This window comes from Microcebus murinus, chromosome X (genome assembly GCF_040939455.1).
Source record: "Microcebus murinus isolate Inina chromosome X, M.murinus_Inina_mat1.0, whole genome shotgun sequence".
Taxonomy (NCBI): Eukaryota; Metazoa; Chordata; class Mammalia; order Primates; family Cheirogaleidae; genus Microcebus; species Microcebus murinus.
The window spans coordinates 118,192,027-118,480,384 of record NC_134136.1 but is presented as its reverse complement, the minus strand read 5'-3'; the positions used below and the strand labels follow the sequence as shown (position 1 = coordinate 118,480,384).

Below are 288,358 nucleotides of genomic sequence, written 5' to 3'. Positions count from 1 at the left end.
TTTGTACAAACCTACTGAATGTAGAGCACTAAAAGTGAACCCTAACATAAAGTGTGGACTTTGGGTGATAAAGATGTGTCAATGTAGCTTCATCAATTATCACAAATATACCACTCAGGGGTGAGATGGTGATAGTGGTGGAAAAGGGCCATTTGGGAACTCTGTGTACTTTCCAGTCAATTTTTTTCTATAAGGTTAAACTATTCTAAAAAGATAGACTTAAAATAAAAAAAACACTCAAAACATCAGGTGAACAGACCTGCAAAATGGCATTTGGCAGACAAGAGCAGGGTCTGGAGCACAGTGGAGTGCAATCATAGAGCCCAGAGTGCAGAAGAGAGAGGAGGGGACCAGGCTTCCGAAGGCCATGGACAAGCAGAGCCCTCAAAGCCAAATGAATAGCCATGGGTGCATCGTATGGGACTGATGGCTTTAAGGGAGAGGTAAGTGGGGTCCAAGGGTGTGGGGTGGCACAGAGAGACTGGTCCTGGTGGTCAGATGCCCAGGGAGGGGGAAGGAGCCCCGCCCTCTTTTTAATGGATGTGCTGCCTTCACTGATCTCCTGGAGCATCCAAACATAATTATTTTTAAGTTTTTTTTGTGTCTCATAACATTGAATTCACCTATATTGAGTTTATATCAGTGTCTTTATTTTGTTAGGTGTTTTTTTCTTAGCATGAGATTTCTTTGTGTGTTCTAGAATTTTTGTTTGCATATTCATTTGGAGTGTCTTTTCCTTTCTTTTCTTTCTGTTTTCCTTATTGTTTTATTTTCACTTACATTCTTTCTCTATTGAGCTGTTTGGCAGTTGTCTCAACTCCACCACCCCTTTAGCAGCAGGAAATTGAATACAAGTGGCACATACGCCTTCTATTTCCTGGGTTTGTTGCTCCATCCAGATTTGAAGAACCATTGTCTGTGAAAAATGAAGCCATAACTTCCAAACTGAAACTAGGGCATCTCTTGGAATGTGATTCTGCACTAGTTCAGACTTCTTTCTTACCAGGGCCCAAGCCATGCTCTCTTTCCAGGCAGAGGCTCTGGCTTCTATGTGCAGACTGCACTTAAATTTTTGTGAATTTGACCCCAGTAGAGGTTCAGTACAGGGAAACAGCCCTCTTCCTATCTTTGAGTGCTTCTTCTGTACAAACTAATCTAGAATCCTTGTTCCATTTTTCTTGCAAGGGAGAGAAAAATTTTCTGCAGTGAAAGAGAAGAACAAGGCAGAAATGCAGAGAGAAGCAAAACCTAGAGATGGGGAAAGAAAAATTTATGATTTCCCCATTTCCCTCAAGCCCTGTTCTCTTCCCTTCCTGAAGTTTGATTGTCTAAGTCTTCCTTAGTTTCCAGAGGACACCTCAGTATCCTTACAACACCTCTGTCGTACATTTTTTGTTTAAGCTAGTTCCAATGGGTTCCTGATAATTGCAATCAAAAGAGGTATGATGAATCTACATCTCTGGGACATCCCTTGCAACAGTGTGCTGTGATTCCTGTACCAGCCAATACTACACGCCACACTTTGGAAGTCCCAGAACTCCTGCCTTGGAGTAACAGTCTTGGCTTTTCCTGGACACCTCTCACTACAAACTTTGACAGGAAGATAGGGTTTGGTCAGGAAAACAGGGCCGCTATATACACTGCAGGAAACAAAGGGCTTGAGGGATCTCACGAATGTGGAGGAGCTGGGGAGTGAAGGCCTGAAGACTGAAGTTGGAAGGTTGGAGAAACTGATGCTTTCAGCATGAGGGACTGGACTGAGGCAGGTAGTTCTCAGAAGTTCTCTAAGAAATTGCTATAATTCTCAAGTGCCCAGAAATGATCTAACTGAAGTCTCACTCTCTAGCAGTGAAGTGAAAACTTGAGAAGTTTGGGATGCTGTGGCATTTGACCACTATGACTGCCAAGTGGCAAATCATGGACAATTCGAAGAGTCTAGAGCTCGCAGAGAGCTCTGAAACAATGGCGTTTGCAGAAGAGATGTTAGAAGTGAGTGATAGCCATACAAAATGGACAATAACAATTGAGCTCAAGGACCTTTGAAGAGAAGAAAATAGTCATTTATTGAGAGCCAGAAAACTTCTCTTAAAGAGAAAATGGCTGAACCAAATGATCTCTAAGGTTCCTCTTGGTTTTAAGATATGCTGAATTTTTCACATAATCCAGAATAATACCCCTTGTAGCCTCTTCAATGGCAAAGAAAAAGTGAAAAATTGTGAAGCTGGGTCACTCTTAGTAAAGTGAGTAAAGACAAGAGCCCTTTGCACGCTGACCTGTGATTGGGAAGGCAATCTCCAAGGTTTTAGTATAGTTTGTTTTTCTCATACCGTGTTTCCCTGAAAATAAGACCTACCCATAAAATAAGCCCTAGCAGGATTTCTAAGCATTTGCGCAATAGAAGCCCTACACTGAAAATAAGACCTAGTGATGGGTGTGGCTACGCAGCGTATCTGCACAACCCATGCATTTCCTCATGGAGCGGTAAAGTAGAACAGCAGCCCTTCTCATCTGCCCCATCATGACAGCTACTATCCCAGAGGTGACTAGAAAGGTGCTGGCAGCCCCACCAACAAGGTTGGTTCCCCCTGTCAAGTCCTGGCTATCCTGTGCGTGCTGCAAGCTGAGGCTTTGAGGGGAAGCATCCCCTGAAAATAAGCCCTAGGGTGTCTTCTTGAGGAAAAATAGATATAAGACCCTGTCTTATTTTCAGGGAAACATGGTAGCATCAGCTTTCCTGAACAAACTAGCTCTCCCTCCAATCCTTAACCATCTCCCATTGGTTCTGTCTCCTGATTTTTGTTCCGTGATCTGCACTGAAGATGTCCTCTCCGGCTCTAGCTTACCTATTCAGTGCTGGGTCATGGATGGTATCATTATCCCCAGCTTGGTTGGAAACAACAGAAATGCTTTGCCTCCTCTGCCTCCTTAGCCAATTGCTATATGTGAAAAGACCTGGGGACAAGGAGCCATGCCTTCCTCTCACTTAAAAAAGTATCCTGCCTTTTTCAAACCTCATCTTCAGCTAGCCTGTTTTGCTCTCCCATCTTCACTGAGTATGTAAAATCTTTCTTATAAATTAAGAGGTTGGAAAGACTTTCTTGTCTCAGCCACATGACTTTCAAAGTGTGTTAATTATGCATTACTCACACTGAGCTTTTGCTACTAACATTATTTTACTGGACTGGGGAGAAGGTAGTTGCAGTGGCTACATAATCCTCAGACTTTCTGAAAGGGAATTTTATCACCATAATATGTGTAAGTGGGGGTTCTCATTTTCCATTCATTGTCCTGATGAAATAAAATCCTTTTTGTATTTTCTTCTTTCAGTCAGATGGTAAAAGAAGTCAGCATTTTCTTTTATTTGCATGTTCAACTTTATTTCTGTTGACAGATATTGAAACACTAAAGTAATATTGATGGTCTAAACAGAGTAATCAAAATTCCTATACTATTTTTTTTAACAAAAACATGTGAGTGACGAACAATTCCTGTACTAAAGATTAATGGATTTTTTAATTCTTTTTGTCAAAGTAAGCCACAGAGCATCATTTCATCCCTTCAAATTTTAGTTTCAAAAAGGATGCACGGTTCAATACTCATAAACATGGTGAAATTAATTGATCAGATATGCTACAGTTCCTTCATAGTTGCAAATGGTGTGATTATTAAATAGACTGGCACAGAACACTTGACAGTTCTTTTCTTCTTATACACTGTAATTAATCTTGAAACCAGCTTTATTTGTCAGTTTTCAAAAATAAGTCAGCGAAACAAGCAGTTAACACATGGCATGGTTCTATGACAAATAGACATGATTCATGGTCCAGAGCAGGTTCATGCTGAAACTAGACTTGCCTTTCATTAAATGGCAATGTATGTTTATAGCATCTTCCAAGTATTTAAGGAAGCCCCGTATTTGAGGCTGAAATGTGTATACTACCACTTTGTATTTTTTTTTATTTTAGCATATTATGGGGGTATAAATTTTAAGGTTTCAAATAATGCCATTACCCCCCTCCCCCCACAAGTCTGAGCTTCAGGTGTGACCATCCCCTAGACAGTGCACAAAAGTCCCAAAACAATAGGTGTTGGCATGGATGCGTAGAGATAGGAACACTCCTACACCGCTGGTGGGACTGCAAACTAGTTCAACCTCTTTGGAAAGCAATATGGAGATACCTTAAAGCGATACAAGTGGATCTACCATTTGATCCAGCAATTCCATTACTGGGCATCTACCCAAAGGATCCAATGACACTCTACAAAAAAGACAGCTGCACTCGAATGTTTATAGCAGCACAATTCATAATTGCAAAGCTGTGGAAACAATCCAAGTGCCCATCAATTCATGAGTGGATTCATAAAATGTGGTATATGTATACCATGGAATACTACTCAACTACAAAAAAAAAAAAAAAACAGTGGTGAACGAGCACCTCTTATATTATCCTGCATAGAGATTGAGCCCACCTTCGAAGTGAGGTATCACAAGGATGGAAAAACATGCACTACATGTATTTGCCATCAGACTGGTACTAATTGATCAACACTAATGGTGCTCACATGGTAGTAATACTAACCGAGTGCCTTTCAGGTGGAGGATGGCAGGGTAGGGGGTAGATGGGATGGAGGTTAACCCACAGCTAATGGAAATGGGGCACACTGCATGGGGGAAGGACATGCTTATAGCTCTGGCTTGAGTGAGGCAAACACATTACATGTAACCAAAATATTTGTACCCCTATAATATCCTGAATTTAAAAAAAGGAAGTTACTTCTGAATAGAAAAACAGTTGGGTTTTAAAAATGTGCTTTTGGTTCTGCCTCTCTTGGTTGTCAAACAAGTGGCAGAAATTCCTGGCTGGGTCCCAGGGAAAATCTTCTATCTATCTATCTATCTATCTATCTATCTATCTATCTATCTATCTGTCTATCTATCATCTATCTATCTATCTATCTATCTATCTATCTATCTCTCCCTCCCTCCCTCCCTCCCTTCATTTTAATTCATTTCATTGGAATAGGTAATATATTCATGTGGTGTGGTTCGAATGTATGTGTTCCTCCAAAATTTATATGTTGGAACTTAAATTCTAAGGATGATGGTATTAAAAGGTGGGACTTTTGAGAGTTCAGTGGCCCGTGAGGGCTGTGCCCTCAGGGATGGGATTAGTGCCTTTATAAAAGGGCTTGATGGAGTGAGTTCGTCCCTTTTTGCCCGTCTGCCATCTGAGGACTCAGCAAGAGGTGCCATCTTTGAAGCAAGAGCCCTCACCAGAGATTGAATTTGCTGGTGCCTTGATCTTGAACTTCCCAGCCTCTAGAACTATAAGAAATAAATTTCTACTATTTATAAATTACTTGATCTAAAGTGTTTTGATATAGCAGCAGAAATGGACTAAGACATATAGTAGAAAATTCACAAGGTACAAAGTGATATACATTGAAAACTCTCCATCCCACTCTGTCTTCCAACCACAGTGTTTCCAGTTTCTTGCCTATCTTTTTGGAGTTAGCGTAAGCATATATAAGCAAATCCATATATGTATGTATGTGTATGCATATATGTTTATGTTCTTGAAAACACATATGGTAGCATACTCTACATATTGTATTCTGCACCTTGCTTTTTTCAGATAAAATATATATATTTAAATCATTCCAGAATCACACATGGAAAGTTTCCTTATTCTTATTTTTCTCACATCCACCTAATACTTCACTGTATGGATGTACCACAATGTAATTAACCAGTTGCTAATTGATGGGCCTTTTTCTATTATAAAAAGTGCTGCAATGAATAAACCTGGACATGCATCACTTAGCACACATGCAAGCATATCTGAGGATAAATGACTAGATACAGAAATGCTGGGTCAAGTGATGGCAGGTGTTGTTGGTGCCTGGCCCAGATCTTTTATGAGATCTTGTATCTCTATCCCCCAGCTGCTACAGACGTTGGCTGCTAAAAGCTCATACCTGCTTTCTTTTCTAGGGAACTGCTGTTGGCTGACAGTTGCCCCCTGGCTTGGAGATGTCCTGAAAATTACACACCCTTCTGGGGGCAGCCTCTGGCCAATGACTGACAGAAGCATGGGTATCACAGCCTGGCCTCCTTGTCTCTGGGCAGGACAACCTCTGTGCTGCAGTTTTCACTAAAGAGCTCCTCCTTGTGGGATCGGGCTGGGGCTGGACTTCTGAAACTACATTTTGCCCTAGTTCCTTCCCCACCCATCCTGCTTCCCCTACTCCCCTACAGGTTTCTCCTGAGAACACTCCCTCAATAAGTCATCTGTACAGAGTCCCTATGTCAGCCTCTGCTTCCAGGGAGCCTAGGCTAAGATAAATGGTATGTGCACATGTAATTTTCATAGATCTTTGTAGATATTGCTCAATTGCCCTCCATAGAGGTTGTATCAATTTTTGTCTTTGTTTTTTTAAAGATCAATTTTTCTTTTATTTTAAAATTAATTAGTACTTAACTTAGTAGGCAATAAAAAGATATAAAATAGGCATCTGTCCTCCAAAAGTTTACATTCTGGATATGAAAATAGTTACAATATATAGCATTCAATAAAAGCTATATAACCAAACTTAGATCACATAAAAAGCACATGATCAGGTCAGAAAAAGGAAAAGACAAATTAGGACATTTCTCCATCTTCTGGACTTGTCCTTTTTCTGGTCTCCCAGTTCTTCTTTCCCAATTACATTTACCATAACAGGAGAATCAAGGGTAGGATGAAGGCCACTCCACCAGGGATTTAATGCCCTCATTTTGAACAATTTTTAAAAAGGCATTCAATGTTCCCTGGAACTCTCCTGGCTTCTTATACCATGCTTTGTTGACTTCTTCTTCACAGGCACACAGATGAGCCATGAATCCATTACTATGTACAAAATATTTTCCTTTGGGGAATGGGTTGTTTTGGGCTTGCAGTAGAATTTTAACAACATCCAGGGATATCATTATTATTGATGTCAGTGCAGCACCAGTGCAAGAGGCAAGCATTCATTGAAGAGGTGTCATTTTGATAATCTGTAGTCTCTCTGTTTCAGGATCCATATTTTTAACTAATTGAGAAAAAAATCTGGTTTAAGTTTTTTCCTCAATTCTATGGCCCAATATTTTATTGTTTGTAACATCAGTAGCCAAAAACCTGGTGGAGAAGGCAGCTGGAGGGCAGGTGGGCCCGGCAAACCTAGAAGGCAGGAATGACCCTGGTAGTGGACTGGGCTGGCCTCCAGCACTAACTGCATCCACTGGGTTTGGTCGACATTGAGCCACACAAACTTTTCGGGACTGAGCCGGAAACTGAGGCCACAGGCAGAGAGCTGGGGTCTGAGACCCGTTGTACCAATTTAGACACATTCAAGAAAGTGTTAGGGAGGAGGGGGGCATGAGCAATATGTGTAGCCTTAACACTTATACCCCCATAATACGCTAAAATAAAAAAAAAGTAAAAAAAAAAAGAAAGTGTTAGGGAAAATCTTATCACCTTAATTGTTCATCAAATATTAGTGAAAATGCTGGGCATTATGGCACGTATCTGCAGTTTCAGCTGCTCAGGAGGCTGAGGTGGGAGGATTTCTTGAGGCTAGGAGTTCAAGGCTGCAGTGAGCTATGATCGCACCTGTGAATAATCACTGCATTCCTGTCTGGGCAACATATTAGGTCATTAAATATGCAATGTCCAATTTCGAATCAAAAGTTTAGTTTATTATATTTGAAACAAGAAGCATTAAAATGAATCAAAATGTGTGTCTAATCTATTGACACAGTTTTGCTATCTTAACAACAGCTTGCTTATGCCAGCAGCAAAGAAGCCTGGCAAGTGAGTGAAAATGAGTGAAATTCTCACAGCTTGTTGAGAATTGAATATTTTTCCTTGCAAGAAGTGGTCCACAGCCTGGAAGGAGTGGTAGTCAGTTAGTTCAAGGTGTAGTGAATACAGTGGATGACAGAGAGTTTCAAAGTCCAGCTTCTATAGTCTGAGCAGCATTGTGCGACATGTGGTCAAGTGTTGTCTTGCAAGAGGATTGGCCTGTCTCTATTCACCAGTCTCAGTTGATTAATCACAAGTATCCTCATGATTTCGTCCAATTGGTTGTAGTAGACACTTGCTGTAATCAATTGAACAGGTTTCATGAAGCTGTAGTGGATGATACCAGCGCTGGACCACCAAACACACATCATTAGATTTTTTGGATGAATCTTTGGTTTTGGACTGTGTTTCACACTTCATCTTTATCCAACCATTGTGCTGAATGCTTACAATTGTCAAAAAGAATCCATTTTTTATTACACATAACAACACAGTGTAGAAATGGTTCGCCTTTATGTCATGACTGAAAAGAAAGGCAAGCTTCGAGTTGATTTCTCTTCTGATGCTCGTTTAATTCATGTGGAACCCATCTACCCAGCTTCTTGACCTTGCTGATTTGCTTCAAATGGTCCAATATTATTGGAATAGCAACATCAAACCTTGCTGCTAATTCACGCGTCGGTTGAGATGGATTCGCCTCCACTACAGCTTTCAGCTCATCATTATCCACCTTGGTTTCAGGTCGCCCACGTGGCTCATTTTCAAGAAAAAAAATCAACAGATCTTCTCAAATCATCAACGTACTATGCGTTCATTAGCCACATCCTTCCCAAAAACTTCATTGATATTTTGAGCTGTATGCACTGCATTGTTTTCATGACAGAACTCATATTTAAAAGTAACACTAATTTTTAACTTATCCATGGTTTCACAAAAATTGTTCTAAAAAAATTTTGAAGGATAAGCACAAGCCAAAATGTGTGTTTGAAAGAATGAGGATGTACCTTCATAATAAAAATTAAACAAGAAGTGTCAAAGTGAAATGTCAGAGACATACATGGTCAAGTTTCGTACTTAAGGAAATTGGACATTTCATACTTAATAATGTAAATAGCAGGACCCCATCTCTTAAATAAATAAGTAAAAATTAGTGAAATAATTAACGTATGCTCTATATTATTTTGTGACAATATATTTGGTACAGTGTACTTATATATATTTTTTTGGTTGGTTTTCAGATGAACAGGGATACATGTCTGTTTAAATAAGTTATGTTTTCATTGCAACAGTCATGTGAGCACTGACCACATGGCCTTTTTACTTGCAGTGGGTGTCAAAGAGTGTTGAAAAGTAGATGGTGAGGAGGGCCATGGGGAAAGGGACAGGTTAGAAAGGCTTAGTATATTTTAGGTCAAATATGATATAAGGACTAGTGTCTCGTTTTTTTTGTTGTTGTTGTTTTTTTTTTTTAATCTTGACAAAGCACGGGATACCCAAATGAGAGAAATGTCTTTTGGACCCATAGGAAGATTCTGCTTCTGGGTCCAAACTTGATCAATGCCACGTGGTTTTCATAAGCCAGGGGCAGCCTACTGTGGGCTTTGGGGTCAGCAGACTTGGGATCCAATCCTAGCTCTGCCAGCTTCTAGCTTTGTGACCTTATCTCTCTGAGTGTCAGTTGTATTTCCAGTAAAACAGTAATATTAATACCTATCTTGCAAAGTTATTATGAGGATTCAATGTATTGGGTCCCTGGTAGGCGTTCTGTAAAGAGTATTGAGAAGGAAGTCTTAGAGATTGTGGTTATTATTATTGGAGAGATCTCATCAATTATGATGAAAAGTTTCAGCACTAGGGAAATAGGTTTAGTATAGAAGAAGGGGGCCCAGGAGAAGGGCTCTTGGTCTTCAAGTGCCAGCAGCCCTATTTTTCACCATGTCGTCACACTGTCCTACTCCAATCCTTCTATGCTAACAAAGACCCATACATTCTCCACCCCCACCCCGCTCCCACTGCCTCAATCTCCCAGTACTTTCAGGGTCTTGTGTAATCAGCAAAGAAAAGAAAGCCAGAGCATTCTGGCAGCGGGACTCTCTCTTCTGGCAAATTTTTGGGAACCCAATGACCTGTATCCAAGAGGAAGGACTCACTACCTATATAGCAAGGGGTTTAATGATGGGAAATTTCCTTATTTACACTGAGAATGACATGAAAGGAAGCAGAAAAGCTGGAGCAGAAGGGATTAGGATGGACTTAAGCAAGCTCTTCCCAGACCTTCCATGCCGGAAGATTCCATTCTGTGAACACATTGCCTCTGGGTTTATTTGAGTGTAGTTCAGCTTTATAATTCAGCATTGGTTTCGTATTGTCTAATCTATCCAAAGGAATCTCTACACATAATACAAAATGCACACGTTAAGAACAAAGCCAAGGATTGTTTTTTTGCAAAACCCTCATTATGCCTAAAATCATTTTGGGAGGGGTACTTTCAAATTCTCTTCTTTCGTTGTATTTCCCACTGTTGGCCTGTTCATAAATGTTGATATTATATAATGGGCAGGGTTGTGAGCGAGTTTATTTGCTTATTTGTTTTGGTGGAGGAAGGGGGATTTTTTGAGAAAAGAAAATTGGAACATTTGTTTAAGAAAAGTTTATGTTGGAAGAGTTTTCTCTGTTATGGAAAAATAAGAAAACCTGGTCTGTTTTGAGTCTTTCATGTCAGATAATAGTTTGAGAGTATGTCTTTACATCTTATAAAACAATCATTGCACAAGTAATTTAAACTCTTTTCCAGAATCAAGAATCTCTTTGTACTTATACTTTAGAGAACTTAGAGATGCAGATTGGGAGTAAAATGTATTCCAATTTACTTTTTCTCTTCTACAGTAGGGAAGGCAGATTGCGTAAGGGCACAGGCAGCCCACGGAGCTTTCACCAGGATCCAGGCTGCTGTGCTGCATAACTCCAAGGGACATGGTTACATTATATTTTATGTGAATGACACCCCCAGAATACAACAGTGTAAATGTTGAGCCCTGGAATTGTACATCATTTAGTAGCATCCACATTTTGCTTCCATATGCCACTTTTGGGGTCTTGCCGGTCTTTCCTCATCTAATGTCCCTAGGAAGCATTATCTATAGTCCAAGCCACTACAGCAACAACTTGAGACTGGTATTGTCAGAACAGAAGCTGGCACCCAAACCCAGTTTAAGACACTCACTTTTCTCTGAGCACCACTAGGGTGTGGAAGAGTGATTAAGGCCTGGCCCTTCTATCCTAGCACTCACAGCATGGAGAATGACCTTTCTAGGACAGTAGATTTTGTCCTGTGGTCTGTGGGTTTGTTGACCATATTTTTCAAACAAAAACCAGGGCAACTGGTCTAGGAAAGGGTTGTTTATGGTCTGTGTATATACTTAAAAGAAGTCTTACAACTGGCTTTTAGTTATCTTTATGCCAAGTCATTGTGTAGAAATGAATGAAACTGCAAAATTGATGTTGTCCCAGGAATTTTCACATAAACTCACTACCTATAACATGAATAGCTACCATTTATTGAAGCTTCAAATTAAGAGCTTTACAAAATTCTCTCATTTTCTCCTCAGGACAACTCTAGGAGGTGGGCACTATTACCCCATTTTATAGAGAGGATAACTGAGTTTCCAAGATGAGAAGTAGTTTATCAAGATCACATAGCTAGTAAGTAGTAAAGCTGATGTTCTCATTAGGCTGGCAAAACCCATTGTCTTCAATGATATGACACTGTACTGTCTCTCCCATTTAAAGGTGGCTTTTCACTCATCTATTGGCATCTCTATCTATCTATTTACTCTTTTATCTGGGCCTGAGATGCAGCAAAAGGCAGTAGCTCCATTAGGCCTAGAGATCTGCAACTGTCTTCTGTTGGTGGAGAATAAGATATTCCCTATCTCTTCAGTTTAGTTCAGGACAACACACATTTATTATCTACTTGGTATCAGGCATTGGGTTAGTGACTATGGAATATAAAGATTAATAAATATCAATATTACACTGTTCCTATAGGCCCTCCAGATGTGTGGAATAAAGGGAAAAGGCAAGCACACAAATAACTACAGTATAAGGCTAACTCTAATAAGTGACACATTTGAGAAGCTAATTGCTGAGAGTGTTTAGAGAAGGTAGAAATTAATTCCTGCTGGAGAGGCTTCCTACAGGAATTGGAATTTATTAATAGTTAGGGCACTGGAAGATTGTAGAACCATCATGGTTACCATGGTTATATAACAATTTACCCCAAAACTTAGTGGGGTAAAATAATCATTTTCATTTTCTCACAATTTTATGTTCAGGAATTCAGGAAGGTCTCAGATGAGCAGTTGTTTCATAGGGGTCTCTTAAGTGGTTGCAGTGAGGTGTGACTGGGGCTGTAGTCTTCTGAAGGTTGAATTGGCTGGACTTCCAAGATGGAGTACTCACAGGACTGGCGTTGACTGGCTGTTGGCTGGGAGCTCAGCTGGATTCGAGTGCCTACACATGGTCTCTCTGGCATGGTGGTCTCAGGCAAAAGTTGCAGGGACTTTTCTGACCTGGCCTTGGAAATCACATGGCATCACTTCCGCCACATTCTGCTGGCAACGTGGCCAGTCACAAAGGCCAGCCCAGATTCAAAGGGAGGGAACACAGGCCCCACCTCTCAATGGGAGGAGGGTCAAGGTCACATTGTAGAAGAGAATGAGAGATAAGAGGTATCATTGCTGCCATCTTGGAAAATACATCCACCACAGCATGTGACAGGTAGAAATGTGGGCAAAAGGCCTTCGAGTCAGATAAAACCACAGAACTAAGACAGAGAGATGTTCAAAGTGTGTTTAAGGAATGGCAAGTTGCCTGGTATAGCTGGGTTGACAAGTGTGAAGAATTGGGGTAAACCAATTAGGAAAATTATTTGGAGTCCTGTCCACAGAGGGCTTTGAAAGCCAGAATACTGAGTCTGCATTTTATTGAGAGGCAATTTAGTGGTGAGATTAAGAGCATGGCTTTGGACTCAGCTAGAACTCCTTCCCAATCCACTCTCTACTACCTGTGTGACCTTGGGTGAATTCCTTACCCTGCCTGAGACTCAATGTTCTTCCCTGAAAAAGGGGGAAATTATAATGTTGTTGTAGTTTTACTTCACAGGATAAGATAATGAATGTAAACCGCTTCGTATGTATATGATAAAGGGTGTATTATCACTCTGATACTAACAAGGTAGCCAATGAGAGTTTCTGAGGATAAAGTAACTTGATCATATCTGTTATTCAGAAAGATACCAGCAGGCATATAATAGGCCTGGAGTTGGGAAGGCCAGTTAGGAAGAAGTGGCATTCATCCAGTTAGGAAGTCATGAGAGCCTGAACTGGGTGGTGACTGGTGAGAACTTAGAATGATGAGACGTTGAGGAAATGGAGGCTTTATGTAGTGGCTCATTGGCCCCAAGGGTGAGGGAGAGGGGGAACCTGACTTGGGGCAGAGGTCAGATGTCAAAGTGCAAGTCTTCCTGGTGGGGTGCTGCAAAGAAGCAGTATTTCTGTTATCTAGGATTGCTTTTGCACATTCCCCATAAAGGATGTATCTTCATCAAGGTTCTAGAAGCAGAACCCGAGACGGGGATACTTGGGCAAGTGATTTATTGACAGAGTGCTCTGAGGAGAATGGGAATGAAGGAAGAAGGATGGAACAGAGGAAAAGCATTAAGAAGAAGGGTGTCTCACCTGCAGACTAGTTTCACTCAGACCCCGCAGGGAGCTCTGGAGCTTGACTGCATCACATAATTAATCGCACCTTGAGGAAAGGCTCTGCCTTTCCTCCTACCTCGCATACCTTCTATCTTGCACCTCACAGTAAGTCAGTAGTTGGCTTTGGGCTGCCAGAGGGTGGTGGGGTAGGGTATAATCTCCCTGGCCAGATGGCTCCATTTGGCTAAGAGCAATTCTCTGGAGAACAGGGAAGCTGTGAGCTTTCAGCAACCAGCATTCATGGCAGCTAGGGAATGAGTGTATTGGCCCAGAAAAGAGGATATGGGTGAAGCACCAATAGTGTCTGTGATAAGGATTTCAGTGTTGCTTTCACTCTGTAAGATCCTTTCCCGAACCAGGGAAACAATGCCACTGGACTTCTGCTCAGCATGCTTGCACTCATTATAGCAAATTCCTTTAGGTTGCAAGCTGTGATAATAACTAACCTCTTGCGTTTAGGAATTTACCTTTTCTTCTTAAAGGATCCTAGGGTATGGCATTGTGCTCACACAGACTGCTGAAATGGAGGCCTGGCAAGTCTGTAGAGCCTCTCAGCCTGCAGGTGGGCAGAGAGAGGGGGGGGAATAGACAACATGCAAAGATGTGCATTGCATTGTATTTACTGAAGAAATTTCTCCCTCATAATGTATATACCTCTCAAAGGACACGGCAGGTGCTATTTATTTTATCTTTGGTTCTGTGATCTTCTCTCTTCCATGCACACTGATGTGATTGAGATTAGACAAATCACTGTTTTCTTTTAAATGAGAGACTTCTGAAGCAATCTCTTAATGTATCCTATGATAAATTTAACTTTCCACATAGGTTCTACTTGCTTCTTTAAAGTCAATATAAATGATTAAACGGGAATAACATCTAATTCAAAGTAAACATTCAAACACACACATCAAATCTTTAGATGAAGGTTTGGCTGTCTACCATACAAAACCTCCCACTTTCCTTTTATTATTAGAGGCAAACACAAAACCAAATCAACACCATCAAGAGTTTGCCCACTTGAAAAAGATATTGAATTCCAGATCGGCTGAAAGGTTACACTATTCAGGATGACTGTATATTGTTTTCTCTTAAGATTCGTGGGAAGATAATAAATATTTTCTGCCTTCATTTCAGCTTTCCAGCACTCACAATCCTAAAAAGGAGAAGCACAACTTTTGTGCATTTTGCAAAGTGGTCTTCTTGGGCTACCCTTCAGGAAGTTTTCCTACTGGACTGAGCCTTCTTATTTATTTGAAGCCACCATGGCTCTACTGTTCTTGTTGGAAGCCCTGGTTAACATGGCTAGGTCCTCCTTGATTTCAGAAGGAGACAAAATATTCATGAAAACCATTCACAGACTGTCACTATTCCAGTACTACACAAATATTAATAACTAAGAATGAGCTATTGGAAGTCACAGTTATGTTTTGACCAGATGACCGCAAATAAATGGTTTCCAAATATGTGTTGGATGCCATCACATTGAGTAAGCTACTGGAGTCCTAAAGACAAAATGCTAGTGGGTTGTCTTAGTTCTGGCTGCTTTAAAAAAATACCAAAACCGGTGGCTTATAAACAACAGATTTATTTCTCATAGTTCTGGAGATTGGGAAGTTCAAGACCAAGGCACTGGCAGATTTGGTGTCTGGTGAGGATCTGTTTCCAGTTTCATAGATGGCTGTCTTCTCCCTGTGTCCTCATATGGGTGAAATGACTAGCTAGCTCTCTGGGATCTCTATATAAGGGCACTAATTTCAATCATGAGGGTTCTACCCTCATGACCTAATTGCTTCCCAAACGCCCCACCTCCCAACACTATCACCTTGGGGGTTAGGATTTCAGCATATGAGTTTTGGAGGGACATAAGCAATCAGTCCATTGTACAGCTTATCTTACTTCTATCAAGGTTAAATTGCCACACTAGAAAAACGATTTTTTCCTTGGGGCCATGGTGTTTTATTACAAAAATAGAATACAAACTTTGAAAACAAAATGATCCTAAGTTAATTAAAAATTGAGGTTTTTAAAATTGATTTCTGTGGTTTTTTTAATGAAAAAGTAATATAAAAACTTGAAAATGAGTAATGTTAAAAGTAATATGAAAACTTGAAAAAAGTTCATAAGAATAAAGTGTTTTTCTTGACTTATCAGTCTTAAAGTGTTATTTAAAGGTAAATATAAATATAAAAATGAAATTTATTGACTTCTATTCATTTAATCCACGTTTGTAGAATTACATTGTCAATATTAACTGTAACAATAAGAACAGCAACAAGTAAGATTTTCACTAACCAACTGTGGGGTTTTGCCCACGTTTAGCTTCATGAGGCCCCAGACTCAAAACTAGTGTGGGTTAAATACAGCTCACATGGCAGTTAATGTGTTAATACTCAAGATGTGCATGTACCATATGTATTTATAATGAAAAGAGACACTGTTTGTTATCTGATGTGTAATGAAAAGATGATGATTTAGGAAACCCCAACTTACAGTGACAGGAGATTTTGGAAAAATCTCTGAGTCTCAGACTCTATCTCTTAAGTGATACAATGTTTCTTAGACCCATCACACAGTGTCACTGGGAGCATCTAAGGAGATACAAATGGAACCGAACTTCATAAACTCAGGAGTGATGTTCCAGTATTGGAAACTAAGGAACATTAAATCATTATACATTTAAAATGTGTTGTTTTATTCCATTATATAGGAAATATATACTCATAACAAAAAATACAGAAAAGTAAAAAATAAAAGTGGGGATGGGGAAGCAATTAATTATAGGAGTTAAGTGGGGGTTATTAGATTAAAAGTGATACTTCTTTGGGTTGGATGATATAGTAAGTTGAATTGCAGCTCCCAAAAAGATATGTACAAGTCTTTACCCTCAGTACCTGTGAATGTGACATTATTTGGAAAAAGGGTCTTTGCAGATGTATTATAGTTAAGAATCTCAAGATGAAATCATCCAAGATTAACCGGGTGGGCCCTAACTCCAAATATTTCTACAAGAATAGGAGAAATACAGAAGAAAAGTGTAGGGGAAGGTCATGTGAAGACAGAGGCAGAGATTGGAGCGATGTGTCTACAAGCCAAGGAATGTGGGCAGCCACTAGAAATTGGAAGAGGCAAGGAAGGATCCTTCCCTAGAGACTTCAGATACAGCATGGCCCTGCCAACACCTTGACTTCTGACTTCTGGCCTCTGGAATTGTGAAAGAATAAATCTCTGTAGTTTTAAGTCACCAAATTCGGAGTAATTTGTGATGGCAGCTCTAGGAAACTAATACAGATGCCCATCATAAAGAAAGCCTGACAAACTTCATTATGCCAGAGGCTGAGCAGAGCCTTGAAAGACAGGGACATGTGTGGGGGGCAATCTGTGATGCACGGCTTTTCTAATGACAGAGTTTATTTTCTGGCCTTTTTAAAGAGATACATTCACTTTAAACAAGTTGAAGCAAAACAGCATTAAAAACCATAATAAAGGCAAGTTAGGAGAAGGCTGGGAAAAAAGTAATCACAGAAAACAATACAGATTGAGTCAATTGAGTGGCCGTATCTTGTATTAAGGAAAGACTTTTGGCATGAAATTAAGTAGTTGAACATTTCCTCTTTAAAGTGGAGCATGGGAATAAAAGAAGAAAGGGATTAGGAATGGTAACAATTAAGGGATAGAGAAAAAAGCATCTAATTGATTTAGAATTTACACTACCTTTGGCCCAGACTTTATCTGTCCTTTGTTTTTGACTTTACATTTAGTTATGTTTAAATAGTTTAATAAAGAGATTGACTCTTAACAAGTAAAGTTAGAAAAAACTCATTGTTTAATTTGGGTGAGTCTGGGCAAAGGAAGTTCTTGGTTATTTGAACAACCTTAATGTGGTACTTGGCACCTACAGCTCAATCAGTCAAAGTCCAAATTTATAATATGGATTTTCTATGTCCTAGGACTGACCTTTTCTCCAACAGGATTTTTATAAGAAGTTCTTGCCCAAGGCAGAACTCAGCTTAAAGTCTGCCTTATTCCTATCTTGCCAAGCTCCAGTCCCCCTTAAATTCTTATTTTCTATTCACTTGGTACATATCTATGGTTATTTTATTGTTAAAAAGAATAACAAGCACCAGCTATCTCTAGGCACTCATGGTTTTGTAAACACCACTTGATTCTTGCGATGATCTTGGGTCGTACCTATTATCATTTTCATTTTCTATGCAAGGAAACCAAGGAACTGCGACCCTGGAGGTATAGTGTGGTGAATGGAAGTCAGACAGATCTAAATTAGATTTCTGGCTCCATATCCTGAAATAGTTGTGTAACTTTGAATGGGTAAATTACATACTATCCCTAAGCCTCAGTGTTCTCATAGGTAAAATGGGATAACACTCCATTTTCTTATGTTCTAAGTAGCCCTTTATTTTCATTTCTTATTTTAATGTATGAAACTGAGATGAATCTTATAATTACTTGTGTCTTGTATTTTTCACGCTATAAAGCTATTATTAAATTGATTACATGCCTTACCATTGATAGCATTTGATAACTGAGGAATTTAACAATACCATACCCTCCGAGGTTCCTATAAAGCTTAAAGTTTATGTATGTAAAATGCTTAGTACAGAGTCACCTCAAGAAATGGTGATTATTATTACTTTTCAGTAACTTGGCCATAGGCTATGTTACTAGTAAATGGCAAAGCGTCAACTGAAACCAAGTTTGTAACTGCAATTACAGAGCTGCCTCTGTTCTAGCCAAAATTCTAGCCCCAAACAGTGCGGAAACTAGTTCATTATATGACCTGGGAGTTGGTCCCCTATGTTATGGCCCAGACTGCTTGATTTTTGTAATTCTGCCTGCTTTTCTAATAATCTTCACCAGGCACAAATCATGTGAACCCATCAACATTTGAAATTTGACAACTTAATCCCTAAACCAATGCACACGGGACTTCCATAATTATGATTTGTTATACTAAGTTGTCATGTCATCTTCTGGATATGGTGCTTCTGGGATAACAGGAACTAGGTAAAAGGTAAACCAGGCTAAAAGGCAAACAGAAAGGTAGATGTTAAAAGTACTGAGATGAAGTTAAGCGTATTCCGACATTCTGTTTTATTTTGTTTTTTTTCTTTTCTCCCCAGAATGAATTAACAAGTATTTTTTGTACTGTGATTGGTGTCAGTCCTCCTCTACCCACTGAAAGTGACTCTGATCTGGTGAAGGGAGTTTGGCCAAGAATTTCAGCCACAACTTTGGTGTAGTGGACATCTATTATTACTGTTGTTCTTATTTGGCTGCCAGTATCCAATCTTTTTTGCCATGGGAGTAACTCTATTCTTCCTCAGCCCTTAGGATTTGTTGAAAGCAGGACTCATCCTAGAGATGGTTGAGAAACCTAGGCTTGGACAATTAGCACATTTTATCCTTTCGGCCACTATGTTTGGTTCAGAGATGAGCAAATAACATTTTTTTTTTATGCAATCTTGTTAGAGTTTTAACTTTCGGATACTGTTGATTGAAAGAGTCCAACTTTGCTAATATAATATAATGAGGATAGCTTTCATGGTCTTCCTGCACCATCAAGGAAGAGGCTTGCTCTCATGCTCCCACGCAAGTCTAAAATCAGCCTGGCAAATATTTTCATTATCAGTGAGCTTACTGTGGTACCACAAATCAGTAACCTTTATTTAAAACACACAATTCCCTCTTTTTGAACCTGGTGTTTATCAACCAATCATTTGGACTTAATTTAGCCTTTCTTTATTGGGAAGGAAGTGCAGACAGCAGGCAAAACTAGTGCTTTGGGCCAAGGTATTTGGTAGGGTATGTGTAAATGAATAAACTCATGCTCTGATTTGTAAGTGAGCCTCTTGTAAATTTATCATGAACCAGTCCAACAACTGCTGAGCTCAACCTGGGATAATTTAACAAGTTTGAATTTCAGAACCTACCTGCAAATTTGAATATCACCCAAAACAGAAATGGTTAACGGCACGTAAAGAACCACCCTAAAGATTCCTTGAAACACCCAAATGTTAGAATGATCTATTGCTGTTTTCTTGAGGAGGACTGCAGTTGGTGTTCTTTGAAATGTATTTCACACACCTGAGGTCCTAGATGCACTATGTGGACGACCAATGAGAGTTTGAGGGCGGGTTTTCTCGCCCACTTTTATTGAGTCTTCAGCCATCAAACTTTTTGATTCTTTGGGTGGTTGCTGCGATATCAGCTGTGGAAAGTGGCCAGCACAGCCCTGTAAAGATGATCTAAGATGTTATTTGATAAATAACTCAGTCTTTCAGAAAGTTTATATTCATGACTATCCTGGTAAGGCATTAGGTTCTAGAGAAATGGGTGGAAAGTTGAATGAATGTCCAATTTATTTTTCAGTGTGGCTTATTATAGCATCTTCAAGATAAAGAATGCCATTTAGAGGATATTACTCTTCATTAAGAAGACTCAGTATTCCTATGTGAACTGGGAATAACCAAACTATTAATAGACTTGCTAGGATTTGTGCTTATTAAGTGCAGCAAACACAGAATATGGCATGGGTTAAGTAAATGTTCCTTTTTACACAACTTAAGCGCAGGATACTGTCAAAGTAATTTCATAATCATTTCATAAGCCAGATAAAGGCACTTCCCATAAAGGTTGTAATGCTTTTTAAATGTCAGAGCAATAACTGAACAATTATAAGAGTTAGGGCACATTTTGTTATTAATTTGTCACTCTTGCTATAACATTAACTTCCTTCCTCCAAATTGCTCATTTGACATTTTTCCAATCCAGACTGTCTGAAGAGCTTCACAATGGACATCACCTCATTTTATTTTTCTTTCTTTTTTCAACAAGTTTTTTTTAAAAAGACATACAAGTTAAGCACAAATACTTTCTTGTCAAAATTTTCAAATGACAGAAAAGCAAATGTTCCCTCTGATTCCTACTCAATCTTACTCCCCTTTCCAGAAGTTACACTGCTGTTTTATGTATCCACTTCCAGCCCCTTGTCTATGCATGTATGGAAAAATATGTGCATATATCAGTGTATGGTTTTCTTTTTAGTATACGTGTTTATAAATTGGATCATAGTGTATGTATTGCTTTGCAACTTGCCTTTTTCACTTAATGGGATGTGTTAGGGATCTTCCCATATCAGTACATATAGATTTATTCATGTAGTCATTTAACAAATATTTATATCAAGCACTATTGTGGATTTTATTGTTGTTCAGCAAATATTCATTCTCCTTTCCCTAACTCCCCATAGGAGGGGTATATTTCCCTGCCCCATTGATGTGGAACTTGCTGATATGAATTGCTTAAGCCAATGGAATGGGAGTGGTGGAAGTGGCAGTGTACCAGATCCTAGCAGAAACCTTTAGAGAAACTCTTGCCCTCCACTAAAAGAACAGTTATGTCTGCCATGTTCTTCAACTTGTTTCCTGGCTTAGGAAGACATATGGAGCAGATCTGAACCCAACGCACTGCCTAGATCACAGTTGCTATAGTTGACTGTAGAACCATGAGCAAGATGCTGTGAGCCACTGAGATTTTGAAATATTTGTAACTCAGTATGATCCCAGTGAAAGCTGACTGGTGCTGGTACCTGGTATTTGCCAGGCATTGTTCTAGATGCAAGAAAAACAATAATAATCCCTGCCCATATGGAATTTATGTTGAAAAACTGGGTAGTATTCCATGAAATGGTTGAACCATGGTAAGGTATTGTCTCTTTTTCAGCCTCATAGGACTTTTGTAGAAAATGCTTAGCACGCAGTATCTGTGTATCCTCCATGCTTCTGCCACCTCCATCCCCTCCTTCCCATTCCCACTGCCACCTGTTCACTTCTCCCCTCTTCACGGTCCACCTTGACTGTGGAGCCAATAACAATTGGTTCTTCCTCTAAGTTCTCCCTACCCTATGCATTATGATGCTCCAACTTCTAGCTATGGCCTTGCCTCACACAAAACTTAGTGACCCTTTCTCCTGACTTAGAAAACACAAAGTCTTGCCTTCAATGTCAGTCCTCTCCCAGCTTTCCAACCTCATCTTTCCTTACTTCTGTACTCTGATATTTGGCCAAATCAGCCTTCTTACTGCCTAGGGTACACATCCTATAGTGTACTATAGTGGTGGGCCACCCAGAATTCCCCCTTGAGGACTGAGGCACTCCCTCCTCTAGCTGCTGGGAGTATTGGTGGATGATGGCTTGCCTTTGAGTCCTTCTCTGGGGATTGCTCTCAGCTAAAGAGAACGTCCTCACCCACAACTCACATTCTCTTCTTAGAGACAGCCTACATCCAATGACTTGTTGAGGGTATAAAGATCTGCTTCCCTTGTCTCTGAAAAATCATCCTAGCTTTAAAACAACCCATAGGCTAGGTGTAGTGGCTCATGCCGGTATTCCCAGCCCTTTGAGAGGCCAAAGTGGGAGGATCACTTAAGGCCAGGAGTTTGAGGCCAGCCTGGGCAACAAGGCAAGACCCTGTCTCTACAAAAATTTTTAAAATATTAGCCAGGCATAGTGGTAGTCCTAGCTATTTGGGAGGATAAGGCAGGAGAATTGCTTGAGCCCAGGAGTTCAGGGCTGCAATGAGCTCCTCTGCATGCTAGCCTGGGTGACAGAGCAAGACCCTGTCTCTTAAATAAATAAATAAACCTATGGGATTGGCTAAGGCTTTTTTTTGTGTGTGACTGTATTGAAGCCCAATACCTTCCTTTTCAAAATCCTACTTCCTTTACTCCCCAAAGGGGTTGATCCTAAGGACATTCTCTAATACATTTTCTGAATGTTAAACCCTATCTCAGAGTCTGCTTCCTGGGAAGCTTGGCATAAAACACAATTTACAGGTCCTTGGACCTTTCCCATACCTTGGGACCTTTGATCATGCTGTTTCCTCCACCCAGAATACCTTCCCTATAATCCTGTGCTAGTTAAACTCTACCCATACTTCACAGCCTCCCCCAGGCATCACGTATTCCATGACATTTTCCCTGACTCCTCAGGCCAGAAGTCCTTGCTCTGCCTTTGCACCCCCATCAGCAGCACTCTTTTCATACTTCTGTTATGGTGCTGTGGTTGCTGGCAGTTTGAAAGGGAAAGAGCTTGGACTGTGGAGTCATGCAGGCTGGAACTCCTCCATTTGCTAGCTGTGTGACTGTGGCCTCTTCAGTTTTTTTTAAATCAGTAAAATAGGATTTAAAATGGCTACTTCATAGGGTTGTTGTAAGCATTAAATTAGATAACACAGATCAAACGCCTGATACCTAGGAAGTGCCCAAACTAAAGATCCTCCCACATGTTTCTTCTTCCCTTTTTTATATCTTGTATCTTTATCAATTATATCAGTCATTTGTTGGTTTATGTTATCTGTGTATGGGCTTTGTAAGGGCTGGAATATGCCTTGCTTATTTTTGTATTCATACAGTGCTTAGCACAAAGAGCTTAATAAATGTTGTTGAAATGCTCTAGTATTATATAGCACTATAGGGTGACTATAATTAGCAGCTTATTAATTTTTTCAAATAGCTAGAAGAGCAGATTTTGAAAGTTCCCAACACAAAGAAATGATAAGGTGATGGATATGCTGATTACCATGATTTACACATTGTATAATATACATGTATTGAAACATAACACTGTATCCCATAAATATGTACAATTATTATGTGTCAAATAAAAATAGTAATAAAGGCAAAAAAAATTGTTGAACTGAATGCCACTTTGAGGCAAAATCCTCTAGTTTATTTTTGGAACCAAGAATTTCCATGTTGTATCCCATAATCCATGAATTTATCACACAAATAAAGGAGTCCAGAATGTCTTTTTATGGGCTCTCAATAGCAATTATAACTGAAGAAATTTCTGACAACCTTTGGGCTGGCCTTGTCTCTCTCTGCAAGCACCATATGGGGAACCAAACTGCAAACAAAGGTGCATTTAGGGTGTTTGGACTCAGATAACAGCTAAGGAATTCCAAGGCAAACCATACACATAGTTGTTCCTATGACTAAAGTTTCTTTTAATTTAATTTTTTTATAATCATAGTCGCAAATTCTAAAATACTCTTAAAGGTTAGCACAGTGGCTTAGCATATGTTCAAGATGCATTTCTTGAATCAATAAATAAATGGATGGATGGGTGTGGCTGAGTGATGGGTGAAGTTCTGTAGAAGGGATACTTCCATCTCCTCAGACATACTCTGGTCACCTTAGGAAGAACAGTAGGGCAAAGTTGGACATATCTCCTATGTAGTCATTCATATGTGTGGTTGCTGGGGTAAGTGAAAGGGTGCCTCTTGCATCTGACAGCATTTCTGAAGGGGAGCACATATGGTGATAAGGTGGTAGTGTGGGAAGGGAAATTGATTTAAAACCCCAGGGAAACTTTAAGTCCAAGTTTCTTAATAGGCATTAATGGCCCATGTCACAGGTTGTGTTCCCTGGGATGCAAACTCTGAGACTAAGTTAGTGTGCAGGATTTTTTTAAGGAGAGTCCTTGGAATTAACACCTATGGAAGGGAGGGGATGGAAGCAGGAGTGGCCAGAGGGAGAAGTTGAGCTTTGGTCCACCCTGCAGGGAACTCTGGAGCTAGATTGTTCTCCAAAGTTGTCCCAAGTTGGGCCAAGGTAATCAGTCCTTTCTAGCCTTGCCTTAATCAGTCATTGCATGTGGGCTATCCCCAAGATGGTGTGTTTTGGGGTGAGGTGGCTCTCTGTAGCTAAGGCAGACCATGAAGGGGCTGACAATTGAAAGCCTTGTGCTCACAGCACTTCCTTAGCTGGGGTAGCCAGTCCTTCCTTGTAGGCGAAGCTGGATGATGTATCTCCATAGTCAACACAGCCTGCTATGTGCTATTCCTGTCCCTCCTTCTGCCCCCCCCCTTCTGTCATTTTCCTTCCTACCCCAGGAGCACTAAAGGGCTTGTAGTCTCCATGCCTTTGCTCTTGTTGTCTCCCTTCTGTATTCTAAGAATCTCTTCCCCTCCTTTGTTGAGCTAACTTTCACTCATCCTTCAAGATTAATCTCTGGGCGTCATCTCTTCCAACATGTTTTACTAGACTCCTCAAAACAAGATAAGATGCTTCTCCATTGTGCTTTCAAAATCTACTGCACCTGGTGCTTCTTTGCCACTCTATTGTTGTTTGTCTGTCTCTTGTTCCAAACTGGGAGTTCCTTCAGGGCCCAGCACTAGCAATGCCTGACTCATACTTGGAGATTCAATTCATGTTTGTCAAATGAGTGATTAAATGGCAGAATTATTGGATTTGTTGACAATACTGATATGTGAGTGTATAATTCTATTGACTAAGAAGTTACAAAATTGGTCTATTATAACATCATGTGTGTTTAAACTTGTAATAATTAGGCTTCTTAAATTCTCTGAATCCTTTTTCATTTGGCTGGCTGGCTGGCTTGTAAGATGAACAGCATGTAGGATATTTTTCTGAATTGCTATTTCCCAAACAGCAGATTGGGACACATTGATGGGTCGTGAAAATGTTCTTGATATGTCATAGTATCCTTGGTTTCCTCATTCTGTTATTGATTTCTGACTAGCAGAATAGGATTAGTGGTAACTATGGTAGAGAGACGAGGTGGGGTGAGACAGGTAAACGTGTTTCTAGAGGTCAAGTGTTTGGGATGTGGGTAGCTATAGAGGTGGCTTGGCGAAGGGCTGGATGGGCAGGAACAGGAGGTGGGAGGCAGCACGCCCTGCCTTGGCTCTATATCCTGCTTTGCACAAGGTTGATGAACATAGAGATTTCAAATTACTGAAAATGATGTGGCAACAGAAGCCTCCTAGTGTGATATCAACTATCATTGCCAAGTCAGGATGAGCTGAGGATGGAAAATTAAACAGCATGAGCTGAGAATGTAGACCACTCAGAGAGGCTTGTATTAATACTTGTGAAAGGGAAAATTTGCCCTGTATAAGTCTGTGCAAAGAACTCTCCTGTATTAGACCTTGTGGTTGCAAATAGAAGCCCAGTTGGAATCACCTTAGGCAAAAAGAGGGACTTATTGGCTCATATAGAAACCCCTGTAAGGACAGAGATTTGGCAGGCTTCTGGGAAGACAGGGACAGAGGCTTGTCCCCTATGAGCATGGAGAGTGTTGTAGCTTTCTCCATGTTAGTTATCCTCTTTTAGACAGGCTTTTCCGAAAGATGGGCTTATGGATAACAGCAGCCACCAACTCTCATCTTCTCAGATTTCATTCATCCAGTTCATAAAACAAATATCTATGGAACACCTATTACAAGCCAGACACTGTTCTATAATAGATGCTGGGGATAGTAGAGGAAGAAAATCAGGAAAATAATCTCTCTTCATATTTTAGGGGAGCAGATTCAGACAGTAAACAAAAGTAAAGAGGAACATTTTACAGTATGTTAAAAAGTGGTAAGTACTATTGGAAAATAAAATCTAGTATAGGAATAGAAAATTTGGGGGATGGGGGTTGCAATTTAAATAGAGTAGTCGGGGAAGGCCCTACTAAGCAGATAACTGGAAGGAAGAGAAGGGGTGAGCCATGCAGATAACTGAGGGAAGAGCAAGGATGTTGGAGAGAATAGCAAGAGCAAAGGACAGGAGGTAGGTATGTGCTTAGCATGTATGAGGAACAGCAACAGGTTTATGGCTGAATAAGAATGAGCAAGGTCATGAGGCCAGGGAGGTAAGGTGCAGTGGGGCAGATTCTACAGGGCTTTGTGAGTCATAGCAATGATTTTGGCTTTGGCTTAGGACACGAAATGGGCAACTGCTAGAGGGTTTTGCGTGGAGGAGTGGCATTATCTGATTTGCATTCACCTCTGGCTTCTATGTTGAGAATGAAATGGAGAAAGGAAAGGCTGGAAGTAGGGAGATCAGTTAGGCACCTATTGCAACAATCCAAGGAAGATATGATGGTGGCTTAGATCAGGTTGAGCCACAGGTCTGCTGTCTGAGAGGAACTGCTCCTATTAAGTTCCGTTTAAAAAGAGAATGAGGGCTATGAGGTCATATGGGTCACATGGGCACACATATGACTAACTGCTACACTGGAAGCACTTGGGGAGAATGGGAGAGGGAGCAGTTTCTCTTAAATGTGGGGAGCTGTTTCTAGAATAAGGGAAAAGCAAGAGGCAGATCACAATAGCTGTCTACATCAGGTGTTGTTTACTAAAGACTGCTTTACAATTTCAGAAGCATTCTCCTTCCTTTGATTATATGTTTGAATAGATCTGGGAAAAATTCTCTGTCTATAACTCATGCAATATAGTCCACTACATCCACGGAGTGGGCTGCTGAAAACCAAGCTAACATTTTTGTGAAGAACCAAGCCCTGAGCGGATTTCATCTTGACACAATGTCTTTTAGAGTACTTGTCTTCCCCCTTAGAGAAGTTTTCTTTGTTGAAATATAGCTTACTCAATTTCTTATTTACTGTCACAACAAATGACTTAAATGGTTCCATATGTGTGTGCCTGATTTTCTCAAAAACTACCTCTTTAGAGTACCATCCTGATTCTCTAAAAAGAGAATGTGTGATGAACATTACAATATTTATGTCATCTTAGCTTCTGAGTGACTCTTGAAAATTCTGGATGAAAATTCAGGAGTCCTAAATCAGGCTCTTCCAACATTGCTGTTACAATGACAATGAAAGATTCTGAAAACAGAAATGATCTCCTCTTCACTTGTCTGGGTAGTCTTTTCTATTTAACCATGATACAAACTCAATGAGTGGAGTCCACTCTTGAACAATGGACTCTTCCCTCTCAATTTTTTTGTCACAAAGGTATGCTATGACGACAATTGCAACCATTTCAGACTATATCCAGTAGTATTAATAAAATCTTTCTCACAATTATGTCCTCCTCCACCTCAACTTTTATTATATTTAATACACTTGGTTTAGATTGAGTTTAGCATGGTCACCTTGTATACTGGAAAGAGAAGCTGAATATCTTTTTCTTCTTTGTTTACAAGTTTACCTGTGGCCTTTCTAGAATGAAGTGGTTAGACTTTGTCTCTATTGTATATTCTCTGAGTGTAACAGAGGGAAGGGTCTGAAGAAAAAAAAAATTATTTTCTGTCTCTTTAAAACTTTCTCCACTCTTTTTGGGAACAGCAGCCTGGCCTGCATCCCTGAGGCAGGTTAAGTCCTTTGTTAAAAGGGATAGCTCCAGCCCAGGCGGCTGCCAGCCACTAAGGTGGGTGGCGGTGGAGTTCACAGGCTTTTGTCTTTGGCAGAGATAGAAGGATTACAATAGTTAACCACAATAGCCCAGAACTGAGGGGCCTCCCTTTAAAAGCTCTGTATTTCTGCTTATGTTCAGGAAATTTGGATTTTGAGATGAGAAGGTCTACCATTTTTCCTCCTTTGCCAGCAAAGTAATAAAAATTCTCTTTCCTCCTTCCCAAAACATTTGTTCTCATTCTTCTAATGTGGCCTCGAGGACAAGTGCTGAGTTTTCAGTAACATGAGTACCTTGAGGCACCCCCAGATTATTATAATTATATTATAATTATTCCCAGATGGGAAAAAGCCTTGTTAAGGCATCATTCTGTTCACTTCTGGTACTATAGTCTATACCTTTTAACAGCCAGAATCTCTCCTCTCAACAACCAGCTAGGGTGTTCCTGCCGCTTTTCTCTTTCGCTCTCTCCTACCTTCCCCTCACTCTCTCCCCACCCACCACCATGGGCTTTAGAACAAAAATTTGAACAACAGCACAAAGACTTGTTTTGAAAGACTAAATCCATGTTACATTATATGGTTTCCACATGTTACATGTGGAACCCATATATAGTGTGTTAGATCATTAACTTACACAAAATTATATATGCAAGGAACCATAATGTATGCACTACGTGCTTCTACTATTAAGGACAGGGTGGAAGGAGAGCTGTATCCCAGTGGGGAGGGTTATTTTATTACTGGTGTTATTTAGAATTGCTGGCACATGGTGATAGTAAGAGGCAGATCAACTTTCAGTCATGTTATTGTTGTCTTCAAACTCTCTAATGATAATGCCCCCTCTATTGCCTGTATTCAAGGCTGACCATTCTTACTGCCTCCACTATAGTTGGCCATTTTCTGATATTTGTTAGGGAAAAGAAAAAAATGTAAACCACATGAGGACAGGGATTTTTGCCTTGCCTGTTTTGTTCATCAGCATACCCCAAGTGCCTAGAACAGTGCATAGCACATATTAAGTGCCCAATAAGTAAATATTTTTGAATGAATGAATTTATTATGAGATATATTAATCGATCATATAACAAAAGAAGGTATATGATCAATTAATGATGTATAAAGGACAATGTTGCAAACACTCACCAAGCTAACCTAGTAAATAGAATTTAACATTACTAGATCCCATGTATAAACTTCCCTTGTCATATTCCTTTCCGTTATTCCAGAGGCTACAACAATCCTGAATTACTCTCTATTTTACTTTTTCTACTATATTATTTGGTTTTTTTCTTAATTGAGTGTAGACTATTTTGTACATATAAAAAATGTTAGATAAGAAACACCCATGTATCTACCACATAGCTGAAGCAATACATTATTACCAAGACCACTGAAGTTTCTATGTTCTTCCTGATCTTAAAAGCCACATCTTCCTGCACTTTCCTAAATGTTGTGTTTATCATTTCCTTGCTTGTCTTTATAGGCTTGCTACATTTTTATGTGTGAATATAAATAATATGTTCTTCCATTTGACATTTTAAACTTCATGTACATGATAAAATATTGTATATATTCACCTGTGGCTTGCTTTTTGTGATCAGCATTATGTGTGTGACAGTCTACGGCTATGAGGTCCAGTTATGCTGGTTGTGTACTGCACAACTCTAGGCAGAGATGCCTTGAGGTCTGGGTGAATGGTAACTCCTGGAGTTGTACAGTATAAACCTACTTGGCTGTGCATAAGGCTGTGATAGATTGTATTTCCAAAAATGGCCATAAACATATCTCCCATCTCACAGGTCTTTTTGTAATGTCATCTTATCATGCCCCCATCAATAAATGGAGTCTATTTTCCCTCTCCATGGATCTGGGTTGGCCTTGTGACTTAATTTAACTAACAGAATGTATTAGAAATGATGCTGGATAACTTCCAAGGCTAAGAAAAGCAGATCAATAACTTCTGCCTTCACATTTGGAATGCTCCATGCTACCATGTAAGAAATCTGATTTCTCCGAGACCACTATGTTGTAAGGAAGTCCAAGCTGACCATATGATAAGAAAGAGGCCACTTGGAGGAACACTGAGGTGCCAGACATGTGCATGAAGCATTATTGTATCTTCCAGCTCAGCACAGTCACCAACTACATGTATGTGAGTTAAATGACCCTAGCTGATGTTATGTGATGCAGAACTGCCCAGCTATGCCCTGATCAAATAAATCCCTGATGCACAATATGAGTAAATAAAATGAAACTAGAATGACCCTTCAGGACATTCGCAGTTGTCCTGAGTTGGACTGAACAGTCATTCAATGTGGCCACCCCAGCAATGAAGTAGTTCTCTGCAGCTGAGACAGTCCCTGAGGTCCAATAGTTGCAGGTGACTGCTAACAGCACCATCAGCAGCAGCTGGGGCCTCAAGTCCTTCCCTGAGGGAGGATCTGGGAAGTACATTAGTGTCCACAGTATTTTATTGTATGAAAACTATTTGTTTAACTCTTCCTGTTGATGAATATTTGGATTTTGAGATCATCACATGTTGTCTTGTATTTTCTAAATATGTTAAAAGTTTTGCTGTTTATATTTAAATCCTGAATGAACCGAGAAGTGATTTTTTTTTATGGTATGAGGTAAAGAGCCTATTTTTTTTCTTACAAATAACTGTTAATTTGCAATGACACCTCTGTCATATATCAAGTGTGTCATTGTATCCTTTGGTGTCTTGCTGATTTGCAGATTGTGATATTGCGTTCTGTTGGTTCATTTGTCTATCTCTGATCCAGTGTCATAGTGCCTTAATTAGCATAAGTTTATAAAACTTGGGGCAGGGTTCCTTCAAGTTTGTCATTCTTCTCTAGGAGTATCTGGGCTGTTCTTGACTCTGTTCTACCATATAAATTTTAAATCAATATGTCAAATTCCACACACACAAAATCTATTCAAAATTGTTTGCTTTGTTCTGTTTTCTGTGAAAATAGATATTTTTTTTTGTCTTCGTTTTTGGAACAGGGTCTCACTCTGTCACCTAGGCTGGAGTGCAATGGTATGATCATAGCTCACTGCAGCCTTGAGCTCCTGGGCTCAAAAGATTCTCCTGCCTCAGCCTCCAGAATAGCCAAAACTACAGGTGCACGCCACCACGCCCAGCTAATTTTTCTGGGTTTTTTTGCAGAGATCGGGTTTCCCTCTTGCTCAGGCTGGTCTCAAACTTCTGACCTGAAGCAATCCTCCCACCTTGTCCTCCCAGAGTGCTAGGATTACAGGCGTGAGCCACCTCACCCAGCCCTGATTCATTCTTTGCATTTTGGTGAGGTCCTCCTCCAGTAGCTTCTTGGGAAATTGTGCTTAGGGAGTATTTTAAGACCTTGTATATCTACAAATATCTTTACTTACTCTAAAATGGTAGTTTAGTCAAATATAGAATTCTAGATTGGAAATAGTTTTCCTTCAGAATTTTGGAGTCATTGCTTCATTGTTTTCTTGCTTACATTGCTGCTCTTATGAAGAATAAAGCCATTCTAATACATGATCCTTTGTATAAAATCTATTTTTTTCCATTTATTAGCTTTATTCCCGTTGTACTGAAGTTATGTTGATGTAGGCCTGTTTTCTCCCATTGTGCTGTGTTCTAGGTAGGCCCTCTTTATCTGACAATTCAGGTCCCCAAGTTTGGAGAAATTTTCTTTAATTCTTTCAGTGATGATTTTTCTCACTTCTGCTTTCAGTATTTATTGTATATTGTACTTGCTAGGATTCCAATATTATGCTGAAGAAGAGGGATGAGATCATACATACATCTTTGCCTTGCTCTGGATCTTAAGAAGAAAGCATTCTGTCTTTCACCATTGTGTATGATGTCAGCTCCAGGGTTTTAGAAGGTATTCTTTATTTTAAGCTTAGGAAATTCTCCTCCATTCCTAGTTTTCTGAGCATTTTTATCATGAATGCGTGTTGAATTGTTTTTGCATTATTTTTATAAGACAAAATTTACTTACAAAGAATTCATTATTTTAATCATTTTAAAGTGTACAGTTCAGTGTTTAGTGTTTTTTATTATATTCACAATGCTGTGCAAATATGACCCCTAGCCAATTCCAGAGCACTCTTAATACCTCAGAGAGAAACCCTATATCCATTAAGCAGTCGCTCTCCATTCTGCCAACCCCTCAGTCCCTGGCAACCACTAATCTGTTTTCTGCATGAATTTATCTATTTTAGATATTTTATATACATGGAATCATACAATATGTGACTTTTTTGTATGGCTTCTTTCACTTAACATAATGCTTTCCACTTCATCCATGTTGTAGCATATGTCTGTATTTTAGTACTTCATTTATTTTCATGGCTGAATAATATTCCACTGTGTGGCTATACCTAAGTTTGTTTATCCGTTAATCAGTTGGTGGGTGTTTGAGTTGTTTCCACTTCTTGACTATTATGAATAATGCTGCTATGAACATTCATGTACAAGTTTTTATGAGAACATGTTTTCAGTTCTCTTGGGTATATACCTAGGAGTGGGAGTGCTGAGTTATATAGTAACTCTATGTTTAATTTTTTCAGAAACTGGGCAAGTTTAGTGGTAGGCAAGATAAAGTCAAGCCTTCTGAGCTGGACTTCTAGGGAGCCACCAGATGGGTCAAAACAAATGATTATAATTCTTTGTGAATATAATCTGTTCTTCTCCCTTTCACACCAACATTGGGAAGGCAGAGTGTTATTTTCAAGGCCTTCACTGAGCTGGAGAGTGTGTGATGAGAACAGGGTAAGTTAAAAATGCCACAAACGTTGCTTTTCTTACGGAGATTCAGCTTGTATTTCTTGATTAAGCATTGAGCTTGTCATTGAAAGCTTTTGGTTAGTTTCCAGAGTTCTGAAAATGTTGATTTTTGCCAGTTTTTCTATTGCTTTTATGAAAGGACAGACTTGAAATTCCTTATTCCATCATACTCAATAACATCCTTCTTGAGTGCTAAATTTTGTCATATATTCTTTTTGCATCAGTTGATAGGATCATATTATTTTTCTTCTATAGCCTGCTAATATGGTGGTTTACATGGATTGATTTTCAAATATGGAACCAGCCTTACATCTCTGGTATAAATCCCCTTTGTTCATGATGTGTAGTTCTTTTTATTTGCTAATATTTTGTTAAATACTTTTGTTAAATATATTCATGAGGGCTATTGCTTTGCAGTTTTCTTTTTTTCTGATTTTGGTATCAGGATAACATTGGCCTCACAAAATTAATTGTGAAATGTTTCCTCCTCTTCTATTTTTTGGTAGTGATTTTGTAGATTTGGTGTTAATTCTTCTTTAAATATTTAATAGAAATCACCTAGAATTTATGTTTAGTAGAGTTCATATGGGCCTGGGGATTACATTCTTGGGAGTTTTAAACTTATAAATTTAATTTCTGTAATCAGCATTATAGGGCTACTCAAATTATCTATTTCATATTGGATCAATTTTGCTTTTTAAGGAATTGTTCCATTTCATCTAATTCAACAAATTTATGTGTGCAGAGTTGTTCATAGGATTCCCATACTATCATTTAATGTCTGCAGAGTCTATAGTGAGATCCTGTTTCATTTCTGATATTAGCAATTTGTATCTTTCCCCTTTTGTTTTTGTTCAGTCTTGCTAGATACTTGTCAATTTTATTGCTCTTTCCAAAGAACCAGCTCCTAGCTCATTGATTTGTCTCTATTGTTTTTCTATTTTCAATTTCATCGATTTCTGCTCTGACTTTTATGGTTTCTTTCCTTCTGCCTTCTCCAGGTTTGCTCTTCTTTATGTAGTTTCTTAAGGAAATTAGGTGACTGATTTTAGCCTTTTCATATTTTTTAATGTAAACATTTCCTTATAATGTAAAAATTTCCTTCTCAGCACTGGTTTAGTGGCATCTCACACATTTTGGTATGCTATATGTTAATTTTCATTTAGTCCAATGTATTTTTTACTTTCTTTAGACTTTCTCTTTGACTCATGGGTTATTTAGAAGTATGCTCTTTTATTTTTAAGTGCTTGGATGTTTTCCTTTTATATTTCTGTTGTTAATTTCTAGTTTAATTCTTTTTTGGTCAGAGAACATACACTCTGTGATTTCAATTTCTAAAAATTTGTTAAGCTTTATTTTATGGCCCAAGATATAGACTTGTTCTATGTTACATGGACACTTTTTTAATTTTATTTTTTTTAGAGATGGAGTATTGCTGTGTTGCCTAACCTGGAGTGCAGTGGCAGTATCATAGCTCACTGCAGCCTCGAACTCCTGGGCTCGAGGAATCCTCCTGCCTCAGCCTCCTGAGTAACTGGGACTACAGGATGGACACTTTAAAAGAAGGTGTATTCTGCTGTTATTGGCTAGAATGTTCTATAAGTGTTCTATAACCAACCCTGTTGGTGTGTTAACTTCTTATATATCCTTAGTGATTGTTTGCCTAGACGTTTTTTCAATTGTTTATAGAGGAGTGTTGAAGTCTCAAATTATAATTGCAGATTTTTCTGTTTCTCTTTTCAGTTGTATTAGTTTTTGCTTCATGTGTTTTGCAGCTCTATTGGTTTGCAAATACATATTCAAGATTACTATGTCTTTCTGGTAGATTTACTCTTTTATCATTATGTAAAAATTCCTCTCTGCCCATGGTAATTTTCTTTGCTCTAAAGATTGCTTTATCTGATACTAATATAGCCAATCTTGCTTTATTTGGATTAAGATTTGCATAGCATATATTTTTTCCATTTCTAAAATTTTCAGCCTATCTATCTTGTATTGGAATTGGGTTTCATAGTTGAGTCATGTGTTTTAATCTACTCTGTCAATATGTGTCTTTGAATTGGTATAATCAGATCAGTAGTGATATGTTAAGGCTTAAGTTTGCCATTTTAGTTTTGTTTTCTGTTTGTTTCCCCTGAGGTTTTGGGTTTTTTTTTGTTGTTGTTTGTTTGTTTTATTTTTTTTTTTATTTCGGCATATTATGGGGGTACAGATTTTAAGGTTTCAATAAATGCCCTTTCTCCCCCTCCCCCCACAAGTCTGAGTTTCCAGCATGACCATCCCTCAGATGGTGCACATGTCACTCATTATTTGTTTGTTTCCATTTTTTTATTACCTACATTCCTGTCAGTCACTTGAACATATTTTAGAATTCCATTTTGATTATTCTACAGTATTTTTTGGAAAATCTTTAAGGGTTTTTCAAAAAATTATATAAATAATACATGATCATTATAGCAAATTCAAACAATATGTAAAGTAAGAAGCAAAAATAACTTTATTCTCTCAAAGAGGTATAAAATAAAATAAGATATCATGTTTTAAACTACCATACTGGCAAAATTAAAAAGAATGACAAGGTGGTGGTGGTTGCAGAAAACTGATTATCACTGGCTACATAGAGAGAAGGTAAGAAGAAAATATAAATATAAAACAAATGAAAAAAAATTTTTATTAAAAAGAATGACAATAGCCAGCATTGGTAAGGGTATAGGCCAGGGTTTCTTAACCTCAGCACGGTTGACATAATTCTTTGTTGTGGGAGACTGTCCTGTGTATTGTAGGATGTTTAGCAGAATCCTTGCCCTCTACCTATTAGATACCAGTAGCATTTATAACCCCTGAATCCAAGGTTCTACAGTATTTTTGAGTTTATCTGTTTGTACAGATTGTTAGTGGCTGCCCTAGGTATTACATTATGCACCCACAAGTTATCACATCCTTGACTAGTGTCTACATTTCACCAGTTTGGGTGAAGTGTAGAAATCTTTCCTGTATGTAAGTCTTTTTACCCTACCCTTTTAATAATATAATTGCCTTAAATACTTCCTCTACATACATTTAGGACCACATCACACAATGTTACCTTTTTTGCTTCAAAAGTCAGATGAAATATAAAAAGCTCAAGAGGAGAAGGACAATCTATTATATATACTTATATTGTTACTCTTTCCCTTATTTTTTATTCCTTGCTGATGTTTTGAGATTCCTTCTTCTATCGTTTCTTTTCTTTTTCAAGAATTTCCTTTAGCCATTCTTTGAATCTTCTGGTGACAAATTCTCTCAGTTTTCCTTTATCTGAGAATGTCTTGATTTTCCCTTCATTCCTGAAGAGTATTTTCACTGGATATAGAATTCCAGGTTAATAGTTCTTTTATTTTAGCACTTGAAAAATTTTGTGTCACTTTCTTATGGCTTTTATGGTTTCTGATAAGAAATCTCTGCCATTTGAATTATTTTCCCCATTGGTAAGTGCCATTTATCTTTTGTTGGTTTCTATATGTCTATCCTTGTGCTTGTAGTCTAGATTACTGTAGCTTTGTAGTAAGTATTAAAATAATTAGGAAGTTTGAGTCCTTCAACTTTGTTCTTTTTAAAGATTATTTTGGGTATTCTGAGTCCCTTGAATATCCATATGAATTTTAGGATCAGCTTGTCAACTTTTGCGAAGTAGCCAGTTGGAATTTTGGTGGGAATTAAATTGAATCTGTAGATCACTTTGGTGAATATTATGATCTTATCAGTATTAAGTCTTGTGATCCATGAGCATAGGTTGCCTTTCCATTTATTTAGGTCTTCTTTAATTTCTTTCAATGGTGTTTTGTAGTTTTCAGTGTCTAAGTCTCACACTTCTTTTGTTAAATTTATCATCTTATTCTTTCTGATGCAGTTGTGTAAGATGCTCTCTTGAGCCATCAGGATGAGGCCTATATCTTAGAAATGGCAGACCAGGAGCTGGAAGGAGCCAAGGCACCCTACACAGTTGAATACCAAAAGAACTCTGTGCCACCTACCCAGACATTTATATGACAGAAAAATAAGGTTCTACCTTGTGCAAATATGTGTTATTTTGGGTGATCTGTCAATTACATATGAGCTAATCTTAATAAATCTAACTAGTGATGCCATTCATTCATTCACTCATTCAACAAGTCTCTGTTGAACATATAAAAGATCATAATACTGTGCTAGGCTTTGAATGAGATGCAAACAACATGTAAATCACAACCCCAGCTATTTAAGAACCTCTCAACTAGTTGGAGAGATGAGTCATATGCACTAATAACATATTTTGAGCAATGACAAAGTACCATTTCTCTACTCAAATGAATAGCACAGACCATGCTTGCCTCCTCAAGTCAGAGAAAACAGGGAGAGAAGGCACATGCTTAAGCATTTTAGATGGGAACATTGGGGTGAGAAGGAACAATGTTAACAAAGCCTGAAAATAGGAGTGAGTATGGCAGGAAAACTGAGGGGACAGTAGAGAAAGGGGCCAAGGGCCCCATGACAGAACTGTGAATGCCCAGCTGCAGTATGTGGACAAGGTGGGACCCTCCTGTGGTGTAAGCTAGACTGATTTGATTTAGGGATATTACAAAGGGAGGAGAAGTGGGGGCATCAGGCTTCCAGTGGAGGCAATAGGTAGGTGCATTGTCTATAGGGAATTTAAAAGTAATATTAAAGCCAACTAAAAGTGAGTCTGCTTTTCACTTTTACCTTGCAGTGAAAATTCTAAACAATGTCAGTGATAAAATACTCCTCCCCCCAAAATTCTTTTGTCAGTCTGAGGTAGTGCTGTCCGATAGAAATATAATAAAAGCCATATGTTATTTTAAATTCTCCATTAAGAGATAGTCAATATAAAAATATGTAAATTGAGATAACTTAAAGTCAAAATGGGGGGGCAGTTGGAGTTAAAGTGTAGAGTTTATTATTTCTTTGTTTCTATTTTTTTCTTTGTGATCTAAGATAAGTTATCACCTCTTTAAAATGACTTCTTCTATCTGTAAGATGTTTTTGTAAGCCTCATGGGAACCACAATGCACAAACCAATAATGGATTCACTAAAAATAAAAAGGAACAAATTGAAACATATTGCAAGAGAAAATCACTTAACCACAAAAGAAGACAATAAGAAAGGAAGAAAAAGCCAGGCATGGTGGCTTATGCCTATAATCCCAGCACTTTGGGAGGGCAATGTGGGAGGATCACTTGAGGACAGGTGTTTGAAACCAGCCTGGGCAACATAATGAGACCCTGTCTTAACAACAACAAAAGATTAGCTGGGTGTAGTAGTGTGCATCTGTAGTCCCAGTTGCTTGGGAGGCTGAGGAGGGAGGCTCACTTGAGCCCAGAAGGTCAAAGTTGCTGTGAGCTATGATTGTACCACTATATTCTAGCCTGGATGACAGAGTGAGACTCTGTCTCAAAAAAAAAAAAAAAAAAAAAAGGAAGAGAGGAGTTGCAAAACAACCAGAAAACAACAATCAACAAAATGGCAGTAGTCTTTACTTATCAGTAATAACATTGAATATAAGTGGACTCAGTTCTCTAATTAAAAAGCATAGGGTGACTAAATGGATAAAGAAACAAGACACAACTCTGTACTGCCTACAAAAAACCCACTTCACCTATAAAGACACATATAGACTGAATGTGAAAGGATGGAAAAAGACATTCCATGCAAGTAGAAAACAAAAAAGAGCAGGAGTAGCTATACTTAAATCAAATAAAATAGAATTCAAGTGAAAGACTATAAAAAGAGATAAAGAAGGTCATTATATAAAAATAAAGGAATAAATTTAGCAAGAAGATATAACAATTATAAATATTTATGTACCCAACACCAGAGCACCAAAGTATATAAAGCAAATACCAATAGATCTAAAGGAAGAGAGAGACTGCAATGCAATAATGTAAGGGACTTCAACACCCCATTTCAGTAATGGAGACAGATTATCCATTCAGAAAATCAACAAAGAAATATAGGAGTTAAACTACACACTAGTGCACATAGGCATAACTGACATTACAGACCATTTTACCCAACTGCTGCAGAAAACACATTCTTTTCGTCAGCATATGAAACATTCTCTAGAATAGACCATATCATAGGCCACAAAACAAGCTTCAACAAATTCAAAAAAGTAGAAATCATGTCTAAACCTGGAAATCAATAACAAGAAGAACCTTGGAAAGCATACAAATACATGGAAATGAAACAACATGCTCCTGAATGACTAATGGGTCAGTGAAGAATTTAAGAAAGAAATTTTAAAATTTCTTGAAACAAATGAAAATAGAAATACAACATACCAAAATCCATGGGTACAACAAAAGCTATACTAATAGAGAAGTTTATAGCAATAAACACCTACATCAAAAGAGTAGAAAGACTTCAAATAAACAACCTAGTGATACACCTAATAGGTTCTTTGCACCTCAAGGAACTAGAAAATCAAGGATAAACCAAACCCCAAATTAGTAGAAGGAAAGAAATAATAAAGATCAGAGCAGAAATAAATGAAAAGGAGATGAAAAAACCAATACGGAAGATCAGCAGAAAGAAAAGTTGATTTATTGAAAAGACAAACAATATCGACAAATGTTTATCTAGACTAAGAATAAGAATAAAGACCCAAATAAATAATATCAGAAACAAAAAAGCAAACTTAACAGCGGTGACTACAGAAATACAAAGAACCATTAGAGACTATTACAAACAACTATATACCAACAAATTGGAGAACCTAGAAGTGGATAAATTCCTGTACTCATACAACCTGCCAAGATTGAAACATGAAGAAATAGAAAACCTCAACAAACCAATGATGAGTAATGAGATCAAAACTATAATAAAAAATATCCCATCAAAGAAAAGCCCAGGACCTGATGGGTTCACTGCTAAATTCTACAAAACATTTAAAGAAGAACCCATATGAATTCTACTCAAACTCTTCAAAATATTGAAGAAGAGGGAACATTTCCAAACTCATTCTATGAGGCCAGCATTAACCTGATACCAAAACCAGATAAGGATACAATAACATCAACAACAACAAAAAAGACAGGCCAATATCACTGATGATCATACATGCAAAAATCATCAACAAAATACTAGCACACTGAATTCAACAACACATTAAAAAGATTATTCACCATGACCAAGTAGGAGTCATCCCAGGGATGCAAAGATGATCCAACATATGCAAGTCAATAAACATAGTACATAACATTAACAGAACCAAAACCAAAAATCATATCATCATTTCAAAAGATGATGAAAAATCATTAATAAAATTCAACATCACTTTATGATTAAAACCCATCAACAAACTGGGTATAGACAGAGCATACTTCAAAATAATAAAGGCCATCTATGACAAACTCACAGCTAACATATTGAATGGGGAAAAATTGAAAGCCTTTCCTCTGAGATCTGGAACAAGACAAGAATGCACATGTTCACCACTTTTATTCAACATAATACTGGAATCCCTGGCCAGAGAAATTAGGTAAGTAAAAGAAATAAAGGGCATCTACATTGGAAAGGAATAAGTCAAATTAGCCTTGTTCTCAGAGGACATGCTCTTATACTTAGAAAAGCCTAAAGACTCCACCAAAAACCTGTTGGAACTGATAAATGAATTCAGTAAGTTTGCAGGTACAAAATTAACATGCAAAAATTGGTAGCATTTATATATGCCAACATCATATAGTCTGAAGAAGAAATCAAGAGAGCCATCCCATTTACAAAAGCTACAATGAATATAAAATGCTAGCAATCAATTTAACCAATGATCTACACAAGGAAAACTATAAAACACTGATGAAAGAAATTGAATAGGACATGAAAAAAGTAAAAGATATTCCATGCTCATGGACTGAAAGAAAAAATATTGTTAAATGACAATATTACCCAAAGCAATTTATAGATTCAATGCAATATCTATTAAAATGCCAATGACATTCTTCACAGAAACAGAAAAGCAATCTTAAAATTTGTATGGAAACACAAAAGACCCCAAATAACCAAAGCAATCCTGAGCAAAAAACAAAGCTGGAGGCATCACACTACCTGACTTCAAAATGTACTACAAAGCTATGGTAACCAAATCAGCATAGTGCTGACATTAAAACAGACACATAAATCAATGGTACAGAATAGAGAACCTAGAAACAAATCCACACATTTTCAGCCAACTCATTTTCAACAAAGGCCCTAAGAACATACAATGGGGAAAGGCCAGTCTCATCAATGAGTGGTGCCAGGAAAACTGGATATCCATATGCAGAATGAAACTAGACTACTATCTCTCACCATATACAAAAATCAAATCAAAATGGATTAAAGACTGAAATATAAGATCTGAGACTAGGAAACTACTAGAAGAAAACACTGGGGAAATGCTCCTGGACATTGGTTTCAGCAAAGAATTTTTGTGTAAGATCTTAGGAGCCCATGCAACAAAAGCAAAAATAGACAAATGGGATTACATCAAGCTAAAATAGCTACTGCACAGCAAAGGAAACAATTAACAAAGTTGAGAGACAATCTATAGAATGGGAACCATCTGACAAGGGATTAATAACCAGAATATATAAGGAGCTTGAACAACTCAATAACAAAAACCAAACCAAAAATAAAATCAGATTTTAAAAGTGGACAAAAGATCTGAATAGACATTTCTCAAAAGAAGACATACAAATGGCTAGCAGGTATATTAAAAAAACCATCAATAATCATCAGAGAAATGCAAATAAAAACCACAATGAGACATCATCTCACCCCAGTTAAAATGACTTTTTTTTTTTTTTTTTTGAGACAGAGTCTCGCTTTGTTGTCCAGGCTAGAGTGAGTGCCGTGGCGTCAGCCTAGCTCACAGCAACCTCAAACTCCTGGGCTCGAGTGATCCTTCTGCCTCAGCCTCCCGAGTAGCTGGGACTACAGGCATGCGCCACCATGCCCGGCTAATTTTTTATATATATATCAGTTGGCCAATTGATTTCTTTCTATTTATAGTAGAGACGGGGTCTCGCTCTTGCTCAGGCTGGTTTTGAACTCCTGACCTTGAGCAATCCGCCCGCCTCGGCCTCCCAAGAGCTAGGATTACAGGCGTGAGCCACAGCGCCCGGCCCTAAAATGACTTTTAACAAAAAGACAGGTAATAATGGATTCTGGCAAGGATGTGGAAAAATGGTGAACCCTCAGGTACTGGTGTGGGGATGTAAATTAATACAACCATAGTGGAAAACAGTATGGCAGTTTCTCAAAGTATGAAAAATAGAACTGCCATGTGATCCAACAATTCCACTATTGGGTATATATCTAGAAGAAATAAAATCAATATATGGAAGAGATATTTCCACTGCCAGGTTTATTGAGGCACTATTCACAATAGCCAAAATATGGAATCAACCTAAGTGCCCATCAATGGATGAATAAAGAAAATATGGTACATATACACAATGGAATATCTTCCAGCCATAAAAAGGAATGAAATCCTGTCATTTGCAGCAACATAGATGGAACAGGAGATCATTATAAGTGAAATAAGCCAATCATAGAAAGACAAATTTTGAATGTTTTCACTTATGTGTGAAAGCTAAAAAAAATGCTGATTTCATAAAGACAGAGAATACATTGGTGTTTACCAGAGGACAGGAAGTGTGGGTGGGGGGATGAAGAGAGCTTGATTAAAGGGTACAAACATACACTTTGATAGAAGAATAAGACCTAGTGTTTAATATATCAGTAAGGTGACTATAGTTCAAAGCAATCTATTGTATATTTCAAAATAGCTTGAAGAGAATAATTTGAATGCTTCTAGCATAAAGAAAAGATAAATATTTAAGGTGATGGATATCCCAATTACACTGATTTGATCTTTACAAATTATGTAAATGTATTAAATTATCACATGTAGCCCCAAAATATGTACATATCTATTATCTATTAATAAAAAAATTAATACAATATTTCCCAGTAGCCACATTAAAAAAAGTAAAAAGAAATAGGTGGAATTAATTTTAATAATATATTTTGTGAACCCAATATATCCAAAAATTATCATTTCAACATGCAATAAATATAAAAATTATTAATGAAATATTTTATATAACTTTTATACTAAGTGTTTGAAATCTAGCTTGTATTTCCCATGGATAACACATCTCCATTTCGACTAGCTACATTGTGAGTGCTCAGTACCCACATGTGGCTAATGGTTACTGTATTAGACAGTGCTGTGATTGCAGTTCCCTTGCAGTAATATATTAAGAGCTTCAACTTAGCACAGTGTTCTTACTTATCCTTTAAAAAACATTGTAGTCTACATGGGAGTCAGTTTGGAGAACTCTCAGGCATACAGTCAAGCTTCTAAAACTTGGGGATTCAGGTACATGCATTTGTTTGGAGATTAAGTTTGTAATGGCTTACAATATTAGAGCTGGTTTAGGTAGTTTTTGTCTCTAATTATTGTGGTACTGCATATTCCTGAGGATAAATAGTAGATTAGAAATAAGCAATAATATCACAGTGATTGTAAACCAAAAAAAACACAACATGAGTTGATTCAATTCTATCATTCTATGTTACCACTTGGAGTTTGTATTTGTTTTTAATATCTAAAACAGTGAAGCAAAGTATAAACTGTAATATTTAATATTTTTGTTGGTGAGTGAAAATATTAGTTCATACATAAAATATTTTAATGTATTTGAATAACCTTATTGTTTTTATTTGTTTGGGCCATTAAAACAGAATACCATAGACTACGTAGCTTATAAACAACAGAAATTTATTTCTTACCGTTCTGGAGGCTGAGAAGTCCAACAGAGGTGCCAGCAAATTTAGTGTCTGACGAGAGCCTGTTTCCTGATTCATAGATGGTGCCTTCGTGTTGTGTCCTCACATGGTGGAAGGGGCAAACAAACTCTTTTGGGTCTCTTTTATAAGGGCACTAATTCCATTCATGAGGGCTCTGCTCTCATAATCTAATCATTGCCCAAAGGCCCTACCTCGTAACACCATCATAATGAGGGTTAGGATTTCAACATATGAATTTTGGGAGGACACAAACATTCAGATCATAGCAATTATTAAAGTTGAAATGTATTCTTTTTAATCATTAGCTGTTCATTTTTTAACTATAGAAAGAATCAAGAGAATAATGATTACTATGTTTTCTCATATAGAGATGAGTGTGCTAAAAAATGGTCCACTCTGGGTGTCAGAGTCAGTAGGTAGATTACTGGTTTGACCAGAGAACATATCTTTACACATTCTTCCTCCTCACCCCATATATATCCTTTTTTTAAAAAAAAATATTATAAACAATACTCTGACCTCCACCCACACAGTTTAAAGTAGTTCAAATCATGGACTGTGTCCAAGTCCACACAGAAAAGTTCTCGCTATTGTCTTCTAAAGCAAAACACCCCGCAACCTCTGAGAATATTACTCTTGGTGAACTCATCCCGTCCACTACAATTGTGACAGCATTCACTCCTACATAAACAAGACTTAATCAGAGCAAAGGAATGTACTTCAGTGCCTGGTAGAAAAAATATAATCTCAGTGCAAGTATGTTTAAGTAATTTATCCCAGCCTAGAGAATGATTGTATCAAAACTAAGAAACTTAGAAATAAATTAAGCCAATTGTAAATCCTGTGATTTGAAGGACAAATACCACTTTATGAATGGGAAATTTGACATTAGACATTCTAATTAAGTGAGCTTGGATATTTTATAAGATGAATATTTTGGGCCTAAACCCAAAGAGTACATAATGAAAACCAGCTATATCATGGTTAATTTATGTGATAGGTGTCACTCTTATCCTGTACCTATATTAATATGGAGACGTTTCTGCTGCATGCCTGACTGAATAAGCATATTCCCTCTAGAGCATACAGAGAGAAGCCCATATGCTTCCCAGGGGAAGTTCCTTCTATTTCTGAACTATTTCTTGGCTCACAATAAATATAGGCTTTATTTTATTTGTGTATGTATCTGACCTTACTAGTTTCTTTTTAAAAATTTAATTATCTTGCACCATTTATTGTAGTATTATATGTCTATTTCAAATGACATTTATTACAATCTCTAACTTATATATCTTTATATAGATCCTTCTCCCTCAAAATTGTTGAAACCATAAAAAGCATCAAAACTTAGGTACTCATATCACATCATAAATCTTTATTATTTATTCTTATGCAGTTAGAATTCCAAACTATTTTAGATGGCAGTTTGGTATTTGAAATGATTAATTTATCCATTCTTTAATTTCATACATAGCTATTTGTATGAAACATAGCCTTTAAATAGACAAGTTATCAATAGGTGCAACCTCTAAGTGCATGAAGAACTCATTGCCACATGACTCCCTTCTTTGGATTGGTGATCTTGTGATCTTTCGGATGCTACTCTCTTCATCCAGAAAAAAATTATTCACTTGCAAAAGGCCCTTGGGCATAACATGACATTTACAATGTATAGACTGTGCATTTCATGTTTATTTCTCATGTATTTCCCCTGGTTAAAAACTAATATGCAATCTACAACATCCAAATAAATGATTTAACATATTTTACACAACACATGTTCAAGTAATTAATTTTCTCATGGAAATGTCATACCATTTAACTCATAGTTATGAGCCAAATATTTGTGCAGTAGTTTGTAATGAATATATGCATAATCACAGATTGCCCTATTTTCTTTGTACACAAATACAATTTAAAGGGACAGAATTAGGGTGCAGCAGACTTCATGTTATTTAATGCTTGATGCATAGTAGGCTCTCAGTAACTGTTTGTTGCATGAATAAATAAATGAATAGGTTGGCACATTTTACCAAATTTTATGAATTTAGGTTTTTGATTAGTATTACTGGAGTCTTATTATTATATTATTAACACAATTACCTGTGTGTGATATTTTGAAAATACTTGGTTGCCAAAGAATGCAGCAAAATAATTAAGGATATATGTGAGCAAAAGATGATATAAAAACCAATTTATGGCCAGGCAAGGTGGCTCATGCCTATAATCCTAGCACTCTGGGAGACTGACATGGGAGGATTGCTTGAGTTCAGGAGTTTGAGACCAACCTGAGCAAAAGCGAGACACCATCTGTACTAAAAATTGAAAAATTAGCTGGACAACATGGTCTGCACCAGTAGTCCCAGCTACTAGGAGGCTGAGGCAGAAGGATTGCTTGAGCTCAGGAGTTTGAGGTTACAGTGAGCTATGATGATGTCATTGCATTCCACCCAGGACAACAGAGCGAGATTCTGTCTCAAAAAAAAATTTGTATGCATCAAGTAGGGAACACTGTTATCAATCAGGTTATTTCTAGTAGCAGGTAACAGAAATAAGGCTCAAAGTGGCTTAAAAATAAGGAAATCCATTACAGGTTGAATATCCTTAACATGAGAATCTGAAATCTAAAATGCTCCAAAATGCAAAACTTTTTGAGCACCGCATGGTGGTGGAAGTGGAAAATTGCACACATAAGCACTTGACACAAACTTTGTTTTATGCACGAAATTATTAAAAATTGTGTATAAATTACCTTCAGGCTATGTGTATAAGGTTTATAAGAAAAATAAATGAATTTTGTGTTTAGACTTGGGTCCCATCCCCAAGAGATCTCATTATGTGTATACAAATATTCCCAAATCCCAAAATCCCAAATCCCAAATCCCAAACCCATCTAGACCCAACATTTTGGATAAGGGATACTCAACCTGTACCACACTCAAGGGTAATGTGAGCCTGAGCTCGCATTGTGTAGGCAAATAACAGAGTGTGCTCCAACACCACTCTTCTTCCAAAGAGGAATTGAATTAGTCAATCAAGAAGTACAGATAGGCTGGTTGGGGTGACTCATGCCTGTAATCCTAGCACTCTGGGAGGCCGAGGTGGGAGGATTGCTTGACCTCAGGAGTTCGAGACCAGCCTGAGCATGAGCGAGACCCTGTCCTACTAAAAATAGAAATTAGCTGGACAACTAAAAATATATAGAAAAAAATTAGTGGGGCATGGTGGCACACGCCTGTAGTCTCAGCTACCTGTGGGCTGAGGCAGGAGGATCGCTGGAGCCTAGGAGTTTGAGGTTGCTGTGAGCTAGCCTGATGCCACAGCACTCTAGCCTGGGCAACAGTGAGACTCTGTCTCAAAGAAAAAAAAAAGTACAGGTATACCTTGATGATATTGTGGGTTCAGTTCCAGACCACCACAGTAAAGCAAATATTGAAATAAAATGAGTCACACAAATTTTTTTGCTTTCTAGCACATATTGAAGTTGTGTTTATACTGTAGGGTAGTCTATTAATGCATTAGCATTATGTCTAAAAATGTAAATACCTTAATTAAAAATACTTTATTGGTTAAAAAAAGGCTAATGATCATTTGAGCTTCAGTGAGCTGTACTCTTTTTGCTGCAGGAGGGTCTTGCGTTGATGTTGGTGGCTGCTGACTGATCAGGATGGCAGCTGCTGAAAGTTGGGGTGGGCTGTGACAATTTCTTAAAATAAAACAGCAGTGAAGTTTCATGAACCAACCTTTGCTAGCTTCCAACTTTTCTTCTGCAGCTTCCCTACTTTTCTCAGTCTTCACAGCATTGAAGAGAGCCAGGGCCTTGCTCTGAATCAGGCTTTGGCTTAAGGGAATGTTGTGGTTGGTTTGATCTTCTATCCAGACCACTCAAACTTTTTCCAAATCAGCAATAAAGCTGTTTTACTTTCTTATCACTCATGTGTTGACTGGAGTAGCAGTTTTAATTTCCTTCTAGAACTTTTCCTTTGCATTCACAACTTGGCTAAATGTTTGGCATGAGAGGCTTAGCTTTTGGCCTATTTTGGCTTTCAACATGCCTTTGTCACTAAGCTAAATCATTTCTAGCTTTTGATTTAAAGTGAGAGATGTGCAACTCTTTCTTTCACTTCAACACTTGGAGGCCATTGTAGGGTTATTCATTGACAATTTCAATATTGTTTTGTTTCAGGGAATAGGGAGGCTTCAGGAGATGGGGAAATATTGGGGAATGGCCAACTTATTGGTTAAGTTTGCTGTCTTATATGGGCATGGTTCATGGTGCCCCAAAACAAATACAATAGTGACATCAAAGATCGCTGACCACAGATAACCATAACAAATATACTAATAATGAAAAAGCTTGAAATAGTGCAATAATTACCAAAATGTGACACAGAGATAGATGCACATGCTGCTGGAAAAATGGTGCTGATTGACTTGCTGAACACAGGATTGTTACAAACCTTCAATTTGTAAAAAACACAACATCTGCGAAGCACAATAAAAGCAAAGAGCAAAAGAGCAAGGTATGCCTGTATTTCTGTATCTCCACAATAATGAGAATGGATTCTTTCCTAAAGATATATTCACCAGTGAATTAAAGAAATGTGGATAGAATAGGAGAACATAGTTCTTTTCAAGTTTTTATTATATTTTAAAAATTCACTTTCTCCTTGATTTGGTATTTATCAAAACCCCATTATGCTTTAGTTTTTTTTTTTATCCACTACCTAGTCTCTCTGTTTCCTTTGAAGAATGATCTTTGTCTTCTTTGTATCATGTCTTCAAAAAAATTCTAAGAATCACTGAAACAAACCGTTTATCACTTCCTGTGGGTTTTGCACCTCTTCAACTAAACTTGATCTGGAAGAAAATTTTAAAAGCCCTGCCATCCTCATCAGTGTTTATTAAAAATTATATGGGTTTATCTGTTGCATTCTGTAGTGATCTCTTGTCTCCAGTTATTTAACATTTTCCAAAATTACTTAGATGAATGACTTAGCTAGATAACCTTGCATCTATAGCCTGGATATTATCGAGCATGTCTAGTTTAAGAGGCAAAGAAGCAGTGGGTTGGCCCTCTGAAGAGTAGGCTTACAGGGATCTGGCCACTTGGAGAAAGGGACAGAAACCAAAGAAAGGATCTTCTGAACCAGAGGAAATTTGGGAAGCAAAGAAAGCAGGTTCCCAGCATCCACTCACTTTCTGTCCAACCTAGTACAAGCTTTTGGGTGACTATAATAGACACATAGGTACAGTTTGTGGCTTATTGAAAGAAATATTGCCTTTTGTTTAAGGTCTTTATTATATAAACTTTAGAAGCAAACATTAAGAAAACCAAAGCCACTTATTTGAAAAAAGAGGAGTAGTATTATCTTTTAATGTTTTTAAATCCTCCATCATTTTTTATGCATATTGCCATATAAAGTTTTTCTTATGAAAAATGGAGTCATTCTTTTGTTGTTGTTTTGGTCTAGAATTTGAGTTTCTATTATTGTTATTTTGTAGAGATTTTCAATGAAATATAGGGCCCTTCTTATGTAGAATTTTGTGTCCTGCCTTTTCCAAATTTAAGCATCATTTCTCCATATTATTCAGTAGTCTTCAGAAAAATTATTTTAAATAGTCATGTCATAAGCCATGCTATGTAATTACCACAATTAATTTATCTCCCTTTTTATTCTTTAAGACATTTCTTTTAAAATGAAGATATAATTGAGACTGTGAAGTGCAGAGATCTAAAGCATGTCGTTTGATGAGTTTTGACAAATGCAAACACACTGTAATCAAGATGAAGAATATTTCCATCACCCCTAAAAGTGTCCCCATGCCTTCTTTTATTCAATACTCCATCTTCCTGCAACCAGTGTTCTGACTTCTATCAGCACAGATTTGTTTTGCCTATTTGTGAACTCCATGTAAATGGAATTATGCAGCATATACCTTTTCATCTCTGGCTCCTTTTTTGCCCAACACTTATTTTGAGATTCACCCATGATGTTGTGTTTTTTAGCAGTTCATTCTTTTTCATTGCTAGTAGTATTCCATTGTATGGACACATCACAATTTGTCTTTTTACCAGTTGACAGACAATTAAATTATTTCCAATTTTGGTCTATTATGTATAATACTACTCTAAAAATTTTTTTAAATCATTTTTAGAGGGGGTGAGAAATGGTGAAAATGATCAATGGGTTAATGATTCTTTATTTTATTTTTTAAGAGAAGGTACAGAGAAGCAGAGAATGTAGTTGAAAGACTGGGGGCAGGGTAGGTGAATTAAAAGTGAAATCAAAGGGGCTTTTGAGAAAGATAATCCAAGGGGAAAATTAATTTCCCTGGGCAAGGATAAGAAAAAGCAATAAATAAATAAAATAAATGAAGACAGAGAAATGAGTAGGGAAAAAGCTATAAAAAGTAGAATAAGTAAGAGGAATTAGAACCATGAAACTTCTGTTTTAAATCACATGCTTCGAGGACTTTTGGAATGAAGGCAAACAAACTTTTGAGCCTCTTCCACACGAGATTCAGACCCTTGCATGTTCCTGATGCTCTAATGTTTCACATTAACGTTTTCTATGGGCAACATTCTTTCCCATCCCTGCCAGAGCAGAAGAGTGTTCAAAGCGGCTTTGATCAGGGCAGCACACTCAAGGCAGTCTGTAAGGGAAGCCAGGAAGCTTTTTAATTTAAAAATAAGTGCTGCTTTGTCTCCCATGTCTCCCTAATTGAAGCAGAAGCTGAATCTGGGACACAGTTTGGTGAGAGATTGGCTGTGACATGGTCACACGGAGTCTGGATTGTGAGCGAGAAGAGGATGGTGCGCATCAGAAAGGCAGGATGGTATGGTTGTGTGTGTGTGTGTGTGCGCGCGCGTGTGTGTATGTGTGTGTGTGTGTGTGAGAACACTTACAGGGAAGTATTTTCAACTGTCAGGACTGTCAGATTAAGATGTCAGAATGGGCTATAAGGGAGACAAATAACTGGATCTCCATTAACTGTATTCTTTGATTTGTGGAAATTTTGCAGAAGGATTTAAATGCCTTCAGCCAGAGATGGAGGAAAGCAAGGAAAGGAAAGAAGGTCCAAAGTGGCTGGAATTGTTTTTGTCTGAAAGAGACTACAGGCCTGAGACTTGAAAAATTCTTTCTTACAGTAATGTTGCCAACATTTTAACCTTAGAATGCTTATTTGCTTTTAAAGCCAGAGAAGAGGCACAGAAATAATTATAAGAAATGGAAGGAAAGAAGGACAAGAAAATATATAAGTATATATAAAGACATCACTGATGGAGTTTTATGGGGCTTTATAGCTTTCTACGCACTCCCCAGGGGTTTGAAGTGAATTTGATGGTTAAAAGCATGAAAAAAAAGGGGAGGAGAATGGGCCATGGCTACAGTCTATAGCTACTGAAAGGTGTTAACACGGAGGAGAATTTATTTGGTCTATAAATCCCAGGGGACATACCATGAGAAATACAGTGCAGTTTACAAAAATTCTAATTGAAAAAGAGGAATGCTTTCATGATGTAAGAACTATTAGAATACAAAGTAAAATAATATAATATATTGACACACTTGGAGGAGTAAAAGTGCTATACAAATTCAAAGCATCATTATTATTCTTCTCTTAAGGGAGACGGTGGTAATTCTACCATTAAAACACACCAGAGCAATAATGTAGATAACTGATCCCTCAGTGGCTGTAAATCTTAAAATGCAAGTCCCAAGTACCCTGGGGACCAGATGAGATCACAGTATATGCTGGGGTCCCTTGAGGAAGTGAAAAATCCAGCCTGCTTCTTCAAATTCCCAGAAGATTCCTACTTCTATTTGACAGGCTTTGCTGCTCCCCTGTTGTCAATGGCTGCTTCTGTTGAAAAATCTCAAATGATGTATGTGACCATCTGCTTGGTTTGAGGTGATGAGTTAGGTCAGATGTTAACCCTCCAAGAAACTTTGTAAATTCTCAGCTATTAAATGTTAACCCATATTCCTTGCAGCAGCAGTCTTCAACCTTTTTGGCACCAGGGACCATTTTCACGGAAGACAATTTTTCCATGGACTGGGGGCAGGGGTGGTTGGTGGTGGGGGTGGTTTGGGGATGATTTAAGCACATTATGTTTATTGTGCATTTTATTTCTATTATTATTACATTGTAATATATATTGAATTAATTGTATACAACTCACCATAGGTTGGGGACCCCTACCTTGCAGGAGTCAGGCTGGAGTGGTGGGTGTTTTCCACTTTAGGTGTTTGGGAGAAATTGGAATTGTGCATGTGAATGTTAAAGATGGTTCTCTCTGAGAAGCCATTTTAATATAGAAAGTACAGGTTTCTGTTCTTTCACATAGCCTGGCGGTGGGAGTTGGGGGGCTTTGCAGTAATAATAATCTCATCCCTTTTTAAGTCCATCCTATGTTCTGAGCCCTTTATATATGTATATATACGTGCTATCATGTTTAATACTTACAACAACCCTATAAGTAGGACTTTACAGTCTGACTAAACTCAGATTCAGAGATAGTATACATTAATAATTATACCAGAGTTACAGAATTAGGATATAGGCAATTAGAGATTAAAATCTAGCCCTACCTGTCTCCAAAAAGCCTGTGCTTGCTTCCCCTCACTATAAGGCTGTCGGAGGGTATTGGTTGTGCTCTTCCCTGCACTCTACTTCAATGTCTGTGTTTTTGTTTAGGTTCTTTCAGAAGCAATTCTTTTTTTAAAAAATATAAATTTTATTGTGTATATTTAAAGCATACAACACCATGTTATAAGAAACATATATTACAAGGCTACTACTACTAAAAAAAGAAATATATATATATATATATATATATATATAGTAAAATGATTACTATAGTGGAACAAATTAACATATCAATCATCTTACATAGTTACCCATTTCCCCCTTCTGTGGCAAGAGCAGCTATGATTTACACATTTAGCAAAATCCTGAATACAATACACCATTACCAACTATAGTCCTCTTATTTCACACATAAGTGAGATTATGCAATATTTTTCTTTCCCTATTTGGCTTATCTCACTTAGCATAACACCCTCCATGTCCACCCATGTTGTAGCAAATGGCAGGATCTCCTCCTTTTTTTAAGGTTGGATGATATTCCACCATGTATATATACTACAGTGCCTTTCTCCATTTGTCCACTGATGGAAACCTAGGTTGTTTCCATATCTTGGCTATTGTGAATAATGTTGCAATGAACATGGAAGTACAGATATCTTTATGAGGCGGTGATTTCATTTCCTTTGGGTATATACCTAGAAGAGGGATTGCTGGATTATATGGTAGTTCTATTTTTAATTTCTTTGGGAACCTCCATATTATTTTCCATAATGGCTGTACCAGTCTGTTGCCAAAAGTTCAGTACTTATCCCTGAGGCCACATCAGAATAACAAGGACAAGTGGCTTGAGAAGAAGGAAGGAGAAGTTTATTAATTTGTCAGCAGACTCTCATCTTAAAGTACCATTGTCCTCACTATAAACAGAAATACAGAGCTTTTAAAGGGAGTTTTCAGCTTTGGGCTATTGCTATTTAACTGTAGCACCTTTGATGAGGATAATCTTGTGAACTCTGCTCGGATAATTCTTTTTTTTAATTTCAGGATATTATGGGGGTACAAACATTTTGGTTACATTTTATGGATTTGCCACAGCGGACAATTCTGTTGCACCATCTCCTATGGTACAAAGAACAAAGGACACTCCCTTTCCCCTCTGTTTACTGGCCTTGAGCAGGGATGCAGGTTTTAATTCCCAAAAAGAGTGCGGGGATTTTAAAGAGATGATGTGTAAAACATTTTACACTTTTTCAGGCCATTCCCTGTTATAAATCTACATTCCCACCAACAGTGTACAGGAGTTTCTTTCTCTCTACACCCTCACCAACACTTAATCTTTTTTCTTTTTGATAGTAGCCATCATAATAGGTGTGAAGTGGGATGCATAGTGGTTTTGATTTGCATTTCCCTAATGATTAGTGATGTTGACCACATTTTCATGTACCTGTTGGCCATTTTTATGTCATCCTTGGGGAAATGTCCATTCAAAAGTCCTTTGCCCATTTTTAAATTGGGTCATATATATTCTTCCTATTGAGTTGCATGAGTTCTTTATAAATCTTAAATATCAATCTCTTATCTGATGTATGGTACAGATATTTTTTCCCAAACTGTAGGTTGCCTTTTCATTCTGTTGATTCTCAGACAAGGATTTGGAAGCAGATAGTTTATTTAGGACATTATTCTAGGAAACACTGGTAGGAAATCGGGGAAGTGAGACAGGGAAGGGAAGGCAGCCAAGAAATGGTCCATTATTAAGCAAGTTGCTACTATGGGGAACTGGGACTCAGTGCTGCAGGGGAACTTTGGAAAATGAGTTATCCTTCCTGAGGGGCAAGGAAGCTGATGCATATACATATCATCTGTTCCTGTCCATAATTGATTGAAGGTTGCTGGGTTTGGGGGGCATTAATTCCCTGGCCTGCTGGAGGTGGTGACCAGAGGCCATCCTCAGTGTAAGAAATAAAGCTGCTGGAAGTAGAGGTCAGGTTTGTGTGCACTGAAGCAGAAAGGGTGAAGCCAAGTGAGGTATGGACACTTGGGGTACATAAGGTCATGTACAAGTAAGGTACATAACCCCTCTACCATGCCCTGGGTTCTGGCTAACTTGGTATTTAGCACTTAACTGGTACTGATCCCCTGGCTCTGCATGGGTTCAAGTACCCCCACACCCACATTTGTGTGAGAGTGGCAGGCAGTCCAGGCGCCATCTTGCCAAGAGAAAGGCCACTGTGTTGTACAGAGAAGGAACAATGGCATTACTTTTTTTTTTTTTTTTTTTTTACCAGATTAGTCTATCTTGGATTCATGATTGCCAAGACACCCAGTGATGTACTCACCATTGTGGGGGTGAGGGGAAATTTCCCCTTTCCCCAAAAAGTTTGTTGAAAGATCAACTCACAATTAAGGCAGATTAATAAGAGAAAGAGGTTTATTTATCATGAGCAGGGGGAGAATCACAGAGTAATTACCCAATATCTCAATGGATCCATATATTTTTATACCCTCTTTGTAGAGGGGAGGAGATGAGGAATATAGGTAATTCTGTTTTAGGGGCAATAAATGGTTGCTAGAGAGGATGAATGAATGGGGGAAATAGATTGATTTGTAAATGATACTCTGCAAATTAACCTTGAAAGAGAGGTATTATATTTAAAATGATTTGGGCCAGATCTGGTTGCATTTTTTATCCTCTTTCCTGCAACATAGTGAAATAACCAGGAGGGGAAGGGAAGTCACTTGTTGATGGTCTGATTGGTTTATGCAGATAGAGGAAAAGCCCCTTCTAAACTTGTTCATCTGGAAGGGCCTTTAATTCAAAATACTGTTTACACCAAGCAGTCATATTTTGGAGTGAAATTTCCTAAGCTCCTTCACTATCTAAAGGGAGATATAAAAGCAGAATATATGAAAGTTACTGGAGAGGATGAGAATATGACACAGGATATGCTGATTCTTCTAGATGCTGTGTTCCAGCCTTTTAGTCTGTATGTTGCATAACACTCTACAAGGCTCTCCCAGGTCTTTCAGCAATTAGCATGTGTCATTAAAATCTTATGTACAATTATACACTCCAACCTAAATTCTAATTTCAAGGTTTTCCTGATTTTCCCTTCTCTGAGTACACAAGTAATTCAGAGGCCTATACAATAGGCAAACTGTGGGGCGCGGTGTCAACGCCATTACAAGTTGGCGCCTGTTTCCGGCTTTGCCTAGAGCAGCAAACAAGTTCAGCGCACGCGCAATTGTCGGTTGCCCTGTGGCGCGAGCATGCAAACGAAGGGTCCTGCTATGGACTAATGCTTTGGTGGCTTGACAGCTGAGCGGCCTATCCCAGCTTAGGGGTTGTGCTTCTTGGGTATATAGCAGCCTGCGCGCTGCCGGGCTGGGTCTTCCGCATCATGTAAGTCTAAAGGGAACCCCATTAAAGCACTGTCAGAAGAACTCCGGTTGCCGCGTCTTCCTTGCTGGCGAGGCGGGCGCGACAGCAAACCCCATAGGGGATTTAATATCCCAAGTCACATTGAATATTTTACAGAGAGGATGAAACTTTAAAATGAACCCTTGAAATGTAGTGCTCCTTTACACTGAAGCTCAAACTTAGAGGTCGATAAGCTATTACTGTTAGTTTGGTTAATACTTTTATTTTAATAGTAGCAGAAAATTTGCCCTGGGTGACCAAAGAAGTAACAGGACTTAATGACAGGATGAGAGGGTCTGCCTGAAGCCATCAGAACTTTTGAATAGACAGATGTCTATGTCTTTGAAAGACAGACATAAGTACACTTCCAGAAAAAACAAACTGCTCCTACATTTCTTGGACTGTTTGAAAAAAAAAATCTGAAGATACTAGTATTTGAATATTCAAATCTAAATGTGGCATTCTCTATGGATTACATTGTGACTTATCAAAAAGAGAAGTTACGGTATTCCACTTAAATAACTGATTTTCTCCCTAATAAAAATCTAAATTCTTAATCAAATAGAACATATTCACTGAGTCAAACACTCTCTAGGACTAAATTATTCAATTGTAAACTAAGAATCCTGATGATTTCTTAAATTCTTCTGGGACATTTAGGAAAAGTATTCAGTAAGGCATTTCCTTAGGGAACAAAGTCAATTTTTGATCTGAAAACTACATGAGGTTCACATAAGCAGAACATAGTTGAGGCCCTAGAAGGTCTCTGATCCATGAAAACTGATGTTTCTCACCATCTTGCAAGCATAAGGGTAGGGCCAAGGGAATTGAAGAGATGCCAGACTTGACATTGTTAAGCTTTCAAACCAATGCCAAGAGCTGCCTGTTTTCAGACTTCGTGTAATGTAAGAAAAATGAACTTCCATTTCCTTAAGCCATGTTACACTATGTTCACCTCATGTGTACAATTTTATATAACAGGGACCGTGCTTTATGTATTGTCCCATAGCTTGTTATATTTACTGAACAATATGTGACCAATCATGGTCAATCGGCACCTTAATAGCTGCATAGTATTCCAGTTAGATGAATTTACATAATCAATCCTCCTTTGATAGACATGGGATTTTCCTCATGATAAATAGTATCTACCATAATTAAAGACTTATTATGTTCCAGGAATTATTCTACACACTTCATATATAATAACTGGCTTAATCCTCACAGCAAGGTTTATAAAGTAAATATTATTATTATCCCATTATTGATAAGCAAACTGAGGTGAGAGAGGTAAGTAACTTGTCCAAGATTGTGTAGGTGGTAAACAGCTACAGCATCTATATTGTTTACCAAACTCCACAACCATTCTCTATCCTTTCTCCTTTGTCCACCCCCACCATTAGACTAGAAAAGTCCAATTCTTTCTTTCCCAGGCTTTTTTTCCATCTAGGAGAGGCCAATGAGGCATACACAGAAGTCTGCTGGGAGCTTCTAGCAAAGACTTTACATTTCTTGTAGTCTTGAAAATGAAAAAGATGATTTAAGATGATGCAGCCATCTCACCATCTTACAAGCAGAAGGGAAAGCCCAAGGGAATTGCAGAGATGCCAGACATGACATTGTTAAGCCTGCAAACCAATGCCAGGAACTACCTATTTTTAGACTTTATATAATGTGAGAAAAATGAACCCCTATTTTGTTTAAAACATTGCTGATTTGCTTTTCTATAACTTGCAGCCTAACGCATTCTTATCTGGTATGCAGTTAACCCTTGGTATTGGGGAGATAGGTTCCAGGAACCCTGTGGATACCAAAACCTGTGAATGTTCAAGTCCCTTATATAAAATGACACATATAATCTACACACATTCTCCCGTATACTTTAAATCATCTCTAGATTACTTATAATACCTAATACAATGTGAATGCTATATAAATAGTTGTTATACTATATTTTAAAAATTTATATTATTTTTATTATTACTTATTATTTTTTGAAAAAGATATTTTCCATCTGTGGAACATTTGGATGAGGAGGGCCAACTGTATTCTCATAGTAGAGTAGGGACTTGGGTCAGGCAGTCTGGATCCAGAGCCAATGTTCTTAACCTTGGCACTATTGTGCATATTTGTGTATCTAAACAAATGGGGATAAACATCTCTGTGCACACATACCACTTCTCTCACTGTTTTATTAAGGAAGAAAAGTTGCCAGGCTTACCTGTCATACTCTTTACTTGTGTCCATAACCCAACAGCACAGATGAAGGATGGGGGAGATGAGGCTGAGCAGCAGTATGCATGAGAATGATTGAAGTAATTTAGTGTAAAGGGCATTCCTTGGGTCAGTTATGGGCTACTGAAAATGCAGACTTGACCTGAGGTGTCTCAAGAGAATTGTGATGTCACCATAGAAGTGTGGTGTTTAATTCTGACAAAACAAATGAAGACATATTTTGACAAAAATATGCTGTCTGAAGGAAATCTTACACAAAAGAATACTGCCCTATCACAGATGCTCTAAGAATCAGACACCAAGGCAACATTAAATGGGTAAGAGTTTTATCAAGGGAAATGACCATGAGAGAAATAGGGAGGGAGCTGGGAAAGGCTGGGAAAGCGGAAAGGCTGTGTTGCCAGTGTGACCTCTAGTGAAGGAGAGAGGATGGGTGGCAGCATACTAGATGTGGAAAGTTCAGGAAGGCCTCAAGTTGTCCCCAAACTAAAGCCAGCTGTCAGAGGAGTTCTGTTTCTGGCTAGAACCCGCCTGCCCTAGTGCTGCACCCTGTTTAGTCATTGACTAGGAGCAGCCAGTGGGAGGCTCTTCAAATGTGAGGGATTTTGGAAGCCAGTAGCTGAGGCTCTTAGTTGTTCACTCTCCCAGGAATTGGATGTCTGAGGGGCACCTTCTTTCTTACAGCTGCTATAAGTACAGAATGTATGATTACATTTAAATGAAGTTCTAGAATAGGCACAACTAATCTATGATGGAAGAAAATCAGAGCAGTGGTTTCTCCTGGGAGTGGGGTTACGGGGTGGAGACTAACTGGGGAATGGTATAAAGAAACTTTCTCTTCTATATAGATATCTAGATCTATATCTTGGGGTTACACAGCTGTATGCAATTGTCAAAACTCAATGAATGTACACTGAAGTTTTGTGCACTTCATCATAAGCTTTATATAAAAAAACTATAAATAGACATTAAACTCTAGCAAATGATATGGAAGCTGAAGTATTTATGGGGAAGTCTGCAATTTACTTTGAAATGTATCAAAAAATAAGATGGAACTTGACACTCATTAGGATAGTTGCTATTTAAAAAAAAAAAACAGAAAATAACAGGTGTTGGTGAGGTTGTGGAAAAATCAAAACCCCTGTGCACTGTTGATGGCAATGTAAAATGGTGTAGCCACTGTGGAAACAGTATGGCAGCTCCTGAAAAAATTAGAAATAGAATTACCATGTGATAGAGCAATTTCAGGTTTGGACATATATTCAAAACAACTGAAAACAAGATCTCAAAGAGATATTTGCATGCTCCATAGCATCCTGCATGTCCATAGCAGCATTATTCACAACCAAGAAATGGAAGAAACACAAATGTCCACTGATGGATGAATACACACACACACACACACACACACACATACACACATACACAATGGAATATTATTCAACCTTAAAAATGAAGGAAATTCTGTTGCATGCTACAACGCGGATGAACCTTGAGGATAGTATGCTAAGAAGAATAAATAAGCCAATCACAAAAAGACAAATATTGTATGATTCCATTTTTATGAGGTAACGAAAGTAGTAAAATTCACAGAAACATAAAGTGGTTACCAAGGCTGAGGGGAGGAGAAAAAGGGGACTTGTTCAATGGGTACAATTTTGCAAGATGAAAATGTTGTGGAGATCGATTGCACAACAAAGTGAATATACTTAACACTATTTGTCCCGGCCCGCGGGACCTTCTGTTACTCGCGGGGGTCAAGGGGGACCTTGCCTGAAAGAGATGGGCGAGAGAAAGGAACGAGACCAAGCAAAGAGTTGTCAAGGTCTGCTTTACTTAGATCCTTTGTTGGTTTTATAAGCATACAGAAACAATGAAGTAGGAAGGGGTGGGGGTGGGTTAGGGTTGATCAATTACAAACAGCCTCAGGCAGCAAGCCTGGAATATCTTGCAGTTTTTTCCTGGAACGGGTCGTTAAGCACTTTTTGGCAACTCAGGGTATTTTCTGCTCAGGGTATTTCCAGGTTAAGAACTTCAAAGGCCTCAGTTCCCAACAACTATTAATTGTACACTTAAAAGGGTTAAGATGGTAAGTTTCATGTTATATGAATTTTACAATTGAAAAGACCAAAAATAAGATGGAGCAATAGATTGATAGAGGAGTGGATAAATAGATGAAGTAAGTACAGCTAAATGTTGATGGTAGAATCTGAATGGTGGGTATACAGATGCTCACTGCAAAATTTTTTCAACTTTGCTATGTGTTTGAAATTTTTCACTAAAAAGGAAAATAAGAAATGTTTTGACAAACTGGACTGTACTTAGAGAGGAAAGAGCATGATTAGAGAGTGGAAACAAAACTATCATGTGGGGAATAGCTGAAAGGACTGCAGATGTTTAACATGAAGGTGAGAAGACTTGAGGTCATGTGTCTTTCTTCTAGTATGTGAAGGGCTGGCATATTTAGGGGGCTTAGGCTTGTTCAACCTGACTCCAAGGGCTAGAACCAGAGCCATTAGATAAAGGTCCCAGAAGTATAGAATTTTATTAAGTATAAGAATAGTTTGGTAGTAATCAATACCCCTTAAATATGGAATTAGGTAGTTCCCTGTCATTGACAGAGTTCAAGTATGTGTTGGTGAGGAGAGACAAATAGGACAATTGTCTGCTGGAAGTTGTCAGAGCTAGCTGGAGCAGTGGCTCCCCTACCTAGCAAAGGAAGGCTATGTCACACTGGCATGTATTAATAACTTCCCTGGTCAGCTGGTGTCCAGCTGTAGGATGCTGTCTCTGTTAGGAAGGTCCCTCTTAATAACCATAGGGGTGCCAAAGTCACATACTTGGTCAGGTGTTTTCTGGGAGAGTAGCAGGAGGGCGGGGGCCTTCCTCTGGAGCATAGTTCATGATGTGTTTAGCAGTGTCCAACCCAAATACACTGCTTCATGGGATGGCAAGAGATAGAGGCCCTGTGTACTTTCTGTGGCTGAGCTGTTCCAACAGGTGTGAACAGCTCTTGGCTGAAGAAAAACCCCAGCGGCATACACGGAGAGTTGGAAAGTCAGCTTTATTTCGCCGGCGGGCTCTGAGAGGCATATCTGCCACCAAACTCTGAGCGCCCCTTTTTCGTTTTCTGTTAGTTTTATACCTTTTTGGGGGTTACAGTTAGCCAATGGCAAGTTTTCACAAAAGTCACCTCATTTACATAGTAGTCAGCCAATCAGAAGTATGTCCCAAAAGTTACTTCATTTACGTAGTAGTCAGCCAATCAGAAGTGTGACCCCAAATCACCTCATCAGCTGTGAGTATTAGTAGCTGCTCAACTTAGGAGCGGGATAAGCGAAACAGGTGGGTTTTGGTGGAACACCCTGACAGAGCCTCTTCCTGTAAGTTCTAGCCCGAACCTTGGAATATTTGTGATGTTTGCTCAAGTCTTTCTTTTGCTCAGCTCTTAGACATCATTTTGTAAGAAATATCACGGAGCAAATATAGGTGTTCCTGGTCAGATCATTGCATTAATGCAATTTTGGTTCACTACAGTCCCCATTAAGATAGTATAAGAGGTGGATTTTGGCTACCTGCTTGATCCTTAAGCCAAAGCTTATGTCTACTTACAATACTGAACAAAAGCTTTGGAAATAATTAACACCCAGCTTCAGTAGAAGGCAGTTCTGCTTTCTTTAATGGGAGGTGACAACCAATGGAGTAGGGGTCTGCCAGCCCCAGTCAAAGGAAGCACAAACTGGTTACTACCAAGATGAAGCCCAAGGTTGACCACACATAACATTTTGCCTCATTTTAATGCTAAAAATCATGCCCAAGGATGGAGATTTAACATGCTAATGAGATATATGATATATGAAGAAACATGATCCCTGAATGGACAGCTGCCAACAAAATTCTGCCTCTACATGCTATGATTTCAATGCTGGCATCAAACTTTCTCTCTCTATCCTTTTTAAAAGTTCCCCAGTTCTGTGTTCAGAGAGGCAATCTGGTTGCTCCTTAGCCAGCACTGTCTCCCTTTCGTTCCAGCAAAAGCCCCCACCCCAAAGCCTTGCCTGTATGAATTCCTTTTCTGGTTGCATGCCAATTTCTATGGACTCAGGGGTCCAAGAACTGTGAGGTCGGCTATACCACTGCTTTAAATACCACCACAAACTGGTGTCTGCTAAAATCATATCTTCAGGTCAGACTACTTTCCTGATCTCCTGATCTCTTGGTACTTGACATCCCCACTTTAGATGTCTAATAGGCATTTTAAATGCTCAAGTGGCCATAACTGAGTTCCTCACCCCATCACCATTCCCATTTCTACTTCTCTTGAATTTCCCCGTCTCAGTTATTGGCAACTGTATCCTTTTCCTTATGCTCCAAACCTTGATTTCATCCTTGACCCCTCTCTTTCTCTCCTCTAATACTCAGCAAATCCTATTGGTTCTATGTTCAAAAAATATCCAGAATTTCACCATTCACAAACCCAATGCCACCATTGTTACAGCAAGTGTTACAGCGGGTGGTCCCGAGGACATACCTAGCGGCACATCAAAGTTTATTCGCAGGCGTGCTCAGAGCGGCCTCATCACCAAATTCTGAGCACCATCTACCTGATTTTTCCCACTTTTATTAAGTTGGGGTGGTCCAAGGGGTAGTATATTAGGCTTAGGTTAGTTGATGTGTCAAGTAATAGGTTAATACTATGTTGATGCTCCAGGCAATAGGTTTAGTGTTATGCTGATGTCAGGCAATAGACTAATTGATGGGCCAGATAACAGGTTAGTATTATGCTGATGTGGGTCTTCTGTGAGGGGTGGGGGTCTCAGGTGCATGATGCGCCAAGTAATAGATGGGGATTTCCCTTATCAGCATCATCTCTTGTTTGGTTGTTTTAATATTTCCAACCTCTTCCCTTCGTTTCTTTGGCCCTAGGAGTGGCAGCTGCTTCCTGCAGTTGTTACCTCTATAATTTTCAGTCCCATTTTTATCCTATCAGTTACTTAATCAACAACTTGTTAATGGAAAAAAAAAGGCCAAACTCTGTAAAATAATTTTAGAGAGATTTACTCTGAGCCAAATTTGAGGACCATGATCTGGAGCTATGCCCAAGAAGTCTTGAGCAGGTGGACTCACAGTGGTTGGGTTATAATTTGGTTTTATACATTTCAGGGAGAAGGGGGTTACAAGTAAAGTCATAAATCAATATGTGGGAGACATACATTGGTTTGGTGCTAAAAGGTGGGTCATCTTGAAGGAGGGGAGAGGGCTTATAGGTTATAGGTGGGTTAAAAGAGTCTTTGACTTATAATTTGCTAAAGACATGAAGCTTTGTCTAAAGGCTTGGAATGTTTTAACATAAGGAGCTGTTATCAGAGATTAGCCACCTGGACATAGATTTGTTGTGTAAAGTGAGGACCTCCAGGTTTGTCTTACATACCCTTAGGCCTGTTAATGAGTTACAAAGAATGTCCCCAAGAAGGGAGGGGGGCATGAGGGGCATGTGTGACCTCCTTCCTCCTGGCAGGAACTTTAATTTTAGGATATTCCTTAGGCCACGAGGGGCTACATTCAGTCAGCCGGTGAGGGGTGAGCCTTAAGATTTTATTTTAGTTCACACTTTTTAAAATTGCAAAAAAAAAAAAAAATTATAAGCAACTACATGTCCTATTCCCCTGGTTAATTGTCTTCCTCCCACCATAATGTAAACACAAATTTCTATTTTGTTCACTGCTGTATCCCCAGTGCCTAGATTAGTGTCTAACATATGGTCAAAACACAATATAATATGTCTTTATTGAATGGATCCTATAATGTGTCTGCAGATATAACTGGAATAAAATCATCCTTTTCCTTCCCACTAGACTAAGAATAGGGTCAAAGGCTAAGAAGGTAAATGAATATTTCCAACTGCTTGAAATAGTTTTGACTAAGTCCTTCTCCTTCTGTAATCAAGAAAGCAGCCGGGAAGAGCCTCTGAGGGCTTAAAAACAGGGTGGGAGGCCCAATTTCTTTGCCCTTTGTCTCCCTGGGGTGCAACATATGAATGGAGGAGGAAGTTGGTGGCCTAAGGAAAATAACTAAGTGCTATTATTACCATTTTGCATAATAATGAAAAGCAGTAATTCTATTTTGGGAGAAAGAAGCTTGCAAATTAATGCAATTAAGTATTAAAGAAGAAAACATTTCTTGGAGATTTAGAATATGCTGCATCTTAAAAGTAATGTGATGGTGGTGGTGCTGTGTGTGTGTTTGTGTTTGTGTGTGTGTGAGACACAGAGAGAGAGAGAAATGAGTCTGAACTTATCTACTTATCCTTTTATCAGGAGCCCACTTTCACAATAATATCAACAGAAACGAAGCCAAACTCTGTAAAATAGTTTAAAGAGGTTTATTTTGAGCCAAGTTTTAGGACCACTGCCTGGAGCCAGCCCAAGAAGCCTTGGGCAAGTGGACTTGCTGTGGTTGGGTTACAGTTTGATTTTATACATTTCAGGGAGACAGGAATTACATGTAAAGTCATAAATCAATACATGGAAGGAGTACATTGGTTTGGCCTGAAAAGGTGGGATATCTCAAAGTAGGGGGCGCTTACAGGTTATAGGTGGGTTTGAAGACTCTTTGATTTGTAATTGATTAAAGAAATGAAGCTTTCTCTAAAGGCTTAGAAAGTTTTAAGTTAAGGATGTCTGCTAATCAGAGACAAGCCACCTGCCATATACCCAGACTCCAGTGAGGACCTGCAGATGTGGTTTAAGCTCTGTTTTGCAGAGTCTTAAGTCTGTAATGAGCTACAAAGGATATCTCCAAGAAGGGAGGGGGGCGTGTTGGGGTATATCTGACCTCCCTTTTCATAGTATTTCTGGTGTCCCCTTGGCCAAGAGGGGGTCCATTCAGTCAGTTAGGGAGAGCTTAATATTTTATTTTAGTTAACAATAACTAACCCACTCCTGCCATGACTGCATTAATTCCTGGGAGTGGGAGTTGGGGCCCTTATGGCCTAATCACATCCTAAAGGTCCCACTTCTTAATACTGTTAGAGTGGCAATTCAGTTTCCAACATAAACTTTTGGGGGACACATTCAAACTGTAGCAAAGATTGCGAAGCAAATGAAACAGTATAACATGTTAGACAGGGATTGCATGGGAGTGGTGGTCAGAGTGTAAGCAGCTCCACAAGCAAAAATGTCTTTTTATGATTCTCTTATGTTTCAATTCCCAGGCCAGTAAGATTACTGACCAGAACTTTGTAACTTTCTGTTGCACTGATACATTCCCTTTTGAGTTTTTTTCCCAGAAATGGCAGAACCTCCTTTCAGCCACAAGATAACTACATACCACCTGTTTGTCCAGAGAAGACAAGATTAGCTACACCCCACCACAGATTGTGCCCAAGGGCCCACTGAGCAACCTACTCCCTGCATCCCACCTGCACACAAGGCTGAAAGAACGACCAATATTAACCCCTAGCTCATTATACTACTAAAATCCCCACCCTGGGAGGGGCTTATCCACCATTTTTTTATCATGTGATGTATGTACCAGCATGATTTCTCACTGTGCTTGCATGCCCTGCACTCTGCCCCAAACACGTAATGATGCTGACTCTCTTCATGCATTATTCTTTGCACCTCCAGAAATGCCCCTCATCCTGTAGATTGGGGAGGTGGATTTTAGACAGTCCATTCCTCCCCACTCCCCATTGATGTATTCTCTGCAGTACATCTCCTTTGTTCCTTGGTAATCCCTGCTGTCTTAGTAATTGGCTTTCTGAGTGGTGAGCAACAGAGAGAACTCCCCTTTATGGGTTCATTAACAACATTACAAAGAGCTACCTCACCGAGAAAGGGACATTTAAGTGAAACCAAATTAGAAAAAGGGAATGAGAGTTTGGGGCCAAGGAAATAGCAAAGGCAGAGATTGTCAGGTAGGAGGCAGTTTGGCACATTGGTGGAGGGGATGGAGGCCATTTGGAGAAACAGAAGCCATAAGAGGTGGGGCTCATGGGTCATGGGAGGAAGTCTTGATTCTACTCCAAGTCACTTTGGAGTGAATCATCCGGGAAGGAGAGGAGTCATATAAAACCAACCATTTCTTTATTTTTTCTTTTCTTTTAATTTCAGCATATTATGGGGGTACAAATGTTTAGGTTATGTATATTGCCCATGCCCCCCACCCTCGCCAAGTCAGAGCTTCAAGCGCGTCCATCCCCCAGACAGTGCCCATCGCACTCATTATGTACGTATATACCCACCTCCTCCTCCTGCCTCCCACCTGCCCGACCCTTTCTTAACATCTACCTTGGAAGTAAAGGAGGCTGATGCATTGGGTATGACTTAGTACAATTTTAATGTAGATTCTCATTATAAAAGGAAAATATAATCTGTCTTGCTTCTGAATGCATCTAAGTGCTTTAACTATAATGAAGGTTTGCTTTAAGAAATTTGTAAATCTGCTTTCCTGTGTAGTTCAAATCTATGTCTAAGGGACTCATCCGTGATGAGAGCAGCTATTGATCATCCTCCACACCATTGTGTTTCCTGTGCCTGGAAGCTATTTTTAAAAAACTCCCCACCTTTCTTTTTTCTCTCTTAGATAATTAATCCCATTTTCTAAAGTTTAGTCCTTTCCTTTAAATCTTGAGCCTTTGTGCTCTAGTAAAGTGAGGTTAAATTTTTTCAGGAAAGTTACAGAAAGATTAAATTGTTCACTTGAAAGTTGTTAAAGGGGTTAACAGTCATTTTGCCTTTTATGTCCAATTCTAAGTTTCTATCTTGTTGAGAACAACCATACTGTTTTGCCTATTACCTTTTTTGTTTTGTGAACTAAAAAATCTTAAGCCTCCCCAGCTAATTGAATGGATCCCCTCTTGGCCAAAGGGATCCCCCCCCCAAAAAAAAAAAAAAAAAAAAAAAACGTTAAAGCTGAATTGGCCATGAGCAGAAGGGAGGTCAGACATGCCTAGTTATGCCCTGTCCCTTTTGGAGTTATTCTTTGTAGAAGTAAAATACAAAATCAGTAACGGGCCTAAGGCCATGTAAGATAAAGGCTTAAACCATACCTGCAGGTCATCAATTTACTTAACAGATCACTTGAGTCTAGGTATATGTCTGGTGGATTCTCTCTGATTAACAGACTTCCTTATCTTAACTTAAAACATTCCAAGCCTTTAGACAAAGCTTCATTCCTTTAACCAATTGCAAATCAAAGAATCTTTAAACCCACCTATAACCTGTAATGGCCGGCTTTGAAATATCCTGCCTTATCACGCCAAATCAATGTATGCCTTCCATGTACTGATTTATGATTTTACATGTAATTTCTGTCTCCCTGAAATGTATAAAACCAAACCGTAAGCCAACCACAGCGGGACCACTTGCTCAATGCTTCTTCAGTGTGGCTCTCCGGGCCATGGTCTCACATATTTGGCTCAGAATAAATGTCTTTAAATTACTTTACAGAGTTTGGGTTGTTTTCGATTGATAGTTTGTTTGTTTTTCAAATTGATATTATTATTGAATTTTCAGGAAAGTTGTTTGGAGTATGGGTTGAAGGTGAGGCAAGGAGGCCCTTGTCCTGACCCTGCTAAGGTAGTTTAAATATGGTTTTGACTGGAGGCCTGGAGATGAAGTAGAAAACCTTCTGGTCTCCCTCCAGCTCTGTGAACTATTGCTGACCTGTGTCCATGCTAGTCTTTTGAACCAAGAGGTGTTTGATAAACAGTGTTGACTCTGGGGAAAAAAGAATTGCTTCTTGAAGAATACAGGGCCTGTAAATATTAAAGTAATGTTTTCTCTCACAGGGTTTGTGGCCAACCTAACTCTCTCCAGTGGGAAGTGAATTAACTCAGAGCATCAATCTCCTAATTAGAAGAGCACAGCAATGGTCCCTAAGAGAGGAAGACATGGAACAAAATCACCCAGGGAACTACACACATCACCTTCTCCCTCTCCCTACCCCCTAGGGTCTGATGGGGGTGAGCATGTCAGAATGGCCTGAGGAGGAATGGGTATGAATGGTTTTGACAAGTTTCCTAGGCAACACAGAGAGGCAACTCTCCCTCACCTAATTGGAATCACTGGGCAAAAGAAATACCCAATGTTACTTATGAAAGTTTAAAATACACACTCTTGATTTTATTGTAGGGATTTATTATGCAGAAATACTTGTGCATTCATTCAAAAACAAATGCACAAGGATGAGAATTATAGCATTCTGAACAACAATGACAATGATAATAATAACCTTTAAGTCCATCAGTAGGGGACTGGTTAAATGTATGGTTCAGCCATACTAGGAGATTCTGAGCCTTGGTTAGAAAGAACAAGGCCAACCTATAAAGCATAAAGTTAGTGTACAAGCACTAACATGGAGGGATCCCCCAGGTATATAGTTGGGTGGAAAAAGCAAGTTGCAAAACAATATATAAAATGTGATGATTTTGTAAAATAAAACAAACATGTATACATGTTTAAGTGCATAAAAAATTCTGGAAAGAGATACACAAATTTTTAACATTGGTTACTTAGAAGATGAGAGTAGAATAGGGTAGGACTTTCCATTTTTAAAGTGGACTTTGACATTTAAACTTTTTTTATAGTTAGCATTTTGTGATTTTTTTTCTTTTTTGTCCAGTGAAAAAAAATGATTGAAAAAAAAGTAAATGCCCAACAAGTTTTCTTTGCCTCACCTGGTCCTCTGTCTCTTCTCCATCATGGCCTCTTTGGGTGTCTACGCCAGCACCAGCTCCTCTGATTCACACCCACACCCACACTTCTGCCACTAGCATCATGTAGCAAATGAATGAGAGGTTACAGATGTTTTATGAGGGGAGTTACAGATGTTTTATGAGGGGAGTTACAGATGTTTTATGAGGGGAGGAGAAAGGGAAGCAAAGCCCCTATCCTGTGACAGGCCACTGTTAGACAATGTGCATGATTTACCAATATAATCCTCAAGAGAGCCCCAAATTTTACAGATTTTACCAAAGCCAATCACAATCTGTTTTGAATATCGTTTAAAATGTGGACTTGAATTAGGAATAAGTAATTCTGTCCTTAGATCAGACCCTTATAATTCCCACTAGGTTTAGCCAACATCTTCCCAAATGGGCTCAATGTATTCCATTCCAACCACCTTTGATCTGTCCTAAAAGATATTTTTCCCTAACATAAACCTCATCACATCTCTTTCTTGCTTAAAATTCTTCAAAGATTAAACATTGCCTATAGGACAATATTGAAATTTCCAGGTGGAGTTTCTAAGTCCCTTCATGATCTGACCTCTGACAATCTTTTCAGTTTTATCTCCTGCCACTTGCCCCACCCTTTGGCAAGCTAAGCAACTGTCAATTCCTTGAACACTCCATTTGTTTTCATTCCTTGGGTCATTGTATATGTAGAATATTGAGGTTTCTCTGATGAATCCCTACTTATCTTTCAAAACTAAATTCATAGATCTGAAACCTCTTCTGACCCACCTGAGCTCTATCTCCTCTACTTAATGTCATATTCTATATACCTGGTATTTTATAAATATTTGCCTTTTGTTAACCTGTTTAATTTTCCTATTAGACTTTTACCTCCTTGAGGATGGTGATCTTGTTTTCTTTATTATTTGTATACCCAATATCCAGAAGGTGCATGATAGATATTAAATAAATGCTTAGTCATGGGTAAATAAAAATTAAATACATAGTCAATTGAAATAAATTTTGAAGGGGTGAATAAGGATTGAAGAAGAGCATATGCAGGTGCATCATTATTTGAAATAATCTCCTAGGAGTAAAAATTGAAGGTAATTGATCTGTAAGATTTGGGCACTAGACGATATAGAATTCTCAGGAAGTCAGAGTCTTATTTGAATAAAATGTGATTATCATTGATTTCAAAAAGTTCTTGCCTTGGAAGTTTATATAGTATTGTGTGTTACAAACACATCAGCCACACAGCAAACAAAGAAAGAGGTAAAAAATAAGACCCATACGCAAACTCAGTACTAAAAATGGAGTCACTGTTCCACACAAAACAGATGAAGTGTGGACCTTAAAAAAAATGTGACTGAAGTGAAGAAGAAATGTTGCTCAGAGGTGCGTTTTTTGTTCTTTCACTAAGTTCCTGCATATAGAAAATTGATGTTAAGAGCAGCTGAAGCAAATTCTAATGGCTGGGGAATGATTTTAAAATAGAACATTGACAGTAGGCCACAACACTTTCTTGTAATTATACATCTGGGTAAGGATTTCAAAAATGTATTAGCTATAAAGGAAAGACTCCAGATAGACACCTGCAATTCAAAATGTTTAGGCTGTTTCAGTTATGATGACTATTTTAAGCATATACACACATACCCGCAAAACCCAAATATGAGTTGATTTATTCTCCTGATAAGCCTTTGCTTTAGGTATTAAGAGCTTGGAATAATGATGCAACCCACGAGGAGAGAAAAAAATACTCATGAGATAAATACTGCCCCCAGTGCAGAAAAGAGTTAATATAGCAGGCCTAACTGCCTAGCCTTAGAAAGGCCTGCTTACAACATTGGCCCTTGGCTGGCATCTGGAAACTTGAATTTCAGGAGGGTTTTCACCATTTTTCATTGTGCCTGAACTATTTGTGCAAACAATGTGGTTTATGCTGAACACCTGCTTTCCTTCTGGGAGGCTGGAATTTGAGTACATGCTAGGCAGAAGGTGCATATGTGACCAGCCCCTAGTTAAAGCCCTGGGTGCTGAGTCTTTAATGAGCTGCCCTGGTAGACAACATTGCATAAATGTTGTCACAACTCATTGCCGGAAGAATTAAGAGCATCCTGTGCGATTCCACTGGGTGAAGACTCCTGGAAGCTTGTGTCTGTTTTCCTCCAGACGTTGCCCCTTGTACCTTTTCCCTTTGCTGATTTTGCTTTGTGTCCTTTCACTGTAATAAGCCTTAGCCATGAGTACAACTGTATGCTGAGTCCTGTAAGTTTTCCTAGTGAATCATGGAACCTGGGGGTGGTCTTGGGGATCCTGAAATCCACCCCCCAAACACCAGATTTGGATGCTTTTATGACCTTATTTGAAAATTATTCTTACTTAATATTCTCAGACCTCTCCCAACATATCTTCCTCTTGGATGTGCTACAAATATCCAGCCAGAGCCTGCTTTAAAAAAAGAAAAACAACTCATTGTTACATATAGTTCTACAAAATAAATATAATTAGAAGTTGAAATTTTCCCCAAAATAAGCTAGCCAGTTTCGTCTAAACTTAAAGTATTAGAATACCGTAACTGACTTAATGAAAAAGTCTATAGGCATGTGCAGCCCTTTGGGAATATTCTGTTTCAATGTCAAGAAACCTGACTCATTTTCTAAAAAAGAGGAATGCCTGAGATTTCCTTTTCTCTCTTTTCCATCTGGCAAATCCCTACTCGGTCTTCAAGATTCATTTCAAATGTCACCTTCTCAGTGCAGTCTTCTAAACACCCCCAGGCTAAGTGGATCCTTCCTTTATCAATTTGCACATTGCATTTTGTCCCCGTCTCTTCCATATACTGATCGTGTTACATTCAGATTATTTGTATAGCTCTCTCTCTCTCCTGAACTTTGAGGTTCAGGACTACATCTAACCATCCACCAATTCCCAGATCATACCTTAGTGTGTGACACAAAGCTGGTACCCAGAAAGAGTTGGTTACTGTAGGGTGGGGGGGCAGAGAAGCTTCCTCTACCCTCTTAGGGTCTCTGGCCCGGTCTGAAAACTAAACTGACAATGACAGATTAACAGGAGAAAATCATACAAATTTATTTAATGTTTTACATGACACAGGAGCCTTCATAAGGAAACAAAGACCCAAAGAAATGATAAAACCTGAGCATTTTTATACTAGGTTTGATGAAGAGTGGAGACTTGTGGGAAAACATGATAGGTAAGGGAGTGTGAGCTAAGGGTAGTAAACTGGGGGAGACTTAGCAAGGTCTGTTCCTTTGGATTCCTCTCAGTGTCCCTCCATTTTTGGAGATAAAGATGCTCCTTTATTTCCTCCAGGTGTAGGGAAGGCACCTCTCACATGAGGGTCTTCTGACTTGTTTCAGGGGAGAGAACAGAGAGTCCTTCTTGCACCTGTTGTTCCTCAAATTCCTTCAGTTTAAAATATTCAATATGCCAAGGTGCCATATTTTGGGATAGTGTGTTCTGAACTCCATCAACACATAATAATAAATGCATCCCTAGGCATCTCCTTAATTCGTAGATCAAATACATTTATGTTCGAGAGACCTTTTATTAATTGTGGTACTCTGAGATATAATTGAGTGATCTTGAACATTTTTTGAAAGGTGTGAAGCAAAGCACTATATTATTCTTGATTTTTCTTAATTGTCATCACTGAAAGTTTGTGTTATTATTACTGTATGCAAGTACAAGTCCTGGTATACTGAAAATCTGAAGTTGAGCATCACTGTTCTAACTTGCTATGGAGCCAGACAATATCTCATTACATCATATTTCATCTTTTTAGAAACTGACCAAACATGATCACAGAGGAAGCAGCAAAGGGATAACATTTATACTGCTTCAAAGCAAACATCAGCCAGTGGCTCTGGTCTCAGCAAGGACCTCCTACTTACCAAATACAGTGGCCTCTTTGCCTTCAACTCTCACAGTATTTGAAGCTTCTGCCTTCCTGTTTCTTGAGAGTCTCTCGTTCCTTGCTTCCTAAGACCCCGCACTATTATCCACCTTCCAGTTCTTCTTTCTGCCTCTTCTCTACTTTCTTCTCTGGCTTTCCTTCCACCTCTAGCCCCCTAAAATGTGTTAATTCACTCATATTCTATCCTTGACCCTCTTTTATCTCTATTCCTTCCCTCAGAAAATAAGACAGTTAACAATGACTAAGCATTTACTATTTAATCTAATCCTCCTCAAATTACATAGGTAGCATTATTATCCCCATTTGAAGATGAGAAAACTGAGGCACAGAGAGGTTAAGTAAGCAGTTCACGATCACCCAGCCCATGAGGGGAGAGGCTGGGATTGAAACTCAGACAGCCTGGCTCCAGGGTCTAGGCTCTTAACTGCTCCATCATTCTTTCTAGAAAGCACCTACAAAGCAGGACTCTTTGGTTCAGGGTCTGAAAATGAATTGCAGGACAGTGCTGAATCTGAAAGAACTGAAGATTGGCTGGTTTCTTGTGAATGCCTCAAAGGGATCTCAAAATCAGTTTATTTAAAACAGAAACCATTATTTACTCTGAAGTTGTGAGACCAACTGAACAAACACTGACCCCAGATTAGTATTCATTATGGCTTTTCTGTCTCTATTATTAATGCTACCATTGATGCTGTCTTCAGACATCAAAGCTTAGTTATCTTTGGGTCTTTCTCCTTCATTTTCTATATTCAATCTGTTGCCTACATGTGGAGATTATTTTTAATAATCTTTTTGTTTGTTGGTTTTTCATATTCACTTCAAATCCTTCCTATTTCTCATTTGTTCTATTGTAATAATTTTCCAATCTGTTCACCTTTCTCATTTTACCTTCTTCTACCATCCTATAGATTACGTCTCTTTTGTTAAAAATAAATAAATGGTGTGAGCTTTTATTATCATCAACAACAGAGAAAACTCTAGCCTGAAGTCTATGGGAACTGAGTTGCCCCACTGTGGAGGACACAAGTTGTGGCAGTGCCTGGAAGACCTTCCTCAGAAATTTCCTTAATCCTACCATCCTACTCCTTAGCTTCACTTATAAGCTTCTCCTTAGTCTGGTGCCAACTCATCACATTCTCAGCCTTATCCCATCCTCAGCCTTATCCCATCCCCAACTCCAGCCCAACTGTTCTACCTTTCTATTCCCGAATGAGTTTGGGGCTTTTTCTTATGTTTTTCCTTTTGTCTGGTATGTTCTTTTCACCATCTCCACTTATTGGAAGTCCACCCATGCTTTAAGGCCATTCTCTAATACCAACTGCATTCATTCATCCATCCATCCATTCATTTATTCTTTCTTTCATCCATCCAATATTTAATGCAAGACATTGCTCTAGGTTATCAGCGCAAAGGTGTCCAAAGCTTAGCCTTGCCCTCCAGATACCCACAGTTCCCTAGGGAAGAGAGTTGGGTAATATAGAGTATGCTACAATCTACTCATGCACATGGTGTTAAGGGAAGAGAGAGGACAGATCAGCTAATTCTTTTGAAGGGAGAAGACTATGGGGGGATAATGACAGAGGCTTCACAGACAAGATGTTTGATGAGCTCCATGACTGTATCATTTCAACGTGACCTCGTAACTCTCCATTCCCCATTCACCCTTGGTGTGATGTAAACATCACAATCACTGTGCATTGTGTAGTGTCAGGCATATTGTCATCTTTTGTGAGAAGATATTTAAGGGATGAATGAACAGGTTTCTATTAGATTGAAAGTTCCTAAAAAGCAGGGGCAGTGGTTCTCCTATATTGTATTCTGTAAGGTGCCCACTAAGTTATCCTTCAATTATGTGCATTTGTTACATTCCATTGGTTGGAATAAAACTTTTTGGATGAGCACATCTGAATGCAGTAGAAAGCTTATTTCAGGATTTAAGAAATATTTGCGTCATTTAAGGAGCTTATTAAATTCTAAAAAAATCCAATTTAAAAGCCTTTTTATTGAACCAAGAGCGAAAGTAATGAAAACCAATTTTGTGAAGTTAAAAAAACAGACTCTTAATAATAATTGTTTTTGAACTCCCTATTGCTTGACTCAATACATTTTGTTTCTGGTTAAAACTTTTCTGTCCTCTTGGGAACTCCCTAACCAATCTCAAAGTTATACAATAATTGAAGTTGTTAACTACTCTGCCAAATGTGAATCATTTGCCTGGGAGTTTGAATCACTTTTAAAAGCTCAGTAATATTGCTTGTGGTGAAGAAAACAGTTTGTGGATGGTTTGGAAAAATCCTGTGGATTCATTTCAGTTTTTTTCCTCAAGTTAAATTAAACTATTATTAAATTTCAAATGTTTTATTAGAGATAGCATGTCTAGTCCAATTCTATTTTTATGAAATTATTTCAGGGTGTCTGGATTGTTATATTCTCTGGCTGAATCATTGGGTCTGTTGATGTTGGCTAGTTCCACATAGTGGGGACTCTGGGGGATTTGTAGCTTTCTTCTTTGTACTTTGATGTATTGCTTGAATTAAAAAAAATAAAGAGGATTTCTCAATTTTATAAAATCAATATTTCATTACTTGATTTAAAAAAATTTACTGTCTGTGTTTCAGATTTCAATTCAGACAATAAATGCCTATGGAGCTTCAATTTAGGTCATTAAATATGAAATGTCCGATTTCAAATCAAAAGTATAGTTTATTATATCTCAAACAAGAAGCATCACAATTAATCAAAGTATGCGCGTAAACTATGGACACAGTTTTGCCATCTTAATGGTAGCTTGTTTATGCTAGCAGCAAAGAAACCTGGGGAGTGAATGGCGATGAAATTGCATAAGGCGTTTTCAACAGCTTGTTGAGAATTGAATATTTTTCCTTGCAAGAAGTGGTCCAAAGCCTGGAAGGAGTGGTAGTCAGTTGGTGCAAGGTGTGGTGAATACAGTGGATGACAGAGAGTTTTCAAGTCCAGCCTTTGTAGCTTGAGCAGCGTTGTTTGTGTGATATGTGGTCAAGCATTGTCTTGCAGGAGGATTGGCCTATCTCTATTGACCAATCTCGGAGTCTTAATCGCTAGCATTTTCATCATTTCATCCAATTGGTTGTAGTAGACATCTGCTGTGATCCTTTCCAAATACTTTGTTGGTACTTTGAGCTATCTGTGCTGCGTTGGTTACAAATAGTAACTGACCAGGAGGCTGAGGGTAGGAAAGGCAGAGAGTAGAGCATGAGCAAAGGTCTAGTGGGAAGAACAGTGTGGTTTGTGTGACGTGCTGGCACAGTCAATATGGAAAGATACTAGACAGGTATCCAAAGACCAGCTCAAGAAAGGCTTCCTTCCTACTCCAAGCCACTTATGCCATGTTAGGGAGCTCAGTAGGAAATGAGATACCATAGAAGGGTTATACAAAAGAAAGTGACAATGGTTAGATTTGCTATTTAGATAAATCACTCAGGTGGCACCAGGTATGGAAGCAAGGATAGCAAGACTAGATGCTGAGACCAGTTAGGTTTTTGCCAAAATTCATGGATGAGATGGTAAGGGCTTAAGCTAAAGCCCGTGGAGGCAGAAGTAGAGAAATAAGTGGTGGGTTTGAAGCATATATATTAGGTGGAATTACCAGGGCTTGTTGTTTGATTGCTGTGGAGGGTAAGAGGAAACCTCTAGGATCATCCTCAGGTTTTTGGATGTGTGTCCTTTGCTGAAATAAAAGACAGGAAACAAATTTCAGGGAAAGAGTGATGAGTTCTGTTTTGGATTTTTTGGGTTACAGGAGCCTGTGGACCACCCAAGAGGGCCCACACAGCAGGAATTTGGATATAGTATTCTATATGTGAGGAAAATATTATTTTCCATATACCATCCTAGATTCTCTGGCTGGGGCTGACAAAGACAGATTAGCAAAAGAAAACATACAAATTAATTTACTATAAGTTTTACATGACATGGGGAGCCTTCTTAAAGAAATGAAGACTCAAAGAAACCGTTAAACCTGAGCACTTCTATACCAGGTTTGATGAAGAGTGGAGAGTCATGGGAAACCATAATAGGACAAGGGGGTGTGAGCTAAGGGCAGTAAACTAGGGGACACTTAGCAAGGTCTGTTGATTCAGATTCCTCTTGGTGTCCCTCTGTATTTGGAGATAAAGATGCTCTTTTCTTTCCTCTGGGTCTAGGGTGCCTCACACCTGAGGGTCTTCTGAACTGCTTAAGGTTAGAGAGTCATTTCGGCACCTGCTGTTTTCTCACATTACTTCAGCTTGAAATATTCAATATGCCAAGGTGCTATATTTTGTGGTAGCATGTTCTGAGCCCCATAGTTCTAAAGCTCAGGGGAGAGTTCTGGGCTAAGGCATGGATTAGGAAGCACCCATGGTTAAATGCATGAGGTCAGGTAAAATCAATCAGAGCATGTGAAGAGTTATGGACTGAGGACAAGAAGCAGGTAGATTGAAAGAGGAGCATGAAAGAGACAGAGAGACAACATGCAGGAGCATGAAAAGAGGCCCAGGACAGGGCAATGCTATTGCCGAGGCACTGGAGACTTTCTCGGGGGAACTAGTAGACCACAGTGTCAAATGCCTCAGCACAATCCAGAAAGTAAAGGTGGGAAAATATCCATTGAGTCTGACAATCAGAGGGTCATTAATAGCCTTTGTCAGAGCAGTTGCAGTACTCTGGCCTGTGTGAGGGCATGCCTATGGCTAAGGGGAGATTTTTTTTCCTGCCTTCAGCCAGCCCAAGTCATTCAAGCTTCTTTGTGCAATCATGTAGGGATATGTTCTGAGAAATGAGTTGTTAGGGTGACTTTGTCATTGCGTGAACATCCTAGAGTGTACTCACACAAACCTAGATGATATAGCCTATAACACACCTAGGCTATATGGTATAGCCTATTGCTCCTAGGATACAATCTGGTACAGCAAGTTACTATACTCAATACTGTAGACAACTGTAACACATTGCTAAGTATTTATGCATCTAAACATACATAAACAGAAAAGAAAAGGTACAGTAAAAATATTGTATAAAAGATAAAGAATGGTACACCTGGATATGGCACTTACTATGAATGAAGTTTGCAGAAATTGAAGTTGCTCTGAGTGAGTCAGTGAGTGAATGGTGAGTGAATGCGAAGGCCTAGAACAGTACTGTTTACTACTGCAGACTTTATAAACACTGTACACTTAGGCTACACTAAATTAATGTTAAAAGTTTTCTTTCATCGATAATAAATTAACCTTAGCTTACTGTAACATTTTACTTTATAAACTTTTTTATTTTTTAAAAGTTTTTGACTCCTTTATAATAGTCAAAAATTATATATATATATAATAAAGAGTCAAAAATATTTTTGACTCTATTTATCATAGAACACAAACACACTGTATAGCTATACGAAAATATTTTCTTTTTTTTGTGGCAGAGTCTCACTGTCTCTGCTGGCTAGAGTGCTGTGGCATCAGCCTAGCTCACAGCAACCTCAAACTCCTGAGCTCAAGTGATCCTCCTGCCTCAGCCTCCCAAGTAGCTGAAACTATAGGCATGGGCCATGATGTCCAGCTAATTTTTCTTTTTTTGTCTTTTTTTTTAGAACCAAAGCAGAAGAAATCCAGCTAATTTTTTTATTTTTTGTGGATATGGGGTCTTGCTCTTGCTCAGGCTGGTCCTGAACTCCTGGCCTCGAGCAATCCTCCCTCCTAAGCTTCCCAGAATGCTAGAATTACAGGCATGCAACGCCTTGACAGACCTATTTTCTTTCTTTATATAATTATTCTATAAGCTTTTTTCATTTAAATTTTTAAAAAATTCATTGTTATACCTTTTAGCTTTTTTGTTAAAAATTAAGGCACAAACACATACATCATCCTAGGTCTATACCAGATCAGGATCATCAATATCATTGTCTTCCACCTCCATATCTTGTCCCACTGGAAGGTCTTCAGGGGAAATAACACACATGGAGCTGTCATTTCCTGTGATAACAATGCCTTCTTCTGGAACACCTCCTGAAGGACCTGCCTGAGACTATTTTACCATTAACTTTTTTTAATAAATAAAAAGAGCATACTCTAAAATAATGATAAAAGTATAGTATAGTAAATACATAATCCAGTAACATAGTTGTCTATTATCAAGTGTTATATACTGTATATAATTGTATATGCTATACTTTTATACAACTGGCAGTGCAGTAGGTGTGCTTATACCAGCATCACCACAAACATGTAATGCATTGTACTATGACATCACAATGGGTGCTACATCACTAGGAAAATAGGAAGTTTTCAGCTTACATTACAACCTTATGGGACCGCCACTGTACATGAAGTCTGGCATTGACTGAAACATTATTATGCAGTGTATTAACTTAAATCACACAATTTATAAATTTACAAAGGAGAGCTTTCCCTCCCTCCCTCCCTCCCTCCCTCCCTCCCTCCCTCCCTCCCTCCCTCCCTCCCTCCCTTCCTTCCTTCCTTCCTTCCTTCCTTCCTTCCTTCCTTCCTTCCTTCCTTCCTTCCTTCCCTCCTTCCTGTCTTTCTGTCTTTCTCGACAGGGTCTTGCTCTGTCACCCAGGCTTGAGTACAGCAGCAAAATCAAAGTTCACTACAGCCTGAAACTCCTGGGCTCAAGTGATCTTCCTGCTTCAGCCTCCAAGTAGCTAGGACTATAGGTGGACACCACAACACCCAGCTAATTTCTCTATTTTTTGTAGAGACAGAGTCTCACTATATTGCCCATGCTGGTCTCAAACTCCTGGCCTCAAGCCAATCCTCCAACCTCAGCCTCCCAAAGTTCTGGGATTATAGGTATGAGCTTTATTTCTTATAAAGAGTTATGGCCTGCAATGTGGCCATGCTGACAGGCTGGAAAGCAGAGCCTCCGGCAGAGCCCCCAAAACAGGCACTTCACAAGAGGGAAGAATGGAATAGGAATTTATTATAGTGTATGTATTCAACAGGTTACAGAGGAGCTATGAATATTCATGAAGGTGGTCCTAATGCATGCATGCTGAATAAACATATATGCTACATATGACCCATTTTCACCTTGGAGCAGACATTTAATATTTAAATGTATTACAATTAGGTCCTAAGGTAAAGCAAGGCCATGGAGGCACTCAGGTGTGCAGCCTCTGTAAACTGCCAGAACCAGTGCATGGCCTATGTTGTTCTTATCAGGAGAAAGTTACTGAAATCAGTCTCTTGTCCAGTCAAAGCTGTAGTTATGGAAACAGGGAGCAGGGGCAGTGGGGCGGTCAGTATCTAGTGGTAAAGTTGAAAATTGTTTCAGTATTACTTATCTCCAAGCCAGTGATTTTTTAGTTGCTAGAGAAAAAGAAAAACCTTGTGGCAGTTAGAACATAGTTTATTCTCTAAGTGTAGGGGTGCATGACTTAACTCTTGCCCGGTATGGGCTTATGTACTGTTTATAAGTTGGTATCTTATTGCCACAAAGAGTCTGTTCTGTCAGTCTTATGATTTCTATTTTAACATTAATGCTGGTCAGTTGTTGTGTCTAAACCCCCAAAGGGAAGGGGTATGATGAGGCATGTCTGACCTCCTGGTCCTGTCATGGCTAGAAACTCAATTTGTAAGGGTCCCTATGTCCAAGAGGGGGATCCATTCAGTGGTTGCTTAAGATTTTATTTTGAGTTTACAGGTGCATGACTGTCTTTCCATCTCTGGTAGGAGGATTGTTTTTTAGGCTGTCATTTGCTGAGTGTGGCCCCTAAAGGATCCCAGCCTTGTTTGGCCCCCAGGTCTCTCTCCTGCTCTTGCAGGCTATAGACTTTAGTATTAGGTAATTAAATATGAAATGTCCGATTTCGAATCAAAGGTGTAGTTTATTATATCTCAAACAAGAAACAGTACAATGAATTAAAATGTGCACCTAAACTATCGACACACTTTTGCCATCTTAACAGTAACTGTTTATGCTAGCAGTGAAGAAGTCTGGAGAGTGAGTGGCGATGAAATCACGAAAGACATTTTCCACAGCTTGTTGAGAATTGAATATGTTTCCTTGCAAGAAGTGGTCGAAAGCCTGGAAGAAGTGGCAGTCAATGCAAGATGCAAGGTGTAAGGTGTGGTGAATACAGTGGATGACAGAGTGTTTCCAAGTCCAGCCTCTACAGTTTGAGCAGCATTGTTTTTTGCAACGTGTGGTCTTGCAAGAGGATTAGCCTGTCTCTATTCACCAATCTTGGCTGCTTAATTGCAAACATCCTCATCATTTTGTTCAGTTGGTTGCAGTAGATATCTGCTGTAATCGATTGACCAGGTTTCATGAAGCTATATGGATAATACCAGCACTGGACCACCAAATAGATACCATTAGCTTTGTTTTGATGAATATTTGGTTTTGGACTGTGTTTCATGACTTCATCTTTATCCAACCATTGTGCTGAATGCTTGCAATTGTCAAAAAGAATCCATTTTTCATCACAGGTAACAATACGGTGTAGAAATGGTTCACTTTTGTGTCATGACAGCAAAGAAGGCATGCTTTGAGACGATTTCTCTTCTGACACTCATTTAATTCATGCAGTGCCCATCTGTCTAGCTCCTTTATCTTGCCAATTTGTTTCAAATGGTCCAATGTTGTTGGAATAGTAACGTCAAACCTTGCTGCTAATTCACGCATAGGTTAAGATGGATTCGCCTCCACTATAGTTTTCAGCTCATCATTATCCACTTTGGTCTCAGGTCACCCACACGGCTCACCTTCAGATTAAAATCACCAGACCTGTACCTTCTCAAAGCATGGACATACTGTGCATTCATTAACCACATCCTTCCCAAACACGTCTATGACATTTCAAGCTGTCTGCACTACATTGTTTCCGTGATGGAACTCATATTCAAAAATAACACTAAATTTTGACTTATCCATGGCTTCACAAAAATTGCTCTAAAACAATCTGAGACATAATCACAAGCCAAAATGTGCTTTTGAGAGAATAAAGATGTACCTTCACAATGTAAAAACAAAAAGTGTCAAAGTGAAATGTCAGAGATATCAGCTGTCAAACTTAGTACTTAAGGAAATCATTTCATAACATTTCATACTTAATAACCTATAATATTAATATAATAGTTTCCTGATTACTGAGGTGGAGAAACAATCTAACCTGGGGTAAAGGCTCACTTCTCTGGTTCACAGAATCCTTTCCATTTTTGGACCTTGGGAGTTTCCTTACTTTCCTTGAACTCAGCTATATATTTAAAAGGAAATTGTTGCATTATTTTTTATCCAGGCTTTATACATGTCTCCTAGTGGGGGGTTTAAAAGGATATCTACTGTATAATATTGCCAAAATGGAAACACAGATGCTGTTCTGGACATTTCAATATATCACATGGACATAGTTTTTCCTTAGTCCCACAATTATACTATTTTGTTGCTTTATCACCTTGTCTTGAGCTCTTTTTGTAAAAAATTGGTTTTTTTTAGAGACAGAGTCTTGCTATGTTGCTCAGGCTGGACTCAAGCTCTTGGGCTCAAGGGATCCTCCAGCCTCAACCTCCCATGTAGCTGGGACTACAGGCACTCACCACACTACCTGGCAAGCTCTTCTTTTACAAGTTCTTTTAAAGCCTTAAATATTCTTTGGGGATTTTTTATATTCCTTGTCATGATGTATCATTCATTCAGTATGTTGCTAGGTTCCATTTTCTAATACTTTATTTAGGATTTTAACATCTATGTTCATAAGTGAGATTGACCCTTAGATTTTTTCTTATGCTCTTCTTCCTTCCTTTTCTCCTTCTGTCTTTCCTTTCCTCTCTCCCATTCTTCTTTCTTTCTAAGCACTCTTCTTGTCTGATATTATTATCAGAATTAGCATCACAGAAAGAGTCGGAAACAATATACTTGTAAGTTCTTTAACAAGATAAAAGAGAACTTCTGTTCTTTGAAGAGTTAGAGGACATCTCCCACTAAAACCCTCTGGACCTGATGGCTTTTTAGCAGTAGATCTTGGATTACCTTTTACATTTCTTCAGTGGCTATCAGTTTACTCAGGTTTTCCACTTTTTATTTTTAAAATTATCATATAGTCAAAGGATACATAATTTCAATTAGACAGGAGGAATAAGCTCAAGAGATCTATTGTACAACATGGTGACTATAGTTAATAATGATGTATTGTATACTTAAAAATTGCTAAGAAAGTACAGTTGAAGTTTTCCCAACACAAAAAAATGATAAGTATGTGAGGTAATGCATCTGTTAATTAGCTTGAGTTAGTCATTCCACAGTGTATACATATTTCAAAACATCATGTTGCACATTATAAATATATATAATTTTTATTTTCCAATTTAATAATAATAAAAAAGTAAGAGCCATTTAATCGTACACTTTAATGGGTGAATTGTTTAGTATGTGAATTATATATCTCAATAAAGATGTTACCAAAAATATTATCATATAGTAACATTGACTGTTTTTTGTTTGTTTCTTTCTTTCTTTTTAGACAAGGTCTTGTTCTGTCACCCTGGCTAGAGTGCAGTGGCATCATCATAGCTCACTGCAACCTCAAATTCCTGGGCTCAAGCCATCCTCATGCCTCAGCCTCCTGAGTAGCTGGGACAACAGGCATGTGCCACCACACCTGGCTAATTTTTCTATTTTTTGGAGTGACAGGGGTCTCAGTCTTGCTCAGGCTGGTCTAGAACTCTTGGTCTGAAGTGTCTTGACCTCCCAAAGTGCTAGGATTACAGGTGTGAGCCACTGTGCCTGGCCTTGTTTTTTCTTTTGATGTACAGTTCTATGAATTTTGATGCATGTAAATTTGTGTTACCCTTGCCATAATCAGCATATACAATAATTGCAATGTCCCCAAAACTTTTTCATGCTCCCCTTTAGAGTCACACACTGCTCCCACCTCTAACTCCTGGCAACCATAGATGTTTTCTCCATCACTAAGTTTGCCTTTTCAAGAATGTCATATAAATGGGATCATATGGCACGGAACCTTAAGTTGGGCTTCCTTCACTTAGCAAAATGCATTTCAGATTTATCCATGAGGTTGTGTGTATTGGGAGTTTATTTTTATAGCTGATTAGTATTCAATTTTATGTATGTACAACAGTTCATTTATCCATTCACTCAGTAAAGGACATTTGTGTTGTTTTCAGTTTTGGGCAATTACAGATAAAGCTGTTATGAATATACATACATAGGTTTTTGAGTGCGTACAAGTTTTTGGACACATAAGGTTTCATTTCCCTAGGGTAAATACCTGGGAGTGAGATATCTGGATCAGATGGTAAGTATATGTTTAACTTTCTAAGAAACCACTAAACCATGTTCCAGAGCTGCTATAGCATTTTGCATCCCCACCAGCAGTGTAGGACAGTTCCAGCCTCACTCATTCTTGTTCAACTGGCTTGTCTTTATGTTTCTCAGTAATGTTGATGGTGCCTTGTATTTGATAATTTTTCACTGTGAGCTTTTGTGACTGAAATTTATTTCTACTTATTTGAATTGTGATCTGTTGTATTTTCTGTAACTGAGGATTTATGTCTTTTTACTTTTCTTTTTTTTTTTTTCAATCAGGAATTGTATTTTAATGAAGATGCCAATATGCCAATAGTCTGGGAAAATGAAAACATCTAATATAAATATAAAGAATATTGTTTCCTTGCTTTTAAGACACTATACATAGTTAAGAGTTATTGTCAATATTATCGGATGTGCAAAGAAATGTTGAATGTCTCAAATAGTACCCTGCATAAGCCATTTGATATCACGACCAATAGCAAGTAGTTTCAGATTTCTGAGAAGTCTCACAAATTAGAGTACATACATTAATTGATGCCAATTTTTTTTGACATATTCCTAATATTTTGCCATCATAAACCACTAACATTTCCAGGCTTTTCCTTGATTACCTTGAGAACAATCCAGAATACCCTGGCATTGATAGCACCATGTGAATAACATTATGGATTGGTCAACAACATTGCCTTGTCCTTTCAGGCTAAGTATGACATTCCTTGAATATGGTCTCAACATGAACTTTTTATAAGTTTCATTTAACTCCAGCAGGGATCAAGCAGGATTAAATTCTGACTATAGGAATATATATTATAAAATAAGATTTAACAAAATGTTTACTAAATCAACTAATTTGTTCTTCTTTTTTTTTTATTTCAGGGTATTATGAGGACACAAACATTTTGGTTACATTGTATGTCTTTGCCTCTCCCTAGCAAGGGTTAGAGCAGGCATCCTCAAACTACGGCCCACGGGCCACATGCGGGTGTTTTTGCCCGTTTGTTTTTTTACTTCAAAATAAGGTATGTGCAGTGTGCATAGGAATTTGTTCATAGTTTTTTTAAAACTACAGTCCGGCCCTCCAATGGTCTGAGGGACAGTGAACTGGACCCCTGTTTAAAAAGTTTGAGGACCCTGGGTTAGAGGCATGCCCTTCCCCTCTACAATGCTCACCACATCCCTCCAGTTGTGAGTTTACCCCTCCAACCCCCTAATCCATTTGAGCTTGAGCCCATTATCCAAAGTGAGGTAACACAAGATTGGAAGAATAGGCTCCACTTGTACTCGCCATCAAATTGGTACTGACTGATTAACACTATGGTGCTCACACGGTAGGATTTATGTCTTTAAACCATTTTGGAAAATCCTTAGTCATTACAAATTTGAAGCTTGCTTTTTCCTTGTTTTCTCTAGTTCCTTTTTCTGGAACTCTGTTAAGTACATGTTGGATCCTTTCATGTTTTTCTACATGCCTCTTTATTTCTCAATCATATTTTCCAGGTCTTAATCTCTTTTTGTTTCATCCTGGGAAATTTCCTGAGACACATCTTCCAAGTCACCAATTCTTTCTTTAAATATATCTAATTCTCTAAATTGTGCATCAAGGTTTTAATTTTAATACATGTATTAAAATTCATAGAACTGTACATCAAAAAAAAAAAAAAGAAAAACCAAGGCCAGGCACAGTGGCTCACGCCTGTAATCCTAGCACTTTGGAAGGCCGAAGCATTTCAGGCCAAGAGTTTGAGACCAGACTGAGCAAGACTGAGACCCCTGTCACTCCAAAAAATAGAAAAATTAGCCAGGTGTGGTGGCACATGCCTGTTGTCCCAGCTACTCAGGAGGCCAAGGCACGAAGATGGCTTGAGCCCAGGAGGTTACAGTGAGCTATGATGACACTACTGCACTCTAGCCTGGGTGATTTCATTTGTCATTTATAGAAGCTGTATTTCAAACATTCCTCATCTTTTTAGTGATATATTGTCCTTTTCTTAAATGTTTATTTCTTTATTTTAAAATATTTTAACATATTTATTTATTTCTGATGTGGTTTTCAGATCTACTCCATTTCTTGCTTTCTCACTTATATGGTTCTTTCACCAAGAAAAAAGAAGAAAAAAAAAGGAAAGAAAGAAGAAACAGAGCCTCTACTTAGAAGGAAAATAGACCAAAGTGATCCTTAATTTGGTAGGTGGGAGGCAGGGAAGAGATCAGCTTGCCAGTCTGTTCTCTACAATTTTCCCTAAAGGAGCTGCCAATGAAATAGTTTTTCTAATTGCATATATCAAACCCTGTTATTTTTGTTTTGGTTTGTTTCATTTTTCAAGTTATGTCAAAGTTTGTAGAACTTTGGAAATGGAAAACTTTTATAAAAATTATATTTCATATAGTATTCTTTGACTATTTCCTGCATGTAGAATTTTATAAAAGTCTCAGGAAAGTAAAATATTTCTTTATAGTTTTAACACATATGTTTATTTGCCTAAAAACTACTCTGTCAGTCTCTGATCTTCCTGTTTTTGATATACAATTTAAAAATAAAGTTGCATTTATTGAGTGCCTAGTTGCCTGCTACAATGCTTGGTGCTTTACAAATTTTTTTCATGTAATCTTCATGATCATCTATTTCATAGATGAAAAGCTAGAGGTAAAGTGGTTTTCCCAAATTTGCAAATAGCAGAGCTGGGATTTGAACACATGCCTTTCTTTCTCCAAATCTTGTCATTTCTATCAAGCCATTTGACTTTGGTAAGAAATGGCAGTAGTAAAAGGAGCCGTTTCCCAACATTTATTCTCCAGTTCTCTGCTTTGCATCTTTTATAGTCTCCCATCAGAGCACTCATTTTCAGTTTTAGCAGTTATTTGTATGTACTTTGCTCCCAAATATTCTGTTTTCAGTCATAACATCTCCTTCAAATACCGTTGAACACTAATATAAAGATGTAGAACTGGATGTTGCAAGAGACAGTTGTACAGTAGTAAGGTGTGAAGGCCTTGGATCTGGACCGCCAAGGTTTGAATTCTGCTTCTATCACTTGTCAGCTGAGTACCTTGGGCAAGTTGTTCAAATTCTCTGTGCCTAAATTCTCATTTACAAAAAAAGAATAAGATAAATTTGCTATTATGTCTCAAACGTATAATTTCTAAAACTGATCTCTTTAACCTCCCCGTAAAAGCATATCATCTTGCTTTGTATCCCTGCCCCAAGAAAGCCCATTACATTTGGGCTTTCTTGTCTCATTAGCTCCTAGTGCCCTTTCATGAAGTGTTTTGAACTTGTCTCATTCTTTTCAATTCCTCAGCCATCATATTTTACTTCATGTGTGGATTATTTCTTTTCTTTTTTTTGAGACATGGTCTCACTCTGGCCCAGGCTGGAGTGCAGTGGTGTCATGATAGCTCACCGCAACCTCAAACTCCTGGGCTCAAGCGATTCTCCTGTCTCAGCTTCCTGAGTAGCTGGAGCTACATGGCTTGCCACTGCACCTGGCTAATTTTTCTATTTTTTGTAGAGATGAAGTCTCACTCTTGCTTAGGCTGATCTTGAACTCCTGGTTATAAGAGATCCTTCTGCCTCAGCCTCCCAGAGAGCTAGGATTATAGGCGTGAGCCACTGTGCCTGGCCAAGCATGGATTACTTTAAGAACTCTTTTTTTGGCTCTGTTTTCAGGCTTTTTCTCTTTTAATTCGTCCACTCTCTTTTCCATTTGTATACTGTAAAGTGAAACTCTGTAGTGAAATTCTATACATTTTGTTGGAAAAAAGGGACAGAAACTTCAGGATAGTGTTATTTGGAGAGGCAGAAGATGTGGGATCCAGGAGAAATGAAGAGGGCATTTATGGTATCCGTAACATTTTATTTCTTTTTGAAGCAAATATGGCAAAATATTAAGATGTGTTAAGGCTGCATCACAGGTACATGAGTGATTGTCTTATTCTTTGTATTCATTTGAAATAGGTCATAATTTTAAAAAATAAAATATACAGTGTTAGCGATATGCTCAAGATAAATCATTTTTATGATGCATGGTCTCAGAATACATTTAATTCCATCAATTATTCTAAATTGGAAGTTGCAAAGTGGAGGCTGTGTGCTGAATTCAAGCTCCAGATATAATTGTTTTTTGTACCCCATGATTAAACAAATGGATCAGCAAATACCAAATATTTTGCATTAGAATCTGGATTTCTGAATTTTCTTAAAAAATTAAAAAACCTGACAACACTGTATTTCCATCTGGTATAGTTGATTAGATACGAGTAAGTGGGACTACTTGTTTTTTCTGTTTATTATTAAAAATTTTAAACATTTTCAAAGATAGAAAAGCATAATGAGCCTCCAGATACCTATCATTGAAATTCAACAATTATCAACTCATGGTCAATTTTTTATTTTTTTATCTTTAAACTTTTATTTTCTTTATTGACAAATAAAAATTGTACATATTTATCAAGTACAACATTGATGTTTTGAAATATGTATACACTGTAGAGTGGCTAAATTGAGCTAATTAATATATGAATTACATCACATACTTATTTTTTTATGGTGAGAACACTTAACATCTACCCTGTCAGCAATTTTCAAGAATATGATACATAGTCACCATGTTCTACAATAGATCTTTTGTATACATACACACACATTTTCTTTATTTGTTCATTGGTTGATGAACACTTAGGTTGATATCATATCTTGGCTATTGTGAATAGTGCTGCAAAGAACATAGGAATGCAGATATCTTTTCAATATAATGATATTTTTTAAGATACAGGGTCTCACTCTGTTGCCCAGGCTGGAGTGTAGTGGCCTGATCAAAGCTCACCACGGCCTCAAATTCCTCTTGTGCTCAAGTGATCCTCCTGCCTCTGCCTCCTGAGTAGCTGGACTATAGGCATGCACCACCATGCCCAGCTAATTTTTTAATTTTTTTGTAGCTATGGGGTCTTACTATGTTGCCCAGGCTGGTCTCGAACTCCCGGCCTCAATCAATCCTCCTGCCTTGGCCTCCCAAAGTGCTAGGATTACGGGTGTGAGCCACCATGCTCAGCCTGTTTTTATTTCCTTTGAATATATACCCAGTACTGGGATTCCTGAATCATATGATAAATCTATTTCTGAGGAACCTCTATGCTGTTTTCCATAATGGGTATACTAATTTACATTCCCACTAACAGTGCCTAAACGTTTCCCTTTTCTCCACATCCTCACTAACACTTCTTATCATTCATCTTTTTGCTAATAGCCATTCTAATAGGTGTGAGGTAATATTTTAGTGTGGTTTTAATTTGCATTTCCCTGATGATTAGTGATGGTGAGCATTTTTTCATATACTTGGCCATTTGTGTGTCTTCTTTTGAGAAATATGTATTCAGGTCTTTTACCCACTTTTTTTTTTTCTTTTGAGACAGAGTCTTGCTCTGTTACCCTGGTTAGAGTGCAGTGGTGTCATCATAGCTTACTACAACCTCAAACTCCTGGGCTCAAGTGATTCTTCTGCCTCAGTCTCCCGAGTAGCTGGGACTACAGGTACACACAAGCACACCTGGTTAATTGTTCTATTTTTTGTAGAGGCTGGGTCTCGTTCTTGCTCAGGCTGGTCTTAAACTCCTGACCTCAAGCAATTCTCCTGCTTCAGCCTCCCAGAGTGAGCCACTGCGCCGGGCAGTTTCCTTATTTTTTAGTAGGGTTACTTGTTTTCTTGCTACTGAGTTGAGTTCCTTGTGTATTTTGAATATTAACTCCTTATCACATGTATGATTTGCAAATATTTTCTCCCATTCTGTGTGTTGTCTCTTCAGTCTGTTGATTATTTCCTTTGCTCTGCAGAAGATTCCTGGCAAATTTTGTTATATCTATTTTCCCTGCTCTCCTGACTCCTGGATTATTCAAAGCAAATCCCAGATACTTCATTTCATCCACAGTATTTTAGTATTTGTCTCTAAAAGATAAGTACTTTTAGAAATCATAACCACAATATTATTGTCATATATAAACTATTTAACAATAATCCTTTAATATAATAAAATATCCAGTCAGCATTCAAAATTTCCCCAGTTTCTCACTTTATTTTACAGTTTGTTCAAATAAGAATTCAAATAAGGCCCTTACATTACGCATGCAATTAATATATTTCTTAAATCTCTAAGATCTGGTAGTTAGATCTAGACCAGCAATGTCCAACAAAATTTTCTGTAATAACCAAAATATTCTTTATCTGTGCTATCCAATGTAGTGGTAGTTACTAGCCATATGTGCTATTAAGCACTTGAAACATGACTAGTGTTACTGAAGGAATGGATTTTTAATTTTACTTAATTAAAAATGCTTACTAACAGCTTTATTGAGAAAAATTTACACACCGAAAAGATCACCTTCTAAAGCGTACAGTTCAATGGATTTTAGTATGTTCACAAAATTGTAGAATGTTCACCATCTACTCCAGAGCATTTATATCACTCCTAAACAAATCTCATTAGCAGCCACTTCCCATTTTCGCCTGCCCCTGCCCCCCGCCAATCACTAACCTACTTTCCGTCTGTATGGATTTGCCTATTCTGGATATTTCATATAAGGGAATCCTATAATATGGGGTCTTTTGTGTTGAGCTTCTTTCACTTTGCATAATGTTTTCAAGGTCCAGCCACATTGTAGCATGTGTCAGTTAATTCATTGTGTTTTATGGCTAATGTTCTATTGAATGCATTTTCCAGTTTGCTTATCTATTCATCAACTGATTGATATTTGGATTATTTCCACCTTTTGACTATTATGCTTCTATGAACATTACTGTACTAATTTTTATGTAGACAAATGCTTTCAGTTCTCTTGAGTAAGCAGATAGGGTTGGAATTGCTGGGTCATATGTTAACTCAGTGTTTAACTTTTTGAGGAACTAACAAATAATTTTCCAAAGCAGATGCAACATTTTACATTCCCACCAGCAATGTATGAAGGTTCCAGTTTCTTTACATCCTTGCCAACACTTGCGATTTTCCATTTCTTAAAAAAAATTATAGCCATTCTAGTGGGTGTAAAGTGATATCTCATTGTGGTTTTGACTTACATTTATTTAGTTACTAATGGTGTTTACTGGCCATTTGTTTATCTTCTTCGGAAAAAAATGTCTGCTCAAATCTTTTATCCAATTTTTAAATTAGGTTATTTATTATTTTTCTTTTTGTAGTTATTCTCAAATGGCAAGAATTTTTATATGTAGATTCCAGATACAATTCTGTTGTTTATTAGATATACGATTTGTAAATAATTTATCCCTGGGAAATTATTGCTCTGAGTTTTCCGTTTACTTTCTTTTTTTTTTTTTTTGAGACAGAGTCTCGCTTTTGTTGCCCAGGCTAGAGTGAGTGCCGTGGCATCAGCCTAGCTCACAGCAACCTCAATCTCCTGGGCTCAGGCAATCCTCCTGCCTCAGCCTCCCAAGTAGCTGGGACTACAGGCATGCGCCACCATGCCCGGCTAATTTTTTCTATATATATATTAGTTGGCCAATTAATTTCTTTCTATTTATAGTAGAGACGGGGTCTCGCTCAGGCTCAGGCTGGTTTCGAACTCCTGACCTCGAGCAATCCGCCCGCCTTGGCCTCCCAGAGTGCTAGGATTACAGGCGTGAGCCACCGCGCCCGGCCACCCGTTTACTTTCTTGATGCTGTCCTCTGAAGCACAAAAGTTTTACACTTTGAGGAAGTCTAATTTATCTGGTTTTTTTGTGCATGTGCTTTTGGTGTCATATTTAAAAAAAATATTGCCTGAACCAAGTTCAAAAAGATTTACTCCTACATTTTCTTTTTAAGAGTTTTGTAGTATCAGCTCCTACATTTAGGTCTCTGGTCCATTTCAACCTAATTGTTGTATAATGTGTGATTCCCATGTGTTGGTGTGTGGCACGGATACAGTTTCCTTCTTTTGCATGTGACTATCCAGTTGTCCTCACTCCATTTGTAGAAAAGACTGTGCTTTCCCCCATTGATTTGTGTTGGCATCTTTATCAAAAATCAATTGACTATAAATGTAAGTTTTTTCTGGACTCTCCATTCTATTCCATTGACCTATGTATGTATCCTTATACCATTGTCACATTGCCACCATTATTGTAGTTTTGTAGTAAGTTTTTTTTTTTTTTTTTGAGACAGAATCTTGTTCTGTTGCCTGGGCTAGAGGGCCATAGCATCAGTCTAGCTCACAGCAACCTCAAACTCCTGGGCTCAAGCAGTCCTTCTGTCTCAGCCTCCCAGTAGCTAGGACTACATGCACGTGTTACCACACCTGGCTAATTTTTTTTTCTATTTTTAGTTAGTTTTAGTTAGTTGCCCATCTAATTTATTTTTATTTTTAGTAGAGATAGGGTCTCACTCTTGCTCAGGCTGGTCTTGAACTCTTGACCTCCAGCAATCCTCGGCCTCCCAGATTGCTAGGATTACAGGCGTGAGCCACTGTGCCCAGTCTTGTAGTAAGTTTTGAAATCGGGAACTGTTAGTCCTCTAACTTTTTTTTTTTTTTTTTTTTTTTGAGACAGAGTCTTGGTCTGTCACTGGGGCTATAGTGCCATGGCGTCAGCCTAGCTCACTGCAGCTCACTGCAACCTCAAACTTCTGGCCTTAAGCGAGCCTCCTGCCTTAGCCTCTCAAGTAGCTGAGACTACAGGGATGTGCTACCATGGCCAGCTAATTTTTTCTATTTTTAGTAGACATGGGGTCTCATTCTTGTTCAGGCTGGTCTCGAACTCCTGAGCTCAAGTGATCCTCTGGCCTCAGCGTCCCAGAGTGTTAGGATTACAGGCATGAGCCACTGCAAGTACCCTGTATTTTCTTCTTCTTCTTCTTCTTCTTCTTCTTCTTCTTCTTCTTCTTCTTCTTCTTCTTCTTCCTTCTTCCTTCTTCCTTCTTCCTTCTTCCTTCTTCCTTCTTCCTTCTTCCTTCTTCCTTCTTCCTCCTCCTCCTCCTCCTCCTCCTCCTCCTCCTCCTCCTCCTCCTTCTTCTTCTTCTTCTTCTTCTTCTTCTGATGGTTTTTCACTCTTTTTGGTCCCTTGTATTTCTATGTAAATTTTAGGATCAGCTTGTTCATTTCTGCAAAAAAGGCAGTTGAGATTCTGACAGGGATTGCACTGAAAATGTAGATAAACTCAGGGACTATTGCCATCTTAATATTAAATTTAATCCATGGAATAGATGTTTTTCCATTTATTTAGGTCTTCTTTAATTTCTTTCAATGATGTTTTATAGTTTTGTTGAAATCTTATATTTCTTTTGTTAAGTTTATTCCTAAGTATTTTATTCTTTTTGATGCAATTTTAATTGGAATTATTTCTTTGGTTTCATTTTTGAACTGTTCATTTTTAGTCCATAGACATACAATTTATTTTTGAATATTGATGTATCCTACAACTTTGCTAAATTTGTTACTTTCAATTGTTTGTGTGTCTGTGAGTTCCTTAAGATTTTCTATATGCAAGATCATGTCCTCTGTGAATAGAAATAATTTACTTTTTCATTTTTGATCTGGATGCCTTTTATTTTATTTTATTTTAGCTGAATTGCCTTGGCAAAATCTCCAGCACAAGTTGAACAGAAGTGGTGAGAATGAACATCCTAATCTTCTTTGTGATCTTAGGGTAAAATCATCTAGTATTTCACTATTAAGTGTGATGTTAGGTATGGTTTTTAGTCTTTATTGGATTGAGGACATTCCTTCTATTCCTGGTTTGTTGAGTGTGTTTAAGGAAAAACAGTGTTGGATTTTGTCACATGCCTTTTCTGCATCTATTGAGATGATCATATAGTTTTTGTTCTTTATTCTATTAATATAATACATTACCTTGATTGGTTTTCAAATGCTAAACCAACTTTGCATTCATTCTTGAAACAAATCTTACTTGGTCATAGTTTATAATTATTTTTATATGTTCCTGGATTTGCTTTGCTTTTATTGAGGATTTCTATGTCTCTAGTCATAAAAGATATTGGTCTGTAGTTTTCTTTTCATGTGATGCCTTTGTCTGGTTTTGGTGTCAGGGTAACACTGACCTTATAGAATGAGTTAGGAAGTGCTCCCTTCTCTTCTATTTTTTGGAGAGTTTGTAAAAGATTGGTGCTAATTCTTCCTTAAATTCTCAGGATGAGGACTTGAAATGTGGATGTAATCCAAGTAAGTACAAAATAATGAAGAAGACTGCTAGCCTCCAGGAGCTGAGAGGAATGGGGCATTACTATTTATGAGGACATCAGGACGAGGGAGAATTGACAGGCAAGGCTTCATTGGAGGAGAAAAGGAAGTTTGTGCAGAAATACCATCAAAGGCACTCTCTCCTGCTGCGCAGGGCTCTTGCATCTTGTAGAAAGGCTCCAGATTACAGGATGGCCTCATTCCTCAGAAGAAATTCTTTAACTGGGCAAACATTTCCTTACTCCCAGGCAAGTTCGAGCTTGCTTAGAAGCATTAGCTCTGTTGGCCTCTCCTGCGCTTTCTTCATCCATGGGTGTGTAACAGACTCTTTGAACATCAGTAATAGTGCTTCCTAGTGCTGGTCTTGACATGCTCCAAGGTCTCCTCAGTTATTTCAGGGGGTATCTTGCAATACTCAGAGCTAGTTTACTTTAAATTTATTTTTAAAAGAGCTTTGTGCCATTTCATATGTTCTTTTGTGGCAGATGTGTTAGGGGAGGTGGAAGGGGAAGATAACTGTCATGGAAGGAAAACAAAGTAAGAAGTTATAAATTACAAATGACTGAGAATCTAAGATCTGAGATGTTTAGAAGTGTTCACTCTGTCCTAATCACTGATTTATCCTAGTGTTTGGAAGAGGTTTCAGCACACCAAAATAGATGTTCAATAAATATTTGTTAAATGAGAAGCTATCAAATCAATGAATCTAAGACTCTGTGTGTGTATGGGAGAACAGACAGTGTGTGGGGAGTATCTAAAGAAGTACAAAGGTAGAGATATCTTCATTCCCAAAAGAGGTAGCAGGAGTGAGCATGCAGGGCAATAGATAGGTCTCTGTGGTAGCCTCAGGTCCTACATTTTTTAGACAGCCCTAATTTAAGATATTTTTCTCCATTACTCCCTTAAGAAAACCATTCATATTAGAACTGCTTTTTGTGGTTTGGAAAGTAGTCTCACTGTGAAAGGCAGTAGGTCTCCTGTGTTTGGATTATGGCTGTGATTGAGCAGTGGTCAGTGCGTGTAAGCTATGGCATGTTAGAAATAACACTGTACTTGGAATCAGGAGGTAGCAGTCCCAGCTTACCAAGTTGCCATATAGGTGGGATCACCATAAACATTTTTCAACAGTTGAAGAAACAATGCTCCATGAAGGTGAGTCAGCCAACACAAGAAAGAAGAAAAGTAGCACCCTATGAAAGTAAGAGATTAGAATTGTTGGTTAAGGACTTTAGGCTAAGCATGTTTCAAATCATTAAAGAGATAAAATAAGCAAGGAAAATTATAAGAGCAAGATTCTATTAAAAAGTAAGAATATATAGATTTAAAAAAACAAATGAGACTTCTAGAAATAAAGAATATACTTATTGAAATTAAAATTTTAATGTATCAGTTATGCTTACTTTAAAAGGAATTTAATACTATTTGGTAAAATTGAAGATGTTCATACCCTACCTCTTTAAAAAGTTATAACTGCAAAGACAAACATTAGGACAAAAATACAAGCCTTCCTAAGTACCCAAAGAAATTTATAAATTATAAATAAGAAACAGTAAATCATATATGGCGTTTAAAACATAAAATAATGTATTGGAGTTGAGACCAAAAATATCAGTCTTATCAACAAATGTGAATGGGCTTAACGCACCTACTGAAAGAAGAATATCTTCAATGTGTCTCACAAAGCAAGACCCGACTATATGTGGTGTATAGGAGATACATCTAAATCAAAATAATTTTGGGCAAAGATGTACCAGGCAAAAGGAAATAATAAGTGAATGGGGGTTGTGATCCTGATATCAGATAAAGTAGAATTTAGGTCAACAAATAATTAAATGGAACAAAAAAGATACTTCATAATGCTAAATGTCAATTTTACAAGGTAGGTACAACAGTTATGAAAATCTATGTACCAAATAATCATCTTTAAAAAGCAGAAACTACAGCTGCAAGGAGAGACAGATAGAAACACATGGCTAGTAGGAGACTATAACACACCACTTCCAGTGCAAAACATATCAGGTAGTGGAAGTATAAGTAAGAATATACAAAGAGTAAACAATATAGAAAAAATAGACTAAAAAAATTACAAAAAATTATCTTATTAGAGTGCAATAAAACTAGAACTAAAAACAAAATTAAAAAAAACCCAAATCTCTTCCAACTAAAAACTTTAAAATCTTCTATTAAATAACTCTTAGGTGAAAGGAAAAATATGGGACAAAATTATAGAATATCTAAAAAGTAAGCAAACCAAAAAAATCAAGTAATGAAAACACTGCATACCAGACTATTGGATACATTTAAAGTATCCAATAGGAAGATACTTTTTTCCTATTATCCTAGGAGATAATAGGAAAATTCCTAGCCTTAAACACTTACATCAATAAAGAAATGGATGAAAATGAATGAATTATATTGTCAACCTTAAATAAGGAGGTTTAGAAAATATGATTAAGTATAAAGTTCATTCAAGTGCAAACCTTAAGGATGGCTGCCTAGGAAAGTACTGACTCCAAACAAATAGGTTAGCATTATCCAAGTGGAGAAGTTGAAGTCTCAGTTATGTGGGCAGCTATGGAGAAGTTCCAGAAGAATTAGAACATTTTCTATACAAGACTTGGTGCACATGCCACATGGATTTGACTGGTTACAGATTGCTACATTTCAAGGAAGATTACTTTATTACACTGCCAGGAGAGGTAGTCACTTGATCTAATCTCTAGCACCCTTTGATCTTAGATATTTACAAGAAAAAGAGAAAAAAAGGCAGAAGTTGCAGCTATAATGGGGGAAAATAAGACAGAAATTGCAGTTGTATTGGGCAGGCGACATGACCCAGGTTGCACATTCCTCTCCTACATTCCTCTCCTCTCAAGGCTCAGGATAATTTAAAGTTCCAATAGCTTTAAGTTTGATTTAAGTTTATGTGAAATTATTTAATTTTACAGTATCAATGCGAAAAGTGAGAAAAAGAACAACAATGAGCCAAAAGAAAGCTCAAGGAAGAAAACAATAAAAGTAAAAGCAGAAAAATGGTAAAGATTAAGAATAAAAAATAGGTCAAATTAATAAATAAAAATTCTGGTTCTTTGAAAAAAGTAAGAAAATATATAAACCACTAGCTAAAAAAAGGGGGAAAGGCAGTTATACAAAACAAGACAAAGATGAAATAATGTGGAATATGAATAAGAATGAATGAACTAAACTGTTTTTCAAATGAATAACATAAGTAGTCTAAACAGGGAGAGGGGGATACAAACCTAAATAATTTTTGAACCTAGTATTTTGACTATATAAACTAAAACTAAAGACAACAACTGAAAACAAATATTGAAGTTTACTTAGTAGGTTTGTCTCTTGTTTCACAAGAGAATGAAACTGCTTTAAAGTTTCTGACATTGCTTTTTTGGTTCTTGTAGTATCGAGCAGGTAAGTAAATAGAGTTGTCTCTTGCTATATATACATAGGGGATTGGCTCCAGGACCCCCATATATACCAAAACCCTCACATACTCAAGTCCCCTACTCAGCCCTGCTGCAACTAGTGTATACGGAAGTCAACCCTCTGTATACGCAGGTTTCACATTCCATGAATAATGAAAACATCCGTGTATAAATGGACCAATGCAGTTCAAACCTTTGTTGTTCAAGGGTCAAGTGTATTTTGAGAATGATTGGAATTAGGTTTCTTATGGTTTGAGAAGAGTGTCATCAATGCAGAAAGAGGAAGACCAGCAGGTACTCTATTATGTTGATTGGAGTTGGAGGTATCAGTATAAACTCATGATTTTTAATATATCCATTTCTATGCCTATCTATATCTGTATCTAACTACCTATAGACAGAAACTTACACTTCACCTTAACCTAATGATCAGTGAACCACACCATTGTTGGTGAAAATGCACATCATGTGCTTGCTCCTTTGATAAACTAGGACACAACAGTCCTGCTGTGGTATTCCTGTTCAAAAGCCATAACATTGGTCAAGCCTAAATTGAAGAACATTTTACCAAATATCTAGCCTATCTTTTTCAAAAATATCAAGATAATGAAAGACAAAGAAAGATGAAAAAACTGTTCCAGATTAAAGAAGAAAATGGATATGATAACTAATGCCATGTGTGATGTTGGATCAGATTCTGGACAAGTATATACATATGTACATATATAGTTATTTTGTTTAAAAAAAGAATATTAGTGGGACAACTGACAAAATCTGAATACGTATTTTAGATTAGAAGATAGTATTGTATTAATATTAATTTTCTGATTTTAATTACTGTACTTCAGTTATGTAAGAGAATGTCCATACTCCTAGGAAATACACACTGAAGTATTTAGGTGTAAAGGGGCATGATATCTGCAACTTACTCTCAAATGGAAACAAATGTATATGGGGGAGAATGATGAAACAAATGTGGTAAAATATAAATTAATTGAGGAATCTGGGTGAAGGATAAATGAGAGTTATTTGTACTATTTTTGCAATTTTTCTACTAGTTAGAAATGATTTCCATTTAAAAGGTAACAAAAAAGGACTATTTAAAAATGTTTGTTAGAACATGTAGGAGAATAATTTTGTTCTTTTGGAGTAATATAGGATTTTTGAATTCACATAAAAAACACAAACCATAGTGGAAAGAATGATATATTTGAGTAGAGTAAAATGACAAATTTATGTACAATAAATAACTCTCTAACTGGCATTAAAAGACAAACTATAAACAATAGAGAGATATTTGCTTTGCCTAGGATTAGTATCCAGAATGTATATATAAAATATATATGAAAAAATTACAAATGTTCGAATAGAAAAATTACAAAGGATATGAATAACTGAATCTCAGAAGAAGGTAACAAACATGGGAAAGATGACCAGCTGCACTAGGAATTATGGGAATAAAATTAAAATAACAATAGTATACCATTTCACATTTAGATAATTGTGCAAAATTATACAATTTGATGATACTCATTGTTGAAAGGATGAAGGGGAAATGGGATTTTCATAAATCCCATTTCATAAATCTCCAGATTGGTTAATCAATCTGGAGATCATTTAGTAAAATCTAGTAAAGCCGAAGGCATATACTCCTTTATGTGAGCAATTTCACTTTTAGATGTGTGCCCTATATCATTTCCAATAGTACAGGTAGGGGGTTGTTCATTGTAACATTTTTGATAACTAGTGAAAAATTGGAAAACAACCTAATTGTCATCAACTGATGAGAGCAGATGGATAAAAAATTTGTGGTATCATACAATGCACTTAAAATTAATGAACTTTCCATGTGTCAATGTGTAGAAATCTAAAAAACAAAATCTTAAGTGAAAAAAGTAAATAGCAGAAATTTATAGTGTAAAATTTATAAATACAGAAACTATAATGGATACTGTTAATCAATGAAAAGGGGGGTACAATCCTCACCTTGGAGGAATTTGGGGGCATTTAAAGAAGAGTCAGATGAAAGTCACATTATGGACTCCTGATACATATGAAGAAAGGGGCAAGAACACGGTGAAGGAACATTTACCAGAAATGACAAAACCTTGCATGCTTCTCTCCCATTCAGAACCAAGTCCTAAAAGACAAGAAGGGGTTAGCCAGGTGAAAGATAAGAAGTAAAGGTGTTTCTAGCAGACAGTGTCATTGCAAAAGCCCATAGAGGAGAAACTGCAGAGCCTGGTTTGGAAACTGCCAGTGGTAGAGCCGGAGTAGAGGAGGGGACAAGAAAGGGATGGAGAGTGTTAGTGGGTGCCCGCTGACGAAGGCTCTTCAGACCAAGGTAAGGAGCTTCACTGCCTCCTGAAGGCAGCGGGAAGGCTAGGTTATTGAAGCAGAAGAGTAACAGTTGCATCATGAATTATAAAAAGATTGGCTCTGGAAGCAAGATTAGATTTTTTTTTCTTTTTTAAGAAGAAAACCAGGCCGGGCAGGGGGCTCACGCCTGTAATCCTGGCACTTTGGGGGGCCCAGGCAGGAGGATCCCTTGAGGTGAGGAGTTGGAGACCAGCCTGAGCACCAGCAAGATCTGGTCTCTACTAAGAATAAAAAATTAGCCCGGCATGGTGGCACAGGCCTGTAGTCCCAGCTGCTCTGAAAGCTGAGGTAGGAGGATCCCTTGAGCCCAGAAGTTTGATGTTGCTGTGAGCTAAGATGAGGCCACTACAAAACTAACAAAAAAACCCAACCAGGCAAGAAATAATGGGACCTCAACTGAGACAGAGGGGATGTTGACTGAGAGCAGCGTGTCCAACTAGTAGGTGTCAGGGAGGGATTAGCCATAGAAGTAGGGAGAGCAATTGAGGAGGTTCCTGGCCTGGGTGTCTGGGTGTCTTTGTGCTACTTGATCCCCGCCCCAAGCCAACTCTGATTGGACCTTAAGGACCCTTAATTCAAATATAAAAATATACACAGGAAAGACTGAAGGTGGTGGTTACTGTTGGAATGGGTTTTCATGTTACATGTGGCTTGAGATTCATCTGGAACATTTAATTCCAAACTAAAAGCTGATGTAAATGCAACATAGGAAAGCATCAACTTGTGTTACATCTCAGTGAGCACATGGGAGTCATATTATTTTCGGTACTTTTCTGAGTGTTTGAACTTAATTTAATAACCAAATGGGAAAAAGTGTTCGTTCCAGCAAGAATTGGAGGTGCTGAAACGTGAGAAAGGGCTTTGAGCACTATAAAGGGGTTGAACCAGAAGACGGCGGGGGCGGGGAACGGCGTGGGAGCAGGTCTCTGCGTGTGCACCCACGCGGGCAGGGCAGGGCAGGGCAGGGCAGGGCAGGGCGGGGCGGGGCGGGGCGGGGCAGGGCAGGGCAGGGCAGGGCGGGGCCCGCCCACAGTGCGCGGGCGTGCGCGAGGGGAGGAGCGCGTGGAAGAGGCCAGCCGCGACTCCTGTCCCGCCCAGCCCCGCCTCCCTCCGTGACGCCGCCTCCCGTCTCCAGGTAACGAGAGGGCCAAGAGACGCGGCCGGGAGGCTGCTGCTGCTTGCCCGCCCCTCTCTTCTCAGACAGGGATCCGGACACTGAGCGCCATGTCTCTGCCGCTGCTGCCTGGCAACAGCTTCAACCGCAAGGTGAGTAGCCAGGGCGTCCGAGGTCAGAGGCCCTGGCCGGAGTCTGGGGTTCAGGCAGACTTGAGGCGTGGCCACCTCTGCAGACCTAACGGACGCCTCCTGCCTCTGGTTCCCCTTCTGTAACTTGAGGACAACTTGGGCCAAACTTTAAAATAGGCTCCTTCCCCCATCTCTCCAACTGCACCTGGATGCTCTTCCTACATTAGAGACATAAGTAGAGTCCTTAGAGATGGAGGGACCCTCAAACGTAGCCCATAGTAGTGATGATAATCGTTGAATGCCTAATGTGTGACAGGGGCTTTAATCACCTATCACGGCATGGGATGTTCCCCAAAGCCCTTTGAGTTAAGTACTTTTATTCCCATTTTACAGTTGAGAAAATTGAGGCACAATGCTACACAGTCTCAGTGGTGAAGCTGGGTTTCTTTCAGGCAACCTGTCTCCACATTGCAGAACCCATTACCCGGGTGAAAGAGATAGCGCTTCTGTTATTACAGCGAAGAAATCTGGCACTGATCTCAAAGAGTGTAGCTGGTAGATAGGTAAGGTTTCCATCGTACTATAAAGTTAAGTCCCAAACTTCATAGAGGCACCCAAATGTGGAGAGATTTTTTTTCTTTATTTACTGTTGGGAAGGGTTCATTTCAAAACAAGAAGAAAGTACAAAACAAAACAACACAACAACATGAAAACCCCTGAGCATTAAAGAACTTTTGCCAGTAAATAGCACCTTATTTAAACAACAGCAGGAAAGTGAGTCAGGCTTTTGTTTACACTGGTTACTACTATTTACTTGGGTTTGCCAGTTGTGTTTGCAGGAGAAGGTAAGTAATACACCCATGGAAAGGAATTGGATGCAGCCACTCAAGGCATTTCTGTAAACCTCTGATAAGTTTGAAAACAGACAGGCAGCAAATTGAAGTCTTTTGGGTGTTTTTTTGATGTTGTTTTTGACAGAGTCTCGCACTGTTACCTGGGCTAGAGTGCTATGGCATCAGCCTAGCTCACAGCAACCTCAAACTCCTGGGCTCAAGCAATCCTTCCGCCTCAGCCTCCTGAGTAGCTGGGACTACAGACATGAGACACCATGCCCGGCTAATTTTTTCTATTTTTAGTGGAGATGGCATCTGGCTGGTGCTCAGGGTGGTCTGGAACTCCTGCCCTCAAGCAATCCTCCTGCCTCGGCCTTCTAGAATTCTGGGATTACAAGTGTGACCCACCGGGCCTCTGAGATGGAAGTATTTGACTTCATGGATTCTGAACAGTGTCCATATCCAAGTTGTTGGCCTTCAAGTATTCATTTTCTTTGTAGCTTTAGGCCACTGGACCCTGATCCCCACAGCTGGCTGGTCAGCTGAACTCTAAACACTGGCTTGTGTTCGCTGATGGGTAGATGCCCACCTCCTGCAGAAGTATCACAGCTCTCACATGCCATGATTAACGGTGGGAAGGGAAAACAGTGATTAGATGACATATTTTAAAATCTGTAAGGTTGTACTCAGTGTACTTTTGCTTTTGTAAAAAATAATTTTTTATTGAAGTATAACATGTACAGAAAAATGCACAATGGGTGATCACAAAATGAACATCAAGAATAGATCATTGGTGGTACTCCAAAAGCATTCTCTCTGACTAGAGTTGCCAGATTTAGCAAATAAAAAAAATGTCCCAAATAGTGCATAGAACCTATTCATGCTAAAGGATTATTTGTTGTTTATCTGGAATTCAGACTTAACTGAGCATCCTGTATTTTATTTGGCAACTCTACCTCTGACCCTTTCTGTTCATTACCTCTTCCCTACTCTCCAAATGTAACCACTATCTGGCTTCTATCACTATAATAGGTTTTGCTTGCTTTTGAACTTTTTATCAGTGGAAATGTTCAGTGTTTATTCTTTTGTGGCTGGCTTTTTTAGCTCAACATTATATTTGTGAAAGTTGTCCACGTGGCTGTCTGTAGAGGTAGTCTGGACATTTTCATTGCTCTGTAGTATCGCGTTGTATGAATTTGACATCATTTATACGCATTATATTCTTGATAGGTATTTGGCTTATTTGCAGTTGTTAAGAATAGTTTTGCTGTGACCATTCTTGGTCATGTCTTTTGGTACGATTGCTAGCTAGATCATATGGTATTTATATGTTCAGCATTTGTAGATGCTGTCCAAGTAATTATACAAATTTAAATTCCCACCAGCATTTTATGTTCCTATTGTTCCACATTCTTTTCTAACACTTGATATTATTAGTCTTTTACATTTAAGATATTTTGGTGGATGGCTATAGTGCAATTGTTTGTAATTTTAATCTTCACTTCCCTGATTCCTGATGAAATTGAGCATGTTTTACACATTTATTGGTCATTTGGATGGCCATTTGTTGGGCATTACTCTTTTGTGTAGTGCCTGCTTGTCTCTTGTCTAAATTTCTACTGGCCGTTTCTACTTTTCTAAATTTGCCTCCCCATTTCTCAGTAATTTGTAGGCGTTCTATATAAATTTCGGCTATCTTCTGGTGTATGATTTGCCATTTTACTCTTTTAATGGTGTTTACGATGAACAATTTTTCCTTTAGGTTACTGCTTTTTGTTTACTATTTTAGAAATACAACAAGGACACGAAGATATTTCCTGTGTTATCTTCTAGAAACTTTGTTTTAACCTTTCACATTTATAACTACAGTCTAACTAGAATACATTTGTGTGTATGTATAAAAGAGGTAGGAGTCAGGTTGTTTTTTTTCCCCCCATATGCATATTCAGTTGACTGAGAAACATTTTTGGAAAAGACCATTCTGCAAATCCTCCTTTGTTGTAAATCAAGCATAATCTACACATGGGTCTGTTTCCTGATTCATGAGTGTGTTTAAAATAATTATTCATTTTATGCCTGAAACCACTGGGAGTATGTGTGTGTGTCTGTATGTGTGTGCGCGTGTGTGAGTGAACTAGAAAATGACAGTATACTTATTGGATTCCTTGGGCTGTCATTCAACAAGTAAGTATTTATTTACTGAATTTCCTAGTATGGATCCAAATTAGGTGGCCACATTTAAAAAAAATTGTTGCACTAATCTTGGTACTAAATGTGCTATGTGTAGCCAAAAAATTAATATTTTTTACAAAACTTGTACTTAAAAGATTGGATGCTCAATGGTCAAAAAATCAGTAGAGCCATATCTGTCCTTTTAATCTCCACCCTCCTCCCAGCTTGCTGAATTAATTTACCAAGTGAAAAACCTTGGCCTCCTGTAGATAGCATAATTACTTGGCTGTTTGTATTTAAAATTATAACATGAGCTAATGTTTACTGCTTTTTCATAGAAATTAAAAAGGAACTTATTTAGCTTCCAGTAATTAGTCATGAGCAATAGATTGATTTCTGTTCATAAGTAAGTGATGTGCAACCTATATTTCTATCTCTGAAATACAAGACGTATTGTGCTTACTAAAATGTGAGCATTTGTACAACCGATGACATTAAAATTACTTTGATAGGAATTGAATTGAAAACCTTAGGGAAAGATCATAGCTAAATTCCAGATACACAGTATCTTTTTCCAACAGTTTACCTGCTGAATTTGTATTGAGCAAGAGAATCTCGGGTGTATTGTCAAAATGATAGGATATTAAAGTTAAAAGGGACATTTCCAGCCAAAGCCAGAAATTCTTTCTACAGCATTTTGGACAGATGGTTGTATAGCTGATCCTGAAGGCCTCTAATGAATAATGAGGAGCTTACTCTCTCTGCTTTTTATGAAGCTACCTTGCTATACCATCTTCGGAGGGTTTGTTGTAAATAGCCCATCATCTAATTCATAGTGAAGCAAAGGCTTCCTTAAGAAGAAAGGTTATTTGAATTCACAGCAGTAAAATAAAATAAGAATTTAGTGAATTATGGTCAGCATTTTTTTAAAAAGGAAAACATGTAGAAAGAAAAAGAATAGAGTGGAATAGAATAAAAAATGCTTGGGATGAGTCAAGTGTTTCACAAACTTTTGTTTCTGTATTGTGTGTGCATGTGCACTCATGCGTAGTATATATGTACGTGAATTGGGCTGCACTAAAATACAACTTACTGTGGTTGCACAGTGTCTGAAAAACACTCTATCTTTAGAGTCACTTCCATCAGTTCTTGCCTCAGTTTTGATTTTGAATTCAGATCTTCAATTTCTTTCAAGGTTGGATCTAGTCTCTCACCCTTCAGGAAGCCTACTCAGCTTTTCTCAATCTTTTTGTTTTAAATTTTTTGAGGTAAAGTTCACGTAACATAAAATTTACCACTAACCATTTAAAAAGCATACAATTCAGTGGCATTTAGTACATTCACAGTGTTGTAAACTCTCACCTCTAACTAGTTTCAATACATTTTTGTCACCCCAAATCTCAATCTTTTTACCCTGGAGGAATCTTTTTTTTTTTTTTTGAGACAGATTCTCACTCTGTTGCCTGGGCTAGATTGCTGTGGCGTTAGCCTAGCTCACAGCAACCTCAAACTCTTGGACTCAAGCAATCCTTGTGCCTCAACCTCCCAAGTAGTTGGGACTACAGGGGCACACCACCACTCATGGCTAATTTTTCTATATATTTTTAGTTGGCCAATTAATTTCTTTCTATTTTTAGTAGAGACGGGGTCTTGCTCTTGCTTAGGCTGATTTTGAACTCCTGATCTTGAGTGATCTGCCTCGGCCTCCCAGAGTGCTAGGATTACAGATGTGAGCCACCGCGCCTGGCCTACCCTGGAAGAATCTTTGAAATGATTTTCAGGTCATGGGGAACTCCTGCATATAAATTATATCTACAGCCCATGGTACATTAGCTTGATGTGTGATCTATGAGTTGTAGATATAATAATCTAGTACTACTTGTCTTTTTGGAGTAAAGGACAATAGTTTGCTGTGGATGTGTTGATTTCAGCCAACTTATTCACGTACTCTTTCTTTTTCCCACAAAGGGTATCAACTCTAAAGCAAGTGGGAATGTAGTAGAAGAAACATCTGTTTGTCTTTTCTTATGGTGAAATTTTCTACTTGATTTTTTTTCTTTTTATCTTATCCAAGTAGACCTAAAAGTCCTCCCATAGTTTCTACTATAGACAGTGCTAGTGAGGAATGATATATAGTATATGGTATGAGCAAGAGTAGTCCCCTGTTTAAAACTAAAAATAACTTTTAGCCAGCTCTTGTGAGAAAAAAAAAGTTAGCTTAAATGTCTTTCATTCACCTTTCTTTCTTTTCATACATTAAAAAAACTCATAAGTCAGCATAATACAATTTTGTTAAATAATTCAAGATTATTATTTCTGTTTATATCCAAGATGGGATTCACTTTTTCAAAAAGTAGGTTCAGTTGATTTAATTTAGATAAAGGTTATAAATTCATTTTAATTAATGCTACTTATAACATGAAAATATATCGACAGTATTAACTAGTAAAGCTACTAAAACCATATGACAAAGCAATATGAATAAAAATATAACCTATGTTGCTGTGGTGATTGCTTTGTGGGTCTTCTTCAATAATTCTTTGTCAGGGCCGGGCGCTGTGGCTCACGCCTGTAATCCTAGCTCTTGGGAGGCCGAGGCGGGCGGATTGCTCAAGGTCAGGAGTTCAAAACCAGCCTGAGCGAGACCCCGTCTCTACTATAAATAGAAAGAAATTAATTGGCCAACTGATAAATATATAAAAAATTAGCCGGGCATGGTGGCGCATGCCTGTAGTCCCAGCTACTCGGGAGGCTGAGGCAGAAGGATCACTCGAGCCCAGGAGTTTGAGGTTGCTGTGAGCTAGGCTGACGCCACGGCACTCACTCTAGCCTGGGCAACAAAGCGAGACTCTGTCTCAAAAAAAAAAAAAAATAATAATAATAATTCTTTGTCTAGGCCAATGTCTGAAAGGGTTTTCCCAACATAACAAACAAATGGGATCTGATCAAATTAAGAAGCTTCTGCATATCCAAGGAAACTATTATTAGAGCAAATAGACAACCTACAGAATGGGAGAAAATATTTGCTCTCTACACTTCCAATAAAGGTCTAATAACAAGAATCTATCTAGAACGCAAAAGAATTAACAAGAAAAAATCAAACAACGCCATTAAGAAATGAGCAATGGAAATGAACAGAAACTTTCCCAAAGAAGACAGAATAATGGCCTGCAAACATATAAAAATATGCTCAACATCTCTAATCATTAGAGAAATGCAAATCAAAACCACAATGAGATACCACCTAACCCCAGTGAGAACGGCCTGTATCAAGAAATCCCAAAACAACAAATGCTGGCGAGGATGTGGAGAGACAGGAACACTGCTGGTGGGACTGCAAATTAGTGCAATCTTTGTGGAAAAGAATTTGGAGATACCTCAAAGAGCTAAAAATAGAAATACCATTTGATCCAGCAATAGCACTATTAAGCATCTACCCAAAAGAACGTAAGACATTCTATTATAAAGACATCTGCACCCGAATCTTTATGGCAGCACAATTCACTATTGCAAGGACATGGAAACAACCCAAGTGTCCATCAATTCATGCGTGGATAATTAAAATTTGGTATATGTTCACAATGGAATATTACTCCAGAAACAACAGCGAGCTAGCACTGCTTATGCCAGGGGTCCTCAAACTCTTTAAACAGGGGGTCAGTTCACTGTCCCTCAGAGCGTTGGAGGGCCGGACTAAAGTTTTAAAAAACTATGAACAAATTCCTATGCACACTGCACATATCTTATTTTGAAGTAAAGAAATAAATGGGCGAAAACACCCGCATGTGGCCCTCTGGCCATAGTTTGAGGACGCCTGGATGCTATCCTGGATTAAGCTGAAGCCCATTATCCAAAGTGAGGCGACACAAGATCAGAATAATGGGCTCCACATGTACTCGCCATCAAATTGGTACTGACTGATTAACACTATGGTGTTCAAATGGTGGTTGTATTTACCAGGGATTCGGGTGTTGGAGGGGTAGACCCACATCTTAGGGATGTGGTGAGCATTGTGGAGGGGAAGGGCATACCTCTAACCCTTGCTAGGGAGAGGCAAAGATATAAAATGTAACCAAAATGTTAAAAAAAAACCACAACATTTATTGGGTGTTGGGCAGGTGGGGGGGATGGGTATATACATGCATAATGAGTGCGATGGGCTCCACCTGGGGGATGGACATGCTTGAAGCTCTGACTCGAGGGGGGAGGGGAGGCAAGGGCAATATATGCAACCTTAACAACATTTGTACCCCCATAATATGCTGAAATAAAGATATATATATATACATATATATATATATAAAACCTATGATACAACATTATACAAGACTTAAAAATTAAGTTATTTTACTGACTGACACAATCAGGCTTAAATATAGGTAGTTGAAAAATTATAATCTTGATTTCTTTCTAGACCTGTATATACATGAGAATGTTATTTTTTATAAACTAAAAATAAAGTTTACTTTTCCAATGTGAAACCTGTGCTTGTATTTTTCCACATACTTCATTCTGGGTCAAACTTGAGATAAGCACATATCAATTTCATTTTCAACTAAAACGAGAAGATTTCTGATCTTCTTTTTGTTGCCTGTTAAACAAGGAAAGCTTTGCTTACACACATGAGAAGTTGAAAACTGCAGCAAACTGGTCACTGCTTTCCTATGAATGGTAGGATACTTTCACATAAATTCGGAACTGGCCTTAGGGTAGATGTGTGTTTAACTTTATAAGAAATTGATCTATCATTTGATCCAGCAATTCCACTACTGGGCATCTACCGAAAAGATCAAATGACACTCTACAAATGGGATACCTGCACTCGAATGTTTATAGCAGCACAGTTCACAATCGCAAAGGTGTGGAAACAACCCAGGTGCCCATCAATCCATGAGTGGATTAATAAAATGTGGTATATGTATACCATGGAGTACTATTCAGCTTTAAGAAACAATGGTGATATAGCACCTCTTGTATATTCCTGGATAGAGCTGGAACCTATTCTACTAAGTGATGTATCTCAAGAATGGAAAAACAAGCACCACATGTACTCACCAGCAAATTGGTATTAACAGATCAACACCTAAGTGGACATATAGGAATAACATTTATTGGGTGTTGGGCAGGTGGGGGGGGGACATGGACAGTATACGTAACTTAACATTTGTACTCCCATAATATGCTGAAATAAAAAAAATAAATAAAAAATATATATATAAAAAAAAGAAAAGAAATTGTCATTTTGCATTTCTACCAACAATGACTGAGAATTCCTGTTATTCCAAATCCATGTGAACAATTGGCATTGTCAGTGTTTTGGATTTGAGCCATTTTAATAGGCAAATAGTGGTATCTTTTCTTGATTTTAATTTTTATTTCCCTAATGGCTATGATGTGGAACATATTTTTATGTGCTTATTTGCCATCCATATATCCTCCTTGGTGAAATGTCTGTTTATGTCTTTTACTTGTTTTTAATTGAATTGGGTTGTTACCTTACTGCTGAGTTTTAAAAGTATTTTTTTATGTATTCTAAATACAAGTCCATTTTTGAATATATGGAAGAAATATACACATATTTTCTCCCAGTCTGTGGCTTGAATTTCCATTCTCTTAAAACAAGGCTAGAAAATATGTGTATAGTTTTAAAGATAAAATACAACATGAGTTCAAACTGGTATTTCCAATGCAAATTAGGGATTATAATGTTTTTATTTAACTTCTTTGATTTTATATTTATCTTTTCCTTACATGGAAAATCTTGATTTATAATGACATTAGCATAATTACTTATTTGCTTTATCCTACAGTAAATAAATATATATCCATATAATTTTTTATTAATAATGATATTATTAACAATTTAAGGTTTGAAAATAGTTTAAGAGTTCTTTCTGTTCTTAGAGTATATCCCACTGGAAATTTACTGTCAAATCACTGGGTTTTAATTTCATTTAAATGATTGATGGCAGTATGATTAAGTCACCAACTTAATATCTGGTTAATTTCATTTGTTTAATTGTACTTTTTATTCTTAAAACTTTTTTTCATTATAATGTAAAACATTTGTGTGGTTTCAAAGCCAAATTTACAAAGTAAGTTACTTTCAGAGAAGTCTAGCTTTTATCCTGTCCCTTAAATCTTGTTGTCTCCCTCCTTCCATAAGTCACTTAAAAAAAAAATAGTTTGGGTTTATCTCTCCCCTTCCTCCCCCTCTTCTCCTACTTCTGTTTCTCCTTTTCTTTGGTTTTTAAAACAGAAAGTTTTTAAATATATCTTATTAAATAAATGGTAGCATACCCTACACATTTTCTTGCACCTTCCTTTTTTTCATTTTAACAATATATCTTGGAGATCACTTCATAGTAGTATATTAGAGCTATTCCTCATTTCTTTTCACAGTTACATAGTACTCCATTGTATGGACTTAAAATAGTTGATTTAACTCATCCCCTTTTGATGTATAGTTGCATTATTTCCAGTCTTTTGCTATTACAAATAATGCCACAGTAAATAGCCAAAGTTGTGCTTTAAAAATATCATAAAAGAAGTGAAAAGGTAACCGACAACGTGGGAGCAAACATTTGCAAAGACAAATAACCCAGTTAATAAATGAGCAAAGGGTCTGAATACATATATCTCCAAAGAAAATATATAAATAGCTAATAAGCACATTAAAGGATGCTTGACATCATTAGTAATTAGATAAATACAAATTAAAACCACAATGAGGTATCACTTCACACCTCCTAGGATGGCCATGACAAAAAAGATAGATAATAATAAGTGTCAGCAAGAATGTGGAGAAACTGGAACCCTCATACATTGCTGGTAGGAATGTAAAATGGTGCCTCTGCTGTGGAAGACAGTCTGGCACTTTCCCCAATGGTTAAACATAGAATTACTGTATAACACAGCACTCCTAGGTATATACCCAAGAGAAAAGGAAACATATGTCTACATAAAAACCTGTACATGTATGTTCATGACAGCATTGTTCATAATAGCAAAAAAGGGAAACAACTCAACTATCTATCAACTGTTGAATGGATAAACAAAATGTGGTATATCTGTACAATGAATAATTTTTTATTCAGCCATAAAAAGAATGAAGTACTAATACATACTACACCTGGATGAACCTCAAAAGCATTATGTTAAGAACAATATATTTCATACAAAAACCCACATATTATATGATCCCATTTATGTGAAATGTGCAGAATTCAAGAATTTGTAGAGATAGAAAGCAGATTAGTGGTTGCCTAGAGCTGTGTGGGGGAAGGGAAGAAATGGGGAGTGACTGCTAATAGATATAGCGTTTCCTTTTGAGTTGATGAAAGTGTTCTAAAGTTAGATTATGGTAATGATTGCACAGCTATGTAATAACACCAAAATCCATTGGATTGTACATTTTAAATTGGTGAACTTTATCATATAGAAGTTATATCTCAATAAAGCTAGTAAATAAAAAAATAGCAAAGAAAGGAGTTGGCAGTGAAGGGGGTGTTGCTGGGCATACAAAACAATAGATCACAAGATAGTTTTGATTTAAAGAATTCTGACACGTTTTTCCCAGTAACTACAGAAATATCCTTGAAATTATATTATTTCAGATTGGCTACTTCTTGAAGTTGCCATTCATACTTTGGAAATGATATAGCATTCCTTTGCTATTTCTAAATGTTAATCTGGGGTTCAGAAATTAGAGTCACTTTGCCTGCTTAGGAAAGAAACACCTAATTGGCCACTTTGCATTCTGTACTGAACTAAAGTAGGTTACATTTGGCTATAAATAACAAAATACCTGACTAACAGTGGTGTAAGCCAAATTAATTGTCTCACATCATAAGAAATCTAGAGGTCTAGCAGTTTCAGGTTTAGAAGTAGTTGATGAAGGTCATAAAGGAGTCAGGTTCTTTTTATTTCTCCAGTCTGCCATCTTTAGAATATCGGCTTTTCTTTCTTAGGCTTGTGACCTCATGGTTGCAAAATAGTTGCCTCAGTTCCAGTCATCACAACTATGTACAACCATGTTCAAGACAAGCGAAAAGGAGAGGGAGGGGAAACAGCTCTTCTTATATCAGAAAATAAAATGTTTCCCAGGAATCCCCCCCCAATAGGTTCCCTCCTTCCATCTTACTTTATAAAATTGAGTCACATGACTATCCTTTGCTACAAGGGGTGCTGGGAACTTATCTTGATTTTTTCTCATTTACTTTTGGAGGTGAGAAAGGGAAAAGAGGGTTAATAAGTATTAGGAGCCAACAAACTGTGTCTGTGATACCAGCCACAGACTTAATACCTATGAATCTGGATGGTCTCCTCAGTTTCAGCAATCCCTTTCTTTAAAATTTTTTGTGTTATTTTAATTAATTAATTAATTTATGATAGTCTCTCTCTGTTGCCTGGGCTAGAGTGCAGTGGCTTCATCATAGCTCACTGCAACCTTAAACTCTTGAACTCAAGTGATTCTCCTGCCTCAGCCTCATGAGTATATGGGACTACAGGCCCATGCCACCACTCCTGGCTAATTTTTCTATTTGTTTTGTAGAGATGGGGTCTTGCTTTTGCTTAGGCTCATTTTGAACTCTTGGCCTCAAGCGATCCTCCCACCTTGGCCTCTCAGAGTGCTAGGATTACAGGTGTGAGCAACTGCATCTGGCCTATGTTTTTAAATTATACAAGTAACACATGAATATACCATCATTGTAAAAGATTCCAACAATAGTTTCTTCCTAAACAGTCTTTTCTTCCATAATGGAAAACAAGCCTAATGTTCTAGTTAAGCCAGCTCATTTTCTGTCCTGTGAATATATTTTGGACTTTTCCACTCAATTATTAGTTTATTTGTCCCCTTCCCTGACAGGATCCTCATTCCTCTTCCTCTTCCCATCTAGATCCTAGCTTCCTCAAAATTTGGCTCTAATCCCCCATCCTCATTATAGCCTTCTATGATCATCTCAACAAGAAACCAACTCTCTCTCCATCTACATAACCCCAAATGCTCATATTATCCAGACCACTCATTTACTGCTTTATTTCCTTTATTTCCTGGTTTGCATTCTTTATGTGTTATCATGGCAGTCTAGGCTGGCTGAGAAACTGTGATTGCCTGCTCTTTGTGTTGCCCTCCATGTTCTCGCACCTTCTGTGCACAAGGCAGGCCCTTAATAGGTGACTCTCCCTTGCCCCCTCTACGTGTGAGTATATCATCATTGTAAAAGAGTCCAACAACATTGTTCTTTGCAACTTGTGATTCTACCTGCAGCAACCATGGTTAAAACCTAGATGGGGATAAACATAGTTTGCCAGAATCATCTCTGGAATTAGCTTTTCACTTATGTCTTCCACTGCTGCTGTGGAACAAAATAATTCTTGTTTTAGCAACAGTGAATATAAAGGAGGATGAAAGTCATTTGCTTTTGTGGCTTAAATAGGCTATAAGCCTCTCAGGATATATAGTTTATACAAAGTGGACAGAGCAGCAAGCAGATGTCCCTATACAAGTTGTGACTCAAAGCCTCTCTGTGGCCTATTGTGCCATGCTGAGGGACATTTCTCTCTTCCTTATTGACATCAAGTTTGGCTTTTTCTGGAAGCAGCAGATTCTTCTATATGCACTCACCAGTCAGGACTCCTTAGGAGACCAGTCTCCTGACAATATATTCCAGCTATACTAATAGTGCAAATGTAAAGGGATTTCTTGGGCCATTTTCTAGAGGAGTTTATTGTGTTTCTACAGTTGCAGAAAGGGCTGAGCCAACTTCTTGGGGAATCCATAAAGCAAAGGGAAGTGAGAGGTGAGCATTTTTACTCCTGTGTTACCCAGGACCCAGGGTGCTCAAATTCTTCCTGGCAACTCCATTGTGACAAAATGACCAGCTTGCCTAGTTGAAGGACACATAAATTCTTTGTTTCCTAACAATGTATTTGCCATCTCAAAGGAGAAAATGGCCAAAACAGCTAGATTTTTGGGGAGGTTGGGTCAATTGCATGGTTCAACCATAATTTAGACTACTTTTTTTTTCTTCACTTGAGTCTGGTAATTGAAACATACTGCTCTATCATATTGAAGCAGTTTATCATTTACAAGACTATTTCTATATCATTTCTGTTAGAGTTCAGTCATTTGTTGCACAGCTGTGTTCATGTTCATACCTAATACTTTATAAAAGACACCTGAGTGTAACCTCTCTCAGTGATCAAGGAAAGTGACTTTCTCTTTCCTTTCTTTGTAAATTAAATTTTTATTGAGACAATTGTAAATACACATGTACATTCGCATAAGAAATAATAGAGAGGCCTATTGCCCTTTCATAGCCATACCTTCCTCCCTCCCACCAACTCCCCTACCTCCCACCAGCCCTAACCCCTGGCAATAGCTAATCTGTTCTCCGTTTCTAATATTTTGTTACTTCAAAAATATCATATAAGTGGAATCATAAGGTATGTGCCATTTGGAATTGTCTTTTTTTCAATTTGGTATAATTCCCTGGAGATTTATCTGGGTTGTTGCATGTATCAATTGTTCATTGATTTTTATTGCTGAGTGGTATTCCACGTATGTACCACAGTTTCTTTATTCGTTTGCCTATTAAAGGACATCTGGACTATTTCTAGTTTTTAGCTATTGTGAATAAAACTGCTATGAGCATTCATGTGCAGTTTTTTATGCGCAGATTCATTTTCATTTCTCTGGGATAGAAGCCCAAGAGTGAAATTGCTGTGTCATATGATAATTGATATGTTTAATTTTATATAAAAAAATCAGGGGGAAAAATGACAGAGTAAAGGTAAACCCCCGGACTCCTGCTCCCAGAAAAGGAGACACAGATCTTGATTTCCTACACTCCCAGTGGATCTCCCCCCTACAAGGACAACATCGAGAATCCGCAGAGGTTCAGCGTGGGACTCTCAAAAAAGGAAAAAACAAGGTGATCGAGAGATAAGATTGAGTACTCTGGAGAGTGCAAAAGAAACAATAGGGCGTATGGGAGGGTGCTGGCCTGCTGGGCCAGGGGGTGAAGTGGGATCAGACCCACAGGAGAATTCCTTGCTTCTCCATCGACCTCCACACCCACCCAGCCAGGGACCTGTCTGAAATTGGTGCAAAATCATGGCAAGAGAAGAGGGTGCTGGAGAGTGCCGTCATTAGTGGAAACTTCTCTGAGCCCCGTGCTAGGACGGCTCCAAGACGGGTGGAAACTGAACTGAGCTGATAGGGGAGGCAGTTAGATGTCTTGCCTCTGGTAACCAGCAGGGCTAGTCCTACAGAGCTGTTCACTAAGTCAGGGACTCTAAGATGTAGCTGCCTCAGGTGAATGACGGGTCAGTAAGAGTGAGGGCTATGGCTGAATAGGTGGTTGAGAAGGAGCCATAGAGGAGGCAACAGAGTATCCTGATGACCCAGACCACCAACCTGGCACCTGCCACCTCCTAAACAGTCGCCCCTATTGCTGGTGCCCTGTGAATAGGCAAGCAGTAGCCACTGAGGGGTCCACGGCCCAGCCGCTGTGGTGCGATACAGTGTGGTGGGCAGGTCCCCTCCCTGAGCCTAGAGACTCTCCTGGCAAATTATGCCCCTACACAATCTGCGAGTGGCTCACCAGGTCTGGCTCAATCAATGAACTACTGAGAAGACTAACTGCCAAGGGGAGTTACAGCCACTGGGGCACTGGGGTACAGGGCAGACTGGGGAGCTACTTCCTCTCCCTAGCCCTCATCTCTCCTGCCGAAAGTGGTAGGCTCCACCCCTGGAGGTGGGGTGAGACAAGAAAAGCCACTCTCCCCCAGATCTAGGGAGAACCCGCTGGGCCTGTGTGCAGTCCTTAAGCAGGCAGTATAAAAGACTTTGCTCCCCAGAACAGTTTAGGTCACCCAGTTGATCAAAATGCTGGGGCTGGATCTCCTCCCCTGGTCAGTGGCCAACAGTCAGGGCCGTGGTTAAAGAACAAATCCCCCCCCCGCCCCCCACAAGTGGCCACAATAGGCTCCACAAGTAACCCCTCCCATCAGGAGTACCTTCCAAGTGTGGTGGAGGAGCTACCCGCAGTGGCTGATCAAGAAACTACAGAAGAGAAGATCCCTAGGCAGCAAAGGAAATAACAGCAGCTGATCCAGATGGGGAGGGCTCAGTGAAAGAATTCAGGAACCTCAAAGTACCAAACCGAAAACACTCCCCCTAAGAGATACACCAGCTCTCAGGAAATGGAGAGTGAACAAACACAAAACACTAAAATGACAGAAGAATAATTCCAAAATTGGATTGTAAGAAAGCTCAAGATATGCAAGAAAAAATGGATAACCAACACAAAGAAACTACAAAGAAAATACAGGACTTGGAACAAAGATTCACTAAGGAAATCGAGCTCTTAAAGAAAAATCAATCCGATCTCCTGGAAATGAAGAATCTATTCAGGGAAATACAAAACACAGTGGAAAGCCTCAAAAATACAGTGGACCAAACAGAAGAAAGAATCTCAGAGATTGAAGACAACACCTTCAAATCAAATAAGTTAATAACAGAGTTAGAGCAGAAAAATAAGAGACATGAGCAAAGCTTACAAGAATTGTGGGACAATACAAAGAAATATAACCTGCGGTTTAACTGGATTCCAGAGAAGGAGGAAGAAAAAACCCAAAGGTTGGATAAGCTATTTGAAGAAATAATTGAGGAAAATTTCCCAGGTCTAGCCAATAACTTAGAAATACAAGAGGCCAAAAGGACTCCTGGGAGATACAATGCAAACAGGAAAACTCCATAACATGTAGTCATCAGACTGACCAAAAATATCAACAAAAAAGACCCTCCTACAAGCTTAAGGTGAAAGAAGCAAGTTACATACAAAGGAAAACTGATCAGGATAATGCCAGATTTCTCAAAAGAAACAATACAAGCAAGGAGAGACTGGGGCCCCATTCTCACTCTTTTGAAACAAAATAATGCCCGGCCTAGAATCTTGTATCCTGTAAAATTAAGCTTTATATATGAAGGAGAAATTAAGACATTCTCAGATAAGCAAAGTATGAGGGAATTCACTAAGACAAGACCAGCCCTACAAGAAGTACTCAAAACAGTGTTATGCACAGAACAGCACAATAAATACCCACGAACATACAAAAACCCAAAACCTAAAGATTAAAGGTGAGATATTAAAATGGCTCAAGAGAGAAATCAACGCAACAACATCTAACCCAACAGAATGAGTAGTAATCTGCCTCACCTATCAGTTCTCTCAATAAATGTGAATGGCTTAAACTCTCCACTAAAGAGACATAGGCTGGCTGAATGGATAAGAAAATGCAAGCCAAGTATCTGCTGTCTTCAGGAAACACATCTAACCTGCAAGGATGCATATAGACTAAAAGTAAAGGGGTGGAGATTAGTATTTCAAGCTAGCAGAAGCCAAAAGAAGGTTGGCGTAGCGGTTCTAATCTCAGATGATTTAGTTTTTAAACCAACAAAAGTAGTAAAAGACAAAGATGGTCATTATATAACAGTGTAGGTCACAGTTCAACAAGAAGAGATAACAATCTTAAATATATATGCACCCAACTTAGGTGCACCCAGATTCATAAAGCAAACCTTACTGGATCTAAGCAAATTGATTAACAGCAACTCCATAATTACTGGAGATTTAAACACCCCACTGACTGCACAGGACAGATCCTCCAAACAGAAAATTAATAAAGAAATAATGGACTTAAACAAAACTCTAGAACAATTGGGTCTGACAGACATTTACAGGACATTCTACCCCAAATCCCCTGAATATACATTCTTCTCATCAGCTCACAGGACATTCTCTAAGCTTGACTATTTCCTAGGACACAAAGTAAGCCTCAAGAAATTTAAAACAATAGAAACCATACTATGTATCTTCTCAGATCACAGTGGAATAAAAGTAGAAATCAACCATAACAGAAACTCACATTTCTACACAAAAATGTGGAAATTAAACAACCTTCTACTAAATGATTACTTCATAAATGAAGAAATCAAGATGGAAATAAAAAAATTCTTTGAACAAAATGACAATGGAGAGACAAGTTATCAAATCCTCTGGGACACAGCTAAAGCAGTACTGAGAGGAAAGTTTATTTCCATAACTGTCCATAACCAAAAGATAAAAAGATCACAAATAGATAATTTAATGAAATGACTCAAAGAGCTGGAAAGAAAGAACAGACTAACCCCAAACCCAGCAGAAGAAGTGAAATTAACAAGATCAAATCAGAACTAAATGAAATTGACAACAGGGAAGCTATACAGAACATTAATAAACCAAAAAGTTGGTTCTTTGAAAAAATAAACAAAATTGACACGCTTTTGGCTAGGCTAACGAAAAGAAGAAAAGAGAAATCTCTAATAAGCTCCATCAGGAACAAAAAAGGAGATATCACAACTGATCCCAAGGAGATACAAGATATGATTTACAAATACTACAAGAACCTTTATGCACACAAACTGGAAAATGTGGAGGAAATGGACAAATTTCTAGAAACACACAGCCTCCCTAGGCTCAACCAGGAAGAAATAAAATTCCTGAACAGACCAATCTCAAGAGCTGAAATAGAAACAGCAATTAAAAATCTCCCTAAAAAGAAAAGTCCCAGTCCAGATGGTTTCACACCCAAATTTTGCCACACTTAAAAGAAGAACTGGTGCCTATCTTGCAGAAATTATTCCACAACATTGAGAAGAATGGAAACCTCCCCGACACCTTTTATGAAGTGAACAATACTCTGATACCAAAACCAGGAAAGGATGCAACAAAAAAAGAAAACTACAGACCAATATCCCTTATGAATATAGATGCAAAAATTTCCAACAAAATCCTAGTTAACCAAATCCAGACGCTTATCAAAAAAATAATCCATCATGACCAGGTGGGCATCCAGGGATGCAGGGACGGTTCAACATATGTAAATCTACAAATGTAATTCACCACATAAACAGAAGCAAAAACAAAGACCACATGATTCTTTCAATAGATGCAGAAAAAGCTTTTGACAAAATTCAGCACCCTTTCATGATAAGAACACTTAATAAAATAGGCATAGAAGGGACATACCTAAAAATGATACAGGCCATATATGACAGACCCATAGCCAACATCATACTGAATGGGGAAAAATTCAAAGCATTCCCACTTAGAACTGGAACCAGGCAAGGCTCCACTTCTCTTCAACTTAGTGCTGGAAGTCCTGGCTATAGCAATCAGACATGAAAGTGGAAGTAAATGTATCCAGATTGGAGCAGAAGAGATCAAACTTTCACTGTTTGCTGATGATATGATATTATATTTAGAAAACCTCAAGGATTCAACCAAGAAACTCCTGGAATTGATACATGAATTTAGTAAAGTCTCGGGATACAAAATCAATACACAGAAATCAGAGGCATTCATATACACCAACAACAATCAAATTGAGAACCAAATCAAAGGCTCAATACCCTTCACAATAACAACAAAAAAAATAAAGTACCTAGGAATATACTTAACCAAGGAAGTAAAATACCTCTACAGGGAGAACTATGAAACACTGAGGAAGGAAATAGCCGAGGATGTAAACAGATGGAAATCCATACCATGCTCGAGGGTCATCAGACTCAACATCATTAAAATGTCTATACTACCCAAACTGATCTACAGATTCAATGCAGTACCTATTAAAATCCCATCAGCATTCTTCACAGATACGGAAAAAATAATTTTATTGTTTGTTTGGAACCAGAGAAGACCCCTCATATCAAAAGTAATTCTAGGCAATAAAAACAAAATGGGAGGTATTTTTTTTTTTTTTTTGAGACAGAGTCTCACTTTATTGCCCAGGCTAGAGTGAGTGCCGTGGCGTCAGTCTAGCTCACAGCAACCTCAAACTCCTGGCTCAAGCAATCCTTCTGCCTCAGCCTCCCAAGTAGCTGGGACTACAGGCATTCGCCACCATGCCCGGCTAATTTTTTGTATATATATATATTAGTTGGCCAATTAATTTCTTTCTATTTATAGTAGAGATGGGGTCTCGTTCTTGCTCAGGCTGGTTTTGGACTCCTGACCTCGAGCAATCCTCCCGCCTCGGCCTCCCAGAGAGCTAGGATTACAGGCGTGAGCCACCGCGCCCAGCCTGGGAGGTATTAATATGCCAGATATCAAACTATACTACAAAGCTGTAGAATCAATCTGGTATTGGCACAAAAATAGGAATATTGACCAGTGGAACAGATCTGAGAACCCCGATATAAAACCATCCTCATATAGCCATCTAATCTTTGACAAAGCAGACAAAAACATACACTGGGAAAAAGAATCCCTTTTCAATAAATGGTTCTGGGAAAACTGGATAGCCACTTGTAGAAGGCTGAAGCAGGATCTGAACCTTTCACCTCTCACAAAAATTAACTCACGCTGGATAACAGACTTAAACCTAAGATATGAAACTATTAGAATCCTAGAGGAAAATGTTGGAAATACTCTTCTAGACATTGGCCTAGGCAAAGAATTTATGAAGAAGACCCAAAAGGCAATCACAGCAGCAACAAAAATAAATAAATGGGACATGATCAAGCTAAAAAGCTTCCACACAGCCAAAGAAATAGTAATGAAACAGAAAACCTACAGAATTGGAGAAAATTTTCGCATCCTACACATCTGATAAGGGGCTGATAACTAGAATCTACTTAGAACTCATGAAAATCAGCAAGAAAAAATCAAACAACCCTATCAAAAAGTGGGCAAAGGACATGAACAGAAACTTTTCTAAAGAAGACAGAATAATGGCTAACAAACATATGAAGAAATTCTCAACATCTCTAATCATCAGGGAAATGCAAATCTAAACTGCAATGAGATATCACATGTCTCTAGTAAGATATCAAAACGTCCCAAAACAATAGATGTTGGCGTGGTTGTGGAGAGAGAGGAACACTCCTACACTGCTGGTGGGACTGCAAACTAGTTCAACCTCTTTGGAAAGCAATATGGAGATACCTTAAAGCGATACAAGTGGATCTACCATTTGATCCAGCAATCCAATTACTGGGCATCTACCGAAAAGATCCAATGACACTCTACAGAAAAGACACCTGCACTCGAATGTTTATAGCAGCACAATTCATAATTGCAAAGCTGTGGAAACAACCCAAGTGCCCATCAATTCATGAGTGAATTAATAAAATGTGGTATACCATGGAGTACTATTCAGCTCTAAGAAACAACGGTCATATAGCACATCTTGTATTTTCCTGGATAGAGCTGGAACCCATACTACTAAGTGAAGTATCCCAACAATGGAAAAACAAGCACCACATATACTCCCCAGCAAACTGGTATTAACTGAGCAGCACCTAAGTGGACACATAGGAACTGCATTAATTGGGTATTAGGCGGGTGGGAGGCAGGAGGGGGGCGGTATATACAGACATAATGAGTGAGATGTGCACTGTCTGGGGAATCGTCATGCTTGAAGCTCAGACTTGTGGGGGGAGGGGGAGCAAGGGCTTTATTTGAAACTTTAAAATTTGTAACCCCATAATATGCTGAAATAAAAAAAAAAACAACTATCAAACTATTTTTGAGAGCAAATTACTGTTTTACATTCCCTAAAACAACATATGAGTAATCTAGTGTTTTCCTACTCTGGTCAGCATTTAGTTTTGTCATTAGGTTTTTAAAAATTTTATATCTTGCTTTATTTACTTAATACCATGTAAGAAACACATTCAGTGTTGCCGCCCAGCTTTCATATTCATTCGTTCATTCAACAGATATTTATAGACTAAGATGTGCCAGGCACTATTGTAGGTACTGGGTACATAGCAGAAAACAAAAAGGACAAAAATTAATATTTTCATGGAGCCTACATTTTTATGTATTATCATTTTATTTTCTTTAATTTTTTTTTAATTGGTGTTGTCACTTTTTTATTTTAGCTGTCTGATAGGTGTGTAGTTATATCTCATTGTGAGTTTAATTGGCATTTTTCTGATGGCTAATGAGTCAAATAACTTTTCATGTGCTTATTTGCCATCTGTATACACCTTGATGAAATGTTTATGTCTTGTGCCCATTTCTAATTGGATTTTTTTACTAACTTTTGAGAATTATTTATACATTCTAAATACTAGTCCTTTGTCTGAGACATGGTTTGTACTCATTTTCTTGTAGTTGATGGCTTGTCTTTTCATCATGTTAACAGTGTCTTTTGCAGAGAAAAAGTTTGTAATTTTGATGATGTCCAATTTATCAATTTTTCCTTTTGTAGATTATGCTTTTTGTGTCAAGTCTAAGAACTCTCTGCCTACCCCTAGATCCTGAAGATTCTCTCCTGTGTTTTTTTTTTATCAAAGTTTTATAGCTTTAAATTTTATATTTAAGTCTGTGATCCATTTTGAGTTAATTTTTATATAATGCATGAGATTTAGGTCATGATTAATTTTTCTGGCCTATGGATGCCGAGTTGTTCCAGCACCATCTGTTGTAAAAGATATTTTTCCATCGAATTACTTTTGCATCTTTGTAAAAAATCATTTGAGCATATTTGTGTGGGTCACTTTCTGTTTTTTTATTCTGTTCCATTGATCTCTGTGTCTATTCCTCTGCCATTGTCAAAGTGTTTTTTATTACTGTAGCTGTAGAATAAACCTTGATGTCAGGTTGAGTGATTTCTCCCACTTTATTTTTGTCAAGGTTTTTCTTTGTCTTCTTTATTTTTACCAATGTGTAAAGAAAATTACTCTTTAGATCACTTAATAATCTTATTCTGTTAAAAAATTAAAGGATATCTTTTAGAGACTGCATGCATTAGTTTTTAATGCTTTCTACTGCAAGTAATGGAATACCTGACCAATAGAGGCTTAAACAAGCAGGGATTTTTTTTCCCCACCAAGCAGGAATACTGGAGGGGGCTGCTGGCACATGTTTAGAGGCTCAACTTTGTCTCAGTCAGCATCTCTGCAATTCTTCCCACCTTCCCACCTATGATCCCAAGATGTTTGCTGCAGTTTCAGGCATCATGCATATATCCCAAGACAAGAAGAAGTGAACAAGTGAAAACATGACATGCATCTGTCCCTTGGCTCAAGAGAGCAAAACCCTTTTCCAGAATCCCAAAAGAGACTCCTGAAAAAGAAGCTGAGGAAACAAGTGTAGTGTTTAGCTTTTTCTGGAGTTTTTAAATGGAGACTGGCAATGGAGAAGGAATTTGGGAATGGATGTACCAATCAGCTACAAGCAAGCCAGTGATTTTAACTGACTTTGGGGAAAATCTTTAAAATTCTATTTATTGATTGCTGCCTTGAGTTGAATTATTTAGAGGAGAAAAAAATCAGTCTTGTGAGAAAGGTGCTGCCTTTCTAGATCTTATTGATTTAAATTTTATTTTCCACTCTATTGATTTAAATACATTATTAAATATATAAAATCAATCTTATTGTTATATTGAGTTTATTACCTGCCTCCGAGTGGAGGTTTTGCCAAGTTCTTGGCATTAGTTAGGAAAAGAATTTCAGGATGCCTTATATGAGCCAAGCAACCAAAAGCTTTATTGAAAGTGAAAGTATACTCTCAGCGAGCAGAGTGAGCAGGTTTAAAAAAGAGCGGTTGCATGGGGAGGAAGTGGTCTTAGATCTTTTGTAGTCTTACTAATTGAGGGGAGGAATATTTAAGGCCAAAGGGTTGGCTTTTACTAACAGTTTGGGTAGTAATTCCTAGAATTGTGTTCCCTCCCATTTTCATACTTTATATGGTTGTCTGGGAGCTGTCCTGGTGATTTCAAGGGTGAAAAAAAATTAAAACCAAAATGTAAATGATATTGTAATTAGCCAAAGTTCTTGTAAGGTGGCAGAGATAGTTGACCAGCTGGTTGAGGCTGGTTATTATCTGTGTTTATCAGCCTCTCTAGTTAACTTCTGTTTAAGACTTGGTTATTTTAAAATCTGCACCTGATCTTCACGACTCTGCATCCAGTCTCAGCCCTGTCTCTTAGTCTCCTACTCTAACAAGTTGATGGCTAAGAATCATAAGCACAACACTTTATAAAGTTATGTTTGGAAAGAGGAAAATTTTCAATAGCTCAAAATGTTTGAAGTTTTCCTTGACATAGCTTTTTTATTTGCACATTTTGGGTTACTTTTTGAGTGATTTAGCTTTATTAATAAGTAATGATAACTTTCGTGCTCTTATCATCATGAACTCTAATGATCTATACCTGAGACAATTTTATTATTTTCTCTTGGGAGCATCACAGTGTCTGCTACCTGCTGAATGATTTTTTCTTCTCCATAAAAGCACAGAAAAGAAGAAAAGAGAAAGTGAATATCTAAAATAAATGAGATATGAAGGGCGAACAAAAACCACACTGTTTATGGAACAGAAGCAAACTAGTCCAGAACCTGATCAAGCAGAAATATCTAAGAATGATAGTTTTAGATAATTCTATATCAGATTTTCCATTAACCTCAAAGAGTAATTTGAAAACTAAGTGTTGTTAATGTTTATTGAAATATTAAATACTGAGTGGCTCTCTTCAGTCCTCAAATTTCCAATAACTGCCTGTGGATTTAGTGGGATTTCTACAGTACACTCTTCTAATACCTGCCCTGCTTTTAAGGCATTGAGTCTAGATCTAATTATTTGATCTATTTTCTTCCTTCTGGGTCATGGTGTTTGCTTTTGGCAATTCTGGTGATTTAAACAAGGGAAGGTCTATTTTCTCCAAGAAGGAGCAAAGAGTATGAGACCTAATCCTTAAGAGCTCTGGTGTTGGGTTTGCACTAGTTGAGCAACATTGGGCAAATTACTTAAACTTTCTCTGCCTCAGAATCCCCCTCTATAAAATAGAGATAATGATAGAGCATACTGAGAGATTTTCTCTGAGAATTAAGGGTTTTAAAAAAAAATTTGCATCTTTTATTTACTAATGATGTTGACTATATTTTAGTATGTTTATTGCCTATTTATATTTCCTTTTTTTTGAAGTGCCTTTTCAGATCCATTGCTTATTTTTCCATTAGATTTTTCTCTTTTATATTGTACATATTTATGGGATATAGAGAGATATTTTGATATGTGTATACAATGTGTAATGATCAAATCAGGGTAATTAGCATATCTATCACCTCAAAGATTTATCGTTTGTTGTGAACATTCAAAATCCTCTCTTTCAGCTTTTTGAAAATATACAATAAATTAATAGTTAACCATATGCATTCTACAGTGCTGCAGAACACCAGAACTCATTCCTCCTATGTAGCTGTAATTTTGTATCTGTTGACCATCCTCTCCCCATTCTCCCCCACCCTCCCCAGCCTCTAATACCCACAATGATTAAAAGAGTTAAATGCTTCTAAAGTGCTTAGAACAGTGCTGCAGTTGTTAGCTATTAAGGCAACAGGGATGATACTCACATCTGCAAAGATAGGCTTCTAGCTCATGGTGATCCTAGTGAGCTTTCAGATTCTTACTAAGCACCTCGCTCTTCCTGCCTTTGCCATGTGGTTGTCCAGCATCTGGGATTTGGAATATGGCTTTACAGTTTCTGTAGTGGCCGTAGTAACTTATTGATTATTCATTAATCAACCCAAGCATGTGATAAAATTGCTCTTCTAATCTTTAGCAACAAGGAAGGGGTGGTGGTATCAGCTATTCATTTGATGTGAAGCAGAGAGTCTAGATTTGGCAGATGCCTTTCCAACATTAATTATGTCATAAATGGAATAAGAACCAGGGAGTTGAGATGCCAAGGAGCGCTGATCTGGGGCTAGTATGTTCTTGAATTTATTATGATTTGCTAAGATTTTTGCCTAATTTCCTTGGACTGAGGACCAATTCACAGTCAGTAGGGCAAAGGGCAGGTTGCCGTGCAACCCTAAGAGGTTATAATGGCAAATCTCAAGCTTACGTGTGTGAGGGTGGTGGAAGGAGCAAATTTGAAACAGGTGCCCTCTGAACTATTACATCACACCAAACAAATCCTCAAGGTATTAGTTTCTATGGTATAGAATTCTGAATTGAAATTTCAAGTTAATGCTCTAATAGTGCAAAATTGGAATTTTGCATGCTATGCTGATTAGAATAACAATATCAATTGGTGTTACTGAACTTTTAGAAAGTGTGTGTGTTTTGTTGTTTTGAGATTGAATGTGTGAATTCACAACTCACAAACCAAGGAGTGTGGAGAGGTTTTAGTAATAGTTTCTTTCGTGCTAAAAGCATTCTTTTTAAGAATTAGGTCTGGCTGATTTGATTTTATTTAGCAAGAGAATTGGAAATATTTTATAAGAATCTGACTAATATTCTTTGAGTAGAGCATTGGCTCATCAATTTAGCAGGGACTTGATTGAATGAATTATATTCTGAATTTTACATGTTTTGTATTTTCCTCAATTTTCATAGCATTGGTGGATTTTATGGCCCAGCATGCTTCTCCTGTACAACTCTGCTGGCATTGGTGGATTTTAATGTTTAAATTAAAAGGTTTTGTCATATGGTGTTCTTAGTCATTATTACTAGCTGGACCAAGATGTGCTGAGAAGAGTTCATAGCAATTATGTGTGTTCCTTTTGTGGGGGGCGGGGCAGTGAGTGGCTGCCCCTCAAAACAGCGGGACTACCTCCTTCACACTTGTTTCTTCCAGCCTCTTCTCTTTCCCTTGCATCAGTAGTGGTGACCAGAAAAGGAAGTGCTAATTTTGGGGAGGGCTCTTAAGGCTCAATCCACTGCTTCTGCCTCCTTTAGAAATACTAGTAGAAATGAGCCTCATATCCTGTAAGATGTAACTTAAGTATCTGATTTTGCCATTCAAGGCTCTCTATGAATTGATTTCCACATCCATTTTTCAAACTGTTATTTCTTTTTTTTTTTTTTTTTTTTTTTTTTTTTTTTTTTTTTTTTTTTTTTTCCTTTTTTTTTTTTTTTTTTTATTTTGGCATATTATGGGGGTACAGATTTTAAGGTTTCAATAAATGCCCATTCCCCCCCTCCCCCCAAAAGTCTGAGTCTCCATCATGACCATCCCCCAGATGGTGCACATCTCACTCACTATGTATGTATATACCCGCCCCCCTCCCCCCTCCCACCTGCCCAATACCCTATTACTGTAGCACCTATGTGTCTACTTAGGTGCTACTCAGTTAATACCAGTTTGCTGGAGAATATATCTGGTGCTTGTTTTTCCATTCTTGGGATACTTCACTTAGTAGTATGGGTTCCAGCTCTAACCAGGAAAATATAAGGTGTGCTATATCACCATTGTTTCTTAGAGCTGAATAGTACTCCATGGTGGACATATACCACATTTTATTAATCCATTCTTTGATTGATGGGCACTTGGGCTGTTTCCACAGCCTTGCAATTATGAATTGTGCTGCTATAAACATTCGAGTACAGGTGTCTTTTTTGTAGAGTGTCACTGGATCATTTGGGTAGATGCCCAGCAATGGGATTGCTGGATCAAATGGTAGATTCACTTGTATCGCTTTAAGGTATCTCCATATTGCTTTCCACAGAGGTTGAACTAGTTTGCAGTCCCACCAGCAGTGTAGGAGTGTTCCTCTCTCTCCGCAACCACGCCAGCATTTATTGTTTGGAGATTTTTTGATAAAGGCCATTCTCACTGGGGTTAAGTGATATCTCATTGTGGTTTTGATTTGCATTTCCCTGATGATTAGAGATGTTGAGCATTTCTTCATATGTTTGTTGGCCATTCTTCTGTCTTCTTTAGAAAAATTTCTGTTCAAGTCCTTTGCCCACTTTTTAATGGGGTTATTTGATTTTTTCTTCCTAATTTTCGTGAGTTCTAAGTATATTCTAGTTATCAGTCCCTTATCGGATGCATAGGATGCAAAAATTTTCTCCCATTCTGTAGGCTGTCTGTTTACTTTCATGACTATTTCTTTGGCTGTGCAGAAGCTTTGTAGTTTGATCATGTCCCATTTATTTATTTTTGTTGCTGCTGTGATTGCCTTTGGGGACTTCTTCATAAACTCTTTGCCCAGGCCGATGTCTAGGAGAGTGTTTCCAACTTTTTCTTCTAGAGTTCTAATAGTTTCATATCTTAGGTTTAAGTCTGTTATCCAGCGTGAGTTGGTTTTTGTGAGAGGTGAAAGGTGTGGGTCCTGTTTCAGCCTTCTACAGGTGGCTATCCAGTTTTCCCAGCACCATTTATTGAAGAGGGATTCTTTTCCCCAGCGTATGTTTTTGTCTGCTTTGTCAAAGATGAGATGGCTATATGAGGATGGTTTTATATCAGGATTCTCACATCTGTTCCACTGGTCAATATTCCTGTTCTTGTGCCAATACCATATTGTTTTAATTACTACAGCTTTGTAGTATAGTTTGATATCTGGCATATTAATGCCTCCCATTTTGTTTTTGTTGCCTAGAATTGCTCTTGATATTCGGGGTCTTCTTTGGTTCCATACGAAGCGTAAAATTATTTTTTCTATATCTGTGAAGAATGCTGATGGGATTTTAATAGGTATTGCATTGAATCTGTAGATCAGTTTGGGTAGTATAGACATTTTGATGATATTGAGTCTGCCGATCCACGAGCATGGTATGGATTTCCATCTGTTTACATCCTCTGCTATTTCCTTCCTCAGTGTTTCATAGTTCTCCCTGTAGAGGTCTTTTACCTCTTTGGTTAAATATATTCCTAGGTACTTTAATTTCTTTGTTGCTATTGTGAAGGGAATTGAGTCTTTGATTTGGTTCTCAATTAGATTGTTGTTGGCGTATATGAATGCCTCTGATTTCTGTGTATTAATTTTGTATCCTGAGACTTTACTAAATTCATTGATCAGTTCCAGGAGTTTCTTGGTTGAATCCTTGGGGTTTTCTAGATACAATATCATATCATCAGCAAACAGTGAAAGTTTGATCTCTTCTGCCCCTATTTGGATACCTTTGATTCCATTTTCTTGTCTGATTGCTGTAGCCAAGACTTCCAGCACTATGTTGAACAGAAGTGGAGATAGTGGGCAGCCTTGTCTGGTTCCAGTTCTAAGTGGGAATGATTTCAATCTTTCCCCATTCAGTATGATGTTGGCTATGGGTCTGTCATATATGGCTTGTATCATTTTTAGGTATGTCCCTTCTATGCCTATTTTCTTAAGTGTTCGTATCATGAAAGGGTGTTGAATTTTGTCAAAAGCTTTTTCTGCATCTATTGAAAGGATCATGTGATCTTTGTTTTTGCTTCTGTTTATGTGGTGAATTGCATTTATAGATTTACGTATGTTGAACCATCCCTGCATCCCTGGGATGAAGCCCACTTGGTCGTGGTGGATTATTTTTTTGATAAGTGTCTGTATTCGGTTAGCTAAGATTTTGTTGAAAATTTTTGCATCTATATTCATTAGGGATATTGGTCTGTAGTTTTCTTTTTTTGTTGCATCCTTTCCTGGTTTTGGTATCAGGGTAATATTCGCTTCATAAAAGGTGTCGGGGAGGTTTCCGTTCTTCTCGATGTTGTGGAATAGTTTCTGCAAGATAGGTACTAGTTCTTTTTTGTAAGTATGGTAAAATTCAGGTGTGAAGCCATCTGGACCGGGACTTTTCTTTTTAGGGAGATTTTTAATTGCTGTTTCTATTTCAGCTGTTGAGATTGGTCTGTTCAGGGAATCTATTTCTTCCTGGTTGAGCCTAGGGAGGCTGTGTGTTTCTAGAAATTTGTCCATTTCCTCCACATTTTCCAGTTTGTGTGCATAAAGATTTTTGTAGTATTCATAAATTGTATCTTGTATCTCTTTGGGATCAGTTGTGATATCTCCTTTTTTATTCATGATGGAGCTTATTAGAGATTTCTCTTTTCTGCTTTTCGTTAGCTTAGCCAACGGCGTGTCAATCTTGTTTATTTTTTCAAAGAACCAACTTTTTGTTTTATTAATCTCCTGAATAGCTTTCCTGTTTTCAATTTCGTTTAGTTCTGATTTGATCTTGTTGATTTCACTTCTTCTGCTGGGTTTGGGGTTGGTCTGTTCTTCTTTTTCCAGCTCTTTGAGTCGTTTCATTAGATTGTCTATTTGTGATGTTCTTGCCTTTTGGTTATAGGCATTTATGGAGATAAACTTTCCTCTCAGAACTGCTTTAGCTGTGTCCCAGAGGAGTTGATAACTTGTCTCTCCATTGTCGTTTTCTTCATAGAAGTTTTTTATTTCCGTCTTGATTTCTTCATTTACGAAGTAATCATTTAGTAGGAGGTTGTTTAATTTCCACGTTTTTGTGTAGAAATGTGAGTTTCTGTTAGGGTTGATTTCTAGTTTTATTCCACTGTGATCTGAGAAGGTACATGGTATGATTTCTATTTTTTTAAATTTCTTGAGTTTTTCTTTGTGTCCTAGGATATGGTCAATCTTAGAGAATGTCCCGTGAGCTGATGAGAAGAACGTATATTCAGTGGATTTTGGGTAGAATGTTCTGTAGATGTCTGTCAGACCCAATTGTTCTAGAGTTTTGTTTAAGTCCATTATTTCTTTATTAATTTTCTGTTTGGAGGATCTGTCTCGTGCCGTCAGTGGGGTGTTGAAATCCCCGGCGATTATGGAGTTGCTATTAATCCATTTGCTTAGCTCCAGTAAGGTTTGCTTTATGAATCTGGGTGCACCTAAGTTGGGTGCATATATATTTAAAATTGTTATCTCTTCTTGTTGGACTGTGCCCTTCACCATTATATAATGACCCTCTTTGTCTTTTACTACTTTTGTTGGTTTAAAAACTAAATCGTCTGAAATTAGAACTGCCACACCAGCCTTCTTTTGGCTTCTGTTTGCTTGGAATATTGATCTCCACCCTTTTATTTTTAGTCTATGTGCATCCTTGCAGGTTAAATGTGTTTCCTGAAGACAGCATATACTTGGCCTGTATTTTCTTATCCATTCAGCCAGCCTATGTCTCTTGAGTGGAGAGTTTAAGCCATTCACATTTATTGAGAGAACTGATAGGTAAGGTAGATTACTGATCATTCTGTTGGGTTGGATGTTGTTGCTATGATTTGTGTCTTGAGCCATTGTAATATCTGGCCTTTAATATCTTTGGGTTTTGGTTGTTTTTATATCCGTGGATTATTATTATGATGTTCCGTGCATAACACTGTTTTAAGTACTTCTTGTAGGGCTGGTCTTGTCTTGGTGAATTCTCTGAGCCTTTGCTTGTCTGCGAATGTTTTTATTTCTCCTTCATATATGAAGCTTAGTTTTGCAGGGAATAATATTCTAGGCTGGGCATTGTTTTGTTTCAAAAGAGTGAGAATGGGGCCCCAGTCTCTCCTTGCTTGTAAAGTCTCATTAGAGAAGTCTGATGTTATTCGAATTGGCTTTCCCTTGTATGTCACTTGCTTCTTTTGTCTTACAGCTCTTAGAAGGGCCTCTTTAGTTGATACTTTGGTCAGTCTGATGACTGCATGACGTGACGTCTTCCTGTTTGCATTGAATCTCCCAGGGGTCCTCTGGGCTTCTTGAACTTGTATATCGAGATTTTGAGCAAGACCTGGGAAATTTTCCTCTATTATATCTTCAAAAAGCTTGTCCAGCCCTTGAGTGCTGTCTTCCTCCCCTTCGGCTAAACCTATGACCCTCACGTTAGGTTTTTTCACATAATCCCACAGCTCTTGTAGACTTTGATCTTTTCTCTTGTTTCTCTGCTGTATTTCTGTGACTGATTTATTTAATTGGAAGGTGTTATCTTCAAGCTCTGAGATTCTTTCTTCTGCTTGATCCACCCTGTTCTTGAGACTTTCCACAGTATTTTGTAGTTCTCTGATTTGATTCTTCATCTCCAGGACTTCGGTTAAAGTTTTCTTCACTGTGTCAATCTCTTTGTTGAACCTTTGTTCCATTTCTTGGAGGTTTTTTGTGTTTTCTTGGTGTTGGTTATTGAGTTGTTGTTGCAGCTGGGTGAGTGTTCTTATGATCCACATACGAAATTCCTTTTCTGTCATATTGGTTGCCTGATTTTGGTCGGTGTCCGTTTCTAGGGGGCTGGTGCTCCTCCTTGGGGGTGTGTTTTCCGTTTGGTTCTTCATATTTCCTGAGTTCTTTCGCTGATTTCTTCCCATGTCGATCAGTTGTTGTTTCTTTCCTTAGGTTATTGTTTGGGTATTCACACACCTTGTTTAGTTTCTGAGGCGTTAGGTGGTGCCTGTGGGTGAAATTGGACCACTCCCTGTATATTGAGTCAGTGGGTGCCGTAGAAAGGCTGTGCAAGATGCTGTCCCTGTCAGTAGGTGGCGTTTGCTTGGAGGAACAGGCTATGGTGTTGATTTTGAGTCCTGTTATCAGCTCTCGTTCTGGGCGGAGCTGGGTTGGGTAAGCCTGCCCTCAGGCCGTTAGCAGGGGTCAAAGTTCTGTTCTCTGCTGTCAGGGCGGGGCTGGGATGGTCCCGCTCAGCCAGAAAGTCTGGGTGTGGGGGTGGGGCTGTCTGAGACCCACAGTCTGCAGCAGGCCTCGCTTCTTTCCACCCTCCCCAACTCCGCAGCTACTCCTGAGCCTCTGCCAGCAGGCCAGACCCCAAGCCACCAGGCCTCCCCGGACTGTGATGCCGGCGGGGAGGTTCCCTGCACAGGAACGCCACCTGGGTTGGGCGCACGGCCTCCTCCTGGGACGTTCCGCCCGATCCGCCCCTGGAGGCACACAGACCTCAGTAGGCTGTTCACGTATAATCCTTCTGTGCCCCGGGCAATGCTAGCCCTCGGTGCAGGGGATCTGGTCTGCAGGTCCGACCTCTGGGTCCCAGAGTTCAAACTGTATTCCCACCAGGGAGAGGGTTTCCGGTCCTAATTCACCCACAGGGAGCCCAAGCTGGGTCTATGTCTCTCAGCCTCTGAGTCGGCACCGTTTTCCTGGGAACAAGGTGCCAGCAGCACCTGGGAGGGCGGGCGGGGTCCCAAACGGGAAGGTCCCGTTCCCTGGAGGTGCCTCCGGCTGGTGGCTGTATTGTCTCTCTGGGCAGCCGCGGGTAGGGTCGGCGGAGGGGGGGAGGAGGCAATATGGCGCCTGCCGCGCGGCTCTCCGTGCACACGGAGGTGCCCGGAGGAAGTTGGGAACCTGGTGCCACGTCTGTTACAGGCTCACCGTTGGCAGGCGGCGGCAGTCTCTGGGCTGATGTCCGCAGGTCTCTCCACCCGCTGGGGAGCCCACCAGCAGTCCCGAATGCAGGGGAGGGGAAATAGCAAATCCACCTACCCTTGCCGCTGGTCTCCGGGCTGCTCCGGTGGTCTCAGCCTCCAGTTCTCCTCCGCAGCCTCCTCCCGTGGAGTCTCCCGGGGTCTCAGGTACCCCTCCTTCCGGCCCTTGTCCGCTGTATGCTCGTCTTCTTGCTTCTTTTCTCTAGTTTCTGCTAGAATCGGTCTTTTCTGCAGAGACCCTCTGTCTGGCGGTGTTATTCGTCCGCCATCTTGCTCCGCCCCCCCCAAACTGTTATTTCTTACTACTGTAGGAAATGCCCCTGGTCCCTGTTCTTCAACATGCTCCAAAATCTTTTTTTTACTCTGCCCGAATTGAATACATACTTCAAGGCTCACTTTGAGATACAAATTCTACATGAATTTGTCTCTGGCTTCTACCACTCCTTAGTGTACTCCTTTGAATTCCTATAACCCTAATTTATGTGCATAGGGTCTGCTATTTGCTACAGTGGGTTGCCAAAAAATAAATCTTAAAAATAGATGGTATGTTTAAGTTCAAGAATAATTGACTGTGTGCCTATCAGACCCTGTGTTAGATACTAAATGAGAAATAAGACAGATTGTGGCCTTGCTTTCATGGAACCAAGAGGAACAGTGTTAAAAGTCACTTTTCACCAAGCAATGAAAAATCAAAGAATTCATATATGTTCATGAAACAAATATCACTGTGACCAATGTCATAAAAGTAGAAAGTTAAGTTCTAAGTCATATAGCATGTTTGTTATATATTATTTACAAAAATGTTCTGTAAAATCTATTAGAGGAAGAGAACATATTAGCTCTCAGGATGGTAATTACTAAGGGCGAGTACTTGCTCCTTTTTTAGTGGCACTCTAACTTAGTTCTCTCTAAAAGCCAATACCAAGTCTTTCCCTTGAGAAAATAATAAATGCTAATAGGCAGGCAGTCACAAATATTCTCTTACTTGATCCTAAGCACTGCCTTATGAAGCAAGTATTATTATTCTCTTTTTAGAGATTGCAAAGCTAGAGGCCTCTAGAGAAGTAAAGTGACTGTTCTAGGATCACATGGCTTGTATTAGCAAAGCTGAAACAGGAATAGCAGGCTTTTGGTGCCACATCTCCTGCTCCATCCTTTATGGCTCCAAATTTATGCCATTACTCCTTGGTTGTGTTCTCTATTTCCCAGAATTCCAAATGTTTAATCATTAGATTTAAGGGGCTCTAAGCCAGGCAACATGGACAAGGAAAGATCAGGTAATCTCTCAGAAAGTACAAAGTCTAGTGTCAAATGCAATCACATAAATAGATTACTATAATATAATCTGCTAAGTACAGTGATGGTGGTATAGGAATTATGGGCATACAGATAGGGGCTCATTTGTTGAATGAATGAATCAAGAATGAACCTTTTGAGATTCTTTGTTTCTGTCTGTACTATTACTGCCCCTTTCAAGGGCCTCACCTATTATCTTTTAAAAAAACATTTACTGTACTCTGTGTTCTAAGCACTGTGCCTGGCCCTGGTAATTTAGCTGGGAGGCGGGGGGCAATGGCCAAGTATGTAAATGTAAAGACAGGGTGACTTTCCAGACTTTAATAGAAGATCTATGCAGGAACAGAATGTTCTGCCTCTAGGAGCCAGGGAAGACTTAAGAGGATATGATGTTTAGATGATCTTTTATTTATTTCTTACATTTTTATGAGCATGAGTTATTTTAAGGGAATTATAAATACTAGAACTCAAGAATTTTTATTTGCAATACCTTACCCAGAGCTATTCAAAGAGCCATATGGTTCACAAGATATTTCTGTCCTTATAACTGTGCTGAAACCATTGTCATCAAGGTCACCAGCCATCACCATGTTGCCAAATCATGGGTCAAGTCTCAAGCGTCATCTTCGTATGACTTATCAGTCACATTTAACACATGTAATCATGCACTCCTTCTTCAAATGCTTTCTTTACAGAGCTTTCATGATGCTAAGCTCTCCTGGTTTTCTTCCTATCTCACTAGCTATTCCTTTTTAGTCTCCTTTGCTAATTCTACTCCGTCTCCCTGATCTCTTAACATTGGGATATTTAAAGGCTTAGTCTTAGACTTCTTTTCTGCACTATCATCATTCAATCTAGTACTGTAGTCTTAAATGCTATCTATCAATTGATATATATAAAATTTTCATATTCAGCCTTGACCTCTTTTGTAAATTTCAGACTCACATATCCACCTGCTAGTCAACATTTCTACTTGCTTGTCGAATAGTATCTTGAACTTAACATGCCCCAAATATAATTCTGGACTCCTATGTCTGCCTCCTACCTCCAGAACTCTCATTTAGGTTCTCTCCCATCTTTCTACATCATAGTACATAAAACTTCATTCTTCCAGTTGCTCAGGCCAAAATATTTGGAGTCATTAATAACTCATCTCTTTTTCTGCACCTCATATCTAATCTATCAGTAAATCCTTTTTGTTCTGCCCTGAAAATATTTGCAGAATTTGATCACTTCCACTGTCTCTACTTTTATTACTGTGGGCTAGGCCACTATCATTTCTTGCCTGGAATATTGCAATATACCCAGTTCTTTGTATTGTGGCCAGAGTGATCGTTCCTATCCCCTGCTTAAAACAAAATCCAATGTCCTTTTCTTTTTTCTTTTTAGAGACAGGTTCTTTTTCTGTTGCCCAGGCTGGAGTGCAGTGGCACAATTATAGCTCACTGCAGCCTCTGAACTCCTGGGCTCAAGTGATCCTCCCACCTTGGCCTCCCAAAGCACTGGGATCACAGGCCTGAGCCACCACGCCTGGCCACCAACATCTTTTAAACCTCTAAGGCCCTGGCCCCTGTTTACTCTCTTAACCTCATGTCTCAAGTTAGGGGGCTCTAGACCTGTCTAACGCTATAATAATGTGGTGTCCTACAAGGTAAGGCCTAGCAGGGGAGATAGTATGGTGATCCAGAGTGCAGGAGTGAATGGAGGGGAGAAAGGACTCTCTGTGACTGTAAACTACTGTTTTGTGAAACATGAAGGATGGGAGGGAGTGAAGACAGTAATGAAAGCAGGACTCAGGGTCGAAGAAGGTTTTTCCTTCCCCCTGTAAGAAGTGAGTGCCTTAGCTGGGTGTCATGGCTCATGCCTATAGTCCCAGCTACTCAGGAGGCTAAGGCAGGAGGATCACTTGAGCCCAGGAGTTTGAGACCAACTTGGGCAGTTTAGTGAGACTTCGTCTCAAAAAAAAAAAAAAAAAAGTAGAAGACTTAACAATCTTTATGTGTCTATGGAAAGGAGCCCATGGGAGATAGAGATTAAGGCTATTGGTCACTGACTAACCAGGGACAGAAGCAAGCCAGTACTGTGAGGAGAGGCAGCTAGGGCCCCCTTCAATATAGAGACTGTAAATCGACTGCAGTCACTCCTGTTTGCTTAGTTGTATGGCTTAATTCTACCACTTCACCCCTTTTTCTGGCCAAAGCATTCTCAGTATTTTTAATTCACCCTCCCCTACTTTGTCATGTCTGCCCATCCCCCAGTGATCCCTGTGCCTCCTCCCTTGTTCTGCTCCAGGCTCCTGAACATTGTGGAAAGACCTGACACAGGTTCTGAGGATAACATTGCTTCCTGGATCACTGTTTTTCTCTCTATCCCAATTTCTGCCCTCCCCCACCACACCTGTGCTTTAAACTTATCTACTCGTGTGGAATTTGTTCCATGGGGTTAGGGGTTGCCAAACTTTAGCAGCATTCATTACATGGTACCTTCATGATTTTAAAATCCTATCTACATTCTAATGGATCCATTACTTCATACCTCTCTGTGAATCCAATCACTTTTTAAAAAACAAATGTTTCAGAGGGAAACTTTGTATTCCTACCATGAATGGAAATCATACCATTTGATCTAAGTGGAAGATCATGGTAAGAAAAAAAAGGAAAACAGAACAGTATTTTAAGATTTGATGCCTGCAAAAAGTATGAGCCTGAGGCCATTTTTTTTTAATAGGCTAAGTGTTTGGGAGGTGTAGTCAACTTACTACTATCAAACTAGAGACTTACCCTAGCCTTAATTAGAAGGAAGAGGATAGGAAAGGATGAACTTTCTTGAGTACCCTCTGAAATCCTCTGTTATCAGCTGGGGTGGCATCCCTGGAAATAGTGGTTATCAGCTGGGGTGGCATCCCTGGAAATAGTGTTCGTGTGCAGGGATTGTTAGCTCAGGGATCAGCATGCTGTGGTTTAATCAGCTTCCTTAAGATCCTCACACTAAGATGTGGCAATGGCCTCTTTACAAGTCTTTTGCATTCAGACTCTCCCTTTCTAATCTACCCTGCCCAGTCTTAGAGAATCTGTCTTCACATGTGCTGCCTCATATTGCCCCCGTGTCCCTTGAGAAACTTTAATGGCTCCTTGTTGCCTACCTGACCCAGACCACAAGTTTCAATTTGGCAACCAGTGAATGTATCACTCAAGTTTCATGGGCTTCCTATATCTGCAAAAATATGGTAGATCTGCAGTCCCCAACTCCCGGGCTTCCTGTATCTGTAACAGTATGTTAGATCTGTGTGGGTGGTGGGTCCGTGGCCTGTTAGGAACCAGGCCACACAGCAGGAGGTGAGCAAGCGAAGCTTCATCTGAATTTACAGTTGCTCCCCATCGTTCCCATTACTCTCTGAGCTCTGCCTCCTGTCAGATCAGTCACTGTCTCCCATCACCCCCCACACACGGGATCTTCAATTTGCAGGAAAACAAGCTCAGGGCTCTCACTGATTCTGCATTATGGCAAGTTATATAATTACTTCATTATGTATTACAATGTAATAATAATAGAAACAAAGTGTACAATAAATGTAATGTGCTTGAATCATCTAGAAACTATCCCCGCACTGCCCCCCAGTCCATGGAAAAATTGTCTCCCATGAAACTGGTCCCTGGTGCCAAAAAGGTCAGGGACTGCTATGTTAGATGGTGAGAGGACATGGACAAAGGAAGAAATACATACCATAGTCCCAGGATTTAAATAATGTGTCATCTAGTTGGGAAGACAAAATGAACATGAATGCATGTACACATTGTATATGTATATAAAAAAGGGCTGGTGGTCAGGGAGGGCCTCGTGATTCTGCCCATCCCTGGGCTTGGTCATCACATAGCTCCTTCGTGGTGTATGACTCTCACACTGGCTGGGTTTTTTTTTTATTGTGGTAAAAATATATATAGCACAAATTTTACCATTTTAACCATTTAAAGTGTACAGTTCAGTGGCATTTAGTACATTCACAATGCTCTGCAACTGTCCCCGCTATCTATTTCTAGAAAATTTTCATCACTCTAAAGGAAATCTAGTACACAGTAAACAGTCAGTCTCCATCCCCTCCTCCCCAGTTCCTGACAACCACTAATCTGCTTTCTGTCTCTGTGGCTTTGCCTATTTTTATATAAATGGAATCATACAATATAGACCTTCATACAACAGACCTTTTGTGTCTGACTTCTTTCACTTAGCATAATGTTTTCAAGATTGATCCATGATGTAGCATGTATCAGTTCCCTTTGTTGGCAGAATAATATTCCATTGTACAAATATACCACAGTTTGTTTATCCATTCATTGGCTGATGGACATTTAAGTTGTTTCCACTTTTTGGCTATTGTGAATAATGCTGCTCTGAACATTTGTGTACAATTTTCTTTCTGTGGACATATGTTTTCAATTCTTCTAAGTATATACCCAGAAGTGGAAGTGCCAAACTGTTTTTCATAGCAGCTGTACTATTTTTCATTCCCACCAGCAATGTATGAGATATTCCAGTGTCTCCCATTCCTCGCCATTTGTTATTTTTCATTTTTTTATTATACCCACTCTAGTGAGTATGAAGTGATATCTCATTATAGTTTTGATTTGCATTTCCCTAATGGCCAATGGCATGAGCATATTTTCATGTGCTTGTTAGCCATCTGTATATATTCTTTGGTGAAATGTTTAAGAGACAGGGTCATGCTCTGCCTCTCAGGCTGGAGTGCAGTAGTGTGATCACAGATCACTGCAGCCTTGAATCCCTGGGCTCAAGAGATCCTCCTGCCTCAGCCTACTGAGTAGCTGGGACTATAGGAATGCTCCACTGTGCCTGGCTAAGTTTTTATTTTTTGTAGAGACTGGGTCTTGCTATGTTGTCCAGGTTGGTCTTGAACTCCTGGCCTCAAGGGATCTTCCTGCCTTGGCTTCCCAAAATGCTGAGATTACAAGTGTGAGCCACTATGCCCAGCCCCTTTGCCCATTTTTAAATTGGATTGTTTGTGTTTTTGCTGAGTTGTAAGACTTCTTTATATATTCAGCATAATAGATTCTTATGATATATGATTTCCAAATACTTTCTTCCATTCTTTTGGTTGTCTTTTCACTCTCTTGATAGTGTCCTTCAATGCACAAAAATTTTTAATTTTTATGGAATCCAAGTTTTTTATTTTTCTTTTTGTTGCTTTTGCTTTTGATGTCATATCTAAGAAACTATTGCTGAATCCAGGGCCATAGTGATTGGCTTCTCTTCCAAGATTGGGAGCTGTGGCTCACCCTAGGCCATGTCCCCAGAGTCTATCACAACTTAGCACCCAATAGATGCTCGCCAGATGTTTGTGGGATGGATGACTATGTAGTGGGATGTGAGCTGATTCTTGGGGGAAAGGGTTTTTGTGTATAGGTATAGCCCAACCAGAGACATGACTGTGAATGAGCATCAGGGAACCTTATAAACTATGAGATGTGATCTGATCAAAGAGGGAGGGTACTTACGGACAAATTGTAGAGTTCTGGGGATCAGGTAACTGAGTGAGGCCTTCAACAATAGCAAGGGCTTTTGGATGTGATGATGGAAACTTGGATCCATGGAGGAGACTTGTAAGTATTGAAGAAAGCTCCTCAGGGAAAGGGAAGCTGGCTGACTTAATGCCATACATCCTAGAATAGGGCTTGGCTGGTATTAGGCCTTAATAAATATTTGGGCAGCCTGATGAAGGAGACTTTTAAGTTATTTAAATGTGAGACTTTCCATAATATAGACCTCCTTACATATTCTACTCTATCTCATCCTCCTTCCAAACTTGAACTTGTCCTGTTTACTAGACTGACCCCTCTATTGCTCCTCACACTTGGCACTGTCTGCTCAGCTGCACACATTGCTCATAACCCTGCTCAGAATACCCTTGCTTCTTTCTTGTCTAATTGATTCCATTCCTCTGGGCCTAAGACACTATCCAATTATCCACAGAATTTCAGTACTGCTACTGCAATGTGTCAGTTTACAGCTCTGGTCAGAAAACTTACCAGAGCTTAGGGTCACGTGAATTTGGTTCAGATGCAGCCTCTACTAGTTACTGTGTAACCTCAGATATGCTGGTCTTCCTCTGTCTGCCCTGGTTTCCTTATTGGAAAATGGCAGTAGCAACACTGATTAAATAGTTTTGTGACAGTGAAATGGAAAAAAAAAATAAAACCCTTAGTAAAGGGTCCAGCTCCTAATAAGTAGTCGAAATAGTAGCTATACTGTTTCTAGTTTTCTAGTGGTTTTCTGTATCTTAATCTTGCTTCTCAGCAAGATTGTGGGTTTCTTCTGCAGTGCAGAAGCTGATTCTTATGCTTATTGTAACTAGTATATTTGGCACAAAGCTAGGGCTATAGTAAATGATTAAGAGACATTTGTTGGTTTGAGGTGAGATTGTGACTACCTGAAGTTATTTGCTTTGGAAGAAAGGACATTGTGATAAAATTCTATATTATCCCACCATTCATTTTATTAAGCCTAACTTTTGCTTTGTTCGCTGGTGGTCTGGGACTGAGTTGGGGTAACCTGATTGTATGAACGAGTGTGTGTGCATGAGTGTGCATGAGTGTGCGTGAGTGTGCGTGAGGAGGAGTAGGGGGATGGTGGAGGTGGTGACAATTGATTCTCTAAGGAGCAGAGCCAGGCTACAGCTCACCATCCTAACTATTGCTACTAGCTTTCCTCCCCAAGCCTTAGAGCTGTGGGGCTGTTATCTGCGTGGGCAGCTGTCATGGCCTTGGCTCCTCATTCTTCCAGGCTGCCTTCACCACAATAGGAAATGAGGTCTTTTCCACCCTCCTGTAAGGCTTCCCCACCAATGCATCATGCTTTGCGAGAGGCTATTGCCCTGGCTGTATACAGTGCTGGCAAAGTGCTAAAGTTAAAGCAGTAAATTCAGGATAATGGTTGCCTCTGGAGAGAGAGGCAGGGCCATGAACTCTGAGAAGGGGCTTCAGTTATATTTGAAGTATTTATTTTTAATGCAGGGCTATGGGGCACATGGCTGTTCATTGATATGATATAATATTATATTATCATGGATATTATACAATCTTGAATTTGCTGGTTATCATTTCTGTGCATGTATTATCCATAGAAATACCATATTTTTAAATATTTTCAAGATTTATATGTGTGAAATTATCAAATTTTATGTGCACTTCAGCTACCTATATTTTTTGCTTGATTTTTTTGAGATTGGTCTATATCGATACATGCAGGTTTAGACCTCTGTATTATAAAGAGAGCACAATTGATGTCTATTTTCTGCTATTGGTGGACATTTCAACGGTTTCCTATTTTTCAGTCTTGCAAACATGGCTTTGACAAATAATCTGATATATAGCACCTTGTGCCATGGACAAGAGAGTTGTGTAGGAGTGGACTTGCTAGGAGACCATCGGACATATATAACTTTCACTTTGTTGGCATTGCCAATTCTCTCCTCATAGTGGTTGTCCTAGCTTACTTTCCCACCAGTAGTGCATGAGAGTTGATGTTGGTTCACATCAACCCTTGGTAGTCACATCTGTGCTTTTCTTTCTCTCTCTAGACCACCAGAAAAGGTGGTAAGGAGGGAAAGTTTTATGATTAGGAGGATAATGGCAGCTCTGAGGAATTTCCTGTTACATTTATTTTAATGAGGAAAAGATTTTGTTCTCTGTTTTGGTGAAAATAATGTTTATACTTCTGTGGAAAACAGTTACATTTTTTTACCCTGAAGTAGTACAGTTTGTTCCTTTTTTTCTCTCTTTTCTTCCTTCCTTCCTTCCTCTTTCCTTCTTTCTTTTTGTTTACATTCTTGGCAAATAAGTAGGAAAGACCAATTAGCAAGTTAATGTTCTAAATGTTCACTTGCAGTAATAGTTATTTTTAAGTGTTCTAAATAGCATGGAACATTAGGTTTATTCTTATTGCTTTTCAAAGTTTTGAATTTGTTAAAATGAATTGAATTTAAAATGTGACACAACTTTATGGATAAAGATTGTTCATAATTATTTCCCGCGCTACATGCATTTTGTGATGGGAAAAATAAATGATAGCAAAATGTGATTACATTTTAAAACAGATTAGAAAAGTCATGAAGAATAACTGGCTATTTTATGTTTTTTCATGTGTTCATAGGTGGGAAAGGAGAAGTTCCACAAATCCCAACATTGGGGCTTTTGCAATAATGTTAGGATGCTAGTGAGTGATGATAAACCTGGAATTGGTGGAGAACTACTTCCCGGGCAAAAGATGAAGCCTAAATATAGCAGGTTTCCTACAGGAGATGGAACTGATGCACCCTCGTGGGTAGCTTTTGATAAACAGGTAAGTCACATGACATTGGGAGAAATACAATCTTAAAATTTTACAGATATTTAACAGATTTGAGAAAATAAGAGTCTCCAAGGTAAATTTTAATGCTAGTTCTTTTTTCTCTGGCTTTTCCACTTATTATTGCCTTTATTTTTAGTGTTTCTCCCTTGTCTTTATTTTTTTAATTGACAAAATTGTATACATTTATGGTGTGCAACATTATGTTTTGAAATATGTATACACTGTGGAATGGCTAAATTGAGCTAATTAACATATTTGTTACCTCACATACTTATTTTTTTGTGGTGGGAACACTTAAAATATACTCTCTTAGCAATTTCCAATTATACAATACATTGCTATTACTATAGTCACCATATTGTATAATAGATCTCTTGAATTTATTCCTCCTAAGTGAAATTTTATATCTTGACCAAGGCTAATTCTTCTAAAAAGGTGAATTGAGGAACAAAAGTACCCTAAACAAAGAAAAATTATCCTTGCTCTGTTATTTCTGACCAAGTGCATTGGTTCCAGGATGCTAAATGTTCATCTCTCTTGGTCAATGCTTATCAATCTTTCTCTCATCTCCTTCCCTGGATAGGATAATCTGTCCTTCTATAGACAATAAGAGTCTGGTCAGACTCACTTTCATTTCATGAGTTGCCATTACCTAAATAATTTTGTTTGATTCTGAATGTGGCATTAAATAGGAACAGCAAAATGCCTTCTTTTCTCCATATTAATTATGGTTCTCCGTCTCTAAGGCCGAAAGGGTGACATGGCAAGAATTATAGAAGTGAAGGGAAGAGGTATCATTATTGGACAAGAGTCGGAACTTTTTAATGTATGTGTCTGTACACATAACACACACACATGCACACTCGTATACTGACATTGGCAGTTGGAAAAGGGAATGCACTTGAGTATCTTAAAAAGCAACTAAGATCAAAGGAAAAAGAAGAACAAGGGGACCAGCTTATGGATATGCTGTGTTTATCAGATAATCCCTTATCACAGCTCCTTGTTCTGTTCTCAAAAAAAAACCCCTATTAATAGATTATTTTAGATCTTGTAATTAAAAAATAATTCAGGACTGTAGTATGTTAAATTGACCTGGTAGTTTTTAACAGCTTTTAACATGGATTGGTTGGCAATACTTTGATTCCAATTAAAATGTCCTCAAATTTGGTAGAAGTGACACATCCCCATGTCATCTGTGATAGCGTAGATCAATTAGAGTACACATTTTTTTGAAGCTCAGTTCTGACATTTACAGAGATCTAACAGACCACAGGAAGGTTTCTTTCCTGGGAAACGATTTCTCCTTTGAACATGGGCCAATATCTTTCTTTCTTTTCTTTCTTTCCTTTCCCTTCCCTTCCCTTCCCTTCCCTTCCCTTCCCCTTCCCCTTCCCCTTCCCCTTCCCCTTCCCCTTCCCCTTCCCCTTCCCCTTCCCCTTCCCCTTCCTTCCTTCCTTCCTTCCTTCCTTCCTTCCTTCCTTCCTTCCTTCCTTCCTTCCTTCCTTCCTTCCTTCCTTCTTTCTTTTTCTTTCTTTCTTTCTTTCTTTCTTTCTTTCTTTCTTTCTTTCTTTCTTTCTTTCTTTCTTTCTTTCTTTCTTTCTTTCTTTCTTTCTTTCTTTCTTTCTTTCTTTCTTTCTTTCTTTCTTTCTTTCGTTCGTTTAAGTACCTGACTTAGTGTTGGACCCAGAGCTTAAAAACAATTTCTAGGCTGACTGACTTCCGTAGATTATGTATGGTTTTCTGTTACTCTCAATCTTATAGGATGTTTAATTTGCAAGGGCCAAAGAAAAGGTTCTATTTTTACCTCATGTCTAAAAGAGGGTATTGACAATATTTTAAACTAATCTACTACTGAATAAATAATGTAGGCCACAATGTATTAAACTTTTCTCTTGTATTTAAAGTTGAAAATCCGTTTCATTTCATGTTTTTCTCAATGTTTAATATGTGCCTTTCAAGCATATTTTGTAGTCCTTTAATTACTTATAAAATTATGTAGAATATTTATGAAGTTGGAATAATTTTAGGTTCTGACTGCTTGAGAAAATGAAGAGCTTGCTCATATTAGGTCTAACTAGATGCAACATAATTCTTTAAGTTATTTTGTTGGTCAACTTCAATTAAATATTCATTGAGCTTTAAATGAGACACGAAGACTATGAAATATTTATGTGCTCTGATGAGATTGTGAACTATAGACTAGCACTAGATCCTGGTTAATACCCAGGGCAAATTATAAAGTGCTTTCTACATTAGTGATTCAACAAAACAACTCAACACCTGTTAATCATTTTTCTTAAAAATGAGACATTTTTAATTTGTTGCCAGTTTTTCCAATAGCTTTTAATCTTAGCTATATATATATATATATATATATATATATATATATATATATATATATATATCTAGGGTTATACTCTCAATATAAAGTAAAAATAAAGTCAATTCTTTGGAAAGTGTATTAAAATTAATATTTGTAGTAGATGCTCTTGGTGCTCACCCAGAATCATATTAGGGGGCAGTGGCAAATGCTTTGACAGCTTCTACCTGTAATCCTCCCTGGAGACTTGCTCTTGGCTGATGGGAGTTGCATCTCCCAAAGACACCTGCAAGGTTATACTGGCACCTTTCTCCCAAGAGGGGGCAGCCAGTGACTGACTGATTTATCAAGGGTAAAAAGCTCCCTTGCTTCAAAGGTAGAACAGTTCTTTACTGTGATTTAGGCTCCGTAGTTCCTAGTGCATCAGGCTAAAGCTAAACTTGACCTGAAAATGCATCCTGGCTCATTTCCCTTTCCTTTGCTGCTTCCCTTACTCTTTTAGAAATTTCTTCCAAGAATGTGCCCTTAATAAATCACATGCACCTAAATCTCTGTTTTAGGTTCTGCTTCTATGGAACCTAACCTAAGACAGCATTCCAGTTTTTATCCATAATTCTAAAAGTGACCATCAAAATGCCCTGCTCAGGCAGACCATCACATTATAAGCAGAGAAAATGCTATTTGCAATCACCAAAATAGCTAGCATTCGTTATCCTGTATGGCCCCCATGGTGGACACTTCTAATTGTTTATCCTTTATTTATTCTCCCCTTTATTCTTACAGACAGAACAGTGGTTTTTTTCAGTTTTATTCAGGCTGGAAATGTACCCCCCCAGGCTTCTTGCAGCTAGGGCTTTCCATGTGACTCACTTCTGGCCAATGATACAATAAATGCATTAATGTTTGTTGGGTGGGGCTCCTGGGATAGTTATTGTTTTTCTAATGAAAACAGTCAAGCTCAGCTGGTACAATTTCCTGCCCTTTGCCCTCCCTTTGTTTTCCTGTCTGGAACTAGGACATAATTCCTAGGACACAGCAGCCATCTTGTGGGTGCAGTGAGATGAAGGGAGCCTAGGTCCTCATCAGCATCACGGAGCTATTGTTTATGGCCCAGCCTCTCTCTCTTTGTCTTGCAGTAATATGAGAAAAATCAACCCCTACTTCAGAGGTTCTCAGCCCAGAGAGGCATTTGGAAATGTGCAGAGGTGTTTTGGGTTGTCACAATGACTAGGAGCAGGGCTGGATGAGGATAAGGCAAATGAGGTGATTGCCTTGGATGCAACATTTAAGGGGTGCCCCCAAACTCAGTAATCAAACTAGATAATATTTTAGTGTAATATCTTAAAAAATGAAAATTAATGCCAGAAATCCATGATGAACAAAATGCCAACATTTTAAATAAAGACAGGATCAGTAATTGTGCCATGAGAGCCATACTGGAGCCTGAGGCAAAAGGAAAAATCAGTAATACTGATCCCACCTTTATTAAAAACTTGGCGTTTTGACATTATGTTCATCCTGGATTTTTCTTGCATTAATTTTGATGTTTTAAATTTCCTCACCCTAGGGCCAGCCCTGACCAGGATGTGCTGCCACTATTTAGTACCTAGGACCCAAGTATGTATGGCACATCCTGTGATGTGGGAAAGGCAAACCCATACTGGGAAGAATTGTTCTACCTCAAATGCCAGTAATGTTCCCATTGAAAAATACAGTCCTACTTGCTTAGAATCTCTGGCACTGGGGCGATTTATACAAATAGCCCAAAGAATTTTACCTGACACTGCATTCACTTCCCAAAGACTAGTTATTTCATTGAATTCATTTAAATAAAACCAGGCCATGATGGACTAAGATAAAAACAAGACCACTCCATAATCATAATCCATATGAACACAGAGAGAACATGAACATTGTCCAAGCTACAAAATGTACCACTCACACCAGTGATTTCCAGTCATTATCCCAGTACCTCCATAAGGAAGAAGCAAACATCAATGGCTGCCTTCGCTGTATAAAGGAGGAATCATGTGCAAGAAGTGGAGCGGGGGCTAGGGTCTGAGAGGTGTTGGAGACACTGGTTCTGGTCCTGGTCCTCCCATTACTAACTGTGTGATTGTGGCTTAGTCACTTTATCTCTCTGAGCCTCAGTTTCCTTGGTTATAAGGCAGGCATTGGTTAGCTGATCTCTTTACCTCTAGAAGTTTGTATAAGACTTGACTAAGGTCAAATTTAGCTTGTTCATCCTAGAACTGAGCCAGGACCCTGGATCTCCTGCCCTGAGGCTCTTTCTAATTACACCAGGCACTCTCTGCTTCATTATTAATTGAAATTTGGCATTTAGCAGTTTATGCTACGTTGAGGTTGCTATCATATAAGATCTATCATTAGCGCTTTTAGAAAAAATCAGAATAGTTAGAAACACACAAATGACTGAATGTTTTTATATGACTTTTATCTGGCTGTTAAGCACCATTTACATAGACTGTATAATTATGCTCTCATTTCTTTTCATTTGTCAATGGCTCCTAGTTAGCCTAATTTGTTTGCTATTTTACAAATGACTCTATTATAGTAAGTGGCAGGATAAAGGTTGATCTTATGGGGTATGCATGCATTTAAAAATATTACTTCATTTTTTCCATCTATTGTAAACATAATAATTATAATCAAAACTACTGACCACAGAATTAGAATTTTAATAATTTTGCATTAATTGACATTGAGTTTGTATTGAGCTGATTATTTATGTAGCCTATGTGACTCTATGTTTTAAACAATATAAAAATAAATTTTAAAAATATAATTTGGTCTCTTGAGTCATCTTGATTTTTTTTTTAATTGAACAAGTTTGTTTTTGCTCATTTGCAGTGAGGGAAAACATACACCCTGAACAGCCATGGGATGTCTAAGGAAACAGTTATTAGAAAAGACTTATTATAGGATTTGGGCTTGTGTTAGGTAATTTTGGGGAATGATTAAGGAAGTGGGGCTTTGCTTTGGATTGGGTGCTATCAGGAAGGAGGGTTATTTTTATGATTGAGTATCTTAATAAATCTCATTTATAGAGGGAGCAGACTAGAGCAAGGTTACAGCTGTATTTGGGAGAGAAGCAGCTGTCACTCCTATGAGCCAGGAGAGGAGGATATTTGGCATTTTGTGGCTGGACAATGTTCATTTTCTACCTGTGTTCAGATGTGATTATGGAGTGGTCTTGGTTTTGTTTTGTTTCATCACAGTCACAGAGTGGCCTTGTCTGATGTTGGTGATCTCTGAAATTGTTCTTGTTCAACAGGAATACACCAAGGCCTAGCTGTTGGTGCCAGGCTGGCTTGTAGATGTCAGGGGCTGCTTTTCTGTTTCTCACCCAGTAGCAGCCAGAATTTTTTTTTTTTTTAAATAGAGTCTTGCTCTGTTGCCCTGGGTAGAGTGCAATGGCATCATCATAGCTAATTGCAACCTCCAACTCCTGGGCTAAAGCAATCCTCCCATCTCAGTCTCCCAAGGAGGTAGGACGACAGGTGCATGCCACCACACATGGTTAATTTTTTCTATTTTTAGTAGAGATGGGGTCTCACTCTTGCTCAGGCTGGTCTCGAACTCCTGACCTCAAGTGATCCTTCTGCCTTGGCCTCCCAGAGTGCTAGGATTACAGGCATGAGCCACCACACCCGGCCAGACTGGGTGGCTTAAACAACAGAAATTTATTCTCTCACAGTTCTGGAGGTTGAAAGTTCAAGGTCAAGGTGCTGGCAGGGTTGGTTTCTCCTGAGACCTACTTCCTTGCCTTATAGGTGACTGCCCTCTTGCTACCTCTTTACATGGTCATCTTCCATGCACATCAATTATTTTTTTAGCATAAAATCCTTATCATTTGTAAGATTTTAGTTCAATAATTAGGAAGAAACTGATAGTTACTATTTGATTTGTTGACTTAAATTTTAGTCTGATTTATATTTTGTTCTGAATTTTTAATCTATAGAAGTTTTGGTTATTTATGTACTTTCCCCTTCTGAATTCAAACCAGCTGCAGTTTTATTTGAAACATTAAAAAAATTATTTACCATCCTTGATTTTGTGTTTTCAGGATTCTGTCCTATGATAAGCTCACCCTTTTGTAACATTGATAGTGGGTGATAGTACAAACACCGACCACATAATCTAGCTGTATTCTTTAAAAAAATTTTTTTGAAGTAAGTTTGGACTCACAATAAGTCACAAAAATAGTAGAGAACTCTTGTGTACCCTTTCCCCAATGATATAATAACGTCTTATATGACCATAATACATTATCAAATCCAGGATTTTGCCTTCTGCAACATGATAAAACAAAAACAAAAACAAAAACAAACCAGGAAATTGACATTGGTTATAACACCAATAAATATAAATAATATAAATATAAATATAAAACTAAACTGCAAATCTTATTTGGATTTCACCAGTTTTTATATGCACTCATTTTTTCCCCTTTAGTTTGTAGTTCTATGAAATTTTATCCCATGTATAGATTCATGTAACAACCACCAGGATCAGGATGTAGAATATCTATATTTCTTCAGGATTTTATGGTTCAAATCTTCATTTTTATCAATTTTATTGAGGTAAACTTTATTTTAATTTTTAAAATCAACTTTATTGATATATCATTTACATACAATAAAGTGCACCCATTTTAAGCATACAGTTCCATGAGTTGTGACAAATGTATGCATATGTGTAACCACCACCCCAGATACTACATAGAACTATGTTTTTAACCTCTCCTGGTCTCAGTTCCCTCATCTGTGTGAAATGAGAATAACAAAACCCAACTGGGAGTTGCTGTGAACATCAAATGGACAATGCATGTCAGTTGCCCAACTCATAGTAGATAGTCATGAAGAATTAATTCTCATCTTTTGTCTAAGGCTTGGCTTATTTCCTTACATGGGGCTGGAAGTGCAGTGTTCCTAGGGGAAGTGAAGCATAAGCTGGGCCTATCCCAGCCATCACTTATGCTGCAAGATTCTTACATTTTTCTTTGGCATAAATTCTGGCATATTCCAGAATATTAAGTTTGTAGATGCTATCATGGAGACCAGTGAGTTCTAAAAAGCAGCCATTAAGCTATTGATGCATTGTTCTTCCCAGCTGTTCCTCCATGCATCATTTATGTTGGGGGTATTAGGGTAGTTAAAAAAAAGTCTTATATTATCTACACAAAAGATTTTGTGATGTCTCTTCTATTTTAGCAATGATCTTTTAGGAGGAAAGGCAATAAATAACTTTTTTAATTACTTATTGTTTCATTATTCTGAACTAACAGCAGTCAGTAATAGACTACTACAGTTGTGTTTACATCCGCATTATTCAGAAATTGTACTCATAGTTTTTACACCATGATCATCTAGGTTATAGAAACTTCATGTAGGTCTTTTTATGTTTAGTTGAAATTCTACTTCCTTTGCAATCTACTCTGTTCTTTCCCACCTTTCAGTTTAAAACAGGAAGTCTGTTTTGAGTGTATTTTATTCTATTTCTCTCCGATTCTACTTGTTGATTCTTTCATCCAGTATTTCAGGGCATTTATTTTTGCATTTATATTTGAATATCAAAAATAAATCAAAACTATATTTTTTCAAGTCCTCTGAAACATTTGCCCTAACCCTGACTCAAAGTAAGTTACTTTCATCATAATACAACTAAAAGAACCTTGCTTTATATTTGTAAATTTAATTTTACAACAGCATTATTACTTTGTATTTTAACTATTTGTCTGCATGACCATCTGTGGCTTTTTTGCCCTTTGTAACATAGTAGGTGAAATTGTATTAGAAAGAAGGGAGTGAGGAAGAACGGGAGATAAAAGGAGAGCCAGAAGGGAAAAAAGAGAAAGAAAAAAAGCAAAAGAAGGAAAGAGAAAGGAAAAAGGAAAAAATCCAGCAAACCAAACCTATGAAAAGTTTAAAACCAGCATAGGAGAGCCAGGTGTAGTCGTGTGCACCTATAATCCCCGCTACTCAGGAGGCTGAGGTGAGAGGATGTCTGGAGCCCAGGAGCTTGAGGCCAGCCGAGGCAATATAGCAAGACTCCAAGTCTGGTTTTTTTTTTGAGACAGGCTGGACAGGCTGCAGTTATGTCATTATAGCTCACTGCAACCTCAAACTACTGGGCTCAAGTGATTCTTCCACCTCAGCCTCCTGAGTAGCTGGATCTACAGACCTGTGCCATCATGCCCAACTAGTTTTTCTTATTTTTTTGTAGAGACTGGTCTCACTGTCTTGCCCAGTCTGGTCTCGCATTCCTGGGCTCAAGCAATGCTCTCACCTTGCTCTCCCAAAGTTGTGGGATTACAGGAATGAGTCACTGCGCCTGGCCAAAATTGTAGTTTCGATTCTGGTCTCGTTGGCTTTTGCAGTAAGCTTTATAATGGAAGCTTGGGTTCTCACTGAAACATAATGGGGATAGTATTATTAATGCGTGTTCCCAGCTTTCTCTTTTTCCCCATACCCTTCCTGAACAAAAATTTGTCTTTGTTCACCCCACTTTACCCCTTCCTTCATCCTCTAAGGATTCTTCTTAATTTTTCGGTCAGATTCTTAATCTTTGGGGGATGTAGGAAAGGGGGCAGGATGAGAGAGAGAGAGAGAGAGAGAGAGAGAGAGAGAGAGAGAGAGAGAGAGAGAGAGAGAGAGAAAGAGATCATAGAGCCAATGGTTATAAAAATAGACTTGTGAGAATGGAAAAAGAGAGGAAAAGCCTTTTGGGGGGAAGTGTAGATGTGGAGCATAAATTGGATAACCTTTGATTTTCTTAAGAGGCCTAAGTGAAGATGAGACAGGCTTTTCAATTGCTATTAGTTGCTGAGCCTTTTCTTTCAATATACTACCCTGCCAATATTGGGCCATACTGACTTGTTATTTCAGTTACATGTAAATGTTTACTTACCAAATTATATATTTTTGTTTACACTTAAATAAGAGAATCGCCGTTACACTCTCTGATGCCAGTTGACCTAAGTCCTCTCTTGTCTCCCTCTGAAATTTCCTCCTCAGTCTCCTTCTCTCCAAGGCCACTGCTGCTATCTTAGTTCATCATCTTTGACCTAGAGAGTAGCCTCTTCAATGGCATCCCTGCCTTCAATATGATTCCCTTTCTCAATTGCCCACTGTGTTATAGAGTTAACTTTCCAAAATGTTTAGAATACTTTGATCTCCTTTGCATGGCCTAGGGACTGCCTATCTTTTGGCTCTTGCACTTTTTTTTTTTTTTTTTAATTATTTTTTTTATTTTGGCATATTATGGGGGTACAGATTTTAAGGTTTCAATAAATGCCCATTTCCCCCCCTCCCCCCAAAAGTCTGAGTCTCCATCATGACCATCCCCCAGATGGTGCACATCTTGGCTCTTGCACTTTTGCAGTCTCATTTACTCTGCTCCCCTCTCCCCACTCAGCCCTCAGCTACAAAAAACGACCTTGCAGTATCCCATGTCCCAAGCACTCCTATGATCCCATAATTTTGCATATGCTGTTCCCTATGCAGAGAATGCCCTTCCTCATTTGTCCACTTCCCCCATCTTTCAGCCCATTGAAGAACCATTTCAGATGTTACATCCACTGTGATGCCTTCTTCTTAGTGCTTTCCAGTGGTTTAGCACTTCCCCCTCCTTTTGAAGCAATTTCATAAACCCCTATTACTCTTCTCTGTGTCCCCCACAAAGCAGGAGTGAGGTGGGATTTTGTGGCAGTTTGGGGGATAGTGGTTAAGCTTGTGGCCTCTGAGACTAGGTAGCTTGAGTTCTAATCCCAGCTTTCCCATTCTCTTACCTTGAGACCTTGGGTAAATTACTTAACTCCCAAACCTTGACTTCTTCTATAAAAAGAGAATCACAGTATTACTTGTTTTATAGGTGTATTGTGAGGAGTAAATGAGACAGACTATAAAAGCACTTAACACAATGCCTGACCCATTATAAGTACTGGCTTATAAATGATGGCTATTTTATTTAGTTTTGAATTCTGAGCTTAGCACAGTGCTTGACACATGGCACTGTTAATATACTGAGTGGATTTTTAAAGATGTTATTGAGTTTTTCCTAATGGCTTTTAGCTTTATCTTCAAGGCGTTATAATTATTTGGAGGTACCATACCCTGTTTTGCAGTAATTTTATATAGTCTTATTCCCTTTACTTAACTGTACAATGTTCATAGCTGGAGAGATGGTCTTATTGAATATTGTATCTACCACACAGATCTTTGAACTTAGCAGGTATTTCATAACTGGTTTGGTTTATACTATTTTCCTTTAATAAAGGAGCCTTTCAGTTTAAAGTATCCATTTTGTGACCTTGGCTGTTGATGCACTTGTTGGAAGTAAATAATGGTACAGTAAGATAATCCACTGTACTGGGGAGTCCAGTTTATTGTAGAATAATTATAGAATAAATTCTTTGGGTTGGAGGAAAATATAAAGAGCATCATATCCAAGCATCTTTCTTCTGCCTCTTTTGGGTGGAATCCAGCCTTTAAAAAATACATAAAAATATCTCAAAATGATGGCATGGAGTGTTTTTGCCTTGTTCTCATATTATTCCCTCTGATTTACACACACACACATACACACACATGTTGAGTATCACATTTTTTGAGTGCTGACATGATACCACAAGTTGAAAACTTCACACCTAACCTCATGTGACCGGTTGCAGTCAAAACATAGGTGCACAATGTACAGTTTATTCAGCACCCCCAAGGGAGAACCACCCTTAGCCCCTTTCAATTGCAATGTATCTTTTCCACATGTGCTCAGATTCTCCGATGCTAGCATGCCCACAAAGAGTAATAAAATGGCACATGTGCAGACCAGACATACTAACAAAAAGTCCCTCATAGTGCCCCACATGGGGCTAAGACCTATGTGCATTACTTATTGTTGTTTTTTTTTTCTTTTTCTCTGACCTGTGGTATAAAGATGTTGAAAATGTCAGAAAGGGCTGCAGATACCCCTATGTATAACAATGATAAGAAAAAGTGGAAGAATTATGTTTATCTATAGCACAGAAAGTCAAGCTGCTGGAGAAACTAGACAGTGGTGTAAGTGTGAAACGTCTTACAGAAGAATATGGTGTTGGAATGACCACCATACATGACCTGAAGAAACAGAAGGAAAAACTGTTGAAATTCTATGATGAAAGTGATGAACAGAAGTTAATGAAAAATATAAAAACACTATATAAGGCTAAAAATGAAGATTTTGATTGTGTATTGAAAGAGTAGATCTGTCAGCCTCACACCGAAGACATGCCACGTCATGGTATGCTTATCATGAAACAAGAAAAGATCTCTCACATGAACTGAAAATTAAAAGCAACTGTGAATATTCAACAAGAAGGTTGCAGAAATTTAAGAAAAAACATGGCATTAAAATTTTAGAGATCTGTGGTGATTAAGCGTCTGCTGATCACGAAGCAATAGAGAAATTCATTGATGAGTTTGCCAAGGTCATTACTGATGAAAATCTGATGGTAGAAAGTCTATAATGCTGATGAAACATTGCTGTTTTGGTGTTATTGCCCCAGAAAGACACTGACTACATCTGGTGGACAGCCCTCACAAGAATTAAGGAAGGCAAGGACAGTATAACTATGCTGGGATGTGCTAATGCAGCAAGCCTGCATAAAAAGTAAACTAGCTGTGATAGGCAAAGGCTTGTATCCTTGTTGCTTTCAAGGAGTGACTTTCCTTACTAGTTCATTATTAACAAAAAGGCATGGATCACCAGGGATATCTTTTCTGATTGGTTTCACAAACATTTTATACCAGTATCTTCTATTCACTGCAGAGAAGCTGGACTGGATGATGACTGCAAGGTTTTTTATTCCTTGACAACTGTTCTGCTCATTGTCCAGCTGAAATTCTCATCAGAAATAATGTTTATGTCATGTACTTTCCCCTAAATGTGACTTTATTAATTCAGCCATGAATTCAGGGTATCCTTAGCTCAATGGAGAGTAAATATAAAAACACTTTCTTGAACAGCATGCCAGCAGCAGTGAATAGAAGTGTGGATATGGATAGTTTTTAAAAGGAGTTTAGCATGAAGGATGCCAGGATGCCATATCTGCTGTTGCCAACACCTAGAATGCAGCAACTAATGACACAGTCTGGCACATACATATGCCTGGCACAATGTCTGACCTATGACTATGTTTAGTAATGATGATGAACAAGGTGGTAACACTGAAGGATTCCATATATCAATCAAGTAGGAAAAAGATGATGTCTGACCCACTAACAAATGCAAAGAATATACCTTCAGAGTCCATAAGTAAGCTGGATGAAGTGGATATCAAAGAAGTTTTTTTAACATTGATAACGAGGCTCCAGTTGTTCATTCATTGACCAATGGTGAAACAGCCAAAATGGTTCTGAATCAAGGTGATTATGATAATAGTGATGATGAAGATGATGTTAACACTGTAGAAAAATGCCTATAGATGATGTGGTGAAAATATGTGATGGGCTTATTGAAGAACTAGAGCAGTTGTGCATTCATAACAGCACAAGAAATCATGCTAGTTTATAAAACGAAAGAGACTTCTAAGACAAAAACCAGTGTTAATGAAGCAGATGACTCTGGAAAAAACATTTTAAAAAGCTGTACAGCAGAATGCCTCCTGATCCCTAGAGGACCCACTTCGTGGTCTCTCAACTGGTTCTGATGTTTCTTCTCACCTAAAAAAAATACAGTGTACAGTAACCTTTTAATCAAAACACAACATCATAGGTGGAGATGGAAAGCCTGATGTTTGTTTTGGTGTTGCTTAATAGCTGATACAGATATCTTGGTGATGCTACTCTGCTGCTTAATTAAAACACAGTTTGTCACTGTATTAATGGTGTGTCATATTTTTTACTCTTAAGTACTTATGCATGAATAAGCTTAAGAAAAATGATTGCTTATCTGTAGCATATAAATTCAGAGTCAGAAATGGTGGTGGTGATGCCAAATAACAGATTGTCTACATGGGTGGCTGAGTTAGTGACTTCTTTGCTTTCTCTGTTCAATGTACATAGACTTTGTTTCATGCACAAATTAAAAATATTATATAAAATTACCTTTAGACTATGTGTACAACATGTCTATAAAACATAATTGGATTTTGTTTAGACTTGGGTTCCATACTGAAGATATTTCATTGTATATATACAAATACTCCAAAATCAAAAAATATCTGAAACACTCTGGTCCCAAGCATTTCAGATAAGGGATTCTCTCTCTCTCTCTCTCTCCCCCTCCCAACCCCCATATATATGTATATATGGGAAAATATTAGAAAAGATAAAGGAATAATTATATATATATATATATATATATATATATAATCGGTTATATGGTAGGTACTGTTTTCCTTTTATATTTTTCATATTAAATATGACAGTTTTCTTTATTCAGCTTATAAAACTCCATAATTAACAATGTGATCTCTGCTGGATAGGGTGACCCCCTTCTTCTAGTCCTGGTATCATTTTTCAGTAAGTCTGATTTTAAACAGTGGGTCTGAACCTCTTTTAGTAATATCAAGTGTTTTTCAATTGCCTTGCTCAATAGACTCCATAAGGATGTGAAAAGACTATTTTAGATATGGTTTTGACAGTATTTTCAAGCTTCCAGCTTTGCATCCTACACTGATTTATATATTATTCAGTATTTTTATACATTCATTTTTCTCTCCAAAGCTCTGCTACACATATACATAATTTTCTTAATCCTTTAAATAATGCTGTGGTTATCACTGTGGTTAGCAAGTGTTAATTTTCTAATTTTTGACGAAAGGTTAACTAGTGAACAAAGAATTTAAGTGGTTTGCTCCAGTTATATAGTTAATTAGTGATAAAGCTTCAAGAAAAACATTCTAACATTCTAGCCACTTCCCTTCCCCTTTTATGCATCATAAAATCATGTCTTAAGAAGCAGAGAAGTAAAACTAAATTTCACAAATACTTATACTGCCCATACAGGTACATTTCATCTTAAACCATAGATTTAGTCATGAAAATTTGAGTATAACTTATACATAGATTTATGATAATATTTTTGTAATATGAAAAATTCTTTGGAAGTTATCCTTCTGTAATTTGTCTTTTTTGTCATTCATTTATGTAACTTACCTTTATTGACTGTCTCTTATGCTCAACAAGCTAAATGAGATTCAGGTTTGTATAACTCGAGTTTTCTTAAAATAAGATATGCCTATTTAAACACAGTATCCATAGGAACATAAATTTATCAAAAAATGAAGTGAGAGGAAAAAAATGAAAATTTCAAGTGAGATTATAACTTGAGCATTGGTATTTAGATGTACCTTCACCACCACAATCTCAATTGAAATGACTGCAAAATTTTTAAATATGGATAAACTAATTTAGTGTAGGAGGCCAGGGAGGGGTTCTATCTTCATACTGTAAACTTTGAAGAATTTCCCCTTGATATAGTGCAGATGGGATCATTTTGAAGGAATATAGCAAAACCAACTTGTAATTTCACTTCCTCAGAAAGTGACAAGAATTGAATTGGGGGTTAGGAGAACCTGTGAGGACTTCCACTTGCTTTACTTTCGCAACCATTGATGGCTAAGAGTATCAACAAGGAGGCCCAGAAAGCAGGTACTGCATTTGAACTTTTCTCTGATGCAACAGGCAATGGCATACAAAGGACTGGCCACTCTATTCCTAGAGTGGAGATCAGGTCAATTTATAAAATGTTTATATGTAAGAATTTAAAGTTTTTCCTGCTGGGGACTATCTATGGTCCCAGCTCCATCCCTACTGCTCTTAACTTGCTGTATATGAATTTATATTAACCAGTCTCCCACTTAGAGGAGAAATCTAAGAATATTAGGATGAATAGTGAAGAAGTAGTGAAAGGGAATCCACCCACCCTATTTTGGGGAAAACACCTGCCTGGATAGACTGCTTTTTGTTTAAGAATGAAGAAACCCAACATAAGGTTTCTGAAAGGCTCCACTACATAAACGGAGAACACAGCATTCAAGAGACAGAGGAAGAAAGATATTTATTTTAAAAGTATGTTTTCTATAGGAAAATAAATATATTTGATAACAATGTGCTTTGTGCTTTCTGTTGACTGCAAGGAGGTATATAACACAAAGTAAGCAATGAAAGCAAACTCTGAGAGCTGGAAGGAGAAAATAGAACAAGAGAAAAATTAAAAATATTGCTGAATGACACTGTAGGCAAAAAGTCAAAGGGAACTTGGTGAAGAAGGAAGAAATGTGAAGCAACTAAAAAATGCATTATATGTAGTAAAGAAAAAAAATCATACTGGAGAAAGTGAGATGAAAAGGCAAACTTGAGAAAATCTCCCAAAATGCAGCAGAAAAGCATGTAAGAGCAACAAGAAAATGAAAGGTTGGATAGAGGATGGAGCTCTAATGTGCAGACAGTTGTTCTTAAAGAATTAAAGGCTAGATTAAAAGCAACCAACTTGATTAAGCATACCATAAGAAAACAATACAAACAAAACCAACTTTCTGGACTATAAAAAGACAGATCTACAGATCTAGTATTTACTTTGTACCAGAGAAAACCAAAAAGGAAACCAATAATCACACATACCCTGGCAAATTTTATATTAATTTCAAGGAGAAAGCAAAGAAATTACCAAGCATCCTGACAGAAAAAGTAGTTTAACCCCCAAAGAAGGAGAAGCGGGCATCAGAATTCTCAGCAACATTAAATGCTGTAAGACAGTGAAGCAATGTCTATCTGTAACTTTTAGGGGAAAATGTTTGTGACTCAAATTCTAGACTCAGTCAAGGTTGTTATTCATTAGTGAAAGCAGCAGAAAGATGATCTCAGTTATATAACTTATCATAAATATGTCATCTATATGCTTTTCCCAAGAAAGTTGCTTGAGGGCCTATCCAGCCAATTAAGAGATAAAACAAATTAAACAGTTAAACCATAGGGAAGTCATGAAATGTGGTGAGCAGTGAGAATAAACATATAATAGGTAATTATGAAATAAAAAATTCAAAACATGTTAACATTTTAAGTATTTATTAAAACATAAAAGACTAACAAACAATCATAAAATAAGCCCTAAATTCAAGATAGGGATAGCAAAACCAAAAACATGTCACCTTTCTTTATTTAGGTGAGTTTCAGTCGATATTAATTTTTGGGAATACCTGAACTGACATTTTTTTTAAAAATCAAAAATTACCATGAATAGAGTTAAAATCTCTCTCAATTGGTAGTTAAAAAAAAAAAAAAAGCTTGTCTTTATGTTATCTTTCTCTAGGACCTGTAAATATTCTCTACTTAACTCTGCTTAATATACATATATATTTTGTGTTTTAAACTATGTTTTTAAAAAAGACTGTAAGTAAAAACACATCAGAACATTAACATTGTATATAGGTTGGTGGTGGGGTTTTGTAGTACATAAGTCTTCAATAAGTATGGATATGAATTGCTTTATAGTCAGAAAAACATGAATTATTTAAAAGAATATACAATTTGACATAGTTATAGGATCACAATTATGGTTAGGAAAGACACCAAAAATGGGTTTCAGGTAATAGAAATGCTATACTTATTTCTTTTCCTATTTTCATATTTTTAATACATATATATTAATTTTTTACAGGGGCAAAAGTAAACTTTATCAAAATAAAAGTCTACATATACAGCAGAGTTATAATTACAGACAAATTTGTGTTACTGAATGCTTTGTTCTTGCCCCCCAAATTAAAAATAAACTAAGCATTTAGCTTAAGACATTAGAAAATGTACAATAAAATAGACATTAGAGACCAGAAAGAAAAAAAAATTAAATTTTAAAGCACAATTTTATAATTCAGTAACAAAATAGATTCAAACAAATGTAAGCCAACTGCTGATTCTTTATAACAACAGAATTAACAAACCTCTAGCTTGTTTGCTCAGAAAAGCAAACAAAAAATACAGAAAACAATATTTAAATCATAAATTCAGAGGAAGTAAAATGTACAGCTATACTAATTATGAAGTGAACATTGTAGTACATCTTAATTTGCAAAATTGACTCAAGGAGTACAATGCTGGAATTGGTCAGTAACTCTGGAAATATTAGAGAAAATTAGAGCTACTCTAAATGTTAAAGTGATTGTCTCTAAGTGGTAGAATTGTGGAATATCTTATCCCCTCATTGTGCTCTTTAGTAGTCTCAAAAACTCTACGATAAGCATGTATGAATTATGAAGTTAGATGTGAATAAAGACCAACTGAAAAAATGAAATCCCTCCATCTCCCAAGACAAAGTAGGCAGTTTGTTCCTTTTGATTTTTAAAGGTAGAAATTGCTGCCTTTCTAAAACTTAAGTGAAGCGAAATATTGACATACCCCAAAAGGACTGCCAAGGTTCAGGGAGTCTGTTAATGGGCCTGAGAAGCCCTGTGACTCTGTACTGACTAATGGCCCAGGGACCACTAACGGCAAATTGAATTTCTAGATCACCGGCTGCCTTCACAGCTCTCTGATGCCTCCAGAATATGAGAGTAGACACACCAAGTGCCATACAAACAGATAAATGCTAAATAATAATTCTTTGAGGTTCAATAGAGTATCTGTCACACAGAAAACTACAAAGTGCCCCAAATTTCCCACATTTGGATTGCAAGATTTTACCAGTGACATGAATAGGTGAAGTGTTCCTTATTTCACTCATGGAATAAGTAAACAAAGATTGTGATTTCTGATTTAGGTCACTCTTGATATTCTACACTCAGAACTACATTGATCACTCCCATTCCTAAAGAAATAAAGTTGAATTATGGCGAGGCTTTCTCCTATATGTTAGAAATACTGCAGAGTATAATACATACATTTGCCATAACAAAACATAGAGAGGGAGGAGCACGTTAGAAAAGTATTTTTCCCATATAAAAAGGAGATAATTATTTTAGAAAGGAAAATTACTTTTATTACAACATGTGTATTTCCTGTTTATCTTGTTGAATGTGTACTTATAAATGTAATCATTCCTTCACATCCATCTTTAAAGTGCCCACTTGGTATGTCACTTTGCTAGGCACAGATAAATAACATATTGCTCTCTCATGGAGCTTACGTAATGAGAAAGCTAAATGAAAGAGGATGTTGGAATGTGGTGAGTAGAGACAAATATGTACAAAATGTGATAAGGACATTGCAACCAGGAGAGTGTGACTGAGATAGTGTTTCCCAAGCTGGTGTTCTTAGAGAACTTCAGCTCATTGAGCTGTGTCTCGTATTAATCTGTAAGTATTATAACTTACTATAGCAATACTTTGTTGTGTACTTATGATGCATATTAGCATATCAAAGGACATGTGAGATCCCCAAATAAAAAAAAATCCTGTGGAACTTCGTACAACTCAGTATTTCCACAAAATGTGTGTCTGTGGGACCCTCTTTCCTACAATCCTTTATAAAAACCTCAGGGCCCCTGTGGGTTGAAGGACACACAGCAATGCCTATTTAAACTGTATATTAATTAAGAAAAAAATCTTCTTAACTCAAAACCTTGGCTTTGTTTTTGAAGGTTTTCTGTCTTCAAAAATATAATCAAATAGTGCCTTTCACATTGCATTAACTTCTTTTGTTCTACTAAAGGAAAATGAAGCACTACAGCTTCCTTACACTTTCTTCTCAAAAGACTCACAACAAAGGAGAAATCTATGATATACTCAGTGTTGTTTATAGGAAATATGAACTGTCAAGTTTCTGGTAAGGCTTGACTATATTTCTTTTTATTATGGATAACATTTAACAGCGGAATGTAGGTGGTCTTTAATCCTTGCCTTGGCTTTAAATTAAAGAGGGGTGTTAGAAATATGGTTTCTCTATTCCTCTCCCACAAATATTGTCTTTAACTGCCATATGTTAATAAAGTCAGATATTCATTCACATATTAATTCAAGAAATCTTTGCTTTCTTGAATTAAAAATGCCTGCTCTGTTCCAGGCACTATTCTAACATCAGGATTCAGTGGTGAAGAAGACTGACAAGCTTGTAAACTTACAGCTTGGGGGGGGGGAAGATAATCAATGAATATACAAGTAAATTAACAACAGGATCTCAAACAGTGCTGAGTGCTATGATAGAGCTAAAACAGAATGAGCCAAGGATTTTTTCTCCTAGGTGAGGTGACTACTCTAGATTGGTAGTCAGGGAGGGCTTCTCTGCAGAGGTGACTTTTGAGCTGAGAACTAAATAGGAGCCAGCTGATTTTTCTGGATCTAGATAAATGCACTTGAAGGAAACTAGAGAAGTCTGGAGTATTCTGGGCCTATTTTCATAGATTCAGTTTACAAGGGTAAAAAAAAAATTTCCATTTTTCTTTTTTTTAGAGACAAGGTTTTGCTATGTTGCCTATGCTGGAGTGCAGTGGCTATTCACAGTAGTGATCATAACACACTGCAGCCCCAAACTCCTGGGCTCAAGGGATCCTCCTGCCTCAGCCTCCTGAGTAGCTGAGACTAGATGCATCATCACACCCAGCAGGCATTCCTTATCCAATAATGGGACTCCTGGATTTAGGTATATGCTTTGGCTCATAAAATTACATTTCATAACTCAAATATTTTTCTTAAAATGTGGGTTCATTTTAATTTCTCAGGGAGGACTGCAGTTTGCCAAATGGGGAGCTAAAGCTCTTTTGTTTCTGTCCTGTTGATGCTTTTGAAGCCCTTCTGGAGAACAGTAATTCAAAGTGGTATATATTTGGGCCCTGTCAAGAATCACAGCATCAGTCAGGGTGAATTTAGTAAAAAATAAAATAAAAAAGAATCAGAGCAATTTGAATGACCAGTTGATATTATTATATACTGGTTAACTAAAGAGTTTTAGAATTACACAAGTGTTGGGAATTTAGTTCAGATTCAAGACTTATCTCCTCAGTGGCTTCTAAGACTCAATCAGTTTGGCTCCCATCACTCTAAGCTCCTCCACAGCCCCCTTTACATGTCACGACTATTAACCAATTTTTATTTATCTAATATCCTTTTAGATTAAATGCTTGTTTGGTTTATCTTTAGAAATAAAGAAATTGCAAATTGAACAGTTACCAAATGTATAATTTAACACCAAACCATATGGATTATAGAATTATTATAATATACAAATATAATATACAAATCACCCACCTTACTTTTAAAATTCAACTTTTTAAAAAAAAAGATAAATAGGAAGGTGATTTTATTCACCAAGTGCTCAAAAACACTGGTTACAGAGAACAGGGATTTAGACTGGCAAACTCATTGTACTCTATCAAACTCTCTCTTCCTTACTGACTATCACATTTTGGCTGGAAGGAAAAACTTTAATAACATCAAAGGCAGTTTCCCTTACTCTTCCCATCCTATTGCACCCCATCCTACCAGCCAGAAGTGGAAGTCTTACGAAGAGGTTTTGAAGAAAACATCCTGTCCTGGTTTACTTCATTCCAATGGATTCTCTGAACACATCCTTAACCTGGGACACAGGCAGAGTTCAAATCCAGTCTATATGTTTTGTCAGGCCACTGGTCTCCCACTTTTGGAAGACTCCTGACTGTGCCTTCTCTGCTTAAAGACTGTAGAGGCGAGTGGTGTTCTCACGCAAGGCAGCCAAAGTGTTAGAGAGTGGCTGATCTTTGATTTTGGCAATCTCTCTCACTGTATGCAGGGCCAAGCCCGGGTGGGCATACTGGCAAAGGCTTTTGGGAACCCCACGAGGGAGAAAGTAGGGAGCATCAGTTTCCACAATAATTTTCTCCAGTGGGATCTTTTTCAGAGCTTCTCGGACCTCCCAGGCAGAAGAGTAAGTCAGGACTGCCGTGAAGCCCACAGCCATATTGGGAAAGTGCTTCAACAGGGGCTCAATGACTGGGTACCTTCCAGTGAAGCAATGCCTATGGATCTTGTAGTCAGAAGGCACACATTTTTTCATGATGCCCAGTAGATCTTCGTCAGCTTCTCGGCAATGGATCACCAAGGGCTTTTTTAGAGACACGGCCAGCTGCAGTTGTCTTTCAAATATCTTATGCTGCTCCGGGACAGGTGTGGTGCACTTATAAGAGTAATCCAAGCCCATTTCTCCAAATGCCACAGCCTTGGGGTGCCGTAAGGCTTGCAAAAGATTCCTTTCGTGATATGCATTGTAGTAACGTGCAAAATGAGGGTGACAACCAAAGGCCCCCCAAACCAGATCCTCTTTCAACAGTTCCTCCCACAGGCGATCCTTTAGGTTACGAGGATCACAGAAGTCAGAGATGCAGCCCTGAAATTCCTTAGGGAAGGAGTGGCTATAAATTTTTCTGAACTTGGCAAAAGTCCCTTCGAAAGACAATTTGGCATACAGCATGTCCAAATGACAGTGGGTATCAATGAAACCCTCCTCTGGGCTTGGCTGCTGGTGGCTCCTTGGCAGGAAGCTAGATGCATATCCTCTACGAGGAGGTGGTAGTGTCTCCTCTTGATATGATCTTTTCACCTTTACTTCTGCTTCCAAATTTCTGGAGAAGCGAAATGAATGAAGATTCTGGAATCTGCCTTTTTCTGTCATCTTCAGGTCTCTGGACATGTTTTGGGAGCTCACTGTATAATTGTAGGAATAATCAGGTAGGAAGCTCTGGCTGCTCCTCCCAGCCTGGAATGTGTTGTTGCTGCTGCTGCCCAAGGAAGCATAACGAGAAGGCTTGGTACTGCTGGGCCAACGGCTGTTGTAGTCATAGCAAGGTCTAGAGGACAAATTAGGTTGGTACATGTCATGGTCATTGGTGAAAGATGAAGGCTCTGACACTATAGGGAGACCCAGTGAGAGTGACTCCTGGGAGCATCTGACTGCGGAGATCTTGGTATCAGCCCAGTCATCTTCTGAAGAGGGGTGCTCAATCACCACCTTCCTTCCTTTATGCTTTTGGATTAGTGAATGGGAGTTATAGTCATCTGCAGCTTCTAGGGATGAGGAACTTTTTTTGTAAATGACTGTCTTTCGGTCACCAGGTCGCTGCTCACTGAATTTCTGAGGCTTTATGACTAACCTCCTGTCACTGAAGCTGCTCATTTCTGGGGATGACTCACTCTCTCTGTGAGGAGCAAAAATGGTGAGATTCCTGGCTGGATTTGTTTTAGGGTTGGGATGCTCACTCATGTTTGGTTTTGCACTAGTGCCAGCCTCTCCCTTTCCTTTTGGGGAGGATTTTCCCAGGATGTCTTGGATAGCCTTTAGGTAAATCACTGAAGAGCCTTGATCTTGACATTTATCCCTCCTTTTCTGGAACATGTTTGGATTCTCAGCCTTATTTTGACTCTCAACTTCAGCCACAAATTCAGCGTTCATGGAGTTACTGGAACTATGTTTGGATGTAACTTTAGAACCATAAGCGCCCTCCTCTAGAGAAGCCATTTCTTTTTGAAAGGGGCTGGCAGAGCACACGGGAGCTCACAGGAAGGAAAGGAACCCCAAGTACTCCGAATCAGGCAGTCTTTGGAGCCGGCCCTACCCACACGCAAGACTGAAGAATAGGAAAAGGACAAGAAAGAATTTCCGTGGCAGGGTGAGCCCTAAGAAAACCTCGGAATAAAAGCACGAAGTCCTCTTTCTGGGCTTTCAAGTCCCTTCCAAACCACCTCACTGAGCTCCTTGAGGCAGCTACGTTTGCCGGGGCACCCTACCTGAGCACCGGTCCGGTGGTACTTGACCTCGTGCCGGTGGGCCCTCGCACCAGTCAGCCCTCAAGACTAACCAAGGGCCCTCACAGCTGGAGGGCCCTGGCGCCGCTTGGGCGCTGTCGCCGTAGGAACTATTTCCCTTTCTTTCAACTGTCCATCACACTTCTTAGTGTTCGAGAAATGCCAAAGTCCTTCCACTGTGATTCCAAAGTACTTCAGAGAAGTCTCAACGACCCAGGATTTAAGGAAAGCCCAGACTGGCGTCCAAGCTCACAGCGTGCTCCCGAGATTTGGCATGACGCAACTAACAGAGTGCCAAAGCGCTTCCGGGGTCTCAAAGCGCTTCCGGGGTGGCAAAACTCCTGTATTTGGCTTTGAATACAAGGCCCTTCTGAGAAGTCAGAGCCCCTGAAATGACTACAAGTCGCTTTAGGGACCACATACAGGGCACCCCTGGGCCAGGCTACCAGCCTAGAGGTTCTGATCCCAAGGGCTAGCAGTAGGACAGCCTCAAGCCCAGAGCAGAAGCAGAGCGGTGCAGCTCACTCAGCCCCCATCGCCCCGCCCACCGACCCTCCCGCCTGCGCAGCTCATTCCCCTCCACTTCCTGCCTTGGCCCCCCCCCCCCCCCGCCCAAATCACTCCACCAGGCTGGTCTTCTACCTCATTCTACCTCAGTTGTCGCTATAATGTACTTTTTGTCCCTCCCTGTACCCGCAGCCTTTTCGAAAAGTGTAGTCATGGTTTTTAAAGCATATTTTAAATATATAACGCTTTTAAATATACACTTATAATTATGGTACGTAATCATTTCAAGTCTTAAGATTTTTCACTTAGCATTACTGCATATAGTATTTTTCTTATTGCATGGTTTTTGGAAACATACTAGAGCATTCATAATATTCCTTGGAGAATATACATGTGCCATAATTCACCAAACTCTTCCCCTTTTTTTTCTTAGCTCTTCAGGCCCCTAACTGTAGGGGTTTTTTTGTTTTTTTTTTGAGACAGAGTCTTTGTCACCTGGGCTAGAGTGCCTTAGCGTCAGCCTAGCTCACAGCAACCTCAAACCCCTGGGCTCAAGCAATCCTCCTGCCTCAGCCTCCAGAGTAGCTGGGGGCTACAGGCGCACACTACTACACCTGGTAGAGATGGGGTCTTGCTCATGCTCAGGCTGGTCTCGAACTCCTGATCTCTAGCTATCCTCCTGCCTCTGCTTCTCAGACTGCTAGGATTACAGGCGTGAGCCACTGCACCTGGCCTGTTTTGTTTTTTTTTTAATAATTAAAAAAATGTTGCAAAGAACATCTTTACACATGTATGTTTTTCCATATTTTGGTTTGTTTCTTTGGGCTACATGTCCAGAAACGGAGTTCCTGAGAGGAAGTGTAGGAATTTTAAAATGGTTCCTCATAGCACCCCTTTGCTGCAGAAGAGTTTTACTAATTTAAAATCCTATCCGTGATAAATGGTCCATTTAATAAGAGAAACACACAAACAAACCTAATAATGCCTCATTGTTATTTCAATTTGTATTTATTTAATAATTTCTTAGAGTGAACATTTTATTTTTATCTGTTGACCCTCTTGTGAATTTAGTTTATGCTCTTTTCTCATTCTATTTTAGGGTCTTTTAAAAATTAATTTTAAAATAAGTTAAACTTTTGTTATATTTTCTAAAATTTTTTGTTAGTATAGTGTTTGGTTTTTATTTATAATATAATATATTGGAGTTATAACTAGTTTTTGTAGTCAAATCTTAATTTTTTTCTTTTATGTTTTTCTCTTTTTCTTTCAAGCCTAAAACATCATCCCCCTTCTGTGGCTTTGACATACATTTTATTTTAAGGTGAAAGGGGTTGATTTGTTATATTTAAGCCAATAATTCATCTGGTATCTATTTTGAATTATAATGTATTTTAGGTGGAGATATATATTGATGTTTTTCCAAGTTAATACTTTTTTGCTTATTGATCTGTGACTCCTCTTTAATTATATGTTAAATTTACATACTTAATAGAGTCTATTTCCAGACCATATATTCTTTTTCACCTACTACTATGTCTCTTGTTATGCTGGTGTTGCACTATTTTAATAATTGAACCATTATATTAAGGTATAAAGTCTGGGAGAGCTAGATCTCCTTCATTATCCTTAATTATTATAATTATCTTGAATAGGCTGACCTGTTTATCAGGCCAACTCAGAACTGTTTTCTTAAGTCCCTCCAAAACACTAATGAACTATCTATCCAAAATGTTATTTTTGTCTTCTTATCAAGTATACTTCATTTATCCTTTTAGTCAAGTTCTATATCTTCTAGTAAATATTTTTAGAGTTTTATCTGGATTACAGAGTTTTTATTAAAACTATTTTTAAGTGTTTTGTAATTTCTAATTCTATTATGAACATACCTCCCCCCCATGGTTATTGCTAGTACATAAGAATATTTCTGATTCAGGTATGGTTATACTGAAATCTTTTATTTATTCTTAGATTTTTCAGCCTTTGCCTATGCCATTTTTTATCTGCCCATAATAATAATTTTTGTCTCTTTCTTGCTAACATTTTTACTTTGTTATCTTTTTACATTGTCCAGAACTTTTAAAAACAATATTAAATAATGATGCTGGTAGGGACATTATTGTTCTGTTCCTGATTAGGGTAGAAACATAGTTTAATTAAGTATAATATTGGATGTTTAGGCTGTTTTAAAGCAGATCCTTTATAATCTCATTAAGGAATTACCCTTGCATTTTAAAATGTATGTGGTAGGAAATGGTATGAGATCATTATATATTTGCTCTTATTTCCTAATTGGGAAATATCTTTGCATCTGTGAGGAAAATGCTGCTTTTTGTGTAGGTGGTGGCTTATAACTGTTACAGACTGTTGAATTCTTTTTGCTTGTTGTTTTAGTTAGGATCTTTCTTCTGTAAATCACAAATAGTGAAATTGCTCTGTAACAGTAGTTCTCAACTTTGGCTTGTACTTTGTAATTACCTGGGGAATTTTAAAAATCACTGATGCCTGGGCCTGCCCTGAGACAATCTGATTTCAATGTGTGTGGTGGGGGATGTGAGTGTGGCCAAAGCATCAGGATTTTTTTTTTCTTTTTTCTTTTTATAGACAAGGTCTTACTCTGTTGCCTATGCTGAAGTGCAGTGGCACGATCATAGTTCACTGCAGCCTTAAACTCCTGGGCTGAGGCCATCCTCCTGCCTCTTGGGTAGCTTGGACTACAGGCATGTGCCACCACAGCCTACTAATTATTTTATTTAATTTTTTTTAGAGATAGAGTCTAACTCTGTTGCCCAGGCTGGTCTCTAACACCTGGCCTTTAGCGATCCTCCCACCTCAGCCTCCCAAAGTTCTAGGATTACAGGCAATGAGCCACTGCACCTGGCCATCATCAGAATTTTAAAAAGCTCTATAGATGATTCTGATGTGTAACCAGGGTGAGAACTATTGCTCAGTAGTTTAATTTTTTTAATGGTATATCTATCAGGCATTGGAATTCACCATTGTAACTTTCCATCTTTTTGGGTATCCTGGGGAATTATATAATATGTGGCAATTTTCTTTTCCTTGAAAGTTTGAAAGAATTCACTTGTAAGTCATCCCTGTTGGGAGCCATTGTTGGGAAAATTCTTTAGTAATTTTTTCACTTCTTGGTTATTAGCTTATTCATTGTGTTTTTGATAAGTCACAACTCTTTTAGAAATCATTTATTTAATTGTGATTTTAAAATTTATTATGTACATTTGCATAATTTATTATATTAAGATGATTTATATATTATAATTTATTACATCTCTTCTTCATGTACTTTCTCATTTCTCATTTTATTTGTTTATTTTTTTTCTTGACTAGCTTTGCTAAAATCAGTTACTTTATTTATTAAAAAAGTTCTTATATTTATTTATCATAGTTGCCTTTCTCCTTTCAACTTCATCTATCTGTGCTTTTATCTTTTTTGCTTTTTACTTGTTTTCCTTATGACAGATATTTGGACTTTTGGAAGTTTTTTTTGAACTATTGCTCACTGGTTCTAAACTCTGGCTACATTTTAGAATTACCTGGAGAGTGTAGGAGAGAAAAAGTAATATCTTTTATTCACCCATTGCAAGGTTCATGGCTGAGACCTCTATAACAAAAGATAAATAAGGTAAAAGTTTTACCTGACACAGGAGCCTTGAGAAATGAACACCCAAAGAAACAGGAGAAAACTTTTTATGGATAGTCATGCGAAGTATGATTGGAGGACAAAAGGGTATGATCTGATGGTAATAAACTGGGGGAACTTAGCAAGACCTGTTTGTTCAGATTCTTTTCTGTGTCCCTGTGTGACATTTTTTCCCTTTTGGTATAAAGCAGGACGCCTGTCATATGAGGGTCTACAGGGAAGGAAGAAGAGAGAAGGTTAGAGAGTGACCTTCCTAGGCTTTATGGCCTGCTTCAGGGGAGAAAGACAGGAGAAAGTCAGAGAGACCTTCCTGCACCTGTCATTTGTTTTCTCAAATGCCAAGGTGCCATGTTTTGGGGTAGTGTGTCCTGAGCTTCATCAGTAGCTATTAAAAAATATTAACTTGCCGCCCGCTGCAATATTTTGATTTAATTTATTTAGGCAAGAGTCTAGTCTTTATAGGTTTCTAATGCACAGCCAGGGCTGAGAAACATTATTAGCAATTTGTCCTCTCTCTCAAACTCTAAATTCTCTTATATAATAATTAATCCATTGATTTACCCAGATTACAAATTCACCTGTATCATATAGGTTTGTATGGCTTTAAATTTTATTATAGTCTATATTTATTTTTTGTATGTTTAAGTTTATTTTTGGTGCAATTATTATTGGGAGTGACAATTTTTATTTTATTTCTAGTTGTATTACTTTGTGATCAATGACCATAACTTGTATAATTTGTTTTTTAAATTTATTAGAATTTTTGCAAATTAGCATATGATAAATTTCTATAAATATGCCATTGCTATGTATAAAGGAGCTATCCTCTATATGCAACACAAATTTTATTATAACTTATTTCCTTGATTCTAAGACTTCATCATCATGAGGATAAACCATCGATTTAATAACAGCCTTTTCAGGAAGAATAAACAGCACTGCATTAAATGTACACAGATTTTTATTGTCTGCTAACTAGCCTATAAGAGCATGCATTTATCCCTACCACTATATGCCTTATAATTATATACCATTATATACGTTACCATTATATACCTTAGTGTAAGTCTGAGTATTTTTCATAAAATAGAGCCTAAGCATTTTAAACATGGACTTATGTTGACCTATTTATAAAATGTTGAGCCTTATTGAACATTACTGGTATTTCATATTTCTTTCTCTAGAAATTCAGCTGTGAGTTTTTGACAGATGTTTGGTTCCTGAATAGTAGTCTTTATGACTCATGCATTGGTCACATCAACTTCCCCATCTTTAAAAATGATGTGATTTGTTCTGAGATATTAGGCTTTTGCTTTTGCCTTACAATTGCATTGCCTAGCCTGCGATGCACAACCTTCTCCACACAATTATTTTTTGTGTCATATTGCATCAGACAATAATCATTTTGAAAACATTTTAAGTGAAAATTAGAAATCCAAATTAATGTTAAAATCTGGCTATTTGGGAGGACATGAAAAAAGGATTAACTCCTTCCCTACAAAGCTAAATTTGCACCATACATCAAGTTATAGCTACTTACCCATTAAAATGCCTTTTGTATACCTTTGTGGGTTTTTTGGCTTTAATTGTAAGAAGATCCTGAATTCAGAAATAAACATTTAAAATTTTTCGCTTACAATGAAGAAATCATATACCTGTTATTTATAGTTAATTGATTTCAGGTTTTATATCCTTTAGGCTAGTATCAAAACTCCAGATGCTTCGGGGATCAGGCAGGTATCCTTGTATGCTACTGTAGGGCCTGCAAAGGTCTATGGGGAACTGAAGATCACATGCTCCACTCCCAACAACATTTACATTCCGTTTTCAAGAAAATTGCAGCCAATTACATCTTCTAGGATCTTATGTATCTAGTTTGTGCTTGACTTATAAATTGTGATAAAACCTTGTATCATAATTATGTTTCTATAAATTTTCATTTCTAATAGTTCTTATTTTAGATTCTTTTTTCAGGATTCTCTGATACTTCAAGTTCTATTGCAATTAGGTCATTTAACTTTGTGAGATTATTTTTAATCTATTTGGTGTCTTTTCTCTTACATTATACTTTTCCACATTTTACAATTTCCTCTTGCTCCTCCTGTTCTGTCTTTCCATCTCTACCACTCTCTGACTTGCCCTTTATCTTTCATGCTGGAGTTAGGCAGCTGTGTATACTCATGGGACCAGAACATGAAATAAGTCTGGCCTTCTTCTAGTCATATAAGCCTAAAATAAGATCATTCATTTTCTCTTTATTTCCACTTAGTATCCTTTCTTCTCTTTTAATGCATCATTTGATTGATAAATATTTAATGATTACATACATGACAGTTGTTGTCAACTGACCTATGCCAGTTTGGTCATTCAAATTCATACCAGTAGCATTCACTACATAGAGGCAGGTGAGTGTTAAGAATATTCTCTCCACACTTTCCTGATTGCAAAGAAAAACAAAATCACAGATTGAATACTACCTATGCTAAAAGCTCAATGAAACCCTGGCTCTCTGTCCTTTTAGGTGTTCCAACATTTGCCCTCTTTATTTTTAAATATTGAGATATAATTCACGTAACATAAAACTCACCTTTTATTTAAATTTCAAAATATTAGGAGGGGGGGTACAAATGTTTTAAGTTACATGGATTGTTTTTGGAATGCTTGAGTCCAGGCTATAGGTGTGTCCATTGCCCAAATAGTGTTCATAGTACCCATTAGGTTGGTTTATCCCCCTCCCCTTCCACCCCCTTCCTTGGTTGCTTTTCACTAAGTTTTGCTTCCCTTTGTGCATGTATGTGCTCATCAGTTAGTTCCAATTTAATAGTGAGTAAATGTGGTGTTTGTTTTCCATCCTTGAGGTACTTTACTTAGGACAATGGTTCCCTGCAGGTCCTCAAGGGGAAAGGTATAGGCCCCAGTCTCTCTAGAGACTTCAGACTGCAGGACATGCCAGCTAGGGAGAGGCAGATGCTTGCTAAATTCTTGGCTCAAACTGCTCTACTGGTTGCAGTGGGTGTGGGAGAGGTGGGGAGGAATAAGTGTCTGAATGGAAGAAAGCCAGTTCTCTGGCCTCTTGGGTCACTCTCCTTCAAGAGAATCCTGCACAGAATGCCCAAGCTCTGGGATCACATAAGTTTTCCCCACTATTTCATGTTTGCTGCTGTGCTTGGGCTCATGGTGGTGGAAAAGCTTCCAAGAAACTTGGTAGCCTGCTGGTCAACTAAGCGGTGTGGGAGAGAGAAAAGGGATCCCTCTTAACCCTTCACTGGGCTCCTAGCCTCTCTGGGTTTGATCCTTGCCAATGTCTCTTCTCCTTTATTTTCTTCCTTCTCTGCTCTGCAGTTTTCCTCCATAAGGTCCCTGGTAGGCTCCAGCACTTCTCTCGATGATCTACAGCTGAGTTGCATTTCTTCTCCTCTCTCCTTTATCTGAAACACTACCTTCCCTCCTGGACGGTCTGGCAAGCGATATCTCTAGTCAGCCATCTTGTCTGAAATCTCACCATTTTAAAGTGTCCAACACAATTCAGTGTCCAGCATCTTTTTTTAACTGAGGTAAAATTCACATAGCAAAATTAACCATTAGCTGTTTTAAAGTGTGCAATTCCATTACATTTAGCATATTCACAATGTCGTGCAATCGTCACCTCTATCTAGTTCCAAACATTTTCATCCTCAGAAGGAAACCCTGTACCCATTCAACAGCATCTTACCTGAAGTTTTCACTAAATACAAATGTGACAGCATTCCAGTAGTGGGGTTTTGCTAACCTTCTCTTTGGAATTAGGCCAAATTCCCCAAGAAAGCAGCTGAACATAGGACCATTTTGGAATGAAGCCAAAAGTGCCATTTTGAAGGGTATAGATTCCAGAGATCACCAGATCCTAAGAACCTGTTCCTATAAGGACAGTGCCTGATCAATATTTGTAACTGACCTGTGGATTTTGAATATAATCATTTCACTAACCAAAACTCATTTCTAACATCATTTATGGTAACAGAACTTCTTTTGTTGATCAGAGAAAAAGACTATTGAAGTATTTTGTTAGCTTCTTCTGAAGTGTGGGCTTCTGATAGAAATTTGCTAAACACTCTTGGAGTGTATATTCTTAATTAGAGTAACCGACCACCCCTTACAGGGTAGATTGCATCTAACAGACTCACTAATATATATCATATCCATATTGAATAATCCTGGAGTTACATGACATGCACAATTAACTTTTGCAACTTCAATGATAAAAATTGATCACAAGTGAGAGACAAAGGGAATATTTCAATGGAGCTCTCAAGGAGGATGTGCCCCAGATCAAGATTGAAATGATAGCCTAAATCTACTGTTCCCACAATTGTTCTCAATTACCATGTCCTCCTCAGTGTGTGAGCAGGACACCATGTTGAGAATGATTCCAATGGTGATTCCAAAGATATATATTATTCATATAGATATATATTATTCATACAATGTGACACCTAAGCATAAAAAACTATTTTAAGCCAGGTGTGGTGGCTGATGCCTATAATCCCTGCACTTTGGGAGTCTGAGGCAACGAGTTGGCGACCAGCCCAAGTAACATAGTGAGAACCCGTTTCTACAAAAAAATTAAAATAAAAATCAGCCAGGACTGGTGATATGAGCCTGTAGTCCCAGCTACTTGGGAGACTGAGGCATAAGGATCACTTGAGCCTAGGAGTTCGAGGGTGCAGTGAGCTATGATGATGCCACTATGCTCCAGCCTTGGCGACAGAGTGAGACCCTGTCTCTAAAAAACAAAAACTATTTTTACTAGTCTTCGACTGAAGAGGCAGGCAGACAGTCATCTGCTTTAGCATGGGAGAAAAGCAGGCTGTGTTTTAGTTACTGAGAAGCACAGTTATCCAAAGTGGTTAAGGAATTTTTAAGGATATTTTTGAAGACCTCTGATTTTTACCATAACTGCCTTAGAATCCATCTGTCCTACCCATCCCTCCCCATCTACCACCACAAACATACAATGTAAGATGAATCAGAGTCTAGCATTGAGCTAGGTTCTTTGAGGTTCCTGAAAAAGTGTAAGGTGGGGTCTCTAGTACATTGGAAGAATTTCAGATCTGCCTGTTGGAATTGCCTCAGGGCAAGCAATTGGCAGGACTAAGAGTCAGGATAATTTTATCCCAGAACTGAGGTAGTCTTGTGATTTTGTTAATGGGAAAAAATTGAGAAAACTTATATTCATCTTGTTAGAAAGAATATTTTGTCTCAATAACACATACATTTAGAATCCCACTGTGAAATCCCAAAGGCAAACTCTAGTTCAGTTTATGGTAGAGCTGAGTGGTGGTTATATTGCTTGAATATTATTTCTGGGTTCTAAGCAAATGGTGATGAAAGTGTAAAATAATCTTTATGTGCTGTATCCTAGATTGTATGTTCATTCACAGAGGTAATGTGTAGAATGTCTTCTTGGAAAAATCCCCTCAACTTTTTTCTTTACATTAACAAAAAGTATACAGGTAGTGGCTTTATTGATTTTAAGTTTGCTGATTTTTTTTTTTGTTTCTTAGTTTCTAATTATGGTTCCAACAGGTTTTGTCTTTTGATGCCTACTTAGAAGATGAAGTACCTGATAAAAGCCAAGAAAACTACAGAATAAGACGCTATAAAATCTACTTTTACCTTGAAGATGACACAATTCAAGTAAATGAACCAGAGTTGAAAAATAGTGGACTGCCTCAAGGTATCTATTTAAATAGAGTTATGGTTCTTTCACTTTTAACTCCTGCCTTTATATCCTGTCTTTCTTTAGCTTCTTAAAAGACCCCATGCTAATGCTTAGTTGTCTAACTTGTTCACAATGGTGAATATAAACATGCTGGTAGTGGTTAGTCATTGTTGGGGACTTACAAACTTTCTACCCTGCACCATTGGCTGGTTCTCTCATTCCTCTCTGGCACACTTGTATCCTTTGGAGTTTGCTCTGGTATGAGCAAACTCTCCTGTGTCTTTGACTTTTTCCTCAAATCCTTTGATCTCTTTTTGGTGAGCATATCACTTCCTCATGACACCCTCAGGGGAGAAGGGAAAGGTGTTCTCCACTGCCATTTCCAGATTGGTGTTCTCTCTTTTTTCTTGAATTTACTGCTATTTGTTTCAACCACCCTTTCCTCATCCTCATATCTGTTAACTACAGACTTCAGTGGTGCCTCAACACAGAATCATTGTTCCTTCACCCCAGGGATGCCAGTCATCTTTATCCATACTCCATTTCAGCAACAGATAAGAGTTAACTCTGTGATGTGGCCACCAGGGGGGCTAATCCTAGGTCGCATTATTAGAGTATGGCAGAGATCAAGGGAGGTGACTAATTTCTTCTGTTTGTACTGTAAGTCCTTGTCTTGGGATGATGCTGAGTTCTGGACACCTTCAGGGAATAGCAACCATGATGGTAAAAGGACCAAAAATGCGTCATGTGCAAGTCAGGATAAAGAAAAGGGATATTTGTTTGTAATGGGAAGACTCAAGTGTGTGTGATAAATTTCTTCAGGAATCTAAGGGGCTATCATGTTTAGGAGGGTTGACCTTATTTTCTGTATCCTCTAGAGAGCTGCCAGAAATTATAGTGAATGGACCTGGATGGGGTTAGGAGTAGGGGTCTGCTGTGGGGGTGGAGGAGAAGAAAATATATTTGTTTGTTCACTGGTATAGCTAGATGGCCCTGAGGGCAGGTCAGGGGTTGTTTTTCACTGACAGCATGGTAGAGGTATAGGAGGAGAGTCCAGTGTTTGTTTGGTGGTTGGTATAAATGACCTTTCAGGGTCCTATGTTTCCCTAAGGAGCCATGATTTTTAGTACATTGTTGTTTCTTTGTCTTTTGAAATATTGCCACCTACAATATCTCAGTCTCTGAAATTGCCTTCTTTGACTACAATTTCTACTCCTTTTCCTTTCCCCATTTGCTAATACCTACCATCCCTGTTCTTCATTTTCCTAGGAAAACATATCCTGAATATTTCCATGTCTTTCCATCTCCTTTACTACCATCCTCACCTAAGCTGTGCTCATCTCTTGACTAGAGGAATGGAATAGCTGCCTAACATGGTCTCCTTGCTTCCATTCCTGCTCCTCCTACAATCAGTTCTCTATGTGGCTGCCAGAGTGTTGTGTGGCATATTATTAATACTTTGATGCATTGGTGGCCTCCAAGAAATATGCATGCAAGCTCTCCCACAGGCCACAGAACAGAAGGCCCATGGACCAAATTAAAAATGCATGAATCACACAATGCATTAAAATAATTTAAAACACATAGCAAGAAGCAAGGAGGAAAGAGGTGGAATAAGTTCACACAGTGTACAAGTGGGTGGAAGGATGATACTATACTGCCTGAATCCCAGAATTGGCAATGATCCTGTCTCTCTCTGTTTCACCAACCTTCCCTGCTAATAGTATAGTTGGGAGACCAGAATTGAGGTTCAGGTAAGGAAAATCACAGACAGAAGGGGCCTCGAGTTAAGGGCACACACTTGCTCTATTGGAGAGATGCAGGGACAAGTGCACCTGGCCACGGCTATAGCTCGCCGGTGAGCCTGCTGAATTGTCTTGGGTTTTGTTTGTGTTTCTTGGGCAGAGGACACATGGGGCCAGAATGGATGTCAACAATGAATGAGCGACCAAATTAAGGCCTCATGAATATTGAGTACTCATGAATATTTAGTGCCTCTTGTATATTTAGTATATCATGAATATTTAGAGCCCAGGTGCCTCATGTATATTTAATACTTGCTGAAAATTAGTTATCTCTTGGTCTTTCCATCCCTTTCTATGTTTAACATGCACATTCTCTACTTATGACCAACTTATCATTATTTAACACATCTTATTATTTCCGCCTATGTTGAATAAAATTTTTGCTTACTAAACTACTTCTCTAAGCCTGATGGCTCTGTATTGATATACTACAATGAGTTCAAAGGAGAGAAACAGGAATTTGAAGGCAGTAGGCCTCTGAGAACAAGGTCATCATGCAACTTCATTCAGTGTGCAAAGGACTTCCTTCAGTGCTCATCAGATTGAGATTTTTCTTAGAGCACTGTGTCTGGTGCTGGGGATGATGAATTTGGAGCCAGTGGCATTGCCCAGAAATGTTATTGAATGCCTACTCTGTGCCAGGCACTCTGCTGGGTTTTTGAAAAATGGACAAAAGGAATAAGAACCATCATAGCCCTATCTCATGGAGCTATAATAGGCCAGCAGGTTGGAGAGGAAAGGGAGCAAGGCAACTAGTCCAAGAGTTTTGCAGTTGTTCAGCCTAGAAATGCTGAATGTCTAGACCAGGATAATGATGGTAGCAATAGAAAATAGGGGAAAGATTTGAGAGACATTTAGTTGGCAGAGTTGATAGGCCTTGGCCAGTGATTACGTATAGAGAGTGAGGAAGGGAAATATGGAATGATGAAGTGCCTACCTATCATTATCTCATTTAATTCCCTAATAACCATCTAAATTAAGTATTTTCATTGTTGGTTTTTACAGAAGAGTAAACAGGCTGAGGGAGGTAATTTGTTCCATTGAAATCTTAACTGATTGCCTCAGAGGTCTCTGTGGTTGAGGGGATGATGATACCTTTACAAAGCCCAGGAGCATAGAGCAAGGAACAGGATTGGGGTTTGGAGCTGTGGTATGCTTGTTTCAGATGCGTTTTCAGGAAAAAAAAACATCAAGACTAGAAATGTGGATTGGGAATTGGGACACCCAGATTATGACTAGAATCAGGCTGTTCTACCATGTTGGAAGAGAGTCACTGTTGAGGAGATGGAAGGAGAAAAAGGATGTGATTTAGTGTACCTGCTTGGCTTCACTAGTGGTGGGAATAGGTGAGGACTGGTATGAGGGTGCAATATGAGCAGTCCCCATTGTTCTTTGTGCTCTAACAGATACACTGTCCACTCCCTGGTAATTTTTTTATTTTTTGGAGAACTATGGCTTAATGGTAAATCTTTTAAGAAATATGGAAATGCCTTGACATTTTAAAAGATGGTTTTCACAAACTTTAAGGTTAAAAATGTGACATTTTATTTTGTAAAGGGATAAGATGTTTTAGACTCTTTAGGGACATTTTTAATATATTTATAAGGCAGTTTTTAAAGATTGGCAAGAATGTGTTAGAAAAAGTTTGAGGAATGATTTAAGAACAAAATAATTTACAACTTTTGATTTCTGTAAACATCTGTTTTAATTGTATTTGATTAGGTGAATGGCAGTATCACTTAGCAAAAAATAATTTCTTATAGGTAAAAAACTTTAATGTTTTGTTTAATATTCCCTAACTAAGCTCTGCTTATTTTTTGATTACTTTCCCACTGCAACACCAAACTTGCACAAGTGATGGACTAGAGGTCACAGAACACCCAAGTCTGCATTAATGACTTGTACTGTGTTTTTATTATTACCTTTTAAGTGAAAGCTTATAGTCCTATAGCTCACTGGCCCCTGGTCCAGTGAATATTAGTTTTATTAAACTATTCAAGAAGAAGTATGAAATGCAACCTCTATGAGGATCTTGGAAAGGCTTTTATTAAGACTTTTCAATTCTCTTGGCCTTTTGTTTTTTTTAAGCTTCATTCATGACCCTGAACTCTCAGCCTCTTGATTTCAAATCTCACGTAGATAGATTGCAAAGACAAGTTGAAGATACTAATAATGATGTATTTGAATTTCATTTTTATATAAGGAGGAAGGAATATTATTCATTAAGATTCAGAAGAAAGAAACCTTAGTAAAAGACAATTTTAAAGTCTGTTTGGAAAATTTCAGAATTTCTGATTGGCTCACCGTGGTCAGGCTATTTCCCTGTCTGAAGACACAGCTCTAGGGTTGTGTACAGAATACACAGTAATCATGCTGTGTAACAACATTGAATTTGTCCAGAGTGGAGAAACCTGGAGAGCTGTAGCAAATCCTGTAGAAAGCAAACACAAACACTCTGTCAGCAAGCTTTGTTTAGAGAGAAACCAGTCTCTCTTGAAATATTTAGTATGATGATTCTTGTTAAGGAAGGTCTGTTTGGACAGCAGATGATTTGAAAAACCATTTAAACGCCTTCTTTGTGCTTTCCTAAATTAAGTGATTGGAAAAAAGAAAACATGCTTAATGAGTCAATAGTTCAGAACTCAGTGGGATGGGGTAGGTAGTGTTTCTTTCAGTTGTGTCATCTTGAGAGCCTGGGCTTGCTTTTTATGTGCCTATGGACCCTGGAAAGAGGCAAGGGATCAAGGTTAGGTGCTATACTCTGATGGTGTTCCTATCACTTCAAAGGGTTTTGATATTTTCCAAGTAAACTGGGAGGTCAGATGTACCTGTTTCTTATGGACATGTGGACATGACTATTCAGAAACTAGTGCAACTGGAACCGCCATCTCCCCCCCCCTTTCAGTTGCTGCTGCTATCATGTAATTTTTTTTAGGGTGAAGGAGTTTGAAATAAGCCAGAAACAAAAGAGGCATCCATTAGCATGGTAGCAAAATAGGCATTCAGTTATATACAGCTTCTAATCAGAATAACATATTTTTAATATTCACGAATTCTTGTTGGCAAGGAGATTTATGTGTGTTATGAGTCAAGTAAGTCACTATCACACTCTAAGGCTTGCTTTCATTTCTTGCCAGGACATCACTCTCTTTTTGGTTGGATGTGTTCTATTTATAAAATGTGTTGCTTTTCTGCTGGAATGTACTTAAAGCAACATTACATCAAGCCAAGAATGTCAGAGGTTAACTCAGTAGTTTTTTACCTCTAATTGTCTAGCAAAGTAATTGTCAGTTAAATACACCAAGTCCAAACTAATCTGTACTAAAGAAATGATAATGATTAGAAATGTGCCATGATTTTGTGGCATGATCTATATCAATTGTTCTCAGTTGGGAGTGATCATCAGAATCTCCTAGCCCACCCTAGAATTTTTTATTCTGTAGGCCTGAGGTCAAGAACTGGCTTCCACATGGTTCTTAGTACATCCCTGGTTAAGAACGCTGATTTCCACTAATGACTTGTTTGGGTCCCTCAGTAGGAAAGTATTTCTTATACTTTTTTTGTACCCTAAGATAATCATGTGAATCAAGCAAATGTAATCACAAAATAGGAGTTAGTCGTTCATATGCCATTCATTCATATTGGGCATATACTATATCTAAATAGTAATATATCCCATAAAGTAGAGGAGAGGGGGTGGTGAGAGGGTTTCCAGATAAAATACAAAGATGCCCATTTATACTGGAATTTCAAATAAGCATTGAAGAAGTTTCAGTATAACTATGTCCCAAATGTGGTTTGGGACATACTTATATAACTAAAAACTTATTCATTGTTTATCTGGAATTCAAATTTAACTGGGCATCTTGTATTCTAATTTGCAAAATCTGGCAATCCTAGAGGTAGATGTAGGGGAGGAAATTGTCACTGAATGGAAGGAACAATGTAGAATTTAAGAGCACAGGTGAGTCACTAGTCTATGAAGATAGGTACTTGGTGCAAGGTGGGTACTCAGTAAGTATTTGTGGAAGAAAGAAAGGAAGGGAGAGAGGGAGGGGAAAAAAGGGAAGGAAAAGTGGTAGACAATCCCTATAGCAAACACAGGCATCATAAATGGTACCAAGTACTTGAGGGATCAGAGGAGACAAAGCCAATATCCACTAGAAAAGATGACATTTGAGCTGTATCTCAAAAGTTGCTCCAGGTAAAGATGGAAGAGAAAGGCAAAACATTCAAAGGAAACAGCATGAGATAAAGAGGTGGGAAACTGGTGCAGTAAGGAGTTGGGAGATATTTGGGAGCACATCTTAGAGTGTGTAAGGAAAACTAGGCAAGAAGGTAATAATGTAAGAGGACGTTAGACCACTTAGCAGGCTATTATTTTGGTATTTATTCAGTGACTAAGGGGGAGACTCACAGGATTATTATTTCTTATTATGATCAGAGATATGTAATTTTTAAGTTTTTATTCTTTTACTGCAAGGCAGGTGCCATGTTATCTGTATAAAAAAAGCTATTTTTATGAAACCCAAACTTTAAATGTGACATTTTAGAAAAATAAAAATAAAACTGGAACAGTCATTTTAGTGGAGGAATATAGTGGGCACAAGAGGAGGAAAAGATGCTCTATTATGTCTGATCACAGTTAAGGCTCTTAGTATTTTTAGGGTACAAACTCAGTAGACATGATGACAAGTGGCAATTCCAGTTGTTTATTCACCTAAGAAATACCCGTCTCTAGACTTGGATATGCCCTAAGTCTGTAGCGTTACTGAAGTGAAATTAACACACATATTAAAATTAGAAGTAAGAGGTTAGAGTCTTAATTCTGGAAGGTGAATTCCAAAAAACTAAATTTAGTGATCTGAGCAAAGATCTAAGGCAAGTCTCAACTGAATAACATGAAAACACATTAAACATAAATGGATATATGGTCACTTTGATCTAAACCACAGGGAAATATTAGAAAGTTAAAGCTTGCAGAATATAGTCAGATAGCAAGGCTTTTAAAAAGGAAGAGAGATATAAAATATGAAGATGAGGAAAAGCTTGAAAGCAGATACCTGATGCCTGGTCGTTGTCTTTATTGGGCAGTTAAGAAGATAAACATCTGAAAATTTAAAGGACAAATACAGTGCTTTTGTTGTTTTTCTATTTTATAACTTTATTTTTATCTACCTTGATGATCTTGGCTGCTGTCCAATGTGTGCAAAGACATGGCATCCTGCCCGTTTCTTTGATATTCCAGAACAAACTCCTGCTAGAGTTTCTGCCGTTTGTCATGGAAGATTGTAAACATACAAATCCCAATAAATAGAAATTTTAATTCCCAAAGGACACAGCTTGAGAAATTTCAAAAATATAATATTGAAAGCTCTCATGTGCAACTGTACATTTCAAATGGCCCACATTGGTTTTCCTTTTCCAACTTATGGACGATCAGGACTCTTTCTTGTTACCACAAAGAACTTCCCTGGCCTCTTCTGAGAAACATCTAGTGAGAGAAGTGTGGAGGCTAAGACAAGGAAGAGTATGGGGGCCTGAGATATGCAGGCTCCAGGAAGGGGCAGGTGCTAGCTCTGCAGGGGGCATTGCAACAGCTTTCAGCTCTTCTACCCATTTCTATTCAGTTTTGCCTATGGCTCTTCCTCCTTTCCTTCATTTAAGTAATTTGTGGGTACAGTACAGTGAAATACAGTTCAGTGCAAACTATGGAAAGCAATGGTATTTAGTTAGAGTTTGAAAACAAGTTCAGGAACTTTTTCTGCCGTTTGTTAGGGTATGACCTTGGGCATGGCACTTAACCACTCTGAACTTTGGCTTTCTCATCCATAAACTGAATATTCATATTCCATGCATTATGTGTTTTATGAGATTATCGAGAATTAAGTGAGAAAATGTAAATGACAGTCTATCCTAGGGCTATGATAATGATTGTGATAAGTATTATTTAAAATCCCAGTGGGTGGGCCGGTTCTTCCCACCTAGAAAAATATAGGATTCCTATTCAAAGTCTTACAGAACAAAAATCAACACTAACTTGCTTATTTGAATTTTTATAATGAAGTACAAATGCAAGCAAGATGGAATTTTTGAAGAAGTTTCTGACCATTGAATAATTCTTGTATATTTTAAAAATTGTCACAATATAAGTATTTTTAAAGAGTTCCTGAAAACACCTGAAATGTCCATTCTTCTATAGATGTTTAAGTATGCAATTTGTTCTAAATGTCTAATCTTGAATGATTAAATAATTTGCATACCGTTTTCAGTGCCATAAATTAAAAGCTAATTGAAGTATAATTTTTTACAGTAAAATTATATCATCTTTTATGTAGTACATTTAAAAATATTCTAGGCCATTCTAATTTTATAGTTTTATTATTTTAATTTAATGTACCAAGTAATTAAAAATTGCCACAAAGAAAAGAAGATGAAAATGATTTTAGTTAATTTCCTCTCACCAGAGTGAAAAGATGATAAGTAGAATAATGGATCAGAGCCCAACACAGTTCCTGGCACATAAAGATATTCATTAAATGTTCCTTAATGAATAAGGAATGAATAATTTCTAAGTGTCTCTAGACTTTGGGAAAAGGTACTATTCTCAGTGCTATATAAAATCCGATGAAGGTAGGGTAACATCTTTATATTAAAATACCTCTATCCATAGGTCACACAAGCCAATTTTTATTGAATCATTAGATCTTCAGTTTGTTTTGCTTCCCTTTGCTCTTTGCTCTTGGAGTAGATTCTCAGGCTTAAGTCAGGTGCAGATGTTAAGAGACAATTCTCGGCCGGGCGCTGTGGCTCACGCCTGTAATCCTAGCTCTTGGGAGGCCGAGGCGGGCGGATTGCTCAAGGTCAGGAGTTCAAAACCAGCCTGAGCAAGAGCGAGACCCCGTCTCTACTATAAATAGAAAGAAATTAATTGGCCAACTGATATATATAGAAAAAATTAGCCGGGCATGGTGGCGCATGCCTGTAGTCCCAGCTACCTGGGAGGCTGAGGCAGAAGGATCACTCGAGCCCAGGAGTTTGAGGTTGCTGTGAGCTAGGCTGACGCCACGGCACTCACTCTAGCCTGGGCAACAAAGTGAGACTCTGTCTCAAAAAAAAAAAAAAGAGACAATTCTCTTTAGGTATCTTGCATTTCTGTACATCTTATAAGCAGAGTGACTGACTGCTTTTTCTTCTGGACTATCTCTTCAAGGATGTTTATATAGCAAACAGCCATGTAAGACAAAGATAAAAGATAGTCTTTTCCTCTGGAGGAAAGTGCAGGTTTTTGTATAGCCTTAGACAAGGATCCTCAAACTTTTTAAACAGGGGGCCAGTTCACTGTCCCTCAGACCATTGGAGAGTGCGCACTGTGGGCCCGGGATGAGTCGGCTGCTAAGCAGGACAGGCAGTGGTGGCAAAAACACCCGGAGGGCCGGATAAATGAGCTAGGTGGCCTGTATGTGGCCGGCGAGCCGTAGTTTGAGGATGCCTGCAAGATAGAGGTGTTGTCTCCCTCCAGAACAAAGGGCGGATATGCTTACTGTCCAGTCTAATAAAGATAATATCTCCTCTGAGATGAAAAGGCAGGGATGCTTATTACTCATTATGGAAGATTTGGGTTCCGTCAGGGTTCTTCTATTGATGTAATGTAACCCACTGAGTGTACAAGTGTTACCTGGCCCATGTTGTGTCACCCTTTGGGATTTGGGGCTTAGGAAACTGGTGCAAAAATGCTGTTGTTCTGGCTTCTGTTACTGCTGTTGAATTATATACTTCCCCTTGTCTCTAACCAAGGCATCTCATATCTTTACCAACATCTATGAAGCTGTGGCAGGCTAACCTGTCAGCTTGCAAGAAGGATAAAATCTCAAATCCTAAACAATTCTTGCTAACAGATTTCAGCAATATTTGGTTAACTTGGCTGGTATGGTGTGATGTAGCTGGTACTGTGGGGGTGAAGAGAAACTTCCTCTTTCCCCTCAAAAATTCAATGAAAGGTCAACTCACAATTAAGGCAGATTAATAAAAGGAAGATGTTTATTTACCATGCATATGGGGAGAATCACAGAGCGATTACCCAATATCTAAATGGGATCCAGATATATTTATACCTGCCTTTTAGAGGGGAGGAGGAGATGAGGAGTATAGGTAATTTTGTTTAGGGGCAATAAATGGTTGCTAGGGAGGATGAATGGATGGGGCTAACAAATTGATTTATAAATGATTCTCTTTGCAAATTAAATTAACCCAGAGAAAGAGGTATTCTGTTTTAAATGATTTGGAACAGATCTGGTTGCATTCTTAATTTTCTTTCCTGCAATATATTGAGGTAACAGTGAAGCCCCTTCCAAGGGCCTATTGATCTCTAAGGGCATTTTTTTTCTCTCCTTGAGACAGGGTCTCACTTTGTCGCCCTGGCTAGAGTGCAGTGGCATCAGCCTAGCTCACAGCAACCTCAAACTCCTGGGCTCAAGCGATCCTCCTGCCTCAGCCTCCCAAGTAGCTGGAACTACAGTAATGCACCACCACCTCTGACTAATATTTTCTATTTTTAGTAGAGATGGGATCTCACTCTTGCTCAGTCTGGTCTCAAACTCCTGGTCTTAAGTGATCTACCTCAGCCTCCCAGAGTGATAGGATTATAGGTGCAAGCCATCAGACCTGGCCTCTAAGGGCCTTTAATCCAAAATACTCTTTATACCAAGGAGTTGTATTTTAGGGTGAAATTTTCTGAGCTCCTTCAGTACACTCATCTCGGCAAGGAACTCTTTTACCTCCAGTGGCTGACCAGCATTTTGGATATACATGGGGACCTTGTGAACATATTCTCAAGGGAAGAAGCCAATGGACATCATAGGGTTGGAAGTAGAAGACGGGATGACATCTAGAATCTTTAGCCAAATGTAAAATAAAATAAAATCTTTTTAATTGATTAATTAATTTCAGGATATTATGGGGAATATAAACATTTTGGTTGCATGTTATGACTTTGCCACACTCAAACCATGATTTGAGGCATACCTTTTCCCCACTACAATGCTCACTGCATCCGTTAGTTGTGAGTTGACCCTCCCTAACCCCCAAAATCCCTTAAGAATATTACTACCGTGTGAGCACCATAGTGCTCATCAGTTAGTGCCAAATTGATGGCGAGTACATGTGGTGCCTCTTCTTCAATTCTTGTGATACCTCATTTCGGAGGATGGGCTCAAGCTCTATCCAGGAAAATATACGAGGTGCTAGATCACCATAGTTTCTTATTGTTGAGTAATATTCCACTGTATACATATACCAAATTTTAATAATCCACTCATGAATTGATGGACACTTGGGTTGTTTCCACATCCTTGCGATAGTGAATTGTGCTGCCATAAGCATTTGGTTGCAGATGTCTTTATTACAGAATGTCTTTTTTTTCTTTTTGGTAGATACTTAATAGTGCTATTGCTGGATCAAATGGTATTTCTATTTTCAGCTCTTTGAGGTATCTCCAAATTCTTTTCCACAGAGGTTGCACTAATTTGCAGTCCCACCAGCAGTGTAAGGGTGTTCCTATCTCTACATATCCTCACCAGCACACCAGCATTTGTTGTTTGGGGAATTTTTTTTTTTTTTTTTTGAGGCAGAGTCTTACTTTGTTACAACAGCTAGAGTGCTGTTGTGTCAGCCTACCTCATAGCAACCTCAAACTCCTGGGCTCCAGCAATCCTTCTGCCTCAGCCTCCCAATGTTTTGGGATTTTTTGATAAAGGTCAATCTCACTGGGGTTAGGTGATATCTCATTGTGGTTTTGATTTGCATTTCTCTAATGATTAGAGATGTTGAACATTTTTTTATATGTTTGGTAGCCATTATTCGATCTTCTTTTGAAAAGTTTCTGTTTATGTCCTTTGCCCATTTAATGATGGGGTTGTTTGATTTTTTTCTTGTTGATCTTTTTGAGTTCTGATTGATTCTTGTTATCATCCCTTTATTGGATGTGTAGAGAACAAATGTTTTCTCCCATTCTGTAAGCTGTCTATTCGCTCTGATGATAGTTTCCTTGGCTGTACAGAAGCTTTTTAATTTCATCAGGTCCCATTTATTTATTTTTGTTGCTGCTGTGATTGCTATGGACGTCTTCTCCAAAAATTCTTTTCCTAGGCTTATGTCTGAAAGGGTCTTCCCTACATTTTCTTCTAGGATTCTTAAGGTTTCATGCTTTAGGTTTAAGTCTGTTATCCAGTGTGAATTGATTTGTGTAACAGGTGAGAGGTGGGGATCCAGTTTCAATCTTCCGCGTGTAGTTTTCCCAGCACCATTTATCAAAAAGAGATTCTTTTCCCCAGTGTATATTTTTGTCTGCTTTGTTGAAGATTAGATTACTATATGTGGATGGTTTCATCTCTGGATTCTCAGTTCATGTTCCAAAGGTCTATATATCTGTTCTTGTGCCAGTTACATACTGTTTTAGTTACTATAGTCTTGTAGTACAGCTTGAAGTCTGGTAGGCTGATACCTTTCAGTTTGTTCTAAAGTAAAATCTTAAGGCTTCCCCCCACTCCCACCAGCTAACTGAATGAACCTCCTCCTGGCTGAGGGGATATCCTAAAACCAAGTTGCCTTCCATGAGGAGAGAGGTCAGACATGCCTAATCATGCCCCCCTCCCTTCTTGGAGACATCTTTTGTAACTCATTAACAGGCCTAAGGCTATGCAAGACAAAACTACAGGTCCTCAATTTACACAACAAATATATGTCCAGTGGCTTAACTGGACCTCCTTATCTTAAAATATTCCAAGACTAGAGAAAGCTTCATGTCTTTAACCAATTACAAGTCAAAAATCTTTAAATTCACCTGTAATCTCTAAGCCCCCCCCCCCCCCGCCTTGAGATGGCCCACCTTTTCAGGGCAAACCCATGTATGCCTTCATGTATTGATTTATGACTTTACCTGTAACCCCTGTCTCCCTGAAATGTATAAAACCAAACTGTAACCCAGCCACAGCGAGTCCACTTGCTCAAGACTTCTTGGGCATGGCTCCGTGTCATGGTCCTCAAATTTGGCTCAGAATAAGCCCCTTTAAATTATTTTACAGAGTTTCGCTTCTTTTCCATTGACATAGAGTACTGATAACCCTCACTTGAATGGAGGTATGGACAAAAGCTATAGAGGAAGAAGGAGGGAGAGTATGTAGGCAGAGGAAAAAGATTCCATGAAGCTTCATAACAGCCTAAAGTCATTCATGGTTATTGAAGCTGTAAGTCACAGTGCTGACACCTATCATACTGAAGTTTATTAACTTTTTTTTTTAGCCAAGAGTACCCATTTTTATGAGCACTCTGCTTTGGCATCTTAATGCCTTATTTAGTGTGCTCATATTGGGTGCTGGTGGCTGAATGTGAGCAGGCTTGTTCCTGGAGAAGACAGGATGGCAATGTCTGGCATTTTTGGTCACTCTGCTTATGTCCCCCTTCTCTCATCCTCCAGCTCCTCCAGGGGCTTTAAACCTTTAAACTTAAATATGCCTTTCAGATTTATTAAAGTATTTCCCTACCACCACTCAGGCAACTTTAATCACATGCAAGGCTGGTCACAGAGTTCTGGACCTCAGAAGTCTCAGCTCCCTCAGACTTCTTCAAAGTTGGGAAGTACTCATGCTGCCTCCTAGGACCAGCCCTTTGCCCACTTCTCCACTGCAGGAAAGCATTTAGGGTTGTTACTGAGATAGGTTGTATCTTTTTACTTGTTAGCCTCATGATGAAATAATTATATTTTATTTCATTCCATAGGGACTTTTATCCGGCGGCATCGGATTCCTCTCCCACCTCCTGATGAGGATCAATTTTATACTGTGGATCATTTCAATATTGGCATCGACATTGTCTTCTATGGCCGGACATTCAAGATTTATGACTGCGATACATTTACGCAAAACTTTTTGAGGAAATTAGGAGTCAAATTAAATCCTCCTGGACAATGTCCAGAAGATCCTTACATGAAGACACGGAAAGAGGTAAGAAGTTGATACATTTGTTAGCACTTATCTTCAGAATGAGAATCCCTTTGGAGAGTCAGTAAAGGGTATTTGTGCTCCTGATACAGATGTGAAAGAGCTGTTAGTACCATATTTATGCGAGTTGTCCTGTTCTCCTTTGGGCTAGAGGGAAGGCCCAGTGTCAGCCTAAGGGAAGGAATGACTCCCTCATTGCCTCCCCCCAATTCCCTCCATAGAGAGTCTCCCTTCCAGGGAGTAGGAGTCTTCAATGAACTGCTCAGGTGTGACACAGTCTGGGTGCTCAATCACAATTGGCTTTGTGGTCACTGACAGTGTATGAGTTGTGCCCACACTTACTTGTCTTTTCTCATTTTAGTTGCCTTGCTCCAGCTTAGAAAATCTTTGCTTCTATAGTACTTGTTTAGCAAATCGTGCCTTGGGTACACCTTTTTTATTCCTCCTAGAGTCTCCCAGCTCCTCTTATGGTGGCGCTGGATGCTGAGATGTTCTAGAAGAGTAAGAAGGGCCATGATTCTGATGTACCCCGATTAGGAAAGGATGCTTGTCTTCAAGGTCTGATCCCAGTTAGTGTAGAGAATAAAGACTCACTATTACTAGTATTATTGTTGTTTTTCTAAAGGTTTTTTTTTTTAATAATCATATTAATAGCTCACTGTAATCTCAAACTCCTGGGCTCAAGCAGTCCTTCTGCCTTAGCCTCCTGAGTAGCTCAGACTACAGGCCTGTGCCACCATGCCAGCTTAACTTTTTAAATAATATTTTGTGGAGATGGAGTCTTGCTAAGTTGCCCAGGCTGGCCTCAAGCGATCCTCCTGTCTTGGCCTCCCAAAGTGCTGGATTATGGGCATGAGCCACCGCACCCAGCATCCCTATTCTTTTTTATTGAAGTATGATTACACATAGGAAAATACACAGAAATTAAGTGTACTGTTGGGTGAGTCTTAGCAAATACCATACCCTTATAACTTACCCTCAAATCAAGATATAGAACATTTCCATCCTCCACCCCCCACAAAGTCCCTCATGCATTTTTCTAATCACTTCTTCTCCCCACCCAGGGACAACCTCTGTTTTCATTTTCATCCCCATAGATTAGTTTTGTCTGGTTTTTTAATTCTTTTTAAAACTTTTAATTCACTTCCTTGCAGAACAATAGCATAAAATTTAGAATAAAATTCTTCTTTGATTCTGCTTTGATCTCTTGTTAAAAGCCACATGTAGGATCATTCATCTCTTCCTGCCTCCTAGCCCCAGCAGAATTATTCTTTAATGTTGTAGGCATACAATCCTCCAGAGAAATATATATATATATACTGTTGATCCTAGAATATCTACGGTGAAATGCCTGTGTACCAGTATACAAAGAGATTTTTTGGTTTGAGTTCATTTTTATTTTTTCTCAATGCCCTGGATGAAAGAGTCTAGGTAAATAAAAAGTCTTTAGAACCAGCAGAGAGAACCTGAAGGCAATGGATCAGAATGAATTACCACCCTTTGCATATGGCTACACTCATTCACTAACAGTTGGTATTATATGATAGTGACTGTGAATGATGATGCATTATATGAAATCACATAGAGCACTGTGGGATTTCATAGGTTTATAAAGATCTTTTTCAGGTCTTTTGTACCAGGAATTGGGAGTAAATACTAAGAACAGCTAAGAAATGTTTTAAATAATTTCCTTTCAGATTGGGAGAATAATTTTACCATTTATTCCCCCAGGGAGAAAATTCTTCAATAAATATAGAAATCTTTGGAAAATTAAGAGCTTAATAAGAGGCTTTTATGTTGAATTTTATGCATGTAATTCTTCAATGTTTGCTGCCTTGAACTATAAAGCTAAAATTAAACAATTTAACTTAAACTGAAAAGAGCCCCAATGGTATATAATCAATAATGCATTTCTTAGAGGCCTTATGACACTAAAGGAAAATTTTTCAATAGATTGATGTAGAAGTCCCATAATTTCATTTAAATATCAAGGATAAGACTGCAGAGTCTCTGGAAAGCCATTATATCTCCCCTCTGTCTTGGGGTAAGACTGCACCTAGACTGGCCTGGACAGATAAGAAATTTCAAGAATTCACAAAAAGATTGCATAACCTTATTTGGGACAACATCTCCCTTGCCAATGAACACTTTCTTATATAACAATCCTATTTGGCTACATCAGATAGAATGGGGCCAGTTTGCTTCAAGACAGGGCTGAGAACATGCAAACAGAGGGAAGAGTTGCACTGAGAAAACTGTGGAGCTAGTGGTTCCTGGGCCAGAGGACAGCTGAGGCAGAGTCTCTGTGTGGATTGGAAGTTTTCCATTTACCATGCTCCTGTTTCCACTGGGCTTTCATAGCCTTGATATCTAAAGATTTTAGTGCAAAATAAAACTGTGAATATAATTCTTCCATTTTACCTTCACAAAAATCTTTGAATGAATAAGAAGGATATGCAGATATCAATTTCCAGCAAAAAGACAAATTATTTTTTTGGTTGAGCTATAATTAACATGAAGTAAAATAGAGTCAAATGCAAAAGTCTTAAGTGTACAGATCAACTAGTTTTGTAAAATGTATGCAGTTGAGTAACCAGCACAAAAATCAAGATGTAGACTATTTCCATTACCCCAGAAAATTCCTTTGTTCCCCTTTTTGGTCACATACCTTGCCCAGAGGCAATTATTGTTCTGATTTCTGTCATCAGATATTAGTTTTATCTGTTTGTAAACAGTAATTTTAAGTCTTTGAGAAAATTCAGTTTTCAAAAATAATATAATAGTGTATTAAAATAATGTTTAATATGAAAAGCTTCTTAATACTTATTTGTATTCTTAAGGTTAAAACTGGTTATAGATGCATATGTATATATGTCATAGTCAGTTGAAATTTGCTAAAATATAACAGAATAGTCTATAGAAAACATTTTAATGTATTTGTCATTTAATTTCATGCACCCCAAAAATGAGTATGCAAAATCTATGACTATTATTGACATTTTCCCCATTTGCAGACGCTGGAATGCACAGAGCCCTTACGTCCCTATGAGCCCTTCGACACCCTGAGACAGTTCCTCGAATATGATGGGAAGGTTTTGCGTTTCTTCTGCCTGTGGGATGACTCAGCCTCATTGTTTGGGGACCGTAGAGAACTCATCCTGCATTATTTTCTGTCTGATGACACTATTGAAATCAAAGAACTGTTGCCACACAACTCAGGCCGGGATGCTATGTCACTGTTCCTCCGGAGGAGTAAGCTACCCAAGGTGAGCAGTGGCCACAGGACCACTTTCCATGTTTGCTTGTGGGCCACGAAACTTGAGTCACTGTTTGGATTGTGGTGTGTTACAACTATGTGATGACAGTTGCCATATACTAGTGCAAGTATTTAGAAAACTTCCATTTTGTATTCTCTATTAATATACATCTGTGAAAGTAATACAGAGAATATGATAAATTAGAGTTGGAACATTCTGAACTTAAGGCAAGTAAAGGAAAAAAGTCAAATGTAAGAGAAAGTACCTATTCATCATTGAGTTCACAATCAGTCTTATGAAAGTAAAGATTGCCTAGTAAAAGAATTACTCATGGCTTTAGATGAAGCACTGGTGTGTCACCCCTGTAGCCTACAAAGGAGAGCCTATGATGTTAGTCTGGGTGATGAATACACACACACACACACACACACACACACACACATGCACTCACGTGTGTATGCACATGTGCACACACAAACATACACACACAAGCTTATGCAAGGGATACTCTTCTGAGTGTGGCAACTAGTTACCACTTAGCCACTAGCTAGTGCCAATGATGGCTTTTGCATATTATTTACTATTGAAAAGAGTTGTCAGACTGATTTCTACAAATATTTATGGCCATTTGAGAGCTAATGTAACTTGGGTGCAGCAGAAACAGAACAGAGACAGGAGACCTGTATTAAAATTGTTGATCTGCCCCTTTATAGCTGTGCGACCCTGGGCAGACTCAGTCACTTAACCTGTCTGAGCTTATTTTCCCATTTCTAAAATTTGATAATATAGTAAAAAACACTGTCTGAGGACCTATAAACACATATAAAGACATATGAAAATATAATAGTTTTTTCGATAGCTCTATGTTATTTTTTATTTCTTATTTGAATAAAGTATCTTTTAATTCTTAGTGCTCCTGAAAAGGTTACCATAACACTCATTTCTGATGCAAACAACTGCTGGCCATTCGGTCCTCACAGGAGGCTTTCCCAGATTCTCTGAGCCCTCTGCCAGAAGCCCTGCCATGTTGCTTGGAGGCAAGGGAGCAGAATTTGTCCCAGAGGGAGCTCTGGATATGAACAGCAGGCAGCCAGGAGGTGCCAGCGAAACATGTTTTTAGAATGGTTTTGAAAAATAGGATAAATATAAAATAATAATGGCACACCTGACATTTTAAATGTACTTTGACATCAATTGCTTCACTTTATTAATTCATTCAACAAATATTTATCGAGTGTCAACTGAATGCCAGCTCTGGGGTTACAGTGAGAAAGAGAATGTATTAAGTCCTACTACACTGTTTTAACTTTGTCTTCCAGTATGGCCCACCTGGAGTCCATCAACCAGGCCAGATAACAGATCGAACAGTTCTTAATGTGTACGGTGGCTTGACAGAGACCCAAGTGATTGGCTTCCTGTTGGATAAATACAAGGCAAGGAACCTTATGTTTTATTATCATTTCCAATGTGACTTCTCTGGCACCTAAATAGTGGGGCAAGTTACATATTCTTCTCTGAGGAGTTTATGAATGAAATTGATAAATACATAAATATATGTATTATACTGCTATTCATCAATAATAAACATGCTTAAATGCATTGCTATTTACAAACACTGCAGTGCTAAAATAATGCTTTAGAATATTAATATCAACTGATTGCCTTTTGATTTGATTTTATAAATTTAGCTATAAGTGACATGATTAAAGTTTTTTTAATTTTTTTTTTCCTCTGGGAAGGGGTGCCTAGTTCTTTGGAGGGTCCATGGTGCCAATGCTATCTTCCTTTGTTTTTATTAGCTAGAAAAATTAGAGCAAGAGTTTTACAAAGATAGTGACCTGACCATAGGCACCACCATCAATGTGTGGGGAAGGAAAGTGCTCCTTTGCGACTGTGATGAATTTACGAAGTCTTATTATAAGTCTAAATATGGAATAGGTAAGTGATACATATGTCAATTAGAAATTATTTAAATACTTAGAGTCTTTGTTTCCCAGTTAAGATTTAACTTCGAGGTTTCAAATGCTAGGCCTGTAATAGCTACCATTTATTTTGCATTTGCTATCTTCCAGGCGTTTGTTGTCTTATATATTCCTAACAATTCTCTGTGGATAGACTCATTGTCCCCAATAAACTGAGTTACAGAAACTGAGGCTGAAAAGGGGCTCATTTGTCCAAGGTCATGCAGCGATCAAAGGAGGAACCAAGATTTGCACTTGTCTGCCTGATGCTAGGGGCTTCCATTTTCCCTTGTCCTCTGCCTTACTACAATATGGGGTAAATGTTTTGAGGGAGCAGTTGAAATGGAAATCTCTATGTTTTCCTCTTCATTTAATTCTTGCTTATCACAACAGATATACTTATTTGAGTTCCCTAGGGAATTCTTGTCTGCCAGTTTGCTCTACCTTTCCTGGTAAGGCTCAACCTGGTATCCAGCTTCTCTCTTCTTAGCTATCAATTCCATTCTGATCAAGTTAATTCAGTTTGGAATGAAAACCACTGATTTATTAAGCACCCACTATATGTAGGTCATTGCAGTAGACTTAGAAGAGACAGAGTTGTGTAAGGGGTTTCTAGGCTATAAGGACAGCTAAGACAGACAGCATGTGACACCGTGTTGTGAGAGTCCTGGGAGCAGGCAGAGAATGTGATGTGAAACCTAAAACACAAACCTTCATTTGTTAAACTTTCACTTACAGTCACCTGAGTACCTGCCAGCCAACCCCTAGGCCTTCTACCTGAGACTCCAGGTACCTGCTGCTGCTAGGAGTGGATGGGAGTTGCTGGCCTCCCACACTGAAGCTTATAGCTGGGGTTGGGGGTGTTTAGTCCTGTACATCTCTCTGAACCTTGGTGTATTCATATCAACACACTTTCACAAGGGGGTGAGATGGAAACCAGAAGCAACAACAGCTTCTTAAAAGACAAAGTGCTTTGTTTCTAGAATGAGGTGAGGCCCACTCATAAGACATAAGTGTCTTTTTATCCCCACTGTGTAGCATTTCTGGCCTCCTGGGAATCTTTATATTGTGAGAGAAAGCACACAAAGCACACAAATGGGTTAGAATAAAAAAGACTTTCAGTTTCATTCTTAGATTCATTAAGGGAATTTGTTCCATTGCATCTACATGCTAGATAGTCCAAATGTGTGGGTCCTATAGGGCCCAAATTAGTAGCCTCTTCTTATTTTATTTTCCAAAATTCATTCCCTTTAGTGGACACAGTTGAGCATATTTGCTTTGGGGGCTATTGATAAGAGGCAGTAGGAATGTGTAGATGGCAGCTGCTATGGAGAAGCTGCTAGTGGCCTTTAGACTGTAGGGCAGAAGAATTTGGCCTTTAATAAATATAGATGCCTGTTTAGAATCAATAAGTGTTCAGTGTAGACTGAAAATTGGAAAAAATACATATATAAAAAATGGGTCACTAAAACCTGTAACTTACACTCGAAGATTACCTTAATATAAAGGATGTGGTAAAAGATTACAAGATTACCTTGAGATAAAGGGTATGGTGAAGGTACCAAAGAACTATATGATTCTTTAAACATAAAGTCCAACTTTTGGTTGAAGTTTATCTGTTAGCTTGATTTCGCGAATATGAAAGTTGCATTTGGAAAAATGAATTTCATACTGGAGAGACTTGGTACGGTGTCTTAGTGGCTTCTACAGATTTTCTGAGGCAATGTGAATTCCCTAGTGTGCTCCAAATCTAGCTGTCCTCGGTAAATGCATTAGCTTTGAATGTCCTATGGTCCATTTTAATTGAGTCCTAGTGCTTAATTTCTTTCTGTTCACTTCTTTTGTTCACTCTACAGACTCATTATATTATGTATAAAAAGTAGCCTGTGTCTTTAAAGCTAATATAATGTGAGGATTATGCATTTAAACAGAGAATTATGCAAATGCAAAATTATGATGCATTTCATAGTCACACTGACTTTTTATATTTCTCATAACATATGTTAAAATATCCTGTTTAACAGACACTATTATTACACAATATTGCTTGAGTTACAACAGTGTACTTAATGTAACTAAAGACTAGAAATTATATAATATCTATGATGAGGTGGAGGGGAGTGAATCTGTAGTCTCTGATAATCTTTACATTTGCTTTTCCTGATTTTTTTGGTAAGGTTAAATTAATATACTTAACGTTATTTAGATAGAGTTATTTCTTGAATTTTAATTTTGTTTATAATTTGGTCCTAAAAATTCATAAGACTAAATTTTGTGCATTATGTTTTAGTATCTTTCAAGCCTAAACCTGGACAAAGTCTCATCAATAACTGTGGTTCTGCCAATAATTGTGGTCACATTATCTCCCTTGTCAATAAATGCGGTCAGTCAAAAACCTGGGTGTCTCCACTGTGCAGCACACAGGAAGGAGCTGACAAATGTCAATACCATAGCTGGGGACTTCTCTAGCAGGAAGCCAGGGAGAGATTTCTATGCAGTATGCACCCTTGGTGCTTTAGTACCTTCTTCTATCTAATGACACCCAGCATATTTTTGGGAGAAAAAATGGCAGACAAAGAGAAAGGGTTGACCACAGTCCCAAGAATGGTGCATGGATAATCTTTCTATAATATTTATGTAGAAGTGGAGGGCTTGATAAAATTCCAAGAGACATTTGAGCCCCTGTGTAAAACCCAATCTCTTAAACAGATAAGATTCTTTTATGCCTTTAAGGATTCTAAGGAGAAGGTGATTCCACAGATTTCTTCCATATAACAGTGCAGTGTGACCCCTCCATCAGGCAGCTTTGCCATTCTACTGGCCCTGGCTTGCCTGCTGGGCTATAGCATGTCACATCCTCATTATTTTATATGAATGAACACGAACTGGCAGATGAAGGTCTGTTGGTCTTTCCTATAGTATGAAGGTTGGAAATGGCTCCAGGGCTTCCAGCAGGTGTTTCTTTCACTAAAGGAGCAGAGATTTGAATGCAAACTGTTCTTACCTAGAAATTTCTGCCTTGGGTTATTATTTCTTTGTTTATAGAACATTCTTATTATTGGTTCTTAGGGGCTGGGATAACCAAACTAGTAACTAGACCATTCATTCCCATTGCTTTTGAACACTTACTAGGTTGTACTGAGGTTAGGTTGAAAAACAACAATAAAAAATCTAAAAGCACCTTTAATTTTGTTGTGTCATTTCTGACCATCTCTGAACTTTTGGTGCTGGATGCAGAAGAACATCCAAGACGAGAGTTTAATGATCATTTGAGCAAATTGACTACCCTAAGTTGCAGCAACACAATAGAATTGGCTTTTGGTCTCACCATATGGCTTTGATGGACCTAACAATTTTGCTTCTTTTACCTCTCCTATAAAGTGAATATGGTTGAAGATTAGAGGATTCCTAAGGATTTTATAGCTCTAATAATATGTGATTCACTAATTTCAGTTTCACTGAAATCATTTGGCCTGGGTATTGAGTACAAGCAGAGGTGAATTTACCCTGAAGCTAATGAAGCTTAATCTTTAGGGTTCTTCCTTTGTAGGGGCCCCAGACCAAAGCCTAGCCTCATTTTTTCTTAATAATTTGGCAATCTTTGTCTTGAAGAGCTTTGCCTAAATTATGTAAGCTTCAGGCCTCCCCAAACCTGGATCCATCTCTAGGTTCTAGAACAGAAGAGATGAACTTGGAGGTAATTGAAGGCTTTTCCCAATAGTGCTTCCAACTGAGATGGTGAATAGAAGATCACCATGAAAGAGCATTAAGGATATATCCTTGTAAGGATATATCTTCTCTCTGCCAATTTGTTGGAATCTAGTCAGTCATGGATAGGCATTTAATATATGTTTTTACAAGTTACTTGGAATTAGAGAAAATAGACTATTTGAAAGACAGATGTGTCTCAAGATCTCACAGAGAGCCAGTTTAAGAAGACATTTGGGGAAGATGCTTTGTACAAAAATGTATCCTTTTTCATGTATTCAACAAATATTTGTGAATACCTGAAACATGCAGGATGCTGGGATGATGGAAAACCAAAGTCAGGAAACTTTTCATTCAGATGCAAGTCCAAAGCTTTTTGAATGTATGTGAATTACCCAGAGAAATATGATTTAAAGTTGGATCTTGAGCTAGGGTTTCCAGGAAGATGTATGCGATGTTATAAAAGTTGGGCGTGATGAAGGGGAACAGTTCTTAGCTTTTATACACTAGATGGCACTGTGGGTGCAGAGGAAAGCTCTAAACTGGTTCTTTTGTTACTTAAATCTGTTGAAAAATTATGTGGTTGAGGAAACAACACTGTGTTATAAAACCTATAATTTTGTGGGGAGGTGTAGAATGCATTCTTAATTACTTTGTAATTCAATACGTGTCCCCTTTTGGTTAGACTTCTCAGATTGGTATGTAGAGTTATATGTATATGTCCCCTGTTGTAAGAAACTGCTCTTGCCCCAATTTTCTAATAATCACATAGAACTCTCGTGCCATGGCTATGCTGCTATTCCTGAAATGAAGGTACCAAACAGTGGTGTGTTCGATATAGTTGTTGGCAATGATAGACCCTACTGCAATTCTGCCTAATTCCAAGATTTGAACTTTCCTCTTTATTCCCAAGATTTTTCTTTAATCACCACAAAAATAGCAATAGGAGAGGCTCACAAGTCACTCTGTACCAGCATATTGTCTGCTCCCTTTCACTGAGCCAGTGAGAAATATCTGATGGTGTTCTCTTTGTCAACATAGCTGCCATGATCAGTTTCTCTTAGGATACAACAATACTCTTTGGGAGATTATGCTTGGGGAAATTTCACACAAAGTCTCCTAGAAAGTCTAAGGAAATATGAAAGCTGAAAATGTTTTCAAATCAGAGTTAGAAATGGCCTCCCAAAAAAGGAAAATAAAAGAAAAGAAACCACTTTAATGTTAATAATTAGGTTGTCTTGGATGGCAAATTGATACACATTTTCTCTTATGGAGGTGTGCATTAAAATTTGTACTCTTCCTTCTGTTAGAACTTTGACAGTGGAAAAGAACATCTTTGCTTATGTGGAACTCCTTTCATTCACAAATGGTAATACCTATGTTATACTCAAGCTTGGAGAAGAAGTAGAACGTGGACTCTGGGGATTTTTTGTTTCTTGTTCTGTTTTAAGAAAGATCCTGGCATCTTCTTTGCTATTTGTGCTAGGGGCAACACAGTGACTGGGATAGATCTGGTGAATATGTTATTTGCTCTGGGGAGCACAGTTGCTTCTAAGAGATTGCACAGTCTTGCACATGAGTACCTAAAAACTCCTGGTTATTACAGATATGTCCCCAGCTTTCTCCCATCTCTCCTTCCTCACAGATGATAAGTAAATAAATAAAATCAACAGCATTTACCACTTAGCACTTTCTTTGAGAGAGTAGGCAGTTGGCTATTTTAAAAGTTTGTGTTTATTTTTTTGGTTTTGTTTCATTTGTTTGCTTCATCGCATTTGAGTAGGATTGTAATCTTTTCTTGGGCAAAAACAAGAGCGACCTGCAGCAGTGGCTGGTGAGAAGAAGGAAGTTTTTTTTTTTGGATTTGTTTTTGAACTAGATAGTGAAGTGCCATGACCTGGAGTTAAGTTGGAGGCAAGGAAGAAAACTCATAAAGTGAGTGCTGGTGGATGGGGAATGGGGAATGGTGAAGGGGAATAGTCAAGAGTCAGTCCTGTTTGGAGAAGTATTTTATTAGTGAGTGTTGACTGAGATAGGAGAGGGCTAAATTACAGGTTAAAATGTGGAATGGGTGGCATAAAGTTTCAAGTTTGAATTTTCATATTATTGGAAAAATAGGGAAGAACAAAAAAATATTCAGAAATAGAGATGTGATGACAAATGATAAATGTTTACTTATTCAACACATTCCTTTTATTCCCCCCATTTGAACCAATGGCAATTATTGAGTTCTGTGGTTTTTGTAAACATGATTGAAACCTACTCTCACAGGATTTTGCTGTGTTTTGTTTGAAAGAGTTTAAAATAGTCTACAAAGGTCTCCATGTTCATCTTGAAAACATAACAAACCTTTCAAAACAGCCCTAATCAGGGCAAAAAAAAAAAAATATTGATGTTTTGTTTGCCTTTGTTTTGTTATAGAGAACTTTACCTCGATTCAATGCAAGGCTCCTCCCCCTCCAAGAATAGAAAGGAAATTTCCACCTTATACTGGCTTTGGTTCTGAAGAGGATTCTCTCCGCTCCTGCGTAGGTCTCATCCCCACACCGCATAAGAAGAACTTCAAGAAGTTCATGGAAAAAGACAGGTGCTTGAGGGAACCATGATTTTCATCCAATATTTCCCAAATGCATTTGGGGTTTGTAACATAGTTCGCATGATGACACAGATGTCATGTAACTCATCTAATTTCAAGTCCAGGGAGATGTTATTATAGCTTTTTAATGAAGTTGGTTAACATGCAAGTATTAAAGGTTCTTACTTGAGTGCTTATTTTAATGTGTTATCTGGAGGCCCCTAAAGTTATATTATCCCCAATCTATGTCACTTTTCCATATCTACCTATCTGTCTATCTGTCTCCTGAAGATGGTCCCTAGGAAATGATGTAGAGTAGAGGTCAGTAAGCTTTTTATTAAAGGGTCAGATGGTAAATATTTTTGGCTTTGTGGGCCATACGGTATCTGTCACAACCACTCAGATCTGCTATTGTAGCATGAAAGCAACCATAGACAGAACATAAACAAATGTGTGACTGTGTTCCAATAAAACTTTTTTTATGGACACTGACATTTGAATTCCACATAATTTTTACATATCACAAAATATTATTCTTCTTTTGATTTTTTCCAACCATTTAAAAATGTAAAAACCATTCATAGCTCAAAGACTATACAAGAACAGGTGGCCAGCTGCATTTGGCTTACCAACTATGGTTGGCCAACCCCTGTTATAGAGAGTTCAATGATTTATAAGTGTTTTTCAAAATATTATTTGGTGATTAATGTTGTTGTTTTCACTTGGGAGGTTGTTTGAGTTCAGTAACCATAGATTTCTCACATGGCTGAATATAATTTTAAATGATGGTCTTTCAAAAGTATACCTAATACACATGAGGAAAAATCTGCTCCTGAGTCATGCATATAGAATGCAAGCAGTACCCATGGCTACTTTTTGCTTCTGCAGGGAGAGCAGGCCCTAGAGAAAGAAACTGGGGGAAAAAGTGGTGGGGAAATGTTCCAGATGCTTGAATAGGATGCAGGCTAAAAATTGAAGTCCTGTGTGAGGGAAATGATGGGTAGAGAGATCCTGGAGAGAAAAATGATAAAGAGAACATGTAGTAACTAGGAGAAGGAGAAGAAAATGATGGCATTATGAATTTGATAAAATTGAATGGGGTCAGATGTTGTTGGAGAACATTTGAAGAGAGAGAACAATAGTTGTGCTATTTCTGTAACATTGGTGAAAATCTATTCGTAAGAATTGTATAGAATGTCTAAAAGTCTGCCTTTGCCATGATGTGATGTCCTTTGTCTTTCAAGAAATAATCTTCTACTTTTAAGCACTTTAGTGTTGTATTTTGAAGTTTGAGAAACGATGCTTCTCTAAGTGTCGTCCTGCATTTATTAGAAATGCTAATTCTTGTGCCTCCCCCGAGATGGACTGAGACAAAAACTCTGGGGATATGTCCCAACACTCTGTTTTCTCAAGCCCTCCATGGGATTCTGAGGCACAGCAGTGTTTGAGAACCACTGATTTTGATCACATAAGAGGAACATCAACTTATCCTTCATGCTCCCTTATCAAAAACAGTGTTTACAGTGAGGTTCTAGGGTAGGACTTTTGATGGACACTTTTCACTAACTGCTGTTTTTAAGAGCAGCCACCCGAAGGAGGTGGACAGGAAGAATGTCCCTATTGTAAAGGGAGAGGGAGTTTTTCTTACAAGTAAACAAGATGAAATATTATCCAGGGTGTTGCTTCTGGAACCCAGGGGAAAACAGTTCTTTGTGGGTAGTTGACTTATTCTTTCTTTCTGTCTACACTGTGTAAACTTGCCCACAGAACACTGACTATAGACAGTATTCCATGTTCTTGTCATACTGTTGTGGCTGTAGAATGATGATATAGGCACACATGTCTCTAATTTCATTCTTTCTATCCACTGCTTGTTCTGTGCCAGGAATACACTTCCCTCAAGCTCCTCCTACACAGTGACCGTGTTTCCATAGTAACTTGCACATACAGCTGGAGACTTACACATGAGTTTTAATAACCCAAGGTTTTAAAACTGTGAGACCTTAAGGAAGATGCTCTCACAGAGCATACAAAGAACAGTTTCTTAATATAAATAAACTGTGAATAGAGACATAAAATTGTTCATGGTATATATTGATTATATATATTGCTATTAAAAATGTATTGGGTGCTGTAGTTGTTATAAAGTTAATGTTGATCTACTGTGAGTTGTTGGAGGAAGTATTAATAGTTTCAGATTAAAGCATATGAGGTTTTTTGATGGGACATGAAGACCTTCTTTATTGTGGGTATATGTCATTATGGTGGCCTGCTGGGCAAATTATGTAGTTTGACTTGTATGAACCAGAATAATATCTTTTTTGCTGCACCAGGCTAAAATTAGTTACTTCATTCTCTGTGTGTCCACAACACTCTACTGATTATACCTCTAATAATAATATTACCACTACTAACAAACAAATAGTGAGAACTGTGTACTAACTACTTTACAGTATTCGATGTCATTTAATCCTCAAAACAACCTTGGAAAGTAGATAATATTATTGCACCCATTCTTAACATTAGGAAACTGAGGCTCAAAGAAGCTGTGCAACTTGCCTGAGCTCACACAGCTAAATTTTAGTTGAACTAGGATTTGAACCCAGGAAAATCTGACTTCTGGAGTTCACCTTTCTTGCCAAAGAACCTGTACTTGTCACAGAGCATGGTAATTACTGGTTTATGTAATTTGTGGACTAGCCCTAGACCAAGAGCTCCTTAAGGGCAGGGGCTGGTTTTATTGCTTCCCTAAGAGTTAGAACAATGTTGGCAACATACTTGGGGCTCAATAAATATTTTTCCCAATAAGAGCAGGAATGGATGAATAGGTGAGTAAACAGAATAAACATTCACTCATCCAGTTCTTAATGATGGAAAGAAGAGACAGATGACTTCACACTGGGAAGGTTATTATCCCTGACTTGTGCTATTCATAACCATATAGAATCCAAAAATTCATGATTTAATCATAGTCTTGACTTGTTTCAGATGTTGTCCATCTGCTGTCCCCATTAGTCATTTTTCCCTCTTTTAAAATTTTTCACCATCAATAAAAATAAGCCTTCATGTGTCTTCCAACCACAAGACTCTATGACTGCAGCTATTTTTGAGGTTTTAAGTATGTATAGAGCCCCAGGTGAGACATTCATTTTCTTAGTGAACAAATGTTTCCTAAGTTACTGCTGTGTGCCAAGCACTGATATAGGTGCTTGGGATACGTCAGTGAACAAAACAGACATGAAGTACTGCCCTCACAGAACTTACATTCTAATTGTCGGAGGTAGACAATAAACAATAAATATAATATGTCAGTAAATTATGTAGTATACAAATGGTGTTAAGTGCTACGGAAAAAATAAAGAAGATATTAAGTTGCTATGAAAAGAATAAATGGGAACTAGGAGTGTGGGGCTAAGGAAAACCCTCAGTCACAATTTTAAATAGTATGGTCTGGGTGGACCTTACTGAGGAGAGGAAATGTGCTCCAGGCAGGAGGAACAGTCAGTGTAAAGGCCCTAAGCCAGGAGCATGCTTGGATGTGCAAGAACAATCCAGAAAGCTGACATGGATGGAGTAGATGAGTAAAAGGCAGAGCACACAGAGATGAGATGAGAGAAGGAATGGGGGATCAGATCACATAGGGCCTTGTAGACCATTATAAGAACACTTTTTCTTTTTTTTTTCAGAGACAGGGTCTTGCTCTGTCACCTAGGATAGAGTGCAGTGGCACAACCATAGCTCTCTGCAACCTCCAACTCCTGAGCTCAAGTGATCTACCTAGCCTCAGCTAGGACTATGGGTACATGCCGCCATGCTTAGCTAATTTTTTAATTAATTTTTTTTTTTTTTTTTTTGTAGAGACAGAATCTATGTTTTCAAGGCTGGTCTCAAACCTGGCCTTAAGCGATCCTCCTACCTAAGCCTCCCACCTCCCAAAGTGCTAAAATTATAGGCATGAGCCACTTCACTTACCCTATAAGGATGCTTTTGACTTTGAATAAAGGGCCATTGGGAGATTTGAGCAGAGAAGTGACTTGAGCTGATTTGGATATTAAAAGAGGCACTCCAGTGCAGTGTTTAGAGTAAGCTATAGATTGGCAATGGTGGGAGGAAAGACTAGTTAAGAGGCTAGTGCAATAGTCCAAAAGAAAAGTTGTGATGGTTCAGATCTGGGTGAGTGCAGTAGAAGTGATGAAATTAAATAGTGGGTTCTGGAAATATTTTGAGGGCAGGGCCAATAGGATTTCCTAACAAATTGTATATGAGATGTGAAAGAAGTGAAAAGCTAAGGATGCTCTCATGGATTTTGCCTGAGGAACTGAAGAATAGAGTTGCCATCCACTGAGATGGGAAGACTAAGATGGGAATACTAGATTAAATTTGGGCCAAGAGCACAAGTTCAGTTTTAGGTCAAGTTCAGTTTGAAATGTCTATTAGATATCAAATGGTGATATCAAATGGGTGTGTAGGCAGATATATATGTTTGAGTATGGGGTTCAGAAGAGAGGTGTGAGCTAAAGATATAAATGTGGATGTCATCAGCATGTAGATGGTATTTAAAGCCATGATGCCAAACTGTATTCAGGACTTGAGACTGGATGAGATCACCATCTAGGAAGTGAACATACATAGAGAAGAGCATGACCAAGGAGTAAACTCTGGGATACCCCAAATTAAGAGGAGGGGGGAAAGAGGAGGAACCAACAAAGGAAACTAAAAGGAGCAAATGAGGTAGGAGCAAAACCAAGAGAATATAAGATCTTGAAAGCTAAGCGAAACAAGAGTATTACAGAAGAAAGAGTCATCATTTGTACCAATTGCTGATGATTAGTCAAGTTAGATGTGGACAAAAAAGCATTGAAGTTGGCATTGTGGAAGTCACTGTCGATCTCTACAAGAGCAATTTAGGTAGAGCAAACCTAATGGAAGTGGATTGAGGGGAAAATGGAAGAAGAATTCGAGGCAGTGATTGTAGATAACTCTGGGTTGTGTATAGATAAAAGTTAAAATATGGCTCCTGGACCTAGGAATTTATAATTTATTTTGGGGCAATGGGAATAACATATTTTGGGAAAAAACCAGCCAAGAGTACAAATCAATATAGTGCTAAATTGGGTGGAACATTACGTTTGGTACAGGAGGTGTAAGTAGGTGGTCAGCTCGAGGGTGGAGTACTGTGATTAAAAAGAGTGTTTTGAGAAGTTTGATAATTAGCTTATTAGTCAAAGAAATATATGAAGATACTTGCAGTGCTTCTCAAAGTGTTCCCTGAGGACTACCTTATCAGAATCCCCTGGGGTGCTTATTAATAATGCAAGTTTCTGGAGATGCAAGCTAACTACTGAGTCTATGTCTCTAGGGGTGGGATTCTGGATTCTGGATATTTAACAAGCTCCCCAGGTGACACTATAGACAATAAACTTTGTAAATCGCTGGTCTAAAGATTTTATTGAATAGGTTATATTCCTGATTGATGAGATCTCCAGAACACTAGAATTAGGTGAAAAAATGGCATATTGAATATGTGAAAACCCACACTTAACATATACACTTACAAATTTATGTAAGTTGTAAGAAGTTCAATTTATAGTAGTATTCATTTGCCCTGAGGTTAGAGCTCACTCACTTGTTTCAATAATAATTCAGACATCTGAAAGGTTATGGGTCTTTCATGGGGGAGGTGGCTGTCAAAACTATTGTTTTGATGTTGTTACTTATAAATCCAGTTATGTACCGGAGAAAATGGTTGACAAGGTATAGCTGTACCCAGTGTTACATGAGGTTTTTCTGAAGCTTGGGAATTAGTCACTAAGAAAACAGATCTATGGCGACCTGGCTGTTTTTCCAGGGCTGTTCTGGGTTGAGCCTTTCAAATTGCTGTACTGTCACATGAGGCCTCAAGCCTGGCCCTGCTTCTTGGACAATCTGAGAAAGGGGTGGAGAAAAGCACTTTCTGCCTTTGCAAATCAGAAATACTTTGTTGTTTATCACTGTTAACACAAGGAAATAATACATTCCAGCATAGGAGAATCTGCAAGGGAGAACCTCTCTGCTTAGAGTTGTGCCAGGACAGGAAAGTGACAGAGGACATGGTTTATTTTCCTGTTTGCCTCCTTCGGGTAATGCTTTTGGTGATCAAAGACCTCCCCAAGGGTTTGTTGTTTGTCACAAAGTCCTCCTTTCCCTAGCTAATATCCATGGACGTGCTTCTGCTGACAGATCATAAATTAATTTCTTCAGTGCCCAGGCAATCAACTTTGGAAACTTTTCAATCTAGACTTTGATCCCATCTTCAGGCTTCTAGATTGTTCAATTCATGCATAGAATTTTAAGTGCAAATTCCAACCTGTATGGATCTTGTAACAACTTCCTACAAATATTTACTGAGTATTTATAATGTAAAAACTGTTATGTTAGATAATGGTTAATAAGACACAGTCTTTGTCCTCAGAAAATATACTTGTAATGGCTACTTACAATATGGGTGATAAGGGCTATTAAAAAAAAAGGCAGGTCTGTAATATTCATTATAGCATTTGAAAGGGAAAAGTTAATTTTTCCCTTGAAGGAAGTTGGGGGATGCCAGGGAGCTGAGCTGGAGGAATAAGTCAGGAAGGGGAGGATGTGGGCTAGAAGACAGAGAGGCAGTGGGCATGAACCAGTGGGTGGTGAAGCAGGGAAGCAGCCCCAGGCATGGGCAGAACACACCTTCTGCATTTCTTGGGCAATAGGGCTAGGTGTTTGCATTTCTTTCTGACTTGATTACTGTGATTGTTGACCAGCCTTGTCACTAGAGAATAACTGGTTAATGTGGCTGCTTTGAGCAGTGTGTATGTGACATTTATTTTGGATACATTTTCCCAGTGTGTTACCTAGGACATACAAAGAATCAGAGATCTTTTTGGCCAGGCACAATAGCTCACGCCTGTAATCCTAGCACTCTGGGAGGCTGATGCAGGAGGATCACTTGAGACCAGGATTTTGAGGTTGCTGTGAACTATGGTAACAACACTGCGCTCTAGTTGGGGCTACCGAGTGAGACTCTATCAAAAAAAGAAAGAAAGAAAGAAAGAAAGAAAGAAAGAAAGAAAGAAAGAAAGAAAGAAAGAAAGAAAGAAAGAAAGAAAGAAAGAAAGAAAGAAAGAAAGAAAGAAAGAAAGAAAGAAAGAAAGAAAGAAAGAAAGAAAGAAAGAAAGAAAGAAAGAAAGAAAGAAAGAAAGAAAGAAAGAAAGAAAGAAAGAAAGAAAGAAAGAAAGAAAGAAAGAAAGAAAGAAAGAAAGAAAGAAAGAAAGAAAGAAAGAGAGGAGAGAGAGAGAGAGAGAGAGAGAGAGAGAGAGAGAGAGAGAGAGAGAGAGAAAGGAAGGAAGGAAGGAAGGAAGGAAGGAAGGAAGGAAGGAAGGAAGGAAGGAAGGAAGGAAGGAAAGAAAGAAAGAAAGAAAGAAAGAGAGGAGAGAGAGAGAGAGAGAGAGAGGAAGGAAGGAAGGAAGGAAGGAAGGAAGGAAGGAAGGAAGGAAGAAAGAAAGAAAGAAAGAAAGAAAGAAAGAAAGAAAGAAAGAAAGAAAGAAAGAAAGAAAGAGAATCAGAGATATTTTAATACGCTCAGAAAATTTCTCTGGATTTAGATTTAGAACCTTAATAAGAAGATGGCTGAACTTTTTCACTTCAGAGTTTATGCTACTATATTAAAACCATAGCACACCTTTTGCAGGCTTTTTTTTTTACATATATAATGTGTGAAAGATTACTTGATAATGCATAACCCTCATTTCTCTTCCATTTAGCTATGGCGATGTAAGCAATATACTCCGTTTTTTTGCAAAACTAATCACGGACAAATGTGCTGACGTGGACAGACTTTTTGTTATTTCATATTTTCTCAGTGATGACACAATGCAAGTGTTTGAACCTATAGAGAAGAATTCAGGTAAGAAATACACCTCTCATAGTAATTTTTCTCAGAACATTTAACTGTCTCTTCATTTTGAAAATTAGGGAATAGGATCTGATTTTGTAGCCTAGATAATTTATGATAGTGGCTTTTGTTTTCTTTTTTTAAACCAATAGAGTTTTTTTTTACAAAGATGTCTTAAATGGGAGCCCAAACTTATGAAATGATAAAAGAGAAATAGTTTTGGTTGGCTCAGGGCCAGGGGACCTGGGATACCCGCCTTTTGCCACTATCCTCTCTTCCTCTGTAGCCTCAGAAACATCCAAGGGCCTCAATATCATGATCTGGCTACCACTAGTCCCACTCACAGCCAGCAAGCCAAGACTGTACTCTTGATAGTCCTGCTTACAAATATCTTGCTTGAATATTATATAAGACAGTAATTTCAGATATACAAATACAATTTTCAGGGTCTATCTTTCTCTGACCCTTTTGTCTGTTGAAGATGTTGCCAAGGATCCAGCACCTAGGCCCTCAGAATTGTTTTCTGCAGTGTGCCAATACCATAGCTATTGCTGAGCACAGCCATTGACTTACCAAAGCATGGAAATATAGGACTCTATTCTTTTTCTCAACATGTTTAATACTTTAATCTGTGCTGAAAACACACATTTGGGAAAAATAATGAGTGATGTGCTGGTTAACCAGTTCTTTGAAAAGATTTTAAAAGCCCTGATTTGTACTATTTTCCAATTTCCATAGTGTGAATACCCCAACCATGGCCAATGTCAAACAGTCAACAGTTTAAAAACTGGCTTGCAAAATCTCTGAAAATTTAACAGTCAGCTCCTATGAACTGATATGGGCCACTTGGCATACCAATGAGTAATAAATAACTTGTATAGCTAAGTCAGGCTCCATGGTGGTTTGAATAATAGATCAAATCTTAAAATAGGATGTCAAATAGGGATGACTATAAGTCAGGCTCTTATAGGTCAAAAAATCTACTCTATACATCCAGAATGGGGAAGATATTGTCAAGCAAATTGCAGCATGTGTAGGACAGAAAGGGTGATAATAGTCAACTACCAGCTTACTAGTAATAATAGCAGCCATGATTGAGAACCTAATATCCTTACAAGAACCTTATGAGGTTAACTATCATGTTAGTCCAGGTCCTCCAAGAAGCAAATGCCGAGACAAGATTAAATGTGCATGAGATTTATTAGGGGAAATGCTGCTGACGGAAAATATGGAAGAAGCCAAAAGAGGCCAGGAGACTGCAGGTCTGACTCCTGTGAAGGACAAAGGGAAGGAAGGAAGGGGGAGTCTTGGACTGCGGTATAATTCTTAGAAAGTTTTGGCAAGGCTGATGGAGAGTCCTTGAGGCCAAGTTGGTAGTTGGAGGAGCCTTTGTCTTGCAGGAGTGGGCCTGTCTTAGTATCCCTGCCTTGCTTAATCAGCTGTTTGCAGCAGCCTGTGGGAAGTGTGACCTTGGCACACACCCAAGGATACATGACTGGCCACAGTAGCTGGGACCTTCTATCAGTTACATTCCCCACCACAGGTGATCTTAGAGGTACATTTTTTGCGGCCCACACACATTTTATTCCCACTTTACCAATAAGAATTCACAGAGTTTCAGAGAGATTAACTCCTACAGATAATCTGGCAAGCAAGTGTGAGAGCCAGGATGGAATGCAGCTCTATTTGGCTCCAAAGCCTGTGTCTTTCCACCACCTATGGTTTCTGCCTGTGGTAGGAGGAGTGGGATGAAGCTGACCAAAAAGCTCATTTGATCTCAGACTGTTTTTGTAGGTCTGTAGATTTCAGTTCAGTATCAGAAAATACTGGAGTCCCCTGGTCAACTCTGCTCACTGCTTTCCAAGAGGTCAAAAAACAAATAATGCCCAGAAGAGAACAGACAAAATGGTGAGAATTCTGGAAATTAAGACATATAAGGCATTACTAAAAGAGTCAAAGATATTTTACCTGTGTGGGGGGGTGAAAGTTAAGGGGACTTCCATAGTTATCTTGAAACACTTAAGTAACCTCCTTTACAGTAAGACACCATCTGGAGCAAAAAGGTGGAAATAAGCACAGATGAGGAATTTTTTAACTGGTACTGTTCAAAACTTATTCTAAAGATAAGTATCTTCCTAATGTCCCACACTCCCAGTATGCTGCTGGGCATATATGGAAGGTCCTTGCCAAATGTTTATTGCACAGGGAAGGGAGCAGAGAAAGGAAAGAAAAGGCTGCGATGCCATTCTGTTGTTTTCTTGAACACATTCACCTAGGAAGTCTCATTTCTTCACCACTGCCTCATTCTTCCCTTAAGTCTGAGAATAATAGGCAATTTGAGTTCACAGGTAAGTTGTACAGTCTGTTTGAAGACGAAGTAACTCTGAAGGCAAGTCAGGTGGTTCTCTTAAGAATAAAGGCTACTCATGAACTTTTCCCTTTTTCTATAGGGATTGCTGGTGGGAAATTCTTAAAAAGAAGCCGTGTAAAGAAGCCTGGACAAGAAATCTTTAAAAGTGAACTATCAGAATATATCAAGGCTGAGGAGCTGTACGTTGGAGCCACAGTGAATATCAATGGCTACCTATTTCTTTTGCTCAATGCTGATGAGTACACCTTAAACTACATGGAGAAGAATTCAGATAAGGTGAATTTACTTTGTGTAATTCCTGACTTGCCTTTCAGCCCTCTGCAATCTGTGTTTTTCCTTCTCTAGGGCCTTTACTTCTTCCTCTTGCCACTGGTTTTATATTGTGCATTCCACATGTGAGCATGAATAATGGATCCGTGTGACTTGGCCACAGGTCCCATCACAGAGGCCAGGTCCTTGTCTACTTTGCTTACACGCTGGGTTCTCTGCTGCCCAGCATCACGGATTCCAGGCACAGGCAGGAGGCAGGGCCAGGGTTGAATCAAGTTTCCTGGGTTTTCTGCTGATGCTAACAATGTTTTCAGAAAGAAATTAAACAACTATAGGAAAGGAAGAAAATCTGGTGCCACACACTGTGCCGTCCCAGTTAATTGGCAGAGGCCAGCAAAGAGGGCCAAGACTCGAACAAACAGAAACCCCAAGGGAACCCAATAGTTGCTGTGATTGCAACTTCTCATAAATAACAGTAGCCACCTAAGGCCTAAATAAGAATTTAAGGAGAAATTGGCAACAGTGAGCTCAAAGAGTTTTTTTTTTTAATTTGAAATAAGATGGCAGATGGGTACTGTTACTGAAAGTGCTATTATGAAGATACTGTTCAGTAAAAATAGCATATTGATAAAATCTTGATTTTAAATGTGAAATGATTCAGTATACAAACATGTATATTTGGGAATTATTGTTGAATATTAAAAGATCTATCTGGAAAACTTTATTTTAAAAGTCTATCTCTAAATAATATGTATACCTCATTTATATACATATAGTACCAGTTTTATCTCATTTATATATAAAATGCCCAGGGTTATGTTGCTAAAATCCGTCTCTCTGAGTGTATCACATCATTCATATCAGTTTGGGTCCTCTAAGAAGCAGATGCCAAGACAGAATTAGATGTGCAAGAAATGTATTGGGAGAAACACCTCTTAAGGCTAAAGAGGAAAAGGGGAAGAGACCAGGAGGAGGCAGGTCTGTCCTCTGTGAAGGGAGAGGGGAAGGAAGAAGGGGTGGGGAAGCAGAGGCTCAGCCAGCAGTGCAATTCTGCTAGGCCCATGGGGAGCACCAGAACATAGACTCCCCAAGAGAGGGCCCCTGTCAGGTAGGAGTAGCCCAGCTCTAGTCCCCCCCTCCACTGTGCTCTGTCATCAGGTAGGAACAGCCTGAGGAGAGGGTGGCCTCGGCAGGGACACTGCATGTGAACTCAGTGTGGACCTGGAAGGTGTGGCAGCTGGAGGCTATCAGCGAACAGTGCTCTTCTCCACAGGGTCTCTCTTGACAGGAGGCCTGGGCAGCACCCTCCATGGCTGCCATGCCATCTCTCCATTTGTAGTGTTAGCAGTTCAGGTTATCATAAAACCATGAACCAGTAGTTATTCAAAAACACTGAATTCAGATGAGAAATTCAATAATTGGGCAGTTAGATTTTGGGAGACCAGCAGACCTGGCTTGGAAACCTGACTCCACAGTTAATAGCTGAGTCACCTTAAACATGTATCTTCCCCAAGCTTCAATGTCTTCTTATTTGAAATGGAAGTGCCTATTTCATGGAGTTGCTTTGAATATGAGATATGATAATGCGTGTGAAATGCTTAGCTCTATGTGGCCAATAGCAAGCTCACTGTAGCTACTGTATATTAGGGTTGTATTTCCAAACAGAAGGTGAACCTGTACCTTAATGTAAAATATATATAGCATGAATATAAGATATAAAGGACTTTTCTCCTTTCAGAATAATAAAAGCAGGATAGGGGATTGTCTGGTATCAGCATCCCAAGTGAAAATTGCATGATTTTAAAACTACCCTTAGCAAGCACATTTTAAGATTAATATACTCTTTAATATCAGTCTGAAGAGTCTTTTTAAAAGGGCTAATAGATCCTATCATGCAAATAGATAAAAGGAAATGCAAAAAAAGGTGTGTGGGGGGTAGCGGGGGAGTAGGGGCCTGCGATAGGTACCAAACCACCTGGAGCATTTTCTGGCGGAAGAGAGGGAGCTTTATACTAAATTACCATCAGTGTTTTCATTTAAAAATTTTGTCCTTTCATTTTTGACCTCTTAGCTATAATTATTTATAACCTTATGCTCTATTGGATGAAATGAGATATATTCTTACTAAGTCAAAAAATGAATCACATGGTAGGAGACAAGAGCAGTGGGCTGCACAGAGAATGAATGTACAGGGGTTACAGTGCCTGTGTGGGTCTTTGACACTCAGCCTTGCTCTGATCACTGCATCACCTAATGGTCAAAAGTTCCAGAGGGGCCCATTCTAAAGATCTAGAGAACATGGAAGTCCACTTATCCAACTTTAAATCCCCATTCTCTCCATTAGGGTCTCCCAACATATTGGGCCGATGTCTTAGGGTTACAGGGAGAAGGCTGAGATGGAAGCAGGGGTGGCTTTCTGACATCTGTGAGCAACTGTCCCTTAAACTAATTTCTCTCAGATCTGGGACCTATGCTAATGTCACCTGTTGTCCGGAAGCTTTAACAGAGGAGATAAAAAGCTAGTCATATCTTCTTGGTGTTGGTTTCTTTGGAAAGACATGCCTCCTAACTTCAGGTTCACAATGTGAAGTCTCTTTGCTGACCGTCAGAAAGATTTGGCTCCCAAAGTCTAAGGCATATTTAAAAATGTCTTTCCTCTCATTTTACCTTTATAGTTTCCTTTCAGCAACTTTGAACTTGCCCTACAAAAGGTGAAAAATGAAGAATCAAAATCCATAGAAATCAAGCAAGTATTTACAGCTGCTGACTGTAAGCACACAATGATGGTGGATTATAATGCATTCAGGTAAGCCATATCTGCTAGCCATAATCTGTTTTCCTCTCAAGAATGTCCAAAGAACAGAAAGAACAATTTCTTTTCTTGTGCTTCCTAATTAGTTGCCTACATTTTTTACTAGGAATTGTCATTTCTTTGCACTTGTATTAACTTTGTTGTCAAGCTTTGGCCGTTAATGTAATAAATTTTGTGCATTTGCATATAAAAGAAATTTATAGGTGGGAACCGAGACACACAAAAGCATAAAGTCAGTTGGTCACATTGGCTTGTGAATCATGGTGTTGAAGGATCAGGGGAATGCCAGGAATGGTACATCTGAGTGAGAAAGACAGAAAAAAAATGCAGCTTAGAGCACCCTTCCAAAATCTGGGAGATAAAAGAAGGACATCTCCCTAGAAATGTGATGAAGTTGGAAAAGACAGTGTAAAATTTTACTGCTGATCACAGCAAAGGTGATAAGTATACATATGTGTATATGCATGCTCACACACATATATATATTCTGAAAGACATAAAAATATAGGAATCAAGGGAAAAATTTATGACAGTAGTTAGAAATATTAAATCATGAACAATAAAGATTTTCTCTAAGGTAAAGCTGAATTCTGGGACTATCCAGTGGCTGACCTAGGCAAATTTCCAAACAGTGGAAACACAGGGAAATTCAAATTCAGAGTCTAGTACAATTGTGAGACTTCTTAGCTTGAAAACAAAGTGAATGGAGCGTTCAGGAGAATGTCAATTAAATCATGGATGGAGGACAAAGGGGACTTTCTCTTTAGGCTGAAAATTCTGGCTCCTGAAAACAATAGTGGCTGAAATCTACATAGTATAGTAAACTTGGCTGATGCAGTCAAGATGTGGGCTGAGAAATGAGGAAGTGAGCCCAGGAGACAGGCAGGGAGGTCTTTCCAACTTAGTGTCTGCAGTCGCCTGCCTATTGCATCACTACCTGGTAGCCTGGAGCCCACCATTAGGCCCAAAGTGTCCCAAGAGCTCATTTGTTATTTTAACAAAACTCTTTTGTGTCTCCAAAATGTTCTTTTGAGAGAAGCAGTCAGAGGACATATTTTTATTGTTTAGAATTCCCAACCTTCTGGGATCAATAAGAATTTACAGTTCTTTGTTATTGTTCATAGTCATATACACATGTTCACGGTATTTTGGAAAAAAAATGGAGACAGAGTAAAGAGCAAAGACAATTACTCAGGCTGCAGGCTAATGGAAAGCAGTGGAGGAGAAAACAAGAAATTTCCATCAGAAATGAAGGAGTGGTTTCATTTTATTATTTTGTGTCCTTTTACAAAAGCATTCATTCTCCCAACACTCTCACAAAGTCTATTGGAAACACTTTAGTGAGTTTATGGGGCTTTTTGGGAAGCACTTAGACCAGGCAGTGGATCCAAGGAGGAAAAGTTGCTCTGCAGATGGAGGCCCGACCCTGATTGTGGGTGGGATAAAAGACCGCCACACTGTGTGATTGGAGGGGTGGCCTCAAGGTGCTGCATGCTCAGAAAGAAAGATCTCCCCATCACAGAAATTCCTTAAGATGAAAATCAGATCAGGTTATACCAGGCCTGAAAAATCCTTCAGTGGCTCGGTCTTGTCTTCACAATAAGATCCAAACATTTGACTGCAGCCAGCAAGGCCTTGAGTGATATGACACTGTTTGTATTTCCAATGTCATCACTTCTTTGTCTCCAGCCCTGTTTGTTGGCCTCGCTGCCTGTCTTTTGGTTTTCAAACACTTCAAGCTCCTTCCTGCCTCCAAGCCTATGCACATGTAGTTCCCTCCGCCTCGAATGCCCTCAGCACCATCCTTCTCATGGCAAACTCTCAGGCTCCTTTCCAATGTCAGCTCCCCAGAGGAGCTTCCTTTCTCTGATTATCCTATCTAAAGTAGATTACCCACTGTTATTCTTAGCCCCTTGTTTATATTTTTCACAGCACTTAGCACAACTTGCAGTTTTATGTAGAGATCTATTTACTTGGGGGGGGGTGCATGTGTGTGTGCTATGTGTCTTCTCCTATAAGAATGTGAGCTTTCTGAGGGCAGGGACCTTGATGGTCCCATTCACTGCAGTATCCCTGATACCTCGTTCTGGGCTCTATACATATATATGATCACTGAATGAAATCATGAACCACTAGAGTTATTCTTGGGCATTCTAGTTTGGAGGTGGTGGTGTGGCCTCCCAACAAGAGTGTAGACCAGGAGCCCTAATGTCCTGGTCCCTATGATGTGCTCTGTGTTGGGTGCCAAGCCCTCTGTGCTTGGCCCACAAGTGTAGGTCCCTGCACCTTGTCTTAAGCCTTCTCTTTTGCTTCTCACGCTCTTTCCTGGGCAAAGACAAAGGAACTATGTCGCTATCATATGACATCCTAATTTAATTCTCATTGCTCATTGCTTTCACGAGCAGATATTTTTGTTTTATTTATGTGTGAATGTGTACATGTGTATTCTGGTTCCTCTCACCAGAATGCAACCTCTTTGAGTGCAGAAACCTTCTCTCTCTTGTTTTCTGCTTTAGCCTTATCACTTACCACAGTGTCTGGCAAACAGTAGGGTGTTAATAAGTACTAGTTGAGTGGATATATTTTATTTAGCCCCCACTGCTTTGACTCTGACCTGTAGGTTGATGTCTCCATATTAGTTCCTCAAGCTCAGACCTTTCTCCTGAAATATAGGCCAGGAAATCTGAATACCTCTGGGACATGTCCCCCTAGGATGTCCCTTAGGCATCTCAAAATAACTTTCCCTAAATTGACCTCATTTTCATCTTTCATAAAGTTGCAGCTGGAGACTATATCCTGGTAAAGGCCACCATATGCCCAGGCCAGGGATCTGCCTTGTCTTTTTACTCTCCCCTATCGTGATCTCTCCCACCCACCCTTTGGAATTCTCCTTTTCTTGGAGGGGGGAGGCGGACGGAGTCTTGCTCTGTTGCCCTGAGTAGAGTACTGTGGCATCATCATAGCTCACAGCAGCCTCAAACTCCTGGGCTCAAGCAATCCTCCCTCCTCAGCCTCCTGAGTAGTTGGGTCTACAGGCATGTGCCACCACACCTGACTAAATTTTCTATTTATATTAGAGACAGGGTCTTGCTGTTGCTCAGGCTGGTCTCAAACTCCTGAGCTCAAGCGATCCTCCTGCCTCAGCCTCCCAGAGTGCTAGGATTATAGGCGTGAGCCACCGTGCACAGCTGGAATGATACTTCTTAAACTGCCTCTGGAAACTTCCCCTTCTCTCCATCCTGAGTTCACTGTTGCAGCTCTGCTTTTCATCACTGTTCACTTGGACCCTCTGGAAAGCTGTGTAACTGATCTCCTTTTCTTAACTCTCATCTTCCAATGTTTTGCCAGTGTGACCTTCCTAAAATCTTATTGAATCATTCCTCTGCTCTAAATCCTGCATCAGTGTATCATATGAGTTTGCCTACCTCTCTCCCCTTATTTCCATCTCACTAGAAGAATACTGTTGTAGTAGCCACCATTTATTGAGCACTTACTATGGGCCAAGCACTGTGCTGAATGCTTTACATTACTGGTAGCTTCCTGTTGAGTTGTTACTTGTTTACTTCCCTGCCTCCACATCAGCTCCTGCCAAGTACAATAGATGTTTGTTGAATAATTTAATGAATGATCCTACTTCTTAAGGAACATTCAGTCTAAAGCTTGCAGCAAACAAGTAAATAATTGATTACCTTGAACCAGGGAAGGGCCATCTGGCTCTGACTAGGGAAATCAGGGAAAGTTAGGCCTGACTTGCACTAGCCAAGTGACTTGGGCAACTCATTTCACCTATCTGCACCTCACTCTTTTGTCTATAAATTGGTCTCTGAGGTCCTTTCCAGGCTCTGACAATCTGAAACTCTTAAAATGTAGGTTTATAATTCACTTGTAAATGTTCCCTTTTTAAATTTTAAAAATGTTCCCTTCCCGAAACAGTAGAGAAAAATAGAGGCAGGCAGAGGCAGAATTGCAGCATAGGCCTGTGGGCTTCACTTTTGTGGCCCTGATACTCTCTCCTGCTTAGATACCTCGCACTCTCAGTAACTCTTGGGCCTCAGAGCCCAGACCTGCTGCTCTGAAAAGTGGTCCAAGCCCCTGGCATTGCCTTTCTTCCTCTCAGAGATTTGCATCTTCTCTCAGGAAAACCTTGAGGACAAGAGCTAATAAACTACATCTGGATAAGGTGCCATGGTTGATAATGAATTAATGTGTTGTCTTCCCTGCGATATTTGCCCAGAAGTGACCTGATGGAATGCAGAGACAGGTGGTCATCAGATAACAGATGTAGGGAAGGTTTCTCTTTTTTCATTTAGGTAGGGGACATTTCTCTTTTGCTGTGACAAGGTCACCACTTTTGCCTCTAGGCTGGACCATTTTCTCTGGGACTCTTTGTTCACAGTGTGTCAGATTCATCTATGAGAGCTGCTGAGTGTTACCTGAAAGAGTGCAGAGAGCCCTTCTCAGAGGCTCGGGATACCTGGTGATGGGCAAATTTCAGCAGGGAGCAGGGCAAGGACTAGGCTTGGTGGGGCTAGTATTTCATGCACTTGGGAACAGGGACAGGGTGGTGCTTCCTGGTGTGGGGCCTGGATTCTGAAACACAGGCAGCCGCAGCAACAGCAGTGAGGGCCCAATGCCAGGGAAGACATGGTCAGTCACTTCATCTGGCTACTTCCTTGAGCCTTGATCTACCCATCAGAGATTGCACTTGACCCCATGTATCCTGTGTGTATTTTGGTTATCTGTGTGCTCATCTCTTCTCCCCACGTGGGGGAAGCTTTCAGAGGGCAGGGTCCATGCCTGGTTCACCCTTGTGTCTTTCCCAGACATCGCCAGAACACAGTGTATCAGGCCTCAGTGATCGTAGTGAATTGTATATACACTTCTTTTCAGACTCCTGTTATCAACTGCAGGGTCAGTAGTTCTCCTGTGAACATCCATGTTATAAATTTCCTCTAAGATTTAGAGCCTGGAGAAAATTTTCTCTCTTGTAAAACTAAAAATTTTCCTGAGGGAGGTAGTATAATTTAAATAGCTCAGATCACTGGCTTTAGACTTGGAAAAACTCAGATCCAAGTCTCATGTCTGTCATTTCCCAGCTTGGTGGCCTTGGGGAAGGTGATGAACAATTTTTTCATCTGTAAAATAAGGATAATAATACTTACTACATAAAGCTGTTGTGATAATTAAATTTGATACTGTATGTAAAGTTCTAATTATAATATACTGACCAGTGCATGGTGGCTACTCAGAAAATGAAAACCCTTTATCCCAATGGTTTTAAGCTGGTGTCACTGACAATAGTAATGGAAATCTACATCCTGTTTTTGGTATTTCAATAAGCTACACATTTGCCCATGGTGGGGACATTCAAAACATTGTTTAATAAATGAGGCTGGAAGAGAAACTCTTTAAAAACTTGGAGGCCATGAAGATGGAAAATAATAAACATTGTTGATGTACCAAGGTTGGGAAACATTAATATAATCCACCCTATTACTGTCCTTTACTTCAAGGAAGCAGATTGTAAATTTAGTGCTTAGAACACAGTATGATCTCATCCTGATTTATCTAGGACAATTATCTCTCTCTTTATATGGTTTTGCTCTATCTTTATTTGGATTACTCTGTGTACATTGTTATTGGGGTTTTTATTGTAAGGTGTGTAACATCTTTTAAGGAAGCCACTAGTCTATGAATCTATATAAATAAAAGCAGAACCAAATACAAACAAATAAATTCCCAAAGCACTCAAATATAGGCTCTTATCATGAACCAAATAGATACTTTAACAGTCTTCATAGTCCATCTCAAGGTGGGAGCCTCAGTATATATTTTTGAAAACAGCATTTTGAACCTTCCTAAAAGCATTAGATATAAATAATATGATGTCATAGAAAGAATGCTGGCCTGAAAATCATAAAGATGGAGACCTTTGATTTGATTCTAGTGGTGGTGTTTGTATTGGTGAAGGCTTAGTTTTAAAAAGCAAAATCCTCTCTGGCTAGTTAAGCAGAAAAAGAATTTTTTAAAAGGGTCCTGGGTGGTTCATAGTGTCTTTGGAAGGGCTGGAGAAATAAGCTTGAGGCTGAACTGTAGGAACAGTGCCCAGAACTGGGCTGTAGAACTTGTCTGATGAGAAAATGACCTCTGTTACCACTGTCACCACTCACAACTTGTTGCTAGACTTGCATTGCTGTCAAGAACTTGATTTTACTGCAGCCATCACTACCACCACTTTTGGCAACCTTGTGTCCTTTGCCAGCCCTGAAAGCTGGACCCCTCTGACATCAAATATGGCCCACGCTGAGTTGGTCTTCTCCTGCTCCCTTTTGAGGCAAAGTCTTAATGTAAGCTTCCCTGGTTGGTGGAGCCTAGGTCACCTACATGTTTCTCATTGCAAGGAAGGCTGGGAAATTGAACTCTGACTTCCACGTTGGGGTGGCAAAGAACAAAATGTGGGAATTTCCCCAAATAGAGAAAGACCATTTAAAAGGTACCCTTTGTACAAAGTTTCAGTTAGAATGAATAAGTTCTGGAGATCTGTTGTACATCCTGGTAACTGTAGTCAAGAATACTGTATTATATACTTGAAAACTGCTAAGAGAATAGATCTTAAATGTTCTCACCACAAAAAATGATAATTGTGAGAGATGATGGATTCGTTAATTAGCTGGATTTAATCATTTCACAATATATACATATATCAAAACATCATGTTGTGTGTCATAAAGACATGAAATTTGTGTTTGTCAATTATACTTGAATAAAGCTGGGGAAAAATAAAATAAATGAAAGATAACCTTTTCATTTGCTGTGACTATTGTAGGGAAAGCAAATCCAAACTAACATGAGCCAAACAGGGAACACAAATGTATGTTGACATCAGGGACTAAACTCCTTGTTTGTAACCAAACCAAGCAAAACACCTGGCTAGTTTTAGTACTTTGAAAATACTGTTTTTTGTTTTTTTTTAATTTCGGCATATTATGGGGGTACAGATTTTAAGGTTTCAATAAATGCCCTTTCCCCCTCTCCCCCCACAAGTCTGAGTTTCCAGCATGACCATCCCTCAGATGGTGCACATGTCACTCATTATGTATGTATATACCCGCCCCCCTCTCCCCTCCCCTCTCCCCAATACCCTATTACTGTAGTACCTATGTGTCCACTTAGGTGCTACTCAGTTAATACCAGTTTGCTGGTGAGTTTTGATCCACCAAACAGATAAAGAAGATACAAAGCCCTCCCCTACACTTGGCTACTTTTGCAGTCTTGGACAAATGTTTTGAGTTTAAATTGCCTTAAATGAAGATATTGTATTAAACACAGGTTCATAGATTGAAAGCTGGCAATTATATTTTGTTTGGCTTTTGTTTAATGTTTTTAAATTAGGAATTTCAACATAAACATCTATATATCTGATGCCTCTTGGGAGATAGAAACTGGGTGTACCCCCTGCCTAGATAGAGCCTGTTCTCTGCATTTCTTCCCAGTCTTTATGATTCCTTACTGTCTTACACCAGGGCACCTTCTCCCATTTATCTTACCTACCTACCCCAGTAGGTACTTGACTAGGTAATTATTGGATTAGATTTTATAAGGTCCCTTCCAATCATAAGATTCCATTATTTTGTAACCCTAGATATTGTTGAAATAAGCATTTAGGAATCACTGTATAAATAGCGCAAAATAGAACTGAGGACTGATTTTTAAATTAGATCTCAAATATGATTATGTGCCTAGAAAATCTAAAAGAATCAATTTTAAGATGGTTAGAACTATTAAGAGTATTCAGAAAAAGTAGCTAAATGTGATAAAACTATATGTAAAATAGTAGCTTAGTTTATATTAACCATAACCAGTTAGGGAATGTTCTGCAAAGGAGGATATTATTTGCTATAGCAGCAAAAATTATGAAATACTTGGGAATAAATTGACAAGAAATGTGTAAAACTAAAATGAATACAATTTTAAAACTTTATGATACTTCTGAATGGAAAGGCAATATTCTAAAAATTCTGATCTGTCCAAATTAATCTGTAAATTTGAAGCAATTCCAATCAGAATTACAAAGAAGTAGGTTTTTGCTGTCGTTAGATTTGGTTTTGTTTTGCAGGGTTAGGGAGGAGAAATTGATTCATTGATTATAAAGGTTCAACAAGAAGAATAAGGAATTGAGAATAGCCAAGAAAATATTGAAAAGAAGAATATTAAAGTATAGATACTAGAAATGTATGTAATTTACAGACATTTGTGGACCTCACAATTTTGTAACAGAGGAATAAGCCAAAATATCAGTGAAATAGTGTAAAGTCCATAAAATGCCCATTTTATGGACTTTAATATAGAGTATGAAGAACATTTCAAATCAGTGGAGAAAGAATGGATTATTAATAAAGATTTTGGTGACAATCGATTAGAAAACATTTTTATACATTTTTTTGTGGTGGGACAGAGTTTCTAAAAAAAACCATAAAGAAAAGATTGTTTTGGCTACAGGAAATGTTTATATTTCTCTATAGCAAAAGATATCAAAAACAAACTTACAAGACAAGTAATAGATTGAGGGAAAAGTATTTACAATCAGAATACAAACCAGGAGTTTACATTAAGGACTTATGAAGAACTCCTATAAAATCAGACAAAAATGGGTCAAAGACAGGAATAGACAATTCACAGAAGTACAAATAGTCTTTAAACCTATGAAAAGATGCTCAATAATGATATAAGCTGAAACAACAATGAATAGGTGTTATTTCCTATGTTATTTCCACCTATTATATTGGCCATATTTTAAAAGAATAATGTAATTGACTCTAGGTGACCATGTGGGTAACAATTACTCCCATTTTCCATTAATAGGAGTTTAAATTGGTTTAGAATTTTGGAGGGCAATTGGTAGTATCTGTCTAATATTTAGATCTTTTTACCTACTAATTGCACTTTTAGAAATTTTTTATTTAGAAAAATATTGACAAGTGGATTGATTGATACAGATATGTGTGTGTGTGTGTGCATGCACGCATGCATAATATTTATTCCTGCAAACTTTGTAATAACAAACATTTAGAAAACTCTATTGCATTAGTTTAAGACAGTACTCTTCAGCCGTCACAAAGAATGAAGTAGACCAAATATACATACCCAAAGAATGATTCAATGTGTCAGTCGGGATTGGCTAAGTAATGCTGCAGTAACCAGCAATCCCCAGATCTCAGGGAAATAAATCCAAGGTTTTTATTTTGCTCACTCTATGTATCCATTGTGGTTGTCAGGAGAATTTTGTTCATAGTAGCCACTCAGGGACCTAAGCTGGCAGAAATAGCCATTACCCTGAATGCTGTCAGTCTCTTTACCATAAAAAGAAGAGAACTTTGGAGGGTCAAACACAACCAATTCTTACCTGGGAAGAAATATATATCATTTACACTCTTAATTCATCGGCTAGCACTAGTAACAGGGCCCCACTCATGAGCTCAGAAGAAAGAGGAAAACCAGATGTGAACAGCACTGATGTCTACCATATATATGTTGTACTGTTTTGTAGATAAAGCAAAATCCAAAAGTATGTATAATATGATCCTATTTATGCCAAAAATTTAAAGGTTGTATGTGCCTGTATATTTATATAAATATTTCAAGGAATGTATATCCTTTGAAGAAATTCTAGCAGGCTACACACCAAGCTGTTATTAATACAGTGTGCCTCATTCCTTGATTTTTTTTTTTTTTTTACAATGAGCAGTGGTAAAAAAAAAAAAAAAAAAGTTAAAATAAAATAAAACCCAAACAAAGCCAAAAAGCCTGGGCAAAGAGCTTTTTGAACATTTTTTCAAAGAGAACATTTTTTATTTCTTGCTTCAGTTTTCAGAAAGAGCTAATGGCAGATGCTGGCAGAATGTTTTGAGCAAAAGTTCTGACCAATTATATATATATGTGTATATATATATATATATATATCTGTATTTTAATAAAAAAATGAAAGAACATGTTTTATTTCTTGCTTCAGTTTCCAGAAGAATTAATGGTAGATGCTGGCAGAATGTTCTGAGCAAAAATCAAGAGACTCAGAATCATAGAGCGGGGTATGAGTTGTTGCAATGAATACTCTACTTTGATTATTGATTAGGGTCAAATAATTTTAATGTGCTTACTTAAAACTCTTATATTTTAATAGTTTTTATATTAATATTTTAATTAATTAAACATTAACATTTGAAATATATTAATATATTTTATAATATTCATAAAACAATTTATAAAATTATATATACATGTATTTAAATATTAAATTAAATATAATATATTTTGTATTAATGTATATTTTATATTTTATAAATAAACATATTTTATATTTTAATATATATTTTCTAAAATAGTTTCCAGAATATTTTATATTGATGCAATATATTCCAAAATATTTTATATTAATATAATTACAAAATTCCAGAACTTTAAAGTTAAATTTTGAGATGGAATAGTTTTTATAATTTTAAAATTCTTATCAAATTAGCAATAGTCATACCCATTTATTTTATCCAACATTTTATGAAAATTTTAAAACGTTCAGAATATTTGAAAGGATTGAACAGTGAACACCCATATATCCACTATTGTACCATTAACCTCTTACTTTATTTGCTTTATCACACATCTCTCTATTTATGCATCCCTCTAACCATCCATTAATCCATCTTAATTTTGGTGCATTTCAAAGAAAATCACAGACACCAGTTACTTCCCTCTAAATATTTCAGCATGCTTACCATTTATTTATAGTTTTTTTTATTTTCATGTAAAATTTATGTTCAAAAAATGCACAAACTCTAAGTGTACCTTTGCTGAATTTAAACAAATTCATACACTTGTGCAACCCAAATCCCTATTAAGACATAGAACATTACCATCATGCCAGAAAGTTCCCTCATGCCCCATCTCAGTCAATTCTTGCCCACATCCCCCATTCAAGAGGTAGCCACTATTCTGATTTTTTTTCACCGTAGTTGTTTTTTCCCTGTTCTGGAATTTCATATAACTGGGACTATATAGTATGTGCTCTTTTGTGGCTTCTTTCATTCAGTATGATTTGGAGAGTCATTAATATTATAGAATGTATCAGTAATTCATTCCTTTATATTACTGAGAAGCATTCTATTGTATGAATATACCACCATTTGTTTATTCATTCTCCTGCTGATGGATATCTGGGTTGTTTCCAATTTTGGGTTAATATGAATAAGCCCGCTCTGATCATTCTTATACAAATCTTTTTGTGAACATATATTTTTATTTCTCTTGTTTACATACCTAGGAATGGAATTGCCATAGACTAGGTATATGTTTACTTTAAGAAACTGCCAGACCTTTTACCAAAGTGGTTGTACCAGTTTACATTCCCAGTCCAAATTTTCAATTTTTTCTTTTATGGTTTTTGCTTTCTGTGATATGTTTAAGATACCTTTGGCTACCTCAAAGTCACCAAGATAATCTCTTTTGCTTCCCTTTAATAGCTTTCATTTGGTCTATGATTCATCTCAAATTAAATTTTGTGTATGGTATGAGGTAGGGAGGTTCATTTTACCAAAATTAATAAAATACTTATTTGAAATTCTTATATTATGGGTCAGAAAATTTTATATTAAATTAAAAAAAATAATTCTAGAGCTATAAAATACAATTTTGAAATAGAAGAGTTTTTATAATTTTCAAATTCTTATTCAATTAGTGACAATGTTTTACCCATTCCTTTTTTTTCTTATTCTGTGATACAGTTTTGACTATTAAAATTGCAAGTTCTCCTTTGCAAAGGAAGCTGAAATGCTGGTCTTTTATATTTTATTGTATTTTATAGTTTTCAGCAATTTACTTATGTGACACATTTCCATTTCTTGAGAATTGAAGTATTCTCACTAAATTAATATCTCAGTTAACTGAGGTATTCTAGATACCAATGATCTTGTTAACCAAAGGAAACTATATACCATATGCATATGGTGGATTATATTTTCCCTAATGATTAATAATGTGAAATGTATTTTCTTGACCTTATCTGCCATCAGTATTCTTCTTTGGTGAACTGCCTGTTCAAGTATTTTGTCCGTTTTTAAGTTTTTTTCTTATTTCTGAATTTTAAGAGTTATTATATATTTTGGATACATGTCCTTTATCAGATATATGATTTTAAACTTCCATGTGGCTAAAGACACCATATTGGCACTTTTAGCCAGTGTCAAAAGAAAAAAAATAAATTTTAAAAATCCAGATTGGAAATAAAGAAGTAAAATTAATAATATTTTTTGTCAGCGGCTTGTAATTTTATTCCCTTAAAAGTGTCTTTTGAAGAGCAAAAATTTTAAATTTTGATTAAGTTCAATTTATTGGTTTTTGCTTTTATAGATCATGCATTTGGTATTATATCTAAGAAATCTTTGCCTGATCCAAGATCACAAAGGTTTTCTAGTATATTTTCCTCTAGAAGTTTTATAGTTTTAAATTTAACATTTAGGTCTGTGATCTACTTTGTGTTAATTTTTGTATGTGGTGTGAGATATGTGTTAAAGTTTTGTTGTTTAGCATGTGGATATGCAATTTTTTCAGCAACATTTGTTGAAAAGACTATCCTTCCTCCACTGAATTGTCTTGTTGAAAAACAGCTGTTCATATATGAATGGCCTATTTCTGGACTCTATTCTGTTCTATTGATCTATTTGTCCATCTTAACACCAATACCATGCTTTCTTGATTACTATAGCTTTATGATAAGTCTTGTAATCAGATAGTTTTAGTTCACCAATGTTGTTCTTTTTTAAAAAAGTGATTTTGGCTCTACTAGGTCTTTATTACTTCCTATTTCCTTATGAAGTTTAGAATCAGCTTGTCAATTTCTACAGCAAACTCTGTTGGGATTTTAACTGAGATTGCATTGATTCTGTAGATAAATTGGGGGATGATATTGAATCTTCTGACTAATGGGCATGGTATGTGTCTCCACTTATTTGGGATTTAATTTATCTCAGAAATGCTCTATAGTTTTCAGGGTATAGGTCTTGTCATATTTATCACTGACTTTCATATTTTTGATGCTCTCACAAATCATGTTTTAAATTTTAATTCCTGATTGTATATTGCTCGTATGTAGAAATAAGGTTGATATTTGTATATCGATATTATATCCTGCAACATTGCTAAACTCATTTATTAGTTATAGTAGCATTCTTTATTATTCTATCAGTTTTTCTACATTAATGATCACAGCATCTGTCAATAAAGGCAGTTTTACTTCTTTATTTCCAATTTGAATTCCTTTTCTTTCTTTTTATTGGTTTATTTTATGGTCTAGAGGTGCCAATATGGTATCTTTTGTCACATGGAAATTTACATTTTTAATTATAATTGAGTTTATCTATTTTTTCCTTTATGGTTTGTGAATTTTGCATTCTGTTTAAGAAATTATGTATGATCCACATATATGAAGATAGTCTTTGTTTTATTCTAGAAGTTACAATGTTTGCTTTTCACATTTAGGTCTTAAATTAATTTAGGATTGATTTTTGTGTACAGGTTGTGATATACACAAATACACACATAGGGATTGCCAATTGTCTCAGCACCATGTATTGAGTAAGTCTATCCTTTTCCCAATGGTTTGTATTTTCACATCTGATATATGTCATCATCCCATATCCATATGAATATCTGCTTGTCTATTCTTAAGCCAGAACTACCTATTTTAATTTGTTATACCATCATAATATGTCATAATGATATATAAGTAGGTAAAGTCCAATTTTTCTTCTTCAAATTTGTCCTGACTATTCCTAGGCATTTAATTTTCCATATCAATTTTATGACCACTTTTCCTAGCTCTATAAAAAGGCTGATTCTGTTTGGATTAGAATTGTGTTGGATTTAGAATTGTGTTGGATTTATATTAATTTGGGGACAGAATTTCTGTCACTATGAAATACATACTTCTCATCCATAAATATAGTATATCTTGTTTTATAACACTTTATAGTTTTGTTGCTGTTGTAAATAGCATCTTTATTTTAAAATTACATTTTCTAGTTGGTTGTTGATGATATGTATGAATACTATTGGTTTTCTTATATTATGTTTTGTATATTGATCTCATTTTGTTCTTTGAGTTCTCAGAGTCTGTGGATTCTCTTGGATTTTATTTTGGACCATAGCATATAAACTATAAATAATGACAGATTTGCTTCTTCCTTCTTATGATGTTTTTTGCTATTTTTCTTATTATGTTGGCTAGAGCCTACAATACAACATGTAAGATAAGTAGTAATAGCAGGTATCCTTATCTTTTTTTTTTTTACTTCAAAAGAGATATTTCTGATATTTAAGTATTTTGCTTGTCACACGTTCTTAGTAAATGCAGATATTTTATTTGGGATTCTCACATCTTTGTTCATAAAGCAGATAGATAGGTCTATACTTTTTCTTTCTCCTACTGTCTTTGTCCATTTCAGATATTAATGTTTTATAATAGCTTCATAAAATGAATTTCAGAACATTCACTCTGTTTCTTTTAGCAGTTTATAAAAGGTAGGTATTATCAGGTTTTTGAAGGTTTTGTATTAAGTTGTCGGTAAAACCATATGGCTACTGCCACTTATTAGCTTATACACCTTCCGCTCTGGCTGTCAGCTACTTCTTTGCCTTGGTACCTGGGGACATTTCTCTGCTTTTTTGCAAGCTCAGCCAGGAGTTTGAGTTTTAATTGCCGCCTAGTCTATCATTTTGCCATACACAATATCTCTACCATACCATAAGGCTGTCTAAAATTACATTGGGGGAAATTCTGACTAGACATATTATTATCAGGGAATGTCACATTATTATTAATACCAATGCTGAAGTGGATTTGGCTGTGATCATATAGGCCTAGTTAAAATCAGCTGCACTATTTAAAAATTTTAATCACTCTTAGGCTTTTCTCTTTCTATTTTTGAAGCATATCCATTCTTATAACCTTGAATTTTATGAGATGCTAGAAAAAATTCTTGGCATTTTAGAATAAATAAACCATATAAAGTTGTGCCAAAGCAGATAAAGTATTTCTTATGCTTCTAAAGAGTGGAAAAAGGACCAACTCTTTTTCTGAAGTTTTATATATACATATATATTTATACTGTGTTTATTTTATTTCTTTTTCCATGATTATATTCTTGTGGGAGTGGGTAAATCATTAACAGTGAAACTACTGTTTCGTCCTATGCCATGTCCTAATGGTCTGTTTTCTAAATGAAGTCTCTATGAATAAAAGCAAGGCAGCTAGGTAGTCATTCGGTTGCTAACAAATGAGCCAGTTAATGCCACCCATGCTTTCTTCTTTTATTAGATTCCAAATTTTGTTCTTAAAAATGGATACAATAAGTACATGCTAATTTGTCGTTCCTCAGAAGGAGAATTATGATGTAAAAAGTAGGATATAAAATGAGAAGATACTGCAGGGCAGGAGGGTAATGATACTTGGACCACCATAGGGCAGGCCCTGCCTGGCTGCTTTTCATTCAAGTAAATTTTGTGACTCAAAGGACTGGGTGTAGAAGGTTTGACACAGTGTAGGGTTTAACCATGTAAGTTTATTATTCATTCATTTGTTCAATAAACATCTATTAGGCATTTACTCTGTGCCAGGGCCCATGATGGGTAATAGAAGTTCAGAGATGAATATGCTGATGTTGGGGAGCTCCAGCCTCATCTGTGGCCTTTCACTGCTGGTTCTGTGCCGCCCAATCTGGGCCACTCTTTTCCCATGCCATTTTGGATAGGATCTCTCCTTTGCTGTCCAGTTTTCTGCTGTCCACCCCTGAAGACATGGTGCAGATTACATTTATTCTCTTAAGATGTTCCTGACCACCCCAGCTCACAGTAATCCATTCCTCTTTGAACTCATTGTAGTTATAACTGGTGCCACCAGTATATCTTTTTGTTAATTTCCCCACTATGCAATATAGCATATCTTTTTATTCCCACATGCATGTTAGTTGAAGAATAGATAAGTGAATGAACAAAGGAGGTGCCCTTTGACTGGATGCAATTTTCACTCACTTGATAGTTAGGATCCTATTGACAGGGTGTTCCTAGACTTACTTTGGGCTTTCTTGAAGGGCAATTCATTCTACCACTTACCAATAATTATAATAATAGCTAATACTTATATGCTGCTTACCATGTGACAAATGCTGCACTAAATGCTTTTTATATATTAACTCATTTATTCCTCACAGCAGTCTTGCAAAGTGGGCACTATTATTATTCCCATTTTGAAGGTGAGGAAACTGAGGAACAGAGAGGTTAAGGAACCTACCCAGGATCACATATTAATTTGCAGAGCTGGGATTTGCAATAGACAGTCTAGCAATTTCATCATGAGTTAAGATTTAGGATCAAACTAGCTAAGGTTGACAATTCATTTCTGTGTCTCCAATGCCTCGGGTTCTTCATCTGTGAAATAAGAATAATTCAGGAACTTGAGGGGGGACATTAAATGAATTAACATATGCTAAACAGTAAGCCGACAAATATCCATGACACTAGTTCCATCCACTTCCCCTCATCATTGGCCATATGGAACTTACACTCTGGGTCTAGAAAGCATGTATGTGTCTTTGTATGTCCCAGCAGCTATCTCTACCAACTTTGAAATCTTTGCTCTGATTTAGATGTTCTTCCTTGACTTTCCTTTTTCTGGAAAGCTGTCTTCTGGAATGGGGGCAGTTGGATAGGATTAAAAAAACTTTCTGAGTATATACTCCTGCACTTTTTCTTCTCACTATTGCATGTATTTTTATATTTATGTCTATTTTGCTTTGTTTCAGAAATGGATTTAAGGTGAGTTACAAAGATGTAGACAATTCTATAATATAAAATGGATATGCAAATAATAAAAGTAAAAGAAAAGATAAAAGTTGGAAAGAATGGTGGATCCATGAGTGGGGCTGATGCATAGAGTATATTAACAGACTCTAAAGTCACAGACATATATTAGCAGTCAGCTAAAGGCCTGGCTCGAGCTTCCTAGAGGTCAGTGCAAAATAGGAGATCATGATCAGTTATAGGATTTATGGTGCTCATAAAGCAACGACAAGCCTGTTGCTTAGGAGAAGGAATCCTACTGAAGAGCACAAGGAAAGACATTCTCCTTTGGTCACTCACAGAGGGGACTTCTGGTAGGGGGGTGGTGGCTCAGTAGCATGCTCTCAGGATACCCAGGGATGAGATTCAAATGGCTGTTTCTGACAGTATTCCTTAGAAGAAAACGATAGCATCCCACCAGAATATTGATCAGTCAAAGCAATTCTGCTAGGCGCATCATTTTTCATAGCCCAGGTGCCCAACTTTCTGAGTTCCAGCTTAACCTGGGACATGAAGGTGCTTCTTGCTGACCTCTGGATGAAGGAAAGGAGAGTATAGGAAGGTGGGACCTGGGACAGTGGATCAGTCATTGATTCCCACAATTTTAATGTGTAATAAATGACCTCAAATTGTCTGTCATAAAAAAGCATTTATTTAGCTCACAGGTTCATGGGTTGGCTGGGGTCCATTGATCTGGGCTGGCTCTGTTACACGTCTGTCATTCTCCTCCAGGAGCAGTGGGCTAACCTAGACATGTCATTCTCATGGTGATGGCAGAAGTACAGTGAGGGAATGAGAAACACAGAAGACCTTTTGAGGCCTAGGCTCAGAACTGACACACTTTGACTCCCACATCATTCTATGAGCCAAAACCAGTCCTGTAGCTGACCCATTGTCAAGAAGCAGGAAAGAAATTGTGTTCCTTTAGAGGATGGAACAGCAGAGTCACATGGGAACAGGTGTGGCTACAGGGAGAGAAGTATTGAGGGGAGTGATTCAATAGCCCACAGAGAGGATAGAAACGAATGTGGGAGAAGCTCACTACCTCCTTAGGTATGGAACTCCCCGCCCCCCCCACACACACACACTCTGGTTATACCTGTTGCCACCATGCAAGTTTAATTCATCCCTGCAGGAGGCTTGGGCATCAAGTGGCTCTGGCTGTGGTTATTTACCACTGCAGCAAATCAGCTCTGAGCAAATTGGACCCTGTGAATGACCATTCTGTGGCCTGGGAGGGACTTTGCACCAGCACCTGCCATAGCTGCACACTCTCTCGATGAGCGGGAATATGATTGGGCCCCTAATGTGGCTGGGAAATTAGGCTTGTGACTCACAACCAGCTTCCCCATTTTGTTTGATCTTAATTGATTCGTGTTCATTTTCCCTTTATTTCTTAAGTAGAAATGTGAAACACTAGGTGAGCACATTTACTTTATTTTTTGATTTAGAGCCACTTAAGCTTTACAGATGATGCTATCAGCATTTGGATTTCTTCTATTACTTTTAAAACTGTTATATTTAAGGTTGATGTTCTGTGGTTACATGCTAGGATTCATTACATAGAATTTAAGTACAGAGTGTTTAAAGCAAGGAGCCAGGAACAAGTTCTCTGTATATTATCTGGACTGAAAATGATTTCTTACTGACATTACAAAGTTTCAAAATTCCAGCAACTATCAAAATATAGTCAGGTAGTTTGCCTAGGTTGTGTCTGTGACTTCTGATTCAGATAAGTGATTTCATCCTCAGCCCAGTGCTGCTCTCTCCCCAAGCTCTGAATTCTTCATAGAAGACCCAAAACAAATTCCAAAATAGGCCACAACAATAAAATGTAAGAAATTTTCCTACTTCATATTCTGATAAGTAAGTAAATCATTTTATTCATTGATCGACTTGTATTTCTGCCTTTTCTGATTTGTTTCCCGGCATAAGAGATCTAGTTGTGTTAATGACAATTTGTCAATTGACTACAAACCCAGTAGTCTACCCTGGGGCTTCTATGTGAGTGAGTAGTCCTAGGGAAGGGCCACTGCTAAAGGTTGTGCTGATTGTGAACTGAACACCTCTGGGGACACTGTGCATGGAGATCCTCTTTTGGAATTCCTCCAGCAGTGGTCAGGGCATTGGGACAAGGCTTCCAGCTTTTACTCTGCCACTCATTCTCTCCTTTCCCTACCAACCCCCCACCCCAAATTTGGCTTCTTGGTCTCCAAATCAAAAGGTTGTCTTTCTCCTTCCTTCCTTCCCTAAATAAATGTATCCTCTTTTCATAGTAACTTGGCACATTTGTTTAAGATGGATACGACTGGATCCCTCCCTTCCTTAACCACTCCTCCCATACACACGTGTGTACATGCACATACACACACTCACCATCTGTGACAAAGCCTGTGGAATTTGTGAACCACAGCCACATACCAACCCCCAGACTGCTCTGGAGGCCTCTTTATAAAGTTGCATGAACAGAGAAAAACCAAACTGTGCAGTACAGGAGAATGCATACAGATTCTGAAAGTGATTTATTGTATGAAAAATTCATTTTTGTTTATTTATTCTTAGAAACTAGTTATGCTATGATCACAATAAAATGTAGCATAGTCTCAGCAATAGCAGGCCATTTTGAGAAGCAAACAGACCAAAATAGCAAAAGACTTGTATTAAAACCTACAAAACACAGATTTTCTGAATTAAAAATTAAATACGGGGCACTAATAGAAGACCAGACAACTGCAGAAAACTTGGTAATAAACCAGAGAACTATCTTTAGACACACCTCCAAACAGAGCAAAATTAAAAAAGGATTGAAACAATGAGAAAGAAGAGAGCAGAAATGGAGGTGGAGAGAGAACTGAACAAATGGAGCTAAAATGATAACTAAAGATCATTTTTTTAAAAAAATCTTTTCTAAGCTAAAAAAAAGTATTTGGAAATTGAGAGAATTCACTCTGACCATGCAAAATATGTGAAAAGAGATCACCAAATATACCTTGGTAAAAATGTTAAAGGTCATATAAAAGAAAAGACTCTAAAAAGCATCAAAGCAAACTTACACAAAACAAAGCTTAAAAATTACCACCATCAGCAGCAGAGCCAATGACCTAAAAACCAGTAAGATATGGCCTCAGGTAATGCAAAGAGGTGGTGGGTTAAATCTTCAGTGCTTTGAGGGTAAACGAATTGGGGACAAGTTGCTTTTTGTACATGAGACAATAGAAATGTTTTTAAATTTTCAAGAAAACCAAAAATATAATATAGTTTCTTTAGTAAATCGCTCAAAGTAATACATTAATAAATTAATCCAGAACATAAAGAAAAAAAGCAAAATTAAGAACTCAAAGGGGGCATCTTATCTTTAAAAATTGGAGCAGCATTCAACATTAAAACAGGTTTTATACACACACATGTGTTTACACATGTGAATTCAAAGCTAAAACATTATTTCAAAGATGTGAATGATATCATTAGAAAAATTAAAAAGGCAAATAACATGGTTTATACTACAGATAAAATAACCAAAACTCAGAGAGTAGAGAGATCAAGAGCTAAATCCCTCATACTTTATCTGGGAACAAAATCATATTTCATCCTTATCTTTAATAATTAGGCAAATGTAGGTTTAAAATATTTTAGGGCAATTTCAAGTTAATCAAGAATAGAATTCCAAATAGAACTGCAGAATGTAAGTACAGTAAGTGCTCGCATAATGACGTTGATAGGTTCTTGGAAACTATGACTTTAAGCAAAATGACCTAACAAAACCAATTTTCCCATAAGCTAATTGAGATAAATAAGAGTTAAGCTCCTACTGCATATTTCTGGTCACAAAAACATCACCAAACTTCTAAATAAAAATACCAAACACTTCTAATATCAAACATTGAAATAATTGTGAGCTCTGCATACATTTAAGGTGAATAAAGCAAATAAGAAAGCTCATTATTTATCCAATTTTTGGTGAATCAGATAGATGGTGGTCATAAGGGTGGTGGGTTAAATTAAAGAATAAGTGTTTGCAAAGCAAACGTAACGAGCACCTCCTCCCCCATGCAGCGCAAAAACAGTGATGAATAGGACAGGCTCACTGAGCGCTTTTGTACCACATCATTTATTGTCATGCATTTGTATGATTATCATAGACAATGTGAATTTTTATTTGACAATAATTTGTATTTATTCCTTCATTCATTGCCCAACCCACTTATTCCAGTTCAGGATTGTGGGTGGCTGGAGCCCATCCCTACAGCTTGGGGTACCAGGCTGGAACCCACCCTGGCCAAGATACTATCACATCACAGAGCATACTCACACTCACACCCATGCTCACTCACACTGGGACAATGTAGACATACCAGTTCACCTAATGTGGACAGCTTTGGAAAGGGGTAGGAAACAGGAGTACCTGGAGAAAACCCATGCAGACCTGGGGGTAACGTGCAAACTCCACACAGACAATGGCCCCACTGGGAATTGATTTTTTTTTCTCATCAATGTTATAAGAAAACAATGTTGAACAAAATAACATTGTTCAAGGACCAGTTGCATAGTCTTTCTTGTAAAAAACAAGTAGCAATATAAGGTAACAGTAATAATACATGAAAAACTGAAAACACATAACAAGATGATAGGAGGGAAAAATAGTCCTAGGAGAAATCTTGACCATAAATGTAAACTCCCTGATTGCCCCTGGAACCATTATGACACATTCCACCTGCTCCGGGTTGGTATATGATCGCCTCTCTTAATTCTCATTTAATTCTTCTCATTTAATTCCTTCAGCTCCCATTTGCCATATTTTCTGGCATCCCTCTTGGGGATTTATCAGTATATTCTTCTTGAGACCTCTTCTTTTGCCCTTCCCCTTTAGTTATCCAGGAACCTCAGGGACAGTTACTTTGTCCAGGGAGGGTCAAACCACTGCCAAACACCACTGCTGTGTCTTCTTGCTGCCACAAGGCTGCTGTAGGAGACAGGTTCTGCCAGGCTGATGGACACCATTGGTATGATTTTGCTGGACAGAAGGTCAAGGGCTGGATTTTGCTGTTGTTTTAACTCAAGAGAGACATGAACATTCTTTATGCTGAAAGAAAAGGACCATAGGGACCAAGAAATCGAAGGCACAGATGACAGGCTGGACAATTGGTGGATCAGTGAGTAGCTGAGGATGAAGAAAGAGTTAAGGATGAAGTCAAGGCCTACTTATGCCTTTTCCCATTCTCTGTAATGGATGTTTCAAATTTTCTCACTCTTAAGCTCCTAACATCACCATTTTCCTCCCATTCATAGCAGAAAACCTCATCTCCAGGTTAACAGAGAATATAGAGATCCTGAGATATGAACTTCCCCCAGGCCCCTACATTCCTAGCTTTGGACTCCTTTTTTATCTCAGTAGAAAAAGTATCCCTCCTGCTGTCCAAAGCTAGCTTCCATGATGGCCCCTGTCTTAGTTAAGTGAAAAAAGCAGACTACAAAATATATTCATAACTATTAAAGAAAAGACAAATACCCATGCATAGAAAAGACACTGCAGAGAAGTGTACCAGGATATTTACTTGGTTACATTTGGGTGGCAGGGGTTTGTATGGTTTTTCTTTTTCTTTTTTTCTTGCTTTTATATAGTATCTAAATTCTTTATAATTGGAAATATATTACCTTTATAATGGAGTAAAGCCAATACATTTTATATTTTAAAGTATGTGCTTAAAAAGAATTAAGAATCTGATTATATTATTGATAATTATTTGGTATGAGTAAGTCTTGAATTACTAAGTTGGGTATAAGCACCTGGAGGGCACAGACCTTATCTTATATTCAGCCCCATTATGTGATCAGTAAGTACCTCTGGGTTTATATGGGGTCACCCTCCATGTAAGGCCCCCTGATTGTCACGGAGCTCAGCATGGCCTTGTGGGCCTCTAAAACATCTGGCAACCAAGTAAGAAACAGTTAAAAACAAAAACCAAATAACTGGGGTTTGCTTGGAGACAAATGATCCCTGAATACAAGGTGATTGTTAATGAAGAAGCAGTGTTAGAAAACAAAGAACTTTACTTGTAAATAAAATGAATATTCACCTCTTTCCGCCCACCTTGCAAGTTAAGCACCATCATCCAGACATCCATTTGCTGTTACCAAAATATGTTGACACAGTTTAAAAACCAAAACCCCCCTCTGTTCTTTAGCTCATTTAAATACATTTTGTACCAAATCATAGGAGAATTATAGATGAACATTTTAAAGGATTTTAAAAATTATACCTCAGCAATTGCTTTTAACTGCATGAGAATATCTCATTTTGTTTGGCTATACTTAAATAGGCCCAAAGTTTGAGTGCACCAAGAAATACTGAATTTCAAACTAAATAAATTAAAATTACCATGTACATTCCACTACATGTCAAAACAGGAAAAGCCATAGTATTTGATGTGAAATAAAGATTCGAGCAGTAATAAAGAGAAAACAAGAAGCTGCCTGTATTTATTTGGAATAAGAAAACAGGGTCAATGATTTTCAATGCACATGTACTCCTCTATGAGAAAATATATCAAAAAATCAATTTACAAAACAGATGAATTTGGCAGTAATTATTTATGCTGTCAAAAAAATCTTTAGTTTCAAAAGGATTTATTTCAGGGTTCAGTGTGCTTGCTAGTCATTAGGAACTTGACAGAAATTAGAGGAATTTAAAGCTAAGATGTTAGGTGCCATTGCCAATTAAAAATGACCAAAATGAAGGTAGTATATCTTTATATGTAATAGAGAGTGAAAGAAGACATCTAATTTGATTTCTAAAAATTAAGTATTTGTGAAGCTTTTCAGATTGTATAAAAGAAGGCACACCTGGAGCTTATTTCTTTGCCACTTTAGGCTTACTCTTGAATATGACTATTTAAAACAAGCATATCATTTTTCTTTTACATCCTGCAGATAAATTCTGAGATTTTGGAGTCATTAAAAGCATTTCACATTTCTCCAAGATAAATTTGCTTAAGAGAAGCAACTCTTTCAGTTTAATACAACTTGAAATTATCTCCACTGTGAGATGATGAGAGTAATAAAAATTGCTATCGTTTATTGAGTGTTCATAGTTCCAGGAACTATGCTAAATGCTTTTCATATCTTGCCAACTTAATCTTCATTTTTCATTTATTCAGAAAACTATTTAGTATAGAGGGCTTACTATGTGCCAGGGGCTATTTAAGGTGCTTCAGGTTCAGCAGTGAACAAAATAGACAAATAACTCCTACCCTCTGTGGATCTTACATTCCAATGGGGGTGGGGGAGAGATAAAGATGATATACAAAATAAGTAAGTAAATTATGTAGCAAATTGATGAATGGTACTAAGAAATCAGGGAAGTGGGGTTAGGGAATGCCAGAGTTGTAGAGGGAGGGGTCACATTTTTAAGGGAAGGCCTCATGGAGAAGCTGACATCCAAGCGGGTGAGAAGATGCCCTATGGGAGGTGAAGATTATCTTGGGGAAGAACAAGGTAGAGGTAGAGGGAATAGCAAGTGCAAAAGCCCTGAACTTAGAACGTGCCTGGCTTGTCTGAGGAAGAGCAAAGAGTGCAGAAAGGATGGTGCCAAGGGAAAAATAAGGAGGGTTATAGAGGATGAGTTCCCAGAGATAGCAGAGGAGCCAGACCATGTTGGGCCTTGTAGGCCATTGTGAGGCTTTGGGGCCCTACTTTGAGAGAGATGGCAAGCCCTCAGAGGGTTTTAAACAGGAGAATGAATGATCTGGCTTATGTTTTAATAGGATCATCCTGGCTCTTGTGGCCAAATAAAATTCTGTGACGCAAGTCGTCTTGTCCAATTTCACATATAAGGAACTCAGAGGAGTAGAGTAATTTACCACAGTTCCCATTTACTAGCGAATTAGTGGGACCAGGATTTTAATCCAAGTTGGTGTAATTCAAAAGCTCACACTTTTCCCACTAAACCACACTGCCTCCCGATTGAAAATAGATTTGTGACCTCAGCTGGAGTAGATGAGTTTCTTAAAGTTTGTGGTGACTGCTTTTCTCTTTTTCTCTTTCCTCTGGAATTCCTTGGCCCCTCTGGTGAGGCCACCGTGTTGCTTAACTCCGGAGGAAACTGCTTATACCATAAGCCTATAAATGCATTCTGTGGAGGTGGGCAGTGCACAGCCAAATTGGCCATTTATAATGGCCTTGTTCCCAAGGGTAGCTGAAGAGCTTTGTGTATGGCTTTGAACTCCAATTAGGCCTGTAGTAAAATCTGTTTGATCAAATGTTTGTATTTACGCCTTAATGTATCTTTCCATTTCTCTTTTCTTTGACACATATTCTACGAGCTATCTCTATCACCCTCTACTCTCTGGCAATGCACTAGTCCAACAGTATGATGTGCTGGGATGGAAGTGACAATATGGCAAAGGTTTCTGCTCTGTGTGGGCAGCTTAGGCCCTCAAGTGTGAGAGAAAGCCTGGGGGAGTGTAGGATGTAAGCAGGTATACACAGCTTCTGATTAGAGGAAGCAAAACACATTTTATTTGATGAATATCAAATTGAAGGAAATGAGAAAGGGTGCTACCTAATTGTCATCAAAACTGCTGCTTGGTTTAATTTAGGCTCAGCCAGATTTTCTTGTATGTCTTAGGGCCTAAGGCTTAGGCTCTTGAGCCCTTGTTTATGCCGAAACTAATTTTTTTAGTTTGTTTGAAAGATATCTCTTAGACTTTAACGATTCAATATGTAAGAAAATACCCTGAGATTCAGAGCTTTAAAAGGAAGTTTTGATTCACCATTACTTTATTGTGTGACTTTAATGGAATTATGTCTTGTAAAGCTGTTTAGCATTTCATGTTCCAGAATTCTGCATAGAATTCTCAATACCCTAGAGCAGCTTGGCTTTTTTTTTTTCTTGAGTCTTATGACTTTAGTTACAAAAACCAAGAGAAAATCATGGCAGCATCCCTTATAAGATTAACTAAATAATATTGTGATTTTATAGTATTAGACTGTATAAAATATTAGTGCCAGGAATGTAGTGCAATGTTGTGGAAAGGCAAAGGTAACTTGCCATTCGAGTCTTTAAGATTAGTAATAGTAATTACAGAACATAAAAGCAGTACAATTACAGCTGATTTCTAAAATACATTTTTATTCCCCTTAAATAATTGGACAAGAAGTACCGAGATCAGATTTTGGTATCAGATCTTATTTCAAATTCACTCTGAAGTTTTAGATGAGGAAGGGCTGTGCTTGATGGAAGCTGGACCTTTGTTTTTGTGGCTGTTGCTAAGCAAAAATGGAGTGTGCAAAAAACAGTTTGGCAAATCCTCACAATAGGTTAAACATAGAATTACCATGCAACCTGGGGATTCCACTCTTAGGTCTATATACCTCAAAGAATTGAAAACAGGTGTTTAAACAAAAATTTGTATCCATGTGTTCATAGCAGCACTATTCACAATAGCCATGAGGTGAAACAACCCAAATGTCCATGGGTGTGTGAATGGATAAGCAAAGTGGGCATATTCATACAATAGACTATTATTCGGTCATGAAAAGGCAGAAACTGATACATGCTGCAACATGATCAAACCTTGAAAACATGCTAAGTGAGAGAAGCCAGTTGCAAAAGACCACATATTATATGATTCCATTTATGCAAGATATCTAGAATCTGGCAATCTGTAGAGAATAGCAGATTCATGGTTGCCAGGTGGGGAGGAGGGCTGGGGTGAGAGAGGAAAAGGGAGTGGCTGCTTAATGGGTACAGGGCTTCTTTAGGGTCATGGAAATATTTTGGACCTAGATAGAAATGATGGTTACACAACACTGTGAATGTACTAAATGTCACGAGTGGCAAATTTTATGCTATGTGTATTTTAGCGGTAAAAATAATGGAGTGTGCTACTTTTGAAATGATTCCTAATTCTTTGTGAATCGTGTGACAGGGTGGAGTGAGTCCTAAAAATGGCATACGTGGCAAATGCAGGGCAAAGTGATGGCAGCCGTTTGAGGTCTATAAGGTGGGGCTTTCGGACATCCTGGTTGAGATCGCTGGTGTGGCGCTCTGCCTCATGTGGACACAGCAGCCACAAGGTTGGCTGCTCTGGGAGCCCCTGGTGCCCTGCAGGACTGACGGCAGTTTCAAGTGTAGCAGCTTGTTTGAAACTCTCACATAAAGCCATGTAAAGCTGTGGAATACTGAGCTGTTTAAAATCCAAGCATACAGAAACCCAGCAGATATAAATTTTAACTGCAGTGAAGCCAGGATAATTTCAGTTTATCCAATGAAAAGGAAAATAAACTTTCATGTTCTGGTGGTGCTATAATAAGTTTAGTGAAAGGTGCATGGAAAGTTTCTAGTTATTGCTGCACACTTTCTTTTTTCCTTGTCCTTGGGAGCATGCCACTTGCTCCACTTCACACCATGTTCTACTCTCAAACGGAAAAAGCTTTCAATTTTTTTTCATTTAGACAATGAAAGTAATATTTAATCATTAAAAAAATTCATAAAAAGTAGAAGAAAGATTTTTTTAACAGGAAAAAACATCAGCAATCAGGGATAATGCTGTTGATGTTTTGGCATGTATTCTTCTGGTCTTCTTTATATGACTATATATGCACCTGTATCTTGATTTTCACTGGAATCATACTACGTTTATCAATATAGCATGAACATCTATCATACCAATATCAATCAACATCATACTTTTAGTGATGGTATGGTGTTCCATTTTATGCACATGGCATCACTGATTACTCCTTGATCAGTAAATGAGCCAGGGGTTTTCCTTGCAGTGGCTTCTTCACGGTCACTTAGCCCTCTGTCAAAGATGGTTGGTGACTCAGGGTTTTTGAAATTATTTTCTCTTACTTTTTTCTGATGAATAGTGATAGCCCTCAAAGCAGAAGTAATGGACAATAAATGTGATAGAGGTTCATTAAAGAATAAGCTTAACACTCACATTGCCCTTAGGAAGCTTTTCTTGACTGAGTCCCACTCCATTGGATCACTCCATCCTCTGTGTCCCAACAGAAGAGGCATAGAGTAGTAGGCAGGAGCGTCGGCTTTTGAGTTAGTCTGCATGGGTTTGCATTCTGGCTTTTGTGACATTGGGTGGACTTCTTACCATTTCTGTACCTCAGTATCCTCATTTGTACAATGGTGGTAATAATATAATAGTGCCTACCTCCTAGGCCAGATAAGATGATCCATGCCAAAAGTATCTGGTAGCACAGGACCTGGCACCTAGCTAGTACTCAACAAATGGTGGAGGTTGTTATTGCTATTACTCAGTTCATTTAAGTGGCCCTACCAGTTTGTGGCTCTGAAAGACCATCCCTGTATGCTTGGACAGTTCCAGTAGATTATAGATTCTGAAAAGTTCAGATGCCAGACTGCCTTTTACAGCGTTTTTCACACAGTGAGCCTCCTGCCAGTATTGCTAATTGATCATCTGATGTAACTTTGCTGAAATTGTGGGACCCTCTTGGTTCAATTTTGCCTTCATTTCCCATTAAAAATACAAAAGCAAAGCCAAACTAAAACAAAACAAAAACCCCCAGAAAACTTGCGAGGTGGATGTAGGTGGAATGCAGTTCCTTCAGATAGTCAACATTGTGGCTGTGGACTTTTCTAGACTCTATCTAAGGAAATTCTTGACTAGGAGAACCTAGAATTCTTAGATGATAGAGATAATGACCAGAAATATCTAGAAGGAACTAAAAGCATTTATTCTGAGAGACCTGTCTATAGCAAGCAGAAGAGCAAATAAAATTTTGTATACCTTTGTTTATTTAAGATTCTTGGGAATTGAATTATTTCTGGTAAGTCAATTTTCTAGATGGTGGAAGCTTATTCATGTAACCACCATAAGAGTTTTCATTTTAACCATTTTGATAACATTCTTTCTAATATATGGTGCATAGTTTACAGCTTTTCATACAGAGTTTCATTGAAAACAATTTAACCAATTTGTTGGGTTTTAGGATCTTCATCTTTAAAACATTGTTGTTGTTTGGATTTTTAGTTCTGCCACATTATCTCAGTGTCATTTGCCCTCTCAAGACCCAGACAGCTCTACCCTTACATATTTACATAACTTTTTTAGCTTTTCATTTTTTTTATTATTTTTTTCTCAGTTCCAGGATGTGCCAGTTTTTACTTTTTATTATAGAAATGTGCATGAATGCTTTCTCCATCCCAAAGCACCTTTCTAATTTATTGATATATAAATTTTATACCCTGGGAAACCAGAAACCCAAGTCTGTCACTATTTTATATAAGGAAGATTAATAGGCATTGAATAAATTCATGTACTTAGTGAGAGATCTTTGACCATTCAAGGCCTTTAAGAATTTGCTTCCTGGTTGCATGGTGTTATTTGGTACGAGTTTGACTCTGGGCAAAAATGCCATTTTATTTATAAATTTATAGCTATATATAATAACTATAGTGCCTATGATTTTCCATTCTAGCATTGGTGCCTTTCTGCTGCTCCTAAATTAAGTAGAGGAATTAAGTTAAAGAAAAATAATTACCTTTCCTCTGTGTGTTTGTTAAAAGTTTTATAAATGGGATTTGGATCTGTTTAATGGGAGAGGTAAAATACTGTGTTCTTAGACATCGTTTTATGAATATTTTTCCATATTCATTACAGAGAAATATTGATGAGTCTAACTGTTGGGAAACTCACAGACCAAGAGGTTATAACCATTGCACGTCACTACCGTGTGCCTGATGAATCGTGTGCAGATTTGGATGTCTTAATTGCACAGGCCCATGAACAGCTCAAGAAAAATAATTTTGAGAATTTCGACAAATTGCTTGCTAACTGTGTGTACCAAGATCGAGAAAAGTAAGCTTTTGTTTTATTGATTCTAATAAATCATTCAAGTTTCTATGAACCTGAGTAATAAAGGAACTTATATTTTATCAGAAAGGGTGAAAAGAAAATTGACATGTCTCATCATACTCTGATATTTAGCAAAGCCACTTTAAATAATTTTTGGATAAGTACTTGGGTACAAATATTTCACAGTGACAGTGAGCTTTGTTGATGGAATAAGGGAGGCCCTGTATCTTCAAAAGAATAAGCTGCTCCCTTGCATTTTCTTTTAATTCTCTTCTAGAAGCTCTCAACTGAAACATAGTAAATCAAGATGCAAGAAGATTTAATTCTGAGATGTTATCTTCTTCCATTATTTTAGTGCTGACTGGGATTTATAAATGTGACTTTTATAACATACAGGTCATGGAATTTGCAAATAAACTTTTACCTAGAATTTCTTTCAAATTATTTCTTCTTGGAAATAATGAAGCTCAGCATAATGAATTTCTGATACACTGATCATGTGGGTATTGAGCTTCATTAAGTCATTGTTATATGCAATTGGATACAAACATCTTAATATGTTTTGGTATTCATCTTACTTGCACACCCAATATAGTGGGGGAGGATGTAAATTTATTGGTTTCATCTGCAGTTAGCAAATCTTAGTTCTCACTCTAGCTTCTAACTTTGTTGCTGCACACCACTGCCATCTCTCTTCCCTGTGACTCTGTTCCTCATCCCCAGACTTGAAGTCTTTACCTAAGTGGCCAGCTACATACCCTAAATATCTTTGAAGTTCCCATAGTTTATCTTAAAAATGAATCTGATTTTCCCCTAATTCATAATACATCCTCAGTGAGTTTTTATAAAGATGTAGTTTTCCTAAAATCTTTAAGCTTCCCTGAGCCTCATAGAGGATGTATGGCCTGAGCTTTGCATGACGTTGGCCCTGCCTTCTACCCTGGTGATGCTTCTCCTTCAGGGTGAGAAGTGTGACCCTCCTTCACTAAAGGAACACTTCTTGGGAATAATGGAGCTGCTTGATCAGGTAGCCTGAAGTTCCTCCAGATCTGGCAATGCCGCTTTGATTCTAGATGTAAATGTTTTAATTGCAAAAAGGAAAGCCCACGTTCTTTCCTGTTAGTTCTGATTTTGTGTGACACCTGGAAGAGCATTGGCTGAGTGAGAACATTGGCCAAGCATGTCTTTGCCCCCAGCAGGCTGGAGAAAATAAATGTTGGGCTGCTCTAGAGAAAACTACTTGTATCCAACAAAATTGAAGTGAATGTTGAAGCCTCAGCTAGGGCTTCCAGGTTATAAGGTTTGAGTCCAAGGAAAAGACCAGAAAAATACCCTCAAGTCATATCATACTTGTGTTGGAAGCTCTATATGCCTATCAAATTAAGAGATGTTTTCAAATATCAGAACCATTTTTGACTAGTGGTCAAGAATGCAGATCAATTACTTAGAGCAACACTTGTGGTTGCAGCCTTAACAGGCTGTACTGTCACCAACCAAGAATCTGCATCTTGATGGAAAGGCCTTTGTAAGGACAGAATCTGGTGACTTCTGAAATGGAAAAATTTGGTGAAATGCTATATGACTGATTTTCCTTATTGTGAACTCCAATACCAGTTTTTATACTTACTTCTTCATGCACATTCTTAGGACATGTGACATCTCTATTTTCATTCTTATAGCATGTAATTGTTTCTAAAGGGATACAAGGTGTATAAAAGCCCATTTACTTTGTTTTAATACAGAAAAAAAGTATTACCCAGTAAAGACATCAGAAGACTGTGCAAGTCCTCCAGGTTACCTTTGAAGGATGATTTTCTAGAAACTTTACTCTCCAGGTAAGCGAGAGCTCCACCCATGGCAGGGATTGTCCTGTGTATTTTTGTGTGGGGGACTATTCCTGGTTTTACAACTACCTTTAATTACCATTGATTTACCCTTGACTGTTTTGATTATATTATTGATGACATATTTCCATTTAAATGTTACAAAAGGAAAAGTTAGTCATAATTGTGAATGCTAGAGAACCTGTTATAAGTTATTATTTTATCTTTTTAACATGAATACTCTCATATCCATAGGTTCCTGGGACAAAATGAAATGTACAACTTTATTGGTTATGAGGAGGTTAGATGTAAATTTCAGGGCAGGTTTTTCAAAGCAGTAGTTCCTGATAGCGAAAGACATGTAGTAAGAGCATCTTGGGTTATTAGCATGGCACTCTGTCTTGCTAGAGCACCAGAAGTAAAGTCTTAGAGATTATGCTGTCATAAAAGGAGAGCACAGTGAACTGCTTTCTAAAACACATCACTTCTTCTGTTGAACCTGAGTTTTGACTTCCTGGCCCCTCCCTCCTAGCCACCTAGACTCTGGCTGTCTTTTATGCTTCCTATGGCATCACTCTAGCTCCTTCCCTGACTTACATATCTTGATAATTCTAACATTTTGGGCTGTGTTCTAGGTATTGTGATAATTGCTTTGGATACATTATCTCATTTACTTTTGAGAACAACTTGCTGAAGTCAGAAGTATTATCCTTCCTATCTTATATATAAAGATGATGAGGTCACATGAAGAAGAGCAGTGACTTGATCCCTGAACCTTTCAAATGCACATCCCCTGCCTCTAGTTATTTTGAATTATTTTCTACAAATAAACAGGAGATTAGGATGTCTTTACAGTTCTACCTCCTTCGTACTGCCTGCATCCTTTCCATTTCCACCATCATCACTCTTGAATACTGCAGGGCCACCACATTAGTCTTTCTTCCATGAGTCTCTGAATTTTTTAATCCATTTTTACATATTTTCTAAGAGCAAAAATCTGTGTTATTGTGTCACTTTTCTACTCACAAACCTTCTATGGCATATTTTTGCTCTCTCAGCAATGACCAGCTTCCTAACTTTGAACTAAGCTCCTTCTCCATTGTGGGGCTTAGGACTGTCAGTTGGAACACTGTTCTCATGCAGGGGCTGGAGTGGAGAGTCCTCATCTGAGACAAAAGGAGAAACCAAAGAAACAGATAAAACCAAATTCTGTGTGTGTGTGTGTGGCCGGGGGGGGGGGGGGAGAACTAGGGTCCAAGGTGTCATGAGAGGAATCCAGAAGAGGGCAAATATGGTTGGATGTGAGTGTGCATTGGATTGACCCAGAGTGATTTTCTAGACTATCAACTCTATTTGTTTTGAATTTGTTTTTGTTTTAACTCTATTTGCTTTTGTTTTCTAGTAGCAGCGTGAGGGATAAGTAGGTCATCCTGGTGTAAAGAACCCGAGATGAGATAGACAGGCCTAGGAGTCAGAGTTCTGCACAGTTATCACACCCCCAGAGCTCCTATCCCCGTTGCCAATAGTCTAGCCAAATGGGCCATTTAGCACATACATATACCTCATGCCTTTCCACTATTTTGCCTTTCCTCTTGCTGTTTCTCCACGAAGCCCTGTTGCATTTGTTTGACTGAAAATTGGAGTTATTTTCTCCTCCTAAGAATTCTCACAGCACTTTGTATGTTTCTCTTTTTGTCCCTTACCTTGTAATGAAGGGCTGTGACTTGGCCTTTGATTTGTTCACATGCAGACACCTGTTTGAATTACCACCTATAAATAACCAGTGGGTTGTCACATATTGACAATTTTACCCCTCCTTCCTTGTCTCTCATATTCTTTGAGTCCACTTATTAGCTGTGTGATCTTGTGCAAGAGTTTCGGCCTGCCTGAACCTCAGATTCCTTACCTCTAGAATGAGATTTACAGTACCTACTTCCTAGTGGTTCTGAGGATTAATTGGGAAAACATACATAAAGTGCCCAGCACAGTACCTGGTGCTAAGTATTGATTGGTGACTAGAAGAGAAGTTGGAGTGAGGGATCATAGACCACACACTCTGACTTAGAAATGAACTAGAAGAAACCTGTGTTTTTCTATGTAGAGAAAGCCTTATTTTTCAACAGTTGGATTTGAATGCCTTTCACACATTAAGCTGTCTTCTAGTCAGGAAACCCTGGATGTTTATTAGATTATCTCTTGATGGCCTTGAGGAAGAGTTGTCCTGGAAAGTCCAGTAATGTGGGAGCTTGGCCTCTGGAGGACCTAGATATTTCTTATCCAGTGCTAAGGCCACCAAGTCATCATCCTCTCATTCTCTCAGCAGACTGTTTTGTCTTTGTCTTTACGATGTGACATTAAATGCAGAAAGACTATTTCACAACTTGTTTCGAAGCCGTCTCAGTCTCTGAACACATCTGCCTCCAAGCCCAGCTTAGCTTTGAGGAGGTCATCCCTCTCAGCCACTAAGCAGACCATGTTCAGTCTAACTTTGCCTCTAATTGTGCAGTGACCCTTCTCCACACTCAGGGGAAACTTCAGACTAATCAGATTAGAAAATGTCTCATTCCCATTCCCCTCTCCCTTCAATATGCCCTGCCATGATTTGGGTCACATGCTTGGTGTTTTGCATCATCTCCGCAGATTCCTTTCAAAGACTGCCCTAATTCCTAATGGGCCCATCAGCCCACAGCTTACATTTATATTCTGCATTCTTATTGTTCCCCACAGACTCCACAGGGCTTTACAGAGCCCTGACCAGAGTCTCTTTGTGCACAGCCCTCCCCTCATGGCATGCTAAGCCAGAGCCCCCTCTGACGTCTGCAGTCTCCTGTGGGAGGCAAGCATGGAGTTTGTTGATTTTGTTCAATGCACACTCTGCCCAGGGGTAGTTTTACCTGCCTCAGATGGAGTTGGGCAGCTGTTAAGCAGCCATGTAACTCTGCTGTGTGAATTGAGATGAAGAGCTGAAAAACAATATGGCTAGAGGGTTGGATGCTTTCTTAAGCCCAGTGATTATTGCCCATGTATTTCTCCTGACCTTGTGTTTCAGTACCAAGATTTCCCTTCTACTCCATTCCCATTTTTGTTGTAATTCAGTTTGATCTTTCCTTATTAGTACAACTCAATCAGGAATCAGGACTTCAAAATCATTTCACATGCAGTTACCTCAGCCCCCGTCAGTTTGTGCTGTGGGAGCTAGTATACGGTCATCTTACATACCAAACAAATTCATTTCACTAATGTACAAAGCATCAGACTTATATGTTCTGTGTAGTGGTAACTATTACTCATTAATAATAGGAGTGACACTGTATTGATGTAGTGCTAAGGGCCTTAGAATATTTTATAAATTCTTGAGCATGTTAAAAGGTACATTTTAATTGATGGTGGGCATTATTTCTCATTTTATAAGAACATTGAAGTATAAGGAGAGTCTCTCACTGAAAGAGCATGCTGCAGGCTAAGATGAGTCTCTAATGGAATTAGAACTACAACTCCCTAAGATACTTTAAACCTTTGCTTCTATCTGGGCTCCCAGGGATAGGGACTAGATCTCATTCATTCTTTGTAGCCTCAGAGACTTGTCCTGTGCTAGTGCACTGGGCACAGGGAAGAAGAACATGGGCTTGGTGTCCAGCAGACCTGCCTATGCAGGCCAACTCTGCTATTTCCTGGCCATGTGATTCCTAGACATTTACTCAACCCCTCTGAGCCTTCATTTGGAAATTAGTGTTCCTCAGCACTAATAAGCAAGACATCCTGATTCTCAAACCATAAGAGGTGGAGAGAATTCTGAGGTCATTTCATTCTGTGTTCCTTATGGGACTGGGCAGTAAAGAGGCAGCCTTCTCCCCTAATTGTGGCCTTCTGAATCTAGACTTGGAATAACTGAAAATTCAAGTGCAACTCTTTCCCCAGCAGCTTTGCCCCAAGCTAGTCTTTTATAGCTGGCTTTGGGTTCCATGGAATGCCTTAGAACTGCCCTCCCAAGAGAGCTGGTGCCTCATCCAGAAATATCAGTTAAAATGGAAAAAGTTAACAGGGCTTTAAAATCATCTCATTATAGGCTGCCCAATCCTGCCCCTTGGCTCCCTCCCAGAGGCAGGGTTTGGACTCCTGTTATTTCACCTAACAATACCTGGCAGTGAGGCCGAAGGGCACTGTGACTGCTATTGTTGCAGAGTATTTGGTGCACTGATGAAATTTTCAGAGAGAAGCCGCTTCTCTCTCTCTCTCCCTCCCTCTCTCCCTCCTTCCTTTCTCTCCCTTCCCCCAACTAACTTTCTCTCTCCTTCCCTTCCTCCTCTTTCTCTCCCTCTGTCACGCCCACCTACCTACCCAGATGCTTTCTGCCTTTTCAAACTATAATGTGATTTGTAGTTAAGGAAATTTTTTTTAAATCCCACACCACGTGTACCAACAGAGCATTGACTATCTGTACAATCTGTACTTGGCAACTGTGACCCACCTCACCAAGGAGATGTGAGCTGGATTCCCAATTGGAATTTAGAGGCCTGACTATTTAGAGATAACCAGAGTTACTCGTTGGCAACTTGAGCAATGCCATCTTGCCAACCTTAAGTTTTTGTGACCAACTGATGCAGGGACCCACAGCTCCACTTTTTTGCAAGTGTCTGGCCTTGAAGATTTAAACCAGGTGTTTCAGGGTACACCCTTGGGTTCTCTGGGTAATGAACTGAAACCAAACACAGCTGAGTCAAAAATGGGTCTTCACTGTCCTCCCTCCCTTCCATCCCATTTTGCTAAATGATGAGATGGCCTTTGCAACAGAGGGGAAGCAGGTTCCTCTTCAGCAAAATACAGCCGCCACTAAGCCTTTTACCTCTGCAGAGGCTAGAAATAAAGCAGCTTAGCATTATTCCCCATGGCAAGGAGATGGATGGCTTCTGCAGTTTTCAGGCCATTCATCATTTTGGGGAGGGGGAGCATGAACATCAGTCAGATGTCACATTAGACTTAGTTCTAAGAACTCCCACCTAGCAAGGCATTGGGAGGCATGTTTGGGGGTCATTTTATCTAGAGGGGAGCCAGAGGAATCGCCTTCCCTCCCCCTTCCTCCACAAACATGTCTCTTAGTTTGTGTAGTGGAGGAAATGGTGGATTCCCAAGTATCAAAGGGAAAGAATAATTTATGGAGGTTTTAGGAAAACACTTTAGCACTGTGAGCTCAGACTTGAAAGTAAGGAGGCTGACTTTTTAACAAGCATAGAAACACTTAAAAGCCAGAATTAGTGCTGCCCTTTAGGGCAGTCACCCTGGAAGGCTGTGCACTGATTCTAACAATGTAGCCATAGAAAGTTCTTCTTTGGAATTGCCTTCAAAGCCTTTAAAAAAGAATTTCCTTCAGAGCGGCAAATCTTTGTCCTTTGACCACGGATCAGATTTTTAGCAAGAGCCAAATACCGTTTGGAGAGGAGTGAAGTAGAGGACTCTGGTAGAGAATTGGGATCACATATTTGATTGAAAGGACGACGTGGCCATGAAATAAGGAAATGCATCTTCTATATGATCCATAGGCTTTTCCACAATATTTTGAAGTGATGCCTAGGATTTGGCAAATGATGCCTGCTGTCATGAGATGAGGGAGGCCTCCATGACAGGTGACTGGGGAGATAACCTGCAGGGGTAACTATACACACTGGCTGGCTGACTTGTTTTCACTCCCCTAATATTCAAGTCTTTCTTCATCTCTGAAGTTCTCTCCTTACAACCTCATCTAACAAGCACAGTGTATATTAGAGTGCATATTATAATCCAAAATGATGGGGTGAAACATCTCACTACATCAGTGGTCCAGGGGAGGAGGTTATGTGCAGAATTTTAGAGCAGGGAAGAAGACTGAGAGACTCATTCCTTGTGAACATGATCCCCACTAGAAGCACTCTTTTCTTTCCAAGTCTGACTTTTGCATGCTAACTACCTGGAAAAGCATGTTTCAGAGTCTCTTGTCTGCTTTTTATACTTTTAAAATTTTTATTTGTATCAAACAGACACATGCTCATAGTCAAAAATCATCAAATCGCTCTGAAAAGCTTTTTCTAACAATAGCAGCCTCTGGCCACATTCTTCCCTACCTCCTAGACGCATTCATAAGAAGCAGCTACTTTCAACCCCTCTAGTTGCTTCTGCAATTTAAATAGCATATGTGCACTGCGTACAGTGTGCATGATGTCATGATTGATCATTTTTACATATTGTCTACTAACTTGCTGTTATAACGATTGAATATTTAACATAATATTACTTCTTATTACCACTTGCTCTCTCTGGATGCTCTTAGGATCTCCTCATTTGGGAAGTCTGTGATGGGGCCATGTTTGTTGGGGGCAGGGAGGTTGGCAGGGGCTATATATGGATTCGTTGTGCTTAACACTTTATAGACTCTTCTAGTTTATAGACTGTTCTTTGGTTCTAAGAAATTTTCTATTATTTAATAATTTCCTCCCCTCCACTTTTATTTTTCTCTTATGAGAACTCCTATTATTATTATGATTTTAGATCTCTCAAATTTGGTTATTTTCTCTTTTTCATTATGATGAACTAAGAGATTTTCTTAACTTTATATTTCAAACCTTCTACTGCATATTTTTAGTGCTATTGTATTTTTAATTCCAAAAGCATGTTTTTCATTCAAAATTTCCTTTCTTGTATTCTTCTGTTCTTTTTGCAGGGGTGTAATATTATATATCCTTTTATCTCACATCTTTCCCTCTGCTCCCTGAATTGTCTTTGGTTCCTTTTTTTTTTTCTACTACTGTTTTGGCTTCTGTCCTCAATATTGGATGCTCTGTTAGAGGGATGTCTTGTCGATTGGTAGGTTTTACTGCCCAGTCAGCTCCTGAGCCTTTATTTTCATTAGGGGATCCCCAGAAGCTGGAATCTGGAGACTTCTCTGGAACCATTCAGAGTATGGAGACAAGAACCCTATTTTCTCTGGTTAGGGCTGGAGGGAGGGTAGGATGAGGGAAGGGAGAAGAGTTTAAGCATGGCCACTGGCATCCTAGAAACAGGCAAAAGGAAGAAAGGAGCCTGAGAGCCCTCAAATTCAGGATGGAATGCTCTCTTATGCACTCCAATAGCTTCCTCTCCCCAAGACTGGAGCTTTTTTAGTTGAATTTCTCTGGAAAACAAGCCTCTACTCCCTACAAGGAGGAGTGCAATGTAGAAGGAGGTATTTGGGGGTTCAGCTGCTCTTGCTTTATTCAGGATTTCAAAAAATTCTTGTTTTCAGTGCCACAGCTTATCCCTGCCTTTATTGGCACCTGAAGTCTGCAATCGCTGAGTCTCCTAGGAGTTTTGTGGGCCACATTGTCTGGTCTCTAAGCATTCCTCTGCCCCCTGCCCCGCAACATGGACATTTAGGGTTTAGCTTCCTTTCCTCACCTCTGCCAAGTCTATTATCAATCTTTGGTCTGCTTTTCATCTTGCCAAATATTTTGAAGTCTCTTTTCCACTGTTGCCTTTTTTCCAGTTACCTTTCTCATTGTGAGTTATATTTTTATTCCTTTATAGTCATTTTGGTGGGATTAGGAGGAAAATGGAGAGAAATATATTTACAATCAATTCATCATGATTTACTGCAATTCTATGCACTTCCCAAGAGCATAGAATTCTTCCAAGAAGCATTAACTAGTTTTATTGCTTTTAATTGAAAGATTCTTTGTTCTTTTCTCCCTTGTGCTCCTTGGAGGGATTCTACATGCATTGAGGTCCTCTCAGACAGAACTGAAAAGAAAAACTTGGGTTTGTTTTACCACATTCCTCAACTCTTCCTTTAGGCCTGGCTCTGGGATTTGGGGAAGATGAAATCTTTCAAACATTTTTCTCAAAAATCTTGATACATCATTTCTGAGTTGTATACACTTTCATTTACAGCTTTTGACCCTTCCCAAATATCATTTGATTCTGAAATATTCTTCTAAATGGGTAAATGGTTAGATGTTTTGAGTTTGACATATCATGAGTTGAGCAGGGAAGAAGGCTGGGTTGTTAAGAGGTAACAGGCAAATATCAGAGTTAGTAGTAACAAAATCTAATAGTAGGACTTCCTGGGGTGACTTCCACAAATTTTCCTGTAAGTTCCAGTGCCATGATGTATTCGGGTATAGGGACTTATATAAGAGGAACTTCAGAAAGATCTTTCTAAGGAAATAACATTTGAGAAATTGAGACTTCCCAGACAAACGGACCAGAAGGTATAAATGCCTTGCATTTCTGGGAACAATTTTATTATGATTGGAGAAAAAGAAGAAGGCCAGTAAACCTGGAGCATTGTAAACAGGGGGAGTGAGTTTTCAGGCAAGGAGATGCAACCAGAGAGGCTGGCAGGGGCCAGATTAAGTTGGGTTTTATAAGCCCTAATAAGGAGTTTAACTTGTGTTCTAAGTGGATTGGGAAGCCACTGGAGGCTTGCAATTGGGGAGGTTGACTGATCTGATCTGTGTTTTAGAAAGATCATTCTGGTAGAGGATGGTCTGCAACAAAGTAAGAGTAGATGCAGCAAGACCAAGATAGGAAGTTATTACTGTAATACAGATGAGAGATGATAGTGGCTTGGAATTAGGGGGTAGTGAAAGAGAGGGAGAGAAATAGATTTGTAATATGCTATGGTAGTTAAACACACAGGACTGCCTAGTGGATTGCATATGAGAAGTGAAGTCTGACATGATCCTAGATCTATTTGATAGTCTTTTGACTGGTCCCAAAATTACTGGGATATTAGACTTCTGAAACATCTAGGATTAAATAAGTGCCTTCTATAATTTATGTAGTGGGAATTTACTGCCAATCAGATTCTGTGCTTTAAGAACAGGTAAACTTGTTTCATTGGTGATCTCATCTAGTCTCCCAGTCTCCCAGTTTTTATGGCTTTAAATACCATCATATGGCTAATGACTCCCACATTTATATCTTCAAATGGACCTCTTCCTTGAACTTCAGAGCCTCAGTTGCTCACTTCCCATCAAAATGTGGCGTATTCAAAACTGACTCATGATCTTTCCTCCCAGTCTGAAGCCTCTGCAGTCTTTCTCGTCTCAGTTAGGGCAGCTCCATTTTTCCAGTTGCTCAAGCAAAAGCTGTAAAGTCATCCTGAATCCTCTCTCTCTTTCTCCCTCTCTCTCCTACATACTATATACAATCCTTCAGGAATCCTGCATTTGAAATATATTCAGAATTGACCACTCCTCACAGCACTCCACTGTCACCACTCTCATTTAAGCTGCCATGACCTTCTGCTTGGATTCCTACAAGAGACTGTTCACTGCCATTGCCACTTCTGTCCTGCCCCATATGTTCTACTCTCAATGTATGAGTCAGAGTGATCTTTAGAAAATATGTTAGATCCTATTATTTTTGTTGGGGCTGCCCCAACAGAATAGCATAAGCTGGGTAGCTTATAAATAACAGAAGTTTATTGCTCACAGTTCTGGAGGCTGGAAATTTCAAGATCAAGGTGCTGGCAGATTTGGTGTCTGATGAGGACCCACTTCTTGGTTCATAGATGGCACCTTCTCTCTGCATCCTCACATGGCAGAAGGAATAAGGGTATTCTCTGGGGTCCCTTTTATAAGGGCACTAATCTCATTCATGAGGCCAGCGCCCTCATCATCTAATCACCTTCTCCAAAGCCCTACTTCCTGAAATCATCAAATTGGTGATGAGGTTTCAACATATGAATTTTAGGAGGACACAAACTTTCAGAACATTGCAAGTCCTATAACTTTTCTGAATAATATGTTCTAGTGGCTCTTAGTTTTCCTCAGAATAAAAGTCAAAGGCCCTAATGATCTCATTCTTTGACCTTAGCTCCTACTCAGTATTAGGAAATGCTTTCTTCAAGATTCCATACTAAAGGAAAGTTTCAAGACATTTTTAAATTGAGTTTTAGTTCTTCCTCCAAAGCATACACAAATAAAAGAAATAAGGGTCCTGCATTTTGACTATACATATTTCCATAAACAGAGCATGTCCTTTAAAGGAGTTAAAATAATGAGTGAACTACAATTCAAAGGGTAAACAAGGATAGGGGCAGTATATTGGAATTGTACCCCAAAATTATTGGCCAAAGAAAATGTACACAAAAGAATTACAAAATTCCCTTTCCCTTCTTATGGTCACTCTGTTTATTTCACTTTGTTTAGATCAATGAGTCTATGTGACTTCAACTTGTAACATTTAATTTATTGCTGTTAATTTTTATTAGTTTATAAATATGAGCTATTATTTTCTTAATACTTTGAGAAGAAAAGAAAAAAGTCCTTTGACTGATGATGAGTATGTTTTAAAGGCAGGACCCTGGAGCAGAGTGCTTGGAACAATGCTTTAGTGACCACCTTTGTTGTTTCCTGCAAAAAAAATGGCGATACATGATAATTAGCCTTAAAAATTGGCAGAATGTGATCAAATTCAGGATAGATAGCATTGCAGTATTACACTAAGAAGTATTTTGTGTTTAAGTTATTTTAACAATTGTGTTGAAATTATTGTATCTTAAGGGCCAAAACTCTATTATGGTTAAAGATGAATTTGAGCCAATGTCCATAATTAGGAAGTAGTAGTCAAAGAGATTTATTATTTTTAACCTATATTTCGACCAGGATAATCATTTGTTAATTTTCTTTTCAAAATAAAAATGGGCTTATTTTTTTCTGATTTTAAATTTAAAACAATTCAGATGCTACAGCAAAGTATAAAGAAAAAGCAAAAACCATAATCTCTTCTCCCAGAGATAGCCATTCTTAATACATAAGTCTATTGTTACCAGACTTTTTTCTATGCCTTTTTATATAAATATAAATCTAAAGTGAGATTATAACTCTACATACTATTTTATACCCTCCTTTCTACTAAAAATTATACCAAGAACATATTTCCATGACAGCAAATGTGAATCTAAATAACCTCTTTTCATGGCTACATAATACATAATAAAGATGCCTTTTATTTTTCCTAAAAATATACTAGTTAACAAAATGAATCTGGGCTTGCCTTAATGATTTAAAAGCCATGCAATTTGAGAAATATAAGGGCATTTTATTTTACTGACATATTAAGTCAACCATTAAACTAAAAGGACCTTTAAATATTCTTAACAAAATATAATGATGGTATTAATTACTAAATAAGCAAATTTATTTCTGTGATAACTACAACAAATATTTATTGAACACCTACCAAGTACCAGCACTGATCTAGGTGCTGGGGATACTTTGGTGCATTAGGTAGGTAAGATCCCTGCTTGCAAAGAATTTACATTCTGGTGGATCAGAAACAGATAATAAACTAATAATAAATAAGAACAACATCAGATATTGAAGCATACACAATATAATGTTGCGATGGTAAAATTTAAGCTGACATTTTGGTCCTGAATTCTGCAGTGTGCCAAATCATATATTATAATTATGTTTCAGATTTGAAGACAGTGAAGGACAAATAAATTATGAGTCATTTTTCTGTGTCCTGAACTGGAGAATGAATCCGATGCCTGAATTGGAAGCACCACCGTACCTTAAAGAGGTAAAATTAACACCTATTTTAAAACCAGCTATGACTATGTCCCTTGCATTTTTAACATCCTTTATCTTTAAATTATTTTTCAATGTAAAGTATTAACATCAGTGCTTTTGGAAAGAGCGCTTATGTGTTTCTGGGTATTTGTGTTAAAGGCTAATTCACTTACCATGCTGAGCAAACATCTGCTCTGTAAGAGCATGACTTTTCTTACAATTTTTTTTTTAACCTCAGTCGCATCCAATTATATGGAAAATAGGATAATAGGTTACAGTTATAAATAGATATAAACACTGTTATCAAGGGATTCTGGTAACATCATCATAAGCTACAAGAGCAAATCTCAAATGGTCTTATGTCAAGAATCCAGAGTATCTGTGGCTGTGTGCACAGGTTTGATGAGGGTGAAACAATAGAGTATGGGGATGCACATTTCACAGTGGAGCCAAATTTAAAATGAAAATTCTGTCGAAAAATGCTTGGTTAGGGAAAACAAAGTTCATGTGATCAGATGGTGCTCTCAACATTGTGGAATTGTCTGAATTCTCTAAGATCTCTTTGGACCAATTGTCTGTAAGGAGTGGGTGGGTGGGTGGTGGTTTGTTTGTATTTTAACATGCTCCAGAAATTGATTTTCTTGGGAAAGTCCCTTGATAAAGCAAATGTCATGTGGTTGATACTTCCAAAAAGGAGGTATTTATTCCTCAGGGTCTCTGCTGACCAGCTCATTCTGGCCCGAGCTGGTCCAGTGCCCTTGGGAGTTCCCTTAGGCATGCAGCTACTCTGGGAGTGTGAAGGACAGCCATGGAACTTCCAGATGGTTGGGGGACAGTGGTGGCATTTGGAGTTAAACAGAGCTGGGGTTGAATTCTGGCTCTGCCACTTACTTAACTGAATGACTTTGGATCGGTTAAGTTACTTACCTCATTTATTTATAAATTTAATCTTCAGACAAATCAGGATTAAGTATCCACCCTCAATAAATTCTCTGATCTGAACTGGGGTCCAGAGACAAAGGTCATCATTGCTACCTTTGAGGGGCCCACTGCTGACAGGAGAATCACTCATGATTTGGAGTGTGGTGTGATACAACCTGCATGGGATGCTGTGGGATGAGGAGGAAGCTGCTTCTAAATCAGACTGGGGTAACAGGAAGTATTCTCAGGGGAGATAGCACTTGAAATTTCAATGAGTAGTGAGAGTTAGCAAAGTAGAAAAGTGACATGTAATATAGAAAAGGCATTCCCAACAGAGCTCCCTGAGACATGGGGCAACATGGCACTTGTACAGAATTAGGAGGAATTGTTGTGGCTGGAGTGAAGGCCCATGGGAGGAGGAGTCGAGAAGGATGAGGCTTAAGATACCTGCAAGGGTAAGGTTTGAATATTGTCCTGGAAGGTCTGGAGACCACTGACAAATTTGAAGGAAGGGAATTTTCCCTGTATGATGCATGGCCTAGAGGGGGGATGGAGACAGGCAGACTCACTGGGAGGCTCTTTACATCTCATTGTCCCCATAATAAAAGCAAACACTTAAAGCATGTACTGTGTGGCAATCATTGTACTAAGATCTCAAAACCTCTTAGCTCATTTAATCCTTATAGCAACAATAGGTACTTTTACTATTCCCAATTTAGAGATAAGGAAGTTAGAGAAACAGCAAGTATATGGTAGAGTCAAAATTTTAACTCAGGTCTGTTTTACTGCAAAGAATAAAAAAGAAAAACATCTTTGTGATATAATTATTATTGAAGATACTGGAATGAATTAACTCAAATCCAAGATACCATCACAAAAACAAATCAATACTGTCATTTTCTCTGGTAACCTTTTAATTCTTATCCACATAAATATTTTATTTTTACACATAAAAAAAGAAAAAATGGTAGATGGGGTTTATATTCTACCTTTTTGTTTAATGTTTTAGCAGTCTGTGTTGGCTGTCGTCTATGTATCCCACTAGGACTGCTTTCTAGTGCCCTCTATCCCACTCTGACCCTGTCCAGGTCAGTCCTGGGCAGCCGACCTTTGTGGGCCACATAAATGGGTCCCTTCTTCCTCTGTCCTCCAGTTGGGCTGGCCAATGGGGTGCACCAACAGGAGAGTAGAAGGTAGGTGGAGAGAGAAATTGTCTCCCTCTCTACCAGTCATGATAGATTGACTGCTTCCTTCAGCCAAGGTCCCAAGATCCATATAGCTCTCTCCATATAGCTGTCCACTCCAGGCTCTGGTGACCACCCTCACATGCCCTTTCAGACCCAGGTGGTGGTAAGGGCTTCCTGCTTTTATAATCCTTGGAGACTGGAGGATCCCCATTGGTTTTGCTAAACACTTCCCACAAATTTGCAATTAGTCACTTTATTAAGCTCTTCTCGATTTATACAGTTTGCATATGCCCTCTATTTCCTGTGGGACCCTGAATGATATACAGTGCATCCTTAGTGTTGCTACTTACCAACAGCCTTTGTTCTTTTCCTTACTTTCTACTTCTTTGTTTCCTCTTCCATTCCACCCAATCTACCATCTGTATGTTAGAGGTTTCATCATGTACAAAAATATGATCATACCATATGCATTTATCTGCAGTGTGCTTTTTTTTTTTACTTAATTGTGGAAAGTTCCTCTAGCTTAATATGTATAGACCTAAGCCATTCTTTAATAGTTGTAGAGTGGGTATACAATAATTTATTGATCTGTTTCTCTAGTGATAGGCATTCAGGTCGTTTTTGTATTTCTTTTGCCTCGGAAAACATGTAGTGTACTATTACTTTAGTTTTTGCTTTCCTAATGACTGTTGAATTTGAATGAAATTTAATCATCTTTTTGCACTACAACGCACAGTAAGAAAGACATGTTTATAACAATGCAGCATGCACATATATAATAGAACAAAAGTTTCATGAAATACTATTCTGACTACATGTGGTGCAGTATGATCTATTTTATTTTTTCCTTTCTCTCTTCCTTTCTTTTCTCTCTCCCTCCCCTCACCTCTTTCTTTTGAGTGTCATTCATGACCCATTAAATTGATTTCATGACTCACAAAAGGATCACCATCCACACTGGAAGGGGAGTCACAGCATGGGAAGGGCAAAGATTCTTTAGTCACCTCACCCCCATTTCATCACTTACCAACTCTTGTCAACTGAGACAGGTACTGAGCCCTGGACTTCAGGTGCTTTCTAGAGGCATTGTAAAATAGAAGGTCTGCCATCGCAGGGACCTGAATTCAAATCCTTAGCTCTCTGATCAACTAACTGGGTGACTTTTTACAAGTTACTCAGCCTTTCAGGTTTCCTGTCTCAAAAGTGGAGATAAGAATAGTTCTTCCATTAGGGTTGTTGTGAGGATTGAGTCAATATATATGAGGCACTTGTCATAATACCTGCCCTACACTAGGGTTTAAATGTTAGTGGCTGTTACTGTTTGTAAAATGGAGATGCCTTACCTTCCTCAAGTCAGTGGACTGGGCCCTGAGAAGTTCCTTCTAAGGCTAAGATGGGTGATTCTACCCTTAATGGTGAGAGTTGGAACAGTTATAGACCAAGATTGTCACATCAGAAATAACCTGTGCTTTCGCAGTAGGTTCTTCCAATTCTTATTCCTTTATGGTGAAAACTTTACTCACAGGGTCTCATCCATTCTGCTGACCAAGCCTAGAAATATTTCAGTGTGCAGGAGACATTTTCAGCCAATTAGAAAGTAAATAAAATATTTATAAAATGGTACCTGATCAATTTAATCAATAATGAGTATTTAACCAGATTCCAAAGAGTCCGCAGCATTCTGGTACTGCTAAACTTATTATTGTTTCATAAAGAGAATATAAGCTAGGTTGGGAATGTTACCAGTGAGTCTATAATCTCATGTGAAAATATTTAGTGTAAATGGGTTAAGCACAATATTGCATAGTTCATACAGTAGAATTAGTAGTGTATAGTATCTACTGAACTGCATAAGTGTGCTTAAATGTTGATATCTAATAATGCCCTGACGCATTGCTAGGTCAGAGCTTGTCACGGGTTGGGTTCTCCAGGAAGCAGATAGGGTTTAACATGCAGGATGTTTATTTGAGAGTGTCCTTAGGATCAACTCCCATGGAAGGTGGGGGAAGGAAACAAGAGTGGGCAAAGGGAAAAATTGAACTGTGATACAGGCCCAAAGGTAACCTTGGCTGAACCATGAGGAGCTTGGGAGCTAGGATTTGGCCTTTCAGAGTTGTCCTGAGTTGGGCCAAAATGACCTGGTTTTATCCCTATGGGTTAGTTCGTAAAGAGATTTGACTTTGGCCAATGTGGCTTTTTGCAGCCAAGACATCTCTGTAGTTGAGGCAATCCACAAAGGGTCAGCAGCTGAGCCACCAGGTTCCTCCCCAAGGGGATTCTGTATGGTATATCACAGCTCAGCAACGAACCACTCCTCAAGCTCCTGTTCACTGTTCTTGGTATCAACTAGGAGCCTGGCAGTGTGGCACAGCCTCCTCCCCACTGCGTTCCCCGGTTATTGTGTGATCTTCCACCTGTGGCAGTCATCTGACAGGAGACTAGTTATGCCAGAAGAGGCCATGGTGGAGTCAGACCAGATGTGTAGGTCCCTGGGACCCAGCTGGGCAGAGAAAATGTCTCACTTATAGCTTTGGGTATTACCAACATTTGGGGAGTCTGCCATAGCCAAAGTCACTTCAGGGACGAATAGATACTTCAAGTTGTGAAAGTGCCCCAGACCTGAGTGTGAAGTCACGAGATTAAAGGTCTTATGAGATCAAAGAATGGCAGGCTGAGCTTTCGTGCAGAAGCATGGTCCAGGTGGAGGCCTGGGTTGGGAAGCTGATCACTTCCTCCAGTATATGAGCTGGGCAGGCTGGCACTGGCTGAAGTTCCAGAAATGCCATGGAACTGAAGTCCCCAACCCCCAGGCCAAAGACCAGGAACAGGACCATCGGCTTCAGCCAACCAGGGGCTGAGGGGGTGGGGGGTTGTCTGGGATTCAAGACTTGGAAGTACTGAGGCATCAGACAGTGCCAGCCATCCCTCCAAAATAGGAAGCACAGTGATGGGGAATCTAGAGGGTAGCACCATTCAGCAATCAGAGGGAGCTAGTTAGCAGGCTCAAACCAAGCTTTCAGCCCTGCCAAGGGGACAGAGCAGGCTGAGTCCCCATACCAGTGAAGTTACAGCAAGAAATACACATCGTGCTCAAAGGGGTCCTGGAGATGGATTTGATGAAGGGACTATTGACAGAGGAGTGGGTAGGGTTAAGGGAACCAAGCAGAGGAGTAGAGCACTCGGAGACTAATAAGAGTGGAAAGCCTTGACCATCCCAAGGCCTGGAGGAACAGGGAGGGGCCGGTGTTATTGGAGCCCAGCAGAGGAGCAGCAGGTAGAGGAGTGTAAACCCTGTAGCCATCCCCACACCATGGCCTGGCAGGGAGGAAGCAGAGTGAGGAGGAGTGAAATTCGTGCTCTGACCTCTCCCTCCTTCTGTTTTCCCATCTCCTGATGCTGTTTCCCATTGGCTGAACCCACTCAGAAGCCAGAGAACAAGGGAACTTGGGGAGTGATACAATCCACAGAGGTCAGCCTCCCAGGGCAGAAAACAGGACGAAAAGGGCAGAGAATGGATCTTGAAGGGCAAATGGAGACTGATGCAGCACAGTCTGTTACTGGAATAAAGCCTTGAGCTTAGGTGGCCAAACCCCACAGTCAGGGTATAAAGCCAGGTCCAGACTAACGGCTCCTGGGACTTGGTTTGCTGGATGTCAGGCCCAGTGCCTCAGACTCAGACATGGCTCCCGTATGTGTGATAGTGAAATGGCCTTCAGCCAATAGGAGTAGGGTCCAACAACAAACAAGGAAAACTTAAAGAGGACTCTCACATAGGTAGTCTAGCATTGATTAGTCCTGCTGCCCTTTGGTGAGAGTTTTTCCTACATGGACAGATGAAAGCTGACTGTCACCCATCATGACTGTTGGCTATGGTCTGGAGCCTGGATTCTCAGGGGGATCCCTTGGTCGTCCCTCTGCATGGCCCCTCAGCAGCCCATGGCAAGCCATGGGGCTGTAATTTAACTCTCACTCTATGATGTGACTATCTATGGTCTCAGCATGTTGCCCTGGTGCTGTCACGGCCCAGAGACTCCATTTCCATTCTATTGTGCTTGCTCACAGATGGTAGCTGTAAAACTGGCAGAACAGGTCTCACTATTTGGAGCCTGTCTGGTTAATCTCAGAAGTCACATTTTAAAAAATAACACTAAATCGGTTCTCATATAAACTTTATAACCTGCACTGTGTGACTGGCATCTTATCTTTTGACGTTTCTGAGAAAAATTGGATGTGGCTTCATTTTATGAGCACTGTAACTGCAGAAGCATTAGCAATCAGCTCTAAATCTCTCTCTCACACACAACAGGATGATATAGGACCTTGGCAGTGGGAAGTAGGGGGCAGTTGGGTACACCTTCAGATACATCTTTGAACACCCAACTTGTTGAAGATCTCCTTTGGGATTTAGAACATGGAATGCCCTATAACAGTTTATTGTCCCAACAACCTTGCAAGAATAAGTATCATTCCCAATTTAGAGATAAGAAGCTGAGACTCAGAGGCATTCCCAAAGGTAAGGATTATGTAGTCAGGGGCTAGTGCTAATTTTTTTAAATAAGCAAAGTTATTTCTAATATTTGTGGTTGAATATAGCTGAAAGAAAAGGTTATTAACCATTCTCATTAGATTTAAAAAACTGATGAACACATTAACTAACAGAGCAATAACCTAGTAGGAAATGGTACTTCTGGAATCTACTTTAATCTAATGCATTGGATGGTGTCTACTTGAATTGTACACATAACCCTACCACTCAAGCTCAAAAAAATCCATGTCTCCTTGAAAACTTTTCTTGCTCTGGAATGTAGTTCCAAGGAAAGGTTTTCTGTTTAGAAGCCACACCTATCTTTTAGCTACAACTCACACACAGATGACAACTCTAAGCTTTGTCTAGGGCAAGGGAAAGCAATTGTGAAATATTGGTATTGCTGGAAAGACAGAAATGGACAGAAATATAAGCAAATCTCCTGACTTTATAAATGAGCTTTTCCTTATGTTATCAGAATGCTCTTGATTATTTCAAAAAGTATTTGCACAATCCTCTTCCCAAAATTTATTTCAACTTGATTGGCTTAAATTTAATTATGTTTATGATTTTTGTCAAACTAATTTGATTATTTCTAAGGTCATGTCAACCTTATTAGAAGAAAGAAAATCTAAGAAAACCACAATTTTGATACTGTACACACTATTGGCCTTTTCTACAAATTCATAGATATTTCTCATAGAAACATCCTTTTCCAAGCAAGTGGAGGGGAATAACATGGTGAAATCACGAACATGACTCTATCTGCCTTGCATTTGGGAGGAATGAAAAAATAACCTTGTTTCAGTGAAGCATGGAATTTAATTGGCTCCTGATCTTTTCCCTTCATGCATCTGGTGGCCAGTACTACAGTAGAAAATTTTAAACTAGAAGGAGACATAATCCAATTAAATTTCCTTTTAAAAATATCAAATCAAATAAATCTAGGGCCCATTAGCTCACACACAGCTTTGCTGTTCTCACTGGGCAGCTGCTGTTTACTGGGTTTTCATCCAGTGCCATCTTTGCTTCTCAATTTCAAGGGTGTGTGATTTTACAGATCGGCAGCTACGTTTTTTTCACCATTGATGAACAAGTGATTTATTGCCAACTTGTTTGACATCTTAAGTGGCTCTAGTGACAGCCAGCTTGGAAAATGTCATAGGGCCCTCTTGGAGACAATGATTCCCAGACACTTTAGAATCATGATTTTGTATCCTTGAATTTCACTCTGCATTTTATAGTTCTTCCTTCTTCCAGAAAACTTTATGTGGCATGTATTGTTTATGCTCTAGACTATCTCAATTTTTGTTCTGAGATTTGGGCACTGTCTCTTGAGTTATCTGGAAGTCACATTAGAGACTCCAGATCCATCCACAGTTTGCCAGGAAGTTGCTTTGTTCTAAGCTGTGCTGTGGCTTTCTTAGACATGTTCTTAATTTTGATAAATGCAAAATTGTATAGTGTCTATGTCTAACTTCCTCTAGAAGCAGACTTGGAGACAAGGGTTTAAGTGTGAATAGTTTTTTGGAGGGTAGGGAAAGGAACTAGGGGAGCAAGAAAGGGAAGGGAAGGAGCTACTAAAGGGCATATTATCAAACCAGTTTCAAAAGTGGATGATTGGAGCTTAGCAGCTGGAAAATGCTAGGATCCAGAGTGAGGATAGCAACTTAGAATTATCCCACCCGAAGTGCAAGGGAACTGCAGTATTCATTCATCAATTTCTATCAGTCATTGTTTGATCCTGCTCTTGGAGTAGAGGAAAGGAAATAATTTCTTGGCACTTGTGGTTTGGCACAGGGGCAGCCAAAGCAGGCCTGAGAGGCCAAAGAGAAGTCCAAGGGCAAAGGAACGGAGGTGCTGGCAGTTGGAAGGCAGGCTGGTGTGCGCCAAAGTGGAAAGGGTGAGGGGATAGGAAGGGGTGCTGGTAGAGCCTGCTACACATAAATAGTTCCAAATGTTCATCGCTAGGGGGGCCTGTTTTACAGCAATATAGGCAGGCTCATCCTCTTTTGGAACGGGAGGGAATTGACTTCTGTGGATGAGCTGTCCTGTTATAAAAGTACCATACATTTACTCCCATTTCAAACTCACATGCACTGCTGGGAAAACCATATGATCTGGAGTTTTCTTTTTATTTTATAGTGTAGCATGAATAAAAGGTCAGCTTCTGTCTTCAACAGAATATTTTAACTCACTGCCCAGATTTTCATAAAGGTTCTATAATGTTCAGAACACTTGCAGATTTATTAGAAAATACAATTAGGCCGTGGTGTTGTAGGGATTTCTTATGTCACCAAAACCTTTTCATTTTATGAAGGGGCTGACCATGTGATTCCCTTAGGTAGATCCAATTATAGGCAAAATGAAGAAGGTGCCTTCCCTCTGCTTTATTGATGCCCCCTCACCCCATCCCATGAGCCTCCCCTGATTCTTACTCTCCCTTGGATTCCAAATTTGATTCATTTGTCCATTTTAAAGCAGTATGTGCGAAAATCTCCCTAAAATTAGTGGTTGGCAATAGATGATAGATCCTGGGTTCCTTGAACACTACAAATATGCCTGTGGCATTTATGAAGCATTTTGACAGGAAAAGTCACTACCACCTGGAACCTAGGAAACAGTGACAAAAGGAAAAATAATCAAGGGAAGTGGTATTGATTCTAGAGAAAGAGCACAGTGGGGTTGGAGTCATCAGGTAAGCTTTGTGGGAGCCATGGGGTTTAAAGTGGTCAGAATTTAAAGAAATGGACTACTGTTATCTTTCATCTTAAATTATCCTTAATTTCAAATCTCATGAAATGAAACTTGAGTTTTATTTTGCCCAAGTCTGGCTTATTGCTGATAAATTTGATTCTCATTTCTAAATTCTTGAGTTGTCATGATTCCAGTATAAGTTCTGAATCGTTAGCATTTAAATCACCATTCCTTGCTCAAAAAAAAAAAAAACAACCAACAAACAAAAACAAAACCACCTTCCCTGTTTAATAAGCTATGAGACAGGATATTCTAGTACTGATCTGTTTCATGAGATAAAGCATTCTCTGAATAAATCCATCATAGTTATATCAATTACATAATATATTTTATTATTTCTGTACTGAAAACTTTTCTTTCAAAAAACTATCAGGAAATAGTGATTTTGAGTGCATATATTTGTACTATTCCTCTATAACAAGATTGAATTTATAAATACCACTTAAGAGCAAAAATTGCTGTAAGTTTTGTAATGAAATTTTTGAGAATGTGTTGAATAATGGAGTTGAATGATTATTGATCTCAGCCTCCATTGATTATAACATATTGTTTAATATGTATATAATGGTTTACAACTTTTTGGTGTCAGGAAGGATATTTTACTAAGATCTATGTGGTATGAGCTGCTTAGAACACCCCTTAGGAATTGGTTTAGCCATCATCTGTCTGAATGGTCATTTCCTTCTTCATACTGCTGGTTGGTTGTTTGGGCTCAACTTCTCACAGGTGGCATTCTTGAGAAAGAAGCATAGTGTCACTTCAAGAACTGCATTATCTTCTATTTAACTTTTCATGTTGAAAATGATGGGAGCAAATGTAGGATGAGGGCCAGCTGCCTCAGGATAGGCCCACTTCACTGTTTGGCCCAGCAGATAGGCATAGCTCTGGTGCCCCACTGCCAGGGTGACAATTGAGGCTCCATCACTGACTGGTAGTCTGATTTAGACAATCTACTTAACCCTTCTATGCCTCAGTTTTCTTTTCTGTATATAGATTATCATAATAACATCTACCTCTTAAGGGTTTTCTGTGATGACTAAAATAACTTAGTACAGATAAAACACTTAAAAGAGTGCCTGTCATATAGTAAATATCCAATACATTTGTTACTACTACTACTACTACTACTACTACTACTAGGTAATTATAGGATTCCTATAACCCCACAAAAATCTGCAACCGACTCGTCGTCATCATAAATCATCACTTAAATGCCTTCATTAGAGGTGCTGGTACTGGATTCTCTTCTGATTCTATGATAATTATCAATTGGATTCAAATGCAACACTAGTAAAGATATAGAACCTCTGACATAAAACAGTTAACCTTGACAATAGAATTATAAGCAACCACAGTTATGGAATTTCCCCCCTTGTTGATAATAATATAAATTGACCATTGTAGCATATATAAAAAATTGGTGTGTGCATATATACCTACATATATATGTCTTATACATATTAAATGTATAAAGTGTATAAATACATATATATGTATACACACACACGCACACACGCACATATATAAAGTGACTTATTCTGAAGAGCATACTGTGAGTGATCCAGTGCTCTTTTCATTGTTTATCCAAAAATAGTAACCAAGCCATCAGTATAGCTACCAGTTTGGATTTTAAAAATTGAGTTCTTAATGAGTATACAAAGAGCTATCACTACAATAATGCTGTGTAACAAACAACTCTTAAAATTTCAGTGGTTCACAACAAAACACATTTATTTTTCTTGTCTATGAACCTGTAGGTAGTTGAGCTTGGCTAGATTCAGCTGGGCTTGGCTCCATGCTGCAAGTTGGGCCTGGTTTGTTCTACCTTGGTCATTTTAGGACCAGTAGCATCATGGGCCATGTTCTTCTCATGGTGATGACAGAGGCCAGAAGACAGAGGCACAGAAGGCCAAGCCAAATGACACCAGCATATTAGAGTCTTCTGTTCATAATACATCTGCTAACAGTACATAGGCCAAAGCCAGTCATGTGGTGAAGCTCATATCAAAGGAACAGGAAAACATACTCCTACTTCGTGAGAGGTTCTACAAAGTCCTATGAAAAACAGTGTGGGCATGTAATTTTTTTTTTTATTTTGGCATATTATGGGGGTACAGATTTTAAGGTTTCAATAAATGCCCATTTCCCCCCCTCCCCCCATAATTTTAATACAGGAAGGGAGAGAAGAATCAAGAACAGAAATCCAATCTTTCACAAAGTCCTTATGATCCTGAAGTAGATGGTAAAATTTCCACTTTAAAAATAAACTGTTTACCAAAAGCTTATATAAAGAGGAGGAATAATTTGATGTTGAATTTTCAAAACTTCAATTTGAAATGTGGTTCTAATTATTTCTTTTTCTTTTTTTTTTCTAGAGATGTGAAGAGGTTTGGCTTGGAATGCCATCACCTGTTCCTGTGAAATACATTGACTACATAACTCTTTTGAAAGATGTGCTTGGCTTGGAGGAAGACTAACCATGCTGGTTTTGGTCAATTCCCTTTGATTTACTGCTATAATTTTGCCAAGTTTATTTTAGGAGATATAATTTCATTATAAACAAAAAAGAAACAAGGTTCATATTGACTGGAAATCCATAAACCACAATTAATCTTCTTTTGTCACATTAGTTTTTCAGAACATCATATTATATTGCTGATATACCAGCACTATTAAAAATGCCATTAAAAATGTCGAATATTTTTATAATATGTATGATTTATTAATATCAAAGAGTCTTATGATAATTTTCCATCTAACATAATTTGATTCATTATAATATGAACAGAAAATGACTTTTGATGGCTATGCATGACAGTATAAAATCAAATTATATCAGAGCAATAAGTTGTGATTCTATTAAACATTTTTTGAAATCTTTTTGACACATGTTTATTACTTATATAATTAAGTTTTGTAGCAAACCACCTCATCAAAATAATTCTTAACCCTCTCTACAGTGAACGTGTTTATTTTCTGAAGTTAGTAAAACTATGGAAAGAAAAGGAACCTCCTCCTCAACACACACACACACATGAAAATTTAGGAGAGAAATTGAAACATATGCAGTGTTTATATTTTAATGCCCTTTTTCTATCTAAAGTCAGCTTGTTAGCTGAGGAATATATTCATGTGTGTAAATTTATAGTATGACCAAAAATGTATTATGTCTAAAATATTTAGGGATGTGAATGCTGAAAATTTTGAGAGTTTTTTTGGAGTTCATTTACACATACACACACACAAACACCATGCATCCCACCCCAGAGCTTTAAATATTCAGAAACTACATTCCCCTGCATTTCTCTAGTTCTATTTTTATTTTTCTTCAGTAGAACTCTTGTAATATAGTATCTAGTTGATTAAAACCCATAGCCATGGACCTCTGGGAATTCACTGTAAGAAGTCCAACCAATCTACCCCATTCTTCAGTGTTAGGTGTTCTCAGAGACAATGGAAGCCTATCAAGATGGGACACACCATTTACCTTTCAGAGACTATTCTGAGGAGAGGAAGAGGAGCTGATGATGTCTCAAGGGCCCCTTCGGTCTGTCTCATTATTCTTGCACTCCACATTTCCAGCAGCGTCTTGCCTAGAAATGAGCTGGCTTCTTGGCACTCAGATGTACCAATTTACTCGACAACAGTGGCTCTTTCATGTTTTAAAAACTGAAGTTAATCAATAAAGTATTTCTATGTATAAAGCTAGGATAATTCCACGTGTGCTATTGTTAGACTAGACCCCCTAGGACTTTACAGTAAACTAGTGTAATTTATATATATATACAAGAACCATCTACCCATAAAACCTAATTTTGACTACTTGATTTTTGTCTCAGGTTTTTTTTTTTTTTTAAGACAACTGACAGTGCCAAGCCATTTTGTCACTTTAAGATTTTTTCGTTCCCCAGAGAGCAAGCTTTTAGAAGGATGACACTTTCCTGGAACTTTTCAAGCTGACATATTCGTCATTTACCTATTCAACTCTTCAGTCAGTTGTCTTTCTTTCAAGAGTTTAAATATGTAGATAATTTATCCCTTGTACAGGTTCATAATGTAGTTCATTTGAGAAATGGGAGGAGAAAAAGAAAGGAAACAAATCAATGATAATTCTCCCGAGGTTGTGGGGTGACAATGGTTCATTCTATTGCAGAGATGTGTGTTACTGCCCTGGTTGTTTCTGGTTCAAGCTCACAATTAGCAACGAAATGGCCATTATAGGAATCATGCCGATAAACATGATACATTGCAGCCATACAGACACTTTAAATAATTTTTCTTTTATAACTAAGCCATATACTGAAGATTTATAATTTAGAGATAATATCCCCATTAGTAAAGTTTATGACCCAATAAACAGCTCCCACTAGTTAATAAATGCCAAAGCCATAAAAACAAAGACTATTAATGTAATAGAATTTCTGTACCTCCCTCTTTTGCTGGTGGTCTCAAGACACTGAAGGGAAATGCTATCTTAGGAAAAACATTTATTCTCGTTATGTAAATATCAATGAATTGTCTTACAATCCATCTGGAAATCTCCCAGCCCCCCTTGGTCCCAGGTGGTCCTGAAATGCTGATGTGTTCTGTTTAGGTTTCAAGCACTAGATAACTCTGAGTTTCAGCACAAATAAACCCTGTGACTAAAATCTTTGGGGGAGGTGGAGAGGTGGGCTGGAATTTCTGTCTCTTCTATTCCATCTGAAAAAGAAAAATCCTAACTAGTGTCATTGTTCCAGGGTAATAGTTTTGAAAAAAGCTTCACAGCCTTTGCATGTACTTGTATTTTTAGCTGCTAACATTTTCTCATTTTGATGGAAAAGCAAGTGCTGCCTTTGGATGTCTGGGTGAGTTGAAGGTTAATATAGGCAAACCTTTTGTCCTAAGAACTAATTATTTTTTAGTATTCTTGGAACTGTGGGAATGATTGATAAAGTCATTTGAAAGCCCAAATCAAATCATGTCTTTTCATACAAAACTGATTAAAAGCTGTTGAAGTTCCCATTAAATAGTTTGTTGAGGCACTGTTGTGAAGTATGATGTTTCAGCAGACAACTAATTGGGAGTGCTAATTTGCCTTTTAATTCCCTTTCTTACCTAACTCTTTAAAAAGTAATGTGGATAAGTCTATTGTTTCATTTAATTTTATTTTTTTAATTTTTTATTTTTAATTATTATGGTGGGTACATAATAGTTGCATATCTTTATGTATTGATTAACTTTAGCTAAGCTTACTAAAATGGTTAAAATTTCAGACAATAGAGGGGAGGTGCAGAGCACTGTACCTTTCCAGCATTATAATAGTTTAAACATTTGCCTACTTTTTTATTACCTTTGATTTAATTGGTTGAACACACCATTCTTGGTAACTTTGATTTAATTGGTCGAACACACCATTTGTTGTTGTTGTTTTAATGCTAGACAATTTGAAGTTTGGTTATTTGGGGTTGTAGAGCTTCCAGGCTTTCTGAACACCTCAGTCATGAGTTCAGGATATTTAAATTTCTCTTCATTCTTCAAATACCAGGGAGTTATTGATGAATAAAATGAAATCTCCCCAAATTATAAAAACCAAAGCACAACACTCCTGGCTTTCCAACTTGGATTTATCTTAATTCGAGTAGGGGGTTGCTTCCTGGCCTTTTCCATTTCTCCTTTTGCCTTCGCCTTCCTTCACACATTATTACTTTGCTCTAAATTCAGTAGTTGGAATGTTAATGAAATAGTAGGGCTTTCCACAAAATATTTATGATATTGAATAATGCAGAATCCATTGAATAATGAATTGTTATACTCCCAACTACATGTATGGTCTCCTAAGTTATGAGTATAGATCCCTGAATTTTGAATACCCTTCAAAATTGGTCTGTAAATGACCTTTCAGACAAACAGCTTCCCAATGATGGTATACTTGAGTAATGTAATAATGCATCTCTGCCCTAATGTTTTTTGGGCAAAGACTGAATTGCTTCAAGTTGAAGACAGGTTAAGACCTTTTCAAAAACGAGTCTTTTCAAGTTGACTGAGCATCTTCAGAAACATAATGCTTTTCAATTCCCAAGAGAATGTAATGTCTAAAAATAGAAAGCCCACTGAGGCAAGATCAATGAGGCTATTTAGCAAATAATAAACCTGGAATGATAATGGAGCAAACATCCATTATTACAAAGGATAGCGCTGACTGTGCAATTAGTTTAAGAGAATTTTGTAACTCACTTCCACCTGCCTTCTTCTATCAGGTTATATATTGGTTTAAAGATACATTGTCTTTCAAGGTCAATTGAGCTTCTTAAAACTAAGAATTATGAGACACTTTGTCAACAGAGTGGCCAGAATGGGCATCTTCTTTGCATTTGTTCCTGGTACCCAGTAAAATTCCTTCCAAGGGGACTTTTGAGCTCATTATGTATCTGGTGTGTGGCACACACAAGAACCCAGGGGTCAGCAAGGCTGCTCAGAAGCAACTGGTAAAAAGGCTGAAAAAGTGGCCGATGAAAAACTCCACAGTGGCTTCGCAAGCAGAGAATTAATGACTCGCTGGAATCAGTAGGAGCCTTTACTTCTAAATACTCATTAGTTAAACCTGTGAGGCCTGATGTTACGCAAGTTAGAGAGGGGAAGGGGGACCGCCCCTCCCCATTGTCTATTTTGAACAGAATATGTACATTTAACTCGAAGTGGTGAATGGTTCGAATACATCAAACCACTATTCATCAATCTCTCAGCTTCCTGAGCACCACCTTCCCTCTGTGGAAAGCCAAAAATAGAGGAGATCCTTATTAAGACCTCACTATAATATTAAAATCCAGAGGGGCTGATAGCTTGGTGAAAACACAAAAATGCATTCTCCTTTAGAAATAGTTTCACCAAAGTCATCTTTGTGTTTCGTTCTTCCTACTTTGCCTGTACAACTAGAACAACTGACTCAAATAAGAACTTGATAAAATTACTTTTGCCTGCTTTTCTCTCCCATGCCAATACTGCTCTTCATTATGGCTGTGAGGCTGCCAATTGAATAAAGACTAGGAGCTGAAAAGCCATTTCAGACTGCTGCAAATACCCCCAGCTCTAATTATGACTGGAGCGGGGAGAGTAAGAGGGCCAGTGGCAGGAGCTGATCATTGCAGAGGGGAATCTGGGTGATAATGGGGACCACCTTGTTCGTAGAACTCAATTTAAAGAGTTTGAACTTCATCCCAAGGGAATGAGAAGTTACTAAAAGATTTTAATCTGGGGAATGAAAAGATCATGTCTGTATTTAAAAATCTCTGGCTGCTTTATGCGTGTGAACTATAAGAGTGAGTTTGGCGGCAAGAAGGCTGATCAGGAGACTGTTGCCAAAGAAGTGATGGGAGATTTGGATTAATGTAACGTTAGTGAAAAGTGGAGAGATAGATTCAGGACATGTTCAGGATGTTGGAGATGAGGGAGAAGAAGAAATCAAAATTACGACTGGGTCACTTTGACAGCTGAGTAGATGGTGTTGCCATTCACTGTGCTGGGAAACACCAGAGAAAAATCAAGTGAAGGGAGAAATATCAAGAATTCTGTGTTGGGCATGCTAAATTAGGGTGCCTGTGGAATAGAGAAGTGCAGATGTTGATAAGGCAGCTAGATTAACAGGTCTGAATCTCAGCAGAATGGCCTGGGCTGGAGATGCATATTTGAGAATCATCAGAGTATGAATGGTAATTGTGAGTTTGAATAAGATTATCCAGGAGGAGTGTGTGTAGTCTGAGAACCATAGTGCCTGCCTGGCATATTATTAACAATCATAATTTTTAAAAAACAGCTTTATTGGCATACAATGAACTGCACACAAAGTGTACAATTTGATGAGTTGACATATGTATATACCTATGGAACATAATCCCAATCAAGATAATGAATTGTTAAACTAAATTTCGCCTGAAGTTGCCTCCCTCCTCTGAGTCCTAACACAATGAGCTATAAACTGAAAGCCTGATTTAGGAGTACTGTGTACTTCTGTAACAAATAATTGAGACTCAGCCAATCACAGCAGCTGAGCTTCAGTCAATCACAGGCGGCCAACTGATCAGACCACGTTCAAATAAGGCAAACACGGAGCTGTAACCAATCGAACTGTTCCTGTACCTCACTAACATTTTCCATCCATTAATGCTGCTTCCCCATGCTGTGGAGTAAAGTTCTCTGAACCTCTGGTTCTAAGGGCTGCCTGATTCAAGAATCATTCTTTGCTCAGTTAAACTCTGTTAAATTTAATTTGTCTAAAGTTTTTCTTTTAACAGAACATATTCATCACCCCTACCAAATTCTTCATGTCCCTTTATAATCTCCCCCTTTTGTAAATCCCTATCCTCCACAATACCTCATACCCAGGCAATGACTGAGCGCTTCCTGTCACTGTAGATAAGTTTGCATTGTCTAGAACTTTATATAAATGGAATTACACAGTATGCATTCTTTTGTCTGGTGATCTTTCACTAAGCATAATTACTTTGAAATTCATCCACATTGTTGTGTGTATTAATATTTCATCTTATTACTGAGTAGTATTCAATTTATGGGTATACCACAGTTCATCCATTCACATGTTGATGGACATTGGATTGTTTCCAGTTATTAGCTATTACAAATAGAGATGCTGTGAACATTCATGTACAAGTGTTTGTATGGACATAGGCTTTCATTTCTCTTAGGTACATACCTAGGAGTAGAATGACTAGATCCTATGGTTGGTGTATGTTTAACTTTTTAAGTAACTGTCAAGCTGTTTTCCAAAGTGACTGTACAATTTTATATCCCTTCCAGCATTGTATGAAGTTCCAGTTCCTCGACATTTTCACCAATACTTGAATGGGAGCTCAAGACACATTACCCCAAAGTATGGCACCTTGGTGTGCTGAGTACTTTGAACTAAAAGAAATTGGAATTTCTCAGAAGCAGCCTCAAAGGCAGGGGCTCTTCTCCTCCCCTCCCCTCTCCATCTCCTCTTTTCTCCCTGAAGTCAGTCATACATACCAGAATTCTTTTCCAGGGCAGGTTGTAGAAACTAGAACTCTTCCCCCAAACAAACCATAAAACCTAGAAAAGGTCATTCTTTGACCTTTCTCCTCCCTTGAATACCCTCATGTGACAGGTGTCCTTTCCTATACCCAGAGGAAAGGAATGCTGCACAAAGAGGCCAAGAAAAATCTGAACAGACAGGCCTTGCTGGCCTTCCTCCCTCAGTCTATTACCACCAGATCATACCCTTTTGTCCAGTCACATTTCTACATGGTTGCTCATTCGTCGTTGAACCTAGGCACAAAAATAGATAGTTCTCCCTGGGTCTTTGGGTCTTCATTTCTGAAGGCCCCATGTGACACAAAACTGTGATTAAATAAATTTGTTAAGCTTTTCTCTTGTTAACATGTCTTTTGTAATAGGATGGTGAGTGAGGAAAGGTATCGCATTTCCATCTTTACATTTGGTGTAGTCAATTTAAAAAATTTTAACCATTCTAATGGGTGAAAAATATTTTTTTTAAAATTACATCTACATTGAACATGTACAGACTTTTTTGTCTTATTGTTTACTAAATAATACAGTATAACAACTGCTTACATAGCATTTACATTGTATGAGGTATTATAAGTAATCTAAAGGTGATTAAAGTATACAGGAAGATGTGCATAAGTTATATGCAAATACTGTGCTATTTTTTATCAGAGACTTGAGCATCAGTGGGTTTGATATATGGGGGAGGTTCTGGAACAACTCCCCACAGATCCCAAGGAACGACTGTATCTCATTGTAGTTGTTTGTTTTCTTCTTATTGAGTTTTGAGAGATTTTTCTATGTTCTGGATACAGACTCTTTATCTGATGTGTGATTTCCAAATATTTTCTCTTACTATTATTGTCTCTTAACAAGGTCTTTTGGAAGGCAAAAGGTTTTAATTCTGACAAAGTCTATTTTATCAATTTTTTGTTTTATGGATTGTGATGTTGGTGTTATAGATGATAAATCTTTGCCTAAACCAAGGTCAAAAAAGTTTTCTTCTATATTTTCTTCTAGAAGCTTTATAGCTTTAGGTTTTTCATTTAGGTCTATAATCCATTTTGAGTTCATTTATGAACTCCATTTTGAAATCCACACAGTGTGAAGTATGGCTCCAAGTTTTTGTTGTTTTTTTTTGCATATGGATATCCAATTGTTAGAGTACCATTTGTTTAAAAAGCTATCATTTCTCCAGTGAATTGCCTTTGTACCTTTATCTAAAATTAGTTGTTGATTTATGTATGGATTTATTTCTGGACTTTCTATTCTGTTCTATTGATTTATGTTTCTAACTTTACTCAACTATCATACTGTCTTGTTTACTGGAGCTTTAACATGTTTTGAAATCAGTAGTGATAATTCTCCAACTTTCTTTTCCTTTTCATAGCAGTTTTGGCTATTCTAGATCTTTTGAATTTCCATATGAATTTCCAAGTATTAGCTTGTCAGTTCTAAAGTCGTGCTAGGATTTTGACTGAGATTGTACTGAACTATGGATAAATTTAAAGAGTACTGATATTTTATAATATTGAGTCTTCTGACTTATGAACACAGTGTATCACTCCATTTATTTAAGACTTCTTTACCTCAATAATGTTTTGAAGCTTTTGGTGTGCAGGTGATGCACATATTTGACAGATTTCTCCCTAAATATTTCAGACTTGTTAATGCTAATGTAAATGGCAATTTTTTTATATTCATATATATATATATTTTTATTTCGGCATATTATGGGGCTACAGATTTTAAGGTTTCAATAAATGCCCATTTCCCCCCTCCCCCCACAAGTCTGAGTCTCCAGCATGACCATCTCCCAGATGGTGCACACCTCACTCATTATATATGTATATACCCGCCCCCCTCCCCCCTGCCCAATACCCTATTACTGCAGTACCTATGTGACCACTTAGGTGCTGTTCAGTTAATACCAATTTGCTGGTGAGTATATGTGGTGCTTGTTTTTCCATTCTTGGGAAACTTCACTTAATAGTATGGGTTCCAGCTCTAACCAGGAAAGTATAAGATGTGCTATATCACCATTGTTTCTTAGAGCTGAATAGTACTCCATGGTATACATATACCACATTTTATTAATCCATTCTTGGATTGATGGGCACTTGGGCTGTTTCCACAGCCTTGCAATTATGAATTGTGCTGCTATAAACATTCGAGTGCAGGTGTCTTTTTTGTAGAGTGTCATTGGATCATTTGGGTAGATGCCTAGCAATGGGATTGCTGGATCAAATGGTAGATTCACTTGTATCGCTTTAAGGTATCTCCATATTGCTTTCCACAGAGGTTGAACTAATTTGCAGTCCCACCAGCAGTGTAGGAGCATAGAATTTTTTTATTTCCATCTTGATTTCTTCATTTATGAAGTAATCATTTAGTAGGAGGTTGTTTAATTTCCACGTTTTTGTGTAGAAATGTGAGTTTCTGTTAGGGTTGATTTCTACTTTTATTCCACTGTGATCTGAGAAGGTACATGGTATGATTTCTATTTTCTTAAATTTCTTGAGATTTTCTTTGTGTCCTAGGATATGGTCAATCTTAGAGAATGTCCCGTGAGCTGATGAGAAGAACGTATATTCAGTGGATTTTGGGTAGAATGTTCTGTAGATGTCAGTCAGACCCAGTTGTTCCAAGGTTTTGTTTAAGTCCATTATTTCTTTATTAATTTTCTGTTTGGAGGATCTGTCTTGTACCGTCAGTGGGGTGTTGAAATCTCCGGTGATTATGGAGTTGCTATTAATTCATTTGCTTAGATCCAGTAAGGTTTGCTTTATCAATCTGGGTGCACCTAAGTTGGGTGCATATATATTTAAAATTGTTATCTCTTCTTGTTGAAGTGTGCCCTTCAACATTATATAATGACCCTCTTTGTCTTTCACTACTTTTGTTGGTTTAAAAACTAAATCTTCTGAAATTAGAACTGCCATGCCAGCCTTCTTTTGGCTTCCACTTGCCTAGAATACTGATCTCTACCCTTTTACTTTTAGTCTATATGCATCCTTGCAGGTTAGATGTGTTTCCTGAAGACAGCATATACTTGGCCTGTATTTTCTTATCCATTCAGCCAGCCTATGTCTCTTGAGTGGAGAGTTTAAGCCATTCACATTTATTGAGAGAACTGATAGGTAAGGTAGATTACTGTTCATTCTGTTGGGTTGGATGTTGTTGGTTTGATTTCTCTCTTGAGCCATTGTATTATCTGACCTTTAATCTTTGGGTTTTGGTTGTTTTTATATTCGTGAGTTTTTATTATGGTGTTCTGTGCGTAACACTATTTTGAGTACTTCTTGTAGGGCTGGTCTTGTCTTGGTGAATTTGTTGAGACTTTGCTTGTCTGAGAATGTCTTTATTTCTCCTTCATATATGAAGCTTAGTTTTGCAGGGAAAAAGATTCTAGGGTGGGCATTGTTTTGTTTCAGAAGAGTGAGAATGGGGCCCCAGTCTCTCCTTGCTTGTAAAGTCTCATTAGAGAAGTCTGGTGTTATTCCAATTGGCTTTCCCTTGTATGTTACTTGCTTCTTTCATCTTACAGCTCTTAGAAGGGCCTCTTTAGTTGATATTTTGGTCAGTCTGATGACTGCATGTCATGACGTCTTCCTGTTTGCATTGACTCTCCCAGGGGTCCTCTGAGCTTCTTGAACTTGTATATCGAGATTTTGAGCAAGGCCTGGGAAATTTTCCTCTATTATATCTTCAAATAGCTTGTCCAACCCTTGGGTGTTGTCCTCTTCCCCTTCTGGTAACCCTATGACCCTCACATTAGGTTTCTTCACATAATCCCACAGCTCTTGTAGGCTTTGCTCTTTTCTCTTGTTTCTCTGCTCTATCTCTGTGATGGTTTTATTTAGTTGGAGGATGTTATCTTCAATCTCTGAGATTCTTTCTTCTGTTTGATCTACCCTGTTCTTGAGATTTTCCACTGTATTTTGTAGTTCCCTGAATTGATCCTTCATTTCTAGGAGTTCGGTTAAACTTTTCTTCATTGTGTCTATTTCTTTAGTGAACTTTTGTTCTAGATCCTGGAGGCTTTTTGTGGTTTTTTTGTGTTGGTTATTGAGTTGTTGTTGCAGCTCGGTGAGTGTTCTTATGATCCACATATGAAATTCCTCTTCTGTCATTTTGGTTGCCTGATTTGGGTTGGTGTCTGTTTCTAGGGGGCTGGTGTTCCTCTTTGGGGGTGTGTTTTCCGTTTGGTTCTTCATATTTCCTGAGTTCCTTCGCTGATTTCTTCCCATGTCAATCAGTTGTTGTTTCTTTCCTTTAGGTTTTTGTTTGGGTATTCACACGCCTTGTTTAGTTTCTGAGCCATTAGGTGGTGTCTGTGGGTGAGATTTGACTACTCCCTGTATAATGAGTCAGTGGGTGCCATGAAAAGGCTGTGCAGGATGCCGTCCCTGTCAGTAGGTGGCGCTTGCTTGGAGTAACAGGCTATGCTGTTGTTTTTGTGTCCTGTTATCAGCTCTTGTTCTGGGCGGAGCTGGGTTGGGTAAGCCTGCCCTCAGGCACCACCAATGCCCTTAGCAGGGGTCAAAGTTCTGTTCTCTGCTTCCAGAAAAAGCTATCAGGGCGGGGCTGGAATGGTCTTGCTCAGCCAGAAAGTCTGCTTGTGGGGGTGGGGCTGTCTGAGACCCGTAGTCTGGAGCAGGCCTCACTTCTTTCCACCCTCCCCAATTCTGCAGCTACCCCTGGTCCTCTGCCAGCAGGCCAGACCACACGTCACCAGGCCTCCCTGGATTGTGATGCTGGCGGGGAGATTCCCTGCACAGAAACGCTGCCTGGGCTGGGTGCACGGCCTCCCTTTGGTGGGAGGGTTGCCCTCTAGGACGCTGATCTGCCCCTGGAGGCACACACACCTCAGCAGGCTGTTCACAAATATCCCTTCTGTGCCCGGGGCAATGCTAGCCCTCGGTGCAGGGTATCTGGTCTGCAGGTCCGACCTCTGGGTCCCAGAGTTAAAACTGTATCCCCACCAGAGAGAGGAGTTCCGGTCCCAATTCACCCACAGGGAGCCCAAGCTGTGTCTGTGTCTCTCAGCCTCTGAGTTGGCACTGTTCTCCTGGGAACACCGTGCCAGCAGCACCTGGGAGGGCTGGCGGGTAGGGAGCTCACAGTCTGAGTTCCCCTTAGTTAGCTTTAGGGTCCCAAAAGGGAAGGTCCCTTTCTCTGTAGGTGCCTCAGGCTGGTGGCTGTATTGTCTCTCTGGGCAGCCGAGGGTAGGGTCAGCGGAGGGGAGAAGGAGGCACAGACCCGCGGCTCGGGTCTGTGCACACGGAGGTGCCCTGAGGGATTTGGGAGTCTGGTGCCGCGTCCGCTACAGGCTCATCGCTAGCTGGCGGCGGCCGTCTCTGGGCTGGTGTCTGCAGGTCTCTCCACCCGCTGGGGAGCCCTCCAGCAGTCCCAAATGCAGGGGAGGGGAAAGGTGATTTATCCACCTACCCTTCCCACTGGTCTCCGGGCTGCTCCGGCGGTCTCAGCTTCCAGTTCTCCTCCGCAGCCTCCTCCCGTGGAGTCTCCCGGGGTCTCAGGTACCCCTCCTTCCAGCCCTCGTCTGGTGTATGCTCGCCTTCTTGCTTCTTTTTTCTAATTTCTGCTAGAATCTGTCTTTTCTGCAGAGACACTCTTTCTGGCGGTGTTTCTCATCCACCATCTTGATCCCTCCTGTAAATGGCAATTTTTGAAAATTTTAATTTGATTGCTTGTTCCTAAAAGATAGAAATACAATTGAATTTTGTACATTGATCCTGTATCCTTTAACTTTAATAAACTCATTGATTAGTCTTGTCGATTTTTTATAAATATCATCAGATTTTTCACATAGACAATTCAAAAAGATGATCACAGATGATCAGATTTTTCACATAGTACAATGTTGAATAGAGGTGGTGAAGGTAGACATACCTTTCTTGTCACTGAACTTAAAAGGAAAGCATTCACTTTTTAACCATTAAGTGTGATGTTAGCTGTAGGGTATTGGTAGACATCCTTTTTCAGATTTAGAAAGCTCCCTTCCATTTCTGCTTTGCTGAAAGATCAGGAATTATATTGGATTTTGCTAAATGTTTTCACTGCATCTATTGATGTGATCATATCATTTTTCTTTTAAAATTTTGTTAATATAGTAAATTACATTAATTTTTTAAATGTTTCTATTAAGATAAATATATCTTACATAAAATCAACCATTTTAAAATTTAAAATTCAATGGCATTTACTACGGCAGTCCCCAACCTTCTGGCACCAGGCACAGGTTTCATGGAAGACAATTTTTCCATGGACGCGGGACAAGGGAAGGAGGTTGGAGCTCAGGTGGTGATGCATGGCCTGGTTCCTAACAGGCCATGGACTGGGACCAGCCATGGCCCAGGGGGATGGGGACTGCAGATTTAATACATTCACAATGTTGTGCAACTACCACCTCTAGTTCCAAAACAGTTTGATCACCCTAAAAGGAAACACCATACCCATTAAGCAGTCACTCCCTATTACCTCCTGCCCTCAGCCCTGGAAACCACTAATCTGCTTTCTGTCTCCATGAATTCATCTTCTCTAAATATTTTATTAAATGGAATTATACACTAGATGACCTTTGTATCTGGCTTCTTTCAATTAGCATAATATTTTTGATGTACAATGTTGTAGCATGTATTGGTACTTCATTCCTTTTTGTGGCTGAATAATATTTTATTTTATGGACATACCACAATTTGTTTATTCATTCATGCATCAATGGACATTTGGGTTGTTTTCACCTTTTGGCTACTGTGAATAGTGCTGCTGTGAACATGCATGCACATGTACTTATTTGAGTATCAGTTTTCAGTTTTTTGAGTATATACCTAGGAGTGGAATTGTTGGGTTATATGATTATTCTACATTTGACTTTTTGAGGAACTATCAAACTGCTTTTCATAGCAAACCATTTCACATTCCCACCTGCAATGTATGAGAATTCCAGTGTCTTCACATCTTCAGCAACACTCGTTTTTTCCATTTTTAAAAAATTATAGCTATCCTGGTAGGTGTGAACTGATAGCTCATTATGGTTTTGATTTGCATTTCCATGAAAGATGTTGAGTATCTTTTCATGGGTTTGTTGGCTATTTGTGTATTTTCTTAAGAGAAATGTCTACTCAAGTTCTTTGTCTACTTTCTAATTGAAAATGACATTGATTTTTGAATGTTAAACCAGCTGTGCATTACTGAAATAAACTCTACTAGGTAGTGGTGTGTTCTTCTTATATACTCCTGGATTCAATTTGCTAAAGTATTATTTAAAAATTTCTCCTATGAAAATCCTTGAAGGGTATTAATCTATAGCTTTCTTTTGTTGTCATATCTTTGTCTGGTTTGGGTTTCATGATAATGTTGGCCTCATAGAATGAGTTGGTAAATATTCCTTCCTTTTCAATTTTAGGGAAGAGTTTGAGTAGAATTGGTATTGTTTCTTCCTTAAACATTTTGTATAATAAACCAGTTTGGGCCTGCAGTTTGCTTTGTGGGAAGGTTTTTTTAAAACTACAGCTTTAATTTCTTTAGTAGATATGGGGCTATTCATGTTATATATTTCTTCTGTGAAGAGCTTTGGTAGTTTGTATCTTTAAAAGAATTTGTCCATTTCATCTTGGTTGTTGAATATACTGGCTTAAAATTATTCATGATATTTAATACTTATCCTTTTACTATCTAAAGAGTCTTTAGTGATGTCACCTTTCTCTTTCCTGATATTGGTAACTTCTCTGTTCTTTTTTTTTTTTTTCCTGATCAGTTTGGCTAGAGATTAGTCAGTTTTATTGATTTTCTCAAACAAGCAATTTGTTAGTTATTTCATTAACTTTCTCTAGTGTTTTTCTGTTTTCTATTTCATTGATTTCTGTTCTGCTCATTATTATTTCCTTTATTCCACTTACTTTGATTTTAATTTTTTCTTTTTTCTAGTTTCCTGGGGTAGAAGCTGAAGTCATTGATTTCAGGTCTTTTGTCTTTTCTAATGTAGGCTTTTAGTGCTATAAAATCCTCCTAAATACTGCTTTAATGGCATCCCACAAATTTTGATATGTTGTATTTTCATTTTCCTTCCATTACTCATTCAGTTACTTCTTATTTCCTTTTGATTTCTTCTTTGATCTACAGGTTATTTAGAAATGTGTTATTTAGTTTCAAATATTTGGAGATTTTCCAAAGATCTTTCTGATGATTTCTAATTTAATTCCCTATGGTCAGAGAGCACACTTATATGACTTGTATACTTTTAAATTCATTGAGGTTAGCTTTATGGCCCAGAATATGGGCTATCTTGGTAAATGTATCATTTGCACTTGAAAAGGATGTGTATTCTATGCTTCTTCTGTGAAGTCATCTATAAACGTCAATTAGGTCAAGTTGTTTAAATTTTTTATATCCTTACTGATTTTCTATCTACTTGTTCCAACAATTATCAAGAGGAGGGTATTGAAATTTCTGACTGTAATTGTGATTTTATCTGTTTCTCCTTGCAGTTCTATCAGTTTTTGCTTCATGTATTTTGAAACTCTGTTAATAGCTGCATGAACATTTAGGGCTGTTATGTCCACTTGATTAATTGACCCCTTTACCATTATATAATGAATGTCCTTATCCATGGTAATATTCTCTGCTCTGAAATCTACATGGTCTGATAATAATGCCACTGCAGCTTCCTTTTCATTGGTGCTACCATAATATATTTTTTGTCTTTTTCTTTTAACTATGTGTATTTTTATGTTTGAAGTATCTTTCTTATATGCAGCATTTAGTTAGGTCTTGTTTTTCTTATCCAATTTGACAACTGCTACCTTTTAATTGGTGTATTTAGATTACTTGTGTTTAATGTAATTATTGATGATTAGATTTAAATCCATCATCTTGCTATTTGTTTCTATTTGTCTAACTTTTTCTTTGTTTTTTTCTTCCTTTTGTTCTTCCTTCTTTTAGATTAATCAGATTTTTTTATGATTCCATTTTATCTTTTTTGTTGGATTATTAGCTATTGTTAGGGAGAAAAGCTTTTCCTCTACACTTTTATTTTCAGTAATTGAGGTCTGCAAATTAAACTGAAAAAGACAAATTAACAAGAGAAAAAGAATTAATTATGTACATTCATATGAAAGTTTACAAAAATTTTGACACAAGGAGGCAGTTAGAACTTGGAGTTTATATACCATCTTAATAGGGGATGGGGAGGGGCAGAGAGATACTTCTGGGAGAACAAACAACTTATTAGAAGAGAGGGAGAAAGGGCACTTATGGAGAAACAAATGACTTTTTGGAAAGATAGATGAGCCCTTAAGATAAGAGGTGGGAGATATGACAGTTTTGTGATAATGTCTCTTCGTGGATGGTGCTAATTTCTCATCTGAGAAGAGAAGATTATTGCTGCTTCTGGGGAGGAATGTATGACAATTGAGTTCTTCTGGGAGGGTCTGCCTTTTAGGCAGAGAAGAGATTTCAGAAGCTCAAATGCCTTCAGCTCAAAATAATTTTTATGCCAAACTGGCTTATTCTGGATCCCTTCACTATAACTCTTCAATTTGTTATTATATTTGTTGTTTTAGGATTTGCAGTACATGCCTTTAACTCAGCACAATCTATAACACCATCCAGTGATGGTGTGGTATAGTATAGCACAGTAATCTTAAAATAGTATACTTCCATTTCTTTCCTCTTAAATTTTGTGCTATTGTTATAACTGTTACACATGTTATAAACCCCACACTGCATTGCTATTTTTATTTAATAGTCAATTATCTTTTAAAAGAGATTTAAATAACAAGAAAAAAGCTAATATATTTACCCATGTAGTTCCTATTTCCTGTGCTTTTTTTTTTTTTCTCTGTACAGATCCATGTTTCCATCTGGTATCATTTTTCTTCTGCCTGAAAGACTTCCTTTATATTTCTTATAGTGTGGGTCAGTTGGTGATGAATTATTTTGATTTCCTTTTAAATGTCCCAAAAGATTTTTATTTTGCTTCCATTTTAGAAAGATACTATCACAGGGTATAAATGCCTGTAAGTTGAAAGTTTCTTCTTTATTTTAAATGCATTACTCCTCTCACTTCTGGCTTTCAGTGTTTCACAAAAGAAATCTTTCAACCTTATTTTTGTTCCTCTACAGGTAATGTATGTTTTTTTCTTTGGCTAATTGCAACATTTTCTACTTATCACTGGTTTTAAACAATTTGTTTATGATGAGCCTTGGGATAGTTTTCTTGTGCTTGAGGTTTGTTGAGCTTCTTGGATCTTTAGATTTATAGTTTTCATAAAATTTGGAAACTTTTTGGCAATATTTTCTTCAGGTACTTTTTTAGTTCCTATTCTTCTCTCTTCTCCATTGGTGACTCCCATTACATGCATATTAGGCTGCTTAAAGTTGTCCCACAGCTCACCAGTGCTCTTGTTCACTCTTTTTTCATTCCTTTGTTTTTTGTTTATTTGTTTGTTTTCCTGTGTGGTTCATTTTGGATACTGTCTTTTGCCAGGTCTTCAAGTTCAGTAATAATTTTTTCTTCAATATATGGGAGAATTAAGCTGCCATTAATTCTATCCGTTGTATTTTTCATCTCATATTGTAGATGGTGTTAGATTTAGATCTTTTTGTAGCTTTCATGTCTCTACTTAACATGCTCATTTTTTTCTTTAGCTTCTTATATGTATGGAACAAAGTTATAATAATTAGTTTAGTGTCCTCATCTACTAATTCTATCATCTATGCAATTTGTGTCTGTTTTGATTGATTTTTCTCTCCATTATGGATAATATCTTCTTGCTTTTTTGTATGCTTGCTAATTTTTTATTAGATAGCAGACATTTAGACTTTGACCTTTTGGGGCACTGAATATATTTGTATTCTTATAAACAGTTTTGAGCTTTGTTCTGGGATATGTTAAGTTGTTAAGTTACTTCGAAACAGTTTCCTCCTTTCAGGTCATGCTTTTAAGCTTTGTTAGGCAAGATAAGAGCAGCCTTTAGTTTAAAGCTAATGTTTCCCCAACACTAAGGGAAACCCTTCTAAATACTTTACCCAATTCCTCATCATTACTAAAGTTTTTTACTCTGACTTGTAGGAAAAAGAATGTGGTAGGCAGAATTCTAAGATGTTTCCCAATGGCCCACACTTTTATATAATCCCTTCTCCTTTGAGTGTGGTTGTAAGCCGTAAATATGGGATAGTCACTACCATGATTAAGTTATGTTATATGACACAATTGATGTTAAGACTGCTTACCATGGTGTGGACCTAACCTAATCTGATGAACCCTTAAAAAGGAGTAGGCTCTTCCTGACAAAGGAAATTTGAGGCATTCAAGGGATTCAACATGAGGGAGATTCTCCTTTGATGGTTTTGAAGATGGAGATGGCCACATGGCAAGAACCTGAGATCAGCTTCTAGGATGAGAGCAACTCCTGCTCTAATAGCCAGTGAGAAAATGGTACCTCAGTCCTACAACTGTAATGATCTAAATTCTGCCAACAACTTGATTGAGCTTAGAAGTAGATTCTGCCCCAAAGCCTCCAGAAAGGAACGCAGCCCATCTAACACACTGGTAACAGCCTGTGAGACCCTGAGCAGAGGACCTGCTAACCCATGTTTGGACTTCTGACTTAAAAACTATGAGCTAATAAATGGGTAATTTTTTTAAGCTGCTAAGTCTATGGTAATTCGTTACATAGCAATTGAGAATTAATATAAGAAACTATTTTTGGCCTTATGGGACTTCTGAGGACTTTTTTTTTTTTGTTACCATACTTTTGGCCGACTCTTTTCTTGGCCTTAAGTTTTTCCCTCACATGCATATGCTGATCAATACTCAGTTGAAGACTCAAGTCCACCTTGACTTGACTGAAGGTGGAAGACCCTCTACAGATATTTGTAGTTCTATCTTTGTATATCTCCCTTTTCCAGCACTCTGCCTTGAGAACTCCAGCCTCCTTGGCCTCCTTGGACTCTAAACTCTGTCTACTCAACTCAGGGAGGCTGCTAGGTTTTGCTTAATATCCTTCTCCTTGCACTTTAAAAATTCTCTCCAGGCTGTCCATATGGCTCATTTGTTTCCTGTCTCTTAGAGATCACCATCTCATTGGTTGATGTCCAATGCCTTAAAAACTGTAGTTGCATATGTTTTTGCTGTTTTTTAGTTGTTTCAAGTCAAAAGTAGAAGATGTAGCTTTTTTTTTAGCAGGGTCATATAGTTATATAATTTTTAGTTGGTAGTGTTCCAGTTTTGTACTTTAAAAATAAACCTGCTAAACATTTTTCTCTTTGACTCCATGTGCATTATACTTCTTGCTAGTGTCCACAGTATTTACCACGATGCCTTATGTAGAGTAAGCATGCAATAAATGTTTAACTTTCATTTTTTTAATTTGATTTTTAAAACTCACCATTTATCTGCAGCAAACTGTCAGAAATATGGTGGGTACTATTACTTGATTTCACATTAGTTTTCAAAAGTATCATTGTATAACTATACCCAAACTAGATTATTATAATATATGGATATATACATGTAAATATAAATATATATTACATTATCTTAGTATGGCTTACCCTGAAAACAGATCCTAAGATTAAAGCTAGTGGGCAGGTAGTTTATTTAGAGGTATCATTCCAGGAAGCAGTTGTTCACAAGAAGCATAGGGGAACAGAGAAGGAGGAAAAGAACCAATCCTAGCACAAATAGAGTTGACCACCATTATAGA

At 38.2% G+C, this 288,358-nt stretch overlaps 2 protein-coding genes across 2 annotated transcripts; one reads left to right on the top strand and one right to left on the bottom strand.

The window, feature by feature from the left end:
• Positions 1 to 100,703: 100,703 nt before the first annotated feature.
• EFHC2 (EF-hand domain containing 2) lies at positions 100,704 to 269,456 on the top strand. Its single transcript, XM_020285042.2, has 15 exons — positions 100,704 to 100,823; positions 142,391 to 142,579; positions 175,346 to 175,496; positions 189,062 to 189,285; positions 192,297 to 192,548; positions 193,859 to 193,972; positions 194,339 to 194,477; positions 200,630 to 200,795; positions 208,565 to 208,707; positions 211,146 to 211,342; positions 214,012 to 214,142; positions 243,668 to 243,865; positions 245,605 to 245,697; positions 257,121 to 257,226; positions 268,982 to 269,456. Exons 1-15 carry the CDS (start codon positions 100,782 to 100,784, stop codon positions 269,081 to 269,083), a joined length of 2,247 nt encoding a protein of 748 aa, XP_020140631.1. The 5' UTR covers positions 100,704 to 100,781; the 3' UTR covers positions 269,084 to 269,456.
• On the bottom strand, positions 163,508 to 173,629 carry LOC105865455 (3'-5' RNA nuclease TATDN2-like). Its single transcript, XM_075999515.1, is given in 5 exon segments — positions 163,508 to 165,387; positions 165,390 to 165,437; positions 165,598 to 165,744; positions 171,321 to 171,379; positions 173,493 to 173,629. Coding segments are annotated over 5 exon segments (2,271 nt in total).
• Positions 269,457 to 288,358: the final 18,902 nt, after the last annotated feature.

Excerpts from the sequence above, each read along its gene's own strand:
- EFHC2 (XM_020285042.2), top strand. The coding sequence starts at position 100,782 with ATGTCTCTGCCGCTGCTGCCTGGCAACAGCTTCAACCGCAAG. Across the intron at positions 208,708-211,145 it reads ACCTATAGAGAAGAATTCAG|GGATTGCTGGTGGGAAATTC; the intron begins GTAAGAAATACA and ends CTTTTTCTATAG. Across the intron at positions 245,698-257,120 it reads CTAGAAACTTTACTCTCCAG|ATTTGAAGACAGTGAAGGAC; the intron begins GTAAGCGAGAGC and ends ATTATGTTTCAG.